General features: G+C 34.8%; 8 protein-coding genes across 8 annotated transcripts; 6 read left to right on the top strand and 2 right to left on the bottom strand.

Moving 5' to 3' along the window:
• Positions 1 to 528: 528 nt before the first annotated feature.
• On the top strand, positions 529 to 5,132 carry LOC137405796 (arylsulfatase B-like). Its single transcript, XM_068092204.1, has 13 exons — positions 529 to 710; positions 847 to 958; positions 1,155 to 1,206; positions 1,345 to 1,448; positions 1,578 to 1,678; positions 1,811 to 1,881; positions 2,254 to 2,358; positions 2,517 to 2,595; positions 2,754 to 2,851; positions 2,967 to 3,216; positions 3,397 to 3,556; positions 3,913 to 4,088; positions 4,355 to 5,132. The coding sequence occupies exons 1-13, from the start codon at positions 548 to 550 to the stop codon at positions 4,588 to 4,590; spliced, it is 1,707 nt and encodes a 568-aa protein (XP_067948305.1). The 5' UTR covers positions 529 to 547; the 3' UTR covers positions 4,591 to 5,132.
• Positions 5,133 to 11,052: 5,920 nt separating this feature from the next.
• LOC137405822 (arylsulfatase B-like) lies at positions 11,053 to 15,403 on the top strand. The gene is made up of 13 exons (XM_068092237.1): positions 11,053 to 11,220; positions 11,356 to 11,467; positions 11,664 to 11,715; positions 11,853 to 11,956; positions 12,086 to 12,186; positions 12,318 to 12,388; positions 12,631 to 12,735; positions 12,894 to 12,972; positions 13,161 to 13,258; positions 13,379 to 13,628; positions 13,809 to 13,968; positions 14,323 to 14,498; positions 14,739 to 15,403. Exons 1-13 carry the CDS (start codon positions 11,058 to 11,060, stop codon positions 14,972 to 14,974), a joined length of 1,707 nt encoding a protein of 568 aa, XP_067948338.1. The 5' UTR covers positions 11,053 to 11,057; the 3' UTR covers positions 14,975 to 15,403.
• A 4,418-nt stretch (positions 15,404 to 19,821) lies between these two features.
• LOC137405833 (arylsulfatase B-like) lies at positions 19,822 to 24,199 on the top strand. Its single transcript, XM_068092250.1, has 13 exons — positions 19,822 to 19,989; positions 20,125 to 20,236; positions 20,433 to 20,484; positions 20,622 to 20,725; positions 20,855 to 20,955; positions 21,086 to 21,156; positions 21,399 to 21,503; positions 21,662 to 21,740; positions 21,929 to 22,026; positions 22,147 to 22,396; positions 22,579 to 22,738; positions 23,134 to 23,309; positions 23,550 to 24,199. The coding sequence occupies exons 1-13, from the start codon at positions 19,827 to 19,829 to the stop codon at positions 23,783 to 23,785; spliced, it is 1,707 nt and encodes a 568-aa protein (XP_067948351.1). The 5' UTR covers positions 19,822 to 19,826; the 3' UTR covers positions 23,786 to 24,199.
• Positions 24,200 to 27,047: 2,848 nt separating this feature from the next.
• Positions 27,048 to 37,411, top strand: LOC137405850 (arylsulfatase B-like). Its single transcript, XM_068092276.1, has 13 exons — positions 27,048 to 27,215; positions 27,321 to 27,432; positions 27,602 to 27,653; positions 27,746 to 27,849; positions 27,961 to 28,061; positions 29,221 to 29,291; positions 30,304 to 30,408; positions 30,569 to 30,647; positions 31,231 to 31,328; positions 32,664 to 32,913; positions 34,733 to 34,892; positions 36,013 to 36,188; positions 36,688 to 37,411. The coding sequence occupies exons 1-13, from the start codon at positions 27,053 to 27,055 to the stop codon at positions 36,993 to 36,995; spliced, it is 1,779 nt and encodes a 592-aa protein (XP_067948377.1). The 5' UTR covers positions 27,048 to 27,052; the 3' UTR covers positions 36,996 to 37,411.
• A 40,031-nt stretch (positions 37,412 to 77,442) lies between these two features.
• Positions 77,443 to 159,487, bottom strand: LOC137406683 (uncharacterized). The gene is made up of 37 exons (XM_068093296.1): positions 159,266 to 159,487; positions 146,601 to 146,729; positions 144,481 to 144,637; positions 143,124 to 143,225; positions 140,463 to 140,620; positions 139,810 to 139,939; positions 139,454 to 139,519; positions 137,426 to 137,513; positions 134,067 to 134,205; positions 133,846 to 133,967; positions 129,973 to 130,155; positions 129,583 to 129,788; positions 127,740 to 127,880; positions 126,732 to 126,878; positions 126,293 to 126,518; positions 125,140 to 125,266; positions 124,099 to 124,303; positions 120,490 to 120,667; positions 119,615 to 119,818; positions 116,017 to 116,220; positions 113,655 to 113,857; positions 110,531 to 110,657; positions 108,690 to 108,853; positions 107,384 to 107,512; positions 105,020 to 105,145; positions 103,480 to 103,611; positions 99,730 to 99,859; positions 97,204 to 97,390; positions 95,242 to 95,434; positions 92,891 to 93,031; positions 91,673 to 91,810; positions 90,454 to 90,654; positions 87,092 to 87,174; positions 85,121 to 85,255; positions 83,724 to 83,923; positions 83,104 to 83,364; positions 77,443 to 77,821 (listed from the first exon to the last, which is right to left on the bottom strand). Exons 1-37 carry the CDS (start codon positions 159,485 to 159,487, stop codon positions 77,572 to 77,574), a joined length of 5,934 nt encoding a protein of 1,977 aa, XP_067949397.1. The 3' UTR covers positions 77,443 to 77,571.
• Positions 159,488 to 174,483: 14,996 nt separating this feature from the next.
• Positions 174,484 to 174,957, bottom strand: LOC137406684 (rhoptry surface protein CERLI2-like). Its single transcript, XM_068093297.1, has one exon. The coding sequence runs from the start codon at positions 174,955 to 174,957 to the stop codon at positions 174,484 to 174,486; it is 474 nt and encodes a 157-aa protein (XP_067949398.1).
• A 1,066-nt stretch (positions 174,958 to 176,023) lies between these two features.
• Positions 176,024 to 179,982, top strand: LOC137407306 (fibulin-1-like). Its single transcript, XM_068093918.1, has 5 exons — positions 176,024 to 176,155; positions 177,613 to 177,801; positions 178,521 to 178,613; positions 178,850 to 179,011; positions 179,738 to 179,982. The coding sequence occupies exons 2-5, from the start codon at positions 177,696 to 177,698 to the stop codon at positions 179,884 to 179,886; spliced, it is 510 nt and encodes a 169-aa protein (XP_067950019.1). The 5' UTR covers positions 176,024 to 176,155; positions 177,613 to 177,695; the 3' UTR covers positions 179,887 to 179,982.
• An 18,624-nt stretch (positions 179,983 to 198,606) lies between these two features.
• Positions 198,607 to 223,007, top strand: LOC137406685 (uncharacterized). Its single transcript, XM_068093299.1, has 17 exons — positions 198,607 to 198,649; positions 198,913 to 199,020; positions 201,460 to 201,592; positions 202,278 to 202,411; positions 203,228 to 203,367; positions 206,893 to 207,015; positions 208,390 to 208,474; positions 208,933 to 209,103; positions 210,824 to 211,620; positions 212,727 to 212,965; positions 214,668 to 214,796; positions 215,040 to 215,180; positions 216,051 to 216,150; positions 217,083 to 218,015; positions 218,944 to 219,085; positions 221,495 to 221,696; positions 222,683 to 223,007. The coding sequence occupies exons 1-17, from the start codon at positions 198,607 to 198,609 to the stop codon at positions 223,005 to 223,007; spliced, it is 3,945 nt and encodes a 1,314-aa protein (XP_067949400.1).
• The last annotated feature ends 65,351 nt before the right edge of the window (positions 223,008 to 288,358 follow it).

Genomic DNA, 288,358 nt, shown 5'->3' on the forward strand with positions numbered 1-288,358 from the left:
GCTCATAATCGCACTTCCCTTGATTCTGATAGTTTTAACCTCGATCAATGTTTAGAAACTTTAACATAGAAACATCCTAACAATCAGACTACCCTCAAACATCAACAATAATTGCAAATGGTAAGAAAACATTGAGACTTTGGTCAACACACCCAACATTCCGTCAATTAAATAAATAAACACGGTCATAAGAAATTGGAAACTACAAGTCCTATACTATTGAATGGAGATTTCGAATTATGATTACTAAATGTAAAGGACAGAGAACATTGAATAGTCTGTTAGGAATAACTTAGCCTTCAATTACCATAAACAAGCACAAAAATAGCTGAACAACCGTAAATCACTGCAGTCAACGCGTCACTTCATAGGAAACACATCATAGCAAGAAAACAGATGATTGGGCGCATCTTACGTCACACACCATACGCTTTACAGGTACTCAGGACTACCAGTCTGAAAAGCACTCAAGTGAATCACAACAGATAAATATCATATATAAGGAGTAGAGTCTGAGTTATCATTCAGTTAGCTCTGAATATTCAAGATGAGAACTTTAGCAGCATTGGTAGTTTTAGCATTAGCCTTAGGAATTGAGTCTCGACAGACGGGCACATGCAAGCACGCCCGTTTAGATTCACCACGAGATTACTACAGAGACCGGTCACGACGACAGCCTAATATTATATACATCATGGCTGATGATCTAGGTAAGGTTCAACTCAGAAATGTAATATTGAGAATATTACGTTCTCTGATTTGTTATTTGTCAGAAACTGAATAAAGCAACTCATTTTAACTAACTTCGTGTTTTGAAATGGTTACATAAATGGTTAAACATTGTAGGCTGGAATGATGTTGGATTCCATAATCCTAAAGTGATAACACCTCACATAGATGCACTGAGAGCCAAAGGAATTGAACTCACCCAATCATATATGCAGCCTGTATGCAGCGCGTAAGTTTTCCTATACTTTCTTTCCTAATTTATCATCTTTTTTGTTAAAACACAAAAGTTTTTTTAGTTTGCTAGTACACCATTTTTTTAACCTTTTAATCTAGTAAGCTAGTTGCATAAGCAGTACTACCATTTAGTGTTTAAAAATATCTTGTTATTAGTTACATGAGCTTTAACCACTTTCCTTTGATTGCAGGTCAAGGTCATCATTTATGACAGGGAGGTACCCCTCTAATAATGGACTTCAGGTGAACATGAAATACTATTTTTTTAATAATATTCGTTAAACCAAAAGATTCCCTTTATCAAAAAGGCTCACCCTCATGTTTTGTTTATTTCACTCGGTTTAGAAAAGTAAAATATAAAACGGCTTTGATTTTTTACAGCTTCTGGTGATACTAGAAGAAAGTCAGTCGTGTCTTCCAGTTGAACACAAGACCATATTCCAGTATATGAAAGATGAAGGTTATGTTACCAGACAAGTTGGAAAGTGAGTAGAGTAAAAACTACAATTATAAATTATTGTAATGCCGTTTTACATCATCTTTCTGTTTGATTTGGTAAAATAATCAGTTGCATTAAGAAGTCATGTATTTATTTTATTTCTTATTTATTTCAGATGGCACTTGGGTTACTGTGATGAAAGCTGTCTACCAAAAGCTCGTGGAGTCGATGAGTTCCGAGGGATCAATACCGGAGCAGCTGACTATTTCAACTGGAGTGAGTTTGTAATAACTTTTTGAAATTTTTAACGAACTGTAAATTTTTAATTATTTTTTCTATGTCGTTCAACGCAATATTGTTTTAATAATTAGAATTACGCGTAATAAATAAAAAACTATTTCATTTTAGCTGAGAAAGGTGTCATGCAGAAACAGGTGAATGGTGAACCAAGTATAGATGGCATCGGCACTCATTTGACTGTAAGTACCTGTTAATATCCAAGTTGAGGACAACTAAACATGTTCACCGCATCTTTATGGTTACTATGGAATTACAATTGATCTTAGTATCAAGGTGTTACATACATTTATCACTTCTGACCTTCAGTAACAGACTAATTACATGTTACAACGTTTTATTCTGGTATAAATGGCACAAATATATTTAACCGCTAAATTATAGGATTTGTCACAATCTAATAATCATATTAGTAACCATAAAGGCAACTTAAGTGACTCTTTCTAATCCATATATATATATATATATATATATATATATATATATATATATATATATATATATATATATATATATATATATATATATATATATACATATATACATATATATAGGTCAAAGACACTAGTGATGTCAGAGAGCTCATACTTGACCATAAAAGAAGTAGAGAGCCAATGTTTATGTGGATCACTACAACAGCACCACATGACCCTCTACAGGTGAGTTTATTATCTACAAATAGTTGGCTGGCAACTTGCACACATCTCATATAATTTTAATACTGTATTTAAACCTGTGGTAGAGAGTTTCCTTTAATATTATATTACTGGATTTGTATAAATTTAAAAGTAAAGTTTTGTAAAACGTTATATTTTAGAATACAGAAGATATGTTCCAAGTACACAGTTTCTTAGATGCAGCTGATCACGAGGAAAATAGACGAAGGACATATTTAGGTATGTTCAGTCCATCAACTACAGTACAACAAACATGACAAAGATGGCTATTACTGTTTACACTGTGCACATTCAGCTGCCAATATTTTAGTAAATGTAAAATGTTTATTGAGGGCGTAAGAAAGACTTTCTCTTAGTTTAATATTTTATTTTTTTAGGATTGGTCTCAGCATTAGACAGTTTGGTTGGAGGAACAATGGCAGCTTTAGAAGAGGCTGATATGGCTGACAACACAATCATTGTGTTTTCTTCTGACGTAAGTACCTGCTATGTTTGCAAAAATATTAAGTGTTATGAAAAAATCACAGCTATTGGTTTCTGAGGGCTAAAAGCAAAAAGCTAAAGTTTAACTGTTTTTTGAATAATTTCAGAATGGGGGTGCCACTCGCTCCGCTGCCTTTGGTGGTCAAGACTACTATGCAAACAATTACCCTCTCCGCAATGGGAAAGCAACATTCATGGAAGGAGGCGTACGTGTACCAACCGTATACTATGACCCTAGGCTACATCCTAATTCACAAGGAACTGAGAGAGACTTTTTGATGCATGTCACTGATTGGCTACCAACTTTTGTTCAACTTGCCAAAAAAGGGCGGAAATCAACCAATTTTAAACTTGATGGTAAGTATGTTTAGTTAAATTTGCATAGTTTTTCTTTTTTTGCTTACTGAATTCTACAAAAACTTACTTTTTGTTCTTTAAATTATGTTTGAAGCAGTTAACTGTATTAGAATTTGCTTAATATTTATTCTTTGTCTTTTCAACTATTTATTTTATTTATCCATAACTTTTGATTTTCAGGAATAGATGGAAAATCCCAAGTTGCTAATCTAGGATCAACATACTTCTGTTCAGAGGAGAGAAAATACAAGATAAGAGAAGACATGCTGGTAGCTCTTACAGATGCTACTAACATGTTTATGAGCCCATCAACTTGTGCCACTGAAGATGCTGCATACAGGTTTGTAAATATTACACTCCTAATTTAAGTGCTAATCTATACCTGCAACTATAAATAAGTTTCACCTGAATCACTGAATGTAAAACCTTTGATCAGCATTAGTTTCCTACACGTATATGAGATCTTATCTTGGTGATGTGACTTTACTAAGTACATTGAAGGAGATGATGAAGTACCTTACAAGAGCTTTAGATATGGTGTGCTGATGCACAAACTCGAGAGAAAGATCATACTAATATTGAGCATGGCAACAACAAAACGTTTTTCTAGTTTTTTAAGCTTCTCACCTCACTTCCGAAATGTATTTTGCCAACTTAGTGTTTTACTGAATGTTCATAATAATCCTGTTCATACAGATGGAGAGATTATAAACTACTTTATGGAGACCAATATTACATTGTGGACCCTACAACTGTCCCAACAGAGTGGAAAAAGCCAGAAGAGTCTCCAGAACTTGCAGAAATCAGAGGAGACGATTGTCACAGAGAGGTTGACGGGCAGATAGTCATCAGATGTCTTTTCAATGTAATCGGTAAGAGCCACTTTTATGGTATAAATACTCATTACAGAAAGTAGATTTAAACAGATCTTTAGTACAACCAACTGATAAGTGATTTATAAATATTGAATGATCTATCTGAAGGTGAAGTTGTTATATAAATTAAAGCTTACAATTTCATTTCAGGTTTTGATTACACATTTTCAATATTACCAGATTCAGATTACCATTTTCAGATTACCACTTCAATATAAACTCAAGACTCGAATCATGTAATAAACATATTACTATTTTTTCAGATGATCCAAGTGAAACAACTAACTTATATGATGATGAACCTGAGTTGGTAGCACAACTCCTTGAGAGAATAGAAGAAGCAAAAATGGATGCAGTGAAACCAGTTTATAGGGCTTCCCTTGGAATCAGTGATGCTACTACCATGACATTTGTGGACCACTTAGTTCCACGCCACAATTACTGTACTCCGTCTGTACACTTTCCTCTTGAACCAACTGATTCAGTATGTTATATGTAAACTTAGCAGATTTTAGCAACCCTTGAACAGACAACTAGAAGCTCTTCAGAGCCTTTATGCAGTCTTCTCAGTATATATTTATTCAAACCTGATAGTCTAAGTCTATTGATATACACTCAAACTCCAATCAGGTTTTACTACTCGGTATTTATTAAACATTTTAAAGTCAGTTTTATTATAAAATTATTGTCCAGAGATATATTTTTGACTGAGACCAATTAAGTTGCATACTCAACTTTTTCAAGATATATTGTTTTAATATTTTCTGTCCAACATTTTGCAAGCATTGATTACACTTGCATTTTTTTGCTATCTTATTTTTTGTTAGCCTTAGCTACAAAGCTTTTATTTACACAATTTTTAGCTAGCGATTTTGTATTTGTACGTTTAAATGACTTTAAATTACAAATAAAAATAATACAATTTTTCTATGGTCTGTTTTGCATACTGTTATGAGTTTATAACAAATAGTTTTTGTATACATATATTATCTTTTCTTGCTGGTGAGATTCAGGAGTAAACATTACAATTTCAGTCAGTTAGTTACTGTTATATCTAATATCATCTATGCACAGATAGACATAAAGGAAATAACAAGTTACGTCTCTGTGGCAACTTCCATAACAGATTCTCATGGAAATAGCATCTACAAATTCCGGAGATGAGATGATCACCATTACAAGCCAACTTCCAGATTCAATCTGCCCATTGTACTATTAAGACATTGAAAACATGGCATAAGGAAATCTCAGATAATCACCGAAAGATTGTAGTTATAGCCTAGATTATAACAACTTGTGTCGTGCATTATGAAGATCCGCATCCGGTATCATTCTGCACTAGACCTCGGATTATGATTGGAGATCACACATGTTGAAATCTCCGCTGGCAGAAAACAACAATAATTAGTCAGAATCTCCCAAAACTACAAGATTCACAATCAAATAACTGAAACATAGTTTTACTTCTGGACACTAAGGCTAAGTCTGATTCAAAATAAAAGGTCAAATATTCACTCATATTCTTCACTCTGTCAATTCAACTTCATCATGGCGGACAGGCGTGTCAGCAGAGCAAGCCGAATATTCGATCACTGAGAGAACAAGAGTCTCTCAATTCCATATTTTAAGTCTCAGGCACTAACTTTTCTATTTTTGTTATTTAGTCTAAAGGTATAACTATTATATCTGTTTCTTGTTTTTAAAATAAATGTAGGGTTATGGAAAAACCCCTTGACATTCTTTACCTTAGCAATTTCATTTCCTCTGACTCTGTAGTTTTGAATTGCAGCATTTGGGAAGGTAATTGTAAGATCTTAATTACATTAATCAACCAGATAATTTGATTAAAACAGTCAATAAACAAGATCAGACCTTATCTAGAAGCTAATAGCAATAACTACGTAAAGCAGCCCATCTGCGTTCAACAAAGAACTGAGCCATTCCCAATACGTTGTAGAGTAATTGGTAGGATAAGCCCACTCTATCGATCACCAATACAACAATACAATCAATTGATAATATTGACAGCTACTACAGCAGCAGCAAAGTCTTCAAGATAAAACAACTTGTTAGAATTCTACAGCTACTGTCTGTAGTACCTGAACCTGTGACCTGTTAGTCACGAGTAAAAGTTTTTTCTTTAATCTATTATGCTCCTTTTGTAATTTAATACAAAAAGCTATAAATAAGTAGGCTATACATATTCACACAATTATCGCCAGGTATATGTTATGGTATATGTGAGCTTTAGTAAAAACTTGGTGAGTTCTTCATCATTTTTAGTTAGATTCTTAGTAGCAAATGATGAACTTGTAGTAATATCAGACCTCATACTGTTGCTATGAACTTATGATTAATTTCAAAAACTCTTTCAAAAATATGTTTATATATAACAGTTCATAATATATATGCTTATTTAATCAATTTTTGAATGTTTATCCTAAGAAAGTATTTTAGTTAGCTCTGTGAGACCTCAACCTTCCGCCTGATAATAGGTAGTCAAACACTCTAAATTGTTGATAACTTTTAGTACAGCACTGAGCTAGTACTCAAGTTTATTCACAATTAAAATCAAACAGGTTGAGCTAATTCTTGACTGTTATAAAGCATTTATACCGCTGTGGCAGCAGATTGACGGCCCAGAGTCGAGAGCAAGGGGACCATGGAAAGGACTACAGGGGTTCCTTCCTTTCAGCACAATCAACATCGCTGAAAAAATCAATTCAAGCATCAGCTCGGCCTAAAGTATGGCCTTTGGTAGGGCTGCCGGGTCAGTAACCAAGTTGGCTCCTGTGAGCGAGGGGCGGAGCTTATCGCTGCAAAAGCTTACCTATATAAGGAGCATCGATGATTCAGGAAAGCAGAGCAACTGGCAGTATTGCATTACAGAGATCATTGCATGTTGCATGCTTGTTGACTGTATATTCATATATGTAGATTATGAAATATATATTTGCTATTTTACTCAAATGGTTTGGTTCCTGTGGAGCAGTAAAGAACAAAGCGGTTTCTTTTACAGCCAATAATTAAATTGTACTCAAAAAACATTTTGTCCTTTTTGAGTTATTAGACGTATCTATTCAAATCACAAAGTCTTTGGGGTAAGAATCAAATTTAATTCTAAGCAAAATATGTTGATGGCAGCATTCAGGTGTTTTAATTTGATGGGAAACTCACATCACCAAAGCTTTTTAAGTTTTTTTGTAAATAAAAGCTGAGGTGTGAACATTTTTATAAAAAGTACAACTGAATCACAAATCACTTTTATCACTCTATTCCCTATAAACGTAATAAGTAGGCCACAAACATTGGAAGCATTCGGAAGACTATAAATCATTGCGGTCAAAGCTTCAGTTTCACAACACTTTCACTCATGACGTATTTATAATTATTGTTGTTAATTATGCTTTAGCCTTAAATATTTCAGTGTGGTCAACACACTCAACATTCTGTCCATAAAATAAATAAACACGGTCATAAGAAATTGGAAACTACAAGTCCTATACTATTGAATGGAGATTTTGAATTACGATTAGTAAATCGGGAGGACAGAAAACATTGAATACTCTGTTAGGAATAAATTAGCCTTCAATTACCATAAACAAGCACCAAAATAGCTGCACAACTGTAAATCATTGCATTCAATGCGTCAGTTTATAGGAAACTCAACATAGCAAGAAAATAAAAGAAAAAAGTAACAATCTACACCAAGCCTTGAATCATGGTTAAAGATTATGCTTGTTGAAATCCCCGCTGACGGAAAACAACAAAAAGTTGGAAACTTCCAAAACTACAAGTTTAACAATGAAAGACCTGAAACATATAGTTTCACTCCTTGACACTAAGGCTAATATTGAATTAATATAAAATAATCATCTGTTTTTTGTTCTTAGAATAAACATAGGGTTATTGGAAATCCTCTTGAACTTCTTCACCATTGAAAATGCACGTTACAGTTAGACATAGAAGCAAGGTCAATTACCGAGAGAATAAGAGGGTGACTATATTTTAAGTCTAGACATTTAATTTTCTATCTTTATAATTTGGTTCATAGGTATAACTATTAAATCTGTTTCTTGTTTTTAAATTAAATGTAAGGTTATGGGAAAACCTTTTCAACTTCTTCACCAGTGAAAAATCACTTTACAGTTAGATATAGAAAAAAATTGCAAATTCCAAATTGCTACATTGTAAATTGTTCTAAACCTCTCAGGTTGCTAGTCAAGTTGATTAAAACTTAACCCTTTTTTGATGCTTGTTCATTAGCAGCCATTTAACAAAAGTCTTGTCCAGTTTTCCTCCACTTCCAATCTCATTTGGCGGAGTTTTAGAATCCTAGTCTAGACGGTCTTAGATTTCTCTTTGATGGAGCTGAGAAGGCTAAAAGCCTTCATGCCCCAAAATAGACATGTGTATCAAAAAATCTATGCATGGTGCACAGTTATTATTTGCTGTTGAAAGGAGTTATCAAATTTCTTACAAGTAGCCCTTACGCATAGATTCTATGCAGTAGAGGCTACTTGTAGGATCTATTCTGTTTGGTACAAGATATTCACTTGAATTCCAATTACAGCTTGAGGAAAACTACTATTGTCCTTGCCTTGATTGGAGAAAACAGTTGTACATGATTATTAAGTTAAGTACGGCCTATTGACAGTATATAAATGCATATGTGGTGGGGCGTCAAGTACGGCCCACTGAAAGTAGATAAATGCTACATGGTGGGGCATCAGCAAAAACCACAGCCTGAAATCTTTATTACTTTATCATGTTTTAGGTTCTGACAACCGAACACTTAACTTGACACTAACTCAGCCAGTATAATTGTGTTAAAAAATTTTCATCAGCTTCATTCTCGAGTTTCTATTAAAGCTAAAAGATAACTCTAGTTTATGGATACCTGTAAGACTGAATGAGTGCTTATAGTGTACTTCCTTCAATTGTAGATATGCAAAACCATGAACCAAAAATGCATTTGATAATAAAATATGCTTTTCATGTTGCTGCTTGAAAAAAACTAAATACTTTTGTTTACATTTTAATCTTTAAAAGACCTTTTTCTTAAAACCTAAACATGATCATCGAAGACTAAAAAATATAGCTTTTTAAATTGATACAGAATAAAATTAAGGAGCTGAACGAGTGTATGAGGTTTCATTCATTTCATCATCAGCTGCTTCGTAAAGTTTGCTTGTGATTAGCTCTTATTCCCCTCTAATGACATCATACCTATCCAATGTTATCTTCAAATAAATTGTCGCTAACGTGTGAGTATTGCAGGGATCCATATTATGAATATTTGAGGTGAATATTTCATGCATTGAATCTCACTACAACTCTTTCTTAATCTGCCTACCATGCTGCGATGGAGAGTAGATCAGCCACACTTGGATTAGGAAGGAAATAAGGAAGGCTTAAGATATGCTCAGTTTTACACTGGAACAGCCAGAACAACAATAAAATATAATTATAGGTGACCAATTAGGTTTCTCCATGTGTTTACTTCTATAAATAACAAACGAGCTGCAGTCGGTATGCGATAACATGACTTTCTTTCTTGGTCACGTAAAATGTGATTCATAACCAAGAAGAAATTATTATTATTATTATTACTATTATTACAGTTAAATAAAATGTTTAAATCGCTTAAAAATAAACTCATACACTATTTTAGTTGATTTTATCAAAAAGTATCGGTATTAATATCTCTATTATTTGCTACTGTTTTTGATGTTTGAGGTGATCTGACTGCCAGGATGTTTCAAGATTAAGATACACAAAACTTGATCGAGATTAAACTGCTCAGAATAAAAGTACATGTTATTCTGAGCAGTTTAAGTGTTGTTATTATAGCGGTAGTTGATATCGGCTATTGCATTCAAGTTACAGTCTCTGTTCTGTCGGTCTCTTTGCGATTATAGACGTCATAATCGTGCATTAATCGCTCATAATCGCACTTCACTTGAATCTGAAAGTTGTAACCTCGATCAAGTTTTAGTAATTTTAATCTTGAACTATCCTAACAATCATACTATTGTCAAACATTAAAAACAATTGCAAATGATAAGAAAACTTCGATACTTTCGGATAAAGTTCTGTGTAAGCTCATCTGTAAAAATAAGTTTATAGTGAACTTTGATAATACTACTATAGTTTTATTGGAAAATAATTTTTTAAAGAACAAAAGACTGCTTAAACTATTTGTTCTAGATAGCAAATGGAAATGTCATAAACGTCTAGCATATGAATCAGAATGCTTCTTACGATGAACATTTTTAAAACGAAGAATTTTTTCTGGCTCTATATAAGAGTTTAGTCGAACAAAAAATATTTACCAAAATACTTGCTTTCAATTATAGGCTTAGAACTAAATGCATTTTAAGCTTTTGGAGTGTCTCCCAAACTGAATCGAAGTGAGGGCTCTCAGCCATTGGTTAATATACCAAATTAAAACATTGCTTTTGGCTTGAAATTATGTAGAAAACTTATAGAAACTTCATCAAAACTTTCACTCATGTTTATAATCGTTGTCCTTAATTATGCCTTAGGCTTAAATATTTCAATGTGGTCAACACACCCTATATTCTTTAAGAATTTTCTTTTATTCAAAGAAGATGGAAACTACGAGTCCTATACTATTGAATGGAGATTTTGAAATATGATTAGTAAATGTGGAGGACAGACAACATTGAATAGTCTGTTAGGAATAATTTAGCCTTCAATTACCATAAACAAGCACAAAAATAGCTGAACAACCGTAAATCACTGCCGTCAACGCGTCAGTTCATAGGAAACCCATCATAGCAAGAAAACAGATGATTGGGCGCATCCTGCGTCACACACTATACACTCAACCGGTACTCAGGACTACCAGTTTGAAAAGCACTCAAGTGAATCACAACAGATAAATATCATATATAAGGAGTAGAGTCTGAGTTATCATTCAGTTAGCTCTGAATATTCAAAATGAGAACTTTAGCAGCATTGGTAGTTCTAGCATTAGCCTTAAGAATTGAGTCTCGACGGACGGGCACATGCAAGCACGCCCGTTTAGATTCACCCCGAGATTACTACAGAGACCGGTCACGACGACAGCCTAATATTATATACATCATGGCTGATGATCTAGGTAAGGTTCAACTCGGAACTGTAACATTGAGAATATTACTTTATGTGATTTTTGTTTATCAGAAGCTAGATAAAGCAGCTCATTTTAACTAGCTCCATGTTTTGAAATGGTTACATAAATGGTTAAACGTTGTAGGCTGGAATGACGTTGGATTCCATAATCATAAAGTGATAACACCTCACATAGATGCACTGAGAGCCAAAGGAATTGAACTTACACAGTCCTATATGCAGCCAGTATGCAGCGCGTAAGTTTTCCTATACTTCTTTTCCTAACTTATTAGTTTTCTTATGAAAAGACAAAAGCGTTTTTTGTCTGCTAGTACACCATTTCTTCAATCTTTTAATCTAGTAAGATAATAGCATAAGCAGTGCTACCATTTACTGTTTAAAAATATTATATTGTTAGTTACAGGAGTTTTAACAGATTTTTTTTAAATACAGGTCAAGGTCATCATTTATGACAGGAAGGTACCCCTCTAATAATGGACTTCAGGTAAATATGAAATACTATTATTTTATTAATATTCTTTAAACTAAAAGATTCCCTTTATCAAAAAGGCTCACCGTCATGTTTTGTTTATTTCACTCGGTTTAGAAAAGTAAAATATAAAACTTTTTGATTTTTTGCAGCTTCTTGTGATACTAGAAGAAAGTCAGTCGTGTCTTCCAGTTGAACACAAGACCATATTCCAGTATATGAAAGATGAAGGTTATGTTACCAGACAAGTTGGAAAGTGAGTAGAGTAAAAACTGTAATTATAAATTATTATAATGCTGTTTTACATCATTTTTCTGTTTGACTTGGTAAAATAATCAGTTGCATTAAGAAGTCATGTATTTATTTTATTTCTTATTTATTTTAGATGGCACTTGGGTTACTGTGATGAAAGCTGTTTACCGAAAGCTCGTGGAGTAGATGAGTTCAGAGGGATCAATACCGGAGCAGCTGATTATTTCAACTGGAGTGAGTTTGTAATTACTTTTTGTAATTTCTAAAAACTGTAGATTTTTAATCATTCAGCTTATGTCAATCAACGCAATATTGTTTTAATAATTACAGTTTCATGTAATAAATAAAAAACTATTTCATTTTAGCTGAGAAAGGTGTCATGCAAAAACAGGTGAATGGTGAACCAAGTATAGATGGCATCGGCACTCATTTGACTGTAAGTACATGTTAATATCCAAGTTGAGGACAACTAAACATGTTCACTGCATCTTAATGGTTACTATGGGATTACAATTGACCTTAGTATAAAGGTGTTACATACATTTATCATTTCTGACCTTTTATTAACACACTGATATACTAAACCGCTAAATTATAGGATTTGTCACCACCTAATAATTATATTAATAACCATAGAGGCAACTTAATTGACTCTGTGTAATCTTTATATACATGTAGGTCAAAGACACTAGTGATGTCAGAGAGCTCATACTTGACCATAAAAGAAGTAGAGAGCCAATGTTCATGTGGATCACTACAACAGCACCACATGACCCTCTACAGGTGAGTTTATTATCTACAAATAGTCGGCTGGCAACTTGCCCACATCTTATACGATTTTCTTAGTGTATCTTAACCTATGGTAGAAGGTTTCCTTTAATATTTTATTATTGGATTTGTATAAATTTAAAATCAAAGTTTTGTATAACAATATATTTTAGAATACAGAAGATATGTTCCAAGTACACAGTTTCCTAGATGCAGCAGACCACGAGGAAAACAGACGAAGGACATATTTAGGTATGTTAAGTACATCTACTCTACTTTCATTATAACTAAGATCTGAGTAAATAATAAACATGACGAAGATAACTATGGCTGTTTACAGTGTGTACATGCAGCTGCCAATTTCATAATAATGTAAATTATTTATTGAAGTACATGTAGTACAAAATACTTTCTCTCAGTTCAATACTTTGTTCTTTTAGGATTGGTGTCAGCATTAGACAGTCTAGTTGGAGGAACAATGGCAGCGTTAAAAGAGGCTGATATGGCTGACAACACAATCATTGTGTTCTCTTCTGATGTAAGTACATGCTATGTTTGCAAAAATATCAAGTGTTGTGAGAAAATTACATTTTCTGGTATTTTTGTGACTAAAAAGCAAGATTTCCCTAAAGTTTATAAGTTTTCTTAATAATTTCAGAATGGGGGTGCCACTCGTTCCGCTGCCTTTGGTGGTCAAGACTACTATGCAAACAATTACCCTCTGCGCAATGGAAAAGCAACATTCATGGAAGGAGGTGTACGTGTACCAACCGTATACTATGACCCTAGGCTACATCCTAATTCACAAGGAACTGAGAGAGACTTTTTGATGCATGTCACTGATTGGCTACCGACCTTTGTTCAACTTGCCAAAAAAGGGCGAAAATCACCAAATTTTAAGCTTGATGGTAAGTCTGTTTAGCTAAAGTTGTGTAGTTTTTTGGTTGCTTGTTGAATTCCTAACAAACACGTTTTTGTTGTTTTAACTTATGTTTGAAGCTGTTAACTGTATTAGAATCTGCTTAATATTTATTCTTCATATTTCCAACTATTTATGTCACTTATCATTGCTTTTGTTTTATTTTCAGGAGTAGACGGTAAATCCCAAGTTGCTAATCTTGGATCAACATACTTCTGTTCAGAGGAGAGAAAGTACAAGATAAGAGAAGACATGCTGGTAGCTCTTACAGATGCTACTAACATGTTTATGAACCCATCAACTTGTGCCACTGAGGATGCTGCGTACAGGTTTGTTAATATTACACTCCTAATTTAAGCGCTAATCTAAACCTGCAACTATAAATAAGTTTCACCTGAATCACTGAATGTGAAGCCTTTGATTAGCATTAGTTTCCTACACGTATATGAGATCTTATCTTGGTGATGTGACTTTACTAAGTACAATGAAGGAGATGATGAAGTACCTTGCAAGAGTTTTAGATATGGTGTGCTGATGCACAAACTCGAGAGAAAGATCATACTAATATTGAACAAAGAAACAACAAGCTCTTTTGTAATTTTTTAGGCTTTTCACCTCACTTCCTAAATGTATTTTGCCAATTTAGTGTTTGACTGAATTTCATAATAATCCTGTTCATACAGATGGAGAGATTATAAACTACTTTATGGAGACCAATATTACATTGTGGACCCTACAACTGTACCAACTGAGTGGAAAAAGCCAGAAGAGTCTCCAGAACTTGCAGAAATCACCGGAGACGATTGTCACAGAGAGGTTGACGGGCAGATAGTCATCAGATGTCTTTTCAATGTAGTAGGTAAGAGCAACTATTATGGTACAAATACTCATTACAGAAAGTAGATTTAAACAGATCTTTAGTACAACCAACTGATAAGTGATTTATAAATATTGAATGTTCTATCTAAAGGTGAAGTTGCTATATAAATTAAAATTTACAATTTCATCTCAGGTTTTGATTACACATTTTGCCTAATGTGCCACTTCAACATAATTTTAAGATTCAAATCATGTAATAAACATCTTACTAATTTTTCAGATGATCCGAGTGAAACAACCAACCTATATGACGATGAACCTGAGTTGGTAGCACAACTTCTCGAAAGAATAGAAGAAGCAAAAATGGATGCGGTGAAACCAGTTTATAGGGCTTCCCTTGGAATCAGTGATGCTACTACCATGACATTTGTGGACCACTTAGTTCCCCGACACAATTACTGTACTCCGTCTGTACACTTTCCTCTTGAGCCAACTGATTCAGTTTGTTATATGTAAACTTAACAAACCTTAGCAACACTTAAACAGACAACTAGAATCTCTTTAGACCCTTTATGCAATCTACTCAGTATATATTTATTTACACCTGATAGTTTGAGTCTATTGATGCACTCTCACACTCCAATCAAGTTTTACTACTCAATATTTATTAAACATTTTAGAATCAGCTTTATTTTGAAATTATTGTTCAGAGATATATTTTCTTGACTAAGACCAGTTTGTTGCATACTCAACTTTTTCAAGATATATTGTTTTAATATTTTCTGTCCAACATTTTACAAGCAGTGATTACACTTGCATTTGATGCTATCTTATTTTTGTTAGCAATGCTATAAAGCTTTTATTTACACAATTTTTAGCTAGCGATTTTGTATTTGTACGTGTAAACGACTTTAAATTACAAATAAAAAAATTATAATTTTTCCATGATTTGTTTTGCATACTGTTATGAGTTTATAACAGATTGTGTTGGCATATAGGCCTATTATTTTTTCTTGCTGGTGTGATTCAAGAGAAAACATCATATATTCAGTGAGTTAATACTGTTATATCTGATATCAGCCATGCACAGAGAGACATTAAGAGAATAAAAAGTTACGACACTATTGCAACTTCCATAACAGATTCTCATGGAAATAGCCTCGATAAATTCCGGAGATGAGATGATCACCATTACAAGCCAATTTCCAGTTTCAATCTACCCATTGTACTAGTAAGACATTGAAAACATAAGGAAATCTCAGATGATCACCAAAGGATTGTAGGTATAGCCCAGACTATACCAGCATGTGTCAATATCAAGATCAGCATCTGGTAACAATCTACACCAGACCTTGAATCATAGTTAGAGATTACGCATGTTGAAATCTCCGCTGACGGAAAACAGCAAGAAGTAGTCAGAAACCTCCAAAAGTACAAGATTCATAATCAAAGACCTGAAACATATAGTTTCACTTCTGGACACTAAGGTTAATGTTGAACTAATATAAAAGGACGAACAATCACTCACAATCTTCTCTCTTTCAATACAGCTTCGTCATGGCAGAAAGACCTGTCAGCAGAGCAATTCGAAAAGTCAATTACCAAAAGAACAAGAGGGTGATTATGTTTTTGGTCTCAGACATTTACTTTTCTATATTTATAATTTGGTTCAAAGGTATAACTATTATATATGTTTCTTGTTTTGAAATTAAACATAGAGTTATGGGAAATAATCTAAAACTTTTTTATCATTGAAAAAGCACATAGCAAGGAGAAATAGAAAAAAACAATGTGCAGGGAATCCCATAAGCACAGTAGCATAGTTAGACATGGCACTGGGCCTTGATTTGCAGTTTGTTAATGAAGTTAGTGAATCAAGGTGCTGCTGGAGACTCGAATTCAAATAATGTAATTTGCTTATTTGTCAGAGGTTAGTTTACACAAAGTGTCATACTGTCAACACCTAAAACATGACCTGCTTATGACCCGATGCAGAGGAGAGAGGTAGGAGGGAGCTTCATTCTCGAGTTTTCCGACTAAGACTAAAAGATAACTCTAGTTTATGAATACATGTAAGAATGAATGAGTGCTCATTGTGTACCTCCTTCAATTGTAGATATGGTTTCGATATCTTGTCACAAGTATTCTACTCAGGTAGCTATTGCAAAAGTGCCCTTTGTTTAGACTTGTTGTGTTACATCTTTAGCAGATTGTTAAGATAGAGGCAGTTGAATGAATTTCCACTCAAGTTTCAATGTTTTGAGCTGTATTACGCACTTATTCGTAGGAGGCGGACTTGAGTCACCAGCAAAGCATTCTTGTTACTGAAGTAAACAAACCCTTTTTAAAGATGTGTTTGTCATTCTAAATAGATCAAAACAGGAGCTAATCATCTCTGGAGCATGTATGGCAAGTTATTACTCAATGCATATCCTTAGCATTCAGTTGAGAAATGAACAAATCTCTGAAGTGTTTTGCATATATACTACTTCATAAGCAGCATGATAAAAATCATCAAAAGCTAAAAACAACCTCTTTTGAGATACAAAATTTGAAGATATTCATTGTAAGCGGTACCACCTCTATCTCAACAAGTGGCTTGTTTCTCACAGCTATAGAAACTATAGAGGTAAACAGAGTTTGTTATGAGCACTTGAGACCCTTCTATGACCAGCACCCTGACTTGTTGGAATATGGTTACACTGTGAGCTGCTCTACTCTAAAAAGCTAACTTTGCTTATCTGTTGGACCAACTTTGAAATAGCCAGGAAATCTATTGTGGTATTAGCTAACTGTTCTATAACATGGAAGAGCAGATGAATCGAACGAAACTTTCATCAAACATGCCAGCATTTTCTTCTATGCGAGTGAGCAGAAGTTTTGGTAGGAATAAATATAAAAACTCTGATTGAAAATTGACGTTTTAGAAAGTGCTTGCTGCTGACAGCTTCCTGTCAAACTGGAATTGAACCACAAAACATATCACTGACATTTTGCTATAATTAAAGGAACTGGCTTCCTTGAGCCTTTTGCAGTGAGATATTCAAACTGAGTTTTTCAAAAGAATATACATCACTTAGTTCAGTTATAATCTGATTTTATCAATCAAATTTTTATACTAACCATGAACAGTAGTTTCACTTCTGGATATGACTACCATATATCAAAGATTAATGTTAAGGGCAAAGGTAATTGTAAGACCATGAAGAAAAAATGTATTTGATAATAAAATCTGCTTTTAATATTGCTGCTTGAAAAACTTACTATTTTTGCTTACACTTTAATTGTTAAATGTCTTTTTTCTAAAACCTAAACATGATCGTCAAAGACCAAAAATGTATAGCTTCTTAAATCGATGCGGAATAAAACTAATGCGTTGAACGAGCGTGTGAGGTTTCATTCATTTGATCCTCCACTGCTTCGTTAATTTTGCTTGTGATCAGCTCCTATTCATCTCTAGTGACATCATACCTACCCAATGTTATCTTCAAATAAATTGTCGCTAACGTATGAGTATTGCAGTGATCTGTATAATGAATATTTGAGGTGATTACGTCATGCGTTGAATCACACTTTAACTCTCTCTCTCTTAATCTGCCTACTATGTTGTCATAGAGAGTAGATCAGCCACACTTGGATTAAAAAGGAAATGACGAAAGCTTAAGATACCTTCAGCCTTACACTGAAGAGTCCAGGCCATCAATAAAATATAATTAGGCGACCAGTTTCTCCCTGCGTTTGTTGCTATAAATGATAAATGGGCTGCATTCAGTATCCGATCACATGACTTTCTTGTTCACCAAAATTGTAATTCACAACCAAGAAGAAATTATTATTATTATTATTATTATTATTATTATTATTACTATTATTATTAATAATAGTAGTAATTAATTACTTCTGTCTATTACTACTTACTATACTTACTACTTTCTGTCTATTATTACTTACTTCCGCCACCTTCTGTCTATTTGCTGTAATTCAAATTATAATTATTATTATTACTATTATTATTATAATTATGTTTAAAGCGCTTAACGATTAACTTATACAAAATTTTAGTAGATTTTATCAGAAAGTATTTTTATATCAGATATTTTTAATATCGGTATTTCTCTATCATTTGCGATTGTTTTTGATGTTTGAGATGATCTGACTGCCGGGATGTTTCAAGATTAAAATTGACAAAACTTGATCCGGATTAGAATGCTCAGTAGAAAATACATGATAAATGATGTCATTAGTTGTTATTATAGCAGTAGTTGATATCGGCTATTGCATTCAAGTTACAGTCTCTGTTCTGTCGGTCTCTTTGCGATTATAGACGTCATAACCGTGCATTAATCGCTCATAATCGCACTTCACTTGAATCTGAAAGTTTTAACCTCGATCAAGTTTTAGTAATCTTAATCTTGAACTATCCTAACAATCAGACTATTGTCAAACATTAAAAACAATTGCAAATGATAAGAAAACTTCGATACTTTCGGATAAAGTTCTGTGTAAGCTCATCTGTAAAAATAATTTTTATAGTAAACTTTGATAATACTAATAGTTTTATTGGAAAATAATTTTTTAAAGAACAAAAGACTGCTTAAACTATTTGTTCTAGATAGCAAATGGAAATGTGATAAACGTCTAGCATATGAATCAGAATGCTTCTTACGATGAACATTTTTAAAACGAAGAATTTTTTCTGGCTCTATATAAGAGTTTAGTCGAACAAAAAATATTTACCAAAATACTTGCTTTCAATTATAGGCTTAGAACTAAATGCAATTTAAGCTTTTGGAGTGTCTCCTAAACTGAATCGAAGTGAGGGCTCTCAGGCATTGGTTAATATACCAAATTAAAACATTGCGCATGGCTTGAAATTATGTAGAAAACTTATAGAAACTTCATCAAAACTTTCACTCATGTTTATAATCATTTTCCTTAATTATGCCTTAGGCTTAAATATTTCAATGTGGTCAACACACCCTATATTCTTTAAGAATTTTCTTTTATTCAAAGAAATTGGAAACTACGAGTCCTATACTATTGAATGGAGATTTTGAAATATGATTAGTAAATGTGGAGGACAGAGAACATTGAATAGTCTGTTAGGAATAATTTAGCCTTCAATTACCGTAAACAAGCACAAAAATAGCTGCACAGTCGTAAATCATTGCAGTCAACGCGTCACTTCATAGGAAACTCATCATAGCAAGAAAACAGATGATTGGGCGCATCCTACGTCACACACCATACGCTCAACCGGTACTCAGGACTACCAGTCTGAAAAGCACTCAAGTGAATCACAACAGATAAATATCATATATAAGGAGTAGAGTCTGAGTTATCATTCAGTTAGCTCTGAATATTCAAGATGAGAACTTTAGCAGCATTGGTAGTTTTAGCATTAGCCTTAGGAATTGAGTCTCGACGGACGGGCACATGCAAGCACGCCCGTTTAGATTCACCACGAGATTACTACAGAGACCGGTCAAGACGACAGCCTAATATTATATACATTATGGCTGATGATTTAGGTAAGGTTCAACTCGGAAATGTAACATTAAGAATATTACTTTATGTGATTTTTGTTTATCAGAAGCTAGATAAAGCAGCTCATTTCAACTAACTCTATGTTTTGAAATGGTTACATAAATGGTTAAACGTTGTAGGCTGGAATGACGTTGGATTCCATAATCATAAAGTGATAACACCTCACATAGATGCACTGAGAGCCAAAGGAATTGAACTTACACAGTCCTATATGCAGCCAGTATGCAGCGCGTAGGTTTTCCTGTACTTCTTTTCCTAACTTATTAGCTTTTTTATGAAAAGACAAAAGCGTTTTTTGTCTGCTAGTACACCATTTCTTCAATCTTTTAATCTAGTAAGATAATAGCATAAGCAGTGCAACCATTTACTGTTTAAAAATACTATATTGTTAGTTACAGGAGTTTTAACAGATTTCTTTTAAATACAGGTCAAGGTCATCATTTATGACAGGGAGGTACCCCTCTAATAATGGACTTCAGGTGAATATGAAATACTATTATTTTATTAATATTCTTTAAACTAAAAAATTCCCTTTATCAAAAAGGCTCACCGTCATGTTTTGTTTATTTCACTCGGTTTAGAAAAGTAAAATATAAAACTTTTTGATTTTTTACAGCTTCTTGTGATACTAGAAGAAAGTCAGTCGTGTCTTCCAGTTGAACACAAGACCATATTCCAGTATATGAAAGATGAAGGTTATGTTACCAGACAAGTTGGAAAGTGAGTAGAGTAAAAACTGTAATTATAAATTATTATAATGCTGTTTTACATCATCTTTCTGTTTGACTTGGTAAAATAATCAGTTGCATTAAGAAGTCATGTATTTATTTTATTTCTTATTTATTTTAGATGGCACTTGGGTTACTGTGATGAAAGCTGTTTACCGAAAGCTCGTGGAGTAGATGAGTTCAGAGGGATCAATACCGGAGCAGCTGATTATTTCAACTGGAGTGAGTTTGTAATTACTTTTTGTAATTTCTAAAAACTGTAAATTTTTAATCATTCAGCTTATGTCAATCAACGCAATATTGTTTTAATAATTACAGTTTCATGTAATAAATAAAAACTATTTCATTTTAGCTGAGAAAGGTGTCATGCAAAAACAGGTGAATGGTGAACCAAGTATAGATGGCATCGGCACTCATTTGACTGTAAGTACATGTTAATATCCAAGTTGAGGACAACTAAACATGTTCACTGCATCTTTATGGTTACTATGGGATTACAATTGACCTTAGTATAAAGGTGTTACATACATTTATCATTTCTGACCTTTTATTAACACACTGATATACTAAGCCGCTAAATTATAGGATTTGTCACCACCTAATAATTATATTAATAACCATAGAGGCAACTTAATTGACTCTGTGTAATCTTTATATACATGTAGGTCAAAGACACTAGTGATGTCAGAGAGCTCATACTTGACCATAAAAGAAGTAGAGAGCCAATGTTCATGTGGATCACTACAACAGCACCACATGACCCTCTACAGGTGAGTTTATTATCTACAAATAGTCGGCTGGCAACTTGCCCACATCTTATACGATTTTCTTAGTGTATCTTAACCTATGGTAGAAGGTTTCCTTTAATATTTTATTATTGGATTTGTATAAATTTAAAATCAAAGTTTTGTATAACAATATATTTTAGAATACAGAAGATATGTTCCAAGTACACAGTTTCCTAGATGCAGCGGACCACGAGGAAAACAGACGAAGGACATATTTAGGTATGTTAAGTACATCTACCCTACTTTCATTATAACTAAGATCTGAGTAAATAATAAACATGACGAAGATAACTATGGCTGTTTACAGTGTGTACATGCAGCTGTCAATTTCATAATAATGTAAATTATTTATTGAAGTACATGTAGTACGAAATACTTTCTCTCAGTTCAATACTTTGTTCTTTTAGGATTGGTGTCAGCATTAGACAGTCTAGTTGGAGGAACAATGGCAGCGTTAAAAGAGGCTGATATGGCTGACAACACAATCATTGTGTTCTCTTCTGATGTAAGTACATGCTATGTTTGCAAAAATATCAAGTGTTGTGAGAAAATTACATTTTCTGGTATTTTTGTGACTAAAAAGCAAGATTTCCCTAAAGTTTATAAGTTTTCTTAATAATTTCAGAATGGGGGTGCCACTCGTTCCGCTGCCTTTGGTGGTCAAGACTACTATGCCAACAATTACCCTCTGCGCAATGGAAAAGCAACATTCATGGAAGGAGGTGTACGTGTACCAACCGTATACTATGACCCTAGGCTACATCCTAATTCACAAGGAACTGAGAGAGACTTTTTGATGCATGTAACTGATTGGCTACCGACCTTTGTTCAACTTGCCAAAAAAGGGCGAAAATCACCCAATTTTAAGCTTGATGGTAAGTCTGTTTAGCTAAAGTCGTGTAGTTTTTTGGTTGCTTGTTGAATTCCTAATAAACATGTCTTTTTGTTGTTTTAAGTTATGTTTGAAGCTGTTAACTGTATTAGAATCTGCTTAATATTTATTCTTCATACTTCCAATTATTTTTGTCACTTATCATTGCTTTTGTTTTGTTTTTAGGAATAGATGGTAAATCCCAAGTTGCTAATCTCGGATCAACATACTTTTGTTCAGAGGAGAGAAAGTACAAGATAAGAGAAGATATGCTGGTAGCTCTTACAGATGCTACTAACATGTTTATGAACCCATCAACTTGTGCCACTGAGGATGCTGCATACAGGTTTGTAAATATTACACTCCTAACTTAAGTACTAATCTTTACCGGCAACTATAAATAAGTTCAAACTTATTCACTGATTGTAAAACCTTTTATAAGAATTTGTGTCCTACGTGTATATGAGATCTTGTCTTGGTGATGTGATTTCACCAAGTACAATGAAAGAAACGATGAAGAACATTGCATGAGTTTTAGATATGGTGTGCTGACGATATGGTGTGCTGATCTTGCTCTCGAGTTTGTGCGTCAGCACAAACTCGAGAGCAAGATCATACTAATATCGAGCATGGCAACAACAAAACGTTTTTCTAGTTTTTTAAGCTTTTCATCTCACTTCCTTAATGTATTTTGTCAATTCAGTGTTTGACTGAATGTTCATAATAATTTTGTTTTTACAGATGGAGAGACTATAAACTACTTTATGGAGATCAGTATTACATTGTGGACCCTACAACTGTACCAACTGAGTGGAAAAAGCCAGAAGAGTCTCCAGAACTTGCAGAAATCACCGGACACGATTGTCACAGAGAGGTTGACGGGCAGATAGTCATCAGATGTCTTTTCAATGTAGTAGGTAAGAGCCACTATTACGGTATAAATATTCATAACAGAAAGTAGATTTAAACAGATCTTTAGTACAGCCAACTAATAAGTGATTTATAAATATTGAATGTTCTATCTAAAGGTGAAGTTGCTATATAAATTAAGATTTACAATTTCATCTCAGGTTTTGATTACACATTTTGCCTAATTTGCCACTTCAACATAATTTTAAGATTCAAATCATGTAATAAACATCTTACTAATTTTTCAGATGATCCAAGTGAAACAACTAACTTATATGATGATGAACCTGAGTTGGTAGCACAACTTCTCGAAAGAATAGAAGAAGCAAAAATGGATGCAGTGAAACCAGTTTATAGGGCTTCCCTTGGAATCAGTGATGCTACTACCATGACATTTGTGGACCACTTAGTTCCACGACACAATTACTGTACTCCGTCTGTACACTTTCCTCTTGAGCCAACTGATTCAGTCTGTTATATGTAAACTTAACAAACCTTAGCAACACTTAAACAGACAGCTAGAATCTCTTCAGAGTCTTTAAGCAATCTACTTAGTATATATTTATTTACACCTGATAGTTTTAGTCTATTGATGCACTCTCACACTCCAATCAAGTTTTACTACTCAATATTTATTAAACATTTTAGAATCAGCTTTATTTTGAAATTATTGTTTATAGATATATTTTCTTGACTCAAACCAATCAAGTTGCATGCTCAACTTTTTTAAAATATATTGTTTTAATATTTTCTGTCCACCATTTTGATTATACTTGCATTTTCCTGTTATCTGCTTTTTGTTAGCCATGTTATATAACTTTCTTTACACAATTTTTAGCTAGCATTTTTGTATTTGTACGTGTAAACCGCTTTCAAATTAAAAATAAAAATAGTTTAATCTTTTCATGATTTGTTGTGTATGCTGCTATGAGTTTATAGTTTTAGCATAAACATTTTCAAGAGTAAACATTGTACATTTAATGAGTTAATATTGTTATATTAAATATCAGCTATGCACAGATAGACACAAAGGGAATAACAAGTCATGTCACTATTGCAACTTCCATAACAGGAGATCTATAATAGATCTATAGATGCTATCTCCATCTCATGGAGATAGCATCTACAAATCCCGGAGATGAGAATTAGCCCTCAATAGCCTCTTGAATCAAATTCATTTGGAGAACTTTTTTGTTAAATAGAAAAGCTATGTTTAATTTTTACGATCAAAATGTGCATGGTGGTCAGCCTCAGTGAGCAGCCACTTACAAATTGTTGTCAAGCAGCCAGAGTTGTCTTCCTTTTGCACATCACTGTAGCATAACTCCTGAACTCTGAATGTCACCTGCACTCTCAGCAGGTAATAAATATTGAGCACTTAACCCACTACACAAAACAGAATAGTAAGGGTTAAACCTGCTTTATAAAATATTGGCATTTCTAAACATTTTATAGAAAGTATGCTAAGTTAAGTTTGTTTATCTTGTGAAAATATCAGCTGTTAGACTTACATGTTTCCTTTAAAATATGATGCGAGATATAGTTGGATATCTGCAAATTTTAAAACGATTTAATAGCGGTGTGTGCTGATATAAATTATGAAGTTGGTGAGGCTACTTAAACAAAAGGATTAGTACTGCTGTGTTGCCAGAGGCTATGTAAATATAATGGTATAGCTTGCTTAAGCTTGGCCTAGAATGAAGAACTAAAAAATTGTGTTAGGAGTTGTCTGCTCTAAGAGTAGCAAACCCAAAACTAATTTATCGTTGATCAGTTGAAAATCTTTGTGAAAATCTTGTCTTAGTGAAAATCCTTTCTATTTTATCAATATCTGAATTACTTTTTTGCTTGAGTCTGTTAGCTTTTCAAAGAAGGACCTTTTTTGATTTCAGCAACTTTCAAGAAGTGAACAAGAACGAGATTTTCTGCCACTCATCAAATGAATGTCATTACATTGTACAAACAGTTAAAAATGATTTTTTGGTAAAATAAGTGTTCATCTTTAAATGATTGATTTATTTTGACTAGTAAATTATTCTGCCCAATTGATTGGCATAAACGTTATAAATTTATGATAGCCAATACTCTGAGCCTTGAAAACATACACCGCAAAAACATATTACCCATTTTCTCACAGAATAGTATATTCTAGAGTAGACACTTTATTGTGCAAGTTTACAGGGATTAGAAATAGCCTAAGGAACCTAAAAAAATAATTAACAAGAAACACTGCACAAGCTGCTAGCATTATATATTTATTACAAGGTAGTTTGGGAAATGCTGAGAAGAATTCCTAAAATTTGAATCCAGTTTTGAGAAAATTAGTTTCCATAGATTTAAAAAATAAAAGTTTTTTAAGTAAAATATGTTACTTCCTACGTTTCTACACCACTTCTTTATTTTTCTACAGTCTTCAAGCTGAACGAGCTCATGCTACCTCAGAGGCTGCATGAATTTAGCTAACGTAATTAGTTTTTACCTGCTTTGAAACATTAATTAGCTTTCAAATTTGGTTCATAAAGGCTTGAACAACATTTTGTGTGCATGAGTGTAAAAATGGTCAAAGCTTGAAAGTTTGAAGTACATTAAAAGTGATCAAAATGAAGGATCCAAAATTAAAGTTTAAATTTCTGGTCATAGTCTGTTTGAATGCTAAAACTGTGAACTATTTCCTTATAGTTTTTAAGAAAATAATAATAACCCTCATACAGCTCCGTTTTTGAAACAAATAAATAAAATGATATTTCGTGTATTTTATATATTTTGTTCCTTGATAAAACCCATTCAATAAAATGAATTAAATGTTGAGTAAATTGTTTAAATCTGTTATGCTTATGTATTGTTAGTAAATATTTTAAGGTTTCTTAAAATTAAATAACTATTTATGAATTTAATTGTCAGACTTTCCAACAAAAATTAAGGTTTGAAAAACTTTGACTAAAGTAGTAGCAATTTTTTTTATATTTATCATTAAAATGTACTCATCTTGCGACAGCCTGTATATAGATGTCTTTGCAAGTTTGACTTGCTTTCAAGTTTGTAAGGCTAAATCCAACAGTTTAGTTATCTCAAATAAAATCACCAATTTCTATATAGCTTCTTGTTGCTTTATACAAAAAGTATAGTAGTGTGAGTCTGAGTAGTCTGAGTAGTCTGGGCTCTTGTAGTCTGAGAATAGCATTGTTTGTGATATGATAATTAAAATGTATATTTGTAAACTGATATTTATAACAAACCCTAAAAAAGTACAGTTAAAGTAGTCTAGACCAAAATATAAAGCATAAAAAATGATATAAGAATGAAGGGTAGCTATCGGGTCACTTCTGATTCCTTTAGATAGTACTTTGTTAGGCTTGTCAGTTCATTTTAGGTTTAATTGGATTAAACCAATTTTAGGTTTAATTGGTTAAGTAAAAATGGTTTCTGTTTTTTTGCTTGTTCTGAGAATGTACAGCTACTACCCTATTGAGTAGCAATGATAATTTATATATGCTTCATTGAGTTCTTTATTTGAATATGTAATATCTAGGGTGGTTCTCTTATCCTGTCACCATCATATATTGCCTAACGTTGTCTTACTTTGCGCTTCCTCCAACACGGTGGTTGTCATTGGATAGACATGCTCTGACATATTTTAATCATTCACTCGACTTCCTAACCTGTGAGATGGTGAGAACTTCTTTCAACCAGAAAATGGAGTATATAAGAGAAAAAACTTGCGGAAGGAGTTCAGTTCATCTCACGGTACAACATGAGAGCTTTGACAGCTTTGGTTGTGCTGGTGTTAGCTGCAGGGACAGAGTCCTGGAAGCATAAGTTGTGCAAGCATGCGTACTTGAACTCACCCCGAGACTTCTACCGGGACAGGTCACATAGACAGCCTAATATCATTTACATTATGGCTGATGATCTAGGTATGTACGCAAAATTCTTTACATAGCTCATCGGTAAAAGTTGTCATAAGCATACAGTTTGTTTCGTGCTTAAAAATATGCAACCTTTTTTCTCTGCTACTACAGGATGGAATGATGTTGGATTCCATAATCCTAAAGTCAAAACACCTTACATAGATGAGCTAAGGTCGAAGGGTATTGAACTTACCCAAGCCTATCAACAGACTGTGTGTAGCGCGTGAGTTTTTATAACACTTTATTATAAATTTAAAACTAAAACATTTAAATTGGCATCAATAATGTTTGACACAGAATCAATTATACATTTTCTGTTTTAAAAGCTGAATTTAAATTTTAAAATTTTTTATTTTGTATAGCGACCCTGTTAATATATATTTGTATTGCAGGTCAAGGTCAGCATTTCTAACTGGCAAGTATCCATCTAATAACGCACTCCAGGTAAGAAGTGAATAAACACTCGTTTCCAATTATGTATAACTTCTTAAAAATATATTCGCTCAAAGAATTGAAAAATGTTTTATGAATTTTAGCTTCTCGTCCTAATCCAAGAAAGTCAATCATGCCTTCCAGTTGAACATAAAACTCTGTTTGAATATATGAAGGAATTGGGGTACTCAACAGCGCAAATTGGAAAGTAAGTATGTCACACTGTTTTGCCATTCTAGGGGTTGCTCATAATAGTATACGATATATCTGTACTAAGTCATTTATGATTCTAAAGTGAAATCTTTAAGTTTTATTTCAGGTGGCACTTGGGTTACTGTCATGAAAGCTGCCTGCCAACTTCCCGTGGTGTAGATGAATTCAGGGGAATCAATACAGGAGCTGTTGGCTACTTCAATTGGAGTAAGTGGTAAATAACTACCAATGGTGACCATTTTTAAGCAACCTTTTTAGCTTGTTATTTCAAATTCACAAAAAGTAAAGATTCTGTTTTACTTTGCAATTAGTAAAAATTTTAATACTATATAAAAATCAGACAGATTGTAAATTGAAGGCTATCGAGTATTTTAAGATTTGATTGAAAGAATAATATTCAGTGACCTGTGATTTTATCATGACCAGCAAGGTTGGTGATGATTTATCAAACTTCTTAAATAGATTATTGACTTTCTTCCCTAAATTCCAAGAGTCTCTACATTTTCACATCAAAATTTTATAAGTCATTTGAGTGTGACCATTTTATACAGGGAAATTTTCAAAGCTGTTATAAATTAACCATATTTTAGATCTCTTCATAGCCAACCCTAAAATATGGTTAGACTTCAAGCTTTAATTGAATTATATAAAGTATTTCAGAGATATATAATTACTAGTGCTCTATTTTATAGCACTTATCAACAACTTGTTAAGCGCTTGTCACAATATTGTTGTGCACTTGTCATCAACTGGATTAAACCAATCTTCTCTGTCGTTTATCTGGCTTCAAACTTTTGAAAACTTTGTCTACTCATCTAACCTTCTGAGTTTCAATTTATCATTATTATTTGCAAATCTTCCATATAATTCTAGGGAAAATCCTGTAATTTATAAAACTAAAAAGTATTTCAGCATTACAAAACCTCTTAAGATTAACTGACACAAAAATTTTAGTAGATTTTATCAAAAACTATTTGCAACTTGAAAGTAGTAACCAATGTCAATAACGAGAGAGACAGGCAGCTGCACATCTAGTGACCTCATTTTAGCACACATCATTTTTTCGAGCGTTTTACTCATCATTAAATTTTCACGATTTTAATCTTTAAAAATTCTGGCTGTCAGATCACCTCAAACATTAAAAGCACCCGCAAATGATAAAGAACTGTCAATATTTTATCAAAAAATCTGCTAAAGGTTGATGTTAGTTCATGTAAAGACTTCACAAAGTGACATTTGAGTTTTAGTTCTTTGAGTGAGTTTTATTTGTTGTGAGGTAGAAGTAAGCTTAGAGAGTTGTCCACTTTTGTTTTATAAAACAGTTTCATTTTTAATGACAACCTACTTTCATATTTTTATGATTTAGCTGAAGCGGATGTTATGCAAAAACAGATAAACGGTGAACCAAGCATAAATGGAATTGGAACCCATCTGACGGTGAGTTATACTTTTATTGTGTCAGCCAACTTTGTATACAGAATATAGGCATATTAGCAAAATACAATAATATATTACATTTATATTTGCTTGTGGTCTTTATATAGAATATACTTAACTACATAAGACTCGACTATAATAAATGTATCAAATTATGTTGAGCTATGACAATATTATAGTTTATATATTATTATAAACTATATATTATATTTCAAAATATTATTTTGAAATTGTTGATATTGTGTAAAACACAATACCAAGTATTATGATAGTTAACATAGCATTGTGTTATAACATGTAGTACTTAATTGCATTTTTTTGTGGTATTTTGCATTACATCATATTATAAGCGTGGTTTAATTTATATTTTATTGTGCTATATTGTATTTTAAATTATACTAGCTGTTATCATTTTGTTACATTGTATCATGGTATACTAGATTATAAGTTCTTTTTATGCAAAACAAATTTACCATTCAGAAGTCTGCAAAATTACTGAGAGGATTTTTTACTTTTAACGACAAACCACAATAATGGCTTCAAGTACAAATTTTACTTATATTTTTATAATACTGTAGAGCTCACACGTTTGGTATTGTTTTATACTTGTATTAGCTTAGATAATACACTAGAGTTCATCTTTATAGTATATTACACAATGTTATATTGTGCTGTATAAAATTTTAATAAATTACAATGTATTTTAATATATTATTTTGTGTTACTTTTTATTTATTACATTATATAATATTGTACCGTATTGTATTATTTTACTTTAGATTATGTCATATTTTGTTATGTTTTATTATACTACATTAACGCATTATATTTTTATATCGTATTATTATACTTTGTCTTTGTTTTATATGTTGTTAAGATGAAGCTCTTGCAATAAATCTCATATGAGTCTCTCGTTCGGAAGAGCTTTAAGGATGTTTTTCATATCTGGACATCTTGCTCTAAAACTGTACGTTTTTTACAATACTTGCACAATATTGTAATATACTTGTAGCTTAAAGATACGAGTCACATTAGGGATGTGATCCGTAACCATAACGATAATGATAATCCATTGTTCATGTGGTTGACACCAACAGCTCCTCATGACCCCTTAGAGGTAAGAGAACTCAACCCCACTGGGCTACTAATCACCTGCGGAATCACATCTCGTTCTTCTCCTTAGTGTTGTTCATTTTGGTTAAAAAGAATGAAAGAAATATGACTAGCTATTACCAAAATTTCTTTCTGAAGCTAATGAATGGTATTCTATGTTTTAGGTGACAGAAGAAATGTTTCAAGTACATGACTTTTTGGATCCTGAAGAGTGTGAAACAAATCTTCGTCGTAAATATTTAGGTTAGTGGGTAATCAATATTCACTATCATTTTACAGAGCACTAAGATAATAGTCGTTGAACTTTGATACAAGTGTTTGTATATCTCATAGCAATATAGCTAACATGGTCATATAGCCAAAATAGTCATATAGCCCACATCTTGACGTAACTAACATGTCCATATAGCTAGCATAGCCATATAGCATAATCATACAATTGACATATTCACTTATCCAACTTAGCTATATAGCGTTCACAGCTATATGGCTAACATAGCCATATAGCTGACATAGTCATATAGCTCCCATCATGGCATTGTTAGCAATTCATGTAGGTAACACAGTCATATAGCTAGCATAATCATGCAACTGACACATTCACATAGCCAACATAGCTATATAGCCACCACGGTTATATGACTAGCATTTACTATAGCTATTACAGTAAGATAGCTGTATATAGCTGTATATAGCTGTATATAGCTGTATATAGCTGTATATAGCTGTATAGCCAACCCTAGCAGATGAGCCTGAGTTGTAAACTACTAAATACACTTCACTGCTTCTCTGTACCAATCACTAGCATCAGGTCTCGAATTTTTAGGTTTGGTGTCAGCTCTGGATGACTTGGTAGGTGAGACCATGGCAGCATTGAAAGAAGCTGGTATGGATGACAACACTATCATTGTGTTTTCTTCTGATGTAAGTACTTTCTTAAACAGACCTGTGCAAAGTCGTAAGCAAAGCTATGTTCAACTAAAGCCAACACATGAAATATTCTGCGGTTTGAAAACTGTATGTGTCTTTGTCTTAGCCATATGTATTAATCCTGCCTAAACCATAACTGTCACGGACAACTTTTATCGTATTTACTAGGTAAATCAGACACGCTGATTCCGATTTTGCACTCAAAATAAAGATTAAACCACTAACTTTCAAAGAAATGAAGGCTTTTTTACAGCGTTTTAATATCGGTCTTAAAAACAACACGATCGGCATAACAAGCTCTGCCCATAAATACGTGACGTAACCTAGCTTTTTAGGAACAAAAGTTATGTAGGGACGTTTAGACCGATTTAGAATAATAGAGATGAGTGTTTTAAAATCCATTAATATCTAGATTCAGCCTTAAAAATAATATCAGTCTTTTCTGAAAATTAGATAAGCTATTTAGCATTGCATATTTAAAAAAGCGCGATAACAACGCTAGCTTGTGGTAAAACCGCGCTTTTTTAGCTGATTTTTTTTGGCGTTCAGCCCATTTAAACGCCATGTAACAAGCTACGAGCAATTTTAAATAGTTTATATACCATTCATAAAAAAACTGAAATTATTTTACAGGCTGGATTTAAATAATAATGGGTTTTAAGACACCCATCTCTATTATTCTAAATCAGACTAAACATTCCTAACTTCCGTTCCTGAAAAAGCTAGGTTTCATCACATATTTATGGGCGGAGCTTGTAATGCCGATTGTGTTGTTTTCGAAACGGACATTGAAATGCTTTAAAAAGCCTAAATGACTTTGAAGGTCAGTGGACTAATCTTTATTTTGAGTACAAAATCGGAATCAGCGTGTCTGATTTACATATCAAATACGATAAAAGTTGTTCATGACAGTTATGGTTTAAGTCTAAATGTCCCTTAAATTCAAAAGCCCTACATTCACAAGGTGTGATCAAAGTCGGTTCTTAAAAACAACGTAAAAGTTTAGAGCAAAAAAATATATTGTATGTCATTTTGACTCCAAGTTGTTGCAAATTGTTTTACAACATGGCAGGAAACCTGTGGTATTGAAAAACGGTGAAGAATTCTTTAGAATGATTAATTTTTTATCGGCAAAGATGAAATAGAATGTTCATGTTTTATCTACTGTGATGAACTAATTATAGCATAAATATTACTTACAGGTAAATATTTAAAATCAACATTTTTATTTAACATATTACATGTAGCTACAATTGGATGCCGAAATTATAACGTTCTTGGTGATCTGTCAATGAAATACTAAGAACTGTGATGTTTATACATCTGTAGAATGGAGGAGCCAATCAAGCAGCACAAATTCCTGGAAAAGATTACTATGCTAACAACTACCCTTTGAGAAATGGAAAAGCAGCCTTTACGGAAGGAGGAGTGCTGACTCCCACAGTTTATTATGACCCTAGGCTACATCCTAGCACCAGGGGAACAACACGAGACTTTTTGATGCATGTCAGTGATTGGTTACCTACTTTTGTTCAACTAGCAAAGCCTGGACGGAAATCATCCAGATTTAAAATACATGGTAAGCTATTGCTCGACACCCTGATTAACCAAGACAGTGTTAATCAGGATCAATATTAGCTCTTGCTGAAGACTGCCTGCGTGAGCAAACCCTCAGAGATCAAGCATGATGTCTGCTTAGCTTTCTACAAGCAGATGATGCGCATGCTTTTGAGAGCATTGTTGCACAAACATCGGCGCAAACATGGCTGAGTTTAGTGGCAAAAGGTCCTCAACGACAGAAGAGGTGTCCCATTGCAGAGCGCAGTTTAAGGTTGAATGCCATTCTTGCCATCACCAGTGACCTTTTTTATATGGATATAAAAAATGTCACCAGTTTATATTAATACAGACCACTAGGTCATGGCCTGAAGCAACTGTGCCGCAGGGCATATTTGTTTAGTACTACTGAATGCCTGGCATTGCCCGGGTAACAAAAAAGTCTTTGGTCAAAAAAATTATTTTCATTTAACATATAAAACATTTACCATTCTAACTTTTAAACTTCATATCATGAGAAAAGTGCTTTTTCTCCAGCTCAGAAGCGTTAAAAAAAAACAGCTGTAAAGGTTTTCAAACATTTTCAAACTGTAACTTTTAAATTTTATATCATGAAAGAAGTGTTTTGTTGAAATAAATTAGGAGAAAAAATTAAATTGTAAAGTTATTTAAATGTAAATGTGAAACCATTAGCAAGTAATGGCCAAATATAGTCTGTTTTGCTACGATTACAATGAAAAATTATTCAGTACACAATGATATGATTTTAATCCATTTCAGTGTTTGCATCATAAGGTGAAATATTGTATAGAGTGGTATTGGAACCCATATTAATTATCTAATGCAAACACCTCCTGGTAAAAATAATCAAAATCCTCTTCATGAAAAGTAGTTACAAAGCATTATGTTAATCTTGGTAATTATACTTACCTACAACAAATTTAGCATATTTATTGGTAATGATCTACGAGAAAATGTAACATTACAATGTACTATGGAGTATGTACTATGGAGAGTTTTTACCTTCGAGACAGACTTGTAACATAAACGCTGAAACTAACTTAAATGAATTTAGTTTACTAAACACATACTTGAAGGAGGTTTTAGTATGTATTTTACTGAACATCAAGTTCTTGACTTAAGGTTTATGAGTTATCTGTTTGCGAAGTCATTTTTACCAACATGAATAACGCTGAACTGAGATATCGAGCAACATATATCTTTCTGGCATTGTGGAAAGTATTTCAGTAAATAACATATTGACATTTTTGTTATTTCGTCGTAATCGGTATAACAATTGCCAAATTCGAGTTTCAAGAGAAATTTTTGTTAATATCGTATAGCGGAAAAAAATTCGCCTTAACAAAAAGCATAGTTTTTCATAGAGTTATTACGTCATTTAGCGTGGGCAATCGGGCGAAAGGTATACAGTCAATGGTAGCAGCAATAGACTTGTGAGAATTTCATAGTCTAGTGGTTACACGTAAATGTTGGTATAGAAACTTGCGGTTGCAATATTCGTGAGTTCAAATCGAGCAAGAAAAGAGCTTTCCATTTCAAAATTTTAATAACTATAGCTGAGCACACAAAAGTGCAGAATCACGACAAATCAAGTTTTGAGATTTATATATATTTAGATTTAGTACAATGATTGCTTGCTTGAAAGCCAATCAATAAAAATTATCGTTCATGTAGGTCATTTGATTGCATCAGTAGCATCGCTCTAGATGTGAAATATTCCAAAGAGCGACTTCCTGTGGCGTTCTGTATTTTATACAACACAACTTTGCCCAAGGTTACCTTTCAAATATATCCAGTAATAATTTGCATCTTTTTGTTAGGAATTGATGGCATATCTCAAGTTGCTAATCTCGGTTCAAGATACCACTGCTCCAAGGAAAGAAAATACAATCTGAGAGAGGATATGCTTGTAGCTCTTACCGATGTAACGGATAACTTTGACGAACCTTCAATGTGTGCGACAGAGGACGCTGCATATAGGTGAGTAATGAGAGAGATGCTTCAAGCCTAGTGCCAACTGCAAATTTTGGTACATCAGTTACAAGCTATAATGGTTAGATAAAAGATTTCACAAAATGGAACAGTTTTCATCATAGTGTTAATGGACACCCTGCGCAGAGACTTTTAAAACTGCTCATGTTGAGCATGGTGTTTTCTTTAACATTATGAAATTGAATTCCCCAATTATTAGGCAATTATGTTCTTGTAGTTTTATCTTTTAACTTGTAAAATTCTATAGGATATTTGGTACTTTTGCTACTTTGTGTGATAAATGTACCTGTTTTATGTTATATATAGTATATATATGTATGTATACTTACATGTATAAAGATATAAATATTTATATATATTTATACATATTTATACATATATATACATATATATATATATATATTTATATATATATATTTATATATATATATATATATTTATATACTTCTATATAAGCTTCTTCAAGTAATATGTTTGCAAATATATCATGATACTTTCGCCATTTTGTGCGATAAATGTACCTGTTTTATGTTATATATAGTATATACTTGTATATATATTTACATGTATAAAGATATGCATATTTATATATATTTATATATATACTTATATATAAGCTTCTTCAAATAATATGTTTGCAAATGTATCATGATCCTTCCTCTTATGCCTACACAAAAGATATAGCTGCTAAAACGTCTGCAGTCTGATGTTTTCAATGTTGCATAGCAGGATATAATTATTTGCAAACGTATATTTGTACTTAACTGTTCTATAAAATTATCTGTACTGAATGTGTTAAACAGATGTGCCAACTAAGCTTTTTTGTATTTGAGTGCATTATTTTACATAAGCCTACAACTTGTGCTCTAACAGTCTCCGATTAGAGTCATGCAATTTAAGTAGGATTCAATTAGTATAGGCTATCTCTAAGTATTTTAATATTATATTTTTATTTAAATTTATATCTGAAGGCAGTTGAATTGTACACTAATGTCTTTCTATGCCACTTTACTTATGTGCACCGTATCAAGTCGCTAGAGCTCTTGTACCCGATTCAAATATCTGCAAATCTGTCTCTTTACGGAACTTCTTATATCTGCTACATCAGATGGAGGGACTACAAGCTCATCTATGGTGATCAGTACTACATTATTCATCCAAAGTGTGTTTCAACTGAATGGCCTAAACCAGAAGAATCTCCAGAGTTAGATGACATTACCGGCGACGACTGCCATAGAGAAGTTGATGGAAAACAAGTCGTCAGATGTCTTTTCAATATTGCAGGTAACAGTAACATTTAAGCTTAATGTTATGTTAACATCAAAATGTTAACATATTAACACTTGAAAATATTCAATATTTTTGAAATTTGTGTCAAACCAAAAAGACTGCTGTTTAAATTTGATAAAAGTTAATGTTAAAAAATATAACGAAAAATGTTATGACAAAGGGAAACCATAATTTACTTGATGAAATAGTCATTGTGTCATTCAGTCAGGAACAGGTTCTTTTTCAAATTTTGTCATCAAACCCTTACTAAATGACATCACAATGTTTATTAGATCTCAGGTTATATAACTGCAATTAAAATTAGGTTTTTAAAGTTAAATAACCAAACTTATTAAATTTTTTATAAGGTATTTATATCTAATAAAGTATTGTTACTCTAACCAATTATTATATCCACCTAATGGGTTTTTGTATTCATTGTTTAAAATGCTTAATAAATATATTTTTGTGCTTGGCCTAGTGTCTGGCTTTCAAAAATCTTGGTTATTCTTAGAGGATCCTAGTGAAACAAGGAACTTATATGATGAGATGCCAGAAATGGTTGAAAAGCTTGTGGCAAAGATACAACAAGCCAAGAGGGAGTCAGTAAAGCCTGTATATCGTACGACACTCGGTCCCATTGTTGGCTACACGGTTCGATACTTTGAAGATGAGTACCTGGTGCCAAAGCACGATTATTGCACACCTTCTGAACACTTCCCTCTTGTGCCAAACGAACCAGAATGCTATGAGGAAAGTCATCACTCTGCTGTAAACATTAACGAACCTTCTTGTCCGGAAATTCCCAAATGCCAGTTGTAAAATTATCTTTTTATTTGCTGCAGAAGAAAACAAAGAAAAATTGAAACTTTTTGTTTTGTTATTACCGTTAGGTTATGTTATAAATATTGGTTTATATGAAGAAATGTATTTGTAAATAATTTAAATAAATGATTATTATCAAGCTAACAAACAACAAGCAAAGTTTGAGCATATTATGTTTGTATAATTAAGTTACACGTACAATAATAACCTGTTATTTAATGTTACTCAGGGGCTTCATAAAGCAATTCACAACGTAATAAGCCATTTCAGTTAAAAGTGTTTGAGACGAGCTATGTGAACATTATTTGTTCATTTATTCTATTTGGCTTTATAAACTCACAGCTTTTAGCTATAATCTTTATTCAGTTGGTAGGTCAAGTTTCATCAGATTTATTTAAGCTTTGTCTGGCTACATCACAGCTGTAGTCCATGATAGTAGACTGGTAGACTACATGATAGTAAATGGTGATAGTCTCTAGCTGTTATCAAGTGGTTTTGCATAAAATATAACCTGCCTTCGCAATGATCCTATATGCTTAAATCTTCATCATTAAATGTTTGGTTTTATGTATTAATAGAAAATATGATGCTTGTTTAATTATTAGCAGAAATATTTGCATTAAAAAAAACTCAAAAGTAACTATGATTGAAGCATTCACTTGCAAAAAAGTGTTACTAAAGAGACATTATTTGGTTCTTCCTATAGCCAAAAGCTTATGGTTGAATCCCAGAAGCTCTGGAGCTTCAAGGAATGTTATAAAATACACACGGTGTAGTTTTATAAATTTTTTTGGTTATTTGGTCCAATAATAATGCTTACTTATGCTTGGCAAATAAAATAAAATAATTTTTATAATAATTAAAGCTAACAACGTGGTAACCTTTTTAAACAGTTTGTAACAAAATGCTGGTGAACCAAACTTAGTCATAAACTAAGCGGAGAATGTTTTATGCCATAACTAAACTTGGTTTAGTTATAGCATAGTGGGTAGTAACATTTCATACAAAGTAGGAATTGTCATGGCAGTGCTCTACATTTTTATATTATGCACTAGTATCCTGGTGTGTACTAGTACAGTACACATCAGGGTACTAGTATGTACTGTACGAGTACCCTTGTGTGTACTAGCACAGTACACACAAGGGTACTAGTATGTACTGTACTAGTGTACCGTGAGAGATCATCAAGTGTTCTGATAAAGCACGGAGAATAAGCATGCGCACAACAATTCCGACATCATGCAAGGTGGAGTAATCGTGCAGCTGGTAGCATGCTGGCAACAAAGGTAAATTTTGTGGGTTAAAATCCCACACATAGCGATCCTTTTTCTCCATTCTAGCTGTGGCGGATGGAAAAATGGATACAGCTATCATTGTAAAAATTCTTGCATTGGCTGCCCAAACTTCTCTAGTTTTCCTTCAAAAAACAAGTGTGTTGGTGATCTCTGGTTGAGCCAGCATCAGCAGTTCTTTGAAATCAATTATGTTTTATGCTGATTACATCCTTCATGTCTATCTACATCTATATACTCGCTTATGCTATATTGTTTTTCAAACATAATTATTAATGCTCGCTGCAATTATAACTGCAAGTACCCTGACAGTTTAGTGTGCCATGAAAGATCATCAGGTGTAATAACTACACGTGCAATTATTCCCGCAAATGTATAGAGAGTGGCTGATTACTACATTCTTAGGGTTGATCTACAAAGCTGAAAGCTGCAGGTTTGAATCCTACATGATGCAATTTTTTTCCCAAACTCCTACCATGGCATCGAACAGACCGATACTATTCTTACTATAGTAAAGATTTTGCAAATTTGTAGACAGAAATTGTTTGCACTTGAGTAGCGAGCAAGCTAAAAGATTTGCTTACAGAGAAAGATGTATTCCTCCCGCACTGAAGTCTAATTATGATAGCATCAACACTAGCTCAAACTTGATGTGTTCTATATAAGCCCTTATTTTTAGATCACATCCTATTGGCTAACATTTTTCTCAACGAGTGCGTTTGTTGTATGCTCTACATTGTTTGAAACACTGACCATACTATCAAGAGATGTTTAGTTAAAAAGAGTAGGTTAAAAATTATTTTGGTCATTCTGCGTCAAGGTATAGCTCCTGTGAACATTCAAGGTTTTTTTATATAAAGCGTTGCTACAAACGCATACAATACATATTGATCACTGTAACTATATCTGACATGCAGAGCTAGATATCATCAATATAACCTAAACAGTACCTTCCATAGCCTTGCCATTATCTTAACTTCCTACAATCCGTAGCAATATTTCCATGATTTAATGACTGCTTATTGTGTTATCACTTTTCATACCTGCTAGTGTCCTGTCATTTGTTAGATTGTTACCTCATATTGACTGATCAACAGCACTTTTGTCACATTTGACACATACTTGTGGCTAAGTATATATATCAGCAGTATTATCCTAATTGTTACTACATTTATTGTTGGTGAAATACTTGGTTTTTTACGATCGCATACTGTTAACATAGTTGTGCTAACTTTGTAAACCAAGTACAGAAGTTTAGTGCATTTATTTGATTTTCTCAAAGAAGTTGCTATGTTGGTGTAAAGGCTTTTTATTGGCAAGTGTTGGGTTATGCCATCTATTTCATAACCTTACATACAGAAAACAATTCAAACTCTTTTGGTTTGTTAATACCGTTAAGTTGTGTTATAAATATTGGTTTATATGTAGAAATGTAAATAAAAAATGTCACCGTAAATAATTTAAGAGCTGATATTGATACTGTCTGCAGGATAATCAACCGACCGAGTATAAAGCAACCAGAAATCACTTGGAAGTTTCTGACCAATTTAAAAGATAGATAGACAGGCAGACAGTCGGACAGACAGACAAATAGATAGATAAATAGATAGATAGATAGACCGACAAATAGATAGAAAGATAGATAGATAGATAGACAAATAGATAGATAGATAGACAGACAAATAGATAGATAAATAGATAGATAGATAGACCGACAAATAGATAGAAAGATAGATAGATAGACAAATAGATAGATAGATAGACAGACAAATAGATAGATAAATAGATAGATAGATAGATAGATAGACCGACAAATAGATAGAAAGATAGATAAATAGATAGATAGATAGATAGATAGATAGATAGATAGATAGATAGATAGACAAATAGATAGATAGATAGACAAATAGATAGATAGATAGATGGATGGATAGATAAACAGACAGATAGATAGATGGTTAGATAGATAGATATATAAATAGCTAAATAGATAGATAGATAGATAGATAGATAGATAGATAGATAGATAGATAGACAGACAGACAGATAGATAGATAGATAAATAGATAAATAGATAGATAGATAGATAGATAGATAGATAGATAGATAAATAGACAGACAGATAGATATATAGATAGATAGATATGTAGATAGGTAGTTAGGTAGATATATAGATGTAGATTGATGAATAGGTAGATATGACTTTATTATCACTGGCCCATGCCATTCAAAGGAATTTAAACCATGAGATAAAAATTAAAATTGAAATAGAGAAAAGCAAAACAAAGTTATGAATATTGGAAGAAGAAGTTAATGCTGTTTTTTGCATAACTCTGTTCCATAATGCAGGTTGGCACGGTTTAGTACTGCAGGTGGTAATTACTATGTTTACAGAGCAGTTGATTGGCACCTACCATCAATCAACCTCCGCTATTGTGCTGTAAGCATTTCCTTGTTTATAATACTATATATACATGTTTATATATAGTACTGTCTGGTTGATGGCGTAGAGGTGCGACTCAATTAACAGCCTCTTCAGATTTATTATTTTCCATAAACATTGAGAAAGGTGGTTGACTCTTGTGGTTGCAGGAAATGTATTATTTCCTAAATGAAAACTACCAGTTTGCTTCCTGGAGACATTTTGGCCTCCCCACTAATCTGACAGAGGTTTGAGCAGAACAAAAAACAATTATGCATACCCCAATCTGCGCCATTATGTCTTCCAAATAATGCGAAGGCTCTGGAACATCAGCTACACAGTTCACAGACATTTAAGGGTGTATCAAGCATTAGATTGTCAGAAATAGATAACGGCGGTCAGGGCAGCATAAGGTTTGGATAATTCTCTCAAGGCCAATGCTACTGCAGACTCTTTGTTTATCATTTAGCAATGAATGATTTCTGATTAGTGTCATACAATAGGCAAGGTGTGGCATAAGTATAACTTTTGGCGTACATAAATTTGAATAGATCATCCGCCCAACTCATTATTCAGACATTTCCTTTAACCAGACTGCAAATAGCTAATCTAGCTTGGAAATCTCTTGCAGAAAAGTAATTTTAGGAAAAGGTCATGGCATGTCGATTTGTTTCATCTTAAAAACAATGTACAGTGCGTATGTTCAAAAAGTAGAAATTTCTCATGAATTTAATTTTAATATTTAAAAATATTCTCAAGTTTTTAAGGGATAATGTTGTAATCACCTTTTAATGTATGTTCAGCTCACACTGCAGTCAACAATTTAATAAGTAAGCACACATGTGGTGATATAGGTGTGGTTTCTATGGGTCAAGAATTTATGTAACCGGTACTAGCATAGTGCACTGTACTATTACAACTAAAACAGTGTTTCAAGACAGTTGATTAGTAAAGCTTGTGAGATATCTATTTATGGCACAAGAACCTTAGGTGCACCATGGGCGGTCTCTTGACTGTTAGTTTTTGTTCTATAGCAAGATATAATTCCTAAAGATTCACTAACTTATATAGGCTGAGTTATTGTATAAAATAGTATCAGCATGCCGTTTTACGAGACGTGCCAAGAAGAAAATTTGATTGATTTGAGGCTATGATGAAAAAGAAATCTGAAGCGAACATGGAGTAAGTCATCATCTAGCTCTACATAAAATAAGAAAAGCGAAATGGATTCTGACTTGGGTTAATGATGGTGTAATAATCCTATTGGGACTTTACAAGTTAATGTTGTTGTTATTACATAACTGATGATGGCAGAGGTTGTTCGCTTTAATACAACCAAGATGAGTTCAATAAACTACAATTTATAGTTTTAAGCTAAATAATTTAGACAGTTTGGAATAATTTATTTTTGTGTCTTAAAATGTGCATTCTTGTGCCTTTTAGGTTGTTAGGAGTTTGCAACACTTAACATGGATTATACGTGTTTACATGGAAATATCAAGATGGGTGGTAAAACCATACAGCTGATGATAAAAATTCATATTACTGCCCAGACAAGCAATGTTATTCTAGCTGCTTGTATAATTGAGTAGTCTAAATTTAAACTCTGTGGCAACTGGAAGTACATGCCTATTTTTGGTATTTCAAAACCCTTTGAAGAAAAAGGCTCATTATGAACCTTCTATTGGTTCAAAAATTCTGTTGGCACAGATGTTTTTCTTTTAATTTGTTATTAATTTATTCAAATATTTCAAACAACCTTTTGTAGAAATTCATAGCTATTATAGCTTATCGGCTATTTAAACAAATGTTCCTGCTATGATTCTTGGACTAACAAAAGTTTTTCTCTTTGGTTTAGCAACCAACTCTATGGTGACGTTTGTAACTCTATGGCAACGTTGGTAACTTTATGGTGACGTTGGTAATTTTATGGTGACACTGACAACTTTATGGCGACATTGCCTTTTTAAAAACACAGTTGAACATCACTCTTCTTTCCTACATGACTCTATATACGGCAGCAGCTAACTTTCAGCAAAGAATATTCTGAGCTGTTTGTCCTACAAAATAGTTTTCAAACGTTAAAAAACCTTCGGTAAATTTTGGAACAAGATGTGCATATTTTTATTGAGGAATTGGGGCTTCACGTTAAAACATTAAAAGTTGACTTGCAACAAAAGTTACATTACAGTTATTTGGTATCAAAAGATTTTGTGTTGTAGGTGCAAAGTATGTGGAAATGTGATTACAAGCTCTGAAAAGTTATAAAACGAGCAGTTAATCACAGCCTTCACGGAAACGCCATAGGACGTTTTCGTGATGGCTGTTTTCGTGGTATTCGTCCTTACGCGTCTATTTCATGATTATGAAATAGACACATAAGGACAATAGACATGGTTTCATTGAATGTGTAAAGTATATTTGTGCAAATATTCTGACAAATGAAGTTGCATGAAAGTGTAAACAGAAGCACATCATATTCAACTACGAACCATTTGAGCTGTTTTGGAAAGGAAACCTAATCTACGGCGTTTTCGTGATGGCGGTGATTAATTGTTGGTTTTTGAGCTCTTAAGAGCTTGTAATCACATTTCCACATATTTTGCACCTACAACACAGCAGAATAAGACTTGGTGAACCTTTAACCAAGTAACTGTAATGTGAATTTTGTTGCAAGTCAACCTTTAATGTAATGTGCCAGAGAGCTTGCCATCTTATGTTTGTAAAAGATGGTCCAGGCTAAGTTTTGGAATTTTCTCATACCTGTGTTTCTGCTTTCAGCTAAGCGTCTTCTATGCTATGGTAGCCACAGTAAAATAGTTGACTGTTAGTTTTATCGAGTGGCTATTTTAATGTCAGATGCGCCTCCCTCTACCACCAGAGGCATTTCCTAGAATGATACCCTAACCTTTTTGTTTACAAATCACATGCCCGAGGCTACTAGTTCATTGCAGCTCTTCTGATGTTTATTATATGAAACTGGTAATATTTACTGTAATTATTATTAGTCATGTTGGTTCTTTTGTCCAAAGCCATACCAAAAGGTTAGGAAAAATAATTCTTGCAATGGGATTTGAACTCACGACTTTCAGGTTGCTTGACCAATGCTCTACCTCCTGCAGGAATCAAACCTACTGACACAATTGTAAATTATTGTGTGGTTAGTTATTTAATGTAGTTATTACATCTGGTGATCTTTTCCGGGCACAGGGCTGCCAGAGTACTAGTTTTTATAAATAGAAAATGATTACCGCCGTGTCATTTTGAATGTGATTTGTCTAATAAACCATGAGTTACCTATTTGAGAGAAACTGATTAGCGATTTAATAACACGACTCTTTTGTGTTTCTCTTTGTTATTAGTATTATAATATAGTTGGTTATTCTACCGGAGAAACAACTCTCCGCTATGCCTCTGAGTGGATGTTTTGAGGTAGTGCCAAGCAATAAGGCTTCCTTATTTAAAATAACATGCTTCACCTCTTAAAAATATGCATTGTTAAAACAGTTACAGCTTTCCAAAGAAGTAGGTGTAACCTATAAAAATCCATCTTTCAAAAGTATGTCAAAGCGAGAGAAATCTGTGCATATCAATCCGTTATTGATTGTCAATAACCAGCCAGTGTTGGCCATAAAAATAGAAGCGGTGTATAAGGAATTTTAAATTTATAGACGAGACCAAATCTGTCACTTTCCTTATTTTAACAATTTGTAAGATTGATAATTTTAGAATATATTTTCTAAAGAAAAGTAGACATTGCAAACCGCATAAAAAAGAGGATGGCCACAGGTATTTAACAACCTGTTTGACTGCATAGAATCTTTGTCATTCAGATGAGGTGACACAGCTAATTGCCTGGGCATAAGCCTTAATGATTAGTTGGTGCAAGTGCTGTGTTACTAGCGCACTTTGGTAATACGTATAAGGAATCATAGTTATAATTCTGGGTCTGACTGCAGATGTAAACAAACATCAGCAATTCTGGTTGAGTAACACTGAGAATTACACTGTTTATGCTTTCATTATTGGTGTGTCCTTGTTGTAAAGGATGCTTTAGCCTTTCTTACAATTGTTGCGCAAAACAGGATATTGTCACGAATTCCCGGGATTCATCTATTCCACTGCGACACTAAAAATAACAGTTATGTTAATAGACACAAGTTCCAGGATCAATGCAGCTTAGCCTTTGCTTCAGTAAAACTATTTTTGTTATTGCTGGAATATTTTATTCACAAAACTGCAAACAATAAAAAACTGTTATAATAATGGAATGTTGTTAAACCTCTATTTGAACACCACCTCTATTTGAACATCACCTCTTTTTGATTGCCACTATAAGAGAAGAGTTAAAAAATAGAACGCCACCCTTTAGTTGAATGCCACTGCTATTTGACCGCCACTTTGACATTCTTTGATTTTTACGAACCCATATTAGCAAGTGATCACTAGAGAAGTGTCCACAAAATGGGGTTTTTAATGACTTGGTTACATCATTAATAAATAATTTTTTGATAGTTTCTGCTTACATCAAAGTCCATTTTTTAGCTCCAAAGCTTTATGGGTTTTTAACTTCTAAATAATACCATAAAAATAATTATTAACATTATCAGGAGACCACTAATAGTTTTTTCTTGTTTAACGCGATCTTGATATGTCAACATTTGTAAAAAATGGTTTACAATTACAATGGAATTTGTACTACTATTTCAGACTATAAACCTGGTGATTAACAGGCATGCAGCTAAAAGTTTATCATTATTTTTGCAAAAGTCTTCTAAATAGCAACGCACAAAATTTTTGCTCTGTTAAAGGACAGTTTGAGGGTGAGTACCAGCTAGTTCAGCAGTGTGGAAAATATTGGAGGTTAGCAGACAATATGGAAGGTGGGCTACTGTAAAGTCAGAATAAGATGAAATGGTTCTAAATAAAAGCAAATATCAGAGTGCAGCTGGCCATGGAAACGATGCAAACATGTTTGTTTCAAAAATGTTAACTTTTGCTTCGGTATGTTTTATAAATATGGTTTATTTGTGTCACTTGTTTTTGAACGTATATTCGTAGTATTTGATAGATTATTATCTTTTATTAATAACTTATAAATTTGAAGATTTATACTATATTGTTTGATAGCATCATGGCAGTTATTTTAACTCGGCTTACAATACATCGAAGCTCATAACTCCTCCTCTCTTGCACACGAAAAGCTAGTTTTGGCTGCAAACTGTAGCAAATATGAGTGCAATGAGTGCAATGAATTTCATGCACTTGGACTTTGTGCAACTATGGACTTTTATGCAACATTGTTAAATATACAGTAGTTAAAAAATAAAGATATGTTTTCCAACTTATATTCAAATAAAAAACCATGAGATCATTGTAGGTTAATTACAAGCTATAAATATCAACTGGTAGAGATATTTCTCAACTTCTCAATGCCTATTTATTTATAGGTCTACGATAAGTTAAAGGTAAGTTATAGTAGATTTATTGCATCCAAAAGGGTTTTAAACAACATTTGCCTCTTCCATAAAAATGATAAATTTAGCTCCGCAAAATTCTGACGAGCTATTTAAAAAATACAACATCAGCCTCTATTTGAGCGCCATCTATAATAAAATGCGACTATAGAAAAAGGGTTGCAAAAAATAGCGCTATGGTTTTCAAATAGAGATTTTGCGGTAGATTTATTCATGCTAAAACTTGTTCATATTACCATTTATCAAAAACTATTTTTGTTTTGTCTACGAGATAAAATAAAACACAACAAACAAACCATCTAACGGTTCTGGCAAGTTATTTACAGTTATACTTTTTTCATAGCTAAAGCAAAAATACATATTTAATGCAAAGCTGCACTCCAGTTCTTTTACCAGATGTTGGTTATCATGTTTGAGAAAAGACTTAATGTTTAGAATATAATTCTATCTAGCTGACCTTTGATATTATCCGATAATATGTTGAACTTGTGTTTAAAGAACTAGGAAGGCATCGATGCTTTGGTTTTATTTGTGATTCATTGTTAATACTTGTATTTATGGAAACCCAATGTTGGCCAGATGTCTAACATTTCTGTCCTTTTTCAGCATTTAATAAGAATTTGGAAGACTGTTAGGCCTCTGCAGCATTCCGCAACTATTTTACATCAATGCAGCAACATTTCTAAGCTGAATTATGGCAGCAATTGAAATTTATGTTACGGCAGCACTTTAAAATGTTTCAGAAATCATCAAAGTTTATAGCTGATAGACTATAACTATATTTAATAACATGATATTAAAAGTAAAAAAATGCTAACACAAACTGTGAACAGCTTTAATTTATTATTATTATTAAATAAGCTCTTGAAAAATAACACATTGACAGTAACTTAAATATTAATCAGTATTTCTCAAATGTATAATTAGGAAATAATCGAGGACAACTTTAAATTTAATTAAATATTAAATTAGTGAATGAATAATTCTGCTTGGGATGTTTAGGGTGTTGCTAGCTCTAACAGTGATTTTAATCAAGTGTCAATTAATTCGCTTTGACAACTGCAAAAAATATCAATGTTGTGCAATAAAATAAAGTGAAAAATCGTTGGTTTTCACCACAAATACAAAGTTGAACGAAATTATGACATTAGATGTTTAATAATACTTGATGCATGCAAAAATATCTGCTAGCAAATATTGTTGAAATGTTTCATTATTAACAGAAACAGTGTGAGGGTAATGTGACATAATTTATAGTTTTGAAAGCAAAGAAAAATCTTTTTCAATACTTCATTCTTACTCAGCTCACATTCAGAAAAAATATTATATAAGCATTTCATGTCTAGGCAACTATAGGAAGATTTTTAGATAATCTTTCTATCCACTATTAAATTTATTATCGACTATAACCTACATAACACGATTTAGCACCACATACAGTGCCATACAAAGTATTTATTCTAGTTCAAACAAAACAAGTTATGAAAATGCTTACAGTTACAATCCTACTAATAAAGTTATTTTTTTTTTTAATTTATAGTAATAAATACTTTTAAACATTTTATTTATAGTTAAACTTAGCTAAATTTATAATGAAAATGTCTTCCTATAAGTTGACCCTTTGATCTTCGAAAGAATGGAAACAGAGATGACAACTCCTAAACGCTGTTGTTCAATACTATCTAGCATAACTGTTTTAATTAGCAGAAATTTTGAGATATAATCAACTATGTCCTTAATAACGCGTGTATGTGAGAGTAACATATCATCTAGAAATATAATAACCAAGTTACCATTCAACAAGTCAGTATGATGGTTCTTATGACATTTCAAGTCAATTGATTTGCGTGCTTCAGCTTTGTCATCCAAAACCATTCATTCGATAACAAAATCATTGTATTGTTTATTGGCCACTCAGCTTACACTATAAGAAGATATGTTTCGCAATGGCTTTTTGCACCACAAAGATAAACTGGTTTGGTAACTACTCAAATATTATGATAAAGTTTTGTAAAATGTCTTTGTATAAGCAAATTATCCTTCACACTTTATAGAAGTGCAAACTTAATTAAGCTATATACAAAAATAAAAAAAATGATTAATGGGGCCTTTTCATGAAACAAATAGTCATAACTAAATCGGAGCTTCTGAAAACCGAAACAAAACAAATATTTATTAGCAGTTGTGTACACATAAAGCGGACAACTCCATTTATGTTGTCAAACTCGCAATAATACTGCTGCTTTTAGATCGGTTTACATGTAGCTGAAACTTTATTTGATGCTCTATTAGTCCTTATAATTAATCATTTCAGATACTTATATCACACTGTATATTTTTACAATATTTGAGCTATAAATTTCAGAAGAACCGAGTTTATAAAGAACTCGAACACAGGCAAGTTGTGACAAAAAAAGAAGGCACTTTACCCATAGAGGCATGTTTACGGTATTTTTTTAGCAAAAGATATTTTAGTTGCTGCCCTTATCATTGAAAAATTTATGTTTAGCAACAGGAAAGCTATCAGAAAAAATCAGAAAATCAAAAAAAAAACCAGGAAATAACTCTGACATAAAATACCCTGCAAGATTTTGCTACTTTCAAGCACTAGGTAATTAATACTTGGGATAGTGTTAATGTTTTGTCATTGCCTTAATGTACGTTGTGAATGAGATATATTACAATAAATTAAGAACTAATAATTAACAGAATTAACTATTAATAAACCACACACATGAACTTTTGGTATGCAGTATCTCGCCTGTTTGTGCCATTTCTATAGCAAGCTTTGAAACCTAACAATCCACTAACTTTTGTTGGCTTCAGTTTTTCACCATGATGTTTTACCAAATGCGCCAAGAAAAAAACCCGATTTCAGGCCATGATTTGCATACAGCACTATTCATTTTCCATCTTGACTAGAGATTTATTGTAAAAAATCATAGTCATATTAGTCTTACATCGATTTCAAAGCTGGGTATTTTTTATGCCAATTCAATATAACTTACACATAGCGTTGACCAGACTACAGAGCGGTGTAGACAGGCACACTAATTTTTGTACTTCTTTGTTTGTCTTGCATATAGATAAAGTCCAAAAGTACTGCTAACAGGTACATGTTCTGTCCATAAAAAATCATTAAAAAGGTCACTGCCAGCAGCTTGAGATAGTGAAAGTGAAACATACCTGGTCGGTAGAGGGACCTAAACCATAAAATTAATGTAAGGAGTTGTCTGCTTTCTCACTGTGATTATAATAGTTAAGGAGGTAACTCTTTTTTTAGCTTGCATCTTCTTGGAAGAGCTCAAAACTTGCATAACGCTTCAGGTGGTGATAAGAAAAATCTAATGCTATTTCATAAGCAAGCTCTATAATTAGAAGCACTGCTGGACAAAAGAGTTTCAGTGAAAGTATTTAATTGTCCACTGAGGTGATGAGGTTAATACAGCTTTCTAAAATATATCTTACTCTGAATGTACAAATTGAGCCTATAATATATGATAGAGATGACAATGCCTACTTACCCCATACTGTAGAGTCTACCCTTGGCTAATGGTGTTCTTTAATTGTTGAAGACTTCTGTAGCTACAGCAGAACATGCTAGCAGCAACAAGTGTGATCAGTGCTGCAACCACTATTAAATAATATATTCATATTCTTTAAAGTACATATGTTTTTCTCAGTTTCATTCATTTAAATTATTTTAGCGATACCTTATTTCAAAGATCACAAGAGCTTCTAAAGAAGTAACAAATCTTTTACGCCTTACTAATGGAAGTTAATGTGATTTGGCTGATAGTCTCCTTGTATCTGACACTATTCAGAATATTTCCATTCTTTATAGTTGTGTGTTTTAATAGCCTAAAAATACACACATAATGGGGTAAGTTTAGAAGATTTTATGATAAGTTATGGATTTAACTCTGTAGTTTTGTTTTATTGACATAAATAATAGGTTTTGCCAAAAAATTATAGGGTAACAAAATTTCATGCGTATTTAGCTAAAATGTTTTTGTTTAAAAATCTTTCTTTTGCTTTTTGTAAACTTGCGACATGAATTTGGTCCTTTTGCAACCAGCAAAGGTAACACTAAAATCAACAATGTCACAATTAATTTAGGATATAAATTTATGTTGTAACGGGCAGCAAATATACAGATTTATTAACCTTTGCTCTAAGTTAGCAGTTAACCATTTAGGTATTATGCAGCTGCTGTATGTATTTACTTAATTATGAATTCATGGTTATGTAATAACTTTTTATGTAAAGATGAACATGTTGTTTGTGATTTCAAACAATTAATACTGATATTCATATTATATAATTACATTCTATTTAGTGGCAACAGATTAAAATGTGACAGCCCACCTAGTCTGGAAGACTCTGGCAGCGAGTTTAACTTTCTCTTTGGTACTGTTGTCATACGTAGATATATTTTGGTTGGTGGTAAAAACTGCTCGTTTTCTTAAAAGATTTGAAGAGGCATTAAGATTAAATTCAGAGTTTTGTAGAACAGTATTTATTTCACAAGAATCTCCTCCATATCCTGGTGGACAGACACATAGCCAGGACCGACGAGGTTCAGCTTCCTTAAATAAAAGAATTTAGATTTAAAACATTTTAAGAGTATATTTTTAATAGAGGCAGCATAAAAATCAAAAACTTTGCAAACAAACCTACGCCATCATTTGCTTAAGATATAATTTTCTGATGTATTTTTAAGTAATCATGTAAAATGTTTCAAACATGGACGGTATAGAATAAAGTTACAATAATATAAGTGCAATAATGGTAAGTTGATTTCCATATCGAAATTTAATAGTATATGAACAGAATGAAGCCAATGAAGTGACTTTAAACAAATAACAATGTTGCCCAAAACTCATCCTCAAAACTCAACTTGACAAATATCAAAATTTAGCTGTGATGGATTTATGGCCAAACCAAAAAACTAAAAAACAACAAGTGTAAAATGAGTTGTTAGTAAAAAAACAGCTTGTGTCTCTTATATGTTTTAAGGTAATATCTATCTCCTTTGATTTGTAGAACATTTCCAACCAACTAAGACGTATTCAGAAATTTGTGACCTTAACTATATAACTAACTGAAAGTCCTAGCAGGACTGCCACAATGCTTCTAGCTGCACAAAAGTACACACTCCTAAAGAGGCAGAGGAAGGTTTATATTTTAAAAAGAAAAGACTTTCCAAAATGTCTTTACTGTCCGCAGTAAACAGTCACTCCGCTATGCAACACAACATAATTATGTTTTTAGATTATGTTAGGTGTTGTGAAACTAGCATGGTCTTCATTAGATGGCAGCCCTGTTTTAACAGTCCAGATAACTATATTTATCAAACCAGCCAGATATTGCAGTGAGAGACAAAGAAAAGGAAAAGCTATAGTAGATGTAGTCATACCCGCTCACTAAAAGTAAAAGCTGAAGAAATGTCTGTCATGCAAAAAATAAAGTAAAACCATTCAAGCAACTAGAAGCAGTAGTCACCTCAGCAGCTATAGCCAAATAGAATAAAATTTACCATTAAACATGAGAATATGTCAACCACCGTTTTGTTGAGTGAAGTAGCAGAAGTTTAGATTTTGTATAGAACTGTTGTATATTTTATGGTTTAGTGTTTAAAGGTTTGTAAAGCAATAAAAGAGAATTAACCTATTTTATTTGTAATAGAGTTAAGCATAGCTCAAGTATTCTGATTGCGCTTTATTTTTTAAAATCAACTTTAATCTAATCTAAAAAATAGAACACAAAAAAACAAACCATCTAATGGTTTTGGCAAGTCATTTACAGTTTTAAATAGTTGAACAACCTTTTTTCAACTAAAACAAAATAAATCTTTAATGCTTAGCTGCACTCCAGTCTTTTTATCAGTTGTTGGTTATTATCTTTTAGGAAAGATTCTATGTTTATAATATATGTTTTGAGGTAATTGGCTACTTTACAGTATCTAGGTTAATACAAAAACAATTTTGTCGCACTAATTTTTTAGTTTAGTAACTATGAATGAGTAACAGATGAAGATAAAATCTTTGGTATAATTTTACTTTTGAGTTTCGTTATTAAAATTGGTCTGAACACTAGCAAGTTTTACTTGACTGGAAGAGATCGTTTTCCTATTTTAAAGTTTAAATATTAAATTGAAATCAGTTAAAGCTTTTTAACTAACTTGCAGCAAGCAAATATTCTGTTTAATATTTAGAAGGTTTCAGTTAGTTTTAATACTTTGGAGTTTACAATTGCTCTGTTCTTTATTACCTTTTCTTGAAAAACACACGTTCCTCCATTTTTGCAAGATTTTTTTGTAGGCCCATAATTCATCAAAGTGCAAACATATTCTTCACAAAACCATTTAGTTTTTGCTTCTATAATTGCAGAATCGATTGAGCATATGTAGGGTATGTATGTGTACCAGGTTTCGTGTCCATCCCAATAGTATGTGTCATTTTCTGAAGCAAAAAAACAAAGTTACAAAAAAGTTAAGAATGAAACAGCAGTTGTTTTACAAGTTCATAAACAGATTTATCTTCTTTAGAGAAGATAAATCTTGTCGTGTCGCTCACAAGACAAGTATCTTTATTCGCTACATGATGCACACAAACAAGACATCAACAAGAATATTAATATATCGTTATACTATTTATGACATCACGGTTAGCTACTATAAACTTTGGTTTTGTTACAAATGCTTTCAGTTTCGGCATTTTCTTTTTAACCATGTTTTAAATTGTTTCTTCCACCTATAGGTAGATATAAATATATGAAAGTAGATTTTTTTGCAGTAATTAATAACTGCACTATAGGCTATCTAAAACATTCTAGCTTGGGTTTAAATGTTTATTAGATACAAAGCAGTTTAAACAAAACGACTTTCAGGTTTTGTCTGACATAAAAGTTGGCTCGAGCTGAAAGCTTTTAGAAATCTAGGCTAATATAACTCTGTATACAGCTTTTGTTACATGGAGCCAGTTTTATAAAAAAAACTTTTTTAAAACTAATCTCTACATCTTATAATAATATAATTCAGAGTTTTAAAATGTGCTGTATTCAGTTAAAACTAAAAAGCTAGGTCAATGTAATAAATTAATTAATTGTAGGGGTATAAATGAATTTAATTCAGTAAATAAATTTTAAAAATATACACTTGCTCTTTATGTCTGTACTAGTGAGACAAGCCCTTGACAATAATGTATAATTCATAATGTATAATATAATGTATAATTGTATAATTCATATACTTCATTAGTAAAGCCTGCAAAGAACCTATAAATACGTTGACAATTATAGCTTAAAAGGCGGCATATCCATGGGCATGCTTTATAAATCTTTACTATAGTAAGAACAGAGTTTGTCCATTCGTTTGTCCAAAGCCATGGTGAAGGCATGAGAAAAAACATTGCTCACCGAGGGAATCGAACTCAGGACATCAGATTCAAAAGCAAGTGCATCACCACTACATCACTCAGCCACTTTACCCCTTTGAGGAATAATTATGCATGTACTGGTTACTCATAATGATTTCAAACGGTGCTGGCAAGCTTGCTACTACTGTATCAAAGACCTGACCACTGACCTCAAGGACATGCCTGTCTACCTGATCATACTTGTCAACGTTTATGCACCAGCTATTAAGTTTATCTCTGAGCTTGTTTCTGAAGAATTCCTAGTAATATGTAATACTTTATCACTGTATTCTTTTGCAGCTGCTAATGGTTAGTCCCTAAAAACTTGAAAGATAGGTTCAGCCGAGTAGCCTCAAAATAATAATTTTGAGGCTATTTAGCTGAATTAATTAATCTACTCTATATCGAGAGCAGCCATTACCAAACTGTTAAAGATGACTGACATGCAAACCACAGGTTAGAGTTCAACTCCCAGAAAAGGCCACCCATGGTGACAGGGATGACATCCATGGCTTTCTGCAACTAGGCATATCTCCAGTCATCGAGGTTTCCTTGCCACTGGACTCAGATATATCTAGCTGTGGTGAAAGGGCACCGAGACCAGGGCTGGCTGACTAGCCGATTACAGGCCTGACAACATGACCGAGTCGAGCCTCAGCTCAGTAAGGGGCATGGTCGCCGTGGTGAACTCGGCGAGCAGAGTAATAGCAGCCGAGACCGACTGAGGGCTGAAAGAGAACTAAGGTACCGATGGGACGAATCCAGAAGAAGACGCGATTTGCATAAGAAGAGGCCAGAAGAGACGAAAGATCAGAGATCACTGGCAATTTTTACATGTTGTTTTGTTGTCTACACACTGAATTACATGTATTCATGTAAATTTTTCACATTTATATTTGTCTTATTGTTTTGCACCTGGTGGCTTTGATTCTTGCGGAGGGGACAAGCAGTTTCCTTTACACAGCCAAGATTACAAAGCATTGTCTGTGTAACACTGGCTCTCAAAAACACTCACATCCTCTGCTTGCAGTTAGCCCATTGGACATCATATTTGACCTTTAAGAGATGCTCACACTGTATGTTTCAATAAATTAAAAATTATTTAATAATAGTAAACAACAGAACAGATCTCTTTCTCTATGAGCAGTTACATCATCAATGTTAAAAGTTTACTGGCTGATATTATGTAATTTGGAATAAAGAAGGGGGATCAATTAAAATAGTTGCCATCAATCAACTGATAAATTTAATACAATGTACATAACCCTGCATCTAGACAATCAAGAGATACAATGTACATAACACTGCATCTAGACAATCAAGAGATACAATGTACATAACACTGCATCTAGACAATCAAGAGATACAATGTACATAACACTGCATCTAGACAATCAAGAGATACAATGTACATAACACTGCATCTAGACACTCAATCAAGAGATACAATGTACATAACACTGCATCTAGACAATCAACAGATACAATGTACATAACACTGCATCTAGACAATCAAGGGATACAATGTACATAACACTGCATCTAGACAATCAAGAGATACAATGTACATAACACTGCATCTAGACAATCAAGAGATACAATGTACATAACACTGCATCTAGACAATCAAGGGATACAATGTACATAACACTGCATCTAGACAATCAAGAGATACAATGTACATAACACTGCATCTAGACAATCAAGAGATACAATGTACATAACACTGCATCTAGACAATCAAGAGATACAATGTACATAACACTGCATCTAGACACTCAAGAGATACAATGTACATAACACTGCATCTAGACAATCAAGAGATACAATGTACATAACACTGCATCTAGACAATCAAGAGATACAATGTACATAACACTGCATCTAGACAATCAAGAGATACAATGTACATAACACTGCATCTAGACACTCAAGAGATACAATGTACATAACACTGCATCTAGACAATCAAGAGATACAATGTACATAACACTGCATCTAGACAATCAAGAGATACAATGTACATAACACTGCATCTAGACAATCAAGAGATACAATGTACATAACACTGCATCTAGACACTCAAGAGATACAATGTACATAACACTGCATCTAGACAATCAAGAGATACAATGTACATAACACTGCATCTAGACAATCAAGAGATACAATGTACATAACACTGCATCTAGACACTCAAGGGATACAATGTACATAACACTGCATCTAGACAATCAAGAAATACAATGTACATAACACTGCATCTAGACACTCAATCAAGAGATGACTGCTTAGTAAAAGTATAACAAAGCATGTATTTTTAGTCAAATTTGATCAGCACAAACTAATTTGTTTGTCATTTTAGCTTTAACTGTCATGATTTATAATAGATAATTTTGTACAGTTATGTCATATATAGACAGTAATAGCAACCATACAAGTTGAAATTCGTAAGTTGGCTTTACCAATCCTAAAAAATATTAAACAATTGATTACCACATTGAAGATACTTTATCTGTCCCTCTAAATGCTCATTATGGTAAAGAGACCGGTTTAAGGCTTGGAAATTGCTATAGCACTGGCTGGAGGACTGAGCAGACCAGACATCTCGCACCACACCAACTGTCTTTGACATCAAAGTACTGTTAAGATTTGTAGCGTTACACTGCACGCAAGGTCTTCGAGTTTGACCTGTCAGTAGAGGATTTCACTTTGTTATCTTTTACTCGTGTTCATATTTGCCGCAAGAAGTAAAACTTAGACACTTACTTTTGCCAAGATAAAAGGTGTAAAACAGCAGTAGATATTTTAAATGCAAGCATTAATTTTTGAACTAGCAACTTCTTAAAAATTAGTAGAAACATAATGATTTAGCACGCTAAAGAGAATTTTACTAAGCTGCGTATAGTGATGCTCATTACAGAGAGTACAAGAGAAGTTGACAACTGAATTGTTTTTATTACTATTTGTTTTCAGAATTATTTTAGTGGTACAAATCTTTTTCTTATCAATAGATTTGTAAAATAATCAACCTCTGTTTCAATATGTTTATAAAAAAAATTCCAATATAAGTTTTGATTTACGCTAAATTAAATAAGTATTTATAACTGTTATTAACTGACCAGATCCTTTTTTCTATCAGAAGTTACACAATTGATAATTCATGTTACTAGCCGGTCGTCTGCTACCCGATTGTATTTTTAAGCATAGAACAAAATTAAACTAAATCGATTTTATAAATAAAATTCTCTTTGGCCAACAGCTCTCAGCGTAGGTTAAAGGTCAACTGACCAACATTATATAAAAGGACTATTAACTTCGGGCTTTTAATCAAAATTTTTAAAGTATAATGCAACCATCTAAAGCAACCTTGTTTATAATATAAACAAGGTGGATTATAATTGCAATTGTAGATAGTAATTGATTAGATAAACAAATTGGATATATTATATCCAACAATGTGCTACAAATTCAGGACAATTTGAAGTTATGAAAGTTTTTTTTATTATATTCAATATTATCTATTATTGTTTTTAATTACTATATTTTTATACAACACTTGTGTAAAAGAAGAAAGCAAAGCTAAAAATAGTTTGGAATGTACTCAAGGTGGAATGAATAAGTTTTATGTTTGCCACTTTATTTGTCCTTCAATGACAATGTAACTTTAAAAAATCTTTCAAAATGTTGTCATGCAGGTAATACAATAAATATTAAATACAATTTATTAACTTTTACCGTTCAAGCTTATGGGTGCTAAACTCCAATCACAAACAAACATTCTATAAAGACACCGCAAACAAGAAGCTGCAAAAATACCTAAAGTTATAGGAAAAATAACAATGTATAAATTATCATTTATTTATAAAATCATAAATTCACTAATGATTATAATGAAATTCTTAACAGAAACTACTAGCTACTTCAGTTGTAGTTTGCTTCAGTGCTCTAAAATCTTAAACACATCATGGAATACCACTACATCCAACGCGATGTGCATACAACAGGCAAACAGTTCACCTGCAATACTCACTGACAACTTTCCCCGCTTATTCTTTTAAATCCAATATGAATGATAATAATAATCATACGCCGCCATGTGTTAGTATGTCTGCATAGTACAAGTAAATTATTTTTATTGACATAGCGTAACAGATATGATTGTTGGTAGCTGCGATAAACAAACCTGAGTTGGCTAGCTCAGCCATGAACAAGGCTTGCTCAGTAAGTATGTAGGCAAAGTTACCCTTAGCCCCAATTCCTAGACTCCTGATATTTGGAGCTAACTTGCTAGAGAGTTTTGTTGGTTTGGTTACAGTTTTTCCTGACAAATCATAGGCTAGAATAACATCGGGTTGGCCAGTCAGCTTGTTTGCAACATAGAGAGTCCTGTCAAAATTTAGTTGCCACATCAATATGCTCCTAGTTGTAAAGCAAAAACATGTTTTGAAGTTTTTTTGATTTCGTGCCTTTATATCTTCGAATAGTTTTAACAACATTCAGCCAAAGATTTGAGCTCAAACATACCAAGAGTTCTGATGGCCAGTTGCGACTTTGATCTAATTGTTGTTTTAGAGTCTCAGTCTAACATTACTGCCAATTTGAACCACATTCATTTTTATTCACCTCTCCGCACCACTCTTACTTTATACTATTGTATTTATAATAGCAATTCCAAAATATGTTCTTTATATATCTGCATTACTTATTTCATGTATAATCTTTAAAATTAACTAACTGATGGAAGTTGTACTTTTGCATAGTTAAATTTTTATTTTTTGTAAAAATATTATTCAAGGTGCATTCTAGGTAATGTGGAAACAGCATTAAAACTACATAGCATTTGTATTTGGTCTTAACATTCATCAGGGCAAAAATCTTTTCCATGAGGTTGATAATTTAGTGACGATATTGAAATACACTTGCACTGGGGTTTGTGGAAGTTTATATAAATATTTATACAAAATTTATTTATTTATATTTATGTTTACTTATTTATACTATCTCAAAATACTCTTGCACTGGGGTTTGTGGAAGTTTATATAAATATTTATATAAAATTTATTTATTTATATTTATGTTTACTTATTTATACTATCTCAAAATACTCTTGCACTGGGGTTTGTGGAAGTTTATATAAACATTTATATAAAATCTATTTATATATTTATTTATACTATCTCAAAATACACTTGGATTTGGGTTTGTGGAAGTTTATATAAATATTTATATAAAATTTATTTATATATTTATATTCATATTTATTTATACTATCTCAAAATACACTTGGACTTGGGTTTGTGAAAGTTTATATAAATATTTATATAAAATTTATTTATATATTTATTTATATTCATATTTATTTATACTATCTCAAAATACACTTGGACTTGGGTTTGTGGAAGTTTATATAAATATTTATATAAAATTTATTTATATATTTATTTATATTTATATTTATTTATACTATCTCAAAATACACTTGGATTTGGGTTTGTGGAAGTCTGTATAAATATTTATATAAAATTTATTTACATATTTATTTATGTTCTTATTTATTTATACTATCTCAAAATACACTTGGACTTGGGTTTGTGGAAGTCTGTATAAATATTTATATAAAATTTATTTACATATTTATTTATATTTATTTATACTATCTCAAAATACGCTTGGATTTGGGTTTGTGGAAGTTTATATAAATATTTATATAAAATTTATTTATATATTTATTTATATTCATATTTATTTATACTATCTCAAAATACACTTAGACTTGGGTTTGTGGAAGTTTATATAAATATTTATATAAAATTTATTCACACATTTATTTATATTCATATTTATTTATACTATCTCAAAATACGCTTGGATTTGGGTTTGTGGAAGTCTATATAAATATTTATATAAAATTTATTTATATATTTATTTATATTCATATTTATTTATACTATCTCAAAATACACTTGAACTTGGGTTTGTGGAAGTTTATATAAATATTTATATAAAATTTATTTATATATTTATTTATATTCATATTTATTCATACTATCTCAAAATACATTTGGACTTGGGTTTGTGGAAGTCTGTATAAATATTTGTATAAAATTTATTCACACATTTATTTATATTCATATTTATTTATACTATCTCAAAATACACTTGAACTTGGGTTTGTGGAAGTCTATATAAATATTTATATAAAATTTATTCACACATTTATTTATATTCATATTTATTTATACTATCTCAAAATACACTTGAACTTGGGTTTGTGGAAGTCTATATAAATACTTATATAAAATTTATTTATATATTTATTTATATTCATATTTATTTATACTATCTCAAAATACACTTGGACTTGGGTTTGTGGAAGTCTGTATAAATATTTATATAAAATTTATTTATATATTTATTTATATTCATATTTATTTTTACTATCTCAAAATACACTTTGACTTGGGTTTGTGGAAGTCTATATAAATATTTATATAAAATTTATTCACACATTTATTTATATTCATATTTATTTATACTACCTCAAAATACACTTGAACTTGGGTTTGTGGAAGTCTATATAAATATTTATATAAAATTTATTTATATATTTATTTATATTCATATTTATTTATACTATCTCAAAATACACTTGGACTTGGGTTTGTGGAAGTTTATATAAATATTTATATAAAATTTATTTATATATTTATTTATATTCATATTTATTTATACTATCTCAAAATACGCTTGGATTTGGGTTTGTGGAAGTCTATATAAATATTTATATAAAATTTATTTATATATTTATTTATATTCATATTTATTTATACTATCTCAAAATACACTTGAACTTGGGTTTGTGGAAGTCTATATAAATATTTATATAAAATTTATTCACACATTTATTTATATTCATATTTATTTATACTATCTCAAAATACACTTGGACTTGGGTTTGTGGAAGTCTATATAAATATTTATATAAAATTTATTCACACATTTATTTATATTCATATTTATTCATACTATCTCAAAATACATTTGGACTTGGGTTTGTGGAAGTTTATATAAATATTTGTATAAAATTTATTCACACATTTATTTATATTCATATTTATTTATACTATCTCAAAATACACTTGAACTTGGGTTTGTAGAAGTCTATATAAATATTTATATAAAATTTATTCACACATTTATTTATATTCATATTTATTTATACTATCTCAAAATACACTTGAACTTGGGTTTGTGGAAGTCTATATAAATACTTATATAAAATTTATTTATATATTTATTTATATTCATATTTATTTATACTATCTCAAAATACACTTGGACTTGGGTTTGTGGAAGTCTATATAAATATTTATATAAAATTTATTTATATATTTATTTATATTCATATTTATTTTTACTATCTCAAAATACACTTTGACTTGGGTTTGCGGAAGTCTATATAAATATTTATATAAAATTTATTTATATATTTATTTATATTCATATTTATTTATACTATCTCAAAATACACTTGGATTTGGGTTTGTGGAAGTTTATATAGATATTTATATAAAATTTATTTATATATTTATTTATATTCATATTTATTTATACTATCTCAAAATACACTTGGACTTGGGTTTGTGGAAGTTTATATAAATATTTATATAAAATTTATTTATATATTTATTTATATTCATATTTATTTATACTATCTCAAAATACGCTTGGATTTGGGTTTGTGGAAGTCTATATAAATATTTATATAAAATTTATTTATATATTTATTTATATTCATATTTATTTATACTATCTCAAAATACACTTGAACTTGGGTTTGTGGAAGTCTATATAAATATTTATATAAAATTTATTCACACATTTATTTATATTCATATTTATTTATACTATCTCAAAATACACTTGAACTTGGGTTTGTGGAAGTCTATATAAATATTTATATAAAATTTATTTATATATTTATTTATATTCATATTTATTTATACTATCTCAAAATACACTTGGACTTGGGTTTGTGGAAGTTTATATAAATATTTATATAAAATTTATTCACACATTTATTTATATTCATATTTATTTATACTATCTCAAAATACACTTGAACTTGGGTTTGTGGAAGTCTATATAAATATTTATATAAAATTTATTCACACATTTATTTATATTCATATTTATTTATACTATCTCAAAATACACTTGAACTTGGGTTTGTGGAAGTCTATATAAATACTTATATAAAATTTATTTATATATTTATTTATATTCATATTTATTTATACTATCTCAAAATACACTTGGACTTGGGTTTGTGGAAGTCTATATAAATATTTATATAAAATTTATTTATATATTTATTTATATTCATATTTATTTTTACTATCTCAAAATACACTTTGACTTGGGTTTGTGGAAGTCTATATAAATATTTATATAAAATTTATTTATATATTTATTTATATTCATATTTATTTATACTATCTCAAAATACACTTGGATTTGGGTTTGTGGAAGTTTATATAGATATTTATATAAAATTTATTTATATATTTATTTATATTCATATTTATTTATACTATCTCAAAATACACTTGGACTTGGGTTTGTGGAAGTTTATATAAATATTTATACATTACTATCTCAAAAAGGGAAACACTTCAAGTAGTAACTAACAGCTCAAAAATAAAAATAAGGCTAAGTATTTATAGCAGTGGTGTGAGAGCTTCATCGTATGGGAGTAAAATAAAACAATACCTTGGAGTTGTCCATCATATAATAAAGTAACTCCAACCACAGTTTTCACCAAAAACTTTTTTGTATCTAGGTTGTATTTTTAAATGTAACTTGCTTCCAAAGATAAATCATTTTTTTTCCTTTATGGAAAAATATTCACATGGTGAATAAAAGTTTTCAATCGATATCTAATTTTGCTTCAGAATGGAACTGAAAGTATGGTGATGCTTTTCAAAGTCAATGACCTTTCTATTTGAGAATGAGAATTGATAACAAAATTTTAGTGTGGATTAAATCTTTAGTCTATATATATATAAATCTCAGTGGCTGCCTGTATTCTGTCTGCCTGTTTGCATTTCCAGCAATAGCAATAAAGTTGTAGGAATGAAAAATCTGCTGTGTGCTAGATTTGAACGTGGAACCTCTACTTCTGAATACAAGCATTTATCTATTATACTGGGCTGTCCAACTGGTTATGCTATGGAATAAATTTGACATAAACTTATTACACATGTCAATATTTTAAGGCTTCGCACTTAAAACTGCAGCAAGCGTTATTTGTGAAGCCCTATCAACAGAAAAATATATGCTCGTATGTGAAAAAAAATTTTTAAACTCCTATGGCCAAAAAGGCTGTTGCAATCAGTATAGAGCTGTAGTAGGCACCGCAGCTAGTACAGTATAAATTACGCAGGAAGTAACAGACTACACAAAAATAAACCAACACCTTCCTTTAAAAGTCAGAATGGTAATTGTTGTAGATGTTGATTAAAAGTAAACTTGTTGTGCAAAAAACTTCTTTTGTTACCCATGTAATGCTTGTCATTCAGCTATTCTACAAATAAACTGCACATTTATCAAATCAGATCTACTAGAAAATTTATTTTTTCACCTGGCATCTGGTGAAGTTTCCAGACTTGAACACTTGGTGACATATTTTGATACTATCAGGCTGTTCAGGCTGCTTGATAAAAGTTTGGTCCAAACTGGTGTTATCTTAAGTTCTTCACTGTCATGGAGCTAGACACAAGAACAGTAGTAACGCTACCTGGTAATGTTACTACACAGTGTTGGTATCATCAGCCTAATACTTTGATACCTTGTTCTTCTTTGTTATTACTTTTTTCACAGCAACTTAGACGTAATTGTTAAAACAATAGAATTTTTTTATAATAATAATTGGTCATATTGCAAAGAATTTTAGTTATAGTATTGCAGGTTTATAGCTTTATATATAAATAGGTTACTACAAATGAGGACAAGTGAACAGTGCACCTAGACTGGCTAAATAGTATTATATTTGATAAATAACATGCCTAAAAAGGCTACAATATTGTTTTTTGGAGTTGTCACTTCATCTTGAAATGAAAAAGGTCAAATTCTAAGTACACAATTGTATATTTATGTGTGCAATTACTAATTTTTTAATTAGATAACCAAGGTATTTAGATAATTATTTCAATAATTAAGTTAATTATTAATAGTTAATAATTAAGTTCAATAGAAATTTAATATTCTGTATATCACTATTTGCAATTTAAAAATTAGGATTTATTTGTAAGAGTATTAAAGCATCCCGCATCATGCGTAATAAGAATTTAATATCTTACATAAAATAATATTAGAGAAACACATTAAAAGAAGAGTTAAACATAACCTGAGATACTTGAAGGTTTAGATAAGATTTTATGCCACCAAACAAAGTTTCCAATTTTCATATCAATTTCTTGTCTTTTGCAAATATTTTTATATAGTTAATAGTGTTTGCACTAACTGGGTCTTATAGAGCCATTGCAACAGCAAGCTGCCGCATGGTACTTACTAGGGCAAACTCTGCATCCACAAGTGAAGAATCCAATGTCCACACCTCATCGTCTACACAAACATGGAGTCTCCAATCTCGTAACAAAATTTCTTCGATGAGGATGTTGCGCTTTATTGGAAGTTTTGGCAACTTTTGACTTCTGCAGAAGCAAAAAATGGTACAAAATTTAGAGAGATGAAAATAGAATTAGAGATAGATTTTACTTTAGAGGTTTGCCCTGAAAGAGATAAAAATCTATAAACCTTTGCATATTTCACTCTATTTCTGTTACTTTTTCTTCAATGCCAGTGTTCCATTTTGTTCTATTGTAATTTTGCAACGTCAGTTATCCGATCATCAGTTTTTCTCCAATATGGGCATTTGGTTTGTCTGCTCTATCATTCAAAGTTCTTCTTTGCTTACCGGTCTCACTAAAAAGCCTCTATCATACTTCCGCAGACATAGATGGTGATCTTCATAACTGATGTTCTGAGAATACAGTTATAATATGTGCTATTTCAGTTTTTAGATGTCAATGACATTTAGTTTGAATTATACTTGAAAAGTTAGCAAAAAGGGCAAATACAAACTTATTTTAAAGATGAAATTATACAAAATTGTAGCAGATTTTATCATAATACATCAAAACTTTTTAATCATCTGTGATTTTTTTTTATATTTTAGGTGATCTGACGGACAGGATGTTTCAAAAACAAAATTTTTCAAACTTGATTGCAGTTAAAATGTTCAGAATAAAATTGCATAGACAATGATGTCACTAGTTGCTATAGTTGATATTGGTTAGTGTGTTCAATAGAGCGTTACGCGTCTCTATCTGTCACTCTATTTACAATTATTATAGACGTCATATTTGCAGTTTCGCTTTATCCGATTGTTCTAACAAGGATCAATTTTTTCGATTATAATCTTTAGCCATCAAATCCCCTCAAACATCAAAAACTATCTCAAATAAAAAACAACTGATACCCGCTGGTAAAATCTGCTAAAGTTTTGTGCAGATTCATCTTTAACAGCTGACTAAAGAAACTTTGCAAAAAAAGTTTTTATATTTTTCAGCATTTTACAATTTAGTCAATTCAAATAGGTATTGTCCTCACCTCTGAGTAGATAGATTTATTTGCAACACTTCTGAATTTGCAGTGTCTAAGTTAGTGACCACAAACAATGAATAACCATAAATTTCCAAGTCCGTCGGATTAATAAGCTCAATGATAAATGCTGCTGAGCTGTCTACAAACACAAACACGATTGGTGTCTGTTTGGTTGGAGATAAAAAGATTATCTTATCCAGAGGCTTGAGAATAAGGAAAAATATTTTAAAGGTGCATTTAACCAGCATTTTACTTATTGAATCTACAAAAGTTAGAGCAGACAAATAGTGTTTATACTAGTGCTGAGCACGGGTAAGAAAACTCGTTGAACTCATGGGCTTATCTTCTCTCGAGTTTAGGGTAATAGAGATTTTGACCATTTCTATTTTGCGGTTTCGGGTTTTGACTTGCGTGTTTAAGTTTTAGTACACGAATTCGCTGAGCTGAGTAAAATACTCGGTCTATTGTGCAATGCGCTACAAGCCCTGTTTAACAACCAGCCTATTAATGCTGCGGTCACGAATAGAGGTCAATAGAAAATAGTAAAAATTAATAAATAAGTTGAATAGAATAATAACTGCATTTTAATTTTAATATATGTCTGATGTTTAGACATCTTAGACATAAAACCTATATAAACAAACCCGATACCCAAAAAACCCGTTGGTCAAGAAGTACTCGTGCCAAGCACTACCAGCTACCCGATATTCGAAAAACTCGAACGGAAGGGACGGAGTCTAAACTCGTTGGCCAGGAAGCACTCGTGCCCAGCACTAGTTTATACCCTGTATTTTATAGCTAATGGCAATTTACAAAAACGTCTCTACTTTTATATCAATAAAGCTTTAATTGAAGTAACTTTTTTTAATTTTCTGAAGATTTTATTAAGTGGTTGATTATTAAATTCTGCGTAGATTAAGTTAAAGTTATTCTCCTATTGTTCTGTAAATTGTATTTTGCTAGCGTTCTGTGCCCAATATATTGTACTGTAGGTAAAGACTTTTAATAAGGAAAGTGTGTTTTGTTTTCCTTCTGGCACATTACGATGTAAGCTGCTTGGAATAAACTCGAGTTTGAAAGTTGAAATAACATACAATGATTTGCATATGTAATACCAACACACTAAACAGTTAACTTAAAGTAGATTACAACAGTTGCCACATGTCTGATGATTTTAATTATTGAGTGTTGTTTGTAAATATTAATCAAGTTTGTGGTTGTAAAATGGGACCCTATATGAAAAGGTAGTAGACAATTTCCCACTTAATTAGCTGTTGACATTTAACTCTGTTTTGGGGTAAATATGACTTAACTCATCTAGCAAAATATGTTCAATTTTTGCCAATAAGTATTCAAAACTTTTTTAATTTTAGATAAAAAACAAGAGAGATAAATTGTTAAAATCTTTTAGTTTCTTTTTAAAGATGAATTCACACACAAAAGTTAATAGATTTTATTAAAAGTTATTGGTAGTTCTCTATCATTTGCAATTGTTTTTGATGTTTGAGATGTACGTGACTGCCAGAATGTTATAAGATTAAAATCGACAAAAGTTGATCGTGATCAAAACGCAGAGAAGAAACAATGTATGCCTAAAAGACATCACTAGTTGCTTGTCTGTCTGCTGCTCTCGTTATTGATATCGGCTATTGCGTTGATGTTGCAGCATTACGTGTGTCATCTTGTCGATTTCTTTGCAACTATAGACGTCATAACTGCGCTCTAACCTGAAGTTGAGCATTTTAGTCTTAGAACATACTGCCTGTCAAACACCTCAAACATTAAAAACAATCGCAAAGGATAAAATAGTGCCCACAATTTCTGATAGTCTACTAAAAATTTGTGTATATTGATCTTTAATCCTTAGAGCTGTTGTAGAAAAAAATCTATAATAAATACTTTATCTGAAAGCTGGAATATTGTGAACCAACAGCATTTTAAAAGTTTGTAGTAGCTTAATTATTTATAACATTATTTATTTATTTACTACTTATAACATTTCCACCAGGTTTATTGTAAAGTATTATGTATGTTTGAAGCTGACACCAAAAAAAGTGGAATAATGAATCGTGGTTTACTTGGCCGGTGAGATGCTGTTGCAAAATCAAAGACATCACCATACTCCGTCATAAATAGTCGAATGGCAGCATTCCTGTAGTCACTGATGTACAGATGAGAGCCATCTTGTGTTACAGCTAACCCTGTTATGAGTGAAAACTTAGAATTGCGACCCTTGTTTAGCCAGCCTGGTTCCGCATCACCTGCAAATGTATCAAGATTTTTATGAACTCGAAGAACTGGAAGAATATATAACAAATGAGACTGTGTAATAAAAGTGAAAAAAATTATGGTTCAAGGATTAACTTACCAAAAATTTTAATGGATTTTATCAGAAAGTATCCATATTTTTTATCATTTGCGTTTGTTTGTGATGCTTATGGTAGACTGACTGCCAGGATGTTTTAAGATTGAAATTGACAAAACTTCATGACGATTAAAACAGTATGTGCAAAAATACGTGCAAAATGACATCACTAGTTGTTATGGTTGCACTAGCTGATATCAGCTATTGCTTCAAGTTGCAGCCCAGTGCACCTCCATTGTGTCGGTTTTTTGCAACTATAGACATCGTGATCGCACTTCTCTTAAATCTAAGCGTTTTAACCCGATCAAGTTTTATTGATTTTAACCTTAAAACATCCTGGCAACCATATCATCGCAAACATCAAAAATTGTTGAAAATGATAAAAAATAACAATGCTTTCTGATAAAACTTACAAAAATTTTATTTAAGTTAATTTTTTAAGGATCTAGTGAACAAGAGCTGCAAGAAGTGGGCTATGCACATACAACTCCATTCCATGATCCATCTAAAAAAAATTTGCAAGAGTACATATTTCTTCAAACCAATTTCTTTGCTATATTCTAATAGCAAAGAAATTCTAACTAAAAAAGCAAAGAAGATTTCTTATAGCAAAGAAGATTCTATATTGCTATGCTTGCTATATTCTTATAGCAAGCATTCTTATATACCCTCATAATTATATACTAACTAGAAATTCCACTGTCATACAGCCCATGACCAAAATGATATTCCACTGTCATACAGCCCACGACCAAAGTGAAATTTCACTGTCATACAGCCCACGACCAAAGTGATATTCCACTGTCATACAGCCCACGACCAAAGTGATATTCCACTGTCATACAGCCCATGACCAAAGTGATATTCCACTGTCATACAGCCCACAGCCAAAGTGATATTGGAAAAAAGAGAGGGTACTGATGGTTGAGAAATGCAATATTAGCAGTCAAATAGGATAACTGCAATGGTAGCTGTAATGTACTGGGTGTGGGTGTTATTATATACTATAAATAGCAATAATGAAAGAAAAGGATTATATGTTTATATCTCTCCCTTTGCAATAGGAGAAATGCAATATTGGCCAATATTAGAAGTAAAATGCACTGATATTATTAGAATAACCAATATTGTTTATATAGTAATAATATAAAACCAAAGCACAATTTTTTTTACATTTCAAAACGGCATAGCTAACAATATCACGAAGTTGTGATACTTCTATAGATTTTTAAAAAATCTGTACTACGTAGTCATTGTTCTGTAGTCATCCAAACTTATAATTAATTATTGTAATAATCTCATAAGAAACGTTAAAAAAATATCATCGTCATTTGCTTTACTGACACTGCGTTGGACATCAGTTAGAATGCGAAAGTATTCAAATATGTCGGCAAATGAAATTTAAAATGAAAAAATTGAAATCGGCAAGAATGAAACGATTTCTGTACTCCTATGTTAATTGCCGAAACCTTCAGCAATTCGACAATGCTATAGACTGGTGAAAAGTGCACGTTTTTTTTTCGTGAAATGCGCATGACTTTATCGTTCTATTCTCTGTTGCCCGGCGTTTCAATTTCTGGTTTTAACTTTTATTAATCCAAGCTTTTCAAGCGTTTTGTGGCGACTTTTGTCCAAAAAAGTCTGTCTCTTTGTATAGAATCCGATCAGATGGGTTAGTTTTAAGAATTTGCGGTAACCTTTCAAAGGCTTGGTAACATATTTAAATAGGTTTATATGCGTTTTGTATCATTATTATACTTAAACGACTTTACTGAAAAATAGTTAAATTTGTTGATAGGATTTCGTTGCAAGGGTTTGGTGACGGCCGTTAACGGATAATTTTTCGGGAGTTGTGTGCACATGTGCATTTATTATAATTCTCCCAATCAATCGTTTCACTCTTGTTTGGTCGTGGGAATATTTCTGTATTCATATGGTTAAACAATATATCGGTATTTAATAATATGTTAGAATCCTTTTTACTTACAAAACAGAACTTAATGGAACATATACTTCTGCTTGAACATATAGTTATATCAAGTTTTTTTGCATCTGAGAATAAATTCTTATGTGCCCAAAATGAAAAAGACAACAAAATTTTCTGCAGTAAGTTTATGTCTCAAAACACATGATAAAATAATGATGAATAATAAATCATAATAATAACTAAACACATTGCCTTAATAAGTAGGAACTAAGCTTTCATTTATTTTGTTTAACTTAATCAACATAGTAACCATATCTTCATTTTGCTTAACGTTGTATTTCTACTAGTTGATGGAATAAAATACACGCACACACGCACACACACACACACGCACACACATGTTACAAATGATATAAAATATTGGCAATTCATGTGATTAATAGAGTGATATAAATCTATTTTAAACATTTTATGACCATTTATTTATAAAATAAACTATTTTTGTCATATTTACCGATTATGTGCTCAATTGTTGGCTCTTCTGTATCTTCAATGAAAAATATTTCAGTGCCATTGGCTAGATAGACTCCTTTCCTCACTCCATGCGTTGGTCCTTTGTATAAAAATGATGAGCTGTGGAATTTTTCACCTTGGCTACTTATTCTTGTTAAAGGTCTGAGAAGTTGAAGGTTTTCTGCAAAAATGTTAGCATTATTTTAAATAAATTTTTTTCTAATTTTTTGCATCTTATTTGATTTCAATTTTCAATTACTTTATTTTAAATACTGAGTAATGCATTTTTTATTTTTCACTTGTAATGCAACAGTGGTAAATCAATTATGAAAAGTAAGGGTGTTTTCTGGGATAATAATCATTGTATAATGATTAAACAATCATTGTACCAGATTGTATCATTGTACAATAGAGGGTAAACAAGATCTTGTCTGGGATCCTGTTTTGGATAAGATCTATTGCTAGCTTTATTAAGTCTGGTATTTTAAAAGCCTTTATTGTTTATCTGTACTTTTTTATAAAACCTTAATTTTATTTCACTAGCAATACATGTTAAACTTAGTGCTGAATTTTATCTCTTCCCATTTCAATACTCTAAATATAAATGCAGATTATAATTTGGAAGGTTTATTTTTATATGTTAGAGAAATAAAGATTTATATTGACTTTTTTTAGACTAAATTATTTGATTTAGTGCTTTTATTGTTCAAAATACTTCATTATTTGAGAAAAAATATCAAAAAATAAAATGCAAATAATGTATATAGTTAAAATGCAATTGTTGATAATAGAAGTCTAAATGTTTATATCAAAATGATAACCAATTATTGATTCAGATTACAGTGTAATATTTTATGACAGTTTTTTATAAAGAAAAAAACTTTGTATAAAATTATATAATCACATCTTAAAAGCGCTGAACTAACTGAAAGCAGTGATAAAATAACAGAAACTCAAGAAATATTAATTTTATTAATTAAAGCTAAAAAAGTGATACCAATTAGGGATCAAGTGATATTTTGAAAATTAAACTTGTTTGCTTTCTGATTTTTAAAATTAATATTTTAGTTGTTAAAATAGCATGGCTGTAATGTACAACATTTGTGGCAAGTGTTGAGTACATGTTTCTGAAAATTACAAAAATATTTTAGTTAAATTTAATAATTTATATAAATAGTTTTTCTAAAATTTATGTTTATCAGGAATCAAGCAACAAAATATTACAGTAGAACTTTGTTTTTTTTGTTGGCAGCAATAAGAAAAATTAGCATTTTTATAAAAGATTCTGTTGTTATACACTGAAAAACCATTACATCTATGTGGTACTTGCTCTTTGAGGTGAGTCCAACTTTATTATTTTCATGATGGCAGAGATGAAAATTCACAAAAGGGTTTTAAAAAGAGGATTCAAGGAGAGCAGCAGAAATAATTTATTTAGATGGAACCATAAAGAAATAATAATTAGTATTGAGAGTAGATTAAAAAATTTAAATGTTTGTAAATAAGTGAGACAACAAAGAAGAAACATGATTTTTTTAAAAAGTACAAAAAAGGAGCTTGGTATTAACGTTAAAACAAAGCAATGAGAAACAAAACTTCACATTAATAAAAATAATAATAATAATAATCATATGAATAAAAATATCTTTTTTTAGCTGCTCTTCTTTCATTGTAATTTTTCAAAATTGCAGAAGTCACTAGTTAGTAGTTGTGACATTTAAATTTAAGAAATTTTTTTAATTAAATAACTATATTTAGGTTAACAAAAATATTAATTTTAAATACATTTTTGTAAATGTATCTAAAATACCGCCATAAAAATATGAAAACATGAACCTTTGTGCTAGGAACTTTTTAATTATCAGTTTTTGCACTATTCTACTACTTGTGCTGCTTAGTTTGTTGAAGGATCTAATGGATAATTCTGTAAAAAGCCAGCTTTCAGAGATTAAATCTAACATTAAAAAAAGAATTGTATTAAACCAATGTTCGCTACAATGTCTCACTATCACTACCATTACAAAGCTTTAATGAAGAACATGTGACCTTAACATAAATATGAGCACAACACATAGTGGTGACAAGTTCATGACAATATCTGATTTTGAGTGATGATGTAAAGTTTTTCAAGACCTTGTTACTTGCTACAATATTATATCCAAGTATGATCTCTGATCTTTTTAACTTACCCAATTCAAGGTCATAGCTACGAGTAGAAAAAGGTGCAAATGTAAATCCATTAGAATCTGTTGCCGACATGTTTTGTAGAGATGTTTTCATACTTTTAGTAGCTCGTTGCTTGTTTTCCAAACTCTCTGTTATTAACAGACCGACTCCCGCCGCACCTACTAATGCTATACTCAGCAGAGATAAAACAATTCCAACAATTTTGTATGTTCGCATTTTTCGTCTTCGAGTTTTCCTTTTGATTGGAGCTTTCCTAGTTCTTGCAGAGCTAATTTTGTTCATTTTAGAGATACTTTTGTAAAACTGTCGTGTGGTGAACTTGCCAACTATTGCTCTTTTTGCTCAATCTTATTAGCAGTCTTTGGCAGCACCTTATTATCAGTGTTGACTGGTTTTGCAGTATCTATTCACTTCAAATGCTGTCTTAGAGTCTTCGAATGATGCGAAGTGAGTGCAAGCTAGAAATATCTCATCAGCTCTTTCAACAAACTGCTCAAAATTCTTTGCATATTTACAATAAGTACTTCTAGATTGCGTGGGCTACTCTTTTCAGCTTGTTTTTGGCTGCTGGCTTTGGCTTCTCATTGGTCTAAAATTTATCTTCTTTGTGGATTTTAGTACTATTCATGGATATTATTGTTGTACATTTGTAGTTAGACAGTTTTTTAACAGTTATCTTATCCTGTGTCAGACATCTTATGTCAATATGGATTTACCAGTTTTATGCAAGCTTGGCATGATATGCTTCGTGTGCAGTGCGCAATATTTCGAATTTTCACCTAGTTGAATTCTTATTGGTGAATTATCCAAATCAATAGTTTTAATGGCTTTATATGATTCGGTGAGTACATTTTAGCAGTTTTTCCTTTAAGCATGAGTGAAAAAAAATCTGTTTTATTGATATTATGCACTGATTTGTTATCAGTAGGCTGACAGCTTGAGCCCTACAAAAATAATTGATGGTGTATCAATGATTGTCTAATCAACATCACAATTTATTTATAAATAAATCGTTTTTTTATTTGAAAATAAATTTATAAATAAAATTCATAAATCTATAATTAATCTATTTACAAATAATTGGTAAATAAATATAAATAGATAAATAATGCAATCTCTATTTGTCTGCAGTGTCTTGCATCATCATCTCTCGTATCATCATGCATCTGCATCAACACGCCGGTCGCTTCTCCTATGCTTCCCGATATAAGTAATGCCTCCTAGCAATTTGCTGTATCATCTCTCGGCTCTTTTGAAAGCTGAGTATTTTCATGTTTCAAGAGTTGTGTTCCAGTTCAGAATCTGAAGTAACAAATTTCTAAAAATCATCTTATTTTTAAAAGCACCCGATTTTCGATGTGTTTACAAATTGATAATATTCTTTTATTAGTGCAGTTCAATTAAAAGTAAAAATCATCAAAATTTGCTGAGTCTAGGTAGAATAGCTTCATGTTAAAAACTGAAACTGGTGGGAAATATTTTTTAGTTTTATTTTGCTAAAAGGAATTAGTTAGCAAAACGCTACCAAATGACCAATGTTTTCCCATAAACCATGTTTTTCCATAAATAAAAGGAACATATTTTTTGAGTACAACAGGAGTTATTACAACTTATTCTTTATGTTTATTACAAATAGAAAAGACCATTTTCAAAATCATTAAAAATAATTTGTTGTTAATAATTTGGCATCACACTATAATAGATGTATGTAATAAAGGCCCCATCAAAACTCTGCCAAGATTTATGTCGATCTATTAGTAGCGTTAGACCGAAATTTTGCTTCCATTTTTAACCATTTATAAATATCGCTATCTACTTCCTTTGTTATAATAAGAATTTGCCTGGAAAGATATCGTCAAAAAGTTGATATGACTTGTTTGTTGCTTTGTCATGGAGGATTGTGATGCAAATGAAGAATTATATGATTCCAACTGTAATTTTGCAGATTATTTTGAGTCATACAATGATGATGAACGTTTGCTCAATGAATATGAGCAAATACTGCAAAAATACTGCAAGAATATTAATAAATTCATAAATTTTTTTTGTTTCAGCCAGAAAAACTGTGAAACACTTTTTTATTTGGTGACTTTTTCTGTGTGTTGCTTGAATTACGTACCAGTGTTTTACCAATTATTATTGAATTATGAGCATATTTAGATATATTTAATAAAAAGTTTTAAACTTTCTACCGTTAGACAATTAGTGACACACATTGCCATGAATGGCCAGCGTTCAAAGGGTTAAACCCCGGTTAAACCCTTTAGGCTAATTTTCAATAAATCTCAACACATGTAGGAGGTTGGGAAGTTAGTTTGAAACAAATTTCTCATAAACTTCTAAAATTGTTACAAACCAAAATAGGTACTTTATAATTAAGCAAATAGAAAACTTGTGAAAGTGCTAAAAAAAATTGTTAGCTAAAATGCCCGTAGACCTTAAAATTGTCAGACTTCAGACAGGACCAAGTAGTCAAGTTGATAAATTCCAAAGATCAGATTTTTCGTGTAAAGAACTGACATAGGGAGTGAAAGACGAGAACTATTTTGAAAACATGGTTAAAGTATTTTACATTGGACGTCTAGATACTCCAATAATTGTATAGATAAAGCTTGGCTGAGGTTGAAATAAAGGAATAGACTTTATGCCTTTCAATTTATGTAGTTATTAGCTCTTTCTACAAAGTGGGCACAACTCCGAGTTTTCCTTTTATCGCAAATTTTGAAGCGTATTGTGTTGCTTAGCTAGTTCCACTCGTTATAAAAAGCATTAAAGTTTATTCCTACCTTGGCAAACAAATACACACCTTTTTCAAGGAGCATGCACTCAGGCTATCAGGCTAGCCACAATATTAACTCATCTGCCATACTGTATGAGAAAACTAGATTTTGACGTCCTTGGCTGAAGCTTGTAAACACCACCTGCAAGGTTTAGCAATCAGTTTATCAAGGTCAGCTGCTAATCAGTAAAATAAAAACTAAACTGGCTATTTGAAAGATGTATAGACAGTATAGTAAAGCCTTTCATAATGTCTCAATGTCAATTACATGAAGTGAAGATTCAGTCTGCCCTCGCTGATTGTGTATTCACATAATATGTGAAATATGTGAAATATATTATATTTCCATAACAAGTTTAAATTATACCAAAACAATTGCTATATGACAAACGCTCAGCTATCAAACCTGCCACTAGTAAATATTGATAAATATGTTACTTAGTGGGTTCGCTAAAGCTTTACAACTTAGTTTCTGAATAACTCATGTGCCGCTATTATAGCAGGCCATTAAATTCTCAACATATATACTTGTAAATAGAATATTCAAGACAAACTTCATGTGTCAAACTTCTTTGCAATGATAAAGAGGTTTATGATTTCAATAAAGAAAACTCTTCTTTGTTTGTAATTTCTCATAGAGTTATCTAAGCAGTTTGAATAGTTACAACCATGCATTATCAACATAGACTAGAATCAGGCACGTTGAAATAGAACAGAAGTAATGTCACACCTATGAGTGACCAGAATTTAGACAGAAAACTTCATTTAGCAAAGCAAAGCACAAAAATCTTTAAAGGTTGACTTGCAACAAAATTCACATTACAGTTATTTGGTATCAAAAGATTCACCATGTCTTACTCTGTTGTGTTGTAGGTGCCAAATACGTGGAAATGTGATTACAAGCTCTTAAAAGCTCAAAAACGAAAAGCCGCCATAAATTGGAATCTGTTTATTTATCTGACGTAGTCATTACTGTTTGGTTATCGTCTTGTCACGTGATGTTCTCACGTGTATTGAAAGGCCAATAAAAAGCTCACTATAAAACATATCGTAGCACTAGTTTATGAAAAACACTTCGGATTTTACCAAAGTCCCCGTATTAAATATAGATGCTCGCTACTTTACAGTTTTGTTTCGGCATTATTCAATCGTCAAGTCGTAATCTGATCACGTGACCCAATACTTCGAAAATAATTTCTGCAGCACTTTTCGATTATCGCAAGTGACTAACAGGCTCGTCATGATTTTCAGACAATGATATGTACTCCTTCGAAGTAAGGTAAAAAAGTTTAACGATTTTTTACGGTAAGTTATAAGATATCAGCGCTAAAAGTGACAGCATTACAATGACGATAAAACATACGCATAATAACAATAGACATGGTTTTGTTGAATGCGTGAAGTATATTTGTGAAAATATTTCGACGAATGAGGCTGCATGAAAGTGTAAACAGAAACCATCCTGTAACAGCTAGGTCCCATTTGAGCCGTTTTGGAAAGCGAATCCAAACTACGGCGGTCTCGTCTGGCTGCGATTAACTGTTCGTTTTTTAGCTTTTAAGAGCTTTTAATCACATTCCCATATATTTTGCACCTACAACACAACAGAGTAAGACATGGTGAATCTTATGATACCAAATAACTGTAATGTGAATTTTATTGCAAGTCAACCTTCAAGTTTCGGGAAAAGTAGAAAATGATATTTTTATTGTTCAGCCATACAGATTTCCTAAGATTTTTGAGTCAGTCAGTCACCAAAATAATGCCTACTTTTTTAAGGAATGAGCGTGTATTTGTACAACTATACTGTTTACTCAGGCTCATAGATGTAACGTACAACAAAATTACCGTATATACATATGTATAAACTTTGTTGAGTTGATAATATCATATCCAGGATGTTTTTTTATAATGGGCCAGAAAACTCAAATTGAACAAAACAAACCAGAAAGGATAAAAGCAGGGTTGGTGTATTATTGTCCTTCAATAGAATTTTTAAAACAAAACCCAAACACCTTCCTTTTGAAACATGGCTTTTATTAGATACAAAGCAAGTCATAAAAGAAGCTAACACCTCAAAAGCAAGGATCTTGTGGTGCTTGCTCAACTTTAATTGATCTCTTGTCTCCGGCGCCTTTAAAAACAGCGAAGTTTTACAGTTCCTCAGACCAGCCAGCTAACAGCTGAATAACAGCTTGCAGTAATGATCTGTGTTGTGAGTTTATCATAGATTATGGTTGGTGTTACAGTCGTTGGCAGGTGGTTGGCAGTATAAAATTGTATTAACAAATACAAAGTTACCACAAAGTCAAAAGTGGCATTACCTAAACTAGCAAAGTACTGACACGCGATAATTAATATATAATATATTAATTATATATAATATGTTGTCTATAAAAAGTATCATGTCAAGAATGTTAAATCAATAAAATTGTGCATACATTTCTTTAATTTATTCAATATATTTCATTAAGGCATGTATTTTACATATTTATTTAAAAACATTTGTTTTTGTCGAAGATTCTATGATTGAGATGCTGCATGCCCTCCATTTGAAAGGACTTCTTCTGCCACTGGACAATCACTCTCTTGAGACTTGAGAAATTGGCGGTCTTCAAAGTCCAGACTGTCTTCTTGTGACAATTCCTCTATGGTGCTTCTGTTAAACTTCATGTGAGACGGCAGATCATCCTCTTCTTCAGCCTCTTTAACCTCATCAGCTTTGGAAGGCGCATTGGTAATTGCAATTCTCACTCCGGGCACGTAGGCCAACCTGCAACATGACGGACAGTAGGTTGGTTTGCATATCTTCACGTGTCCCGACTTTATTACGGAGTCATTCAATACTACAAACAATTATCTATATATATATATATAAATCTCAAAGTCCGTCGTTCAGTCTGTCCAGCTATAGCTATTAAAATCTAGGAATAAAAGATCCACTTCAAGCTGGATTCGATCTCAAAACCTCCCGTTGACCAAGCCATAACCTAACCAATTAGACTGCGTGAGATGCAATGAATTCATTAGGCGATATGAATCGTTATCCCAACTAAAATATGCATAGCACTCTGCATTATGCAACGGCACTAAAGCTTGCTCTCACGGCTCTTATTAGTAAGGTTAAAATACATTGGTTAGCAAACAGTCCGATTTTGAAAAGTCTCTCAATCACGTTCATCAAGAAAATGAGGGCATTCAACTCAAGCAGAGAGATTTATCCAAATCCATAGTAGAAATAGAATCTAAAATCGGTAAACTGGAAGGCTTAGAGTCTCGAATTGAAGCAGCAGAGTATGCTGAAAGAGCAAAATGTGTCGAGTTAAATGGGATTCCAAATGATAAATCGGAAAATCTGAACCTTGCTTATCAGAAATTGCTAAGTTCCTTAAAATCTGATAAATTACCTACCACCATCGACAAGATATACCGCATTAGACAAAGCAAGCGCATCATCATAAAGTTCACCCAAACCAATCAGCGCAATGAGTTCTTCCAGCAATATCGAAAAAACATTCAATCCCTCTCAGCACTTGGTTTCAAAGAAACAGGAAGGATCTATATCAATGAAGTATTGAGTCGTGCTCAAAGCACACTTTTCTGGAAAACCCGGCAATTTAAAGTGGATTACAACTATAAATATGTGTGGACATCTAATCAAAGAATATATCTGCTTAAAACTCCTGACTCGGATGCCATCCCTATAAACTCTGAAGACGATTTAGAAACGCTAAAACTTCTTTAAATACTCCAGTGAACTTTTACTACTGAGCTTCCTGGCAAAATGGCAGATTCTGAATTGGATTTAGATCTAGATTGTCATGGATACTGTATTAATGATTTTTTGTTCAGCCAGAGTTTCTTCGCTGACAAACTTTCAATACTTAACGTGAACTGCCAGAGCCTTAGAAATAAATTTTTTCTTTTTGAACAATTTCTGGCATGTTGTAATGTTCCTTTTGATGTTATTTGTGTAACAGAAACATGGTTGAATGATGACGAGACAAAATTTTTTGAAATTTCAAATTACACTTTTTCAGGTGCGCAACGTGCTACACGCGGAGGTGGAGCTGGGATCTATGTGCGAGATGGCATTGGTGTGGAGGTGTTGCCGGCTGTGGACATTGCTGGGTCTGACACTCATTCTGTTGGACTGCATTTTGGTGTTTATGCTTCACCTATTATTCTAACTGTGATTTATCGGCAGCCCAGCGCAGGTGTTGCTGAATTTCTTGATGATCTTGAACGCCACATTTCTTCTTCTCACGCTAGTAATCACATCATTGCTGGTGATATCAACATTGATTATTTAGACAATTCAAGTGATGACTATGCCAACTTGTTAGCAACTTACTGTTTTTATAACACTATAACTATTGCAACCCACCATTTTAAGCCCTCAAACAAATGGACGTGCTTGGATCACATTTTGACAAACTTTGTTAGTCCGACAGTGACATCTGGAACTATAAGCGCAGACTTTAGTGACCACTTGCCCACATTTTCATTTTTTCACAAATTTAAAAATAATCAACCCATCTCCCGAAAAACTACTAATTCATATCCTGTAATTGATTATAAAAGTCTAAGAATCATGCTTGAAAACACTAATTGGGACAAAATCTTTTCAAATGATGTCGATTACTTCTATAACGCTTTTTTTGACAAATTATCTGATTGTTCCCAGAAATGTAAATACCAAAAATCAGTAAACACTATATCTAATCAAACTTTCTTAAAGCCATGGATGACTGAAAACCTTTTGTTGAGCGTTAAAAAGAAATATCGTCTTCATAGAAAACTTCAATCTAACCCACTTAATTTAAAATTGAAGTGCCAATATAACAAACTTAGAAACGATGTTAGCAGGAATTTGAGGGACTCCAAATATAATTATTTTTCGCAAGCTTTCAATAGCTGCACCAGCTCAAAGCAGATTTGGCAGCTTGTAAACTATGAGCTTCTAGGAAAACAAAAGACAAATAGCCATAAACAGCCTTCTAAACTGATTTGTTACCTTAATCCTGATGAACTAGCCATAACGGATGTTGAAAAAGCTAATGAGCTCAATTCCTTTTTTAGTAATATTGGTAAAAGACTGGCCTTGAAATTTGTAAACTTAGTACCTCAACCCCCTATCCAAAATCAAGCATTGTGGCTTGAAAATAATGCTGGTGAAGCTTTTGAATTCCAATACATCGATATAACTGGTTTATTAAAAATTGTAGATACAATAAATTCAAACAAAGCCTCTGGCCTAGATCAAATTACTGCTAAATTTATGAAATCGGTTTCACAGAGTATTGCTTACCCTTTATGTAAGATTTTTAACAAATCACTAGAGACTGGGAAGGTACCTGATGCACTTAAAAAAGCTAAAATATTACCTTTGCACAAAGGGGGTTCTTTAAATGAATGCGGTAATTTTCGTCCAATTTCAATTCTACCAGTCTTTAGTAAAATATTGGAAAAACTTGTTAATCAACAAATTGTTGATTATTTAGAAAATAAATCACTTTTATATAAATACCAATTTGGATTCAGAAGAGCTAGAGGCACATCTGATGCCATCTCAACTTTTACTAACCAAATTCTAGAATCGTTTGACCGAAGTGAATGTGTTATAGGAATTTTTATAGATTTCAGGAAGGCCTTTGATACGATCGATCACGCAATATTATTTAAAAAACTAGAGCAATTTAATTTTAGTGAGTTAACCATCAGATGGATACAAAGCTATTTAACCCACCGAACCCAAACAACAAAAATTAATGATACTTTTTCTAACTCTGACAATTTGACTTGTGGCGTACCTCAGGGCTCGGTGCTAGGCCCGACTTTATTCTTAATTTACATAAATGATCTTTGTGATTGTTTAACTCATCTAACTCCTATATTGTATGCTGATGATACCAATTTGTTTATGAGTTCAAAGAACCTAAACGACGATTTACCTAAAGTCCAATCTGATCTTGAAAAACTAGCTGATTGGTGTCAAACAAACAAATTAACCATTAACTTTGACAAAACCTGTTTTACTGTTTTTAAAAATTACCAGAGCAAAATTAAATTTGATCAGCCTATTCTTTTTAATAACATTTTTATTAAAGCAATTGATGAAGTCAAATTTCTTGGAGTGTCAATTGATAAAAATTTGAACTGGTCTTCCCACGCTCGTAAGCTTTTATTAGATTTACGGCCTATATCAGGCATCTTTTACCGCATAAGTGCTTTCATTCCAAAAAAATTGCTGATTATGCTTTATTACACACTTATTCACTCCAAATTATGCTATTCAATAGAAACTTATGGCAATGCATCCAAAATTCATCTTAGCAAAATAATACAGTTTCAAAAGAAAATTGTCAGAATCATTAACCGTAAGCCATTTGGATTTCCAACAAACGATTTATTTAAAACCTCTGATATTTTAACTATTGATAAATTGCATAAATATAAGTTGCTTATTCAAGCCCATAAATTATTTTACTCAAAATGTGATCCAGCACTACCATTTTATAATACTCGTCATCAATTACTTTCTCTTCCCGTACCTAATCATCTAACTTTAGCCGGTCAACGATCCTCAAACTTTGCAACACCTGCGCTGTGGAATCGACTACCTAATTCAATAAGATCAATAAAATGTCTCGGTAAATATAAGGTGGAACTGAGGCACCATCTCCAGTCTGGAGAGTGAGTGTTACGGTCTGGTTTTTGTGCTGCTGACTCGGGCTCGCGTACCACTGGCTTTGCCATTTCGCAATGGGCCCCATCTTCATTTCTTACTTATTGTTATTTTTTCACGCATTGGTTAATTATATTTTGTCTCGAGTATTAATTCAATTGTGTAATCTTTAAAGGTGAAATAAAACACACACACACACACACACACACACACATCAGAAATATCTTTTGAGATATCATAGACTTGGATACAAAATTTAAACACTTTAGTAGACTTAGATACAAAACAAATCTTTCATACTAAAAACACACTAAAAGGTTAAAGTTCTAAAAGATTAGTAGTGGTCGCTAATCAAAGGTACAAGGGTGATTAGGTAACAAGCAGCTGGCTAATCTTTTAGCAAAGGAACATCAGTGGTTATCGGCTGGATAGTTACAAGAGGGTCTAAACTCTAAACCATCTGCTGCAATCCATTTTTTCTCTTGTTTATTCAATGACTAGATGAATTTCCAACACTGCACAAGCAATAAAATAGTTACCCAACGACTTTGAGTAACTTAAGCTAGTAACTTAAGCCAACCTAATTCTTTACTATAATAAGCGTTGTAAAGTTAGTTTAATCGTTGCGATCCACCATGACATACGCTTCAGCTATGCTAGTAGTTTATGCGCTGCATAAGTATATCCACAATTATTAACCAGCATCATGGCCAATTAGACAAGTAGTGTAGTGGGTAGTACGCCTGTCTAAAGAACTGGACGTTCAGAGTTCAATTCTAGTGCTAAGTGGATTATTCGTTCCTAAAACTTTATCACTATAACTAAACATCCAGACGACAAACAACAAACACTGAAATATGTATATATAGTTTGCTGGCTATTAACTACTAGTCGACGATTACTAAGGTCGATGAGTACTGTAAAGGTCACTTTTACTAGCTCCATATGAAAAACTCAGAGCGTTGGAGTTTATATACACTTTTTGCTTAACTTATGTATTTGCAATCAAGCACCTGCAACATGACATAAACTGGCACAAATAGACGCAAGGTCTTCTTATAGGCAGCTAGCTAGGGGTCAACTTGTCCTGGCTTGGTTCATCCTGGTGCTTGTTAGTCTCCGTTACAGCACTATAGTTGCCGATTACGATAATTGATGATGATTACCACAATAAACAATTACTAGTTAACGATTACTAGTTGATAATTACTATAGTCAATGATTACTAATTGATCACTAAATTTTACATTTGCTATTGTCACAAAACACTTCAGGTAAACACTGAGTCATGCAGTAAGGAAAATATACTAATTATCTATAGCAACCCTTTGATGATGAGCTTACAACTGGTAGCATTTGCCTCTTACCTTGTCAAGAAATTCCAGAGCACTGCAGATAACATCTTCACAAGTAGAACATAACTGGTAAAGGTCAACAGTAGGCTCGAAGTACTTTCCAAGATGCAGATGAAAGAAGTGATATACGGTTGGATAAGTTCTTGAACTTTCATATCAGTGAGAGTGCGGGGCAGATCAGAAGGCCCCATCATTGTTAGAGGTTGAAGACTGCAGTTCATGTCTTTAATATTTAATGGTTCAATTAGTTGAGAATAGTTGAACTCCCCACACCTACAATGTATGAATGTATTATTATTATGAGGTTTAGAAGTACACATCTTTGTTAGTCAGCTATTAGAAGTTTTACTTCACCCTAATGTTGGCGTCATGTTGGCTTTCCTATTTTCCACATAGCAATAGGGTTTATGGTTACCGTAATCTAATGACATACCAAGTATGGTGTCATGTATTTGTGTTGTTGAAAGGTCCTAACATGTGGCTATGTGACTTTACCTTTCACTTTGTCATCCTCTCCGTTTATTTCTTAAATGTTTTTTTATATTTTACACTTGGTCTAGCATTGAAATTTGACCTCTAATTTTAGTATTTTTATAAACATTTAACTTATGTCGACAGTAAACAAACCTTACCAAGAATTAGGGCTGTTTCCACACTCTATCTGCCATCTGTCGAATGAGAGGTTGTTGTATATGTGATTGAGGGTTTCAACTCTTTCGATGTAGTGGTTTAATGTAGTTTCAGTTCCTGGAATATCTACCGTGTTTATTCTTTCAATATTCATCTGGATGTTATCTAAGGCTATGTGTGATGTCAGATTCCAAGGCCCCACCTGCAAAGCATACAGCAATAATGCTATCGTAAACATAGTGAAACTTATTTATTGGGAGTTATTAGCTCTTACACTATTGTTAAACAAATTTTATGAAATGCTATTTTGAGTAGTACACAACCTGTTACAAACCTTTTTCAACATAAAATGGAGATTATGATAGTACAATTCTATCAAAAATCTTTAAAAATGTAATATGTGAAATTTTCCTGCTCCATAAATCATATATTAACTCTGAAGCTTAAACACTGTCAGCCCAAACCAAGTTTTTCCAGGTTTTAATAGATGTATTCATTAAGCTATCTTTAAAAGCAAATGGGCATGAACATGTATATGCTTGTGGTACCATAAGTATAACTCAGAAAATATATATTTCGAGTATTAATTATTGATGGAAATGCTTTTCATAGAAAATCTGTTTTCATATTTGTGATTTATGAGTTTCAGCGTTCAAAGCAGAAGAATTTTGTTGAACACTATTGCACTTTCTTCTCATTTTTCAGAAGTCTTGCCTATTTATCAAGATGGAACGTCTGCATGCTTTTAGATACCTGCACAAGTGCTTAACTATGCCACAGATTATCTGCACACTACGGTATCTATATTATCCGCGCTCTATCTAGATTATCGGAATGATATACAGCCCCCATGTGTGGGGGCTGTATATCATTGGAGTAACTGATTGCATTAACTCACTTGCTTAACACTATTTATTCAGTGCCTTTGCAAGGCATGTAGGTATTGAATTGCTTTAAATAATAAGCATATATTAGAGTAATAAACTATAATCATCATTTCTTTAATATGAGCAATAATTACTATCTTAACAGGTGGAAATTCATGATCATTCTCATGGCTGATGTTATCGTTCTGTCGATCACTACGATTGACTAGCACAAAAAAGGGGCGTGGCTTAAAAGCTCCATGTTAGCACCGGAAACGCTAGTGTTGTTGAAGGCACAGTTATCACTTTAAGGGAGAGATAACTCTATGGATACTACCACTTTCTCCTAAAGGGTTTTTTGTTTTCAGGAAATACTGAATTTTGTTAGAATTTAGTCGTATCAAAAGTAAAAAATGGTTGACAATCCGGAATGTTTAAAATTATTCACATTTTCGTCGTCAACTGCAATATAAAAGCCTACCAAACTTGGATTCATTGACCGACTTTTATCTCTCTCCCTCTCTTTCACTCACCAGAGAGCTCATCAAACCGGCGTTTGTCAGTGTTTCCATTGAGACAAAGTGTAATCCAACTGAGAGGCAAGTGAATGTGGTACCTAGGAGGACTCCCAGAGCAACCAACAGCGGAACACACTGTGTCTCTAGCATCTGTAGAACATGTAGAATACAACTAACCGCAGACTCAAACGCAGTAGGCATCAAAACAGCGTCATCCCCGATAGACAAGTGGAAAAAAAGCGCTTGATCTTTTACAATGATCCCACTGATTAACACATTTATGTAGTTGGTACAATCTACAACATTGGTACAACATTTATGTAACAATACAATCTTTGTTTTTTCTTAATAGATTGAAGAAGTACACAGGAGCTTTGTTCTTAGAGGTGAACTACCTTCTTTTTATGCTACGTCTACACTTTTCCTCATTCCTTCTGCATCTACATGAATTTTCTTTTAATTTAGTTGTTGATAATTTATTTTTAACAGTTTTATACCCTAGGACACTTATATTTCGCTAGTATTTAGTTTCGTGAGTAGCACACAGAATAAAATTTCGCTGCAACTTAATTTCGCGGCTCTGATGAGTGCGAAAATATAGTGATGTGAAAATAAATGCAGTGGAAAAAACAGATTACATTCCTCAGGTCCAGTTTGCTAATAAGAAAAAAATTCAATTTGGGACTAGTTCGTATTTTTAAACCACAGGTTGAAATGTGTGGGTGAGATCGGCAATTCAATTTGATCACTTGCTGCCATCTGTTTTTTAGACTATCAATGACGTCTAGGTTCCTCCCGCTGTGACTTTCACACTCGAATCCCAAGAAAAAGAAAATAGATAGGTAGCAACCAACTTCACAACCAAAACTGTATAACCCTTACGCTGCCATAAACGCATTTATGCGTTTTCTAGGGGCCACTGCCATAAACGCATTTTTGGACTTTCTCAGCAATTGTCTGGTAACCTGATTTTATTATTTGTTGACCACATAACCCAGTCTTTAAGTGTTTTATGAAATTGACTGTGTTGTCCGAAGATTTCTCTATAAAATCAGCCTAAAACAACGAAGCAATTTTAAACTTTTGTTTGAGAATTGCTAATCTAAAAACGAACATTTTTCTGCGAGTTCATTAACTACCCCGCGCGAGTCATAAAACAGGTAATTAGTTGTTGATGACATAATAGCCAATTTAGATTTTCGTGATTATACAGATAATTAAAGTAAAACTTGAAAAAATACTGTATACATATCATGAAGCAATATCGGCAATTTCGGTAAAATGGCTGGCACTAGGCCGGTAGCTAATTTGTACATGGTTGGCAGTGGAAGAGATAATGTGGTTAGACCTGATGAGGGTTGATATTGTTTTTGGTTGGTAATAAAATTCATCACTACAATAATTATTCTGCAATTTTATGACTTCACCTACCAGACTTTCATCCTCATCAGTTACAAATTCGGTGACTAAACTGATATAATCTTAATTTGCTTTGCCATGCTGCTCAGTCGGTGTATTAGCTATAATGAGGTTACCAGAAATTTCCCATTGATTCCAACCACAGACGAAAATTGCCTGCATTTCTAATATGACGATTTTATTGTGGATATCAATGAACAAAGCTATTTAACTTCGCGTTTTCGCTCGTTCGTTATGATAGTTTAGTTTCGCTCATTAAATTTTCGCGAGAGGATGACACCGCGAAAACGCGAAAGTTAGATGCCGCGAATACATAAGTGTCCTAGGGTATGACTATTATTGACATCCAATTGAATTAACTATAATGAGCTAAAAGTTTGGATAGTTACTTGATGCAAGTGTTGTAAGTAAAAAATTGTTTTTTCTGATTTCTGTTTCTTGAACCTAAAATTTTGCATTTAATTCTCTCAAATAAACTTGATTTTATCATAAAAAAATGCTAACAAGATATCTTAGCTAACACAACTATTAATGTAGCAATATTGTATTTGATTGTGTTTTCCTTACCAGTTTATAAAGTTTGTATCGGACTCTCTGTGGTCTCTTTGTAAGTTTATTGCTGATGTACTTTTCACTGGAACATCCATCCTCTAGTGAACATTAACAATTGTCATTTTTCAAAATAAACAGGTAATCGAAACTGAAACTCATCCTTAGAGACACCTAAAGAAGGAGGTAAATTGTAAAGATAATACTAAATCTGAATAAAGAATTATTACAGATGTTTCAGCCAATAGCCGTTTGACTTTTCACAAATGCTGAAACCTGAGCATTGTAAAGATTTTTAGAGTTATCTTCCCGTGTACATGAAATCCTACACTTTACACGATAATGACACTTACTAGAGTACATTTCATGATGTATGCTGCAGTATTCTTACTGTTATTATTATTATCTGCTGCTAGAACTGTAATCCACCATAACATCCTTGTCTGTGTATTGTATTTCATGTATACATAGCTCACACACTCTTTTTATGACTCTTTGTGTATGTCTGAGACAGACAGTGATTTCAGCACGAGTAAATGAATAAGCTGCATGATTTCAACACAAGTTGTACCACAGACGGACCTTCTCATGACTGATTGTATTATTGATTAAAATAAATACTATCAGAGATCTGACAGGGAGACTGGTTGTGGTCTTTTACAGATGCCTTCAAGGTCTGTCTCTCTGGTAAAAATTGCATGAATTCACCAATTCACCATGAGCATGAGTATTTATGCATAAGCATACTATTATATACAATATACACACTTATATAAGTATGCTTACATATATTATAAGTATGGTAAGTAATGGCGTGCTTCTGCTATGTTGTGACAATGACAGAAGAGTGCCATTGTCATAACATGACATACTTGTAATCGAAATTGTACCGTAAGTCCTCATGCTCAAACCACGTGGCTTGTCGTTAAGCGCGGCTTCTGGTTCAAGGTCATAGACCGCGGCTAAAGGGTTAAAACTTACGTGGGACTCAGGGCGGCTTCTTGATAAATGCGGTCTCTGCTCAACTCTCTCGCTATAACCATAGAACCGCATTCATGATACACTTTTATGTACAGGGTTTTGGCGACCTATTCGTTTATTTTCAAGGTCATGTTTATGGAATACTTTAGACTAAAGAAGAATTTATTTGCTCTAAGTCAAAATGAATTCTGACACACGAGTGAGAGACAAGTGGTTGTGAGCGTGGTAATGCCTGCTGGCATCGAAGCAGAAACTATGGACCAAACTGAGTGCAAAACTCACCACATCAAACAAATTGCAGCAAGCCACAGGCGTTCAATTATTTCACATCGTTAGCAGCAGCAAGACTGACCTCATTAACTTGATACAACCATGACCACTAGGGCTAAACCTTCATGAAAAACCTACAGTGTAGCCTATAAGCCCTCTAACAGCGCAATAAAAACCTAGCTGAGACATGGCAAGTAAGTTTTTAATGCAAGGGTTCAGGAATTTTAATTCGAACTTGGAACTGAAAGAAAATTCTTTTTACATGTACTGATGTAGCCTGTTTTCTTATTCAAGAGGACAGAGTATAGCGAAACCTGTCTCAACACTCTTGCTCCCAAAGGGGTCAAGGATGACAAAACCTCAGTCGTTAGCCGCGGTCTGTGGCTATATGCGGCTTGTTAGTAAAGGCGCTAAATACCACAGGCGGCTTGTTGGAGGATTATTTTTTCCTTTGTGAATCATCTGTTTGCGAGCACAAGCCGCGCGGCTTGAGCATGAGGACTTACGGTATACTTGTATACAATATAAGTATACCTACATATAATATAAGAATACATACAATATAAAGATAGCTATATACCCAATCGGTTACTTATATCAATGATATACAGCCCCCAAGGATAGCCGACGGCTCTCATATGGGCGGGGTTTAATGATGGAGCTCTATTGGGATGAACCCGAACACGGCACCCGAACAAACAAAATGCTTAATAAAGCCCCCTGTAAATTTACAAATATTATGAACTATAGTGGTTATTTTACTTATCTGGTGAATTCACTTTGTTGGCAAATAAATATAGTATCCCAATATTGTCACCATTATGATCAGTCAGTTGCCATTCGCAAGCATTCGTGATATTAATAGTCGCTATCGTAAAATAGCTCAAATTCAGTTTTGTATTTAGATTTTGAGTATGAAAACTACACTGCACAGCTTTGCCTGCTGTCCCATCTTATTGGCCAGGTAAAACAATGTGAAAACGATGAAAGACTTTGTCATTTTATATTACGGGTGGCAAAATATTAATCAAAAACTAGGAAAAAAGCCGTTGTTCGGGTAAATTATATTCAACTTTAAGCATATACTACAACCTTTACAAATTTTAAAATTACTAAAAGTACGTAATTTGAAATGTCTTATTTTGTATGGATGTATTATTTTGGTTAGGTATCACCCCTATATTGTAGAAATTCAAGGTTTGCTATTGTGAACCGTGGGTCTACTGACTGAATGAGCTAATGAAACGATAACAGCGAGTCGTGTTTTTCAAAACCTAACAAGGCAATGCGATCGCCCCGCGAGAGTTGTGTTAGCTCAGAAACCCAGGCTAGCATAATCCTAACAGAGCTCCATCATTAAACCCCGCCCATATAACAGCCGTCGGCTATCCTTGGGGGGCTGTATATCATTGCTTATATATTGTGCAGTACAAGTTTCAACAAAACATAATTTTAAACCAAAATGAATTTACACACTCATGTTGCTAGTCGAACTTAATCTAAAGTTTGATTATTACATTGAAAGACTGCAACTTTCTATGTAAATAGGTTGCTCTTTATTTATCTACTGTCTTTAAAAACTAACTTAATCAAAATTCTAGAAGGTTTTATCGGAAAATATAAATATTTTTCTATCATTCGCAATTTTTTTTTATGTTAGAGGTGATCTGACTGCCGGAATGTTTCAGGATTAAAATCAACAAAACTTGATCGTTCTTAAACTGCTCAGAGGAAGCATACACGTTGAAATGACTTTAGTAAGTTCACAGTTGCCTTTTTTCTCTTATTATTGATATCAGCTATTGCTTTCAAGTTGCAGCATTACAGGTCTCTATTCTGTTAGTCTCTTTGGCGAAGTGCAACTATAGATGTCATAATCGCCCTTTCACAGTTTTGTCAATTTTAATCATAAAACACTCTGGCAGGCAGATCACCTTAAACATCAAAGGCAATTGCAAATGATAGAAATATACTGATAATTTCTAATAAAATCTATTAAAATTTTGTGTAAGTCCATCTTTAATTTATCAAAACATTTTTTATTTCAATGAGTTCGTCAAGTACGATAAGCTATAGATAAAATGCTGGTTAGTTTTTTACCAAAAGCAAACAATTATTCGCCAACTTACGATATTTTTCTTCATAGGTCTTGCAAATCTGATAGCCATCGAGAATCTGCTGACCCGTATCAAGTGTTTCAGCGACTCGTGAAGTCAGCAACAGGAAGTCAAGTATGATAAGAACGGATAGCACAGTGAGCATTGACATTTTAGAAGAGATGTTGATACCATAGAGCCGGTGAACAGCATCCGCTCTGGACACCTGTGGTGCTACAATAGCAATTCTTGAGCAATATAAATAGCAACGATGTAGCATGTGCAAATAGCAACCATGTGGTAGTTTTATTTCCAGCTTTTGACCCGCGTAAGATGCAAAGTTGTGGACAACATTAACTACTGAAACCTTTAAGCGGTGATAAGTAAGAAATTAACATTAATACAATGGGACTCTTAGGGATTAGGCTCCCTTACGGTCTGGAGTGAGTCTGAAGGAGAGAGCTGCCGACAGGGTTAGGGCGATGGCAGAAATGGCAAGTAAATTAATAACTAATTGGTAATTTAAAAAAGCGTTAGTAATTAAATTGATTAATTTTGGGTTTGTGAACTTGCATCAATAATTGTATTAACAAATTAGTTTGTGTTTAATTTCAATCAAGTAATAAATCATTAAATTAGTTTGGAAGTTATTTACATTACCAATTAAATTAAAAAATTAATTTTGGTACAATTAAAAGTAAGCATTTAATTAATAAATTAGTTTAACAAATCGATGCATTGGTAAATAAATTAAGTTTTGCATAAACCTGAATTATGCATAAAACCATCAAATTAATTTGCAAAATAATTTCATTAATAGTTGAAGTTACAAATTAATTCATATTCAAATTAAATTATGCATTAAATCAACAAATTAATTTGTAAAATCATTGCAGTAGTAATGAAATTTATGAATTAAATAGCAATTAAATTAGACTAAGCATTTTAACATCTAAATAAGCATAACATCAAAATTACTTTGCCCAATCAGTGTACTAATAATTGAATTGGTGAATTTATTTTTTTCAAAATCTGTACTCATCAAATGTTGAGAGAAGCATTTGAACGAACTGCATTAATTTTTAAATTAAACTGGTTACAGCAAAAAACTACGTTAATTATTAAACTTTGAATTAAAATAGCTAAGAACTTTGCATTCAAATGTTAATTAATAATTTAATGAGTAATTTATTGTAATTATCCATGCACATTATCAATTGACCACAATACTCAGAGCAAATTATTTTGGTACCTTTAACTTCTGGGTAGAGGTCATGTGTCGGCATAAAAACAGCATCTAAATCAACAGGGGTAAAGTCTGGTGATGCCGGCGCAGGTGGTAAAGTCAGGCTATCTATTCCAGAGGCAGGTAAAGGATCCATTCGGAAGTCTGTAACCAAAAGGCGAAGCACAAAGATTTAACCTTATTAACAATAACAAAGATTATTAATAGTAATGCAATTAATAATGTTAATAAGCTATTGGCAAAGGGTATACTACATACACTGCCTTGTTAATTACACATCACTGTACACTCTAACATCGTCTTATCATCACCTTAACATGTAAATTGTTTAAAATGCAACTTGAAAGTTGTACAGATATTTGGTCATCGCTAGAAGTAACTTTAATTAGGAAAAATTTACATATAATTTTATGTGTAACTTTTTCCTTATTAAGCAATAAGGAAAAATATTATTTCTCTTTTATAAGAAAAAACAAAACAATAGCAAAACTTGATATTTAAAAAGCACAAAGTACAAATATAATAAAAAATCAGTTTAGACTTGACCTAGTATAAATTAGACTAAGTTCCACATCGTCTCTGTCTCACCTCCCCTCTCCCTTACCTTATGCATTGGAAAACATACACTTCTGCTTTCTGGTCTCAAGAGTAATATACCAATAAACATTTATTATTGGTTGTTACTACTTTTAGTTTGGATTATATATAATTTACTTTTTAAATTAATGTTTTATATAGTAACATAAAATTTATTGGTGTTAAGGCTTAATTAATTAAAAGATTAATGGCTGCTTGTATAACAAAAGAAAATAAAATCAATGCTTATAATTATATTTGCTCAGAATTGCAATTTATTTTTAGGCTTCTTAATAGAAAAATCTAGACATGGATTAATTTTGTAGCCTGAGGTACACCTGTGTGAGCATTCTCTAGAAGATGAAGTATTGTGTTGATTAGCAACCTACTGCAAGCAGAGGCTGAGAGAGTTGTTTTAAGAGCGTTAATGTACAAACATTGGCTCTGTGATATTGGCTGAACATTGCTAAGTTCACTGACAAGGAGACCTCGGTAATTGTACAACTGGAGAGACTGAAGCACTTATCATCAACTCAACAAGTAAGACATCAATGTATATCTACCATGATCAGTAAAACTCTCATCAGACGTGTGCCAGCACTGTACACAGTTCCACTACAGTTCAACTAGGCATATTATAGAGCTTACTGCTGTGGAGTCTGTCCAACTCAGTGCCAATTCCCAGCCACTTCTGGAACCCATTATCATCATCTCCTCTTGATATCTGTTTACTAATAACGCTGCCTCTGATCTTCCTTGCAGCAGCAAGCCAATCAGTCTTTTGAAAATCTATAATAATACAAATTGCATCATTAAGCTGAGGCCAACGACATTGCCTGAAGTTAGCTTTAAATATTTAATATAAAAATAATATGAAAGTAAAATATTTCTATTACTAATTCTCACTTTGCGCGTATGTGCATATGTGCCTATCCGCATACATGCTATGCCGTTCTACATCTTTTGACTGATTATATTCAAACTTCACACCTGACTAGGTAAGGGGTGAAGTACCTCTGTGCTTTTTACCAGGTTGATAAAGCTGTTTGGTTCCAAAACTCTATCTGATTCCTGAAAGCCAGCTTCCAAAACAGTCATATGATTATAAACTGAAGAATGTGCTTTCACTTGCGTTGAATTGTAAAAGCATTATATTATTGTGAATGAATTTAATTGAGCACGTTGAATTATGAATGATGATAATTGTCATTGAACGTGTCCAATGACATCATTGAACACGTTCATTGGATTGTCGTAGTGAAAGTGGCAACTTGAGTTGACAATTTATGAGCATGTTGCGATCTGATTAGTAACTATCTGCAGACTATCTTAGTGCAAATGGAAGAAATAATGGCTAATGCCTGGTTTATTAATAGAATGGTGTATATATAAAAATACGTGCTATAAATTAAACCTTATAGACTGTTACGATATCATTTTATGATTTGGTTCTCTAACTTAAATTCTGAAGAATAAATGTTAATCTCTACTGCGTGAGCTCATAGAAGTTGATGTAGCGACCTTCATAATCAGTAATTTTTTTATGGTATGTAATTTGGCAGCATTTAATGTTTTAATTTTTGTAGCGTGTTTCAGCTTAATTTATCACTTAAAATTAATTTAAGACATGCATTGAAATATTTCCCTAAATCACCATAAACATAGTTTATGTTTGACTGAAGGCCATAGCTGCCTATCCAAAACTGCTGGTGTCAGCTGCTTCCTCGGGAGAGGCAGCTGACATAACAAAAGTATTATCATTTAAAATCAAATGACTGTTTTATACCAAATTTGGTTTATCCAAGCACGAGCACATGTCACATTCGATTAAAAATCATGTCTTCAGCAAATGCAGTATCTGTTTTATCTACTCATGAACAATTTGATTAGAATTCTTAATTAAAACATAAAAGAAACAAATAGAATATATGGAATGTTCATTTTCTGATCTTGCTCCTGATCCCTGTGGTTAGTTTACATATCTTGTTGCTTCTATTAAAAGTTGCACACCCTGGATGCTCAGAATTAGATGTCTGAGGTCAATAGGTCACTGTTGAAGCCCATAAGAGAAAATCAGAGGTGTTGAATTGCATTCATGTATATCAGCAATAGTAAATTATAGGGTTTGAGCTGACCAGGTAACAGAAAAAGATTTAAAAATCCATTACTCTTATCTTACCGAGTTCATATTTAAAATAATAGTTTGAGCGAGTAACTTAAAAATAGCAATTTATAGCATAAAGCTTTTTATATTTTTTCCATTTGATATATAGCAAGTTTATAACCATCCTAAATTTATTTTCTTGGACGATGTCTTTGAGCCTGTAATAAAACATTAAAATACCCGAAAAAACAGAAAGTATTTCTAAAAAATTGATAGCAAAAAATATTGAAAATAAATTTTGGACTTTTATTTGTTTTAATTTTTTGTTGTTGCGACAATAAAGCCTCAAACTTATCCCATAGCCCAACGAGTCTGCTGGTTTAACGGTGATATTGACTATAGTAAAAGCCGTGTCCATCCATTTGTTCATCCATCCAAAGGCACGCTGAGAGCGTTAAAAAAAATCTTTTATTGCGCAGAAATCAAACTCAAGTATTCAAGTTTTGTGTGCTACCAACTGTGCTACAGGACCATCGTGCAGCATCAAGGAAACTGTGCTACAGGACCATCGTGCAGCATCATGGAGTAATTGTGCACATACTTATTACACATGGCAATCTCTCACGGCACGCAGGACCAGTCTTTACTATAATATGATCCGTGCTCATCCGTCCAAAGCCATGACTCAGTTGGAAAAAAGATTGCACTGTGTAGGATTTGAACTCTAAACACTAAGCTTGGTAGACAGACAAGAACTTTTGCGCTAGTTGACTGTCCAATCGCATTTCCGAATAATTGTCCTTATAGTTATTAGTTTACAGCTGACCATCTCTCACAGCGTATTGCTACTGGTTGTTTATAATACATAATTGGCTGAATATTGCTAATGACAAACCTTCCTGCGTTTTGATGATCTCCACAACAAACTTGCTAGACGTTATGTCAGCATATTTATTATAGTTATCTCTCAGACTTTCCAGTTTCCTCTTAAGTTCTCTGCCACGGGCTTCTATTGTAGTCATCAGCTCATTCCTATTGGGTAAACCTGATAGATTGTCCGCCAGATCTTTGCTCAGCTCTTGTATCCTCTAAAGAGAAACTAGTTATGTTAACACTTTAAATCCTAGTCCTGTATATAGAACCAGAACCCTAATCTTAGACTGTATTAACAACTTTTCATTGACTGCGAGAACACTTTGAATAGCACAATAATTTTTGACCAGAACACTCTTTTGAAGCTCCAAGCTTGTACAACTCCAAAAATAATTGAGTAGAGTCAAGAGATTTTTTAATACTTTGTGAAAGAAGTGATGTTAACTGATTCAACCTAATGATTGCAGTACACTGAGTCTATTAGAGTGAGTATATTTGTTATGAATAGAAAAACAAACAGTTTCAGTGTAAAACTGTTGATGCTAAAAAGAGGCTTTTGAGCGTTGTTTAATTTTAATCCTCAGTTAATAAAAATTTAAGTCAGCGAATAATTAGAAACTAATTTTTATCCGGCAGTCATTTTTGTTTCTCAGTGAGTTAGAAGTGCTCTCGTTATTTTGGCAATATCTCAAAATCAATCACTCAATATATTTGAAACTTAGCAATTATACTACAAATATATGATACAAAAAGTGACCAAAGTTTTGTAACCTTACGTAAACTGAAAGTGTAGAAAAACAAAGTGAAACTACGCAAGTGAGTTTACTAGGGAATAGGTGATCAGGTGAACACAACTCCCCAAATTATCTCCAGGCCTGATTCAAAGTGCTAAGTTGCAGCGAGGACTAACGTCTTTGTAACACTGATTGCTATTGGCTAACATTGCCTAAGATGTTTAATTAAAGGGTGACAATAAAAGTTACTTAACGGTAAGTTTAAAAAAATTATGCGAAGTCATTGTATGATAGTTATATGCAAAGTGCTGCAGAATATTCAGTAATTACGGTGCGTAGTAACTTTATAGCAAATGTAATTTGATGCAAATAGTGTAAGGAGTGGCATCAAGCAGAGAAGTTTCATTACTAATACACCAAGACTCTTCTGATGTACTGGCATATAGTTATTTTTAATTTGCATATAGCAAGTTTGAAATAATATTATGCTCAATTTTAATCAAATATTTTCACATTCAAGTTAGAACGACTTCGGCATAAAAATGACAACTAAAATAACTTTTACAAGAAATGGTATGACAACTCCATTATATATACATTATCAGCAAGTAACTCCTACTATTTCAACATAATGTTACAACAGTTATTAAATATTCATGCTTACTACTGGTTCAGTTCTAAAGGAGAATTACAACTCATGTGAATTAATATGCACTCTGAAAAGCTTAGCTTGAGTTTGCTGAGAGAATAAATCTATAAAGTGTGTGACTTCTAAAAAATTCTTTAGCCATGATAAATTGTGTTAGTTTCATGGATGTGATGGTAAGACAACTCTTATAGGCCAGTTCAAAATCATCCTCAATAAATTTACACAAATGGGTTTGGTCTTGCACCAGTATTCTAGGAAATAACGCACACAGAATGAATTGTGAACAACTACCAAAAAGCTGTTGTATTCATAGTTCAGTAATGGCCAGAGGAACCGTGATTTACCGGGACCTCAATTCGAAAAAGCATAAAATAGAGCCGAGAAAATTAGATACAGATAAATGGCAGGATTTAGCTGAGAGCGGAGCTGTACGGAAGTCAGCAGTAAAGTCAAAACCATAAGACACGAGGTCAACAGAGAAACGTGACAACATCGACTTACAAATACAATCACATTGTCTGTTATTCACAGATACATTTATGCGTATGAGAATGTGGGAGATGACAAGAGACTATTCCAGTCAGCGCTGACAAATACCAACCTGTTGGGAATGGTTCTGCAGAGCTTCTACGTTTTGGAAGCAATTAGCTCTCATCATTTTAAATTCCTCTTGTTGATGAGTCACCGTTTGTGTAGAGAAATCCACTAGGGTTCGAAGGTCATATTGTTGCTGGGAGATGACTGTGTCTACCACAGTCATGTAGTTTTGCACAATCACCAGGTCTCTTCTAAAAAGGCATTTGTGAGTGATCATTTTAAATAGAAAATAACTATTATATTGAGTGGCTACTAAGTACCATGATTGGTTACTCCAACTAACCAATGTTTGCATGACCAACTAGATGATAAACCAATGTTTGCATGACCAACTAGATGATAAACCAATGTTTGCATGACCAACTAGATGATAAACCAATGTTTGCATGACCAACTAGATGATAAACCAATGTTTGCATGACCAACTAGATGATAAACCAATGTTTGCATGACCAACTAGATGATAAACCAATGTTTGCATGACCAACTAGATGATAAACCAATGTTTGCATGACCAACTAGATGATAAACCAATGTTTGCATGACCAACTAGATGATAAACCAATGTTTGCATGACCAACTAGATGATAAACCAATGTTTGCATGACCAACTAGATGATAAACCAATGTTTGCATGACCAACTAGATGATAAACCAATGTTTGCATGACCAACTAGATGATAAACCAATGTTTGCATGACCAACTAGATGATAAACCAATGTTTGCATGACCAACTAGATGATAAACCAATGTTTGCATGACCAACTAGATGATAAACCAATGTTAGCATGACCAACTAGATGATAAACCAATGTTTGCATGACCAAATAGATGATAAACCAATGTTTGCATGACCAACTAGATGATAAACCAATGTTAGCATGACCAACTAGATGATAAACCAATGTTTGCATGACCAACTAGATGATAAACCAATGTTTGCATGACCAACTAGATGATAAACCAATGTTTGCATGACCAACTAGATGATAAACCAATGTTTGCATGACCAACTAGATGATAAACCAATGTTTGCATGACCAACTAGATGATAAACCAATGTTTGCATGACCAACTAGATGATAAACCAATGTTTGCATGACCAACTAGATGATAAACCAATGTTTGCATGACCAACTAGATGATAAACCAATGTTTGCATGACCAACTAGATGATAAACCAATGTTTGCATGACCAACTAGATGATAAACCAATGTTTGCATGACCAACTAGATGATAAACCAATGTTTGCATGACCAACTAGATGATAAACCAATGTTTGCATGACCAACTAGATGATAAACCAATGTTTGCATGACCAACTAGATGATAAACCAATGTTAGCATGACCAACTAGATGATAAACCAATGTTAGCATGACCAACTAGATGATAAACCAATGTTAGCATGACCAACTAGATGATAAACCAATGTTTGCATGACCAACTAGATGATAAACCAATGTTAGCATGACCAACTAGATGATAAACCAATGTTTGCATGACCAACTAGATGATAAACCAATGTTTGCATGACCAACTAGATGATAAACCAATGTTTGCATGACCAACTAGATGATAAACCAATGTTTGCATGACCAACTAGATGATAAACCAATGTTTGCATGACCAACTAGATGATAAACCAATGTTAGCATGACCAACTAGATGATAAACCAATGTTAGCATGACCAACTAGATGATAAACCAATGTTAGCATGACCAACTAGATGATAAACCAATGTTTGCATGACCAACTAGATGATAAACCAATGTTTGCATGACCAACTAGATGATAAAGAGGAACTTATACAAAGTTTATGTAGATTTCATCAGAAAATATCACTAATTTTCTATCATTTGTAACTGTTTTTGATGTTTGAGGTAATAAAGTTGCTACGATATTTTAAGATTAAAATTGATGAAGCCATATTAAACGCTAAAAAAACATGCGGAATGATGTCATTAGCAGTTACATGTATAGTTGTGATAGTTGATCTCGGCTATTGCGTTCAATTTCTAGCGTTACGCTCTACAATAAATTTTCTCTATTCTGTCAGTTTCTTTGCGACTATAGATGTCATATTCGCACTTTGACTTGAATCCGAGTGTTTTAATCGCGATGAAGTTTTGTTGATTTTAATTTTGAAACATCCTGGCAATCAGATCATCTCAAACATTAAAAACAATCGCAAGTGATAGAAAAATACTGATATTTTCTGATAAACTCTACTAAGATTTTACGCAAGTTCATCTGTAGATAAGAACGAACTACTGTATTGAGTGACTACTAACTATCATGATTGATTACTGCAACTAACCACCGTTTACTCGACCAACTAGATGTTAAGGTATGAGAATGAAAAACTAACTACAATACCCTGGTTGTAACTATGGTAGCTTGATTATCAGTTATAACATTCTATGAGCGAATGAGAAAATAAACTCTTGGATAAAAAGGAAAACGTCTTGGGCATTTATATTGAATGCAACTATATGTCACTTTGGAACAATGAAAAGACAACTCACGCGTTCAATGCATACCAGATGAAAGCAAATATGCTCAGACTGGTAGCAAAAATGTAGACGACTCTAAAGAGTGTGTAAAACAGGAAGAGAAAGGCTCTGCATCGAGGTGTAGAAACAACTGGTCCATAGTCTGCAATGACAAAAATAACCTTTTTGTAAAATATTCAACTGAATATTCAATTCAGTGTATTTAATAGCATTATCAAATACAGGAGTTTTTTGCGTATCAAAGCCCAAGATGGAACAAGATTCTTTCATTGTTTTCTTTGAAAACTCAAGCATTGCAGTGGAACATCTATCTACAAAAAAGCCAGCATGCAAAATTTTTAAGCTACGACACGTTTTCTGATAGAAATTTGGCGTCAACTTACTAAAGAGGTTTCTACATACAAAATGCCTTTGGTATTTTAGTCCATTTCTTTGTTTTGTATTTTGGCCCGCTTGCTTCCAGCGAGTACAGTGATGTACAGAGTGTCTCATTCAGTTTCATTTGTGAGTATTTTGCTTCGTTTGTTGTGCAATTTGGAGTTATTACATGTCACATACAGAGTAGGACAACTTCAGTTTCTAGCAATTCTAATCTTGTGTTTTAGTATGAGGACAGACAGTTTTTCAGTTCGGGTTGCTGTAAATAAATCTATCTACTTACACTCTTAAAAAGTTTATTGAGAAAAATAAACCAAGACAAACAAAACAACACCCAACTTTCCTGACCACTGTTCCCCTACTCCCTCTAGATCAGGGGCGAGCAACGTGTGGCCCGCGGCCGCATGTGGCCCTTTGCCATTTATTGTGCGGCCCTTCCACCCCTCCCAGTAATTTTGCATATATAGATGCATTTGAATGAGTACAATGCACTAAATATAAAAAATGCTATATAGTGGTGAGATTTTGTTGAAAGCATAGTGTAGTGTCCCTGACATCAACTAGAATCTTCAGTTGGCTTTAAACTTTAGCAGAGTAATCATAGATAGTGTTATATAACGTACATTCATGTACTTACTGAAAAGACGCCATCTATTTATCATTCAATCCGTGGTCTGTGATATTTCTATACATGTATTTAGATCACAGTTACAGGTTTGTCTTACACATAGCATACACTGCAATAATGTAGTTGTTTAAAATAGCCATTCCCTTTTAATGATTGGTTGTTTGTTCTTGCCCGTTATTGGTCAATTTACTTTAACAGTTACCTAACTGTTGATTAATAATTAAGTGCTGTCTAGTCATCATGGCTACTAAAAGAAAAAGAACTGTGGCTGAAGAAAACAGGAAATTCAATACTGAATGGCAGGATAAATACTTGTTTACATCAGTACATAACAAAACTGTATGTTTAATCTGCCAGAATTCAGTAGCTCAAACCAAGGAATACAACATTAGAAGACATTTTGAAACAAATCATGGTGAAAAGTATGGCAGATACAACACAGAGAAGAAAAGACAACTTGCAGAAAAGTTGACAAAAAGCCTGAAAGCGCAGCAGCAAGTGTTAACTCAATCACGTGAGGTTGACATTGCCAATACTATAGTTAGCGTTGAGATTGCAAAGATTCTCATCGAACACCAAAAGCCATTTTCTGATGGTGAAATAGTAAAAGAGCGCTTTCTGAAACTTGCTGGAGTTAAGTGCTCACAAATGCTAAAAAGTGTTTCAGATGTACAGTATCTCTTTCACGCCGCACAATAGTCAGACGAGTAGAAGATATGGGCTCAGACATAGCATATCAATTAAAGGTGAAACTGGGTGATATTGAATGCTATGATGAGCTGGGTGATATTGAATGCTATACTTGCATTTGATGAGAGTACAATAATCAGGGACACAGCACAGCTGACTGTATTTATTTGAGCTGTAGATAAGGATTTCAATGTAACTGAGGAACTTCTCGACTTAAACCCGTTGAAAGGTAGCACAAGAGGTGTAGATATATTTGAAGTTGTTCAAGCGTCACTACAGAAAACGGGAATTGAGGACTTCAGCAAATGTGTGTCACTGTGTACAGACGGTGCACCATTCATGATAGGGTGTCACAATGGTCTTATAGCCAAAGTACGTGAGCTCCAGCCAGACGTTATTGCAGTTCATTGCATGATACACCAGGAGAACCTGAGCGCAAAAATTATCAATATGGATCATGTCAACTCAGTAGTAGTAAAAACAATTAACTACATATGCTCATGAGGACTAAACCACAGAGAGTTTCAGGAGTTCTTGAGGCACCTGGACAGCCAGTCTGAGAATGTTGTTTATTTTACAGAGGTTCGCTGGCTTAGCAGAGCATCAACATTGCAACGTTTCTGGCTATTACTAGATGAGGCCATTTTATTTCTGAAGTTGAAACGAAAGGAGGCTCAAGAACTGTGTGATCTTCTCTGGCGAATGGACTTCACGTTCTTAAATGATATCTCTCAAAAATTATATCAACTCAACGTGAGGCTTCAAGGACAAGACAAGTTGGTACATGACTTGTTTAAGCAACTCCAAACATTTGAAAGAGATCTTCAGTTCTATGAGCAAAGTCTGCGTGAAGAAAAAGTTGATCACTTTCCCACCCTTAAATTTGTCTTTAATGGCAAAAATGAGATCCTGGATAGCTATGCGCAGAGAGTGGCAGTACTTCGAGAGGAGATTTCCTCTCGTTTTACAGAGTTCGGAAGTCTCAGAAGTGAGATGACCATCTTCTCATTGCCTTGGACTTGTGAGATAAGCTCAGCAGCTATCCAGCTCCAGCTTGAACTGAAAGCGCTGCAGGAGGATGAAATTCTCATCCAAAATTTCAAAGAGATGCACCTAGTTGACTTTTATAAGTCCTTACCAACTGCAGATTACTGTTATTTAAAACAGTTTGCCAGAAGATTTGTCTGCATGTTTGGAAGTACATATACCTGTGAGCAACTGTTTTCCAAACTGAAGCACATCAAAAGCAAACTGAGAAGCAATCTGACTGACAGTCATCTGCTGCATAGTTTGCGTCTGTGCACATCAAGAATAGAACCTAACATTAACGAATTGGCTAAAAATACCCAACACCAAGCTTCTCACTAACTATGAATATTATAAAAATATTATATTTCGTATCTCCTTACTTTATCTACTGTCTACTGTCATTTATAAATCCAATACATACGCGTTTATTCTTGTATTGTATTCAAGTTGTATATTATGTGCTACTTTTTGAAATTTTAATAAAGACAGAAAATACCAAATCAGGGTTGTATGATGCGGCCCTCGACAATAGTTACATTTTGCAAAATGGCTCTTTTCTTGAAAAGGTTGCCCACCCCTGCTCTAGATGGTATAGATGGTCAACACTAAAGGTAAACAAACATACATACAGTTTTTAGTTGTAATTCGGTATTTCTCTGTTCTTTCGTCGTTCTATTTGTAATTTTTCTGTACTTTTTTAATTTATTATCTAGTAATATAATTCTGACATGTGTTTTTTACATGTATCTTTAACTCAAAAAAATACTATATCTGAGTTTTGTAGAGATTTGGAATAGATTAGAGCACTTATATGAAAAAATGGGTTTCTACTTTCAGAATTTTCTCCTCTCGAAATAGCTTCTAGAACAAAGTAATTTTGTAAGTAGAGGTTCCACTCTATGTTCACTATACCTAGAGTATTTTTGTCACAAATTATCGCATTGAGATGACAAATCTCACTTTACTATACTCTTCAAAACAACGTAAACACAGTTATGGTGTTGATGACAACTTGATCACAAGAAAAGCTAGTTTACCTTTTGGGATGACAACGCTGACCACCCATGCTATAGACAGGAGTATTACTGTAACACCCATTAGAAGAAGGAAAGGGCCCATGATCAATAAGACTGTACGAGAAGTTGTCTTCTTTGTCTCTTCTTCTTTGGCTACAATTAGCAATTCATTGTTTAGCAAACTAAAACACTAGTCATATAAATTAGTCTTAAATGCATAAATAGACTTCTAAAATCGGATCTGAAGGAAGATGATGCCACTCTGAGTTTCATGCAGACAAGTTGTACATAAGACAGCAGGCACACAAAGTGTGTTAAACAGGTAGCAGAAGTTGAAAAAGTAGCATGCATGTCTAGAAATACTTGCTAGATGTTACTCCATTTAGTGAGTGTCGTCTGCCCGCTACAGTTAAATGATGAGATTAGCTTTAGTGTATAACAGCTGTACGAGATGATATGTTTGTAAAAAAAATTATATTTCTCATATCTTTTCAGTATTCAAAAAGTAAAGTTTTGCAAATCTTCTTCTTTGGGCTACAAACACATTTGTATATATTTTTCAAGGTATATATTTGAATGGTAGGGTCAAGAAGCATCACCAACTATACATCTGATCTGCAATAAAATTTTCTGCCTAGAACCGCTTTAAAAATCTACATGGTATGCTGCTGATGCATCTTCTATAATAAAAGTTTTTAGAAAATTTTCATACATTTCTATAAAATTTATGACTATTCAAATTGAGTGAAAAAGTTTTCTAATGACTAATATTGACAGTGATTATATATCTGCCTTCAGTAAACTTCATTGCAAAAAAACATCTAGAATGGCATAATTTTAATAAAATTTAAAATTCTTTTGGCTTTTTATTACAGGAATGCAATTTTTTGGAATTACAATTACATCGCATGAGCAATCCCTGAAATATGCATGCTAGTATGTCAGCTTAGCAGAGACTGCCATGTTTTTAAGAGCCTTGTTGTACAAACAATGACTCTGTGACATTGGCTAGAGTTATGTGAGTTCAGTGGCAAGGAAACCTTCGTGACTGGAAACATGCTCATTTGCAAAAAAAAACAAATTAAAAGTTGGATATAATTCCTGACACCACCAATGGCCTTTTTGAGAATTGAGCCCCCACCTGCTGTTCACAGGCCAGGGAACTAGACCACTAGGCCATGGCTGCACCAAACATAAACTTGTTGCATACACACTTGCGACTGCTATGATGAGATGATTGGTTAGAGTTTGGAAATTGAGTTGTGGTGTCCTTGAAGAAGGCCAATCATGAGGAAAGCTCCAAAGAATAATTCTAATGCTCTGAGCTACACTGCATTACCAAAAAGAAAATTTGTCAAAGCAAAACAATATTATCTTTTGGCAAATCATAGTTTCTCATTAAAGTAAATAATTTTACTACTTTGGCCAATTTTATTTTTATAAATTGATTAAACCATCTCAAGGGGCACCAAAGTCACTTCCTTTGAAATAATTATTATTACAAAAATACCAGTTACGAACAGGCTCGTACAAAACAATGCGAGTGGGTTGATTAACATACATGCTGAAGAAGTCTTTTTCACTTTTGGACTGTTGGGTTCACTTTCAGCATGAAGAATGTGCCGACGATTTCCTTTGTCTATCACCTCTACCCTAAATATCCGTTTGTCTATCTTTGTTACATCAGCTAAAACACGAAGGGATTTATTTCACGCATCTGAACTTTCAACTTGGCAGCGAATCTATGTAGAAGAACAACAAGTTTAGGCTTCAGAAATACATGCAGATTGGCATACAGGGGAAGTGTCCTGTCTTCTTTGTTCAGTAGTTGAACACCAAAGTATCAAAAACCACATCAACTTGGTTTGAGAATGAAGTACTAACAGCACACCACTTACATTATATACAGTTTTAGTTGCCACAGAATTCATCATACACTTTCCATAGATTAGTATAAATAGAGATGAACCTTTCATTGTGTCGATATATGTGACAATTGTTATCAGCTGACCTGTTTTTCCTACAGGATTACTACCTACACTTGTGAATAAGCAGCATTAAAAGGGTTTATTCTTGTATTTGCTGCATCATTTATAATTATACAGTATTTATTTATTGTGTTATAGTATTTACAAGTTATAGTATTTGATAACCCAGATATAAATAGTCGATAAAATTCAATAAAACTATTTTTGATTTATATATGAGGAGCAAGGCTGATAAATTCACTAAATAGCTTTTGTAGACTTTGTTTACTTTTATTTATTTGGATTATAAAATCAAACAAACTAATATCTTATTTAATACATACAAACCAATAAGTGCAACAAACTAATATCTTATTTAATACATGCAAACCAATAAGTGCAACAAACTAATATCTTATTTAATACATACAAACCAATAAGTGCAACAAACTAATATCTTATTTAATACATACAAACCAATAAGTGCAACAAACTAATATCTTATTTAATACATACAAACCAATAAGTGCATCAAATTTATACTTTTGTACTAAAACAAACTCGCAACCCAGCGACATAAAATACATGCTGTAATATCTGCAACGGATTTGTTTGCATGAGCTGTGAGAATTGGTGGATAATATAACTATCTGTATTGGCCTGTATAGCTTGAGTTAAAGACTCTCTCACTATAAATAAGCTTGTTCAGATGCTCATATCAAGTCAAGGTCATGTCTTTTGCTTTAAATATGTAAAAAAACATCAAAATTTTTAATGTATTCATGCTGTTTGTCTTTAGGATCAATGTTTAAAAAAAGTGTCAGAGACCGCTATATTGCTCAGAACTTTACAAGCAATATTACCTATTTCCATTACACTTGGATACTTATAAATGGTTTTCTTCAAAGGATTTTACGAATAGAAAAATAGATAAAAAAAGGTATTTTATTATATTTCACACTAATGGAGGCCATGTCAGCGCTTGACTAAAGTTGCTGCCAGCTTTTCCAATAATATCTGGAGCCTAATTAAGTCACATTTATTTACCTTCTCACAGTTCCACTACCTGCTGCGCTCCACTTTATTGGCTATATAGAAACTATATGTTAGCACTTACTGAAACTGTGTAAATGTTTAGCAAACATTAAGAGCTAATCTGAACTCAGAGTGTATCATGCTCCACTGTATTCGAGACTCTATAGTTTATATGAGGTTATTATTATAACATGGCTGTTTGAAAAAAGATTTAAAAAGAAAACTTTGGTCATCGACCCATTTCCAAGAACCTAATATTAACTTATTAATATTAAAGGTTAGGAACACACAAATTTGCAGTCTGAGAATATTTAAGTTAGTGATTAATATATCTACGTTGAGCGGTAAAACACTACAGGATGTAACAAGAGAGAAGATGAGGGCTTGTTACATAACAATATGCACCAAATATTGGAGAGGACATCAGATGGAAGACACTTAAAAGATGAGAGCTAGATTTCACTAATAAAAAGAGAATAAATACTTCTTAAATGCTTTAAAATATAATACATATTACAAATTAGCCTAAGGTATAAATGCCAAGCTGAATTCAGAAGTGGCGATATTAAAATGAATTCAAACATTTTTGGAGTTCATCAAGTTTACTGGCATCTTACAAACAGATGAAGTAAATTTTACCTAAAAATAATTAATTCATTGTGTCACTTGTATATAAACATGCAATGAAGGTTGAACTAGTCAAATTGTTTAATCTCAATATTAGGTCAACAGGTCAGCAGGTCAACAAGTCAGTAGTTGTTATTATGGTTCACATCTTGAGGTTTAAAATTTACCTACACTTATGTTATAACTAACAGTTTTCTAAAGCTAACCAAAGCTCCACTCACAATAAAACACAACAAGTAAATACAAGTCTGGTCAGAAGTAACTGTCTGGTAAGAAAGTTTGAAAGTAATAAAAACCTCCAGGAATGATGAGGGTGATAGAGAAGACTTGCTGACACATGCTTCCATCACTCTTATGAACTGCCACTTCGTAGTCAGCTAGTGGGTTCTGTTTAGTCAACTCCCAGACTTTGACAAGAAAGTATCCTATAAGCAGAAATAAAGGTTGCTTACAGATGTATGTACTAAAGTGTTGGCAGTAGTGGCGCTCAGAGGAAAGACAACTTCAATTAGAAAATTATCGTCCTAACATTTAACATCATAACCTTTAATTAAATAAGAAATTAGGATTTGTGTTGTCCTAAAATTTACGATTTAGTCTGAAAACACACCAGTGAAAGTCAAGTCTGCATAGTTAAATTAATTATTAACGCTGAAAAATGTTTTAATAAAACGTTTTATCAGCTTTTGCTATATTAAACTAACACAGTATATATAATATACCATTAGCATAATATAGCAAAAACCCATAAAACGTGATGATCTGTTGTGCATTACACCTTCTCAGATGAACAAAACCAAATCGCACAGTTACTAGTCTCATGTAAATATAAATGTCATCAAAAAATGGATATAAAATAATGCATTCCACATGGCTGGGTATTGTTTCTGCTACTGAATGGATATCTCAATATTCAATTAAATATCTGTGCATTTCTAGTACTTAATTAGTAGGAAATAGTATAATGCTATATTTACATTAATGTTTGAGCAATTTTAGTCAGTCAAAAATACTAACTTTATCTAACGCAGCGACTAAACACCAATTATAAATGGTAAAATAAAAAAAGATCAGACGGGAAACATCAGGCTGGATGACCTGATAAAATCAAACAGCTGAACTGATGCCAGTCATTAAAAGGTCATTATTATGGCATCGTATTTAGTTGGCTGTGTCTAGCATAAATTCTGCAATGTCTTTTATGGTTATACACAAGTATTCAAAGATTTCTGTTAAATCGCTTTAGAAAATAAAGTTTACAATAAATTCAATCATTTTGATATAAACTTGCATGTACATAAATTTTTAGTAAGTGCCTCATGCAGCTGTATATCAGTTACATAAATGTACATTTGTTGTAATAAATTACTTCAAGTTATATTTGAAATAAAAATAAAACCGCTTTTTTTCACATCAACTGGCGTTCAGCAACCAATGAGTATAGAATTTTATAAGCTACCGTATGCTTCAAGTTCACTTCTCAAGTGAAAACCGATTGACAATAGATTTTAAAAACTTACTAGGACACCTGCCAATCTTTCCATCAATAATTAGAACTCACCAGGACAACTGCCGATGTTGCTATCGATAATTAGAACTCACCAGGACACCTGCCAATCTTGCCATCAATGATCAGTCTCCATCCACCAATGAATCTCCCTACTCTTGCCTTTAATGAAGAGGCTTCCACTGTTGTTGGCGGGTAGATCTTTTGTATAATTGACACATCCATTGGAATGCTGAACGCCACAGATGGCTGATGACTTCTGTAATAGTTTATCCATCCTTTACATGCCACTCACTTTAATACATAGATATATTCAATATAATATATGCCCATTCAGTTATTACTCTGTGTTTACGTCTATTGCATTTACATGTACTAGTGTACTCTAAGGCATTTTGTGTTTAGCCTGTGATTCACCAGTTTGGAATATGGCTTATGATTGGAAGTATATAATATGGTCTGTAATATCAAATCTATGTAAAGTCGTTGCTATCTTATTTATAAAACAGCCTTCACCTCTGGTGAAGGTCAGCTTTGGCTGATATTTTGCTTGACTGTATGATGAGACAAGCACTAGACAATTCTATTAAAGATACCTCAAAAATGGTTTACCAAAGAATAAGGAAGCAATTTGCGATGTCTAGTCCCACCTGTAAGCAAATCTATGCTAACCAAGTTATCAATTCATTTTTAGGTGCATGGTGACAGGTGTATGGTGACAGGCGCATGGTGACAGGTGCATGGTGACAGGTGCATGGTGACAGATGTATGATGACAGGCCTATGGTGACAGGCGTATGGTGACAGGCGCATGGTGACAGGTGCATGGTGACAGGTGCATGGTGACAGGTGCATGGTGACAGGTGCATGGTGACAGGTGCATGGTGACAGGTGCATGGTGACAGGTGCATGGTGACAGGTAAATGGTGACAGGTGCATGGTGACAGGTGCATGGTGACAGGTGCATGGTGACACGCGCATGGTGACAGGCGCATGGTGACAGGCGTATGGTGACAGATGCATGGTGACAGGTGCATGGTGACAGGCGCATGGTGACAGGCGCATGGTGACAGGCGTATGGTGACAGGTGCATGGTGATATGTGCATGGTGATAGGTGCATGGTGACAGGCGTGTGGTGACAGGCGTATGGTGACAGGCGCTTGGTGACAGGTGCATGGTGACAGGCGTATGGTGGCAAATCTACAATAAAATTGAAGGTTTAAGTTTTCTACAAGATTAAATAATTCTTCTCTTTGGAAAGCCTTCACAATGGTTTACATACATGTATATCGTTCATTTTGCCAGAAAACCTTTATAACGACTTGCCTTAGTAACATTACAAAAACATTGATCACAAATCACAAAGTTAACAGATCTGTTCAAAATTTACCACAAAATGAACCAATTAGTTTTTTTCTCATGAAGAAATCACAACATAATATCACAATTTCCAAATCTATAAGTTTTTGGTATAGGGTAGATAAAAACGAAAATTGTAAACAGTGATTTGAGCGTATTTTTACTAGAAAAATTCTACAAAAAATAAGCCTAAAATATCTCTGATGATTATAGTTTTAAATTAGAAAATGTATGTCTGCGCCTTGGTCAAACAGAGAAAAGCGTTTTTCTTTTGCAGCCGGTTTCACAAAACTAAAAACGGTATTACATATGGCTTTTGTTAATCAAATACATTAATTCTTGCACAGTGCAGAATTTTCTACTGATTCCAAAAAGCTTCAAGTTAAAGCTCTATGACAGAAGCTCTATCTTTTACAGGAAATAGACTGAGCCTACATTATCAAAAGTTTTTCAGCATAGAATAATTCCGTCCAAACGAGCAAAAGATTTTGTAGTGAAGGGGTTAAGAAAGAACTCTTAGGTGAAAACCTGAAAAGCGAGCTTCAGAATTATTAATAATTAATTACTTTCAACTAACCTATTCCAAAGGTTGTAGATATAATTCTCTTGAATAGAAGCTTTGATGCCTTCAAAACTCTCCATGATTGGTCCACCATCATAACGTATGAAACCCTCTATCAATGTCTCACTGCAGTTGTGCATCTCTGTATGAAATGGTGAAAAACTGTTAGAATGAGGCTAAGCGGTGCAAAGGTCCAGAACCACTAATGTGGAGCACAGGCTAGATTATTAATTGCAAGTGAAATATAGCTAAGCAAAGTCTATTGTTATACTATACATAACATTATACTGTTAGTAGTCAGCAATTTATCAGTAAGTCACGGTACAAACACAGCTACTATGCTGGTTGCTGGCTTTATAACTCATTCAAAAATGTATTAAAGGTTTTATTTGAGCGATAATAACCAACTTTCATCAGTTAAATGAACCACGTTTAGACTTGAGCTGACAGGAAGCTGGCTGTCACTTCAGACTACTCAATGTAGATACTACTAAATCATGATATTGATATAGCATCGTTCTTTTAAGTCAAATTATGTTAGCTATAGTACATTGTAGTACTTACATTTAGAGATGTAAGTGGGAAACTTACAGCAAATGGCTGTCTTACAATGTGGTACATTATGTCAATTAAAGCCAGCTGAAGACGTCCGCAATTTTTACAAAAAAATATTACTGTTTAGAAACAGTTGAAGATTTACTGTAAAACAATCGCCAATCCTTCATTGGCAATCAAAAAACATCGTGAGAAATGGTCTGTGTGTCTAAGTAAAAACTGGAACAGTTGTGTGCTGTTTTTCACTGCAACAACATTTAAAGCGCGTTATTATAGAACATGTCATGACAAGCAAAATAATAAAGGATTGCATGCTAACCACTACTTTATAGAAATATAACGACGTGCGATAAATTATGTACAAGCAGCACGATGAAAATAGCTTTGGTTAAGCCCATTCTCTGTGAAAATGTCATTCAGCTCGAGAAAGTCACGCCAGGCAGCGCTAACTATCACTAGCCAATCATGAAAAAATGAGCAAACATCGGTAAGGTCTACTAGGAGCAACGAAAGTTATGACAGAGAGATAAGCCAGTGTGCTACACTTAAAGTAAAAGTTAGCATGGGAGTCTAGAATTCACGAGAGAAGTCACTAATCTAGAATTCACTAATCTAGCGGGGCAATGAACAAAGGCTTTTATATCTTACCCGCTAAACTCTTGTTAGCCACGCATTCGCCTAGATCAACCACAAATCATAAACACCATAGTACGACATTTAAAGCTTTGGAAGCGCAAGGCAACATTCATCACTAACAGTTAGTTGAAAGATGGACCACGGGTTGACAAGAAGAAGTAGAGCGGGATAAATCATCCTCTTAAGAATGTTTACGAGATGAGAGACATGTGGGATCAGCATCCAATTGAAACTTAATCACATTTTGATTGGATGGAGTTTGTTTAAAAGAAGAGAGACATCTGGAATCATTGCCCAACTGAAACTTAATCATATTTTGATTGGATGGAGTTTGTTTATAAGAAAATGGACATGTGGGATCAGTGTCCAATTGAGATTTAGTGACATTTTGATTGGATGGAGTTTGTTGACAAAAAATAGACATCTGGGATCAGCATCCAATCGAACTTAATCCTATTTTGATTGGAAGAAGTTTGTTCACAGCAAAATAGACGTGTGAGATCAGCAGCCAATTAAGACTTAATCACATTTGATTGGATGGAGTTTGTTTAAAACTTGCATCATATTCAGATCAAGGCAAGATTAATAAATGCACCATGACGACCATTACAATTCTATTTCACACCATCTTATTACTAGGACTGCGTTAAATTGTCTCACTTTGATACATTCGATGAAAAGCTAAAGATATGGTTGAAAGGATTGAATTTATTGTTGTTTTGGCATTGCTTTCCATTTTTCTTTCACTCTTTAGGATTTTGGCTTCAAACTTAGTTAGGTAATGATTTAATTTAATCATTTTAAACAAGTTCCATCTAATCAAACCTCACAAAGTTATGTGCAAAAAATTTATTGCGTTGTTATAATATAATAATCAGCTTTGGAATACTTGCATTCAGCTAAAACTAGATTTTTTCAAGTATTCAATGACTAAATGTCACAATCTATCTTTCACATTCTTTTTCTCAGTAGATGGACCCAGATGGGAAATAGAAGATGTTATGAGATGAGCTTATAAACTTTCTTAAATCAAATACAATTGTTATTGCAATAGAGTGCTGATATAAAAGCCATTGCAGTGAAAATCTTCAGATATCATTCATAAAATGGTTAGCTTTCCATTTGTAGCACAGGTTTCCATGTTTGGTGTATTTTGCCTTCCGACTTTACAAAATATAAACATTATTTTGTAGTTTATCTCATTTGAAATACAAGTTATCGCTTTTATAACAAATATATATAAATATATATAAATATATATAAATGTATATATAACTATAAATATACAAAAGCGATTCAATGAATACAGTGAATTTATTTATAGAGAGAATTCTATTATAAGTAGAAGCCTAATTTTATGTCAAAGCGTCTATTTATAATAGACAATTTTTCTTATAGGTTGTGAGGTCATGTGACCCTTTCTTGAGGTTTTCCATAATTGCTGACTAAACCACATGCTCCAAAATTGCCGACTAAACCACATGCTCCAGAATTGAACAGAGATCAGTTATCAAATTTTTGGTAGTTGAATATAAACCCAGTGAGATTTACAGGAGAATGGTCAATAATTATGCACAAAATGTCTACAAATATGCAGGACTGTTTGGAGAAGGCAGGGCAAGTATTGATGATGAGGATATCTTTGCAGCTTTTGCAAACTGAAATGGTGCTAGAGAAATCTTTTAATTATTCTGGTGCAGGTTTCCTGACATCACGACTAGGGCTTGTCTCCCACACCACTCTATGCTCCACTGATGAGCAAAATTGAAGACAAAACAGCTTTCTTCATTTGAGTATATGTAAAATACATAAAGCTAGTACAGACTTTACCATAACTACCACTGTTCAGAAGGACCATCAAAGGAATGTGACGTACATGCTTTCAACAGAGTACTAAATAAAGCAGAAAAACAAGAAGGCAGAGCAAGTAATCATCGTATATACTTACTCCACCATTTTGTGCTGAACCCAAAAGGCTCAATTGGTGCAATGTCCAATCTAGCCACATCTACCTTGCTAACAACTTCTCCTTCTACTCTGTATCGTCCAGCTGTGAAATTGGGAGAGAAGTTTTCCATGTCAAGCAAACCATGGATAAGATCAGGAATTGAGTTTAACCCGGTGGTGTAGTCTATTGTCAGAAGTCCATCACTGTAACACATGTGCAATGTGTTGAAAGTTGTCTTTGTGAGATTAACTTACCCTGAATTTTAGTAGATTTTACCAGAAAGTATCAGTATTTTTCTATCATTGGCGATTGTTTTTCATGTTTGAAGTGATCTGACTGCCAGGATCTTTCAAGATAACAGCCAACAAAACTTAAAACATTCAGAAGAAAAATATGTGTAAATTGCGGCACCAGTTGTGATCTTTGCTATAGTTGATATCAGCTATGCGCTCATGTCGCAGCGTTACGCATCGCTATTCTGTCGGCCCTTTTGCTGAAGTGCAATTATAGATGTCACAAATACACTTTCATTTGAATCTATGCGTTTTAACCACGATCAAGTTTTTTAAATGTAAATCTTGAAACATCCTGGCAGTCAGACACCTCAAACATCAAAAGCCATCTCATATGATAGAAAAATACCTGATACTTTCTGACGAAATCAACTAAAGTTTCATGTAAGTTCATGTAAGTCCAGTTAGTAGGTTAAGGTAAGTCCAGCTAAGGTTAGTAAGTGTTACTAGCCAGTTTATTCTAGTGCAAATTAATCTAATAAAATGTTTCCCTGTTCAGATGGTTGCTTGATGTTCCATATACATATATGGAGGTTACATATATGTCCAACCAGGTTGTAAGACAAACTCTGAGCATAGGAAGCCATAATTCCATTTAAAAGAAACAATCAGAACGCAACCGACCGAGCAAACGATGCTAATATTCTTGTTTCAAAAATATTAATTTGATTATAATATATTAAAATATTAATATTAATTTGACATAAACTATACTTTAAAGTATTAAAGTTTAGTTTATGTCACTTCTTCTTCAATATATGTTCGTAGAATTTAATAGATTATTCATATATAAAAATCTCAAAGTTTTGGTTTGTCCAGCTATAGCTATTACAATTTAGGAATAGAATATCTGTTTCATGATACATTTGATCTCCGAACATCCCATTTGCCAGACAAATATTTTACCAAATAAACTACGCAAAATCAATGGATTCGTTGGGCAATATGAGTGATTATCTAGGTTAAAATAAGCATAGCATTACATCATGGCACAATGTCACTAAAGCTTGATCTCACGGCTTTACTAATAAGCTTAAATTACTAGCTTGCTAATAATTAAACTAATAACTAAATTATTAGTTTAAAATAATCATTGGCATTGTGCCAGGCTAATGACAAGCAACTGTATGGCCTGTCACTTTTTATAAGCTGATTCTTAAAACCCATGCAACAGTGGGCATTCCCCTAGTTATTATAACATTTATAAATTTGAAGATTTGTAGCATATTATAAGTATGTATTCTGGTAATTACTTGTACTAAGAAGCATTGGAATATATAAAGTTAGAAAAATGGCTAAAACAAGTGCCTAATTTTGATAGAAAGGACTAATGATTAAAAACTGATGACTAATGACTGATTACTAATGACTGTTGACTAATGACTGTTGACTAATAACTGATGAATAATGACTGTTGACTAATGACTGTTGGCTAATAACTGATGACTAATGACTGATGACTAATGACTGTTGACTAATAACTAATGATAGTAGACAAATAACTGATGACTGTTGACTAATGACTGATGCTTAGGTATGGTATTCTGAGGCATAGATTAGATTGCTAATCCTTCAAGTATATATAAAGGTATAACTGGATGTTCATCGATATCCATACTGAACAGGAAGCTTCAAACACTGCCCAGTACATAAGATACTAGTCACTAAAGCACTCCTCGCTGGGATTCATTCACTTTCGAAAAGTTTGCTCTTATTCGTAATCGAATCTGAGGTTTATTAAATAATTTAATAACTGTTTATTTTGCTTGAAATTTATTATTAGAATCCACTTCCAGATCCGAAGCAGCAAGTATAAACTTTAGCTAAAGAGCTAAAGCCTGACATGATCCACCATCTTAAATGACATCTGGAAGATGTTTAATTACATTTGTGTATTTTATTGCTTCATATAGTGGGTTTGTGCTTCTCCAATTTTATCCTTTGTTCAAAAACTTAGAAAGCTAATGCCAGGTTAGTAGAGAGTCACTCACTCTTATGAATAAGAGTAAAGAGGTTGTACAGTTTTGAGGTGTCTAACGGGTAAATATAATTACAACATCAACGGTTACCTATGGGAGCTCTCAACAACTGTGTATTCATTCTGTGGTATGTTAATAGAGAAGTCCTTCAGGATGGTCTCACCATACATGACTGTATAGTCTACTTGCATCAGCTGCACCATCTCATCTAGTACAACATTACAGTAATATTCTAGTCGACGCTGGGGAAACTTTGCTGATAAGATGAATTCAGCAACATTACCATTCCAGCACCTAAAACATGCACAACGATCATGAGATCTGATCACCCATATACAAAGCATGATAAGCAGACACTAACTAAAATCTCTGTGTGTCATTCTACAGCTGACTTTAGGATGGCACATGATTGGTTAATAACACAAGTAACCAGGGAGTGGAGAGAAGGCAAGAACGTGTAAATGTTTTTATAATTTCCCAGATCGTCTTTATTTCTGTAATACGTTAATGATTTCTAAAATCCTAATGAGAGCTCACTGAAGTTCAATGGGACAATGTAACAGCTTTGGGTTGAGAATCACGTACTAGCCACATCATGTTCTCAGTAAATGATGAAGCTTTCTGTTACAAACAAGGCCATTATTTTTTAGTAATTTTTTCCAGTTACACATAATTACTCCTTTTTTATCATTCGGTTTTTTTTCTCATGTACCTTGACCAGTACATCAATTACGTTATCCACTACTTAGCAGGCTACGTGGAAGCTCTTACCTAGTCTTGATGCTGAATATAGGATCAACTTCATAGAAAGAAGCTCACTATTTATGTAAGCTGCTTGATATGATTAAATATAAAAACAGCTTAGTTTAGTTAGGAGTATAAAGTTCTTATCTTCAGTTTGTTCTGTACACACCTTTCATAAGTCGAGTTTCTTACAGACACAAAGTGTACAAGTAGACAGCTGAACTATGTCTTTATTGTTATTACACCTACCAAGTTTATACACGTACAAAGACATAACATAGCCATGTTATTAAACCAGCTAATTTGTCATGTTTTGCTGTTTTAGCATATTAGGTAGTCAGATATTTTCTTGAAAACTTAGAAAAACTGAGCAGGAACAAAGAACAACTTTTTAAAGTATGTTTTTATTTCGCTTAATGAATTAAAACATACATAATAAAATGTATGGAGCACTACAGCGATATTGAAATAAATCAATAATTTTATGCAATACTATAGATATTTCAGAAAAAGTCTTGCAGTTTACTAAAGATTAGCTTTTCGTATTTCAAGCCTGATGATAGCGTGCTGTACTAACAGGTCTCATACCTGTTTGATAAGCATCCAGTATGTATGTCAGCTCTCAGCCAACGTCTATTAGGTCTATGAAACTACTGACACTTACAATATATCCTTATGACAACTACATATATTTTCTTACTAAAACATAACATGTTTTGCTTCAAACACAAACTATAACTACAGGGTATTTACATGTAGGTATTTCATACTAATAGCCAGCAACACACCACCTTTAAGAATACCCTGCATATTTATCATTGGTTTGAAGCGGTATAAAAACAGATTGCTGGCTTTATTAATATTCTGTATCTGTTGTCATCCCAGCTATTTATTTGTCCCAGCTTTTAACAATTATATTTTTCAAGTAATATTTTATGAAAATATTTATTTTACCAACAGTTTTAAATTTGGGCATAATTTTAGTTCTACAATCAAGTCTACTACTAAAGCTTTCCTAAAGTGTAAAGTATAAAGTAGCAAATAAACTACTCATTTTTTATTCATAAAACTTTAGGTTGACACCAATATCTACCAATAAACAGCTATATATATCATAGAAGAGAGTTGACACCAAAATCTACCAGTAAACAGCTATATATATCATAGAAGAGAGTTGAGACCAATATCTACCAGTAAACAGCTATATATATCATAGAAGAAAGTTGACACCAATATCTACCAGTAAACAGCTATATATATCATAGAAGAGAGTTGAGACCAATATCTACCAGTAAACAGCTATATATATCATAGAAGAAAGTTGACACCAATATCTACCAGTAAACAGCTATATATATCATAGAAGAAAGTTGACACCAATATCTACCAGTAAACAGCTACATATATCATAGAAGAGAGTTGACACCAATATCTACCAGTAAACAGATACATATATCATAGAAGAGAGTTGACACCAATATCTACCAGTAAACAGCTTAATATATCATAGAAGAGAGTTGAGACCAATATCTACCAGTAAACAGCTATATATATCATAGAAGAGAGTTGACACCGATATCTACCAATAAACAGCTATATATATATCATAGAAGAGAGTTGACACCAATATCTACCAGTAAACAGCTATATATACATGTATCATAGAAGAGAGTTGAGACCAATATCTACCAGCAAACAGCTATATATACATGTATCATAGAAGAGAGTTTACACCAATATCTACCAGTAAACAGCTATATATATCATAGAAGAGAGTTGACACCAATATCTACCAGTAAACAGCTATATATATCATAGAAGGGAGTTGACACCAATATCTACCAGTAAACAGCTATATATATCATAGAAGGGAGTTGACACCAATATCTACCAGTAAACAGCTATATATATATATATATATATATATATATATATATATATATATATATATATATATATATCATAGATATAATATATCTATGATATATATATATCATAGATATAATATATCTATTATATATATCATAGATATAATATATCTATTATATATATTATATCTATATATATCTATTATATATATTATATCTATATATAATATATTTCTTTGCTGGCTATATTGTAGAAATATATATATATATATATATTTCTACAATATAACCAGCAAAGAAAAAGAAAAGGTAGAGAAATATCTCCCTCTTGGAGAAGAAATTGAAAAATGCTGGAATGTGAGAACAACTGTAATCCCAGTAGTCATTGGGGCACTGGGCGCAATAACACCGGCGCATAAAATGTGGCTTGCCCAATTACCAACAGCAATCAACTCAGGTGAGTTGCAGAAAAGTGCGCTATTGGTAACAGCTAAGATCTTGAGGCGAGTGCTCAAACTCCCAGGTCTCTGGTGGGAGACCAGAGTTAGAGCAGAATTTACCACCCATACGGGGTATCCGGGGTGAGGAAACAATTTTTTTTTATCATAGAAGAGATTTGACACCAATATCTATCAATAAACAGCTATATATATCATAGAAGAGAGTTGACACCAATATCTATCAATAAACAGCTATATATATCATAGAAGAGAGGTGACACCAATATCTACCAGTAAACAGCTATATATATCATAGAAGAGAGTTGACACCAATATCTACCAGTAAACAGTTACATATATCATAGAAGAGAGTTGACACCAATATCTACCAGTAAACAGCTATACATATCATAGAAGAGAGTTGACACCAATATCTACCAGTAAACAGCTATATATATCATAGAAGAGAGTTGACACCAATATCTACCAATAAACAGCTATATATATATATCATAGAAGAGAGTTGAGACCAATATCTACCAGTAAACAGCTATATATATATATCATAGAAGAGAGTTTACACCGATATCTACCAATAAACAGCTACATATATCATAGAAGAGAGTTGACACTAACGTGACTGGCTGGCATTGCTGAACAGCCTTGCACCGATCTTGGCAGGTCCTTGTGAGGCAGCAGCTTTGACAATACATGAGCCTAGGTGACCAGCTGTTAGGGTTGTCTTCTGACGTTATGCTGCAGTTGCCACCACGCTCGTTGATGATGTTGTTCGCGCAAGTCATTGAACAAGAGTCACATGAGCTTTTGAAAGCCTCACACCTGCAGTTGATCTCAGTTTAGTGACATTTTATGACTGCCAGTAAAATGGTTAAGGGTTAACATGAGGTAGAATGGTTTAAAGCGATTTAGTTACAACTAAAATAGCTGATATAAAGATCTACATCGCAGAAGTAAGCCAAACATTGAGATAAAACACTCTTTTCCTGCAAATGAAAGTTAAAAGCATTTTTAAAAATTTTGGCTAGCTAAATATTTTGGACTAACATCATGAGTGTCATATTAACTATGCTATTTTGTTTTCACAAAAGAACAACAATTGGGAAGCTCAAAAAGTCGCAATGGAGAAGTCTTGAATGCCTCATCAACTGTGGTGCATTGACAAAGTGTAACGGTTATGGAGGTACAAAGGGTCAGCGAAGGGTCAGCATAGCGACTGCAATAAGTTTAATGAAACTAAACCATAAGGTGAAAATAGTAACCAACTAAAACCGTTACATGCAAAGTGGTAGCCATAAAACGAATTATTAAAAAATACGATATAGTTTTAGATATGTCTCGTATAATCATCCGCAGCACATGAACTAAAAAACTGCATACTATTAAACTAAAATAAAATCTAATTTAAACATAGAAAACCAGTGCATTTTAGAATAAAAAACTTTAAAAGTAACTTATGGCGCAATTAGAGTACAATAAACCAAAAAACTTACTCCTCAGTTGGCTGAACTGCAATGGAACCTGATTGGCTAATAAAGCTGTTAAGGTCAAACATGTCTGTCATGGCGTTTGGCTCCGAGCACACCATGCTGATGTTGAAGGGATGAAGGGGGGCAACTTTACCAAATGTTTTGTAAGTTGTACACAGCTGTCTTGGGTCAGGCTGACATTCTTAAACAGAAATAGATGTTCTTGACCCTCTTATCACTTGATTATGTATTGACTTATTTCTGATGCTATCTTGCTAATTCTATCCATTATATACCATGAATAAAATTAATCAATATTATTAATACTAGAACTTCCTCTGTCATTACAGCCCACGACCAAGGTGATAATGGAAAAAAGAAATGGCAGTGCTGGTTGTTGAAAAAGTAATTGTCAGCAGGAATTGGCAGAGTATAGTGTAAATGAAAGTTGTTCGAGATGACATAAATGAATTTGAGGGAGCACAACTTCAAAAAGGTGCAAATAAAAATTTCAACAAATATAGATAAGTTAGATAAGTTCAGCATTCTGTTAAATGTCGCTCAATCTAGTCTCCTCTCTTTTACGTTGTAGGATTTTGTCATTAATAGCTAATCGAGTGATGCGCTCCTTAGCGAAGTTAGTAACAAGTAAGTCATTAATGTTTCGAACTCGAGAGAGAGCAACAAATGACATTCCAGCGGTCATTTTGTGGTGTCCTATATCAAATTTATATGAAATGCAAAATTAGAAGTAAAATGGCAAGTTACTGTGTACTATACACAGTTTGAAAGTTAGTTGTGTTGAATGTAGAATGGTTTTGATAGCGATCTTTAACAGAAAGCAAGTGCGAGCGTTTACGCGTCTGAAAGTTTTCAGCAAACTGGAGCAAAATGAAAAATGTTTTCCTCGTCATAATGGGGCATGGTAGTTCGGCCCTAGCTTGTACATAAGTTGTAAAGAATTCCGGCTAACGTTTTGAATAATTTAATGAAACCTTCGGTAATTGAACAAAAAACATAGGCTAATAAACTGCGTACCACAATTTCGTACCTGTAAATCGGTCTACGCCTCAAACAGTCTACGTTTAGTACAGAAATTTTCACATAAATTCGATTACAAGTAAACAATGCCATAGACTGGTGAAATGAACATGTTTTTCTCATGAAATGCGCACTGCTAAATAGTTCTACTATCTGTCGCACGGCTTTATTGGCGTATTGTAGGCCGGTCTTAACTATTTTTAAACCAAGCTTTTCAAGCGTTTTGTGGCATTCTTTGGCTGAATTAATCTGTCTATTTATGTATAATCCGATCAGATGGGTTAGTTTTAAGATATTGCGGTAACCTTTCAAAGACTTGGTAATATGTTTAAATAGGTTTATATGTGTTTTGTATCGTTATTATACTTTAACGACTCTACAAAAAATGGTTAAATTTTTTGATGATATTTCGATACAAGGGTTTGCGGTGTTGTTGATGAATAATTTTCGTAAGTTGTGTGCACATGCTCTTATCATAAAAACTCTCAAACTTCGCTCCGCTCGCTTGGTCGTGGAATTATACTTATTCTTATTACTAACCCAGTTAATCTTTTTCCCATTTACTAAGGATACTTTAATTTGTGTACAAATTTTAGGTTTTATTATAAATCTTAACTCTGAAGTATAATAATAATTCTCTATTGCTTGAGGTACTGCTATCTCATAACTTGTATTAACTACTTGCAGGCAGTAATCCATCAAGTTGCTTGTCAACAAGTTAAGGCTTATAATTTCTGAAGCTGTAAATACCATCTCCTGCAATATCATAACTCCCACGATATCATAACTCCCACGATATTATAACTCCCAGTAAGTCATAACTCTCACGATATTATAACTCCCACAATATCATAACTCTCACGATATCATAACTCCCACAATATTATAACTCCCAGTAAGTCATAACTCTCACGATATTATAACTCCCACAATATCATAACTCTCACGATATCATAACTCCCACAATATCATAACTCTCACGAGATCATAACTCCCACAATATCTTAACTCCAACGATATCATCACTCCCACGATATCATAACTCCCACGACATCATAACTCCCACGGCGTCATAACTCCTACGATATAACTCCCACGATATTATAATTCCCACGATATCATAACTCCCACGATATCATAACTCCCACGATATTATAACTCCCAGTATGTCATAACTCTCACGATATTATAACTCCCACAATATCATAACTCCCACGATATCATAACTCCCACAATATCATAACTCTCACGACATCATAACTCCCACAATATTATAACTCCCACGATATCATAACTCCCCCAATATCATAACGCCAACAATATCATAACTCCCACAATATCATAACTTCCACGATATCATAACTCCCACGATATTATAACTCTCACGATATTATAACTCCCACGATATCCTAATTTCCACCATGTCATAACTTCCACGATATCATCTCTTACGACATTATAACTCCCACAATATCAAAACTCTACGATATTATAACTCCCACGATATCATAACTCCCGTGATATCATAACTCCCACAATATCATAACGTCTAAGATATCATATATCCTACAATATTATAACTTCCACGATATCATCCCACCAACGATATCATAACTCCCACGATATCATAACTCCCACGATATCATAACGGGCACAATATTATAGCTCCCCCGATGTCATAACTCTCACGATACCATAACTCCCACGATATCATAATTCCCACGATATCATAACTCCCACGATATCATAACTCTTACGACATGAAAACTCACACAATGTTACAATTCCCACGATGTCATAACTTCCAAGATATCATAACTCCCACGATATTATAACTCCTACAATATTAGAACTCCCATATTATCATAACTCCCACGATACCATAACTCCCACAATATCATAACTCTCACGATATCATAACTCCCACAATATTATAACTCCCACGATATTATAACTCCTACAATATTAGAACTCCCATATTATCATAACTCCCACGATACCATAACTCCCACAATGACATAACTCCCACAATATCATAACTCCCACGATATTGATACATAATATTATTGAATAATTACTATCATTAAGGTTGTACTAATATCATGATCATGGCCACTGAAAACATCTTTCACAGCTTTTGGGTAGCAATGTCAATGTTATTATCCTTATCACTATTGCTGGCGATATTGTTATTATTATTATTATTGCTAGCAGTATCACTGTTATTATCGCTAGTGACAATAAAATAATAAGCATAATTGAATTGTAGATCAAGACTCCTTAACAAATTTCAATTTGTTCGGTCTTGGGTCAGCAGTGGCTTTGTTCAATTGAACCACTCTAAATGGACATGAGTTCATTTTTATTTTATTTAAATTACTATTTCTCATACTATGATAACTTCGCTGATGCCATAAAGTATACAATTTCTATATTATCAAGTTAGAAATCCCTTTATTGTTAAGTTAAACTATTTCCTTATCAAAAGTCAATTATTGATACTAGTAAAATTGATTGGAATATAAACATATTGCATCAACCTTTCATTATAAATGACTAATAACCAAGACTTTCTTTGCACGGCTTACTTACCAGGACAGTTGGCTTGTTTTGCTGCCGTGACATTCTCATGCAGGACAGGAAGCAGCTCGTAGTTCAGCGGCATGGGGTACCGGCAATAGCCAATCAGAATGCTAGTCTGCCCACCGTATTTAGTAAACTCTTCATTGTCATTGCTGTCTGAATGGGCATCTGATGACTTCAGCGTTGGATAGAGATTGATTTCCTTGACTGAAACCTGCAGTATTTAAAATATGTTTTCATAATATTCCTTTAACCTATCAGAAAAGTTTTCAATAACAAATCTGTTTGACAGCATCGACAAAGATTTAATCAATATGGAAGAAACTATATTGTATAACTAGAGACTACAGAGGAGAGCTCGAGCAATGCATTCAGAGACTATACAGATAAAAGGTGAAAAAACGCAGCCAGCGAGTGAATGAAAATGTTAAGAAAAGGCAAATGACACTTCAACCAAAAGGGAGCTAAGACAATCTTGTTAACAAAAATGGATAATTAGATTAAAGCAACAGCTTCAGTCGGATCATAGCTTAAAAGGTCAATTAGGTCAAAAGGTCAACTGTTTCTAGGTCATATACAAGCTTTAGGTAATCTCAAATTAGCTATACCTTTTCATATGCTCAACTTAGCTTAGGCGTTTTATTAAAAACTATACGATTTATGAAAACTACATGGGTATCCAGAGCTAATTACACACTAAACAATAACACAACGCCATGTAATAAAATACATAGGGCTTTAGTGTGAATTAAAGTATTACCATAATTAGCAATACATTTCTTCTAAAACAATAGTATTAAAATCAAATAAATTTGATAAAATATATAATGTATTTAAGTTTAAGATAATGTATCAGCTACGAGTTTTCAATTCACATTTGTTTAATTTTAGCCAAGCTTTGCTGTATATTGGTAGTAAAGCTCTTAGTATTATGTCCTTTTAATGTCACAAAAATGAGGGTTCAAAGCTCAGGTTTCTTTAAGCAAATGATACTCATTTCACCATCGTTTAAATTATCACTGTGGGTGGCAAAGTCAGCTCATACACTACCTTAATACTGATCCCGCTGCCTCTGAGCAAGGTTGTTGTGAACTGTTGACCTTTCTGAGGAGTGCCCATCAACCATGGAGTCGATCTTGCCATGCGTCTGTTAGATATCGACTCTAGTATCAGATTCCTGAAGAAGAGTTGATTGGCTGACTTTGTTTGATTATATTTACTAAGGCTTGTCGTTGTCAAGCGCTGTTTCATGTTGTTAAAATTTGTCTCTAGGTGCAAAACATGTAACCTACTAAAAGCCGTGTTATATCAGGTATGCATATCACGTGAATGTTTGTGTTTTAGATTTCCATTACATGTGACACTCAAAACAAGCAGTATTTTTAAAGATGAGTGCATTTTTTAGCAGTTGTTAGTAAATTAGCTTTATTAGTTCTCATTAAGTCACGCTTTGTTTTCAAATATACTACTTTTTAGATTGGAGTTTTTAAATATACCAGGCTAAATAATAAATTTGAAAAGTACTGTCCTAAAAGTAGTCTACACTTATTCATCTCTGTATTTTACAAAATGGTACATTTAGCATTGCGAATAATATCAATAGTGTTTACAGCTGATGAGCATAAAACATTCTCTATTCTGTACTTTTGAATTTAGTTTGCTACATACTATTAATAAATAAATCATTTAGACCTTATTCATAAAAATCTATGCCGACAACAAAGTAATATACATGGACAGAAAAGGAAACTCTTGTTTAAAGTTTAAGTACTGCTCATGAATAGAAAAAGTGAAAAAGAATTTTACAAGTTTTCAAACTACATATATTATTTTATTAGCAATAATTTCATTTCAAACAGATTTTGTTTAAACAGTCGCATGCAAAATCATGAAACAAAAATGGCAACAGTTAGTTAATCAAATCAATAACATGGTTTGAAATGCAAAGTTTACAATACCTTTCTTTGTCTGGAGAGCAGATATTAGATAAAACACAGTTAAAGTACCGAGAGATAATATTTATTGTTAAAGTAGCTGGTGATAATATGTTTAAAATAATTATTAGCAGTTGAATGCAAATTAAAATATTAAATAAATTATTTCTAAAATTGTCGCAATGGCATGTTAGTCATTTAAAAACTTAAATTGTCTGAAAGCACTTGATGGTTGGCTATATTTGGCAACAATCTACAATGAAACTCACCCTGATCCTTTCGCTGCCAACACCTGAGTGATATTGCTGCATCTTCTGTTTGTATAATCAGTACATGGCTTGTACTCAAATTCCTCCTCCGTACACCGCCGGGCACAATCACTACACTCAGTGTCAGCGAAGCGAGTACATTCACCCGTTATGTATTTTCCTTCCACGCAGCCTTTGCTGCATGGCAAGCAGACACGATTAGGACAGCCACTTTGCTCATATGTACCTGAACAATTAATAACAATTGTTTATTAGAGACGCCATTGACATGTTTGCTAAGAGTAAATAATGGCAGCATCAACTAAAAATTAAAGCCTCCAACAAATTTACAAAATCAAATCCAAGCACAGGAACCAAATTAATGATCTTCAAATGTCTTTTTTTGTTTACAAAAAGAACTTGGTAACAAAGCAAACTTCTTAGTTTTTGGAAGGTCTACCTTCAGGGCATTTGGTTTCAGAGCAGAGAACACAACTCCCAGATGCATCTCTCCAGTGGCCTGGGGCGCAAGTACAGGTATAGCCACCAATGGTGTTGGAGCAGGTCTCAGTGGATGTACATGGCATGTACAAACAATCTCTCACGTCTGTAGAAAAATACTCCATTTGTGTTCCACAGATTATTTCATTTGCAAACATATTATTTAGGGAACATAATAGCATTATTGATTTGAAAACCATAGGCAGTGGTTTGATTTGTAAAAAGGCCACTGTTGGTAACAGGACAACCACGAAACCACTCTCTGCCAAATCAATAATGGAGACTTGTCGGCGGGGACTACAACAAATAAAAATCAGCAAAAAGGTGTAACATAAAATATATATGCATATTATTTATTATGCCCACTTTAAATATTATTAACTGTCAGGAGTTGCTATCTCTCGTTATAAAACAACAGTTTGTTGAACTAACACAAAAGATTTGTTGATAGACAAATCTCATTGAGTCTTTTAAAACACCTTTTACAGTTGATGCTATCAGACTACTATGATTACATATTACTTCAAGTATGACTGAAAATGCTTTCCTAAGTCTATACATACAAATCCTACTGTACACCAACAATAAGAAAAGTGATTAATTGGTCTGGTTAATAAACTAGAAGAAGATAACTCCACTAGGTCTCTGAAGACTCTTCAGTAGAAGTAAGAATAAAAAAACTCCTGTGATAGACAGTAATAACAAGTTTGTTTATATGACAGTTTATGTTTAAATTCGTAATATGGATTTATGAATTAAATTCATACTGTTAATGAGATTTCCATGATTTCAAATGATTGCCATTTATGCCTATGAATCCACTAATGGTTGTGTTCAGCAGTTGATACATAGACATAGACAGCAGTAGTTTGAAATCATTGACAACACTAATAGTCTGTTGGCAACAGTAGAAAACCACTATGGAGTTCTTGCTTTCCTAAAAGATTTAAGGCTATGAAATTGTTACCTGTACACCTCGACTTCTCATATAGCACATAGCCTCGGGCACAAGCACAAAGTCCAGTTTTACGGTTGCAACCTTGTTCACAGTTTTTAAAATCATCACATAGATTTTCACTGATGTCCGTGATAATAGGGTCTGTAATCTCTGAAATCAATGGATTGAAAACAATACTTTATCAATTATTCTATTAGTGTTAGTATTCGCAGACCCCCCCCCCCCCCCCCCCCGAGTATTTTTACAATATTAAAAGATAAAAGGGTGTAATATAGCAAACTACTATAGCACTACTATAGCAAATGTAGCAGTGATTTGGAAAAACAAAAACAAAAAATTATTAAAAGCCACATCAATACTATTGCTGATACAGAAGCTGGCAAATAAGTTTTAAGTTTTAAATCATTTCTTTCAAAATTCCAAAATTCACAAATAGTCATATTCATACATTTTGCAAAGATTAGTAAAAACAATCGTACAGGTCAGTATTTTTTTTCAGAAATTGAACTATTAAGAGTTCTCTGCAGTATGTAACAATAAGATGGCCCCCTCCCAACATAAAACAAAAGCTACTACATTGCTTAGCTGTAAAGTTTTGTTTTTCTATTCCGTTTATTCTAAACAACTCGGTTGTTTCTCATCACAACAATATTAGAGCACTAAATCTATAAGCATACCTAACATGTTATTTATGTACAGAGATTTATAGACGAACAGAAACAAAATGGAAGCATTTGTAATAGTTGATATTATTACAAACGGAAGAAGGACAGTCAGTTTTAGTGAGACGCCGTTTTGGTTGTGCTATCGATGCTGACTCTCTCATCTGTTTGATTTTTTTATTTTTCTGAACTTTATTATGGTTTCAAAATACAAGGCAGATTCTTATGAGGTAATGCATCAAAGAAGAAAAAGACCACCATATAGGTGAAACTATATCTGCAATCTAGACAAATATTGTTATATTGCCAATAACTGAAACAACTCTCATTCTGATTTCAATATTTCTGACATCTGACAGTGAAATATGTTTCTCTACAGATTCTGTAGGAAGTCAATTTATTCGTAAAATATCTAGAATATAACTGAAACACTATATCCTTGTATTACTTTTTATTTAATATGGTTACCGAAAATGTGTGAAACCTCAATCGAATTGAACAAATACGTGTACTTTGTGAATCGTCCTGGAAAATTTCTAACTACTCATAATTACCAGTAATTATATCGCTTTAAGTTGTTTGTCTTACTAAAGAGTTTTACTATGTTTTACTAAGGAATTTTTGAATTAAAAACTACTATTCAGCAAATTATTTATTAAAATTTGTTAAATAAGCACATAGAAATATTTTACTAGAATCAGAAGTGAAAAGATAAACAAAAAAAGCGTTTGAATAACAAAATCTGTAAATCTGGATATGTGAAAATGTTCAGAGTGCAGCTCTAGAACTCTGTCAAAAAAAAGTGCCTGGTAACAAAATTCGTGCTGTCTGCATACCTGGATTTACTCGGACGTTACTCTCTACCACTACATCTGCAGAACATAAAAGCTTTCAGTAATGTGAATATAATTTATGCAACACGTCCAAGATTTGTATTGCATAAAATATCTCTTTTCAATACACTGCCATATTAGTTAGGTCAAAATATGTTTTAATAGCTTTTTAATTAAAAGATTGTCTCAATGATATATTTCTGTGTAATTTGCTTTTTACCCAATGACTAGTCTAAAAATTTAATGTTGTCACAATTAAAATAGCTCCTCCGTTCAGAATAAAAATATGTTTTGCCTACATTGACAAACAATAAATATATTTTACGACAGTTAATATTGTAAACAAAAATATCTTACCAAATAGGTACGCTTTGGTGTTCTTTGGCTTTCTTGAAATGTCAAAATCTATCCTATTTGATTCATTGATGAAAATATTGATCTCTTTGAAGAAGTTGTCTGGTATATATACAACAATTTTAACCTCAGTAAGGTTAGAGACGATGCCAAAGACTCCAGTTACGAGGCCCAGCAGAGTCAAGGATAGCATAGCTGTAGTTGACACCCTAAATAGAGAAACTTAAACAAAGTGGATCTCATAATATCTACAGAGCAAACGTACACAGAGTGGCTCCCAGAATCTCTACAAAACTATAAAAAAATGTGCAGCTGTCATTAATATAATTATATGGAATTTTTACAGCCAAATTATACGCTATCACATAACTGTGTAGACGATAGAAATATTACTTGCTAGGTCCAGGCTTAGAACCAATTGCACCTCCACTGTGTCTCTTCGGCTTTGGAGCTACTGTAGGGGGAGCAACTCCTGAAACTGCACCCCGCCCATTTAGAGCCGCTCCAGTTTCATAGCCATCGTCATGTGGTGACTCAATCATATCTTCTAGCGCTTCTCGCGATGGGTTGTTGTCACTATAAAGGAAAAATCATAGATAAAACTAGGTTTATATTAAGAATAGATCAAATCATAGATAAAACTAGGTTTATATTAAGAATAGATCAAATCATAGATAAAACTAGGTTTATATTAAGAATAGATCAAATCATAGATCAAACTAGGTTTATATTAAGAATAGTTATCGGCAATTCAACAGTCTTAACTCCTTATGGATGTGATAAAAAAGGTTAATTGGAAAGTTAGCAAGTTGAAAGATTTACAAATATGAGTAGCTTGCTTATTGTTTATTCACCGAATATTCTAGGAAAATATAAGCATAAGATAAAAAGTTAATAAGCAGCTCTAGTTTTTCATCTTCCACTATCAGTCTTTCTATTAGAGAAATGTAACGTATATATTTTCAAAACAAGATAGAAACTTGCAGTTTATGTAATATTAGGTTTAGCCCCGCAGTACTCAGTCTGTGAAAATTATGTAGGATATTCAATGTTTCACTTTAATTTGTACATATATTTTTTAATATAAAATAAAAATTATATTTTTTATTATCACATTAGTTTGTACTATACCATTATTACACTACTTATCATGATGTTTTCAGCTTGATATTTCTGATATGTTTAACAAGTAACTTCAAATTTGAATGGAACTAAGTCAAATTGTCCCCAGGTCACATGGCTCGCTGTAGACCAATCAAATTTGATATTATTGCGTAGCTAAGCGATTACTCTTTTTTGCCCAAATAAGTTTTCTATTTATGTATGTAGTTATGATTGTTGTTAAAAATACTGTGGCAGACGCCGGGCCACGAATTTATTTCTGACATTACATCCTTATATATCCGCGGACATAATCACTCTTATATATTCTGCATGTTGTGTCTATCTTTATTATATGTTTATATCGCTAATACTTTCTACTGTTTATAGTTTGGCAATAACTGAGCCAATGTGTTAAAGCTCCTATTAATCATCTATCTTATACGGTTTCCTACCCGGTTCCATTATACGGTACAGGGAAAAAATATGTAAAGGGAGAGCTATCGCTAAGAGGGCAGAGTAGTCGGAGCTCCGCGACTAATCGTAATTCCTAGAATAAAACAACCGAAACCATTTGTACTTGCATTTTATGCAACAAATTTTTGCAATCTAGATCTAGCCTGAGTAAAGGCCAACAGAATTCTTTACATTGCGTCACATTGAGTTCTGTGAGGCTAGATCAAGTTAACATAACCCATAGTTGCTACACTCATTTGATAAGGAAGCTACATGGTTTATATGATACCACCACCTGAAATTTTAAATAAATGACCACACAGTGTTATAAGCAGGGTGCATTGCAGAGATAGTGGTCGCTATATAACGATCATTTCTGAGAGAGAGAGAGAGAGAGAGAGAGAGAGAGGAGCAAAGATAGGAGAGGTTCAGCATAAAGCTCTGTGACATTGGGACATCATCACAAGAACCAATATCATCTACCAAGTGCTTAAGATATGGTATGAAGTCTACACAGATAGGAGTTGACATCATCATTGCACTGGAGAGTGAGTTTAAACCTGCAGAATGCTACATGAACAGCCCATGAAACAGGCAGTTATGTTAGAATAAATTTTGTTGGTTTACTTATTAAAGGAACCAACTGAAGCATTAACAGTAAAAGATTTGTTAACTTAATAAATTTTTGTCAGTTTTAATTTTTTAAATCAAGTTTATGAACATTTGATTGTTGCAAATGTTAAGCTACTCAACATAACTAGCACGGTTATTACCTGCTGAAAAAATATGGAGAATGTTACAAATTCATCAAATGATATCTCAATCTTTAACTATCCTTACATAGCCAATTCTACAAAATCAAAATCTCTCCACCAGTCAGATGCATATCTGATAAGCTCTAAACATCAACATTTTTTAACAATATTATTATTAATTATATTATTATTAGCGTTTGAAGAGATAAATCAAAGATCTAACCTAACAGCAACATCCCGATCCTGACGGTCAACTAGCAACAAATAATAGTCGAGTTGAAAATTGAATTTCTAAAAAATTAATTAAAATTTTGCACAGTTATTAAATCATATTAAATTTTTGCACCATATCAAAGGATAGATAAATATGCGTGAGATAGCAGTAAGAATAAAAACCAAGCTTTCTCATAGCAAGGGATAGAAAGTGCTTGTGAATGTGAATCAAGCAAAAGTCAGATGTGATGATGGCAGGAAGCGGCGCACACGGTGTTTCCTGTAAAAGCCGTGAGTGGGGATGTCGAATATTCTAAAAGCCTAAAAAACTATAGCGGAGTGCTGAGTGAGACTTGCCCTGCAACTAAGTGGTAGAATCCTTTAGCATCTCTGAAATGAAATCAGACAGACTTAAGTTTCAGCTAGAGACTAATTTACTATGCTAACTTTGGATGACAGACTGTTTTCTATTGATTTAAGTTTCATTTCTGTTTAACAGACGCATTCTTTCATTTAACTTGTTTGAAACATCCTGAAGTTTACAAAACATAAAATTAATGGTTGAAATGCCGGAAAGATGAATTTGAGTTGGTTATGTTAGATGTTATTTACAACATGATATTATTGCATGACAAATATCTTCATAATTATTAGCACAAAAAATACACTATTATAATTATTGACAGAATTACCAGTTTTATTAGCAAACCTAAAAATATTAATAATTTAAGTTCAAACCATTTGCACAATTTCATGTAGGCCTACATCTAAGTATAGTATTTTTAGAAAGCTACTAAAATAAAAGAACGCATTTTTGTCAAAATATTTTTTTTATAAAAAGGGTGACAGTTCATACCTACCACACCATCTGGTAGACAAAATAACTACTTTGCAAACACCTAATCATAGACACAAATATGAAAAATTTAGATTTTAAAAATGGCTCAAAGTTTATCAAATATTTTATTCATATATTTATTTATACGTGCTCACATTAGCACTCGTAATCAATTTAATATTTAATTTGACCATCTCTTTACCTCCGACTACTTAAATGAAAACGCCGCGTACACTTTCTTTAGGGTGAACCAACATATGTAAAAATGTATGGAAATATAAAAAAAATAAATGTATGTTTTTAAAATTTTGTTTTTTGTTGTTGTAAATTTAACACCTATAAAAAGATAGCAAAAATTTGACTCTTATTGTCATAGCAAATCGTTACAGATATTTTGACACACACTTCTAATAAAAAACTTTTCAAAAAATAACAAGGAATTATGTGTGAAAACTAATAAAATATAGTATATAATATATATATAATAGTGCTGTGAAGTAAAACTTTTACCTTTTCAGTACACTTTCCGAAAACAAAAAGAAAACTGGTCATATGCATGCAGATAAGCATCCTTGCATAAATTTGGAGTTGTCCGCTTTTCAAAAAATTTCAAGACCTTGTTTATTAGATTGCATGCTTTACTGTATATCTGCATGCGTGTACAATTTGTATGCATATCTAGATTTAAGTGAAACTATTTGAATTGTTGCTTCAACTTGACAAAGCAAACATATGACAATGCTATACTTTACATTATAAAATATGTTCTCTTTCTAACCACAAAGTTCCACTGAGAAAAACGTTGTCTTTCCTATAGAGTTTTTCCTACTGTTCATCAGTATTCTTGTGCAAACAAATTGCTATTATCTGTACACAAACTCCTTTAGTTGTGCAGAGGTTTACCTGTTAACTGAGTCCATAGCATTGTGTATGGCTTCTCTCACATCTTCCAGGTTTACCTCCCCTTTTTCCGAATCATCCGAGAAATGCAACGGTTCTGTTAGAGGTGGAGGCCAAGCGTGCTCCTGTAAAGATCATGACATCATGCCATGCTGTTTAATTATTTATCGCAATAACAGCCAGGTCTTTGAAATGTTAGCTCATACAAATAGTGTTACCTGAGCCTTTTCCTCATCTGTGCTCGGTTGCCACACGCTGACGTCAGCAGACGGTGGTGGCAGCAATCCTTCTTGAGTCCCATACTCATCCCATTCCAACTCTTCCGCACTGTTATTGTCAGCTCCTGCCGCCAAGCTATGATTCCTAAAAAGCATATTTTTGTAGAGTTTTAAAAAGCCAAGCTTGTTTGTTTGTCAAACATTTGTCCGTGAACATCACAAGTCTCTACTCATTCCCTTATTGATCTATTGATCTATATGATTGAATCAAATGCAATGATGACCTTTCCAAATATTTTATTTGCTGGCTCTGCCTATGCTAAATATTTATTTCACGGCAATCACAGGTTTCAATATCTTTCCGGGTTCGTGTCCTCGCTTTTTACATGAAAGTTACAGACTTTCAACTCATTTCAGCTTTCAAGATATGAACAAGTTGCATACAACCTCAAACAATTACTTTGAACATAATTATCATCATTAGCTTCGTTAACAATGTTCTATCTAATATCTGTTTTCTTACAACAACAAAATTTTAAACACAATATGTCATGCTATTTATTTGATTTATTAACTGTGACCCCTTTTCACGATTATTGTATGGCATAATTTGAAGAATGTTTCTGTATGAAATGAAATTATAGCTAATGAAATACCGATATTAAGCAAGTAGCTTGTAGGAACTGCAGGAAGCAAGTGTTTATTGGTGCTGGTTCTTTATGAAAAAAGACTTGTTAAAGGTTGACTTGCGACAAAATTCACATTACAGTTATTTGGTATCAAAAGATTCATCATGTCTTACTCTGTTGTGTTGTAGGTGCAAAATATGTGGAAATGTGATTACAAGCTCTTAAAAGCTCCAAAATGAACAATTAATCGCAGCCATCATGAAAATGCCATAGTTTGGAACCCCTTTCCAAAACGGCTCAAATGGGACGCAGCTGAACACGATGGCTTCTGTTTACACTTTCATGCAACCTCAGTTGTCGAAATATTTTCACAAATATACCTCATACATTCAATAAAACCATGCCTATTGTCATTACGAGTATATTTCACCATCATCGTAATACTGTCACTTTGAGCACTGATATCTCAAAACCTACCGTAAAAATTTGTTTAATTTTTTAACCCTAGCTCGAAGGAGTGCATATCATTCTCTGATAAACATGACGAGCCTGCTGGTCACCTGTGGTAGTTGAAAAATGCTGCAGAAGTTTTTCGGGTTGTTTGGCAGAAAGTATGGGTCACATGATCAGATTACGACTAGATGATTAGACCAGGCTGAAACAAAACTGTAAAGTAGCGAGCATTTATATTTTATACGGGTTTTTCGGTAGAACCCAGGGTTTGTCATAAACTAGTGCTACGAGACGTTTTATATCGAGCCTTTTATTGACCTTTCATCTCACGTAATAACATCACGTGTCAAAACAATAACCACGATGTTTGAGAACGTCAACGAACTAAAGACATTCCAAACTACGGCGTTTTCGTTTATGGCTGAGTAAACACAGTAGAGTAAAACATGGGGAACCTTTTGATACCATATAGCTGTAATGTGAATTATGTTGCAAGTAAACCTTTAAGCATGTTATTTGTGTGTATTTGAATTGATCTTTTTTGAATTGATTTTATTTGCATTCATCTTATTTAAATTGATTTTATTTGAATCGATATTAACTTTATTTCACCAGCAAATCAAATCACCAAAAGCGCCATTACATTTCACCAAAAGCAAATCAGGTTGTGTGAAAAAAAGAAGAGAACAATAACATGAAAATTCAATAGTTTTTAAGAGAAATTCTTATAATATGAGGGTGTTCAAGATATAGAATGGGCAATATATTTATGTTTTATGTGTTTAGTGGTTTTAGTTTGTTTGGTTTAGATGGGAAGTGGGTGGTTGAGTGCAGATTATAGAGTGCTTTAGACAGCAGAGATTCTGAAATAATAAAAGTTCTACTGCTACTGTTTTAGCTTTGTAACCAAACATAAATAGATAAAATTCACATTCCATTGCTATACTAAAACTAACAAAAAACCTTAGATATCTTAAACGTTATAATGCAGTCAATGCTGACAGTAGATGGTGCAATTGGTAAACTGCATGTAGCTGTAAAACTTGGATTATGTTAATGTTAATCTACCCCTAAATAATCCAATCGTTCAATTTCTACTATTATTTTTGGGGGAGAGGCAGACTGTAATTTTTTTGTCAGAGGTGAGTCAGGTGACTAACATTAGAAACTGTTTAATAGATTGGCACTATTTAGAGCTGGCACTAGACCGGAAACCTAAAAGCTAGCTTTGAAACCAAGCAATGAATTATGAACAGTAAGCTATAGCGAATCATTAACTTGATAAAAACATATTTTATAAACTGTAATTTATTTAGTGTTTAGGCACCAGCCAGAGTCAATCAATCACCAAAATAAAATGATGTCATCAAGGCAAATAAAGATGATGTCATCAGATAAGGCAACTCCAACAGCAAATTAATTTCATTTTTTCAAAGACTAGTACACACTGTATTGCGGTGTATCAGCAGTAATCTCACAGAACATCAGTGATCCTCTGTAGTAACACTGTTCACGCTATCACAAACCCATCTGTGGTTACACCAGTCAATAATCTGTGGCATAGTAAAGGAAAAGAAAATATAGGTCAAACAATCCGCGACAGTCAATCACCATCGCCAGGGTGGTACACATAGTACAGACTGCTGTGGATGTTCGGCCATATATCGAAAGTTTGTCAGTAGAAACGTCTCCGGACATGTTGATTTTATTTCCAGCTTTGATGATGCCATCGTTAACGCGTTAATCGAGAGGACAACCCCGACATACTTCGATACGGTTTGTACCAGGTTTTAGCGTCCAATGGCAATTGCCCATTTGGCAATTATGCATTTTGGAAATCTATTGTCTAAACAGTTTTGTTAAAAGTTTCCTCATCTGAAACCGCTATTTAAGCATACAAGTAACATTCTTCATATTGTCACCAGAAATTCGGTAAGCTAGATATCATCAAGGTCTAAATATGTGATCATGAGCTAGGGCTGAGACAGTGCTAGGGTTAAGACAGTGCTAGGGTTAAGACAGATCTAGGGCTAAAACATAGCTAATGCTAAAACAGAGTTAGGCTTAAGACAGAGCTAAGGCTAAAACAGAGATATGGCTGGAACAGAGCTAGGGCTAAGACAGAGCTAGGGCTAAAACAGAGCTAGGGCTAAAACAGAGCTAGGGCTAAGACAGAGCTGGGGCTAAGACAGAGCTAGGGCTAAAACAGAGCTAGGGCTAAGACAGAGATGGGGCTAAGACAGAACTAGGGCTAACACAAAGCTAGGGCTAAATCTGACTCACCTGTAAGGTCTGTACTCATTGCTGCTGGAGAGTCCTGCATCATATGGTACGAAGTCTCTGTTCATCAAATGCGCCCGTCGCGCTGTTGCTGTAAGTAGAAAATAGAAAGCCAGTGTGACTTTCATCTAAAATCTAATTTTATCACAACAGCATGGTAGAGCGCAGTGGAAGCCCTGTAACCAGTTACCGGTTAGCGAAGGCCATAGGCATAAGAAAGGCGAATTTCATGTTGTAGTGAGCACGCTTGATACATTCACAAGCAGCCAATCTATGCTTGAAGTGATATGTATAGACAGTTGTACGATTACCAAGTTATCAATCAGCGATAGTCTAGCGGTGTGCCAGTGCGAACCGCTACACTGGGCCGACTAGCGGATGATGATTCGATAAATGTAGAATGATGATTATTCGACGCCTTATGCCAAAGCATGTTTGAATATTACGCGACAGAAAAGCAAGGCCTATGTGCACGCACAAATTCAACGTCGTTGATCGCCAAGGCAGTTTCTATGGCAAAATGATGGTGTCTTGCTTGGGTGTTTCACTTCTAAACAGCGACACAGAATAAGAACAGAATGAGAGGGGCACAGCTGTTTCCATGATGGCATTGCAGCGCCACATGGGGGTGTGTTGCTATGCTACCGCTGTATGGAAACTTACTAAATGAAAGACTGGTTGTCTTCAGTACACTTTTCACCTATTATTTATCATCATCTATCACCTCTTGTCATTAGTGCTAACACTTAACAAGGCGGAACTACGGTGTAGCCGTTAGCATTTTAGCACTTTGACTGACAGTTGAACCATGAAAAACTAGTTATTTTTAGTACATCATCCTCTTATTATCTATTAGTGCCATCGTACAACAAGAAGGAGCCGTGGTGGAGTGGTGAGCATACTGGTCTGCTAGTTAGCAGGCCAGAAGTTTGAGACCTGCTACGGACTATTCTTTTTATGCTTCAATAAGCAATCCGAATCAAAATCATGCAATGTCTGCCAAGTTGTTTTAGACTTTATGCTTCTAGCATTTGGAACAGAGCTAGATATTCATGCCTTTGGGTCAGATTTTATAATCTCTGAAGTAGCGTCAAGTTTTAAATGGCAAGCCTAAAGTTTATTTGCAGATGAAAATTTGATCAGAGTTTACTGCTTGCTGCAGCTGATTAAAAATTACATTATGAGCAAGATGGTTTATAAAATTCATAATTAGGTTTTAATAAATTTATAGAATACAAAAAAATATTCTACAAAAACCCGTCAGAAAATATATTTCTTTTCTATTGGAAGGTCTTATGAACAGGAAACTAAGAGTTTGTTAAATGAACAATTTTTAGTTTCGGTAAAAGTTATGGTACAACATTTAGCAATCTAAAAGTGTCACAATCTTACAATTCAAGGTTTGTAAGCCGCTTTGTCTTGAAGTTATCTACCCAGCTTACAAGAGGAGACAACGCTTAATCAAGTTAACGTGGCTGTAGTTGAATAAACTTGTTTTATGACAACTAGTAACCAGGCTATCCAGTGTGCTGTGAGAGATTGTCAGGTGTGAAAATAAAGCAAAGAGAATAAGTATAAACACAATAACTCTAAAACATAAAAAACGCAGGTGGTAGTGCGCCAGGCAATGAAGCCCGTTGTCCCAGGTTCGAATCCCATACGATGCAACCATTTTTTCAACATCCAGCATTGGCTATGGACAGACGGACAGACACGGCTTCTATAATGCTAAAGGTTGCAATGAGTTAGTAGGAGTGTCATGCAATGATTGGTCATGATAACCTTAGAAATGATAAGCAAGGTTACGCAGCTGTTGCTCTGAATATAAGGACAACATAGAATATTAAAGGTGCATTTGAAAATTAAAAAATAATTAATTTGCGTTACTTAAAGAATAATAAAGTAGATGGTGGCAGATTTCAAACTGCATTATTCACACACATATAATAAATTGAAATACATCCGTAAAATATATTGTGGAAAAGAGGGTGAAAGATTCTATAGCGACGAGTGGGACTAATATGATTGTACCTGCAGATGGTACGACCTCGCAATGCGAAAGGTCACTCTCAGAACATTCTGGAATGGTTTCCTGAGCTGGAGAGGAAGTAAGTCAAGGTTAGTAAGCAACAAGCAAAAGGGAAACTCGTGGTTAGTAGTGTTATTGTGTACACATAATCAGGATTTGTTTTCTCATGTTTCAGTGGAAGTTAAAAGCACTGTTGGAGCAAATCAAAAATACATATAATACTACTAGTTTTATTAACCTCATCTTTGCAAAGTTGTAAAAATGTAATATTAGTTCTTGAGGTTAATATTACAATCGCAGTCTTCAACTAATTTAAATCTGGCTTTTCTCTTTTAAAGAATATTAATAAAATACAAACCAGTTCCTTTTCTCCAAGACGCTTTACGTTTTGTCCAGTTGTCATCAATGCTAGAAAGGTCATCGCTAGATGAGATATCGGTTGACCTTTTTGCAATCCGGTACCGTGGTCTTCTGTGACTCAGAGGTTGCTGAAACATCAGATTTGTAGTTTTATACATGAATATAATATCAGGAACACGCTGGTTTGGGTATCCATACATGTTCAGCTGCGCATGAGAATAATAGTTTAGGCAATTTAGAATAGCATTACACCGAGTGATTAATAGCTCCTTGTAATTTTCTAGTCCTGTTAACATGTTGAATTTAAACATGTTAACATGTTAGCAAATTTATAACTTTGTTAACATGTCACATTGAAGTGTGTTAACACTTTAAAAATTGTTACCACTATCAGCAAACTTAATCTTCATCATGTACTTCACACGCAGTTTTAAAAGCATTATCACACAGACCTCTAATTATCACAAAGACCTCTCATTAAATTGTGTCTGAAAAATAAATAATTATGCATTTGTACAGGATATATGTTTTGTTGTATTTTTATTTATTTTATCAATCAAACAATCTCGAAAGATCATTGAAAAACTATGAAACAAAAACAAACTCAAGTTTTTCATGCGGATAAATCAGCAGCCAGCGGCTAGTACCCACCCTGCCAGTATTGTTATCACTGCTAGAGTCGACCCTCATCGATCCTAGATGCAAAGATCTGTTGATGTCGCCATTTCCAATAAGTGATTGTTTGGACCTGATTCCCTCATTTGCTGTTGTGAAGTTTTGGCCTGACAGCTCTTTCATTTCCATTTCATCTACATAAGAATTATAAAACTTGTCAGGAATTTAGGAAAAGGCATTTAAGTGAGAAAACAAAAAGAAGAGTGCATTTAGTTAGAATAGTTAGTGACAGAGATAGGCGTTGCAATACGTTTGAAATTCACTACAAAACTAATTTTAAAACAAGGATTTTTAACGAGTCAGATAGAGCGATCTATGAAGTATCAATACTAGCTTTGAATAAACAAAGTGTGTTAACAAACAATATGTTATATTTAGGCTCTGTTATTTCGTCCCCCTGTGTCAACGCCTCATCAAAATTACCATTTCTGCATAATCATTTACCGGTATGTACCAAGTTATTGTATGTTGCTAATAAACAGAACACACCCGTGCACACACAGATAGTAGAGAAAAAACTGCAAAATAGCAAAGAAATAGCTGGACAGAATGAGAGAACGAGGAGGAAGCAGATGAATTAGGGCCTATTTGTGAATATCTGATGTATTATTGAGTATGAATAACCAAATAAAACACATGAAAGACATTTGTTGTAGAGAAGCGTTGATGACATTTAGAGTCTAAAGGTTAGAAAGACCTAATAGCCAAAATGAAAGTTGTAATGGTAGTGACAAGATGATGGCAGCAAGGTGAGAGAATCATGATGGCAGCGGGGTGAGAGAGTCATGATGGCAGCAGGGTGAGAGGGTCATGATGGCAGCAGGGTGAGTGAGTCATGATGGCAGTAGGGTGAGAGAGCCATGATGGCAGCAGGGTGAGAAAGCAATGATGGCGGTAGGGTAAGAGAGCCATGATGGCATCAGGGTGAAAGAGCCATGATGGCATCAGGGTGAGAGAGTCATGATGGCAGCAGGGTGAGAAAGCCATGATGGCAGCAGGGTGAAAGAGCCATGATGGCAGCAGGGTGAGAAAGCAATGATGGCGGTAGGGTAAGAGAGCCATGATGGCATCAGGGTGAAAGAGCCATGATGGCATCAGGGTGAAAGAGCCATGATGGCATCAGGGTGAGAGAGTCATGATGGCAGCAGGGTGAAAGAGCCATGATGGCATCAGGGTGAGAGAGTCATGATGGCAGCAGGGTGAGAGAGTCATGATGGCAGCAGGGTGAGAGAGTCATGATGGCATCAGGGTGAGAGAGTCATGATGGCAGCAGGGTGAGAGAGTCATGATGGCAGCAGGGTGAGAGAGTCATGATGGCAGCAGGGTGAGAGAGCCATGATGGCAGCAGGGTGAGAGAGTCATGATGGCAGCAGGGTAAGAGAGTCATGATGGCAGCAGGGTGAGAGAGCCATGATGGCAGCAGGGTGAGAGAGCAATGCTGGCATCAGGGTGAGAGAACCATGATGGCAGCAGGGTGAGAGAGCAATGATAGCGGCAGGGTGAGAGAGCCATGATCACAGCAGGGTGAGAAAGCCGTGATGGCAGCAGGGTGAGAGAGACATGATGGCAGAAGGGTAAGAGAGCCATGATGGCAGAAGGGTAAGAGAGCCATGATGGCAGCAGGGTGAGAGAGCCATGATGGCAGCAGGGTGAGAGAGCCACGATGACAGCTATCATGACAACCAAACAGAATTTACTGTAAATATGAAGCTCTACATCAGCCAAGAAGCAACAAAATAAACACAGAGGCAGCGGCAGCAGTGCAGGTGATAGGCATAGTTAAATACAGATGAAATGTTTAAAAAAAGGTGTATTTGAGGGTGTTTACATTAAAAAGAACCAGATTTTGCAATGACTTTTTATGTATGGAGTAATGTCTTATGGAGTTATGAGGTTTTTGTCTTCTAACTAAAGGCATCATCGATTGTCAGAAGAAATCGGAGGTTTTGCGTATTGCAAGAAGTCGCTGTTGCAAAGCAGCAGCCAGCCAAGTTTTTGTTCATAGTAGAAAATTTTTTAGCCAGGTGTGAGCAAAAGGTTTACTTGGTTCATTACAGATAAAGGGTTTACTTGGTTCATTACATAAACACTTCTGATAAAGGGTTTACTTGGTTCATTACAGAAACACTTCTGATAAAGGGTTTACTTGGTTCATTACAGAAACACTTCTGATAAAGGGTTTACTTGGTTCATTGCAGAAACACTTCTGATAAAGGTGATAGGAAAATATTTGAGAGAGAGAAACAATGTTCGATGCATTCCTGGAACAGAAAAATAAAAATATAAATATAGATCAATCTGCTAATCGAGTGGTCTCTCGGCATGTTTCCATGTTTTCATTATGTATGCTGATCAATGACTATTTTGCTTGTTTGTTTTTTCTAAAATAACCCTTAGCTTGAAAATTTTCATTGATGAATACCTGTTAAGGAAGATTGATGTTTTATTTTATGCAATTACAAAATGATACGGTTTTTTTAACAGAGTATACCAGATTTTATAGTTTGTTGCTGAATATCACTAGAAAAACAATTATATATTTAATACCTGTCGCTATTAGATTAAATAAGAAAGAGTGCCAACTAAACACAGGCCCCGTGTTATAGATATACAGATAGTGATAATCAGTCAACCCACCTTCCGTGAACCTCATATCCTGCCAGCTCTTGATAAGTGAGTTAGTGTCAATTTCAGCATAGCTGAGAGTACCAAACGTGTCTAGGGACGGTGTGCTCAAGGCTACGAGTGGGCAAGCAAAGAAAACACAACGTTAAGTAGTAGTAGACCTAGTAGGAGAGTCATAGCGACGTCCCTAAGGGTTCAAATAGCAACTCTGGAAAAACCAGGCTATAAACTTAATAAAAATTGTGTTGAGGTACATGTTAGCGATATAGTTTATTCAATAAATATTTAAACTATATTTATTTTTGAGTAGATTTTAAAATCAAATTCAATAATTATAACAAACTTTACCTGACAGAGCAGCTATATGAACCCTTGGTGAGTTATTATTCATGCAACCATTAAAGCAAACAGAATAACATGTTATAGCAAGCAAACAACACTGTAACCATCTAAGATAGCTAGCGACTAGATAGCTAGAGACTCCATGCACTACGCTCTCTATTCTTCTCTTTAAGCAAAGAAAATTAATATAAACACAATTCAAATTGAATGCGGATGATCTATTAAGATATATTTAGTGTTTTTGATTTATTTGTGAGCAGTTTTGTTAACACTTACAAAGCTTTTAATCTGACGAATATTTGCTATATCGCTTTTCCTATGATACCGCATCAATAAAATAACAAAGAAAAGAGTAAGTATACATGTAAGTATAATTTATCTTAAATCTATTTACTCGTAAAATCAAGTTTACACTGAGCAGCAATTATTTTATAAAATTGCCATAGATGACTTCCTAACATAATAAAATTAGGTTTTACGCATTCGAAAGTGACTAAAAATGATACATCCTTTTTTGAAAAATTTAAACAAAAGCAGTATTTAGATATCGTCTAGTGTGAAGAGGTTACACTGCTGCACAGAGTTAGTTCACACGATACACCCTTACAGAAAAGTGTTACTCGTTATAGATAGATGGTGCATGTATATATTTTTAGCTGTCATAATTTAATTTTATTTAAACACCTTTAACAAACAGTGGCAGACAATTAATTGACAAGCATTGATTTTTAAATGAGTAAAACATAATATTATTCAGACAATTAGGTTATTTAAAAGCTGATGTGGCCTGTTTAGCAGCTGGTTCTAGTTGTAGAAGTTGGGAGTTTACATAATGCACGCCTTGAGAACCAGACAAAAGACTACTAAATTGTCAATAGCTGAAGCCTTAACTTGGAATCCACTTTCATAATTCATATCGAAAGTCAGATTAGGGCTGAGTATGATTGAATTTAGTAGTTATACATAAATAATTATTCTAGGTAAGAAACTGTGTTGCAATCAACTACAAGCCAGAGCATGTCGATACCTTTAGACACTTGGTTGGAAGAATCTTCAAATTTAACCATCCAGAAACACAGGTATGCACTGGCGACCAATAGCACCACTGCTAAGCAAGCACCAGATATTATTCCAAGAGTAACGAGAGAGGACAACCCTCCATGTGTCTCTGGAGCCTCATTTTTCTAAAACCCCATAAACAAGAGATTCATCACAGTAGAATTTGTTACTCCGATGGCTGATCAACTCTAGCCTCCACCATTTAGTGGTACAAGTGAGAGTATAATTTAATAAACAGAGTATGTTATAAGAAACATTTTGTCATAGCTGGGATTTCTTGCAAAAAATATTACTAATTACAGTGAAAGAGAGCTTTATCATTAAAAAGCTTAAAGGAAGCGTTAAACACAGGTTTACAAAATAAATCTAATGTTAATATTTGCAAAACTCGTATATTAAAAAGTGTGTTCTGAATTATAAACAATATAAAACATAAATATATATACATGTATATATATAATATATAAATTAAACCATATATTAAAAATGTGTACTCTGAATCTAAGGGTGCTTTGAATTTTATGATAAAACTAGACAGGAGACAAGATTCCAACTGCTCGTCTCTTACAGTACAGAAAGACATGCATGCAGTACAGTAGCATATGAGTTCATGTGTGGAAATGCATCTTTAACAATCAATGCCCAAGATCTTTACAAACATTTTAATGATTTTAGGCTACGAAGACCGAACAGACACCTTATAACAAATGCATGCGGTTTAAGCTTAAATGTTTACTTGAATTTGCTAGTGGGTCAACGCTAGAATAATTACCATATCAGTCACATGTTGCTGAAAACAGTGTGTAGAGGATAACTCCCAATTTAAGGAGATGAAAGGTGAAAATATTGCTTGCCATGTACGCCGTCCCCCTATAAACTCCCTTTGGCAGTTTGTCTTTCAAAAAACCTTCTGGTGTACAAGTGGGAATCCAAAAGTACATTTATTGAAAGTATGCATATAATTGTATATGTATGCAGATATGCAGAAAATCATCAAATTAATTAAGGAAAAGGTAAAAAATCTTATAACTATTTGAAAAGTGGGCAACTCCAAATTTATGCAATGACACCTATCTGCAAGTGTATGACCAGTTTTCTTTTTGTTTTCAAAAAATATACTACAAAAGTAAAAGTTTTACTTTATGCTTTGAAGCACAATTAGATTTTATTAGTTTTCACGTGTAGATTCCAGTAATTTCTTGAAGTTTTGTATTAGAAGTATGCGTCAGAGTATCTAATGGTTTGCTATGACAGCAAAAATAATTTATTTTCATAACAATATGATAAAAACAGTTTTTTTACTATGTTTTCATAAGTGAAAAAATATATTTCAAGTGTGTAATTCAAAAAGGATAAAATAAAATTTAAAAACGTACATTTGTTGTCTTTTATATTTTAGAAGCATAAATTTGTTAGTTATGTTGATTCTGCCTTAACAATCAATTTGTCACGCTTTTCCATTAGCTAATGTCCAACTGGGGCTTTATAAATCAAAAAGCTATATAACCTATAACTAAAAATAGGGATTTTAGATAGAAAATGGAAAAAACATTGATGAGCAAGATCAGTTAATGTAGTTGCTAAGGCTACCACTAAACATTGATGCGCAGGATCGGTCTATGTAGTTGCTAAGGCTACCACTAAACATTGATGAGCAAGATCAGTTAATGTAGTTGCTAAGGCTACCACTAAACATTGATGCGCAAGATCAGTTAATGTAGTTGCTAAGGCTACTACTAAACATTGATGCGCAGGATCAGTCTATGTAGTTGCTAAGGCTACCACTAAACATTGATGCCCAAGATCGGTCTATGTAGTTGCTAAGGCTACCACTAAACATTGATGCGCAGGATCAGTCTATGTAGTTGCTAAGGCTACCACTAAACATTGATGTGCAAGATCAGTCTATGTAGTTGCTAAGGCTACCACTAAACATTGATGCGCAGGATCAGTCTATGTAGTTGCTAAGGCTACCACTAAAGCTGGCATCGCAAAATATTAATCTTCTGCTATGTATGAAGAACAGCGATAATCATCTAAAAACAGTAATTTTTAACTGTTTTTAGAAATATGCAAATAGCTCCTTACCAGCTGTAACAGAATAGTATCTTTGGCGGCAGCATACTGTACATTGACACTGCTGAGTTCAAAGGTGCTTCTGCCAGATATATTCACTGATATACCAAAATGAGCACTTTCTATCACCTGAACACTTCCCTGTAAGTAAGCAGAATCACATAAGGGGTGCAGGTGGCAGCGTCAGCAGCATTCAATAATTCAACTGGAGAGATCTTTGAATTTATTTTGGCAATAGTCTTTGAAAAGGACTAAAAACTTGTAACTCAAGCGAAAGCGGTATTTTGACAACAACCTCACCAACAATAATGAAGTGCAAGAATAAACGTAAGTTATCTTAAATCTATTTACTCATAAAATAAAGTTTATACTGGGCAGCAATTATTTTATAAAATTAATGACTTCCTAACATAATGCAATTAGATTTTACAAATTTTAAAGTTACTAAAATGCTGCATCCTTTTTTCGAAGATTTAAAAAAGCAGTATTTAGATACCGTCTAGTGCGAAGAGGTTACTCTGCTGCACAGGGTTAGTTCACACGATACACACTTACAGAAAAGTGTTACTCGTTATAAATAGATGGTGCATGTATATACTTTTAGCTGTCTTCTTTAAATTTTATTTAAAAATGTCTCATTATTGAGTAATTTTTAAATAAAATCACAATAACAGAAACGATAACTTCTCATTATTGTCTACTCGGCAGTTTTCTGCATGGTTCATATTGTTCGCAGTAAACTGAAGTTTTTTTTTGGAAATGAAATTGGTAGAATATTTCATATTCATAACAACAGGGCTCTTCAAATTTGCTACCCAAGTTTTAAACAGTCAGTATAAACTTCAATTGCCATTAGATATGATTAACTAGATTTTTAAAAGCAGAGTTGTCTGCACCATGTAAATGCAGAAAATGAGGTCACTTCATGATTCCACTAACTGGCAGTCATGTTGAAGTTATGGGAGATATAAAAATGTGGTGTAGTTGTTTGCTGCTCATTTTGGATGATAGTGGAACATTGCAATAAAGTCCTTTTTTACAACATTTCCTCAGATGATAAACTGTACATTTTTCACGTTGGAAGAAAACCTGGAATGATGAGAGCCAGAAAATGGTTATAGCTGGTGCAGCGAGTGTAACTAGTAAAAGAGAAGACTCGGAACATGCGTGTAAACAACGTTAAATAATTAATGGTCGATGGTTCCATTAAAGGAGAATAGATCTAGCTACATGTTAAACAATTCTGTTAATATATATATCAAGACAAGTTCTATTCAATTCATTAGAGGCCTTTGATTTCCCTCTAAATCAATAAGCACAGGCTTTTCCACTTTTCCTTCAACACGCGTGTAAAATATTTAATTACAAGTGAAAGAAAATGAGATTAGGGAAGACAATTGAGGCTGGAAATTAACTTTTGTAATGACATACTAGACTGTTTGTTAAGAGGCAACATTCCGTGTCATATTATCTAATCATCAATAGTGACACATGGAATCTCAGATGCCGTGGCGCTACAAAGAGATACTAAATAATCGTCCAATCAGCCTCAAGAGTGAAAGAAACTACTAGAGAAGTCTATCCATTTCTCTGCGATGACACACTTATGATCTTAAACGCAAGAATTCAGAAGCAAAAATCAATGTTTTTAAAATGCAATTAACACGCAGCAAACTGCTTGTTAGAATTGTTCATAGCCTGAGATTTTGAGCTGACCTCCCAGATGCTCATCGTCTGAGACTCTAAATTTTTTCGCTAAAATGTTCATAGCCAGAAAATCGATAGCTTTTTTACAATTTTCATAACCATTATTCTATTTCACATAATAAGCCTATGCCTTTACACATCTAAAATAGCTCGTTATAGATCTGAAAGGCAGTTTTGCCTATTGAAATACCAAAGGCAATTTCACACATATTCATTGAATCTAGGTCTTATTCTTATTACAAATATTATATATTTCTTATCCCACCACAGAGCTCACGCCTGAGTTTCCATGTCGTCAATGAAAGTTGTTGAAATATTTACTTGTAACCTCTAGAAACAGGCCGATTTTGAATATTTCATCTAGTTTCAAAGGAAAGATGTGGTTCGGAGTTACCTTCCTATTAATAAACAGCTTGATAGAAACTGACATGGTGAGGCTAGGTCAAACATGCCCACTACTTAAAAGATCAATTGACTCTGTTGAGTTCAAAATCGTGAAAAATAAAGATGAACTGAAAACTGCAAAATAGTTGTAAAGAGGTAATGACAGACAGTTTTCTAAGACGCTACCCCCATTAGTGAAAGCGCCGGTTACAATGAGCTGAAAATGTAATTTCAAATGCAGTAAGAAACCAGCAAAGTTCAAACAAACAAATAAATAAACAACTTTATTATTGCAAACAATAAACAAAGTTTATTTTTTGCAATAAACTCCAAAGTTACATTTTTGTATGTAAGTTGCTTTATGTATAGCTAATGGAAGCATCTTTTTAAATTTTCCATAAAAATATGTCAAGGTTTTTGTTGCCAAGATAAGTTATATAGCAAGTCTTAAGTAAATAATATATGATGTAAATCATGTAACATAATATATTTGATAATGCTGTCCAATATAATATAGCTATAAAATAATAAAATATGCTATATGATATAATATGGTATAATATGTGATAAAATATGGTACAGTAATATGTACTATAATAAAATACAAGATAATACAGTATAATGTAAAAAAATGATATACTATAATATATTCTTGATTATATAATACTATAAAGTATAATATAATAAAAACTACGTTTTTAAAATTTAGTTAAAATATTGATTTAGGGGCAAATAAAATGGTAAGCAATCTCTTGACACTTATTAAAGAAATATTAATAACTGCTGCCATAATGGTTCAGTTGGAAAGTCAGCATTTCACCAGGATTTATATCATCGTTATAACTTATGCTAGTGTTGATAGAAAATTACTAAAAACTAACCAAATACCTAAAAATCAATTTTGCATCAGCCTTTGAGAGCTAAGCAAGCAACAAAGAGCTGATATAAGAGTATTTGTTCTTGCGTTCTATCTAGATGAGTATGTCTGAAGGAGCAGTCACAGCGTATTCTTTCTCATCAGCGACAAGTGCTGAGACTAGCGAGTGTAAGTCGAGAAGCTGAGACGGGCCTGAAGAGGGTGTGAAGTAACGTGTTGTTGGTATAAGACTCATTTCTAACGAATACAAGTGCTTGTTTCAAGTGGCACAGCCCTAATACTAGCGAACACGATTCATCAACTTAGCGCTTCACAGCGACCAGTAACTTTCACTGCGTTTTCATTCTCTGAATGGGTTCGGAGTTGCTTCCACTCAAAATCTTAGTCAATTCAAATAAAGTCAACTTTGTAAGTTTCGCTTTGAGGGATACATCACACAAATCTTAGAAAGTCATGTAGTACAACTTTGAATCTTTGAAATAGTAGGATGCGAGTTCGTCAACAGTGAGCAACGACATATTCGCATCTGATATTTAGTAATTTACTAAATACTTCAATGGGTTACAGAGTATCAAATAATTGGAGGTATAGAACTACATGCAACTAAAAGTGTTGTATGTACCATCAAAATAGCATGCTAGCTTCCTTGGTTACTAGTTTAAACCATAACTGTCACGAACAACTTTTATCGTATTTACTAGGTAAATCAGACACGCTGACTCCAATTTTGTAATCAAAATAAAGATTAGTCCACTAACTTTCAGAGTAATGAAGGCTTTTTTACAGCGTTTTAATATCGGTCTTGAAAACAACACGATCGGCATAACAAGCTACGCCCATAAATATGTGACGTAACCTAGCTTTTTAGGAACAGAAGTTACGTAGGGATGTTTAGACCGATTTAGAATAATAGATATGGGTGTTTTAAAATCCATTAATATCTAAATTCAGCATTAAAAATAATATCAGTCTTTTCTGAAAGGTAGATGAGCTATTTAACATTGCATATTTAAAAAAGCGCGATAACAACGCTAGCTTGTGATAAAACCGCGCTTTTTGAGCTCATTTTCCTCGGCGTCCAGCCCATTTAAACATCATGTAACAAGCTACAAGCAATTTTAAATAGTTTATATACCTTTCATAAAAATCTGAAATTATTTTACAGGCTGGATTTAGATAATAATGGGTTTTAAGACACCCATCTCTATTATTCTAAATCGGACTAAACATTCCTAACTTCCGTTCCTGAAAAAGCTAGGTTTCGTCACATATTTATGGGCGGAGCTTGTAATGCCGCTTGTGTTGTTTTCGAAACGGATATTGAAACGCTTTAAAAAAGCCTAAATGACTTTGAAGGTTAGTGGACTAATCTTTATTTTGAGTACAAAATCGGAATTAGCGTGTCTTATTTACCTAGGAACAACGATAAAAGTTGTTCGTGACAGTTATGGTTTAATCAGATAGTCTTTTTCTTACTAAAACAAACTTCCCACTTTGTGGGCAAATGGCTAGTGGTAATGTACCAAAAGCAGCGAAACTTCACTCTGTCATAACCTCTGATTGTCGGCAAAAAAGATATCGTAAGGTAATTGTGTTTATCCTCTTTCTAATTACTTTATTTCAATTATTTATTTCAAACAAAAAATTTATTTTATTATTATGTAATGCAAGAATAATAAAAAGGAGAACAGTTAGCCAATCAAATCAAATAAATAATTTGAGATATACATGTACAGTTTAAAATGGATTGTTCTGTTGAGAGAACATATATTAGATGTAGTATTGTTAAAGGACTTTCAAATTGTTAAATTGTCAGAGTTGTTAATTTCAAAATAATTGTTAGACAACAATAATAAAACGGGAAAAAAGGCAACAGTTATCTGCTAAAATCTCTGCTAAGAGAACGGATATTAGGTGAAAGACTGTTAAAGCAGCTGGCAGTGACATTTTCAAAATAATTATTAGAGGTTATATGCAATTCGTTCATTTCACAGAAGCTAAAATGAGTTGGAACTTGTAATTATTATTCAAAACCTGTAGTTTGCCATAATTTGTAATTCTTCAAAAAGATTAAAAAATTTCAACACAAATACATCTATATTAATAATAATAATTTTTTTCTCATCTTCTTAATCAACTCCTTAAGGTGGCTGTTAACCATGATTATATCAAAATTTGATAAGAACATACAGCTGTTGACAACTCCCAATTATGCTAGTAGCCGAGTTGCCCACAACCGGTCTGCCAACTACAGCATCTATAGGAAATCATGATTAATACAGGAAGGATCAGCATCGCTCATCGAAAATGGTTGACATTTCTGAATGGATATTAGCACCTGCCTGCCTTGTCATTAATAGTTCACTATAACTCCTAAATGTCTGGCTGAGTTGCCTCTTTAGCAAGCCACGGGGATGCTAGTTGGGTAATTCTATAGATAGTAGATAAAACTATTAGCCTAACATCTCAATGTATATTATTAGAAATATTGGCTATAACAACATTTTTTACTTTGAGAGATCCTGATGAATAAGTTATATCTACATATCTTCATAAGCTATTTTTAGAATTGTAGGCAAATCGATTAAATGCTTGCACCAACTTATAGACTTACTAAGCAAGAAAGAAAGATTAAAACTGTAAAATGCAATTGAATTGTGAACTTTTCAGATTTTAGAGATCTTTTTAAGACCAAAATTGAAATTCTTGGCATAAAATGGATTTTGAGTTAATTATGTGAAGTTGACAAAACATTTTCTTAAAAAATATTTTCTTATTAAAGGTTTCAAGATGTTTCATGGTGTGTGTCCTCGTTTTTCACATAAAGTTAGATGTTTTCAACCCATTTCAACTTACGTGATATGAAAAAACTGCATACAACCGCTACCAATTTTTGAAAATGTCATCGCCAGCTGCTTTAACAATCTTCTACCTAATATCCATCCCTTATCAGAGAAAAGCATTTTAAACGCTATTAGTCAAACTATTCATTCGATTTTAGCAGATAACTGTTGCCCTTTTTTTCTTTTTTGCGTTTTATTATTGTTGTATGGCATAATTTGAAAAACATTTCTATTTAAAAAAAATAAAAGTATCGCCAATGAAGTATTATAAATATAAAACGACTGATTGGACAAGTCTACTACTTGCAAAGTTATGTAACAGATGAAAAAGCATCTGTGGTGACCATTCAGTCAATAGCTAGTTTTGTAGTTCAATTTAATTTCACTTCAAATATACATTTTTTAAGATTCTACCAACCAACCAGGTTTAACCATCATTGTTCATAAAGACCTTATAGCTGAAGAATTAAAAAAATATGTTATTTTTGCATAAATCCAAAAAATATTGACAATAAATTATTTTGTTCTAACTTGGGACTTTAAAGACAGATTTATCATTAATTTTTTTCAAAGACTTTTAAACTTTGTTCAAGTTTTCTGTTCTGTAGAGTTCCACACACTGAGAGATTGAAGTTCTACCAGTAAATCAGTAGTGTCTAGCAATCTATCACTCTTGTCTTTTATTTACTTGACAACGAAAAGCTTGCAATTTCACTTAATTACTAGTCTAAATTGAGCTGCGTCAGTAATTAGCATGGCCTACACTTATATACCGTATGTAACAGCGTAGGTCATTGGTATTGACAAGCCTTCTTCACATCACTCTCAGCCTTCCGTCACACAAAGCATACCGCTGGCCGGCTGCGCCTCTCAAATCACGCTAAAGCAACACATTCTAATGTTATAAGCTTTCAATGCCATAACGCTACAGTGAATAAAGACCAGCTATTCACACCAGTATAAATAACTTGCCATATAAATATGTTTATTACAAAAACAACCCTTTTCTATCCGGCGATATTACTTTTTTAGCTTAACAAAAGTGAATGCTAATGAGATATCTAAGCACACCTGATACAACCTAATCAACGGCTACAGGTATGATAAACTTGGTAAATGGATACAGTGATTAGCTCACTCAGGCATGCCAACTGTTATTGTAGCAACATACCTAATCGATGATCAGAAACATAGATTGAGTTTTGTAGAGCAAATGGCAGCAGTTCAGACCTCTCACTGCCTAAGTTAGTCAATGGATCTTTTTACCAAACTCAAAGTCCTTAAAAAGTTGTTTTACTAGCTATAACTGGAATGTTTACCAACATTATACATTCGTTATTGTTTTGGTAAACATTCTAAATATAATAACTCATACACATTCCTAAATATATGCAGTTATGTGTAGCTATAATGTATGCTATAGCTAGCTATGTTGATAGTAATCCTTACTAGTATGAAGCTCACCTTTCAAGGCTTCAGTACTTAGCAGGGTAAAACGTATTCATAGGAAAGTAAAAAATTATAAAAATTGAAAAAATGCATAAAATACATGAATCTCTCTCATAGTTTGACCCAGTGAAATCCCTCCCCGAGCATCCTTGCGATACTGTCAACGCAGATTGCTGTTTTTCTGTCACGTTTCATGAAGTGTTAAAGTGCAGTGATTCTGACACCCTTCAACATGCCTCTTAAACATCCTCAACTCTCAAAATTATAAAATAAACTTAAGAAAAAGAGGAAAATGCTTACGATTAATGAAAAAGTGACTTTGAAATTAGGTTCTAGTTTATGGTTTGGGTGCCGGTCTGGAACAACCATGGAAAACTAAGGATTACTGTACTGTTAGACAGACGAATGAGTCGTGTTTCCTTTACTCATAGACTCTATCCAAGATAACTAGGCAGACGGTAACAAGCTTACTATATTATATAACCTTTTTACAGGATATCTTTCAACCTGTATAAGCATTGCTGCTAGCTGATTTAGACAGTAGCCATTTTAGATGAGATTATGATGGTGTACCGATTTACTGATGCTGGCAGGTTATGGATATGACCTTGGAATGATAGTGATAGTTCAGCTATGATTTATTAGATGATAGAAAAATTGACATCGTGAAGAGGAAGGTGAGGAGATGGGGGTGGGTTTTAAAGAACTGCGAAGGATAACAGGAAATAGAGCAGGCTGTAGCCCAAATGTTAAAGCAAAATGGAAACAGTCATTGTCATCCCGACAGACTGCTATGATTTCAGGTTAAGCTAACCATCAGGCAAGTTTATTTGATTAACAGCCTAGGAGAAGGTGCGTAGAAGGAAAGATGGTACTTTTGAACTCTGGAATGTGCAATTTACGTACAGTACGCCATTCGAATTTAAACTGTATAACCCTCACAATTTTAAGTGAGATGATAGTTTTGGCCGCAAAACATCAAAAGCTGGCAGATGACAACCAACTCAGTCTCTAATCACAGTTGAAAAGCTGTAGACTGAGATCTTTGCTAATACGTAGTTTAATTTTTGCAGGCTAATATAACCGAACACTTGCCTTATAATAAATGCATTCTGTGTTTGCTCAAAATGTCTTATTAAAAACATTTGCGGGTCTTCGAAGGAGTGATTACCATGTAGGTGACATAGCTCTGAAAGCGGTATGTAAAAGATAACCACGTGTTCATGAAAATGTTCAAAACTAGAGGAATGATTATCATGTACCTAATCTAACAGGTTTTTTTTGGTATTTTGATGTGAGCACCTCTCTTAAATACATCTAGAAAATTTGAAAGCACCCGCGCATAGCTCAAATCAATTGCCTATGTTATAGGCTGTTTTCAATTAGACAAGCCAATGCTTTTTAACAATTGCATTTAATGTTTGTGATGACCTTATGACCTCTAGTCTGTAGCACTTGGGGTAATTTCAGGTTATTAAGCACTGCCAAAAGCGTCGGGATATAATAGAATTTTTTAAATAAACCCTAGTAGCGGCAGAGGGTGAAATTAACTTGGCTTGTTTTAATGCCTGACAGCTTCATGAACAGTTATATAATATATAACTGTTCAGGAAGCTGTCAGGCATTAAGCCCAAAGTTTTTCCAAACAATATTATTGTTTGGAAAAACTGGGCTCATTAAACTAATTTTCTACCAACGCAATCTGTCAATTTACAGATAAACTAGCTTTTACATTGGCTATGACTGTCATTATCACTAACCACACTATAAACTACATTTGGGCAGCACAGGCTAGTGTGAGCAGTAAATACATTTTGTAACTGACAGCAATAACAGTACCAGTACTTGCTGTCAAATGCCGCTGTATGCGTGTGTGTGCATGTGCTCTAAAAAACCAATTATGGGAAAAATTGGTAAATTCTCATTCAAACTAAGCATTACTTTTTCCAAGTTAGAAGAGTTTTTTAGCTATAATTTTGTATGAAATAATTTTAAAAGTTTATTTATATCTCTACTAAATATCAAAATATTTTGAATAGCTAAATTTATATAGATTATTCAAAAGTAACACTTTGTAAGCAAAGAATTCAGAAATATATTTAGCGATGACACTTGATGTCTCATTGGATAGAACCTCAGCTAGCAATTGGCCAGGATCCTATTTAAATTATTGATTGAGATAGAACAAGATAAAATTTAAAACTTCGGTAAATTTTCAATTTTATACTTTCAAGCTTTTTAATTTCAAGACTTTTTAATTTGAAGTTTTTTCAATTTCAAGTTTATTTTAATTGTAAGAATTTTTAATACTAAGTTTTTCAATTTAAAATTTTTTCAATATACAGTTTTTTTAATTTGAAATGTTTTTAACTTCAAGTTTTTAATAATGTTATGTTAAGGTTTGTTCTGTTTGATTTTTGACACTTAATAATATAGGCCTTGTTCAGTCAGCCCACTGATGTCTAGTTCTAATTATTGATGAATGGAGAAGAAGCAGCTGTGGTGGTTATGTCAAGGTCATGTCAAACTCATTAACATGGCTGGCAGAGTTTCGATCTTTTCGCCTTAAACCTTTTTATGCTGTGTTTTGTCGTTTATACCAAAAATTGTTACCTCTAATGATTGGCTGTTTATTTTTACTTTTTGATGGTACTTCACTTTTTGGCAAAATTTGTTTCGGGCCAACTTGTTTCCATGAGCAATGTTTAGTGAAATTGTTTTTAGAATTGAATTTGAAATTTTAAAATGGCTCAATACTTGTAACAGACTTGTTCTACCAACCTTTCCTTGTCAACTAGTGTTAATTTATTTGATGATTTAATATAAATAATTTATTTTATTTTTATTTTCTAACGATGATATTTTTCTTATCATCAATCGAGCCTTTTTTAATCAAGTTGACAGTTGAGAACATGCAAGAAGGTATGATAGCGGCAAAGTCCACACATTCTATAAAAATGTTCAGTGGGCAGACAACTTCATTTAAATATAGATTAATTTCTTCATCAATTGTTAAGCGTTTGATAAGTGCAACCCAAGCCAATGACCAATCCGATGCCTTGTCATTTTAATTAAGTAGCGATGATGAAGTAGCGATGATCTACTCAACTAAACAACTTAATGCTCTCGGTGAATCATCATCACCGGTTCTGAAAAAAAACCTTTTTCAGAACCAGTGATGATTTTACAATTTTACATTTTTTAAAATGGCCTGTTTGTCTTAAAAACAATTATTACAATGGCTATAGTTATGGGAGAGCTATCATTCTTTGCAGGCCCGTATTCCCTGGGGCGGCTGGCCGGCTGAGTCGCCCCAACTTTTTGGGAATTTTTCACGGCTAAGTCAAACTCGGATAACTCACCCTCGGATAAAATGTAACATTTCATCTCAAACACAAGGTTAACTCGAACGGATTTGGTTTGTCAGTTCCAACGAAATGATAAATTGCTTCAGATAACTCGACCTCATTTATTCGAAAAGTTATTTGCCCAACGGCCATGGACACGGTTTTTATCGCTGTAGAATATCACTTCATTCCAAGCCATAGAGACAAACATCAACTTTTAGTAGTTTTTAGGCGTCATTATTATCATCATCAGCGGCAAAATATTCTTGTTAACGACTTTTATAAAGGTTTGCAAAAGATCAAGTTTTACCAAACACCCGCTTGGCCATGTCCCATCGAAAGTATAAAAACCTCCGAATGAACTTAAAATAAAATCCGCAAAATTGATCTTTGTTAAAACGCTCAAAAGAAAAAGCTGTCTTTTTTCTGAGCGTTTTAATTGCGGTCAAGTTTTGCCTATTTTAATTTTGAAACGTCTCGTCAGTCACATCACCTAAAACAAAACTAATCTCAAAAAATAGAAAATTGTTGATACTTTCCGATAAAAGTTTTTAAAACTTCACATGAGAGGCCCGGCTGAGGCCCTACATGAGAGAAACCTGTTGGGGGCTCACACCGTCCCCCTCCACACCCCTAGGTGTTCATAACTAGTCGCCTAACATTAGCCGCCCCAACTTGCAACCGGTGAATACAGGCCTGATCCTTTGGATACGCACTACTAAAGAACTCAATGAGTGGCTATCTGTCAATATGAGCAGTATTATATCATTATTATGACATTCGAAAAACTGCAAAGTAATACATTCAACCTTTGTTGGGGTTTATAAAACATTTAAATATTATAAAAATACACAAAAAACTGTTCACCTTTAAATGCTTTAAAATATGAAAACAGTCTGCGTTTTGCAAAGTAAACATTTTGTTCGTATGCGCGATACCTTGAAGCTTTAGTAAGATGCATGATAGGCTTGCTGCAAGCAGAGGCTCTGCGTGCGTTGCAGAAGAGTTGCTGTTGTAGAAAAAAAATGGCTCAGTGATCATCGCTTGACATGTATGAGTCCACTGGCAAAGAAACATGACGACTGGACGACTGCAGACATGACCAGAAGCAAAGAGTAATTTAAGGTTGGATGATATTCCCGTTACTGTCAGTAACCTTTTTTTGGAATTGACCCCAAACCTGTTGTTTGCAGTTCAGGCATTCTAGATCACTGGGCGATTAAAATGCATGGCTGTCAGCATTTGAAAATCTCAAAAGACCAAAAGTGCTAACCTACTCTGGTTTTTGATTAAATCTACGCGTAAGTTACTACGGTGTATTATAGTAGTTAAAATACTCGTGCCACATCTCCTTGCGTCTCGAGGCATCACTTATTACAGTTGATTACTTGCGGGTATTAAGTGAGAACTATTGAATGGTGATTAGCGCTTTGCAGTTTGATTTCTACTGACTATTAATGCTTGCATAATGTTATTGAATTAGAGAAAACAAAAGAATACAAAAGAAATTGGTTTGCTTTATGGCAGTATAGCCTAATGACTGATCATGATTAGTATATTGATCATTTCGGTGGAGAGAATTGTTTGCGTAGTGTAACGGCTCTGCAGACCAATACTAGTAGCAAAACTAGATGAATGCGGTGTATAACACGCTATTTCTGCCCTTTTGACACCGGCAGCAAGGAGCGATTTAGGAAACATTAAGCGATGCAATGAACTAGACATATGGCGAACAGTCAATGGTCTGCTCATAGTCGACATCTACTGATTCGAAGGAACAATTTATAGTTGATTCAGAAGCTTCTCTCGCTATGCATATGTATTGGTAACTATTAAAACACAAAAATGTAGCAACCAGTGTACTTTTCTTTAAAATTTTTGAGTTCAATATGTTCATTTCGTAAAGCGATAGATTAATTTATTAAAAAAGGAAAATGCTAGCTAGTCGATCAAAAAACCTAAAGGATATCTCACCCTCCTTTCTACGAAAAAACCCCATTATTCATTTTCTTATACCTTGAAATGAACTTATATTAAAACAAGGAACATTCGCTAGAACGAAGAACTTACGCTAAATAGTGACCTAATCTCAAGAAATTTTGGCTTCGTTTCTCCGAGATCAGAAGGAAAGAAATCATAGAACAACGCCTTGGTAGCTGACTCTTCCTGTTGGCTAGCTCTCGCTGACATGACATAGGGGATATAATCACCAAAAGATAGCTTGTTCTTTTCTTTCGCTGCCAATGATCCAACACAAAGCAGTACGAGGAGCTGCACTGACACCCTCATCATCTCTGCTAAATCATATCATCCTGCAAAGCATGAATTTTAGGTAAACTGCTAGACAAAAACCGTGTTAGAGGAATGAAAAGACTATCCTACCTACTGCTAATGAACAGTGGAATTAATAACGATTTTATGATTTGCTGCCAACTTTGGCTCAAGCTTGTAGTTAGAGCAAGCGTAGAAGCTTCAATTTTATTTTATTTTGAAATAAACCTTTTCTTTTCAAGCATGATCGCAGAGATGTAGGCCTATATGCCTACTCGAGATTACCAATAAACAACTTTGAAGACTAAACATGCAATCATAAATAAAGCTGAATGTAAAATTGAATTGGGTATAATGTAAATTGTAGTTTCAAGTCCCTAAATAGAGATAGCAGCTCCTTAGATTTTAGCTTCAGAAAGCAGCCATTTATATGTGGAAATTATATATCAAATTAATTACAGCAATACAAAATGAAGCTGCATGTGCATTGACTTTATTAGCAAGCAGATTCGAGTCAGACACTGGTCAAGCGGTCTACCTACCATCAAGTGTTTAGTTAACTGCCTTGAGCTTACCTGGTACTAGTTGACCTGGGAGCATGTAAGCGGCTCTACTTCATGCTTTGCTTCTGAGCATGATCAGTTCTATATGCCAACTACGTTAGGTCAAAGCGAAACTGCTCAGTAATTGGCTATTCCGAAAGCTTGAGAAAATGTACAACGCTTGACCAAACAGGAGGTTTTGGAACATTTTGTACAAATAATTTATTATTGGTACAAAAAAACGTAATGAGTAATATAGTTTAAAAAACAAATTATTACTTCTAACAGTTTATTTGGCGTAAACAAAAACTTTTAAAAATAATTGGGAGGAAAATCGATCAATGTAACAGCCAATTGGCATTGAGCAGCTAAAGAGAGAGCGGGCAGCCTGTCTAGGAGTCCATAGGCGCGGCATAGAGCAAGATAAAGCCAGAGGAGTCAGCTAGAAACTAGTAAAAATGAACAAGAACAAGAAGTTCGTTTGTAATTGATCATCAGCAAAGATGAATCTATCACGATACTGGCTAACATCGAGGATAACAATCTGTCTACTGGCTGGGCTTCTTCCCTCTAGCCTTGGTGCAAAAGACTCGACAGCTTTGGCGACCACTAGATATGGTGATGCAGCTCAAGATCCTGACTATTGGATAAAGAATGCACATTCCACGAGCTGTGAGCACAAGAAAATGCGAACATTCGTCGTCAGCTGGAGAAAAGGAGAAGTTTCATCGTTTGTTATACGGCAGAATGTTAGGGTAAGCGCTAATCAGTGATAGGTTTTCAAGGGCTTGTTGAGCCAGGTTTGTTGGGCAAGGCTTTCAAGATGCTTATTGTTGAAGCACTGCCGATGAACAGATCGTTCTGAAAGCCTAACGGTTGTGTAACACTGTATACGAATAATCGCTTTTAGCCTTTTTAAGAAAAGGTTATCTAAAAATTGGCGTGCAACTTTGTTTAAGGCTATAGGAGTACATTATATCAGGTGATGTCTATTTATTACCTAATTCACCAATTTACTAAACCCAGGTGTAGCTATCGGCAATCTCATACTCCTAGATCTTTTCTATCCTTGACTTTTCTAATGAGGTGTTGAACGCAGCTGTTGGACTTATCTTTAGAGCTGTCAACCGATTGGAACTGGTGAGTCATCATGACTAATAGGTAGAGGGGTGCTGAGGAATTCTCGGCTACCAGAATTCTCCTGTAGGTTAAAGGTCAATCTAGCTTAACATGTTAGTTAGTCCTTTAAAATTTGGTCAGCTGTCTAGATACTAGCTTGGAACGAAAATGAGTAAATCTCAATGCTTGTTTTCTATATTTTACCTACGCGCTGACCTCTGCAGACTAATGATTTTGATGACCAGCTTTTAAGATTGAAAATGTTCAATTGTTTTTGGTATTTGTAGCTTCATGAAGTCTAAGTTATTAACTTTGTAAATATAAACTTTTTTCTAAATTTTTAAATCATCAAATTATTGTGTATAAACTTCCATATTAATTGCAAAAGTGCTTCTTTAAGGCTCCAGTGATTCGTTCTTGTCTTGTTGTATAAATGGTTGGCTGCTTATGAAATACAATTGTTTGCTGATAAGTTCAGCAGTTGCTGCCAAGGACTGCACAGCGCTTGATTAAGGCAGATGTATTACACGACTATGGCATTACTTCTTATCTGGTTTCAAGACCCCCACAATTCTAATTAAAGTTTACAAAAGCCATTTTTTCAGTTCGAAGTATTTTCCTAATCGATCTAAACATTGATGGAAGTTTTTCAGGCAATAGACTTTGGGTTCAGACGTATCGCTACCTCGACCAATTCGGTTTAAATGTAGACTACCAACTTGCACTAACAAATATAATCTCTACAATAGTAAGAGTCGTGTCTGTCTGTCCGTCCAAAGCCGCGCTAAGAGTTTTTAGGAAAAGAGATTGCGCCTCACTAGAATCAAACCCAGATATTCGGCTTCTCAGCCAAGCGCGCTACCATCCGAGACACTCGACCATCTTTGTACAGGAATATTTATACACATAGTTATTACACGGAACGATTTCTCATGGCACACAAGACTGTCAGTGTACTGGTTTCTGTCGAATAATGAAAAAGGTATAGCCTTGTTTAACCATATTTGGCTCTTTTAATGTGACTAGCTGTGGGCATGTTTTCTGCTATAGGGACGTTAGAACATTTATATAAACTTATTGTTATAGATAAATATTATGCAACAACATAATGAGAAAAACATGTTCTTGAGAGAATCATAAAAGCTGATGAAATCATCTTCATCGACATTTAAAATAAACATTTGATGTAGGGTAAATGTGAGTGGTTTTCTTCGGTGAACAAATTTTGTTTCTAACAGTATGGAATGTAATATTCTTGTTTATCCATGTATGCTAACAAAAGAGTCTAGTTGTAGCATGATATCTTCCTGTCCAATCAATAATAATTGTACACATTGTAATAGTCGACATGAGTTATTGACAGCTATCGGATCGGCTGCCCGCCTAGCCTTGCATGGATACTATTATTCACCTTAGCGCCTGCTAAATTAGCTGCTCGCGTCTCTTGGTATAATTATATGCTAGAGTTTGTATGTTAGCCACATTTGTTGTGCATATCTCAGAATGCTGAGATACGTCTGCATGACCTTCAAACGCAAGGTCGATATAATTCGCATGTTTTTGACTTTTGGCTGATATTTGGCAATTCAAAGCGAAAGCCATAGCTGTTAGGTGTCTTTTTGAAAAAAAACATTAAATGTATAGCTTTTTATTTGAAAAAGGAAGCTAACTTCAGGTCGTCATGAAAGTTATACTATTATATTATTATAATAGTATAACTTTTATTAGACTGCTTACTATACGATTATATATTATTATAGGTCATCTTTCATGTTGATTTTCGTAATATAACTTGAAAGCATTTGAGACATCTTCAAATATCTGTACGATAACAACTAGACACCTTTACAAGTGTTTGTAGAGTGTTGGATTATGAAAAATGAGCTTTACACAGCAAACGATATGAATCCACATTGTTTCACATAATCAGAGTGCCATTATTCCGTTTTCTACACACGCTTTAAGTGTAGCCTAGAGGGTTTCTTTCCCGGCCCACTTCAAAGAGCTATTAATCCTTGAACAAACACTCACAAACAAATATAATCCCTGGTAATATGACATCGAATGCTATAATGTGCCGTAATACCAACAGCAAACATCACTTCAAACCTCTTACACTAACACTCTGTCTGCCAGGTAAATGAATCTCCCCTGCCAATCACAAAATATCCCTTTAGCCCATGATTTTTGCGTGCCATGAGTTTAGACAGCGGCAAGGGGGTTAATATGTAGATCACTGTTTGTTTAATGGAAAACAAAAAGACATTCGGCCATCGTATCTGGCTACAATACCTCTCTCGAATCAGTGAGCCAATCGAAGTTTAGAATTCTATATCAAGACAGGAGAGCAAGTTTGGAACTTGATATTTAGATGCAGTAGTCTAGGTGAATTCCATTCCACTCTTGTCTCACAGAATAGGCTTCAAACACAAGTAAACTTCGGTTCTGACAGGGGGAGATTTTTTACGCTCCTAGTTACAGTAAGCTTTTTGATCGTTGCTTTTACGTTACAGCGAAGAATGAAATTGAAATAAATGCCTTCGGATGACGAAGACCGTCTGTCTTCCAAGTCGGGTTATTAGGCGCGACATCGAGCAGCTGACCTATATTGATTCATGGTTTCTCTTTCATTGTGGAGAAGTGATTAAACATTTTCTAAGAGTCTTGGGAAGCTAATAGCTATTCATCTAGGTAATGTAGTGGAGGTCCTTAGCGGTTCTGTGAAAGCCTTGAATAGCACTCTTTGTTACTCATTATATTTTCTCTCTAAATAGTCGGTTTTTATAGCTGAGAAGTTTAATAACACCTTTACTCAAGATCGACTGCGAGGCATGTTGGAATTGCTACGAGTTACAATGAGTGAGCCGCTCTAACTGTTTATGTAAATATCGTATGTCGAATTCCTTAGATCTGTCTGAAATGCGGTGCTTTTCTATCGACAAAGAAAGCATGCTTCAAGTATTCATTATTTGTCTGCTGAGGTTAAAATAAATAAAGGTTTTTTTCGTCAAAGCTCTCCATATGTTAAGCCTACGTGTTATACAATTTGTATAACCTCAACCGTAAACTGCTGTTCTCATTTCTTTTGGCACTTAGGAGTTGTACTCTCTTTACAAATGGCTTGTAGAATGTAGAAAGGTTGTTGTTAACGAACAAAAATGCATTTAAAAAGCTTAACTTAATTGTAGTTATCAAACTTTTAGCTCCCTGAGACGCTTGGGCCAGTCACGTAGAGCACACGACTCGTACATACCTGCAAATTTTTTATTCACATTACGGTAGACACATTTATATCGCATACCTCCTATAATGTAAATTCCACATAACGTAAAGAATTTAAGTAAAGTTTTTGCTTTGTGGTGCATAAAATAATTCCATATAACGTAAAGCGTGATGTCGGCGAAAGTTCTCATATTCGATTTGAAGAGCGCTCATCTTGTTATTTTTATTGTGCATAGGCTACTTGTACCTAGCAGTCTAGCTCGCCGTGTGAAATCGTCAGGGTGTTGATAGAGCACATGTATATAGTAAGTAGCAAAGTGATTATTCTGTGTAGGATTTACATACAATGTAGAGAAATGTAGAGTCTCGGCCTATTGATTTATATGTCACGAGTTGAACTATCCTCGAAAGCTATCTTTTATCATAACTTTGGGCCTTTTAGACGAATAGATGGACCAATAGATAGACAACGCTATTATCATAGTAAAGTTATATTTTTGTTTTAGAAATATAAAGCATTTTTGTTGTTTTCTTTTTATAAGATAGACCTTGCTGTCTAGAATAGAAGAAAAAACTCGAGGTAAATTGGCGTTGAAAATATGTGTTTTCCATAAATCATAACCATGAACTGAGTGAAGGTAATAAGAAAAAAGGAGAAAAGTTGTTGGTACAAACCAATAATACAACAGTTACTGTACGTACACTCATTAGATTAAAAGTTAGTCTTGTTTTTTTTCTTTTTTGAAAGGCAAAGAGCTGAGTTTGTGAAAATCTTGGAGCAGATTAGACAATTTACATATATTTTATTGCTTGTATAAGGTAAATCCCTATAACATAAACGTTCCCGGAACGGATTGTTTACGTTGTAGGAGCCTCTACTGTATCAGCAATAACAACCTAATTAGAACGATTTTTCACATGAGTTGGTTCCACAAATCTTTTCTGTTATGAATTATTTGCAGTCAAACCTTGAAATATGATCAGCCAACTAACTTAACCATTCCGACTTTGAAACCTTCCAGTATTTGTTTCATATGTTAAAACAGTCATATGAATGAGCAAATACTTATAGCCTATATGAATCTGTCGCAGTTTGTTTTATTCCATTCCCTTATTAAAAATGATGCGTATATCAAGTAATTACATAAATAGCATTACACGAAACTGTAAAATACCAAATATGCAATCCATGATGGTATGTAAAAACTATAGAGCAATTTTACAAAGGAGCAATTTTTATTATTATTTGACCTTGGGACGTGCAAGTAGAAGTGTAATCTCGACATTAAGTGCATTCAGTAGAAAGTAAATTATAAAACTATGGAGTGTAACTTGTTTAAACCTTTACTAAATGTAGTGTAATTCAAATTTTTTTTAATTTTTGGTTAATTTTCTACCAGCCTTTATGCTCTCATCAATGTAATGTTTAGTGTTAGTTGTGTTTAAAAAATTTTGGACACTACGTTATATGTAGGAAATCATTTTGTATGCCAAAACAATTATTTGCCTAACTTGTGCGTCCGATCTTAAAATATTGGTTTGCAAGTTCTGGTTCAACTGTATCTATAATTGATTAATGGCCTTCAGTGCTTTCTGGTTTACAGGGCACTATAGTCATCGATGAGGAACCAGCAAAAACTGGTTCCAGTCATGATGTTCACTTTGCACTCAACTGGACCACATCCAACGAAGATCTTTTGATGGCAGTAGAAGACAACTTTGCTCTGACCGAAGATAGCGAAAAACATAATGAGGTTCTTGTTCGTGTGGTAAGCAACTTTGTGACAGCGTTAATTTTGCATATTTATTAAAATTATATATATTATGTAATATATATTATATATAATAATATTATTTTGAAGTTTATTAAAAACTACAGGTTAAAATCATTACTATCAGTAGGAATGATTTTAACCTGTAGTTTTTAATAAACTTCATAACCAGCTCTAATTGACTCGATTATTGAGCACTTTACAGTGTAAACTACATATACTAATAATATTATTATATATAGTATATATTTTTATTAAAAAAATTATTATATTATTATACAATATCGTATTATTATATATGATAATGTAGTACTTCAATATAAATTAGGTATATAATATATACATTCATATATATATATTTGGATGTATTATGAATTATAGTTATTAACCCTTTGGCAGGCAAGTTTTTTGGGCTATTTGAGACAACTGGGCAGATTAATTTTTCACAAATTGATTTAAAAAAAGTCATTGATACACTTTTATTTAGGATATTGTATACGCGTATTATGTTTTTATTATACAGGTAAATACAAATAAACATTTATTATAAGTCAAATTCTTATATAAGTGTTTTTCTAGCTATAGTACTTTTGGAAGCGTTTGCCCTTGCAGAGGCCTACACCACAATCTTGACATCATGTGCTTATTATTGTTCCTCTATAGCTTTGCCTATAGCCTTTGGAGGACGCCATGACAGTAAAAGAAAGTTGTTGCACTTTGAGAAAATATTCAGAAAGCATTAACAGAAGCATAAACAAGCTACAAACAAAATTCTCCATTTTATTCAAATATGTTTTTATTTCTGATTTTTTATTCGTTTAGTATTGCAAAAATGATCTTTTTTTCTCAAAACGGCTAATTTTTTTGTTGCTAATAGAGACCAATATATTGTAGTTTACTATTAGTAAAAATATTAAATAAAAAAGGCAATAAGCTTACCAGAAATCAATTTATAAAAAACGTTCGCTTGCGACACAATAGTCGCTCTGCCCATTGACGCCAGTGTCGCGAAACGACAATAATGTCGCTATGCCTGCAAAAGGGTTGATTAATAATTATAATATATATTATGAATGCATCACTTGTATATCAGTTGAAACAAGGCGAAGAAATGATTTTAAGACATTGTAAGACATCAATAGTATGCAGTCAGAAGTCAACAGTTCTTTTTCACCGATTTTATGGTAGCTTCTTTCATACAGTATGTTTAGCCAAAGCATGTAGAAAATGTTAGCTGCTTTTTTCACGCTCAGTAAATGTTGTTGGATTAGAGTTTACGAGTTTAGAAGACAACTCCCAGACCTGTTATTTAAAATCAAGCATAAGCAATTTTAGCCGCAATTTAATTTGTTTTCAATAGTTTATTTTAAGAATTAAATGTTATGCTATACTGTGTAATAATACAATCCATAAACTTTAAATGTAAACATAATTTTGTTCTTTGTTTCTATGAATTGTGTAAACGAAACTTTTTAAAAATTTGGTGGCTTTTTTGTTTATGAAGATATGTATGATAAGGTGTATGTATATACTTAAGAAGGTGTGTATAGGTATAAGCTTTGGGACTAAAAGGGCTAATCTAGTTCAATTTAATTATAGTTTAATATTTAGTATGGCTAGTGGCCTAGATTAAAACCATTGTCCTGTTTACACGAAGGGATGAAAGCGAGACAGTAGCAAAGTACTAAAGCGGATAGACAAGATAACTTTTTCATTAATGATCTATGTCATTGTAGCAAAACTGCAGTGTTTGTCCAGGACTCTTCGATGATTGCTGAACATGACTAAATATCTAAGGAATAGGTTAACGCGAGTGCATAAGCTCGTATTTGAAGAGTTTGTTACTGTACTCTTCCTTTTATTTAACATAATTTGAGCCACAATCAATACTTGGACAAGCGACTTACTCAATGTGAAGCATTTTGTTTAATTAACAGTAATTATATTATAGACAAGGATGGTAGTAGCTAGCACTTTAATCAGGCCTCTATTGATCTACATCTTGTCACTACCAAATGAATGTCAAGGTTGTTACTGGTAGTTTTGAAATGATAATCGGTTGTTTTCTTTGCGTGATGTTTCTTTTTGACTACAGAGAAGATCGTTTTCATCGACTATTTTAAATTATCAGTAACATACGTTTGAAGTTGTCTAAATGCATGAGACTCCATACTTGTTTCGTAAAAATAGAATATTATTTTACTTATCTGATTTTAGTATTCTTTCGAAATAGATTGATGGACATAATCATAATTTTAACTAACTCAGATTTAAAATGAGCTTTTCTTAAACTGTTTTGACTGAATCATCTTTTTACATTTTTGTATCAAAATTTACTCACCCGCTAACTCAGCGCACTTCCTAGAATAGGTGCTTTTTAACCAAGATAAATCCTTGTATCAACTCTTACAAGCTCATTATCATTTATACATCATTTTTTAAATGTACTCAATCAGCATTTAAAAATATTTTTAAAAAATCAAATATTCTCATCACTGTTAGTTGCCATTGTAGCAGAAAGGAGATAACTTCTAAATACAATGTGATGACTTTGAATTTTTTAGTTGGCAAAAGAGCTATGAATAAGTTACACAAGAAAATGTATTAAATGAACAGCTATTTTATGTAAATTATTTGGTCACCCAGTCAAATTGAAATGAAGGTAAACATACAAACTTGCCATGCTTTTAAATACAATAATTTACTCTTTAAGAATTCATAGGTGTATCCTTGCACTGTATATCATCACACCTGCTGTTTTTGCACTGTATCTCCCTGCACCTTGACAGTTGCCTTCAATATTTCACCTTTTATACTTAAAGCTATGTTCTTGAAATATTCTTGTCTTTTCCATAATGCTCCACAGATGGTAAGATAATATTTCACTTGGTTCAGCATGCTCATTTGTTGTCTGATAATCTATATCGTTCCACTTGCCGCTACTAACATGTTATCTCGGACACAATCATGCCACGCTCACTTCGTTAATTGTATTTTATTTGCTAAAGAATGGTCAAATACTAACAATTCTGCTCATGCCTTGCGCTAGCTTTTTGACTTGTATGGTCACTAACCGCTAGGAGAGAAATGTGCTTAGGCTATATATTTTCAAACGATCTTGCTATTAAACAAAGCTTGAATATAATAAATAAAAGTTTTCTACTCTCCTTCCTTGTAGTCGTTTGAATGTAGAGTTGTCTTTCAGTATGTCGGAGATGTACGGTCGAAGACTCCACTTTCTCCGATTGTCGTCGGTGGAACAGTTACTGGTTTTCTCCTGCTCATGGCTGTGGTGATTGTCGTTCTATATTTAACGAGGAGGCAGGAAGAGAATGTAGAGGTCAACGTAGATGCGACCCCGAGTGTTTCTACTGGAGGTAAGGGACTCAATATGGCTCAATAAATATCTCATGACTCACCCTATACTCTCTCAGAAGTTTTTCACAGCTTGAATTGTCAGTTGTATACTTTCTGGTCATAGTTTCCTTTTAAACTGGTCAAATGAGAAATCAAAAAATGACTGGGAAAGGTCAGAAACCGCAAGCCTAAATGGTATTGGAAAGGAATTTAGAAATCAATAGATTTAGGAATACAGAAAATAATAATAGTTAATTATATGCAAATTTACTATTTACTAAAAACAATACAAAATTGTGTCATGCCTGCTGATTTACCTGTCAGGTAAATTACCTCTTTCTGTATATTACGATGTCGGCCAATTACTTTTTATAAGCAAATTATCAAGCGGCAACATCATCGTCAAGTTATTATATTTTTAGGATTCCTTGCTGATCGAATCGTTACAAAAGTGTGTGGAAGGGCCTAATTTGTTGTTTTAGCTTTCAGACCTGTTTATATAAGTGTTCATGCTCGCACTCGCTACAAGGTTTCAAAATTGAAATCGACAAAGCGCTAACGCAGTTGAACGCCTAGAAGAAAAATTTGTGCCGATATGACATCACTAGTTGCTCGGCTGCCTGTCTCTCTTGTTATTCATATCAGCTATTGTGTTCAAGTTGCAGCGTTACGTGTCTCTATTCCGTCGATCTCTTTGCAACTATAGACGTCATAATCGCACTTTTGCTTGAATCTGAGCGTTTTAACCACAATCAATTTTTGTCAATTTTAATTTTGATACATCCTGGCTCACAGATCACCTCAAACATCAAAAACCATCGCAAATGATAGAAAAATACCTATGCTTTCTGATAATATCTACCAAAATTGTGTGTTTGTCCATCTTTAAACCAATTTATAGTAAACACATACTTCAAAAGAAGCTGGGTTGTCTCATTCAGCATATTGCTTTAGCCAGCTTCATATCAGTTAATCGTCTACCTAAGTCTATGCACATGGTAGACGCAGTTTTTCGTAAGGTTTTGAGCCTGATCCAGCTTTCCATCACCGTCTCGATAATTCTCCGCTTGCACCAATAACTCTCACTTTGACTATTCTGTCTATGTTGGTGATCAAGGACCTCTTGTGTCAAAGTATCGCATAACTTTTCTTGAGTTTATCTGGCATTTCTCTCTTTGATTGGAACTTGTTGGCCCAAATTCCTTCGCCGCCTCTGAAACAACTGTTTGGAAGATTTGTAGCAGTGCTACAAATCACAAATTCTTTGCTAACTTGATTGACATTCTCTACTACAATATATGTATTATAGTTACACCGCTTTGGTTACACCGCTTATTTTTAAAGTGAAAAATAGCAAACTGTAGACAGGCCTGAAAACAGATTGCTGCCAACCTATTGTTAGGCCACATCAACAGAAGTTTGGAGAGTAAAGAAGACAGCTTGTGTCTGAAAATAGCCTTATTCAGCCAAACTAATACCAAACCAATGTTTGCAGCGGCATCCTCAGAATAAAAGTATATATTGTAAAATCCCATATAGTATCAGTTATTGCTTAGTAAATACATCAGTTTCCTGTAGTCTCAACATCAGGGCAGTCAACACTTGGGCAGCGTATGACATGCTCAGAACTGACCCGGGCATAGGTTATATGCTTCAGAATTAGCATCCTCCCAGAGCACTGAATATTAATAATGATAAGAATTATTTTTATTACACTAATAATAATACACTCATGCAGTCAGGAATATAAAAGTAACGTATAAATTCAGTGCAATTAAACAGATATTAAAATATCTAGCTAAATTTGGTACTATTCAGAAATATTTGAAAATCCATTAAAAAACTATCTTACTTACTTTCATAGAAGGGATTTTTTTTATGCAAAATAGGAAAATATTACAACTCCTGGAAGATCAGCTCAATTTTCTGTCAGCGACTGTTTTGACATACATTGTGACTATTTTATACTCTAGTTCTCGGAAGACACAGTCGGTTGTCAGTATTCACAGGCACTCCTAGTGATGACATTGAGCTGCAGTTACTTACTGGTAGGAAATGCATGGCATCCCTGGCTGACAATTACTAGCAGCCGATTTATCGCTAATCGAATGCTCCAGTGTATAAATTTTCTTTTTAGATGTTGGAGTGATTACTCTATTGTTTACCCAATCATAAACTAGAGTTAGCAAGACTCATTACTAGTTGTGATTGGACAGCAAGACAATGATTTATTGCTAGTTGTGATTGGACAGCAAGGCTTTGTGATTTATTACTAGTTATGATTGGACAAGAAGACCCTGTAATACATTACTAGTTGTGATTGGACAGCAAGACTCTGTGGTTCTTTAGCAGTTGTGATTGGACCGTAAGACCATGTGATTCCTTACTAGTTGTGATTGGACAGCAAGACTCTGTCATTTATTAATAGCTGTGATTGGACAGCAAGACGCTGTGATTCATTGCTAGTTTTGATTGGACACCAAGACTGTGATTCATTACTAGTTGTGATAGGACAGCAAGATCCTGTGATTCCTTACTAGTTGTGATTAGAAGGGGCTAATAAAAGAAAAGATAAATCCTCTTGTTTGTGATTTTGACACCCGACCAAAGATATTAGCTGTTGGTCCATTGGAGTCTTTGTGAATGGTAAAACGCAGACTCTAGGTAGCTATTAATAAACTCGATAGATATCTGATCTACCCTGTAAAGACTTTGGTATCTATGGCATCATTGTAAATGTAAACTTAATTTCCAGTATAAGTTTATGTAATTTTTTGCCTGGAATGCCACAACTACTAAAGGCATGGCATGCGCCAAAGATTTTTTTAGATTTGCTTCGTCATTTATAGCACGAATCATGCCAAACCTATTTTATTATGTTTTGGTTTTTTGCTAAATTTAAGTTGTTTGTTATAATTTCCTATTAGTCGATGAAATATGCGTAAAGCATAGAACTTTAAAGACATGCGTAAAAATTGTTGGTATAAAACTATTGCCACACTTTTAGGGGAAGACGAAGATGAGGACACGGACTACTATCACCCATCTTTTTACACAGTAAGTTGGCCTAAGGCTTTATTGCCATTCTGGCAAAGCCTCAGTTCACTAGTATTCATATTTCTAACTGCTGATTAACGTTTAGCCCTACAGCTGAATTAATTTTATTATTTGACCGCTCAGGGAGGGTCTCGAGCCCCCGAAGAAGCATCACTTAACCTTAGCGCTATGAGAGAGCTTGATAGTGATGGGGGTCTGGATGCGCCTACAAGCAGATCTGAAGCAGCCCATGAGGTTTGTGCAATAAAATAGCATCTGTTAGCAAGTCATCAATGTGAACTAGTAAATATTTGTAATGCACTTAAATATTACTGGAACTTTGTTGTACTCTTGCCATAGTAAAGAGTCATTTCATTTGATATTTTCTACCAAAATCTTTGCAATTCTTGCTTTATTACTCTGTAAACAATTACGAAAGTCTCAATTCAGTAAAGTTTGTAACGAGTGAAATCTAACGTAATTGTAACCGGTGACAGTTTGTATGAGCAATGAATAAATATCGTAAATGTAGGAATTTATATTTTGACTAAACAATCAGCTAACACTTCTACAACTCTTCTGTAAGAATTGTGAAATATGTCGCCTATTATTGCAAGCGTAGCTTCAAGCAAGGGCTAGGCCAGGGGACGCAACTTCTAGAATGCCTCGCCTAGTTTTTACTATGAAAATAAAAAGCATTGGTGGGCCAAGGAAAGCTAATTCAAATTTCAGTTTGTTATCCTTGTCTATAAAAATGAAAACGCCGTCCTGCTTCTTTTAAATATTATAGCATATCTTGGCATGCATCCCATTGTTAGTCTCACAAGGCTATTGGATTCTCAGCTGAGTGATCAGAAGGTATCCAATTCTTACCTTAAACTGGTGTATGAATATTCTTCTCACTTTTAGGGTAAAAATCAAGGAAGCGCTACTCTGGGATCTAAAAAAATAAAGAAAGTCCACAATTTGGATATGGATGGAGTGGCGCTTCCACCAGCCCCTCCTCCTCCGCCGGAGTTTGAACGATCTATGGCTGATTCTAAAGAATCATGTAAGACTGTAGGCTAGTATTCTTGTTGCCTTGTCGGTAGTCTTTCGGGCTATCTTTGGATGAGCTCAAAACTCAGTTAATCCGCAACAGGAAACACGATGTAGTACTGTAGTCGGGTCTGATTCGGATTATCACTTTGTGTGTCCATGTAGACCAGAATGGAGAATGAGTCTAAATTTAGCTGAGAAATAAAATAAGTTTTCTTTAAAGCAATTTTGCATCTTCTAAGTATTATAGTATATGTAGTAAAACTTCATCAAATAATTTGATGATAATCAGACTAATTTGTAAATTGAAACATGACCAATTTTTTGAATCAGTGCAGCTTTATATGGAGAAAAGAGAGTAACCTTGAATCAGTGTAGCTTTATATGAAGAAAAGAGAGTAACCTTGAATCAGTGTAGCTTTATATGGAGAAAAGAGAGTAACCTTGAATCAGTGTAGCTTTATATGGAGAAAAGAGAGTAACCTTGAATCAGTGTAGCTTTATATGGAGAAAAGAGAGTAACCTTGAATCAGTGTAGCTTTATATGGAGAAAAGAGAGTAACCTTGAATAAAAAATAAATGAGTAAAATAAAAAATAAACGAGCATTGTTCATATAAGTTTAAACTATATATAATATAAGATAAAATAAGTTATGCCATGTATTTATATTCCTTAACCAATCACCCAACTTGTTATTAGCCTTATCATCCAACTTTTCTTCCAGTCACGCGTCTCTAAATGCCTGTTCTTTTAGTCACATGTCTCTAAATACCTGTTCTTCCAGTCACGTGTCTCTAAATGCCTGTTCTTCCAGTCACACGTCTCTAAATACATGTTCTTCCAGTCACATGTCTCTAAATGCCTGTTCTTCCAGTCACGCGTCTCTAAATGCCTGTTCTTCCAGTCACACGTCTCTAAATGCCTGTTCTTCTAGTCACATGTCTCTAAATACATGTTCTTCCAGTCACATGTCTCTAAATACCTGTTCTTCCAGTCACGCGTCTCTAAATGCCTGTTCTTCCAGTCACGTGTCTCTAAATGCCTGTTCTTCCAGTCACACGTCTCTAAATACATGTTCTTCCAGTCACATGTCTCTAAATACATGTTCTTCCAGTCACATGTCTCTAAATACCTGTTCTTCCAGTCACGCGTCTCTAAATGCCTGTTCTTCCAGTCACGCGTCTCTAAATGCCTGTTCTTCCAGTCACACGTCTCTAAATGCCTGTTCTTCCAGTCACACGTCTCTAAATGCCTGTTCTTCCAGGGACACGTCTTTAAATGCCTGTTCTTCCAGTCACGCGTCTCTAAATGCCTGTTCTTCCAGTCACGCGTCTCTAAATGCCTGTTCTTCCAATCACGTGTCTCTAAATGCCTGTTCTTCCAGTCACACGTCTCTAAATACATGTTCTTCCAGTCACATGTCTCTAAATACCTGTTCTTCCAGTCACGCGTCTCTAAATGCCTGTTCTTCCAGTCACGCGTCTCTAAATGCCTGTTCTTCCAGTCACAGGTCTCTAAATGCCTGTTCTTCCAGTCACATGTCTCTAAATACCTGTTCTTCTAGTCACGCGTCTCTAAATGCCTGTTCTTCCAGTCACGCGTCTCTAAATGCCTGTTCTTCCAGTCACGCGTCTCTAAATGCCTGTTCTTCCAGTCACACGTCTCTAAATGCCTGTTCTTCCAGTCACACGTCTCTAAATGCCTGTTCTTCCAGGGACACGTCTTTAAATGCCTGTTCTTCCAGTCACGCGTCTCTAAATGCCTGTTCTTCCAGTCACGCGTCTCTAAATGCCTGTTCTTCCAATCACGTGTCTCTAAATGCCTGTTCTTCCAGTCACACGTCTCTAAATACATGTTCTTCCAGTCACATGTCTCTAAATACCTGTTCTTCCAGTCACACGTCTCTAAATGCCTGTTCTTCCAGTCACGCGTCTCTAAATGCCTGTTCTTCCAGTCACACGTCTCTAAATGCCTGTTCTTCCAGTCACACGTCTCTAAATGCCTGTTCTTCCAGTCACACGTTTTTAAGGTGGTGGAACAATAACTCTCTTTTGGCTAATCATTGTCATCCTAGTCTAAAGTTTACAATCTATAATTAAGGTATATGATAGGCATATAATCTATAATTGATTAAAATCTATAGTTAAGGTTTTTACGTTTACACGTAGGTTCCTGCCTAATCTTATGTAATGCATTTGTTTCAATGTTATCCGTAATTACTTCAAGTATTGTTTGTAGTTACAGAACTAATAAAAAATATGATAAATTTTTTGAGAAAAAAGCCCTGCTTGTGATGGTTTTGAGATAGTCAACTATTTAAGACTCTTATTATAATTATGCCGAAGTACTGTGTTTTGTCTATACCGTCAAAAAACCTATTATCATGTGTAGTTTTATATCTATGTTTTTTGGGGACTCGCTACAGTCGAGACACCAGGATATGAGGCAATTGCGGTGAATCGACCAAGAGAAGCATCAGGCAGCCTCGGTGGTGATTCAAGCGCTCCTTCAGATCTGGCCACTCCTCTGAGTCCGATCTACTCTGTACCCAACAAACATAGAAATAAGAAAAACGAAGATCTGCCTTCATCCGAAACCGAGAGTAAGAAATTGTTTTAACATTTGCAGATCACAATGCGCTATCGTATTTTAAATTGTAAACTACCTAATCAAACAGCGGAGAGAAATGTCAAGTTTATCAGTCAAGCCGAGTATCCATGTTGTTTCCTACATTTCATTTGCTCAAAGCTCTTAATGCTGTTCTTTTTACGAACTCGAATATATGATAACAAAAGTATGGAAAGGAACAGTTTTGCTTATCATACGAGGCATTGATTGTTTGATATTCCAGTTTAGGACAGTAGCTAGTTGTATAACATCATGCAATTCTTCAACTTTCGGCCTCTCCTTTTGGAGCAATTTCTATGTATCAATTGGCAATTATTAGATCTGCTTTAAGCATATCTTTAAAGTTCTGTGCTTTACGCATATTTCATCTACAAATAGCAAATCATAACAAACAGATCAGATTGAGTAAAAATGAATCAAACCATAATAAAATAGGTTTGGCATGATTTGCGCTATAGATGACTAAGCAAATTTGCAGAAAACCTTTGGCGCATGCCTTTAGTAATTTTGGTGCGACAGCTAAAATGTTACATAAACTATAACAGAAATTAGGTTTATATTTACAATGATGCCATGGATACCACAACCTTTACTGGGAAGATCAGAAATCTATCGAGTCTATTAATAGCCTCCGAGAATCTGTGTTTCACTATTCACAAAGACTCCAATGAACCAACTGCTAATATCTTTGGTCGGGTGTCAAAATCACAAACAAGAGGATTTATCTATTCTGTAAGCAGATCCTAAATCTGTTTGAGATGTGTTATTTTTGTTCTTCAGTTGACATAGGTAATATAATTGGATATTTTCTGCACAACATGAACCTGTCGATTTTTAGTGCTGATACTCCTATAAGAACGCATTGTATTTTGTTTAAGTTGTTCCAAAGCCAACAAAACATTAATAAATTTTCAAGAAATCACATATCGCATTATGTCAAATATGTTATACCAAGCTATATAAAAAATTTATATAAAAACCTAATTAAAAAATAGAATTTCAATTGATAACTGATGAAAATAAAGTTTTGTGACTGCTTAGCCTTAGAGACACAACAACAGAGATGTAGGCTTGATAATATCGTGAATAATTCAAATCTGTGATTCAACTTACTGTAACTTACAATTTTAATTTAATTAACCTAATTTATGTGTTTATTGTTATTTTTACATGTATTTTTATTTTGAACTATTTTTGGCTTTTAATTAAAAAATGTTAATAGTTATAAAAGTTTGCATTCATGTTGGAAATTATTTCCTGTTGAGAAAAACAGTAGCTTTTCGTATCGTATGTTTAAAAGTTTTATATGTGGAGATAATCATAAGTTAGGATTTGAATTTCATTACTGTTTTTAAAATTTAAAAACTACAGCTGCAACAATTATAATTTTCGGTTAGTTTTCTAATGAGATGCTCTGTTTATATTCTGTAGGTGAGCAGTCTGGTCGCAGTTCTAGCAATGGCAGAGGTGGAGGAGGGGGCTCTATCAGCTCCTCGCTGTTAGCCAGGACCGTTATGATTGTTGGCATACTATCCATAGCCACACAAGTAGCCTACAGCTTCTGCCTGGACGATATTAGCGTTAATGTGTTCATCTTCGTACCTAAAGGGGCTGAGATAGGTATGGAGCAATTCCAAAGTATTTCATTTAGTACTATTTGCTGTTTGTAAGAATACCAAAGTGAGAGGAATGATTTCTAGCACAACATGGATAGGTGCTGTATTTACTTTCTAAAAATTAGAGTAATTTAGTTTCACTGAAGAGTTTCACAGCCTAGTTTTATCACTAGCACTAAATTAAACAGTTCTAGATTACTAAGCAAAATCCAAAAAAGTTTAATGCTGGTTGTCTAAGACAATGATTTTTAACCGGTGTCCCACTGCATGCTAGCGCGTCACGAGAGATCGTCAGAAGTGCCTTAAAAATGGCCAATAATTGACCTGTTTTGGAACTTGAGCTAAGCTATTGTTGGCTGATAATAACTATTTGCACGATTATTTTAATGTTGAGGAAGGTGGATGATTGGTGCAGCTGGTTAAAGCATCAGTCTATTGAGCTGAATGTGATGAATGTGAGCCCTATTTAAAGCACTTATTTCTTTGATTGACACAATTATTTTGAGACATCGGAAGGCGGCCAAAAGCTCTTTGTTTTCTTACTATTCCGGCAAGAACATCTATGTTGTGTTTGTCAAAACAGGCCCAGGTTTCACAGTAACCGCTTTTCGTGGTTTGCCCACCGGGTTTTGTAAAGGTGAGGCATGTGCCGGAATTCCTAAGTATTGAAAATCACTGGTCTAAGGAAGTAACGCTAACTACGCGCATGTCTGTTTTTCACAGATAAACTCCACCTATATTCAAATATACATGAGCCCGCAGTCTTCGAGCAGACGCCATGGTATCTCAAAAACAAGGACAAGATTATGACCTTTGGTGAGTTGCCATAAAAAGCTAGGAGACACTCTATATTTACTTTAGTTTGTCATGTAATTCCAACATATTAATAGCGAAAAATTGCATAGATAGATTTTAGAATTTTTCAATTTTGGACAAGCAGCTTGTTTAGAAGCTTTACATCCATAACCAGCTCAATTTAATGAGAAATACTCTGTTTTGTTGCTTTTTAAAATGTCTCATTTTTTTATAATTGTTATATTTTTTCATTTTAGACATCGAGGATGCGAGTGCTGAACCGGAGGCGAAGCTGTGCTCTCCTAAACATATCTGTCCGACGGCTTCAAATAAGACATTCCTAGGTTGTGACCTCCAAACAGAGAAGTGTGTCTGTAAGAGAGGTTGGCAGTTCGACAACAGGAAGCAAGTCTGTGTTGGTGAGTTCACTTGACATGGTAAATTGACCAGTTATGCTGGCTGAGCTGCTAGTTGGGAGTGTTAGTAGTTTGGAGTTACTCTCTTTTGTTTTCTTCTAAAACATTTGTTGACATTCATGTCTGATTCAGTTGCTATCTGGTCCTTTTAATGTTCATGTCTGATTCAGTTGCTTCCTGGTCCTTATAAACTTCATGTCTGATTCAGTTGCTATCTGGTCCTTATAAAGTTCATGTCTGATTCAGTTGCTATCTGGTCCTTATAAACTTCATGTCTGATTCAGTTGCTACCTGGTCCTTATAAAGTTCATGTCTGATTCAGTTGCTATCTGGTCCTTATAAAGTTCATGTCTGATTCAGTTGCTATCTGGTCCTTTTAAACTTCATGTCTGATTCAGTTGCTATCTGGTCCTTATAAACTTCATGTCTGATTCGGTTGCTATCTGGTCCTTATAAAGTTTATGACTGATTCAGTCGCTATCTGGTTCTTATAAAGTTCATGTCTGATTCAGTTGCTATCTGGTCCTTTTGAAGTTCATGTCTGATTCAGTTGCTATCTGGTCCTTACACACACCGTGGGATCTAATATAGATTTGTCAGAAAGAGTGGAAGACAAATTTTTAAGTGGAAATTAATTTATTTTATAATATTTACTTATACCATGATCAGACCTTTATATGCAGCCTTTGCTTCTGTTATTTCCTATAATCGATTACTTTTAAACTCCAGATGTTGACGAGTGTGAACTGGGAAGATGTCCACCTAGTATGTCCTGTACTAACATACAGGGTTCCTTTGCCTGCTCTTGCTTAGATGGAACCTTCTGGAATGGAGACAGTTGTCAACGTAAGGCTAATTATATGGTATCGGTGTTTTAATCAGTGAGAATATTTCGAAAGTTTGTTTTTAAGGGTTGATTTTGGCAATATTTGTTTTGTTAATGTAGCTGACCACTTTGATTTATCGAATAAGGTGAAGGCTGGTTTACACTATATCAGCTATGCCGCATGTCGGCATAGTCCACTCGCCAATTATTTGTCGATTATGTTTACCATAAACCAATGGCATCGTCGGGGCGTCACAGATATGAAGAGAAAGATTTCAGCTGTTAAATTTCCTGATAGTTCGCTGATATTATGATGATCGGCCATCTTGGATTGCTTGATCTGAGCTGCGAGACCGGTATTTCATTGTTTCCGTGACTGCATTTTACTATAAGAACGCTATGCCACCGTGAATTGGCTGATTTAAACTAGGATGGGCTTATTGCAGTGTAAACACTGTTATCACAGACAGTCACTGATGTATTGTGGGATTACCACCGACATACATTGATATGGTGTATACCAGCCTTAAATATGTGGTCAAATGTTGCAGTAATGGTTTGTAGCACTGTATTTTATATATAACCTTGGTTACATTTTTCTGCTTAATTATGCATATGTTTTTAATGTTCTAAATGACATCTTCGTTTGCCTATTTTAGTTTGTCTGTTGTGAAAGCTTTGATATATTTTATTGTTCATCAATAGATTAACTTCCCTCTCAAGTATACATCCATCCTGTTTGCTTTATTTAACCCATAATTAATATTCTAAATGTAAAATGTTCCTGGAATCCGTCTAACTTGTTAACCGAGCTTTCCTTTAAATTTTAACTTCTAATAATATTCTTTCACATTATAAAAATTTGTCGAGGTTTATTGAGATTAATGAATGTGCGACCAAAACATGCTCTCTGATTTGATAAAAATTAATTCCATCAATCAAAATGTATTCTTTTTGGTAACTTTCCTTCAACTAGTAGTTGTTTGTATTTGAAAAATAGTCTTGTTATTAAATCTGGTTTTGGTCACCAACAAATTTGTACATAATCATCTAATAACTAAAATTCTAATCTGGCCTACTGAATTAATCCGATCACTGATTTGCATGATTTTAGCAAGAAAATTAGTAGACGCACTAACAAAACTACTCGTAAAAGTTGCGATGGTGCGTATAGAAAAGTGTTCTTATTATCGTAGATATTTAAAATACGTTATTGAGAACTTGCTGTTGAGGTTCACAAAGGTATACTTGGCCCTAGATAACTTACTCCCTCTCCTGATGTTTTTATGTTGTACCTCTGTGTTGTCCTTGTTTCCAGCCTGTACAGTAGAATGTCCACAAGGAGAATTTCAGGCAATTTCATGCAACAGCGCTACAGACACAACTTGCCTTCGTAGGTTACCAAATATTCTTCCGCTTAATTTTCATTGTATTTTTAGCTTTATGTTATTTATTATTTATAATTATACAATATATTGCAGTGCCTATTCATTAGCTGTTAGGTTTTGCTAGCTAAGTAGGTAGTTAGTTACTCTTTGCACTTTGACAAAATACATTTGTTAAAAGTTTTTGTTTTGAAATTCAGAAAATTTAGAAATTTCGCATTTGGAACCCTCAGTGCCCAGCCTTGCTTTAAAACTTCAGTCCATCACGTGAAGAATATTTCAGCTTTTATTGTTCTAATCAACATTTTCTTACGTTGCTAACCATATGTATCGTATTATTCTTTTTATAGATGAATGACGTGTGTTATTATGCAAAAGAACATAGATCAATAGCCAACCAAGTTTTCCTAGGGACTCCAAATAGCACTGGCCTAGTGTGAAGGGTTTTAAGCTTCAATAAAAAATTTACTTGATTTTGATTTAGGCTCTTCAGTGTACCGCGTTGTGTCAAGGTGATTTTTTACAAAGCTTGGCCCATATAATACTTCTGTATTATAAAATTTTAGGTTTTCAATGATATGCAGATATGCTAATTTATTTAAAGAATAATATCTTTAAGCGCTTTTGAAAAATGCCCCCAGGGTCGCCAGTACAATAAAGCAGCCGTTCCTGTAATTTCTGATGTACGGAAAACCTGGAGATAGCAAAAGTAGCGTTACATTAAAGACTCTGTTTCTTGACACCTCTCTAATCATGCAATAACAAACAACTTTTGGAGTTGTCAGATCATGAACCAGCTGTGATAATCAGTTTATTGCTACTGTTGTTGTAATTAGTTTCATTTCTAGTACTGTAGTAGTAATCATTAGTAGTCTGTTATCATTATGATAGTAAATTAATATTTAATATTATATGTAGTTTATGTATCAATTCATTATTTATCTATGATATGTATCAATTTATTATTATAATTATAACCAAGTGCCAAACATAGTACCTGTTTTAGAGAGAGCTGTTAATGGCACTCGATAATTAACTCTTGTATGTCCTTTGCTGTGCTTTCCCATTGCTCCAAGAATTTTACTTGCTCAAAGCTCTCATCCTTATTCCACATAAATTCTCATCGCTAACTGTCTGGTCAACTAGACTCGCGTGCAAACCGCTTGCTCGAGTGTCGAAGAGAGACTGTCTATTGGATGGCAGCTGCAGCTTCACTTTCGTCAGTGCACCATCGGAAACACTCAGTTTTATTAAATCTGTTTGAGACAGAACAAACTTTATTTATCGAGTCAGCCTCATCACTCTGACCGCCTATCAAATATCAAAATAGGTTGTTGGCTGATTTCTATTTAACTAACTTCTGTTTTATTTGTATTATATCACAATTTTAATAAATTACGCAATTTCATTGTTAGTCAATTTATAATACAACAGTTTGTATTCATTATTATTACTGCTGTTAAAATCTGCTTGGCACAGTTTCTCATATAAAATTAGAAGGAGAGCTTCACGATATGGCGATTTGTTTAGTGGCGATTTTTAAGGTAGACGATTTGAACATTGTCACCATTCAAATAGATATCACCAATTGTATAAGCGATATATTCGTGTAATGGTAACGTATCTCACACTAACAATTGTCAGAGTGAGCGATAATGGAACTAAAACCCACGGGCTGTCTAATCTTATAATAAACACATTCCGTGGCCTTCCACTCACATCGGCGTTCATGAAATAAATGGTTCTAGTTATCACGAACACAAAACAGTTTGTTTGTAAGGTAAAATATACAAAAATATTAACAAATAGCTACATTTTTTTACATAATTCAAATAATAATGATAATATCGCAAGTCGTTTATTTGCATTAATAAATTGTATCATCTGATGATTTTTGGAAATCGTGAGGCTCTAATTAGAAATCACTGCGTAGCGCTTTAGAGTTACTGCTCTTGTGGTAATAATACTATCAAACCGCCACTATGTATTTCCATTGAAGTAACCTATATATATTTTAGCCTGCGATAAGTGCTCGGAGGGTACTTTCACCTACAAGCCATGTTCAGGCACAGAAAACACTCTATGTGTAGGTAAGTGGCACAGGCTTTCCAAGATCCGTAGTCAGCGCACAATTTCAGATCACTTGTTCTTTTCTCTATCTTCTTCGCTGTCGTATCTTTGCTGCTTCTGAACTTTTAGTTTCATTTCTGCAAATAATATGTTAAAGTTTATGAGAGTAAAGGTTCCAGAGTTGTAGAAACTCGGATTATGAAGATTTAGACTTGATCCCATGATTTATATAGATTAGACATTTCTTGTTGTTAAATTGCCTTTTTCATATCTACGTTGTGTTATTGCATGCTATTAAATTCACTTTTTTATGTCTATGTTATACTAGTTATTAGTATCCCCTATAAACATTTTTGTTTATATTATACTATGGTATTCCCTGTAAACTTTTTTTCTATGTCTGTTGTGCTATGTTATCCCCTTTAAACGTCTGTTCTATGTCTGTTGTGCTATGGTATTCCCTGTAAACTCTTTTTTTATGTCTGTTGTGCTATGGTATTCCCTGTAAATGTCTGTTCTATGTCTGTTGTGCTATGGTATTTCCTGTAAACTCCTTTCCCAAACTGTTGTCTTCCCTTTTATCTGTAATATCCTTGTAATAACCTTGACTGTGTAGTCTTGTGCTTCCTATAATTTCCTTTCTGTTTCAACACATTTTTATAGATGTTGAACAGCCATACATGCAGTATCCAAACGCTGCCAGAATAGAATGTAAGTAGATGAGACCTCAAGGTCATCTGTCAATTTCTAGAGAGATCCGTCAGCTGTGTTGGTAGAATAACTCCGCATGTTATTAGACTGTTTTGTGATTGCTTATTAAATGTGCTTACACTGCCATTGCTAGATTTTCAAATGTTTTGGTAAAAGTTGGTTTTGTCACATAAAACTAACTTTTTAACATTTCATTTTATGTATATTTGCTTTGCATCACTCGCGGTTCTCGAAACTCATATTATCATATTAATTAATAGAATACTAGATAATAGCTACTAATGAAAAAGCTATCAGTGTTCCTATCATTGTTTGATTATTTAACTCAACTTCTATGATGTTTTTGTGTCAGTTTGCGTCCTGACAATAAATTTTTATGTTAAAATTTATGATTTTTTCATTTTCCATTTAGTAAAAGCTTACTAAAAAGGTGTTAGACCTATTTTATATGTCTACAATGTAGTGCTGCACGATAAAGCAATATAATTTGATGTGACGATATATTTCAGTGGATGATTTTATATTGGGTCAGTTTTCAAATCGATATGAATGTCGAAGCCGGTATTTTATCGAAATATTGGCTTACTTTATTTTGCAAAACGAGTTGTCCATCTCCCTTATTATAAAGAGGGGACAACTTCTGTTTTTCAACCGTTATTAACCAATATTAACCAATATCCTCTCATATCATTCATGTTAAAGATGTAGTTGCGTCAAAATTTAAGTTGATCTTAAAAGAAAGCATTTTTTTTTCTCTATCAGTTGATATGTTGTTTGTTGTGTTACGCGATCGCATTGCCAAGATATTTGAAGATTAAAACCGAAAAAATCTGATCGCCGTAAAAACGCTCAGGCCACAAAAACGTGCCCAGCCTCGCCAAAAATGATGTCACGCGTTTGGCAACCTGTCTCTATCCCTCGTATTCACATCGGCTATTTGCGATAAAAGTCTAGTCTTACGCGGCTCTATTGGCATATATCTTATTTTGTATTTGCTCATGTTAGCTAGAATAAAATTTTAAATCCTGCTACAGATGCATTATTATGAATGTTTCAAAGGCCTCAAATAACGAAAATTGAAAATTTGTTCTACTCACTTTCTCCAAATGTTGTTTAAACATTTGGGTACCGACTACCAATTCTACCGGTCTACGGTAATTCTGTCAAGTCACTTTATGTAGGACGCGGTCTTTGTATCAGCAGTTTTGCAGCTACCCTATACAGCCTCCCATAAGCCCCGCCCACATTATGTCGCCTATTACATATTGCCTACGTACTAGTTTCTTGCTAGTAGCAATGATATACATTGCTGTATATCATTGCTAGTAGTATTCTTACCGAATACTAAATTAATGAAATAAGCAAGCCACCTCTTTGAAAAGAATATAGACAGGGATAGAATTTTAAGGATGAGAAGTCTGCTGCAAACTGGATTTGAACTCACATTCTTCAGTTCTGCGGACACCCATATACCATATCCGATTCACTACAATATTCTGCAAATCATGTTTTGCATTATCTTTAACAATATTATTTTATTATATAATTTTTACAAGCAAAAATATTTTCATCTCGGCATAAAGCTTTTATTAAAGATATTCATCAAGTCGTGGCCACTCACATAGTATTAGCTGATACAATAAGACAAATTCATCTACTGCAACAAACTCAACAAAACATCATCCAGCACGCATTCAATTCTCGCTTTCTCCTTTATGGCAGTTTCCACACTGACAAAGCTTCTTCGGCTGGTGGGACGACATAAACATTCTGTAATCAGTAAAACAAGTAAATGTAAACAAAGTAGATGCAATAAATATGTCATTCATAGATATGTCATTCTAAAGCGTATCTATTGACAGCTTCCAAATTGGGAGTTGAATAGATTGCGAGTGTAATTTTAAAAACGAATAAACATTTAATAAAGGCGCAAGTACGCCAAGCCAACGATTCGAAGCTTTGGTTCTGGAAATTAAAGATTTGCAATGATCAATCGATTTTACCCACTTCCTACGAGTGAAAATAATTTGTAATCATGACTCTAATTTACCAAAGAAAATTCGAAAAAAATATTATAGCTAGGTAAAACGGCAGATAAGCTATGAAACGATGATTGGAGATAGCAAAGAATTATCATTTTATTAATTAGTACATGTATTTATGACTATAAAAAATATTACATTTACTAAAGTATAGAAGACTCTAAGTTAATTTACCTCCATTCTGTCTTCTTCTGCAGCAAAACGCTGCTGACGCCTGTCAGCTTTGGCCATAGGCTGTCTACTCTAATATTTTACTTAAAGTTGCTCAGAAAACTCTGAGTAGCGGTCGCTCGAACTTGAAGCCATTTTAAAACTATGTATAACTTAGTAATTGTTGAAACGCGTTGAATCAGAAACAACGATGAGAATCTTCGAGACCACAGACAACGCGTTTTACGAGTGATAACCTTTATTACGGCCTATATAAAAATTTCGCACGCATGATTGGCTAACGAATCGACCTCATTTTTATCGCTCGTGGTTTCGTTTCAGATAACAAGCTTGTTACGTCACGAAATTGGCACCCGCTGGAACGTGAGCTTTTTAACAGAGGGCCTCATTCAAACGCATATATCTCTGGACAGGGTTGGTCTACAAAGACAAAAATGGCATCAAATTGTAGCTGATGTTTTAGCCTTTTATGGGTCCTAATTTCATTTTTGACGCAACTACATCTTTAAAGTCTAACACTATATTGAAAGAAGACAACTCCAATGTTCCATATTCGATATACATGTATTTAAAGACCAAATAATCAAATGTACAAGCAAAGATATCGTGCAGCACTACTGCAATGATTACTTTAGGTATTTTAGCAAATTCGTATTTTTTTTTTAAATAATTTGCTTAAAGACAGTACCTGACATGTAAATAAAAGTCATGAACCTCACTGCAAATAATATAAATTAATATAATTAAATATTAAAAGTCTCAATAAATGTAAACAAACATTTTAACAGTTTGATGTTTGCATAGTTGGCATTGTTTGACTAGCCAATGAGTAAGAGACAACACCAAAATGCAGCCAATCATAAAGTTACAGCAATAGAACGACAAATGCAAGTTTCTATTTGCTATATAAATTATATATAAATTCACAAATAACTCGTTACCTTATATTCTAAAATATCAAAGTGTTGTTGATATAAGATTGGATATCAGCCAAATTTATAGATTATTACTTGTTTTAGCCAATAAGGTTGCTATTGTTCCTTCATCTAACACCTTCATAGAGGAGCTACATGAAGGGGGTGACAATTCTTACCCTCTCCTCGTGTCTGACAACAAGCAAGTCATGAACTTTCAGTGGAACAGAGATTCCGGCATTCGGATATACATCAGAACGAGTAGTAGGTTTCTTGGACTTCTAACCTTTTTTTATTGGCTTGCTCGATTATATTTATCCATATGCATAATTTGGGGTGCTTTTAGGCTTGCTATATAAATCCTAGGGGAGTTTGGGTGACCAAATATTAAACAATATATATTATTGAATTGGTATAGCTCTATGCGTACCCATAAAGTTGGAGTTGTCTTCTATATGCCACTTTCGCAACATAGATTGCTCTGTCAATGACCATTGAATGAATCAAATAAAACATTTTCAGCACACACCAAATGCGTCTGTTAGGAGGCGTGTGTTCAATTACTATAGCCTAAAACATTCAATTTTTATAATGATCTCAGACTATGACTTTTAATGATACATTGCCATGCATGCCCTTATCCATTGTCAACAAACCGTACCCAGTGTGATTATTCCATACCCCAATCAAAGCAAAGACTATCGTATTTCTACTAAAATTTTCAGGGTACACAATTGGATTACGAACACCTCTCGTGTACCCTTGATACACAGGGAGTTCAAAAGCATCCTCTATGATGGGACTAAAAATTTAACAGCTGAAAGATTTTTTATAATTTCACAAGCGCTTATGATGTTTTTATAGATTTTAACATCATCCCGGAATTCAAAGAAGTCTGGCATGAAGATGACAATGATAACAGCTTCGTAAAGGCAGTTTTGTCGAGACAAGCGACTGCTCTTAATAGAATTCAGTATAACTACTGCAGGTAAATTGTGAACAGCATATCGCATGTATTGTATATACATGTATGTACCGGTAAACATAGTATTACTTGCCTCCAGATGCTAAGTTTTTTGTTTATTCAAAACTGCATGAATATGCATGTGAAATCTTCTCCCTCTGAGACCAATCCTCATTGGTCAATCTATTTGTGTAATATAATTGTATGCAATACAACCATATATAGAGTAAAATTGATAGAAGTAGGCTATTTTTATATTTCTATAGCGTTTAAAAATAGTAGTTTCTAAGTGTTCTTTTTTTCAGGTGTTAAACATTTTTAGCAAAAAAACAAAAAAATTAAAGTCTTGTTAAACTTTGCAGATTGTGAACTCTATAGATTTACTTGTGAGATATACTACTATCTCACTAGTGAACAAATGTTGCTACAATTACAAGACAGTAACACACATGTGCACGCATATTTGCAAGCGCACACACTATGCTTTTAAATTCCGTAGCAGTACATACATGTATATGAATATTTAAGAACAATAAATATGCACCCAATTAGTTGTATTGGTAATGAAATATCAAATATTAGACATCTCAAATATAATCCTGCAAAATTCTCGAAGCAAATGAAATGATGTTGTAATCACTCATTCTGAATAATACTTATTTTTCAGTCAGCTGAGTAGGTATATAGTCATATAGTCGTCTATATGACTATCAATGATGCAATCAAGTTATGCGTTTGTCGTTTACCTGTGTTACAGCTCGTGTGCAAGCTTGCTGAACAGCTATAAAGTATTTCATGAGGAAACTACTGTTTAAAGTAAAGTTGTCTGTCCTTTACCTATTTTGTAAACTGATTATCTGTAAGAAGAATGATTATCAATTGCTTCGCAAGAAAATTGCTCCTCAGTAAAGTTAGATGTTAACCTTTTTAATAGTTTTTGCAGAAGGTGTAGTTTTCTGATTTCACACTTTTTTAAAATTTCTATTTAGGGATTAATTCACTTTAAGAGCCTATGTCACCTTTGTGCACACATCCGTAGGTAACTACGCTTTATAGGTTTTAATGTGTGCACACATCCGTAGGTAACTACGCTTTATAGGTTTTAATGTGTGCACACATCCGTAGGTAACTACGCTTTATAGGTTTTAATGTGTGCACACATCCGTAGGTAACTACGCTTTATAGGTTTTAATGTGTGCACACATCCGTAGGTAACTACGCTTTATAGGTTTTAATGTGTGCACACATCCGTAGGTAACTACACTTTATAGGTTTTAATGTGTGCACACATCCGTAGGTAACTACGCTTCAAGTTTAAACCTTTTTAATAATATCCTAATTATCTTGAACTGTTCATAATCAGGATGAGACTTGATCAAAAAGAATTTAAATTTCTTTTCTTGTAAGCAGTTGTTATGACACCTGACTGTCCTTGACTAAAACTACGGTCAGTGTTGCTCTAAGCTGTTTCATGAATGATCCTGTTAGGCGTGTCCAACAAAATTGAATTATATTTAATATATGCAATTGGTTGAGAATTTATAAAATGTAAGCAGTCAGTATTTAGCAATGCATGTTTAAAAGTTTGAGAATAATATTTTATGAAAAAGCGATCTGCAGCCACTCCACTGATTTACTATGAGCTTTGTCAACTTCAGGGAGAATCTACAGTAAAACTATTTCCTTCTTGGTACAGGCTGACCTGAAACATCCTCATCAGCAAATACTTGTGTTTATTTGTACCTCATGCCCTTTTTGTCATGTTTTTTTATTACCTTTTCGTATAGCAACAAATAAATATTTATCTATTGTTCGTTATTATGTTTGATTAGAACATTAGTTCAAATTAATCATTTGATTTGCAATAATTGATGCATGCATGGAATATGCTATCAGTTTTTATGAGAAGTGAATATGTGGATGCTACTCTGTGTGTAGGAGTCCAATACCTGACTACTACATTTTAACTATGAACAAGTTCAAAGAGAGGACAACCGTGGTGAGAGAAATCGTCTGTAACATTACAATTGGAAATTGTCCGCCCAGATTTCTTGATGGGCAAGTTTACCGCTTCAGAACTTACAACACGCAATGCCCAAAAACAGTAAGTACAAATTGGCTAACAATAATATTTAGCTTGAAAATTGGGCATCTTGTCTTGCTCATCCCTGTATTCCTTGTCACAATATTCCATGGAATCACACTCTGAGTGCTTCTAGGAGTTGTGTACTCATTGTCTAGTGTGCAGAGCTTTCCCTGTTATATGACATTGAACGTTTCAAGATATTCATATCATTAAAACATTCACTGTTTAATGGTTTCTGGTAGCCTCACAATGTAGGCAGGATTTATATTAAATTCTTGCGCAGAATTGTGAAGAGGCTACGGAGCTAGTTTTCAACTAAGAAATTGATAACAATTATATAATATTGATAACAATTATATAATGCTCATCATCTTTGTTTTTGGCATGAACTTGAATTTCACTTTTGCTCCAGTCTGCCTTTCAGTATTTTATATAGTTATGGAAAGTTGCCAACAAATAAACGGCTTTACTTTCGTTAAACAATGAATTGTAGCTAATTTTTAAACTCATTGGCTAACAGAGGCTTTTACACATTGTAACCTGTGAAGCTCACCGGAATTGTTACACAGCAGCGTTGTCAACATCAAAGGCTATTAGCTCTAGAGGTTCACATCACTGCTAGCTGTTCGTAGAAAAGCGTGCTTTCGAGTTCTCTACACATACCTTACAGAGGTATTATGGCAAACCTCTGCAAGTATCCAACGTGGAAACAGGAAAATAATAAATATTTGTTTAGTCCTCGTCGTATGTTCATAAACTGGGAGTTGTCCTCTATATTTCACTTTCTGCATTTTCATTCTTTTTATGACCAGTGAACAGGTCCAATCAAAATATTTTAGGCATTAAACCAAACAGAATTATTGGAAGGTAATCAGTTAATTATCTCAGCTTACAATCACTTGAATATTTATAAAGATCTCAGGCTACAGCTTTTTATGATACGTCACTGGTATGAGCTTATCTTCTGTTAACTCGACCTTGTTATTATCTCCCCCTGTATATCCGAATCAAAGCAACTACTACTGTAATTCTTCTAAAATCCTGAAGAGTATACGATTGGAATTTGAACAACCCATGCGAATGCAAGTCGCATACCCAATGATAAATCTTTTTTTTCGTGAAAGGCACCACCGATCTTACAAAAAAAAACAGCATAATGTGCGACTCTCTTTCTCCGAAATCTATTTGTCAACTGTTAATCTTGAAGAAAGCAACATCTCAGTAAGTTAATCTAAAATCTGGCACTTGTTAACTCTTTCACTTCTGCAACCGATGTATCGGCTTGCGGTAGAAAGTAAGATAACTCTATGGTTATGTACATGTATATCTACTTCAAGTATTACCTCTTTCACTACTGCAAGCTGATGTATCAACTCGGGTTACTTTCTCTTTGTGGCCAGAAGCCGGTACATCTGCTTTTAGACAGTGCGTTAGTTCATCTATGATTACTCAGCTTTTACTTCAGATAGACCAATAAGATTTGGTCTCCATGAAAACAAGCTTGTTGCTAACGATATAGACTGATCAGCAGGCCTCTCACTAGCGGCTCACTGATTATCAAACAGAAAGTTCACCACGGAAAAAGCACGGACAAAAAAGAATACCGCGGTCGCTTAAGCAGTAGAATCTTCTAACATTCTTAGCTATTGGGACTCCGGTAACTCTCTATCAAAAGATTCTGACTCTTTTAGTTCATGTATTTCATGTGAAAAATTATAACAGTGACCGAATATTAAGGCGGCAGTCAAAATACGACTATGGAAATCGCTGGCAAAATATTGTTGGTAAAGTTTGTAAAAAATTTTTACCGTTTTTAAATGAAGTTAATTTGAGATTTTTTAAATTTCTTAATAAAGCATTTTCTTTTCAACGACCTGTTTTTTAAATTGAGTGGATATATTGAATTTATTCATTCTTTTTCAAGTTATCACAAAATTAGTGACATGATGTCAACATTTGTGTAAATAGAAAAAATAAGTTCGGACCGAGCTAGAAATAAATTCAGTAGCAAAAGAGTTAAGCGATCAAACCCCAAAATTTTAGTTAGAGTTTTTAAGGTCTGTTTTTCTCATAGACTCCATTTTGTTTCATCGTAAAATTCTCATGAGTGTTTAGGAGCTATGCCCAAATATAACACTCACGTGTTTGCTGCACTCTGCCCGTAACCAACACTTTACCCATTTCCTTCCGCATTTTAAAAAGAATGTTGAAATCTTATTATTGACACGCATATCAAGAGATCTCTCATGTAGAGCATCAGCCTATTTACGGCCCTCTTTTTCACTTGCCACCCTACATCCAAGCACCTGTACTGGCTTGTCAATTATCACTTGCCACCCTACATCCAAGCACCTGTACCGGCTTGTCAATTATTAACCCAATGCTGAAAGGCTAGCCAGTTCATAGGTTATTGTTTCTATCTGTTTTAGTCACCAGAATATGATTCTGTAAGATTCTATAAACTTTCTATGACCTCCTTTCATTGTCCTGTGGACATGCTGCCTGTTTGCATAACGTTGAAATAACCCGAGTGTGTTTGCCTATATTAAGGGTTGTGCACTCTGCATTGTGTGCGTGTGTGTGTGCTTTATCTAATACTAGCTGTACTGGTAAAGCTACAAACCAATAGAAATGTTGTTTAAATTTGTTTCAAAGTTAAAATACATAATATGCGATTTCTGTCCCAAGTGTTTGTTTTCTCATGCAACTCTATTGCATGAGTTTGCAGTGTAATTTCCCTTAGATGAAAATGTTTGAAGTAGCTTTAAGTCTCTCTTGTATGTTCACTTCAGCACTCTATCATATCGCTAACAGAATATCGCTGTCGTGTTCGTTTGTGACAAGCTTCTTTCTTCTACCTAGCTCAGAACAACTAAACTCTGTGTGTTTTGAATGTGCTAGGTTACATCTATTATTTACTGCTGAAAGGTTACATTTATAGTTTAGAATTAAAGGCTGTCCTCTCAGGAAACTGTTTAGCATATGCCTGTGATGACATCATCATATGCCTGTGATGACATCATCATTTGCCTGTGATGACATCATCATGTGCCTGTGATGACATTATCATGCGCCTGTGATGACATCATCATGCGCCTGTGATGACATCATCATGCGCCTGTGATGACATCATCGTGTGTCTGTGATGACATCATCGTGTGCCTGCGATGACCTCATCGTGTGCCTGTGTTGACATCATCATTTGCCTGCGATGACATCATCGTGTGCCTGTGATGACATCATCGTGTGCCTGCGATGACCTCATCGTGTGCCTGTGTTGACATCATCATTTGCCTGCGATGACATCATCGCCTGTGATGACATCATCGTGTGCCTGTGATGACCTCATCGTGTGCCTGTGATGACCTCATCGTGTGCCTGTGATGACCTCATCGTGTGCCTGTGTTGACATCATCATTTGCCTGCAATGACATCATCGCCTGTGATGACATCATTGTGTGCCTGTGATGACAGCAGCGCAAGCTTGTGATGACAGCAGCACTCAATTGAACATGATGGTTTTTGTTCAAACTGCCTTTGCATTACTTTCATCGCATTAGCAGATGTTGTTAATAGCAACAGTACCTTTTGTTTTATTTAATTTAGTAAAAGTGCCAAGTCCACTTTTGTAAGTGACGATTTCATGATTAACTAAACTTCAGATAAATCGTTGTAAACTGCCATAAAGACATAATATCGTTGGCCAATAGAGAGCCAGCACAATTATTGTTGGTAGATAGTCCTTTTGTATAAAACAACGTCACAGAAACACATGTACACCTGCTTTTTGTACTTAGCTGTTAATTTTTGCAGGATGCCCTGACAAACTATCAGTGTTCTTAGCATTGATCTCTTTAGGCACCACTTCAGTAATGAATCAATGAAAAGGGTTATTCTAGAGATACTGCATGCGCTTTTCAGGCATTTTATTATGAAGTAAAGCTTTCTTGTCTGCTTCCGTCAATAATATATTGTATGCAACCGAAGTAATGGATAATTTGTAGAACAGACAGGTGAAAGAGCTGTCAGTTGAACACAACAGCATCCTGTGCAATGAAAGGACACAGCTACTGTCGGAAGTTTTTAACGAGACTCTAAGTAGAGACCAGCCAATCAAGTTCCCATCACTGCCGTGTCGTCAGGCAAACCAGAAGTGTACGGATTGCCTTACTAAGAATCAGTGTACTGGTGAGCTTGCTTAATGCTTCTATTCTGAGGATAGAAACAATATTCTAGTTTACCATAATGTACAATTATTTTGCTACAAGTCCAATTTTGCCTCATCGGATTAAAAAAGTTTCGCTACAGCATTGAAGACTTTAAGCTATCGTATAAACCATAAAATACTTTACTATGTACAATATTAAAGTATTTCGAACAAATTTTGACAAGCAAGATTTTGACAGTGTTGAGCTTTTTGCAGGGAACATTAACTAGCCTGCTCATTTCAGAGGTTTGGTAATGTTAATGTTAATAGTTTAGTTGCCTGTTGGATGCTTTTGCCTTTATAAATGATGCATATGTATAAAATATACCTGGTATTTAATTGCATAAAAATAAAAATTTATAGATGTATACATAAATAAATGTATAAAAATATGTATTTGTTTAAATATATACATAATTGCCAGGTGTTTACTTCACGGGTGAATTTTCGATATAAATTGCGTCTCTTCACATAATGTGCCAAACAATAATTTCTCAATATTAAATAGATTTCTAGAATTCTTAAATAATAAAATATGATGACGTTATGTTTATAAAAATCCAGCCCGATTTTGCAAGTTTGCATTTCATAAGATTGCTTTTTCAGTGTATGAGTTCTGTTCCTGTAAACTGGGAGTTATTAGCTCGTGGCGATAAGTCTATATAAAAAACTAGATCGCTTTTTCCAACTGATGAGCTCTATTATTACGCATCAGCTAAAGTCAATGTTAGAATGATAAATCAAAACTTGTTATATGAATTTTTCTAAGATGACTGGAGCCCTTTTAGGGAAGAAAATGAAATAAGCGACGAGTTACCAGGTAACAAATGCTTCGTGCTGTTCTCTGATTCGTTAATGTTGTGATATTTTCAAACATAGATTTTGTTGTGATCTGATTGAGTGAACTTCTGTCTTTTCCTGTGCATGATCTGCTGCACTCCTGTTTCAAACATAATCGTTGCTTTACATATCCTTTGCACATCTCTGTAGACATATGTGTCTGTCATAATCAAGTGCATAGGTGACAGTATCTTTAACCTAAGCGATGTTAAGCGATGTACCATGAGCTAGTAGTAGTTGAATAGGGTACATGTACATGTAGCAGCTTCCTGGAAGAGTTGTCTCTAGCTACTTTCATCATGTAAATATAGTTGAATCTCTGTGTACAACCACAACATCCTAATCTCCAATATTCTATAGAAAATTTGGCTTTGAAAATCTGAGCCAATATTTGACTCAATACGAGAAGTAATTTTAGTTTCAATCGTTAATTTGAATTTTCAATTTTTTGAATTTGTATCATAAGTAAAAGTTTTGAGGCTGTGGAAAGCTAAATAAAAAAGTTATAAAAGTACTAAAAAGTATGTCAGCTGACTTACTTTAAACTTTACCTACTCAATGGTAGAGTAAGTAACGTTAGAGTAAGTAAGTAGAGTAAATTACTTCACATATCTCTGGTGTCAGCACATCTCAAAGGTAAAAGAAATTACATTAAAAGTTTCTTTAGTAATTATTGCTTTATTAGTTTGGTTATTACATATATAATTTTTACGTTTAGGTTTTAATGGGTTTTTATAATACAATTGCCTTAAAGGTTGACTTGTAACAAAATTCACATTACAGTTATTTGGTAACAAAAGATTCATCATGTCTTACTCTGTTGTGTTGTAAGTGCCAAATATGTAGAAATGTGATTACAAGCTCTTAAAAGCTCAAAAACGAAACGCCGCCGTAGATTGGAACCTCTTTATTTCGATGACGTAACCACGAAATTTGGTTATTGTCTTGTCACGTATGTTTTCACGTGAATTAAAAGGCCAATAAAAAGCTCAATATAAAACTTATCGTAGTACTAGTTTATGACAAACACTTCGGGTTTTATCGAAAACCCCGTATTAAATATAGATGCTCGCTACTTTACAGTTTTGTTTCAGTTTGGTCTAATCGGCAAGTCGTAATCTCATCATGTGACCCAATACTTCGCAAATAATTTCTACAGCACTTTTCAATAATCACAAGTGACCAACAGGCTCGTCATGATTATCAGACAATGATATGTATTCCTTCAAGCTAAGGCTAAAAAATTAAACAAATTTTTCGGTAAGTTATAGGATATCACAGCTAAAAGTGACAGCATTACAATGACGATAAAATAGACGCGTAAGAACAATAGACATGGTTTTATTGAATGCGTGAAGTATATTTGTGAAAATATTTCAACGAATGAGATTGCATGAAAGTGTAAACAGAAACCATCCTGTAACAACTACGTCCCATTTGAGCCGTTTTGGAAAGCGAATCCAAACTACGGCGGTCTTGTGTGGCTGCGATTTTCTGTTCGTTTTTGAGCTTTTAAGAGCTTTTAATCACCTTTCCACATATTTTGCACCTACAACACAACAGAGTAAGACATGGTGAATCTTTTCATATCAAATAACGGTAATGTGAATTTTGTTGCAAGTCAACCTTTTAAGTTCACATGTAATTGCCAATGATAATTGTGATGGATTTATCCCGTTTCTTTGGTTGTGGAACAAATTAAATGAATACAAGATTAAATTGTTGTCTAAAACACAGCAGTACAAATGTTTATCATTTAACCGTAGTGGGAGGGAGGGAGTCGCTTGGTGAACTTTTGTTAGAGTTCAGTTTGCTGAGCAAGTTTGACTTGTTTCGAGTTTTTCATCATTTTATTGAGTATGAAAGTTTGAGCTGGTTGAAGTATGTTATTAACACCATTAATAGACATTGTTCCTTCGCACAAGGTGTAATGTGTTCAACCCCCCACTTTTTTGTACGTTCATTACAAAGTGGCTTGATCTCGCTGTAGCAACTTTTATGTCAAATGTTGACATAAAAGTAAATGTTGACATGTTGACATCAAATGTTGAGCAATAAGCTTGACTATCATGTATTGCATGGGAGCTGAAGACTGCAGCAGGTGGTTGTAACTGCCATGGTCATGCTAGTAGGTTTTATCTTGAATTATAAGTTCTTATCTATTTAAGTGATGCTGCAGTTTGTCCTCTTCCTTAGCTTGATTTTTCAGGCCCGTTCATTTGGTGGACTGCATTATGGTTTCTGATTGTAAACATCAACTGACGAAGTAGCTCGGCTGAACTCTATTATTTGACACTTGCTTGTAATTATTTGACAAAAGCAGCGAACCATTTGTTTTTGCTAAACTTAGGAGAACGTACCTTAAGAGGTCTGACAGAAGCAAAGCATAAACTATTTGCAAAAGTCATTAAAAATGAAATTCTCAACAATGGAATAGATTCTATCAGAAGGTATCGGTAGTTTTCTAGTACTTGTGATTGTTTTTGATGTTGGAGGTAATCTGACTGCCAGGATGTTTTAAGATAAAATGGGCGAAACAGGATTGCAGTTAAAATGCTGAGAAAAAATACTTGCGAAATGACGTCCCTAGTTGCTACAGTTGATATCGGCTATAGCGTTCAAGTTGCAGCGTTACGTTCTACTATAATTTTTGCTATAGTCATAATCGTACTTTCGCTTGGACTGGGCATTTTAACCATGATCAAGTTTTCTTAATAATTATTATTCTTAAAACATCCTAGCCATCAGATCACCTCAAACATAAAAAAATCAATTGCAAATGATAGAAAAAACCTGATGCTTTCTGACAAAATCTACTAAAATTTTGTGCAAGTTCATCTTTAAAGGACAGAAAACTTTATTCTAATCAGGAATTGTTTTCTCATGAAATAAATTTCACTGGCTGAGTATTTTTGTTTACAAGTAGTAATATAGGTCAATTACTAGCCACCAGGTTAACTATAAAGACTTCGCTGCGCTAGTAATTGTCGTTAGAAGTTTTCCTAAAGCCTTAGTCTACAAATATAATTGAATAGAATGTTAGTATGCTCAACTTTTTAGGCAACCATAGTTGAGGAATTTAAGTCTAGAGTGTGTTGACTTCTATCGATAAGAGCAATGTTATATCACTATTAGAATATTAGAAAGTCAGAAAAATATAATATTATTTTAACAGACAAACATTATGGTTTAAAATGTCTCATTCTTAGCTACCCTGCAAATATAAAAATAACCCATTTCATAATGATTTTGTTTTGCATGTGTTTCGTTTTATGATTCTTGTATGCCATAATGTAGAAAGGATTTCTGTTTGAAATCAAATTATTTCCAATAAATTAAATATATGTTATAAATATATTATATATAGATGTATACTTTTGCAATGGTGGCAGCAAAGATCTCTCGTCAGCAGAATGGAATTAAGGGTTGACCAAGGGAGACAAATCAAAATTGGCTTAGTCATCCAGCAAAAAATGACAATTATAGCTGTATACTTTGTAATATGTGTGTGTCACGCCTCCTCCTAATCCGTCGGCATCTCTTTGGGACATTGACTATTAATCACTGACGTATGTTTTCTTACCATATCACGATCACAACTCTCAGCGTCTAATGGAGAAATGATTCTCAACATAGAATTCTGTGATCAGCTCAATACGAATACTTTCACTTTATTTTCGTGTTTCAGAAACTAGAGTGAATGAATCCTGTTGTGCTGTTTCCTGTCATGCCCAGAGCGTATGCAAGGAAGCTGTCAGTGAAGAATGCTCTGTATCTCCAGTAGAATGTGCAACAGGTAAGTGTCGTCAATCTATGTGAGCCAAGGTTAACTTGCCTCGCATATGAGATAACAAAAATGTAATGTTTGTTCGCGGTTTCTTAGAGTTTGGTGGAAGATCCTCTTGAATTAAATTCTTTGGGAAACTGGATGACATAGAGTAAACTCATAAATGTATACTTTTTTAACACAATATATATATATTGTGTTAAACAAAGTTTAACAACAAACCCTAACAAACAGCGAATGTTATTTTAACATTGTTATCTTAATGAATGAGTCATCCTTAATCTCGGATAGCTTATCTCTGATTAACCACATGAACTCCAAAGAGAGTGATTAATTTGGTATCTGCTATACAGACTAGTACTACAGATTAGTAGTACTAGTACTAGTAGTACTACTAGTACTACAGACTGGTAGTACTACTAGCACTACTAGTAAAATTACACCCTATTAGTACTATAGGGTGTAATTACACCCTATAGTTCTAGTATTACTACTAGCGCTGCAGACTACTAGTACTACAGACTAGTAGTAATACTAGTACTAGCAGTAATACTAGTAGTCTGTAGTACTAGTAGTAATACTAGTACTAGTTGTACTAGTATTACTAGTAGTAATACTAATACTAATAGTACTAGTAGGCCTACTACTAGTACTACTCTGCTATACAGACTAGTGCACTACCCTACTTACAAATTGTAGTGTTACGAATAATGGTAAATACGAACAGTGTTGTGCATATGTCAAAAATGTTCGTACAGAGATGCCGTAAGTTAGATTGCGCACATTTTTCCGAGTAGTGCGGCATTCCGCTGCCTTAAGCCTCTATTTCGTGGTGTCTATTCTCTGTATAAGCAACTCTTGTTTTACATTCTTCTGGTTTTTCATTCAATGTTTGTTTAACTTTGTTATACATGTTTCTAGGAGGTAAGATTTGATAACATCACCATGTGGCTGCCTATTTTTTTCTGCCAACTTTTAGAAATGTTGCAAAATCTTATCGATTCACATTTGTTTTCCTTGTGGCGTCACAACTTATTGCACCCCATTCGCTTAGTAAAACCACTTCCTATAAATAATAGTAGTCAAATTTGAAATATTTTATCCCAAATAACATAAACAAGAATTAAACGTGCTAATCTTATAATTCTTAAGTTCACTCGTAGTTTTGGTAGAGTTTGTAGTATCAACATGTCAACTTTAATGCCAATTTGTGAATGTAATGTCTTCTTTTGATTAAGCCTCAAATTACAACCGCTTCCAAATCTGAACTTTTTGATATTCCATGTGAAATTTCAATAAAACATCACAGCTTACAAAATAATTTGTAACTACTAAATCAGAATAGCTTAAAAATATGTGTAATTGGAAGTAATGAGACTATTAAAATTTGAAAATAATGCATGTAAATATGTATTAAAAAGTGTATAGAAATATCTAAACTTGATAAATTAGATTAACTTGAATTTATTTTGACCTCGTGTAAATTACAGCAGACATTTCTGAAACTTCACCCACTGAGCCCACGCACTGCCAAGCCTACAAATATTTTCATGCATCTCTACAAACAGTAACAAAAACTCTTTTCTACATATTACTATATTGATTTATTGTTGAATTCCACTTTTTGCGTAGCATTACATAGGGCAGCTGTTTTAATACTATATGTAGTACTTGTGTGTATCTATCATTGGAGTATCTATCCTTGTTTTTCTAAGCTTTGGAGTTAATGGAACGGAAAGACATGTGTGCACATGAGAGTATGTGCTATAACATATGGTAGATTTGAATGTGGAAATTGAAGTTCGTATGTCAAGGTCAGAATAAAGTTATATTTCACTGGCATTCATCATATGTAGGCAATTGAGATTTCTGTCATTGGACCACATAGCCTTGCAACAGAAAGACTGATGGCATCATTAAAGGCTTCAATGTGTCCTTGAAAATCTATTTAAAATTTCGATAAAATTAAAATACAGAGGATTAGTAAGTTTCCTTCTGCCATTTTTTCATCCTTTTTTTCTTAGCCCCAGGTTCCTGCCTGTAGTAGCTGACTACAGGCAGGAACTGACTACACCACCTGTTCTGTGGTGAAGCCTGGTTCTCATATCGGCTGCGAGACCCCGGCGGTAATCTTGCACAGCAAAACACTTGCGACGCTAGGTTCGTTGGCTCCTGTTCACATAAAGCTGCATCGCTAATAATTGCATATAAATGTTTGATTGCCTTGCCGTTGCGAAAATGCTGACCTTCACCTGTACAGCACATTTCTCAAAGGTTTTTTGCAAAAATTGAACAGCGCTGAGCTCTTGTGTTGACCGCCGGCAACTGACCGCTGATAGCCCTGCAGTGCGGTCGCCACTGCCTTGCGTATATGAGAACCAGGCTTCAGTCGTGTCGCTTTGCTATCAGTTGAATGAAGTTAGTCTCATGAAGCCTTTGTCGTCACAGGTGATACGGTGCAGTTCATTATTCAGCCCCAATTCAACGATCTCAACAAGCAGTTTCTGTGCCACATTCGAAGGCAGCAACCCGACTCCATATTTAGACTGAGTTACTATATAGCCATTCCAACTCCAGATGGGTGGGTAAATTTGCAGTTTCAATAATTATTTTTTATGGTTTATGAGTTTGCTATTAATTGGTTTAAAACTTTGAACACATTATGTCGAACACTTGAGTTTAAATCCTTTAGCAGATTCGTACTTGTGGTTACAGTTTTAGACATCGCTGTTTGTGAAATAAATGGTTGGAATAACCATTAAGCCTGTTAATATATTTGAGAATATTCCTCATGATTTAGATTGTTCTATTGTCAACAGTGTGGTAGACTGGCCTTCTCACGGAAGTCGACACTCGAAAAGCCTTAGGTACCTAATCTGTTACACACACCCTTTGTAGCTTTGCATGTGTCTGTATGTAAGCCTTCAGCCCTAAAGTGGCTATAGCTAGGCCTTAGTACCTAAAGTGGCTATAGCTAAGCCTTAGTTCAAAAGGTCATGTAAGGTCACGTAAGGTCACTTATCTTGCGTTTCAGAAGCCTAAAGTTTATTCACCCACAGCGTACCTTGCATGCTTGTCATTCCCACGTATTTTATGTATTGTATGCATATCTTTGTTTTAAGGGAATTTATTCACTACTGCTGCTTGCTGTCATTTCATCTAAACAGATTTTTTCATTTTCAAAATTTTACAGAAACCTTACATTGTATTGTAACTTTCACTTTTCGGTAGGTAACTCAAGCACATTAAATATTTTTGTCACATAGCTGGAACTCATCGAAGAGGGAGGTTGACCTCCCTTCTACAGGTGAATCGCAGGCCACTCAGATCTCAGACTACATAAGAATCAAGTACAATAACTACCTTCAGACAGTGCCTGATGGGGAAATGCTTCTAAGAGGTGAGTAGCATCTGTAACGTCAGTGTTAGCATTACTATAACAATGATGATTACATCAGTAATGAGAACAACAGTAATAATGAAAAACATACCGGGTGTATAGCCATAGTTCATGTGAATTGTTATGTAGTTGTTATCTCTTGAATTTAACATTAAGAAATTCTGATAGAGGTTCAATCAAAATCAGTAGATATGCAGGTTTTTCATAGATAGAAGTTTCAAAATTCTTCAATAGAGCTACTAGCTGTAATTCTACTAGCATTATTAATAATATGTCACAAAGTACTAAGATTTTTCAGGAAAAATTAGATAGTGTCGGTTTACTTATGTGGTATATCATGTGCTGGTTGGTTACCAGAGTTATAGAAAAATAAAAATGAAAAGGCAGAAATAGCAGTTGTTGAGTGAGTGGAATAGACTAGTTTTAAAAGTTGCTGATCTTTTAATATTGCAGAGAAGTTGGGATAGTGAATTGAAGGTTGTAGTATCAGAAAGTTTATAAACTGGAATATTTGGTGGTGGTATGTTACACCACCACCAAATATGTGTAGTATGTTGGTTTCATGGAATAGAAATCGATATTTGTCACGTATGGAAAGATAAATTCAAATACTCTGGGTATAGTTTTTGCACGATTTTGAAACATAAGCTCGCGTTTAATTTTGTCTGTCAGATAAAGGGTCAAAGAAAAAACATGGCTAACTCAAGTTATCAGCTTGAGGAAGCGTTATATGTCACTCTTTGTCAGCAGCATGTATATAGTGTCATTTCGCAAAGTTTGTTTATGCCCAGACGCGCTGCTCATTTTCTACTGCAGGTGACTTGATCACATCTACGAGAGAGTATGGGTTCACTTTGCTCGATTTTAAGCCAACTTCCGAGTTCAATAGAACAAAGGTAAAGGCCAAGCGATACGCAACTGAGCCTCTCAAGGAGACCACAAATGCAGAAATTCAGGTAAAATCTTCAGCATTTCATCTCTTGTGTTCCCTCACTGGACAACACAGTTTTATCTATTATTGTTAGACGGAACTCTAAAGTCAGTGCCTGTAGATCTGACACATAGATGGCGCTTAGCTGCTGAGGACGAATCTACCATAAGTAGTATTTGTAGAATGAAAGTAAATATAGCAGTGGGTGTCTTTGCTTTTCATATTAAAAAGTAGTTTTGCCTACATAAACATTTCACAGTTTGGTTATAACTATTGTTAAACCCTGGGCTGATATTCATCAATAGAGTTTATCAAAGGCACGGTTAAGAACACAGGCTAAAGTCCAACATCTAAAAATAGCTACATTTTACTATGTTTCTGATTCTGTTGTTGCGTGACTGCTAGTCATTTAAGAATGACTGCCCTATACTAGGTTTTTTTTTTCAATTCATGCTCATGCAAAACCTGTGAGCTAATGTGTATCTTGTATTTCCCTGGTAGCAACTAGTCGTACTGTTGACTAATGGCTTGATTTGATTTCTAGTTAGAAATGATAAAACCTTCTAAGCTACTTGTTCCGCTCATAACATCTGTCAACTTTAGACGTGTTTCTAGTTTGGGCCTTTTCTTTATACTCAAGAGTTTTTACAGCTAAACTATCTGGCAGCATCATATCCTCAATTGCATTTGTTTATTATAGATTATAGATTTGAGTCTACTTCTGTTTGTGCATTACCAAGTTTCAAAGTTTTGTTTAGTAATCAATTAGCTAGATGCATGAGTTTGAAGGTCGCTTGGATAATTTAGTTTGTTTTAATGGTGCACGCCTGTTTTAACTGCCTGTTTTAACTGCCTGTTTTAACTGCCTGTTTTAACTGCCTGTTTTAACTGCCTGTTTTAACTGCCTGTTTTAACTAGCAACTTTAAATTTTCATACAACTTTTGAGCATTTTATTTTAATGTTTCACATTTTGCTTTCTATATTTTTAGTATGATTTAAAGATCATTAAAAATTTAACCTGAAGACCACCAGCTATCATAAAACAACATAAATAAAAAGTTGTGTTAGCAGATTTATAACTATTACTGTTACCTTCATGGCAGTTAAAAATAGATTTTTCAACTATGGATTAAAAAAATTTCTTGAAATTTAATCTGTATTCTGTGAAAGAATATGCCGAAGAAGTAAATCAAAGTTTGCTGAGTAATAACTCATAATTACATAAATAATGTTTGTCTTGTTCTATGCCACTTCAATAATATATTTTAATAGAAACAATTTAATTAAAATTTCGTTCTTTTCCTCAGAATTTGATGTTTCTAAAACAGAGAAAATACAGTGTTTTACATTTTCATCGCTTTAAATCACATGAAACTGTTTATGCCTTGCTAAATCCCATTCAATGGTCATTTAATAAGTTATATACTTGCTCTTTCAATTCTGTCATTGCATATACATGTAGATGTACATGTAGATTACAATAGAAACCATCGGTGGCGTGTTAAGCTTTGTACAATAACATTGTTGATTATATGAAAAAGCAAATATTTTTGGCGCAAATCCACGTCAACAAAATGGTAAAATAACATTGTTTATTTGAATTATGTTTTATTTGTGTTTATACTAAGTATTATTAAAATTATTTTGTCGGATAACCTAATTTCTAAAGTTTTATTCAAACAAAGATTATCTCTTTGCATGAGTTCACCTGAAGGATGTTATTTGATGGCAACTAATGGCCGCTCTCTTTATAAATACATCTAATTTATTACAGCTCTATAGTAGTACTTGTGGTGTACCGTTGTGAGACAGAATGAGGTTGCTTAATATATTATTACAAAAGCAGCCAAAAAGACTGTATCCTAGAGATATGAGATTCTGATAGCAAATCATGTTTAGCTTTTGGAAAGCTTTTTTCAAAAAAGCTCAGTCAAGTTCAAACTAAACAGCAGCATTGCATAATCAGTACCAAACTTTTGTTGTCAAATTGTCAATCAAATCAAGTCAAGTTCAAATTGCTCTCAAGTCTTAACATTCTTGTTATGTCACTCACTCTAGACAACTATGGTGAGCGTCTGTCTAGACATGGTGAACATTTAATTACAGTGCCGGTATACTAACGTAACATATGTGTGCTGGTCTCTTACCAGGACTATAGTATGCCTGACGAGTTAGCGGGTGTTGATTTTCAGGTTTGACTTCCTTTCTTCCGTAGATATTTTCTTTGCCTTAGTTTAAATTGGTGGTAAACTCCCAGCTTTTACCTCGTGGTTTTCCGTTCTATCATGGCAAATTGTTTTGCGGAAATACTTTGCTAAATGCATTTACTTTGTTTCAAAAAACACTGAGTGGGAAGAGACTAACTGCAGATTTCTTCAACAAGGATTCCGATTCTCTCTTTAAGTGAAATGAAAATAGTATTCCTCTGAGGTTTGAACACTGGTTCGGTACTCAATGAACCTGCCAGTCGTGAAAGCTGGGTTTACCATTCTGTATATTATAGTTTGCTTAGCAAGTTGATTTGCATGGTTTTATTTTTCACTGATTTGGTTCAGGAGGTGCACAACTTCTAATCAATTTATTATAGATGTTGATCAGCATTATTATTTGTAACCAGACTTTCTACTAATATTTGTTTATTAATAATAGTTTTATTAATATAATTAATTAAATATAATTATATTAATACAACTATATCTATTATTAATATTTATTAATTAATATTTGTCGTATTAAACAGCATTACTCACCTTGAGTAATGTTGTGTAATAAGAAAGCAAAGGGCTGCTAGTTAGTAATAGTTCATGCTTGATTTTGATTTTTCCAACCCATTCAAAACACAACAGCAATATATTGTATAGTTTTTAACCATTTGTCAATTTACTTATCATGCCCAGTCTCAGGTTCGCATGGTGTATTCACTATTTCAACTAGGAATATTACATACACTGTCTAGTACTAAAGGTGCCTGTGGGTTCCCTATGCATACTCCAGAAATAACAAAATGGCTGACCAAATATCTATTCATATATTGAGGCCGCAATAAACATTGTCTTAGTCCTCCACGTTTTCATAAGCTTGGAGTTATCTTTCACCGGCTGCTTTCTGCAATATGTGACAAATATGATGATTCCAACGAATCCAATAAAATATTTTTAGAATACACCGACCCCGTTTATTATAAGGTAAATGTTTACAGTATAGGGACTCGAAAGCACCTTGAGTTACCGTTTCTGTAAAAATGCTATTAAAATTTAAGCTATTAAGTAAAAACTTAAGCTATTAAATTTTTTCTGCAATCTGTGATAAACCCCCTTCTAGAAAATATTTCAAATTATTTTCACTAGTGCAACAAAGTTTTATAAACCTAACCCTATTTCTGAACTTTAGATGAGTCATCTGCAACTGTTATCTGTTACAGAATGAATCATCTGCAACTGTTATCTGTTACAGAATGAGTCATCTGCAGCTGTTATCTGTAACAGATTGAGTCATATGCAACTGTTATCTGTTACAGAATGAGTCATCTGCTATTGTTATCTATTACAGAATGAGCGACCATTCGATATAAGCACCATCAACTTTAATTCTAAACATGGTTGCTATGCCGACACAAGCAAGATTCACGGAAAGCAGCTCATGTATGATAGCGACTCCGGTCAGAAAGTGCAGGTAACTGTGAACATTTGAGCGTTCATTCATTTGCCTACCTTAAAACAAATTAGTTGCTTCTCTCAAGTTATGCCTTTTTGCTAAAGTCGTCAGTAAGGTTTGGTTTGAAATGCTGCAAAGAGAACTGTCGAGAAAGTACAGCACTCACATGCAGTCCTAAATGTTAAAGTTCTACGTTAATTGTAAATAGAGCATCAATAACTATTCAGTAGGGCAAAACATGTTGTATAATTAACTTAGAACAAGTGTAAAGCCTGGAGACATATCTGCAAAACACCTCAGCCAGAGAGAGTTTTCATTCTCCGATTTTTGACAGTACTTATGTCAACCGATTATTATTATTATACAATCAGTCATGGGAAGGCTGACTGCAAGGTGAAAGAACTGTCTGACTTGGGCACACAGAAATACATGTAACTAGGCAGTGTGTGAACCATATAGACATATGATATGATATACAGACGGATGAAAGGATACGATTTTAGTTTAGAGAACATTCAATAATAAAATAGCATAACAAATGAAATACACTCTAATTATTGCTATTATCATGTATTGTGTAGCAATCTATGTACATAGGAAGATAAGTCAAAAGATCCGTACACTAGATAAATGTTGTAACTGATGTTCTGCATTCTGATTGGGGTATTTGTCTCCACACACCTACACATACTTGTACTATTGTTCCGAAGTGCAAAGTTGTGATTAACGTATGTGAATAAATATATTCCCTTTATCGAATAATCCAAATTTCTCCTTCTGCTGGACAAGCAGTTGATTGTGGTTAATTATTTGTGATCATTTCTGTGAGAGTATCCTCGTCCCTCCCCCCCCCCTCTCCCCCTCCTCTCTCCCCCTCCTCTCTCCCCCTCCTCTCTCCCCCTTCTCTCTTCTTCCTCTCTCCCTCCTCTCCCCCTCTTCTCCCCCTTCCCTCTCCCCCTTCTCTCTTCCTCCTCTCCCTCCTCTCTTTCTCTTCTCCCTCTCTTCCTCGTCTCTTTCCCTCTCCCCCTCTCCCCTTTTTCCCTTTCCCCTCTCTCCCCTTTTTTCTTCTCCCCCTCTTTCCATCTCCTCCCTCTTCCCCTCTCCATCCTCTTTTCCTCTCCCCCTCTCCATCCTCTTTTCCTCTCCCCCTCTCCATCCTCTTTTCCTCTCCCCCTCTCCATCCTCTTTTCCTCTCCCCCTCTTTTCCTCTCCCTCTTTCCCTCTTCTCTCCCTCTCCCCTTCTCTCCCTGTCTCCTTTCTGTATAATACTTTCAATTACCAGGTTTCCTCGGATATTAAAGGCTATTATAGATTCGATATGTCTGAACTCATTGAATGACACTGAATATATGTATTTACAGATCTGATAGTGAAAGTATTGATATATTTTAGGCTCCTTCAGTGAGGACAAGACAAGGTTTCACATATAATATCAGGTCTTTAGACTCGACTCCAACAATAGACTTCTTTCTTCCTGGTTAGTTTTATTGATTGTCCATGCTAGTACGGCTCTGATTGCATTTGCTGTTAATGGGCCATGCATTAAAAAAGTATTATTGAATGGAAGTACGCATTAAGCTGTCATGCGTAGCCATGAATTTGAAGTCATCTTCTAGATTTAGAGTTATCTTCTTTTATTGACAAGCAGGTACCACCATGATTAATCTAGGCTTGAGAAAATGATCTTGAGATGAAGCCAATTAAAGCATTTCCCGATCTTTCCTTTATTTGATCATAGTCTGCAGACATTATCTTCTGTAAACACATTCTACCAGTTTGAATCATGTATCAAAATCTGTGAATGGACTTCATTGACTCAACATTAATGTTAACAAAATGATGTTTATCTATTAGTTAGGTTATTTAACAGTGAAAGATAGCAGTATTTCCTCTTAATATCTGTAGTGTAGCCTCATTTCTAAACATTCGTTGTAGGTAATCAGTCGGTGCTTTACTACTACTTCCCCAACTCGACTCTCAACTACAAGACAGTATCTATTCAGCTTCTCAATAAACAAGAGCAGTTTTATATCTATACTATAGACATCTCTGGCAGTATGTTTGCATGCAACAGCTACCTTGGTATCGACATTTATGACAAGACAAGTAGGTGCTTTTCATCTATGCTGTTATTTATAGGCTGGATGGATTTGAGTCAATAGTTTGAAATCCATTGAAAGGGTAAAGGTCTGTCTTCCCGTACAGATGAAATGCATTGCCAAAACGTAGTGTAGATTTTTTCTGTGGTTAAAGGCACCATTGCCCCATCTATTTTGCATGTTGACAAATGATATACCAATGATGTTTGGTATTACTCGTTTGAAGGCCATGACAACCTTTTTGGTTTTCATAGTACATACCTGAAGTATTGTCAGAATATTTGTATTGTACCACATATAATCAACAATATATTATAACACTAGCGTTTGCTATAGCATTAGCTTTGTTATAGCATTAGTGGTTGTTATAGCACTAGCGCTTTTTATAGCATTAGTGGTTTTGCAGCTGTTTGCATTTCTATATGCTGCTGAAAGAAAACGCCGGTACACTAACGATATACTCAAAGATCATAACATAAACTGTAGCAAAATAGATTTTTAAAGCATTTAATTGTAAAAGCAATTATTTAAAATGTGTCATAAACCTTTTCAATCTATTCTCGTAACTTTTATATATTTTTTACAAGAGAAAAAATTTTGTCCATATATAAATAGTTATTGTTTGTTATAGCTTATAAATAGCCATGTGTTCATCATCTTTCAAGCTCATCTTAGGTGCAACTAGCATGTGTTGAAAATGAATAAAATGGAATTGAGATAGTAATAATCAGCTATTTCAGCCAATCACACTTGCGATGGTTTCATCTCTACCGGCATAAACCAACATGTTCGTTTTGAAACGACAAGTCATTTCAAGACAGTAGCTACGCAAACGACACATTTCACTAGAGTATGTAACCAGGCCTCAAGTCAATCAATAGTTTACTAAAGATTCAGTTTTTGTGAAAATGTAGGCAAAATTCAATCAAAGTTTTTTGTTTGGTAAATGAAAAATATTAGTTTGTTCCTTTTTAGCATTTTTTATACTCAAGGGTTTTTGGTTGTTTTCATCTCCTTGTCATTTCACATTAAACGCACTATTGCAGGGTACTGCCTAAATAAAAAAATTTAATTTGTCAAGTTGCAGATCAATACAGTTAGCATAAGTTTCTCTGACTGTTTCTTTGTTGGAATTAAATTTATATTTATAAAAACAGATAATAACAAAACTATAATTTGGAGAAATTTGATCCGTAACATAAAGAGAGGACAATTACAAGTCCATGACAAATTTTAATTCTGCAAAGGTTTATTAATAGCTCGTAGCAGCATACCAATAAATATTATTTCTTTTGCGAATTGAAATTAAAAATTCTTTCAGAATAGACCGTATGTAGAGTTGGTAAACCACCAGGTTTCCTATAGTAGTGGACTGGTGCTACATGACCATGATATCAGTTTGGCAAAAACTTTTTTCAAGCTCTCAATTCGCAGTAGGGTACCTTTTTAGTTGTTAAGTAACTTATGTCATCAAGCTCAAAAAAATCCTGGTCAAGGTCACAGAACTATGCATGGTCATAGTCAAAAATTAGCATATTTTTGGTTTACAAAAAACTGTGGGCGAAATCATATTTAACAAAATATAATAACATTGATCATAGAGAGATATCAGTGGTTCTATTACAGTCTACTACCATAAATCTCTTTGACATGTTGTTGATTTTTAATAAAGTTTATGCGGTTGACTGTGGTTTCTCTTCATGTTATCTTTACTGTTTATTTTGCAGCTGAGTCAACCGTAGTCGTATACGATGCTCTTGTATTTTGCACCTCCGCAAGTCTCGGTCTCCCTACATTCAACTTTCAAATCAAACTTCCTGACAAAGGCTCAAAGGATAAGCTACTAAGAGTGACACTGCGGGACTCGCATACGAGCGTCTCATACTTTGTCACCACATACTCATACAAGTCCTCGCTAATGCAAAACAATACGATTCAACTGTCAACCAGCGAACCAAAAACTTTGTCGCAACCAGCCGCTTTCTTCGCCATGTTGTTATGTTTGGGTGCTATAGGTTTCGCTTTTGGACTCACCTATGTGCTTATATCTTATAGAGTTATTATCATCGCGAGGTTTCGCTCATCAAAGGATCGCTGTGCCTACGCTAAATCTAGACAGCGCCTACTTGTCACCGCGTATTGCGTTGTTAAGCTCGTCTATTCAGTTTTGTTTTCTCTGACGATGCTAATGCTTTTGTTGAAAATCGTATGCAAGGAAGACCTGGATAAGGTCAAAGAGTTGCCCGAGTACCACGTCGAGGTGAAACATTTGGTTGAGCGAAACATTCAGGCTATCACGGAGTTTAAGCAGAACGAGATGAAGAGGCAACACGAAATGCAATCTGAGCGACTAGACGCTTGTAGTGGCTACGCAACAATAAAAATTAATGAACTCCAGAAAACCATTAAAATATATTCTAGCAAGCTAAAAAGAGAGAAAAACGGGATAAACAACAAGAAATTCCAGCTGCTTATGTCGGAGATAGTAGCTTACTTGGAGACTACTAGGAATCATGTAGATCAGGTATTATTGTTGCTTTATAATATACGCCTTTCAACTTTGTCTTATATATACTTATACATAAATCTCAAAGTATATGTGTATGTCCTTCGGTATGTCCGGCTATAGCTATTAAAATCTTGAATTAACTTTGTCTTGAATACATTATAACTTTTCAAACTGGTTATTTTACTTCAATATCAACACAAATATTCTGTCATCTTGCAACATCTATAGAGATATGATTGCCATAATATCTTTCTGAATTTCAACTAAAGGTTAGCTCTTTGCATGTCATCTTATAGTATTGCTAGATTAATTTTTTTAATATAAGCCAAAGATGTAATTTACTGTACTTCCTGGCTGCTTCCTGTTTGATGTATTTAGATTTGATTAATTTGGTACAGCAGCATTGGTTGCTCTTTGGCATCATCTTTTCTGATGCTCGCCTATTAAATAAAGCGTTTTTTTTTATAATTTTAAACAGTTTTATTTCCAACTATTAAAAATTCATTTGTATATTCCCAGAGAAAAAAAATATTTGTAATAAGTGAAATAAAATTTGTGAATCATCACATAACACTGAGTATCAATACATAGCTATGCGATGAAGGATGCTTGTTTCCTCTCTGTTGCCAGGCTTGGTATCTTCACCTAGGGAATAGTTTTATATAAAAAAGTATTTGTATATTTTTTCTCATTGATGCATGTCCCACTTTCTTTTTCGATTTTCTACTAATCATTCATCTAATAGAACTTATATTTTCAAAGCTTTAGATTTCGGTCTGAATGTTTGAAAATTTAACTTCACCGATGCAAAGATGAGATGTTAAAAGCTTATTAATTATAAATTACCAATGTACTGAAATTAATTATCTGAAACATTTCCAAATATATAATAGCTAGAAAATAGAAAAAATTTCAAGTTTTTTATAATGAAAAAGTTGTAAAATAAATGTTGTTTTTTTAATTATTAAAAACAATATTTTGGTTTATTAGTTATTTTTACACATTAGCAGGCCTACACTGCTCTGGGTTTTTTATCCTTGTTGAGTATTGCCAATGTTCCGTTTAAATCAACCGTTTAGCGGAACACGTACGATGAAATGCTTTTTTATTTTACCAAACAGCACAAGAAAGAAGTAGACAGTCACATCACTGACATCCTCACTGACTACAATGCTCTTCTGGAAGAAATGATAACAAATGATTGGGTGCAGTTACCCTTCCTCAATTACAAGTCCCTCAAAAACAGAACAGTGGCTGAGAGCGAGGGCTCACTTCTTGATCCTGAGGCTGTTGACTTCCTTGCCTATATTGGAGTTGATCGGCCAGCCTCAGCCCTCCATCAGATCAACATTCTTAACGAGTAAGTGGGGAAACCTCAAACTATTTTCTGATTGTTCTTCCAATAACTTTACTGTGAGTTTTATTGACTAGTCTCTTATGCAAAAAATGATATTTAGATTACATGTATGAGTTGTGAAGGTTCGGAATGAGTGAAGCAGTTCAAGCAAAAATTTTGTAGGTCACATCGTAGTTAAGTAGGTCAAACAAGTATTATACAGATCACATATTAGTTAAGTAGGTCTGAAAACAGTTTTATAGGTCACGCTCAGATTACGCAGATTGAGTACGAGTTCGTTAAGATAGGCAAATAAAAGTTATGTAAGTCAAGTAAGAAGTATGTAGGAAACTGTAGGTTTTATAGGCCAAATGTGAGCTACGTAGGTCAAACATGTTAAATCAGTGTGAAGTATAAATTGAATTGGTACATTATGAAAAATTTAGGAATAGTTTAGTTTGGAGGTCAAGTATGCTAAGTTGGTCAAATGTGGCTATTAAAACTATTATATGTGGTTTTGTGATTTTTAAAACTCCTGCATATGTGGTACAAATATGAGCTATTTATGAGCAGGTGTTAAGCTATTCTATAAGAAGAGCAGTGTCCATCCGTTGCCACACCTAGACTGTAAAGAATAAAATTACCTGACACAGGAATTAAACTCGCGTACTCCAATCTTAAGTCTGGCGCTTCAACCAATACACCACCCTGTCTTGTCTGTACTTGAGCGGAAGGAAACAGTTATTTTCATATTTTAAGCCAATAAGAATATGTTAACAACCCATCCTGATCATTGTTTCGCTTTGCAAAATTTCCTTATTTATTACAATTTATTGTTAGCAAAGACCAGTGCTAGATGCATTACAGCTATGAACTTTTACTAATTTTAGATCTATGCACTCTGGGGGATTGTTATTGGACAATAGTAATGTACCACTAAAAGTTGTTATATTTTATCAGTAATAATAATGCCCTAAACTGTAATAATATTAATAAATTGTCTGACTCGGACAAGCCCATGGTTTTTTTGAAAATTCTGATTTTTCTCATTCTGCAACGCATTTCTGGTATTTTTATTTTTTTCTGGTATCAGCTAATGTAAAGTATCACGATTAATAAGTTGGTATAAAAATGTTTTTTATAGACCATGTGGTTCAAAAGTTATCACGACTTATACGCGTTGCTTACAAATATTAGGTTTCATCGAAATAGAAAAGAGCGGTAGAAAAAAAATTGCTTCACACGGGTATCAAACTCAGGGCATCCTATTAAAACGCTAGCATGTTGCCATTCCACCACTCGGGAGCCCTAATTATCAATTGGATAATTTTACTGAGACTGATTACTCATGATGGTCTCTCACAGTGCACAGGACTGGCACGTGTACTAGTATTAGTAGTTCTACTGAGGCTATGTAGGTCGAGTAGGTTAACAGTATGGGTCAAGGTCAACTTAAAAGCTGTGTTCAGTCAGAAAAATGGTAAGGTTGCTTGAGTAGGAGTTGTTTCTCCCCAAGTTTGTTTATTTTGTATTTATAACATGTTTTCCAAAAATGCCAACCTTTCACTGAAACATCACTCTAAACTCATTGAAGAACCGATTGTCTTATCATCAGTTTCTAACTCGACTCTCTGTCCAATGATCTCCGATGATCAATCGTTTGCTAACTCAAGGAACAGAGAAGCATTTTATTGCAATTCGGAGAAAGCCTCGTTTCTATTTGTAGGCAGCTGCAGCTCATGTATGACAGCATGGTGTTTAACATCGATTTTAATTTTGGTCTGGGAATCCTTCGAGGACTCGATACCAGTTCTGTGTCCATGCTTTCTCTAAAGCAGTTTGCAACAGATTCAAGGTGAGCACATCCTGATGTAAATACTTTTACATGGTATGCCAGGATCTCAGTTGTAAGTATACAAAAGAGATGGTATATACATGTACATCCTTTGCTTATCACTGCAGCACAATTTTATAAGCAAAGGTATTCATCATTTAAGCTTGGAACACATAGGTCATCAACCCAAGCCAAGTCCATAAACTTGGGCTCTGGAAAGTTATTAGCAGTTGTTATGGTTGTGTATTTGTTATTGGATTGCAGAGTCAATGAACCAGCCTTTTCCATCGAATCAGGAGACAAGCTTGAAACGACAGGATGGCTTCTGTTTTGGGTCATCATCGTGGGCAGCGACATCCTTCTTTTTATTTATCGTATCTGCTGTCTCACGAATACCGTCTATAGGTGAGTATCTGCTGTCTCACGAATACTGTCTATAGGTGAGTATCTGCTGTCTCACGAATACTGTCTATAGGTGAGTATTTGCTCCGAGTCGTGGTCTGCAGATCAATGTCAACTCTAGCCATGATACCTAATTTACCAATTGAAGTTCAATGAGTATATTTTTAATCTATAATAGTTTACAATGTTTGGATGTAACTTTCCAGTTCCTTTTTTTAAGTGACATTGATATGTTCTGAAGGAAGATCAGTGAATGGCTTATTCTTCTCAAAGAAGTTTGCAAAACAAGTAAACTAAGCAAACCAAACATCAATATTAAGTAACGAAGGAAATGCCTAGATGCGTCATTTGCAGGCTGCTAAACCCAGCAAGTTTCAAGAATAGTGTAAAGGAAATTGTCGGCCTTCACTTGGCACGATCTAGACTATTTCATGAAGAAATAAATTGCGTGTGGTTTCATTCAATTTCTTATTAGAGAAGGAAAGTCCACTAGCCGAGGAGTGTACAGCCATTTGCTCTGCTCAACTAAGTGAGCGCGCTCCTTTATAGATAATATCACCCGTTCCGGCAAACGGTAAGAATACTGGCTAACAAGGTGAATAAACAAGATCGCTAGTGCGTTGGTATGACAACAATTTAAGTGACGATAAGTGATAGCATAACGAGTAAAACAACAATATAATAAAAAGGACAACACATACAATAAAATAGGAAATGTAACGTATGGCCCAGCGTCCACCACAATAGCTAGTCTAAAGAGATGACAACTCAATGTAAAGCTTTTTTATTCGTTTAAATAAACTGTGTATCAACTCACTAGGTGTTGCAAGCTCCTTAATTAGAATGGGTTGACCGCTTTTTTGTTTCCTACAGACTGAAGCATGGGTATGCAGAGGAAGTGGAGGACAACTCCTCAACCAAGTCCTTGAAGAAAGAAAAGCTCGAAGTAGAGATGACCATCATAAAAAGACAGGTAGAAGTCAATTTCTTTAAAATTCAAGTTAGTGACCTTGACCAAAGAGTTTTTATATGTGTGATCTTTCTAAGTGATCTCTCTATTAGTAATAGTACATCTATTTGGTCTGAACTCGAATTATCTGTACTAAATTTAATTTCTTTTGAAGCAGTGCAAAGCTAATCTTAAAAATTAAAAAATCCTTACGGTATTTTTATTAGCGACGAATGGGCAGCAATCGATAGGTTATTTGAGTGATTAGCTGTTACTGATTTTTTATCACCCGCATAGATAACATCACTTAAGTAATTGAAATGCCATTTGTGGAATTATTTCCCAGCATCATTTCAGACAATTTTAGACGCAATTGTTGTCTCCGTGATTGCCTAAAATAATTATGCTCATTGTTGTTCTGAATTTATCTTGCGTTTACAGTCTCTCCATGACTAACTGCTGATCTTACCCACATATTGTTTTCTTTTCTCTGATTTATGAAACTCCTTTCAAGATTGTCTTGTAGCTGAGTTTACTAAACCATTGTTTGAAGCAATTTAGTAAATAGTTGGGAATAAAAAAGTTAAAAAAATTTTTTATTGAAAAATTAACTAAAAATACATAACAACTAGCGATCTAACGTTCCACTTGCAGCGCCCCGCAGTACACCAATTGTAAATGAAGATACATTGTAGGTGATTACAAATATATGAACTAGTGAGTTAGACACTTGTACATGCGTTTCAGTGTTCTTGTCTAAATTAAGAAGACTTCTCTCCAGAACATTGCTGGGGAAAATTCAAGCAGAAGCTTTACCTGCATCCAAGCCATTTGTTGCTTTACTTTGTATCAAAAGGTTTCCACCTCAAATTTACTCTTCTGTTTGAAATAGGTTGGACTTAAACAGGTTTCTGAAAAGATACGTGCTGATTAATGTGTATCGCTGTGTTTATTAGATTGATGTTGATGGAGAGATGAGCAGAAGTTTACTAGAAGATGAGGAAAAACCAGATGAGAACCTCAACTATGAAAAACAAGAAAGTCGTGGTCAAGAATCAAGCAGAGCGCCATCTCTCGCTGCCGAATCCGTTCACACCGATATTGGCACCAGAACTCGCAGACCCACGCGTCAGCATAGTCGAGCTTATTCAGAGGCTGAGTCCATAACCCACTCAGACATGGAAAGGTCAAGGCCGCGGGGCAGCGAAGTTGGCTCTGTAGGTAGACTCTCGCGAAAACAGAGGAGCAGAATTCAGTCTGAAGCGGAGGTTTCCACGCACTACTCCGACCTTGAGCAGCCTCAAGCAAAAGGCAGTGAAAAAGAATCTATAGGTGGACCTGGCAGCGCATTCTCAGAAAGTACGACAGCAAGGGGCAAACGTCTATACAGATCGAGTAAAAACACATCTCGGGCAAACAGTACCACAGGGTCCACACAAAAGCTTAAAAGCATGAGAACTAGAACATCGGTTGGATATGACGAAAGTGAACAAACACTAACCCAGACGGGCTCCAACAGATCAGCTACAAGCGAGGAGACAACGTCATCAACCAATAGCCTCCACCCAGGAGGATGCGCTGCCACACGGTTAGCCAGAATATTGCTTAGCAAATACACAGTACCGGCAATACTTTGGCTCGCTTGCCAAATACTAGCAACAATTTTAATATCACTTTTATCGGAAATAGTAACCTATAGAAGCCTCGTGCAAGCAACAAATATTGACTCTATGATATCGCATGTTGGCATGTACACATCCGTCGTCAATTCATACCTGACGACCCACGCTCAATTGGTCAGCAGGACTGCGCAGGAGACATTGGTCAATGAGTTCAATCTTCATCTTCATCATATAGCCAAGGTCAAGGCCATACTTGAGAATGACTTGGTGAGGATATCATTCTTATGTCAAATAGATGAATCAAGAATTGATGTGGTGGTGAAAGATTGGCCTTTCAATTCACGTGATGTTCTCACGTGAATTGAAAGGCCAATAAAAAGCTCAATATAAATTATCTAAGCACTAGTTTATGACAAACACTTTGGGTTTTACTGAAGACCCGTATCAAATATAGATGCTCGTTACTTTACAGTTTCGGCAAGTCGTAATCTGATCATGTTACTCAATACTTCGCAAATAATTTCTGCAGCACTTGTCGATTATCACAAATGACCAACAGGCTCATCTTGATTATCAGACAATGATATTTACTCCTTCAAGCTAAGGCTAAAAAGTTACACGAATTTTTATGGCAAATTATAAGATATCACTGCTAAAAGTGACAGCATTACAATGACGATAAAATAGACGTGTAAGAACAATAGACATGGTTTTATTGAATGCGTAAAGTTTATTTGTGAAAATATTTTGACGAATAAGGTTGCATGAAAGTGCAAACAGAAACCCATCTCACACAGCTACGTCACATTTGAGCCGTTTTGGAACGAGAATCCGAACTATGGCGGTCTCGTGTGGCTGCGATTAACTGTTCATTTTTGAGCTTTTAAGAGCTTGTAATCACATTTCCACATATTTTGCACCTACAACACAACAGAGTATGACACGGTGAATCTTTTCATATCAAATAACTGTAATGTGAATTTTGTTGCAAGTCAACCTTTAAGGTTATTGTCTAACTATGCATTAACACTGCAACATTTCAGTGGCAGCAACTTAACACTGTATTGAAGTTATAGATTGTTACTAAAACAGCGTTCTACACCGAGTTCAGCGCTTATATTATTGCTGTCATAGGCTCTTTCTTGTTTTTATTATCCTGCGCTGCTTTCATTCGTGAGTCTTTTGGTTCTTTCAGAACTGGTCAGTGTTGGACTACCACAACAGACAGTGTGTGCTCGATGGTAAACTCGTACAACATTGTCCATATGATGCTCTTGACTTAGATGTCAATGTGATGCCATGTCAATCATTCCCGATAGAGGCCGTCCAGTACACCGGTAAGATCTGCCTGGGGAGAGAGTGTGTGATACAGTGTAATTATTGTCTGATGTCATTTATAGGCATTAGAAATTAGTTAGACAGCTCCCCACTGTTTGTCAGTGTTTCTCGACTACCAAACAATTATTGTGTTGGAGGTTGCAGCTTAATCATTCAGGTACGGCTGAAGGTTCAACTGACAGTTGATCTCGTAAAAAATTATTTGACATCGACATGTGTATAACTCAAATATGATCTAATCAAAGTTGAAAAAGTAGAAGTTTTCTAAATATATAGAAGTAGGCTGGCATGATGCCAGCAAATATTAATACATCTGTTATAATATATATACTGAAAATATTGCTTATAGAAAAAATTTAGCCTAAAAATATCAATCAGATAGTCACCACAAAATATCCATAGCACCGTGCAACATTTGAAAATTTAGGAAAGCGCAGTTTCCCATTGTTTTCAAAATAAAATGAAAGAGTGAAACTCTCACAGTTCTAATGTGGCCAATTTTTAGTATAATAAACATCGTGTCCCTCCGTCTATAGCCACAGGTGGATGTTGGGAAAAAGATGGCATCACTCGATATTCAAATTCAGCCATCTGGCTAAGCAGCTAGGTCCACTGCAATCCGCACGAATCAACTACCTTTCTACGTTGCGGAATAATTGCGCATTTAGTTATTACACCTGGTGGTCGCTCGGAGTCTACCAGACTGCCAAAGTACTAGTGTAAACTGCATGTAAATTTAAAAAATCATGAAAGTGGTTATCCGTAGACTAAGCTTTAGAAGTAAAAGTTGTCTCCTTTGGTTGTAATTATTGTTTGAAATTCTGTCACAACCATTTTAAATTATCTCATTTCGCAGCGAAGCTGATATACGAATAAATAGATAAAGTAGATCATGCTATGTGATGGCTGGAAAGTGAAAAGGAAAACCTGTAGCTGTATTTTAGCTTTAGAGTCAAAGCAATGATTGACTAAGTTCTTAGTCTCTCGCTGTGTTTTTGCCGACATATATTATCCAGATAATAGAGGCCTATAGAAATGTCTCCTTTCATTCAGTCTTTATTCAAATATGCATTATCTAGATAACCTAGCCGACGTAAATACATTATTTGCCTGCAAGCATAGTCACCGTAGTGCCAAAACTGCTAAAGGCAAAACTATAATATAGCTTTGCTTTTAGGGGTTTTGATGCCATCATAACTAAAATTGCCTGAAAATAATGTATTTACTTAAATAATGTAAATACATTATGTAAAGTGGTAGCAATTCAATTGTTATATTACAATGATAGAATTACTAACTCTTAGCATATATTTAAAAACTCATGCTCACGATTACACACATACAGGCATACATGTACATATTATGTACATACATACATGTACATATTATGTATATACATACCGACATACATGTACATATTATGAACATACATACAGGCATACATGTACATATTATGTTCATACTTAAATACATACATGTACATATTATGTGCCTACTTACATACAAGCATACATGTGCATATTATGTACATACTCACATACATACATGTACATATTATGTACATACATACAGGCATACATGTACATATTATGTACAGACATACAGGCATACATGTCCATATTATGTTCGTACTTACATACATACAGGCATACATGTACATATTATGTACATATATACAGGCATACGTTTACATAGTATGTACTTACTTACATATAGACATACATGTACATATTATGTACTTACTTACATACAAAATCTTATTTGTGATGATATATGAATAATTGACCCTGCTATAAAATGTGAGCTATTAGAAATAGAGATTCAGGTATTATCTGGATAATGTTGTCCAGATAATAGTGACTCTTAGAAACACTTAGCCTCAGCTGTTAAGCTCCGTTCAGGGGCTTCAGTAATCTGCTCGTGAGAACAACTATAGCTGAACATTTAAAGCAGATCTTAGCTAAAAAGTAATAGTTTTAAATTTAGAGTAAATATTTTAAAATAGTTTTTCAAAATACAATAATTTTTACAAACTATTTTTGCAAGGTGCCATTCTTGTGCAAATTGTATAACTGAACAACTGATCAGTGCTGAAGATTGGGGTGGTCTTCAGTGTTGATCAATTCAAACTATGAATTTAATTTTTATCAAGTTAGATTTTGGCATAAATTATATACTTTGCGTGTGAAGGGCTCCTTGCAAAAAATAGTTTTCAAAATATTTTTATTTTTTCCTTATTTTACTGTAAAGTTAACCCATCTTCTCCAGAAACTTGGACATTACTCATGATAATTATTAGATGTCGGTTTCAGTGGCTTAGATAATACTACTCAGGCATTTATGTATTAGTAATATTGAGTGATATGATTGGTTGGACATAAGCACTAACAGTCATTTTTATTTTGTAGATAGAGATGGTTTGAATGCAAACCTTGTTTCAAGCAGGATGCTTGAATTCACAAATGCTCTCCTATCTCTGATAACCATGAGTATATGCATGATCACCTTCTATATCAACGCCATAGCTATTGTTCACATTCTCTCCCTCCTTATTAACAAGATACTTCAACAAAGAGGCTTCATACACATGATCACTGTCAGCTGTAGCAGGTGGGTATGTCAGGTGTAGCAGGTGGGTATGCCAGATGTAGCAGGTGGGTATGTCAGATGTAGCAGGTGAGTATGTCAGATGTAGCAGGTGGGTATGTCAGATGTAGCAGGTGGGGATGTCAGGTGTAGCAGGTTAGTATTTCAGGTGTAGCAGGTGGGTATGTCAGGTGTGACAATAAGGTATGTCAGGTGTAGCAGTTGGGTTTGTCAAATGCGACAATAGGGTATGTCTGATGTAGCAGATGGGTATGTCAGATGTAGCGGGTTGGTGTGTCAGATGAAGCAGGTTGGTGTGTCAAGGCTAGCCAGTAGGTATGTTAATCGAATCATAGAAGGCCAAGGTAGTTGTTGAGCTACCTGCTCATAGCAAGGTCGTTAAATGATTTCATGCTGTCGTGAATGAACTTCAGCGTTGGTACGATATGTTGCTATCTTACATACACATATAGCAAGATAGTAATATATCTTGTAAGATATATACCTACTGTTATCTGGCTATATTTATTACGTTGTCAAAACAGTTTTCGAGCTTTGCTCTTGGTTGTCGCTACCAAAGATGAAAGGCTAAGGTATTTATAACATCCGCCCATCCTAGGTAGTGGGCCACATAGGTGCATTAAGTTTAGCCATTGATGCATAGCCTAAACGTCATCGGATGGCTTGCTGCATTGCTCAAAATTTTCAGCTGCCTACCCATGCCAGTGGCAGGTTAAGTAAGTTGCGGCCTTTATTGATGTTTCAGCAAAACATTGTTTGCTTGTTATCATCGTTGTTTCATTTATCATTGTCTAAAGAACTGAGTACTTGCCGACAGCGTTTGTCAAACCACGGACTATAATGTACTTCAGCCTCCGTAACTTTTGATACATGTTACTTTGATTACGTTACGTTATTTGGTGCAACACAAATATTTATGCTATGCGCATGTTTAGAAATATTGGTGATATAATATATTCGTTGTATAGGCCTATGGTACTTCTTTGCAGAGGGCCAGTTTCAGTGTTGGAACCAGTACAGAAACCAAAAAGAGAATTTGCTTCAACACCAACTCTCCTAGACTCCGAGCCTAACACCAGCCACCACACCGCTGACTATGGGAGATCATTGCTCCAAGAATCTGAACCTCCCGGCTCCAACAATTTTCAAGGCGAGGAAGAAGACCCACTATTAAAAACGATTAAAGCTCAGCATAGCCTCAGTAGACTCACTGACGATATGTCCGATGCCTCTGCATTGCGATCTCCAAAAATAGTTAGAGCGGGCAGAGCTTCCACATCATTCAACCAATCAGCTAGTGAAGCTGAATTCTAAATTATATTTTGAAACAATTTTTTATGAAAAAAGTATTTGTGAATAGAATGCCAATGTAGAATATTTGGTTATAGAATATTTATTATTACGCTGTGATAAATTTTTAGTTTGTAAATACAAGACATGTGAAATGCTTGATACTGCAATGTTATTTTTTTCAAAAACCACATGAAATGAGGCGATGAATTACAGGAATAGTGTATGTGTAGATATGGAATATATTGTGGTCTATTACTTTCAAGGGTAAGGGATTTATTTTAGAGAATCTTGGGTTTTCTGGAAAAATCAAAGGGCTTTTATACCTCCTCTTCTTCATTCTGGTCAGCATTTGGGTCCACCACAACTCCTCGGGGGTTGTTTGGATCTTGTCTCAGAACTGTGCCGTGTGGAAACCAACCATCATTTATAAAACTCTGTTGGTCACCATTATTTTCATTAAGTTCTGGGTTATCAATAACTACCTTACCTCTTGACCCATCATCACCTTCGACTTTTATCACTGTGCCATCCGGGAAGTCACCAGAGTTTAGTGCACTTCCATTTTGTGCGGCTGTTGTTGAAGATGTTGACCAAGTTGTCGACTCGAACTCTCCACTAACTGTAGATCCAGTTGTAGGAAAGCTTGTACTCTCTGTATAAGTCGAGCTCAGAGTTGTGGTTGAGCCGCTGAAAGAGCCAGAAGCAGTCGGATATGTTGAACTTGAAGTGGAACTTGGTGTAGTTGAACTTGAAGTAGAACTTGGTGTAGTCGAACATACAGTTGAACCTGAAGCCGAACTGGTTGAGGTCGAACTTGTCGATAACGTTGAACTGGTTGAGGTCGAACTTGAAGATGTTGAACTGGTCGAAGTGCCAGTGATGAATCCTTCAGTAGTACTTGATGAGCTACTAGTAGATAAGCTGAAACTGGTCTCTTTCGCTAACTTTGGGATGTCAGAAGTAGTGGACGACCAGGTGTATGTTGGCCTGTGATCCTCACATGATGTCACCTCCCTGACATTGTTGCACATGGCACAGAACCTGTTGAAGTAGACTTGCATTGTGATGTTATCTTGTACGACAGACATCACCGACATCTTACATTGTCGGTACAGCCCTGCAAATACAAAGAAAAATATAATCATTGACGTATATGTAGCTCTAAGCAAGAGTTTCTGTGCAGCGCAGTTGGTGTGATTCAAATCATTGCTGAATCTATTCGAAGCAAAATCTAAAATACAAAGGTCTGATGAGTGACCAAAAATGAATTAGTTCTCATGGCAAAACGCTGTAAACCCAGAACCGTTAAACGACAACCATCTATGTTATAAGTTACAGTTACTAGTACCTTCTTAGTCCAATATGCTATGAGAGATCGTCATGATTGCCAACAAAGCAGAGAAAAGAAGTATATACACAAAATTTCAAGGGTGAATGATTGGTGTAATAGTGCATCAATCTACTAAGATGATGGTTGCCACATCATATCCCATGGAATGCAACATTTTCCCCAATATCCAATTATGACTTCGAATAGAGGGACATGGACAGTTATGAGGACATTCTTTCAATATGTTGGTATCACAGACACTAGTTTTGGTGCCTTATTATATTGGAGATTGCAAGGTTATAACTACAAAATGTTTTCATGTAGTTAGGGTGTTGATATTTGTCACCTTCATCACTGTCCTGAGGACATTCTTTCACTATGTTGGTATCACAGACACTAGTTCTGTTGTCTTGCATGAACAAGTATGGATTCTCTTGATAGAAACCAGAAGAGAGGTAGTAGCTGCCATAGAGAGCGCCACCTTGTGGTGGAATCTGGAGAAGCTTGCAGTTTGCTCTAAAATGTAGTGAAAGAGGCTATTGTTAGAGTAACAGTTGTGGTGTATAAAGTCTACTTGTACATTTAGTAAAATAAATAAAACTGAGTGTAAGTACAGGTGTAATTTAATGCCCTTGCTTATAAAATAAATCAGAAAGTACTGATAAAAATGATACCTAAAAATAAAATATCTGAAAATACCTTAAAAAATAGCCAACTTTATGACCCAGAGGATATAGCACACTCGACATTATTCTCCAATTCAGTTATGACATTATACAGGTTGATCTAGTGTAATGGCTTATACATGGATAAAACATGAGCATTTATAAAATAAAGAGATCTACTATTATCCAATACATCTAATATAAAGTCCCTCACTGATGCACATCCAGGGTAATATGAAACCATTGACTACTTCAATTCAAAATAGTAAAACAATATATACATATATTCTGAGATATTAGTACTCATCATGGCAAAATAACACAGCATGTCCGAAACCATACTGAGAGCGTTTGAAATAAAAGGTTGCCTCGCACAGGAATCAGGATTTTAGATTCAAAGGCAAGCTCGTTACCACTACACAACTTGTTGCTCTATGGTCATGATATAATTATACTGATTACTCATGACAATCTCTCACAATGCATGCGACTGGAATCGTACTAGTAACTATAATAAGCGTACTAGGAAGTATTACACGCAAATGCAGTATAACCCGATATATCGTAAACCAACATTATGGAATGCAACTTTGGTTTGTGTAATATACCACAGAAAGATTAAAAAACAGTAATACCAAACTATATATGTATTTTTAATACACTTCTATTATCAAATACAGTATAATGCTGTACAATAAACTATAATATTGCTCAATATGGAATATAATATATTATAACTTGATATACAATAACACAATATAGCATGGTACAATATATATAGAGTATATATATATATATATATATATATATATATATATATATATATATATATTGTACCACTGTATATATAGTATATAGTAGATATAATATACTTGGAGACAAAACAATATTGTGTAATAAGATATGGTATACTAAAATAACAGACTATATTAAAATGTAGTATAATAAAATAATATAATGAGATATAGTTAAATATAACATACATGTAATATGATATGGTACTATATAAAGTATGCTGTAGTCCAACATATGTTATTATATTCTTTACTTATTACTATTATTATTATAATCTGTATTATGTATGTTTTGTAAATATTTTACCATAGCAAAGTTATAAAATATTACAATCCAGCATGATTGATAATAATTTAACATGAGATGGTATCATATAATTTGATAAAAAATTATATGAAATAATGCGTTGTAATATAAAAAGGTAAAGCAACAATACAAGTGTGTGTGGGTGTGTTAAGGTAAAATATAACTCAAGGTCATTTTCACTCATACTTTTGTGTAGATTTGCAGAAAGGATTGCCACGTAGAGTCCATTCAACTATATCTGTCTCAACCTCTAGTGAGCACAGAGCGCAGTACTTATTCTTGTAGGTAAGCTCAGATCTGGCAGAAGTTACATATGGCAGCACACCTTCTCTGACAAGCACTGGGTATGTTTTGACCCTGGGTATCAAGCGGTTTGATGCTACAAATAAACAAGAGAACAAAAGTTCTTTAAGTCACCTAATTAAATACATGTATTATTATAGTGCTTCATATTTATCCTTACAAGTAAAACTGGAACTAGTGTGTCTTTTTTAATAACGATCTCACTATTAGAGTTGTCTACACACTGTGTAAAGCAAAGCTTCTCAATTAGGGCTGCCCTGATCAGGAAGCTCGTAGCCCTAACAAGGGCACAATTCAATTTTGAAGACAATGAAAGTGTATTTGTCTCCGCAAAAAATCTGAGCAAAAATGTTTTTTCCATAACTAATCACAACCTATCAGCAAGTCTTTTATGTGCTGCTCTGTGTAAACATTAGGCTCTTCTTAGAATGACCTTCCAATAACATATTGTTTTTATAGATTCTAAATCTCTGTTTTTTATTATGTTGTGAGCCTTTTCTTTTATTGAGAACAAGGTGGTACAACGTTGCTCTCATCAGTTGGGAGGAGTATGGCGATGAGAATGAATAAGGAAGCGCTGGTATGTAGGCAGCAGGCATGGTATTCTCGCTCCATTGGCTAGTCATGGCACATTTGCTGCTAGGCGTAACGCAGCGCGCATCATTAGCGGAGAATCGATGGATTGTCAGCACAACCACTGTCTTCTTAAACTAATTTCAGGCAAAACATTTCTAAGCTGAAAAGGCTATATTGTGGAGTGTCTGTCATTAATGTCACAGTTTCTCAAGTTGGTGTCGGGTAAAAACAAAATAGCTGTTAAATTTTTAAATCAGAATTATTTTTATCTAAATGTTTTTGAAAATGTTTGCTATAAAAGTCAGCTTTGTCAAAATTCAACTTACACAACGTTTTAGTAGGTTTTATCAGAAAGTATCTGTATTTGTCTATCATTTGTGATTGTTTTTGATATTTAAGGTGTTCTAACTGCCAGGATGTTTTAAGACTAAAATCAATAAAACTTCATCGCAGTTGCAATTCTCAGATCAATTGAAAGTGTAATTATGACGTCTACAGTTTCAAAGATATTGACAGAATTGAGACGCGTAACTCATCAACTTGAACGCAGTATCCGATATGAACTATATTAACGATAGCGACTAGTGACGTCATTTCACTTTTCTGAGCGTTTTAACCACGATCAAGTATTGTCGATTTTAATTTTGCAACATGCTGACAGTCAAATCACCTCAGGCATCAAAAACAATCGCAAGGGACGAAAGATACTTTCTGGTAAAATCGGCTAAAATTTTGTTTAAGCTCTTTTAATGAAATAATGAAACTCAAATAAAATTGTAACTCTTACTGTTCTCAGTGGATGCATTGATGTTCCAGCTCCATTGTTTATCAATAAGTATATTATATATCATTTATTATATACTCAAGTAGTTATCATCTAGTTAATTAATTACATCGATGCAATTGAAGTACGTATGTAGAGCAACAAACAGGAGGCAAGCGCTGTTGAGAACACAGCAACAAACACTCAACTAGTTTATATACACAGTGCACTGAAAGTTTATAAACTAAAAAGACACAAACAAAAGACTAAGTAACTTACACTACCCACAATGAACGCTGTTTACAGATATTCATCAACTTACCAGCATAATCGATGTTTATGTTGTTTTTACCACCTTTTTGTGACCTAACGCATTCTTTTTAGCGTAAATATAACCAGCCCTTTGAACACCAATAGAGGGGCTGGTTTAACACGAAAGAAACCTTGATTCAGACTCAGACTCAGACTCAGACTTAGACTCAGGCTCAGACTCAGACTTAGACTCAGACTCAGACTTGATTCTAGTTTTGCTATAAATTTACTCTCTAGAATATATCATGAGTACTTTATAAGAGTTTTTAGCTAATTTGTCGTAATGTTCAAAAAATTAAAACTAAGTGCCTTATCAGTTTTCAGATGCAACTAAGTTTTTTTTGTAAGTTTGTTGTTAAATTACCATTGTTGCAGTATTTTGAAAGAATTTTATTAAAACTACCTTCACACAACTTTTGTAAAGTGGAGTTGGCGGTGGCTTCAGGGCATTTGTCAATTATCCTTGCTCCTGTTCCTCCGGGACCAAGCTCAAGACAGCGAGACGAACTGTCAGAGTTCACCTAAGAAAGAACAAGATCCGAGGCTAGTAGATGTTTCATAATAAGAAGACTATATGACTAGGGAGCGCGCCTAGGAACACGTCTCAAGTTTTTACTAAAAATGTTACCTGCTGAACAACAGAATGATGTTGCATATTTACTATTTTAGGGATATAATTGAGCTCATCTGCATTTAATTATAATAGATAGTTTTTTTAATTATATTACATTATCATGTCATTTTATTTAACTTCACTCAGAAATTATAAAAACCAAATCGGAGCAGAAAAACAAACAAGTAAAATCACATTTGGACACACTTATCATTCATAAATGGTAGCAAGGTTCGCGACCTATGACCTATGACCAGTAGTCATAGTTGTCATTTACTTGTCGTTATGGTGGTAGACTTTTTTCGCACAGTTCTACTGTGGAGGAGATGGCATTTGTTATCTTTAACCTTTAACTAATACTCTATGAAAAGATCTTCAATAAAATTATTTGTCACAGTAGAGATGTACACTTAAATCTGTGCTGATAAGATATATCATCAAAACTATTAATATTTGCCAAAAGCTTCAACGCATATCTCTGAAATATCTCCAAATGCGTTACAAAGAGATCGCAACGAGATCATGGTGTATCATTTTGGCACATCGTAGGATATTAGAGATCTAATCTTTATTTTATAGAGATCTATAATATTCTATAAGTTTAGTAGTAATCAATTCCACATCGGCATAGTTTGAACAGATCAATAAATAGTCCGGTAGCAGTGCCAGATTTCCCTAAAACACAATCCTGGAATGATGGCTATCATTCCATACCAAGCCAAGTCAGATTGCTTACAAAACAACATAATATATTACATGATATTATGACATATTATATCATGCCTAGCCAAATTTTAGCACATTATAGTAAACTAATATTTTGGTAGTCTGGTGCGCTGTGAGAGATCATCATATATAATAAATATGTGCACAATTATTCTTAGATGTAGAAAGGTTGTTGAGTGACACAGATGATAGTGGGCTTGACTGGAAAGCCAAACATCCAGGCTTCACTCTTGTGAGGTGCAATCCTTTTTTTTAGCGCTCTTAACATAGACAGACAGACAAACACGGCTCTTATTATAGTAAAGACTGTACTATGTTGTATTACACTGCATTATTCTGTACTAAATTTTATTATATAACATATTAGGATGTTTCATTATATATAAAACTATATATATAATAAATATATTATATTATAATATATTATGCTCTAATATTTTATATTTTATTATAATATAATTATAACATTTAATATAATTATAATATGTTATAATTGATAATATATATTATAATATAATATATTTTATATTTAATAATATATCAAATATATAAAATATAATAATATATTATATTTTATTATAATACAATATAGAATTATAAATTATTATCTTACACATTATATTATATATAGTTATTTATAGTTACCTATATGTTTCCTTATTCAACATAGCAATAATAATATTAACATGTCTTACATTGGCATACATCGGAGCACCTGCATCTTCGCAACACGTTCCAAAGAAACTGCAAGTTGAGTGGCAACTGCATCTGCGATTCATGTACAGAGCATCGCTGATTATTTGTCTCCTCCAATACAAGTTATAACCTTCACGTTTGAGGGCGGCGTGCATGCTACCTCTTTTGCAGTAGTTGAGTGCTAGACACAGCGGGCTATCTTCCACATTTTCGTAGTTGTATTCAGCGACAACAGAACTCTGACAAAGAGACGAGTATGCTGTAATTACCTAAACTGTTATACCAATATGGCAGAAACGCTTCATGATTAGTTTTGTTATTTATTTATTATTATAATTATTATAATTAATAATTACATTGAGGAACACCATGAACATTAAGTGGCAGGACAAGGTCTCAAATGCAAAAATTTAAAAACCGCCCGGCCTATCAATGGTTGACATCCTTATTGAAAAGAGTCTAAGATGGTTGGGCCATGTTCACAGAATGAAATAAAACTGGCCTCTATGTGAACTATCACACTCGCAAATATGGGATGGTAAGCAAAATCACGGAAGGCCTAGACTCAGCTATAAATATGTAGCTAATAGGAATTTAAGATGAAGGCAGATCAATATTGCTTGTAAACCAGCTGATTAGAGATTTGCTATCATAATCCAGCACCATAGACAGTCTTAGTCATTTTGGCTGACTGCGAGAGAGAAAATTATTATTGCTACTAGTAGCATGGCAGCCAAGTGCCCTGCAAGATATTGCCAGTTGCTCTGATGAAGCGCAGAATTAACTATGTTCACAATTGTTCTCTAACCCTGGAAGGTGGTCGATTAGTGCAAGACTGTTAACTTGAATGTCGCGAGTTCAAATACCTCACGAAGCAATCTTTTATCCCAACCTTTAACCTTTAACCTTTGCATCCTGTAGAAGGTTGGACTGACACTGAGCATGCTTTAATCTAAATTAATTATTATCAAAATTATCTGCATGAGTCACAGATACATATAGCATAGCGTTTTAAAACCCTGAAAATTATAATGCTAATATTTAACTATTTTATGTAGCATTTTAGGAGAACATAATAATGCATATATTTATAACTTTTCATTTGGATTAGTAGGAAAAACATGAACAACATGATGTTTTTCACTTCATGCCAAAAAGAAATAACTAAATAAATAAATACATTAACTCACGAAAACTGATGTCATTGTATCGATTGGCTATGGGAAAATATAATTGATAAAACAGTATTTTTATATTTTCATGTACAATATTTTAATCTATACAACTATATTAGATCTTACTAACGTTTTTTGTAGACATCTATTTATTGTTGTTCTTAAATCTTTCCACTGTTTTTAACTTGCTCACCTTTTTTTCTCATGGTTGATAGAACACCCATGGCTGGTGCCTCAACAATATTGTATTATCAACAATTATTGTAGCTGTAAGTTCACTCACCAGCAAAATACAACCAGAGAGAGCGATAAACAGCATGGTTGCTTCCTGTTGAAGCCTTCCTGGTGTCACTTGCTGTGGCTGAGCGGTGTATACCTTATACGTGCCTAAATATTATAAATGTGGCAAAAAAAATGGCAGTGAAGAGAGGGCTAGCTCACTTGTGGTTTGGCAGCAAAATGTCAGTGGTGAGGTCGGTAAAGCAAAGTTTCGTAGACAGTATGTAGGGCTGCGCCAATGAAGTAATTTGTTTACACTCACAGCTCTTGGTTTCTGAATCAAATCTCTAAACTAACCTGCAAGCCAAAGTATTATGATACCAAATTTCCAAATTATATAAACGATCTAACCAGATAAATTTTAGATTTCAGGCAAAACTACAGTAACATCATGATCGTGACATCTCTAACGCGGTGATGAAACCAAACCGGAGATAATCTCAGTGCTGTCATATCAGCTCTCCAGAGCAGCACTAATCCATGTGATGTTTAATGGGGCTAAACTAAACACCAAGTCTAATTCTCTTGCCTAATCCTCCCCATAATGCTTGCAGCCTCGGGTGCGCGTTCTTAAACGCAACCATTGATAAGCCTAACAAAGGAAAAACTTCTCTCAGGCAATAGAGCCTGTAAAATTATTAAACATCACAGAGTGTTGTGATTATGGGAATATGTAGACAGTATGGAGGGTGATTCACCATGTATCTGGTTGGTTTCGATTTTAGTCAAGCTGCACCCTAAATATTCTATACGCAGAAGGGTAAATCAAATTACATTGATGAAACATTAACATTACAATAGATAAATTTTTTTAATTTCCAACCAAATTTAATCAATGCAGCTCTCACCAAGTGCTAACTTTATGATTATTATTAATATTATTATTATTATTACTATGCTAACTTCTGAACAGAGCCTAAGGCTAGAATGCCGGGTGTTTGGCTGCAGCACGGACCCCTTACCAAGAGGCTTATTATTATTTCATATTTTTTATTTCGTATTAAAACCTTGTTTATTAGGCAATGAAGATACAGTTTTAGAAATAGATATTAATCTTTATCAGTCCTTATTTTACTATCGAGTATTCAAGTATTGAGAATTGAATATCACACTGAGAACCATATTGGGTTACACAATTGGGTATCACACCTGGTATCACAACTGGGTATTAAAACTTGGTATCACAATTGGGTATCACACCTGGTATCACAACTGGGTATTAAAACTTGGTATCACAATTGGGTATCACACCTGGTATCAAAGTTGGGTGTCGCAATTGGGTATCACAATATAGAGAACTTTTGGCAGATGATGATTTGAAGCTGACATAAATGTACAATTTCAATAATTTCATGAGTGACTAGCACAACTTAGGCAGCGCCCTTAGAACCAACTATCTACAGATACTCTGAATCTAAGAGAGGAGTCAGACAACTCTTGATGATGAACAGTATTTATTAACTTATACATAGTCTTTGGTGATCTTCAAATAGATATTCGTTAAAAGGTTACATAAGATAATAAGAATAATAATAATAATAATGATTCCGTGCAGAAGCTGTATTGGAGAATGAGAAAGTCAAGCTGCTATGGGACTTCAATGTGCAGACAGACAAGGTTATTGAAGCTAGAAGACCAGACCTGATACTAATAAATAAAGAAACCAAACAGTGTCAGGTCATAGACATAGCAATACCTGGAGACACAAGGGTAGTACAGAAAAAAGATGAGAAGATTGCTAAATACAAAGAGCTTGGTTTGAGATAAACAGACTGTGGAAGGTAAAGACCGATGTGATACCAATAGTAATTGGTGCACTCGGAACAATATCAATGAGGCATATAGCATACTTGGCCGAGGAGGGAGTGAACATGTCTTTTGAGACTATACAGAAGACGGCCATCATAGGAACAGCTCACATTTTGAGGAAGGTCCTCTCTTAGTGGGATTGAGAAAGTTGTTGGATCCTTTGACCTTTTGTTAATACCCGGACTCAACACAGACTAAAACCAGTCACCTACCACCACACGGCTATGAAGAAAAACTTTTACAATAATAATAATAATAATAATAATGCAACAGTTGGTGAAAATGAAACTATAAAAACTTTTTTATTTCAAGTGCTTCAAAAATTGTGACATCAATATAAGAGTGCTGTTTTCTATAAAGTTCAATTTTTTAAACTGAAGTTCTTTGAGAAACCCTTCCACAGCTGGAAACAGTATTCTAAAAAAATTCAATTGCTGCGAGTGATACTGAGTTCGCCTTCTTGTTCAAATGTCTTTGACTGTAAAACAAATCAAAAAAAATTTATTATTATTACTGTTCAAATTTTAACCATACATAGGAAAAACCTTAAAAAAGAATTATTTAAAAAAAAGTAATTATGTAAATTGTACTGAAATAATCTGAATACATTTCATCAAAACTAGGCAAAAGTGATAAAACTTGCTTATTTAAAGATTTTAATAACTATGGAAACCTCTCTGTGAAAAATATTTTGATCTTTCCAAATAATGGAAATGTAGTGAATTTCCTTGTAGATAACAAATTCCTTCACGCTCTGTTGCAAAGATCAGATCAAAACAGCGTCTGGCTTGAAATTGATGACAACGGAAGGATTACAAATGATTAAAAATTTTTAAATGAAGTTTTAGTAAACCTTTAATAAAATAATGCTTATAATATAATTGTTTAGACATATCCGCAACTAATAGTGGCTGTCTGGACTGTTTTAGCGTGTTGTTAGAAATTGCATGTCTTAACAGGGCCATGTCTTATATTAACTGACAAGCTATCACTTGATTTTGAGAGTTTTTGGAGTTAATTGATTGCTGGGAATGATATATTCAATTTCATATAACACCAATAGCACATTAATTTAAGGTGTTGTTTTTGAACCATAGTACATCAACGAGTAGTGATATACTAAAAAATGTGGATCGTGTGCTAAAAACTCCCTTATGTGCTGTAAGATGTTTTGGTTTACGTCCTTAAAGCTTTGGTCAAGTTTTACAGGCTGAACGCATAAAAAATAACAGCATGACAACAATACACAAACAGCTTAGTCAAGGAAGTCCATTAATGTTGAATTTTGAATCATTTAATAAGGTCGATGAAATGGGTCAAACTTTACAACAAACATATTTTTCTAATCGATACTGCTGACTTTTCTGAGTCGATCAGCTCAAGCTTTTAGAAATTTATTATAAAGGCAGTCAATAAAAGTAGAGTCTTTGATTATTACTTATTGATTAACTAGTCAAATGGGAATATATAGCATGTAAAAAGTGTCTGAGCAAATTATGTCTCTTTGGTGAAAGTCAGTGCTCAAATATAACTCCTTGGTGTAAGTCAGTGCTCAAATATGACTCCTTGGAGTAAGTCAGTACTCAAATATGTCTTCTTGGGGAAAGTCAGTGCTCAAATATGACTCCTTGGTGTAAGTCAGTGCTCAAATATGACTCCTTGAAGTAAGTCAGTACTCAAATATGACTCCTTAATGTAAGTCAGTACTCAAATATGACTCCTTGGAGTAAGTCGGTGCTAAAATGTTGTGACTCCTTGGTATAAAATACCACTTATAACTTTACTAGTAATAATTTACTAGAACACCAGAACAAAATACAGTTTAGAATATGTTTCACGTATATTTCTCCATGTAATGCATTCATTTCTACAGCAATTTTCTATGTGTATGTTTGGAGTTTGAGTATTGGCAGCCCAGCATAAGGGGTGTATGGTTTTATTAATATTATAACTAACATAAAAATCGGTATTGCTTTTGTATTTTATTAGCAGACGTCTGCCACTAATGTGAAATCCCTACACGCAAAATGTATATGCCCGCCAATTGCGAGTTCACGTGGCAACAGTGGCATCAGAATGATAATCCACTAAAATAATGATTACAGATATTGCAGAATATAGTCAATTGGATAATAATTTTTTTATAAACAACTTTATTATTTTGTTGAATTTTCACTGACGGGTATATTTTTGGAGGGCATCTTCTACGACTGATCTATATTTTGACTTTTAATTTATGGCTAGTATTTCTAAGTCTGAGAATCATTTTCACAGAAGCCGCGATACTTCTATTAAAGTATTACCAGTATTCTATAGAAATCTATTTTTACAGAGTGAGAACTTGGTAGACACAACTACCTCCTCTGCCTCGTATGAACTAAGTTTTATCATTGGTTCATCTCTCTGATTGAAATAGATTTATTTGTGACAATGCCATGGATGAACTATATGATAATTATTGACCAAACAATGATAATAAGTATATCATTGTTCACTTTCTTTGAGCTCTAGATATATGTGCTGCCAGGTTTGTAAAGAGATGTCTATGCTGACCCAGGTGACTCCGAAGCTTGCAAATTGTAGAACATCATTTTAAAATGCATGTGTGAGGCAAATAATCTAATGACCTTGAGATAAGAGAGCACGGTGGCCTGGGAGTCAGCATATGGAGATGCTATCAAGCAGCATGTGCTAAGGTCAGACAACGGATTCTAATGTTGTACACTGAACAGCAATGAAGGTCTTTCAGCTGGTAGTAGCTTTGGCTTGCGCTTCACTGGCTCTTGCTAGCTCTAGCGGACACAAAACGGGTCTGACCGGGTTTTACGCGTCTGAAATTCACCGATTAGACATCTTTTTGGCTTCCAGGTGTCCCGAATACACCGACTCAGGTACGGCTAAACGAGATGAGATTCGTTTGACCCTGGACCAGCAGAGGCAGCACCATATTGCACTGATCAAACAAGTAGATGAATGTGTCAAGTCTAAAACGGCCAGCTCACCAACAGTACAGATGTCTCTCAATCTCTCTGCATGTGATGAGGCGGTGAATGTGACAGATTGGTTCCGAAAGACTTGGCATACTGGTTGGGCTTGTGACTTTGACAGCAATCATTGGTTCCGGATTACGGGTAGAGCAGGTATGCCCTCACATCACTTCTTTTAATCGCTGTTAAGTTGATTTTTGAAAAGATCAATTTTGCAAGAGTAATTAAATCACAAAATTTGCATATCAAAAAACTGATTTTTTTGGTCAACTTTAAAATTTCTTATTTTTTCCTCTATTGACCACTGAAATATTAGTTATAGCAGCCTGGTTAAGGCTGTGCAAGTTTCTAAAAAAACAGAAAAATTTCATTTTTTAATTTTTTATCAAATTTTCGAACACCAGATGTAATGCTCTGCACCACGATGGCTACTTTGTGGTGACCATCTGATCAATAATTTAGCTCAGCTTTCTTCATAGGCAATATTTTCTCAGTCGATCTTAAAAATTGCTTGGCGGCAAGCATCAGTATTTCCTGGCAAGATGCCAGCCCATGGCTCTATATTTGGCAATTTTCTACTTTGTCTACCTTAAGTTATATTTGCATCAGACACAAAGGATTGATGTCAAGGAATTTTTCAAGAGTACGACTGTCATGTACTTGGCTTATGTATTCATCATTTTTATAGATTTTTCATCAGGTCAGGAATGCAGTTCCTGCTATAGTTACCATGTAGCAAAATACGACATATTTTATGAAATACAGTGTTGGAGTTATTCTACTAATGCTAGTGTAGTGCTTGGCACTACGCTCGACTTGTGAAGGGTTCATAGCTGTCATAGGCTTTAACTAATAGTGGAAATACTTCTCAGTAGTAGTCGACAGCCATTCAGCAAATGGAGTGTATTTTCAAGTGCCTATTTCAAGGCACTTGAGTTGCTCCCTGATCTCTAGGGTGGCAGACCTGCACTGGTGATTAGGTAGTCACCATTTTTGACCAACTACAAAGTCCCATTTGTGCTTCATAATGTTAAGTGTTTCTATGGACATTTGTATGATGCAGATTGACTCCGGCGTCTTGTTGACAAAATGTAAGGAATTGTACTCTATAAGTTAATAATCAGCGATGCAGTTGGCGACACGCATGTTAGCGACGCAAACGCGTGAAACTCGAATGCGGAAGAACGACGGAAGTAATGCAAATGTTTAAAATTCAATTGCTGGCATGGTGCTTTAATGTGCATCATTGGCAAGGGCTGGTTCTATTATTCGCAAGTATGATGGATTCGATGATGTTTTGCGAATCGCAAAACTGGCTTAGTTTGCGGATTTATGGTGTTTCCATGATGCAGTTAACTTGCAGATTGGTTCAAATTTGCAAATCATGCAGATCATGGATACATAGTGATTAACTGGTTTCAACTATGTTACGATTGCTGCCTGTTGTTGTTTAAGAAGATTGACTGACAGCTATGCAAAACACTTTGAGGTATCTTTGAAAAAAAAAACCGAAAATGTTAGAGTTGCTTTCTCATTACCTATTGGAGTATGAACCTTTTCATGTTGTCCTCTTCTAAACAGCTCAGATAAAAATTTAAGAATTGGAATGCCTTTTAAGATAAATTTTGAAAAATTATGTAAAAATCGTCACCAAAAGATTTCTTGTGAACTGAGTGAACCCAGTGTCCTAGCCTACCATTGATGAGGCAGCCCGGTGAAAAACCTTTACTTGCTTTGACTTTGTGAGTTAATTCAAATTGGGCAAGTGCTATCAGGTAGTCTAAAAACGATTTTATGGTGTTCAAAGATGTAAAAATGTTAAAAAACTGCCTAGTTTTGAAACTGATTAAGATTGTTTACATTTTTACAATAAAAAAATTTATTTTTGAACCAGATCAGTTTGCTTTTCAAACATCAATACGAAATACTTCAAATATATTTTGTGTTTTGTAACAACAAAGAAATAAAGATACCAGAACCAAAATTGATGAAAAACGTTTTCATGTAAAGAATATCATTATGCTATGGAGATTATTTTTACATACAAAAGTCATCAGTTATAAAATGCCCAAGGCTGCCTATGGTAAATATAGCCAAACTTCTAAACTATGCCTGACGACGAGCATGATTAACCAAATAATTACACGGCTTTTAGAGATTTGTAAAAATAGCTGAAAACAATAAGTACCTTTACAGGAAACACAGTGAGAACCTCGTGCCCCACAGACAACACTTGCGGAACAGGGACGCCATATTGGACAGACCAACCGTTACCTAAAAAAGTTGGAGTGCAAGCAGAGGTGAAGTTTTACGGGGTGCAAGGCAAGTCGTGTAAGAAGTTTGAAAAAACTTTGGATGTTGTAAAATGCTCAGACAGAAAGAATGACCATGTCTATCGATACACGGGAAAAATCTACCCAAGATGCACCAGCGCCCTCTGTACTATTGACTAGTTAAGTGGTAAAATAACACTTCTGTCACATTGAAATCTTCATGGCTCTGTATTTTACAGTCTTGTAGAAAATTGAAGTCATTTTAATGAATAAAATGGCAAAACAATTACAAAACAATTTAGAAAGTTGTTGAGATACTAGCTGTCAATCAAGATTATTGATCTATGCTAAGGCTATGATTTAGCCTATCCAGCATGGTCGCCCATACGGGCATATTTTAATTTCAGATTGTGAGTAAAATGTAATTAACAGAGATCGTTTTCTGTTTGAAAAAACTTATCACACAATCGAATACAAGTAATCAGATTCTTGGCAGAAGACAACTCTGATAATAAAATACATTATAAGAATAAAATATAAAATAAGGTTATACATCGTGTGTCCATCTAGAAACCTATAAAATTTTAGCATTTGTTTTCCAATCATGAGTTTATGTTCAGAGCCATGTTCTAGCAATGCTTCCAAATAGATAATGTGCCTACACTACCTAAAAGGGATGCAAGACATGCGTGTATCTAGTACAAGCTACTGATGCTCTCAACCCCTCAATATATTTCTAAGCTGTGCCACATTGTTGACACTTGTCAATTCTCCATAGCTCAACAACTTACAACCACCTTCCTAAGACATGGCTTCTTTCGATCAGGCCTCTCGTTACTATACCGTGATTTTGCTTGTAATAACTTCTCGTAGGTAATAGGAATATTTTCGTAGGTAAGTGAATTGTAGGTAATTTTTTCAAGAGCCTGCAAGAGTCAGATCTTGTGATCCTATAAAAAGGTGCCTTGGCAGCGAGTGCAGCTATAGATGATAACAGTAAACAGCATTGCTAAGAGCCTGAATATAATGTAAACATAATGGCTGCAATGAACTAAGTATGTACAACCTGGTCAATAAAAGGTGATAAGTCTAAGCTAGAACATCACTAACAACTCAAATTAAAGAAGTTCCCTATTGTTAAATTGACTAGGTTCTAGAGAGTAAGTCGCAGAAAAAACAATGAAGGAAATAAAACTACAAAATGAAAATGAATAATACAATATTTATTTTTTATTCTGGCAATAGTTGGACGGATATATCTAAATAAAAGAAACAACGGAAACAAAAACAATAATAACTAAATAGAACAAAAAGTGAAAACAATGTCTCCAACCAGGCAACGAACATGTCAAACCTGCAACAGGTTCAACATGGTAAAATGAACAAGCTAATTGATAATTTAATCATATCCCAATGCAGAAGAATATACTACTAGAAAAAGAGTGAACTGGAGCTGTCATCTTGTGCTATGCTCATGGTAGTTACTGAAGCTGCATAGGGCATGCTGCTAACTGGAGCCAACTGAAAAACAGTTAGTGTTGGATCCTTCTAGGGGACAGCCCGCTGTTTCTTCATACACTGTAATAGACAGCAGCAATGAGTGATGCTGGTAGAAGATAGAAGAATTTGGCAAGAACTGAGCCAAATAACTACCGTGAGCTGCTGTGACAGGTAGTGGTAGAGCTGTTTTAAAAGGACAAACAGTCTTTTTACAAGAGCTATCTGTCTTACATATAAGTGAAAGATCGCTGTTGTAAGTGACAGATAGCTGTTGTAAGTGACAGATAGCTGCTATAAGTGACAGATAGCTGTTGTAAGTGACAGATAGCTGTTGTAATTGACAGATACCTGTTGTAAGTGACAGTTAGCTGTTGTAAGTGACAGATAGCTGTTGTAAATGACAGATAGCTGTGGTAAGTGACAGATAGCTGTTGTAAGTGACAGATAGCTGTTGTAATTGACAGATAGCTGTTGTAAGGGACAGATAGCTGTTGTAAGTGACAGATAGCTGTTTTAAGTGACAGTTAGCTGTTGTAAGTGACAGATATCTGTTGTAAGTGACATATAGTTGTAAATGACAGATAGCTGTTGTAAGTGACAAGTACCTGTTGTAAGAGACAGATACCTGTGGTAAGCTGTTTTAAATTGACAAACAGATGTGTTAAATATAAACTTACACTAAAACTTGAGTAGATTTTATCAGAAAGTATCAGTATTTTTATTATTTGCGATTGTTTTTAATGTTTGAGGTGATCTGACTGCGAAGATGTTTTAAGATTGAAATCGACAAAACTTGATCGCGATTAAAACACTCAGAGAAAAACCTGGTTTCTATTGTTTAGTGGATACACAAATTGAGCATAACAACATTGTCATTCTGATACGCAGCACCTATACCAGGTTGTATATGAACTTGTGATGTCATATAAAACTGGCATAGGCATCCTCACAAAATCATTATTTTGTGATGTTTGTTCTGGTTATATATGAAGTTACAAGTTCAAGGTCATTATCAAAGATCATGTTCTAGGTATTCCAAACGAGGAAAATATTCTTGCAACATTAACCAGAATAGTTAAGAATCTCCATTAGAATTAACAGACTAATTCAATGAGACACTAGGAAAGCATGTGTACTTTTTGCAGACAATAGAACATGTTAGCCCTAAAGAGGAGACAATCTATTTTGACTTTGGTTGGAGACGTCAGCATAAATACCTACATCTAATGTGTCATAACTGATTGCTAAGACAAATACTACCATTGACGAGCCTATAGAAGAATATGACTAGCAATTTAATACCAAAAATGATGAGAGCAAATAACTCCCGATAAACAGATTACTTGGATGAAAAGATTATGAAAAGAACTTGGTCACCTGTGGAGACACTTAGAAGGGATTTATTTTGTTGGCCAGAGCTACTGATTGACTGCAGCTGATTGGTGAGAACGGGTTAACGGTGGCCCACATAATAGCCTCAGCTCCAGATAGTGCTGATGTAGCATCTTCCAGAATATATACTCGGCCCTGAAAAGAAAGTCTCTTAAAGCATTCTGTAATTCCAATACATAGATGAGTATGCCGAAAACAGGTTTCAGTTCTACATATTATTCTAAAGGCAGTGTGGGTGTACCTAATCCCCACCTAACTTTAAGTACCTTTGAACTCCCTGCACTTACCCAACAAAGGTAAGTGTGACAAAACATTGAAAAATATCTGTTGATATGAGATATGTAATAATTATTTGGTCCCACACTATCCAGAAACTTGGAGTTATCCTTTATATGCCACTTTCAGCAATATTTTAGCATACACTAACAGCATTAGAGAAAAAACAAGAGTTACATGATAATGAACTAATAATTTAACAAAACTGGTCAAATAAATAATCATATAAATTATATATAATTACATACATAAAAATATATAAATTACTAATAAATTATAATAACTCACAAACAATAAACTATTTACAAAGAGCTAGATTCATGGCTTTAAATTACCCATTGACAGGCATCAACCTATTGCATGTCAATAAACCTCACCCGACTATCACATACACTCATGCACCCAATCAAAGTACAAACTACTGTAACTTGACTGCATTGAAAAGGTAACATGATTGGAATACAAATATCTCCTGTGTACCACATCATACAGCAGTATGAACAACTGCAAACATCTAATGGCCCTAAAATAGATTTGTTAGATGGGTCTATAAAATACTGCTTTCTCAATTTCTTATTAATCTATAACTAACATCTAAGCTTTGAAGAATTTAATAAAATTCCCAAAAACCTGACTTAAAATGGGTCAACTTTTAATGAAAACTAGAATTTATGAAATAACAAATGAGCGTGCAACATGAAGCAGTGCAGCCATTTGGTAGTGGGAAACAAAATTTCTGAAGCGATCAGCAACCTCCAATACCAAAAAGTTATATTTTAACCAACCTTGATACTCCGACCAGTTATTAAGGAGATTCTTCTCTTATCTGAATAGCTTGGAAGAGCACATCCAGTTGGATATATCTCTCCAAACAGAGAGTCAGATGTGTTGCTAGCAGTGAGGGAGGCTCTCTGATACAATCTGGACAAGTCATCTCTCTGACTGAAACAAACACAGCAAACCAACCTATATTTTCGTTTTTTCTTCAAATGCATTCTAGCTCAGTAATTCTGTTGTAACGCTATTTGTTACAGCAACCTGATCACATTGTCTGACAGCATAGTTCGATTAGAGAATTAAAAAAATCATATAACAATAAGTATTTATATTTTCAAATTTTTTTGACAAACAAACATTTCAACAATTATACAACAGCTAAAAATTTAGCCAGTAGGCTTATTTCAATTTTTTTCACAAAGACTGAAGCCCCAGCTCATCTCTCAACCGCCCTCAACACCCTCACATTGCCCCAACAACCTGCAAACATTCACTATGTTTCCATGATGCGCAGTGCTTTGATGCAGCCCTCTCCGAAGTCGAGGGGATTGAGGGGATTGTACGTTTACATGCTGCGCAGTGGTTTTCCGCAAATTAGCCAGAGAAAAGAAATTGTATAAATCGAACCAATGGATGGATACATGGAATCGATCATGGATACCGAACGTCAGAAACGGTATTTTTATGCTTTTGTCGTCATTATACTTTTATTTACAATACACATTCACAATGTTTTACAAACCTTAACACAATTTTTACAAATAATATATTTTTAATAAATATTTAAGTAATAAATTATTTAAATGTTACTTTAGGACTTGCCACCTATTTTTCGAAAAGTGTTGGTATCGATAATAAAGTCCAGGAAACTAGTCACTTCATCATCCTTGTAGGAGCAGACCATAATTAAATTTAAATGAAAAAATATCGGAAGAATAGCAAAAACAAGATAAGCAGGATAACTTTTGTACACTAGTTTATGGCGCTCGAAGAATCTGTCTCCACGGCATGAGAGCTATGCGCAGTGACTGCGCAATTGCTGTTTCCTTGCTGCAAACTTGCACTGGTTTCGCACTGATCAGTGCGCAGTGATTTCAGTGCGAAGACACCGATCCAATGATTAGGAGAGAGCGCAACTCCGAAGTATTGCGCATCATGGAAACATAGTGATAAACTAGGTCAAATGTTTTGAAAACCAGCTAACATGGCAATCATTAATAATTAGTCGCCCAATAACATTGACTAATATCGGTTATCATCCAATCATAATTGTGGTGACTAACACACATTGAGACCATTAATCATAATGCTTTGGACACGTCTGCCTACCTTCACTTACTTTCTGTTTCTGTGTTCCCAAGCATCTGCCTCCGCGGTCACATCCTTCGCGGTCAAAGGAAAAGAGGAATTAGCTAGATTAAAATGTTTGATTGTCAGATTCAGCAAGAAACTCACGATGCAATCATAGCCCAGGCGGATAGCTTTCAAGCCTCCTACATAGCAGCTCATCGTGAGCAGGTCAAATAGCTGCCTGTCAATAAGACCTCATCCACTTTATTACAAATATCACTGTGTTTCCATGTTTCAAGGCTTTGTTTTTTTTATCCCTAATCAACACACGGAAACACAAAAGATTGAAGAAGTCATACATTTGAAAAATGATTCTTCTATGGTATTTATCCTTTAAGAACGGATTTTATGAACAAATAGAATCGTTATGATTAAAGATGTCAACTTAATGAGCGATATCAGTACCACATTTTACTATTCTGTTGACAGTGGAATCATTACTTATGAAATTACTTTGTTCTGAATGCCGTTGCATAAGTAAAAAATTTTACAAATCGAAACTCACTTAACCATATCATATAAGTGGCCTAAAGTGTCTCAAACCCTAAAAACTCAGATATAATAGTTGTTTAAATTATAAAGACATGTAATGATTAAACCCTGTAAAAATACATGTTAAAATTATATTACTACATAATAAAGAAAAAGTGCACACAGAAAGAAGAAAAACTAAAGAGATAACAAATAAAATGTATATAAAGCACTCTTGGCATTGTCCGCCTAGACAAGGATAAATTAAACGGGGAGTGGGAAGACGACAGTTAGAGGTGGGTGTTGTATTGTCAACTTGGTTTTGTTCAGAGTGTTTAAGAGCATGAAGAGAGATTTATTTACACCGGCATAAACTGAAAAACTGTACGTCAACATACAGAACGCATCATTAAAATTGCTAAGAACTGAAGTTGTCCTACTCTGTAAGTGAGATATGATAACTCCAAATTATAACGCAGTAGAAGGAGTCAGTAAACAATTGACATCTGAGAAAAAATGTAATATACGAAAATGAACACATGCACGAGCACTAAAATATTAGTGCAAAATATTTACATGAAGTAAATTTAAAAAGAACACACACGAAAGTTATTTCTTTTTTGCTTTTCTGTTCTTTTTGTTTTCCTTTTTAAACAATCAAGCCAACCTGGCCAAACTAGAAAAGGCTTTTTGCTCTTTTGTAAGTAGAAGCAATGTTTTTACAAGAAAATGTTTTGTAAATTGAAAATTTTATATACAGTCTTCCGTAAAAAGAGGTTCCATTGTATATAAATTTGCTACAATAAAAATTAACACCAAATAATCATTTGGTATTTTTCAACAAAATATCTTTACATAACAAATGAACACATATACATGATGATTGATTAATTTACTTAATCAATTGTAGCATTGCGTGTACTCCTAGTTGCTGTGATGTACAAATAAACACAAACACTGAACAAATTTACCAAAATGATTTTAGAGACACGGAAATGGCTTACACAGGATGCTTGATGAGGTCATCAGAAGGAACAGACTGGCAATATTGCAGTATATAGATCACTTCATCAGTCAGAGAGAAGTCTTCTCGCCGAAAAAGGTCTACAATATTCAATAGATAGTAATGGTGAGTGAGAATGGACAGTCCTCCAGAGAAATGAACAAAGTATTTGAAATCAATCTAGAAGTACCCCTTGTTGACTACCAGTGTAGTAGTCATTGGTGTGGCCAGTTAATACCTCTACGGACTCACCAGTTGATAGATGGTTTTAGATGTCATGATGTAAATCATAGACAACCATCTAACTGTGATGGCGTGAACTCCAGAAATTTCTATTGCTTAATGATATGTAAATATTAATGTAACTATCATTACTATTACAACATACCACCATTACTACTTATTAACATAGCATGTAAAATTGACAGATAGTATGGATATATGTTGACAAGTAACACTTTCATTTGTTAACAGATAGCATGGCCATAATCAGCCTCTATACTTGACAAAAATGTGATTGATGTTCTAGCAGACTGATTTTGGTAAAAATTGAATATGCTATATTTGCTATGCAGGAAGTTGGGAAGCCCCGATATTTGTCAATTTTTCTATGGCACTTAATAATATTAAGCCTACTATCCATCCAAATAATGAAGTTTCTTTATGTGTGTTGACGAACAACAAAATAATAACTGTAGCATCTTGCAACCTCTGTGTCAAGGTCAGTAGCAATAACAGATGACTCAATTTTTGACTATATGATGGTTAGTTTTGTCACACTTGGGTCAATATTTCAGGAACAAATTTCCACCATAAGCATTATCTTCCTAACAGCTTCGATCTTTCAGATTGTATCCATATAATTGCATCGACATTTGTTGGCACAGTGTTGATCAACGACTATACTTTTATCAATCTTCCAATTAAATTAATCAACCATTTTTGATCACAATTGTGACATGGACAGCAGGTTAATAACACACAGGTTAAAACTAGATTGAAAATACTGGTCATGTGTCAACTATTAGTGTCAAGGTCATGATGACCAGGCTTGACACTGTGAACAGTTTTACGACTGATTCAGAGGTCAATTGTTTGATCATTCATATGAAACACGAGGAGTTAGTACTGACTAAATCATTCGATCAAAATCACTCATCATTATACTTTTGAATAGAAATGTAAATGGTTTATCACTCAATGAAAACAAATAAAGATACGCCCAGCAGCGAATATAATAGAGTAAAAGCCAGTTTCTTGAACTAGTTGGAGACTTCAACTAAACCAACAGGTTGACTACATAGAGAATGTATTTTGATGTTGGATGCATCAATCAATTCAGTATCCAACACGCAGTGCATGTATTTTACAAGTTGATTCGCTTATTAACTTACCAGTGAGTATTTCAATGCCATTATTCAGTCCTTCAATCAGTATTCTGTTGCATCTACTACTACTATTACTCGTTTTTCTACTCAATTCTGCTGATTAATACCTGAATCAAACCTGGTGCATGGCTAATATCTGATTCAACTTTTTTCGCACTTAATCGTGACTGGCGCCGCTTCGGCATCGAAGAATAGTAAAATAAAAACTAATTTATTTTCAAAGTTGCATTTTTATAAATCGTAAGCAATTTTCCAATCTTTTAGGTTCATTATTCAGACGACTTTGAGGTTAGAGAGTGTTTAAAAGAGATGATAAAGGGTGTCACAAGAATTTCACACTGCCACACTTAACAAAACAGTAAAACTGGGAACCGTGTTGACTGCTGTCACAATTATGCTGATGGAAGAATCGTACTGGAGAGTATGGAGAGAGATTTATGTATTCTAAGTAATTCATTTTCTTTAATTTCTAGTGTTTCAATAAAGATTTTCACTCCATGAAGGGCTAAAGCTACAAAAGCTGAACCAAGAAGTAGCATGTGATTGCTGTATTGCACGCAGCTCTCTATCACTACCATACAGCATTAGTATTACTACTAACTGTATTACTTGTCTGAAAATTAAAAAAAAATTTTAAGTCTTCTTTAATGACTTTTAAATGACAGAGAAACTGTTCATATCTTAAGGCTGATAGACCTTAGCTTGTGTTCTAACACAATATCCCAGCCTCATTACTTTTACTATTCTTTAGCGGCTATGAAAATCTGTTCTTTCAATCAATGCCCCATAAAAACAGGCTTGAAGTTGAGTATTAAAGCTTGTTTTGTGTTTTTAAAAGAAGTGATTGATTATCACCACAAGAATCATGCACGATCTCCAAATGTTAGCTAAACTAAAAATATGAAAATATTTTTTTATCTAATTTTAAATTATTTTTATTTTTTCAAATTTTTACAACATATTCATATATGAAGTACTGCTTTTTCAACAGTAAAAAGTTTTACTTGGCAGCATTTGAACGTAGCATTGAATAAGGTCGCTGTATAATGTGCAGTATAATGCAGTAAAGCTGTCATGCCACAGCCTTTGTAGAGACATGCTTGTGTCTGTCACAATAAACTTTAGGAATGTTGGTAGTTTTGTGGATAATACTGTGGAGGACCGGGACATGCCTGTGTACTATTTACTGCACTCATATATATATCCGCACTATCATTTAACCGAACCTCTCGAACTTCCCTTATTGCATGCTTGAACTGCCTTTTTATTATTATATAACTGTATCACTGAACTGCCCTTGTATTACTGAACTGCCCTTTTTATTATATAACTGTATTACTGAACTGCCTTTTTGTTACATAACCATCATGTTGTATCTGGCATATCCTTTGTGATATAAATAGATCAGTAGGCGGAGTTAAACGATAGGCGCTGGCTATATAAGCCAGCGCGATAGACAGGCAAGGTGTGCTTGATTCCACTCATACTCGTGCATACTTGTATTGAAGATATCGATAATAAACTGCTATATACTCATACGAACTGCCTCTATTTTGACGCCTGCCTGGTTGGCTCACCGATTGTGCAAGCAGACTCAGTACAACCAACAGACGGAACTGCCAGGGTGACTCTAAGAAGGCTAGGAGGCGATCCACGGCCTTGTCTAGACTCGATCGGGTGTGCCATGGCACTAGAGATCCAGTCTTAAGACCAACCATTTGTGGATCCGGACTAGCCTGAGATAGAGATCCAGAGGCAGGCCGGGGGCTTGGGTTTCAGAGCAAGCCTGACTACTAGGTTCTTGTCTTGGACTGACTTGACCGCCACAGGCAGGTCAATCAGGCCTCGGACAAGGTCAGCCAGTAGCCCAGGTTGCGACTCCCTCGTTAGGAAGTAAAGCTGACTCAGCTACCGGAGTCAGATCCTTTACACTGGTGGCAGCAGTGGGATTTGCTTAACCCACAACAGGACGACTAACAGGGACTAAAAAGACGACGCAGGTATGACCAGACGGACTCGCAGCGCGGAAAGACCGGAAGCTCTCCGAACGGAGGGACTAGGAGGTCTAGAGCGACTGACAGGTGTCTTGGAAAGACTGCTCATCAACCAGGGAATGCAGGGACCCCCTGCGCCAAGAGAAACATTCAGAGCCCCAGAATATGACGGGAATAGCGATGTAGAGGCCTTCATCCGGCAGTTCAACGATGTAGCCGTTGCAAATGACTGGGGGCCAGGGTCCGCACTGTTACACATCCGAGAGAGACTGCGAGGGCAGGCTAAGGACTGTGGACACGGACAGACCATACACGGCGTATTTAACAACCTCCGGGCCAGGTTTGGACTGACACCCAAAGAAGCCAGAGCCAAACTGCAGGGCCTAAAAAAGGACCAGCAAGCAACACTACTTGAGCACGCCACCCAAATAGAGAAGCTGACCGATATCGCGTTTGGGGAAATGTCAGATCGCCTGAAAGAGGAGATGGCCGTGGACACGTTCTGTGGTACGCTGGGCAATGTTTATTTGCAGCGACATCTGCTAGCGGTGCCTACTCCTACGTTGGAGGCAGCCGTGAGAGCAGGGAACGAGTACTTACAGGTTCGACCTAGTATAGCGTCTCACCAAGCCCAACCCTTCAGGTCGGACGTCAGGGCAGTCCAGCCAGACGAGACAGGACAGGGCGAGGGAGAACGGGGCCCCGAAGAGCCGATTGTGGTGGCTAGAACTACCCCGAATACCCTCGAGCTGCTGTTGACCTCGGTGACGGACCTAGCCAAAGAAGTGGCCAAGTTAAAATTGTATATCCATCGACCGCAGTCTATTACAGAAAGCGGGACGAAGAAAAAGGAAATGGCGAGATGCTGGGGGTGCAACCAGGAAGGCCACCAGAGGAGAAGTTGTCCGCGGAGGCAGGCAAATCAGAGGACACCCTATAAGCAGGACCAGGGAAACGCCTACGGCCCGCAGCAGTAGGTCTACCTGCTGGCTGCACAAGGGCACCCGGACACGAAAAACACAGACAACGTAACAATACAAGTCGAAGGGAATCTGGGGTTGATCCGGAGGGTTGGCAGCATCCGACTAAAACGGCGGCACCGGTCAAGAGACCCCCGGTAGAAACGATTCCCATCTACAACCCATACCAAAGTCTATGGGAACTGGACGAGGAGGAAGAGGGATGCGAGGCGAGCCCCCGGGACTCACCGCGGGCGGCCAAACAGGCGCAGCGGCAGTACCTCCACCAGATCCAGAGACTGGACGAGAAACGAAGAGTTTATGGACGTACCAGAGAACCCGAGAGGCCAGGGCGGAAGGGAGGTCCCCCTAGGGCCGAGCACCCCGAGCGATCTGGACAGCAAGGGTCGGGACAGAGAGCGGATTCAGGGGTAACTGAAGCTCTCGAGAGACCAACGCTGTACAGATCAGGAAGAAGGGAGCTTGCGACCCAGATGGAACCCCGCCGTAAGCCTAGACAGGTTAGGTCAGAGAGAGATGGCCCCACCGGCGCTGATCCGTTCAGGAGATCCGTATCAACCGGATCGGGATGGAACGAGGACCCAGCAATGGCGGAGCATCTCCAGAGACCGGAGTACCATAGACCCAGAGACGAAAGGGGCTGGAATGAAGCCGAACCCCCGAGACGGGGGCCGACCCAAGGCGGCCATCTCCGAGGGGGGAATCTAGGCCAACCCACGAGTCCGGTGTCGGGTCCGACAGGCCGGTACGGGGAGAGCACAAGGCCAGCTACTCCCGAGGAAAGCCTGGAGGACCAGCTTGAAAAGAGTCCACCACCGGACAGGCCTAGGGGACGTCCGAGGAAGAAAAAATCGGAAGAGATGCTCGATACCGCCGCAACGGGGGAAGGGTGGCCAAGGGTTGGAGCCTTGGAAAAACCCCATAGGTCGAGCTACTTCCTACCGGGGAAGGTAGAGAGGCAAGACCTCCTGTTCCTCATAGACACCGGCTGCAACACTAACCTACTCTCCAAAAAGGTGTTCGACAGAATGCCGGAGCGAGTGAGGGTGCAGTTAGAAGAGAATGACCGGTACGGACTCATGGCAGATGGTAGCAAGCTCCAGTTTTATGGACTGATAAGGCTAACCGGAAGGATCAGGGACGTGGCCATAGAGGAGAACTTCCTCGTAAGCCAGATCAGCGAAGACGCTATTCTGGGTATGCCTTTCCTGATCTCCCACAAGTGTCAGATTGAATTCGACCGACCCGTCATTTCCCTAGGGAATAGGCAACTTACTTGCACCGACAAATACGGGAGGATAATGGTGTCCAACGTTCACGCCTGGAAAAAAGTTACTATCCCTCCCTTGTCGGAGGTAAGAGTGACGGGGAAGATCTCCGCCAGAAATTACGTCCCGATGGGATTGATAGAGGGCTCGGATCCACACATACCCATGGCATGCAGCCTGAGCAGGCCTGGAGAGGGGGGTGATGTCACTATACGATGCCTGAACCCCGGACGTCAACCGATCGAGTTGGGCGCCGGACACGTCATTGGCTCATACACGGCTGTGGAAGAAGAGGACATACAGACGGATCTCTGGTCTGGGCCGGAACACGGGAGCCTCGACGAATCAGGAGTGGGGTGTGCCACTGTAAGGACGGGGGAAGCCGTCCCGGGTCACCTGGTTGAGCTATATCGGCAGGCCCTCCCAGGATGCCGACACGAAGGAGAGAAGCAGAGCCTGGCCCATCTTCTGACCAGATACCAGGACGTGTTCAGCAAGTATGATGGCGACGTAGGAAGGACCGACCGAATCGCCCACAGCATACCCCTGATGGAAGGTGCCAGGCCGATCAGACAACCCCCCCACCGGTTGGGACCCCTCAAGGAGGCAGAAGCGGACAAACAAGTACAGGAACTACTGGAAAAGGGTTTGATCGAGCCTGCCAATGGGGCATGGAGTTCCCCGGTCGTCATGGTGAGGAAGAAGGATGGCGGATGGAGATTTTGTATTGATTATCGACAGCTGAATGCGGTCACCCAACAGGATGCGTACCCCATCCCTAGGATTGATGAAAGCCTGGACGCCCTGGCAGGAAGCCGATTTTTTAGTACGTTGGATCTGACCAGTGGATACTGGCAAGTCCCGCTAGATCCGGACGCTCAAGAGAAATCCGCCTTTGCCACGAGAAGCGGGCTGTGGAAGTGGAAGGTACTGCCCTTCGGATTGACGTCGGCCCCCGCCACCTTCCAAAGACTGATGGAGTCTGTACTCCACGGGCTCCATTGGAAAACCCTCTTGTTATACTTGGACGACATCATCGTAATTGCTCCAGACTTCGAGACCCATTTGGCCCGTTTGGGAGAGGTCTTCCAGAGACTCGCCGCCGCGCAGCTGAAACTGAAGCCCTCTAAATGCGAGCTTCTCCAGAGGAAAGTGAGGTACCTTGGCCATGTGGTGAGCCCGGAAGGAGTGTCCACGGACCCAGAAAAGGTGAAAGCAGTGGCCGAATGGCAAACCCCTCGAAATATAAAAGAACTGCAGGCCTTCCTGGGAACCACAGGGTACTACCGACAGTACCTGCGGGATTACGCCACTATTGCCAAGCCACTCACGATCTTGACTAGCAAAGGGAAGCCGTGGAGGTGGGGAGAAGAAGAGCAGCAGGCATTCGAGACCCTCCGACAAGGCCTGATCTCCGCACCAGTGCTGGCGTACCCCAACCCAAAGAGTCAATACACTCTGGACACCGATGCCAGTAATGTGGGAGTGGGGGCCGTCCTGTCCCAGAACCAGGGGGGCAGGGAGACCGTAGTGGCATACTACAGCAAGACCCTCAGCCCAGCCGAACAAAATTACTGTGTAACGCGCCGAGAGCTCCTGGCAGTAGTAAAAGCCGTCAAGCACTTCCGGCCCTACTTGTATGGTCAACAGTTCGTGCTCCACACGGACCATGCCTCCCTGAGATGGCTGTGTAGGAGGAGGGAGCCGTCGGCTCAAGTAGCTCGGTGGCTGGAGATTCTATCAGAGTTCTCGTACTTACTGGAGCACCGATCAGGGGTCAAGCACGGGAATGCCGACGGCCTGAGTCGACAGGTCTGCCCAAACGACTGTCGACAGTGTATCCGAATAGAGGAGCGAGACGGGGGCCCTAGCAAACAGGCATTGCTGGAAGGAGAGTCCGACGCCGTGGCCGCGATTAAACTACCAGGAGACCGAAATTTTCGACAGCTGGTACAGAGCCAAATGGAAGGGACACAGGCCGTGGCCAGGATGTACTGGGCAGTAAAAAATGATCAAGAGCTACCAGAGGAGGAACTGACTCTAGGGAGTAACGAGCTCCGGGTCCTACACAAGAGACGAGAGGCTCTGAGGTTATCCCCAAACGGCGTCCTGGAGGTCAGACTAACGACGGACGGCTACCCCAGATGGTGTACCCTATGTCCTCAGGCGGACCGGAGCCGGGTAATGTGGGACACGCACAGGCTTGCCCACGCGGGGGTTCACAAGACTGTAAAAAGATTACTACTCAATTGGTATTGGCCGGGACTAAATGCCGAAGTGAGACGACTCATCAAGACATGTGAGATCTGTCAAGTGGCAAAAACCGGCAGGAATCACGCAACTAGGAGCAGACACCGATTGTACGCCGGGCGACCGTGGCAGAAGCTAGCGGTCGACCTGGTGGGACCGATGCCAGTGACTAACCGAGGGAACAAGTGGATCTTAGTGATTAGCGACCATTTCTCTAGATGGCAGGATGCAATAGCGATCCCGGATGCAACTGCCCCGGTGGTAGCCACAACCCTGGACGAAAGGGTGTTCTGTTATTTTGGCCTACCCGAGGAATTACACTCCGACCAAGGGGCTCAATTTGAGTCTAAACTCATGGGAGAATTATGTAGCCTATGGAACGTAGACAAAACACGGACTACACCATACCACCCCCAGGGGAATGGTATTGTAGAACGAAACAATCGGAGCCTGGGAGATTCCTTGAGAGCCTTGCTCCTGCGCCGTGGGCCTACAGAGTGGGACTTGTTGCTGCCACAGATAATGAGGGCTTTCCGGGGCACTCCCCACTCCGCCACGGGAGAAACCGCGAATTACCTGATGATGGGCAGGGAACTGCGATTGCCAGACCAGCTCTCAGAACCCGTTGCAGTCACTGGCCAGGCGGTACAGCCCTACGTACTGGAACTGGCCAGCCGGCTGGAGGAAACGTATGAAATTCTCCGAGACCGCCAAATGAAAATCCGGGTGGAGGACGACGAAGAGCCCCCATCGTTTGGGACCGGTGACTTGGTGCTGCTGGTCAACAAGAGACGTAGACGTGGAGAAAACCCCAAGTTACAGCCCAAATATGTGGGACCCTATACAGTCACTAGGTGCAATCCCAACCATACGTACCAAGTAGAGAGACAAGGACAAATCTCAGTACAGAACGAAGAGAGATTAAAACCATACTACGCGTGTCCAGAGGCCGATGGGCGGGCCCCGGCTACTAAGGAACCCTCCAGGAGGCCAAACATGAGGGGTGCCACTGGACGAAGAGAGAGGAGGCTGGAAGAGTTAGGGGAGATGCTGCCCGCAGTAGAGTACACTGGAAGGGAGCCCCCCCCGCCAACACGGCAAAAGAGGATGGAACCTCCCCCGGATATGGACAGTGACACGTTCAGGAGACGACTTCTGGAGGTCCTGGCCAGAGAAAGAGAGTCTGCCTCGGGCAGTCACGATCCCAACGGAGGGGTTAGGGAGGCAACAGAGCAAACCGGTATAACCAACGCGGAACCAGAGGAACCAAGTCTCGGGCCCTGTTCCGAACCCCCGGTGGAGCCCCCCGGACAAGAGTTGACAGAAGGAGAGACAGACAATACCGCAGTCGATGAGGCCTCCGACTCCGGGGTCACCGAACAAAGGGATCCGCCCCAACCCGAAGTTTCTACACCAGCACCAGCTGAAGAAGAGGTGCGAATAAACGCAGAACCAAGGAGAACAGAAAATGGTATGGGAGAAAGACGAGACGGGAGACCACGGCGAATGGTGGGTCCTCCTATCAGATACGGCGAGACTGTGTGCCACCAAATCGACCCTGAAGAAGAAGGACCGGAAGCCAGAGAAAGACAGGCCGAACTCAGGGAACGGTATCAGTCTACCAAAGCTATGGTGGAACAACTGGAGACCTTGATAGAGAGGGAAGGTCTGAGGACGAACTTAGAACTGATGTCTCAATATACAATTCTAAAAGAGTCGGTTGCCGAACTAGAAGAAATGATGGCCGCAAGCCGCCACGGAGGAGGGCAACCAGATACAATCATACCTGACCGAAATATCCCGGGAAAGGGGACAGAGACGGAGGCAGACGAAGAAAACCAAACAGGAGAAGAACCATCCGGCAATGAAGGCCTTCGACAGCAGACTCCGAACGGCAGAACCATTCAGGAACAAGAGCACGGCAGGACCGGAAAGCGGCCATCTTATGAAACTGAGACAGCCTCCAGTCACTTCAACCGTTGCGCACTAACGAAGAACCAGCTCTCTCCACAAACCTATATCACGAGTATGAGACCAACTCCAGATGAAACTAGCGCCATCGAGGATCCAGAACTGCAGGTATTATTAACAGAATTGGATGAGATCTTGGAGGGAACTGAGATAACGGCAGGGAACCAAGACGTCGATCAGGTAAAACTACCTGGGAATAACATAGCCAAGGAAAATATCGCACCCATTGCCTATAAGGGAGCGAGGCCAGTAGAACCGGCGATAACCACTACCAGGATGGTGCAAATGGTAGGGAACAGGGCGTCCCAGGACAAAGCCAAGCCAAAACAGGCCAGGCAAAATTCTGAGGGCCAGAGTTTCCAAGTCAGGAGCGGAGGTAAACCACTCCAGGGTGGCCCTCCGCTAGAGACTAGCCAGAGGCACCGACTGGATACTCAACCACAACCAGGACCAGTACAAGCCTGCTCGATAAACCTAACAACGATTCCGGTCGATCAGAAAAAAGTGAACGGACCGCCCGAGAGAAGAAAAAGCCGAGAAACCCTCGACGGAGTAGCCGAGGATATCTGGTACTCCCCCACTTCCTACGCAAGGATGGAGGCCGCGGAAGACCGCCAGAAGGGAGAGTGCAGACTCTGTGGCTTCAAAAACAAGGACGGTAGGGTAGTAAGGAGACATATTCGGCAACACTTTTGGCGCTACTGGTGCAAATGTCAGAAAAATTCATCATCATTCTTTAGTATATACAAGCACCAAAAGAAAGCCAAGGATTCCGGACTACACCCTACTATTGTATACCAAGTAGATCAGGAGTGGTACACCGATTTTTGTACATACATGAAATGGACAGAGTGCCCCCCGTTTGGAACCTGCCTTCCCATAAAGGATGGGAACGGGTGGGTACGAGGTAGAAGGATGGGGTAAAAACGACCCAGGACAGAGTCACCAGAAGAAAGGGGGTGTACTGAACAGGAGACCCTCCAGGACAACAGGAGGGACGGACCAGCCGACCTCCGCGTCCATTTAAACCGATGCCGAGCCACCGGAAGAAGAGAGGAGCGGGTCCAAAGGCCTTTTCCTCAAGGGTACGTAATTCCAAGGGTAAAACAGAGGGAAGCAAGACTCATCAATCCGGAAATAAACACACCGCCTAAGGGAGCTGGGACAGAGGTAGCGGGAGAAAGCGAGACTGCCCTGGAGATCCACGTCAATGCGGACGACATCGCTGGGGTATACGCCGAAGCCGATGGCAAGACCAAGGAACCTACCAGCAGCAGGGTAACCAGGGCCATCGAGAACACACGGGCCCGGCGAGAAGAGTACAACCGTAGAGCGGGAAGAGAAGAGGACCAATACCAACGTTATATCCGGATGGCCGAGGAATGCCGGGTAGAAGCTCAGAGGTTGAGAACACAAGCGCGGCGTTTCCACTGAGATCACTTAATTGTCCACCCCTGGCCAAACAATTGGGGGGGGAGAGTGTGGAGGACCGGGACATGCCTGTGTACTATTTACTGCACTCATATATATATCCGCACTATCATTTAACCGAACCTCTCGAACTTCCCTTATTGCATGCTTGAACTGCCTTTTTATTATTATATAACTGTATCACTGAACTGCCCTTGTATTACTGAACTGCCCTTTTTATTATATAACTGTATTACTGAACTGCCTTTTTGTTACATAACCATCATGTTGTATCTGGCATATCCTTTGTGATATAAATAGATCAGTAGGCGGAGTTAAACGATAGGCGCTGGCTATATAAGCCAGCGCGATAGACAGGCAAGGTGTGCTTGATTCCACTCATACTCGTGCATACTTGTATTGAAGATATCGATAATAAACTGCTATATACTCATACGAACTGCCTCTATTTTGACGCCTGCCTGGTTGGCTCACCGATTGTGCAAGCAGACTCAGTACAACCAACAGACGGAACTGCCAGGGTGACTCTAAGAAGGCTAGGAGGCGATCCACGGCCTTGTCTAGACTCGATCGGGTGTGCCATGGCACTAGAGATCCAGTCTTAAGACCAACCATTTGTGGATCCGGACTAGCCTGAGATAGAGATCCAGAGGCAGGCCGGGGGCTTGGGTTTCAGAGCAAGCCTGACTACTAGGTTCTTGTCTTGGACTGACTTGACCGCCACAGGCAGGTCAATCAGGCCTCGGACAAGGTCAGCCAGTAGCCCAGGTTGCGACTCCCTCGTTAGGAAGTAAAGCTGACTCAGCTACCGGAGTCAGATCCTTTACAATACTTACTCGAAGAAGCAACTATTTCCATCCAAGGAAGCTTGGCATGAATTTTAAGTGGTAGAAGGCCAACTACTTGATGAGTTGACCACAGTCTAACGGTGGAGTCTCTGCTGGAGGAGGCAAGAATCCTTATGCATTGATAAGCCTGTAATAATTACATTGAATACTAAGAGTGAAGGCCGTACTCTCAGGAGCACATGCCCAACTCTGGATGCTATGAACAGCAAACAGCAATTGACAGTGAGGCAATCCTTTTCTAGTCTGTGAGAGCTTTGATTCACTAACAGTATGCATATATTGAAAACTTCAAATAGAGTTCAGATTTCGGGTGTCGAAAATGGCCATGTTTGTAAACACTAGAGACTATGGCTAGAGACATGCTAGCAACCTGACAATGCAATAGTCGGCCCACATCTTCTATTGTTCAAAACGAGTCATAATCAATCCCATGCAAGTCCAGATTGTTTAGCTTGACAACAGAATGGCTGCTCAAATAGCAACTCAGGAAATTATTTTCCCCCCTTATCCATTGTAAAGTTCCCCACTCAGCCCCATGTGTCATCACAAGCATAGCACCTGAGCATCAAGCAGAACGAATCAGCAAACATTGCAAGTAGTTGTCATGGCTGTAACCTTATTACCGTAGATGTCTCCACTATGTTCATGAATTCTGGCAAGTTGGATGCCAGTCCTGATGTCCCAGCAAATTATTGTATAATCCCAGCTACCGGAATACAACAAGTAAGCAATCTCTAGACTCCAACACATTCCTCTAACATATGAGGTGTGACTAAGAAGCACCTGCATGCACTTGTCATCTCCATAGCTCCATACTCTTTAGGCGGGGTCACACGAGCGCCGAACCAACTTAGGTTTGGTTCGGAAATTGTTTTACTTTGGTTCGGCTAAGCCACATGTCACACGGCATCTGAAGTCACTTCGCTTCCTAGATACCATACGTATGGAGACAGGACACTGTTTCATTGGTAGTTTTTATGTATTTGAGCTAAATATTTCTATTGTAAACAAAAAACTTTATGGAACAATTATTAATTATAATTACGCAGCAGAGTTATCAGAAGATCGTTCAATCGCTCAAAATAAATCACTCGATACAAAGATTTTGCCAACCCTTCCCATCAACATAATTACCTTTTTTATTAACATATGAATGTTTTTCTATGCTGAGTACATAACAAACAAAAACAGTCTTTATCATAGTACTGTGGTTTTACATAAATAAATCAGTCAACGATACTTCATCAGGATGAGTATGACACATTACTTATATTCTACAAGAAAGAAAATCACAACCATTTTCTTACATTTATGCAAAACTTAAGTGCAACATCGTACATTTATGCAACACAATCACAAATCCGGGTGAGCCTTGTCATAAATTGCTTCATGTTGTTTATGTAACGAAATAAAAGTATCGTCCCATTTCTTTTTTAACTTTGCTCACACGCACGTAAGGAGAAATGTGATGCGTGCTCGCTAGAATTTTAATCAACCAACAAGAGCAAGGGTTCGGCTACAAAATTTCGAGCAAGACCGAAATGGTTCGTTTCAGCCAGAAATGTCTTTGGCCAAACAGTTTACAACTGACAGTGGCGTCGTTTTGCGTCGTTTAGTTTGTTTCGGCTCTCGTGTGACCACCCCTTTAAGCACCTGACAAATAGCAAAAGTGCCCAAAAACTGTGCAATTCTCTACTTGTATCTCAATGTATTCTTGAATCTGTGAATTTATTGTTACAGCTGCAAACAGTCATGTTAGTAGAACAGTAGTACTAACGATTATTTTTAGTCAAACTGCATTTTACACATGTTTTAGGAAAACTGGATCAAACAGCATGACCTATTATTGCTTTAGGATTGATTAATCGGGTGTTCAGGGTTTAGAATTAGCTATCGTTTAAGGACATGGCTCCTCTAAAGCGAGTCATAGTAATAATCATAAGATATGACTGTGAGACATTGTGGCAAACGCTTATACAGAATAGCAGCTCATTTGAGTTTATTCTTCTGGAGTTCATTGTACCCATAAGTATTCAGACACTCTCGAGACAATTCCTCCGACCCAATTGTTATCTTATTGACTTTTTTAACAAGATTTTCATCGAGAGGGTCTTGTTAGTTTTTTTATAGCAACTGACGTAAATAAAATCAATGAAAACAATGTTGTATGTGCGTGTCGATGAAGTGATCAATAGGGTTGCTACACAAAATATTGATTGGAGGCTATAATATAGCAGAGAAAAGAATTCTTCTCAAGAAAATAATGAAGATCTGCGATGAGTGAATTCTACAGCAATGTCAATGGCCACAGGTGCCTTATGATAAAATGAGTAAGGATTAAATTTGTTGGTAATAAGGCCCATTAAATTGCGTGGAGGTGATTTCACCGGTGACTATGCAGGTTACAATCTTTATGGAGTACAGTGAAACCTATAATAACATGTCAGTACTATTGCCATACCAACCTGTTGAGCACAATAACCATGAATGCAATAAAATATGAAAAATTACAGTATGATAGCAAGTAAAAGTACTGAATATCAACCAAAATGTGACAAGAAATAATATAACCTAGTATAATAAATAGTATAGGCAACTGATCTGTAATCTCTAGTAAATAGTCTTATGGTAATTGACAATAATAAATTGACAATTTGACAATTTAAAAATTGACAGTAGTAATTTAAATCTGACTGCTTTTTACAAAAGCTAGTGAAACGTAATGTCTTGAGTTAATCACAACTTTAGCCTATGAATCGACGCCGGCAACTATTATAGGTCAGCACTGATTAGGCCATCTTGACTCGGCATGAGCTCCAGGAACGCTAAAACGCAACCACACTGACTAATATACTTTTCCTACACCAGGTGTAATAAAAAATAGCTTATGAACAGTGCCGGGTCAAGTAGTTGACTTGCAATAAAATTACAGTTATTTGCTATCAGAAGATTCACCATGTCTTACTCTGCTGTGCTGTAGGTGCAAAATATGTGGAGATGTGATTACAAGCTCTTAAAAGCTAAAAAACTAACAATTAATTGCAGCCATCACGAAAATGTCATAGATTGAAATCTCTTACCAAAACGGCTCAAATGAAATGTAGTTTGTTGGACAGGAAGTAATTCAATGGACATTAACTGACTCATAGATGAGGTCAATGTTTACATGAGCCACAAGTCATCAATGTGGTTTCTTGACCTTACTTGAACCCAGGTTAATCTGTTATTGTGAAACTATTGTTTTTACATCTGATGCAAATATATATATATATTCTGGTAGAATTGCAAATAATTCAGTCAGCATACACCTGAGACGATATCTCCAACATAGTTGAACACGATGGCTTCTGTTTACACTTTCATGCAACCTCATTCGTCGAAATATTTTCACAAATATACTTCACGCACTCAATAAAACCATGTCTATTGTCCTTACGCGTCTATTTAATCATCATTATAATGCTGTCACTTTGAGCACTGATATCTCGAAACCTAGCCTAAAAATTACTTTAACTTTTTAACCTTAGCTCGAAGGAGTGCATATCATCTTTTGATAATCACGAAGAGCTTGTTGGTCATCTGTGATAGTCGAAAAATGCTGCAGAAATTGTTCGCACTATTTGGCGGGGAAATATAGGCCACATGATCAGAATATGACTTGATGATTAGACCAAGCTGAAACGAAACTGTAATGTAGCGAGCATCTATATTTGACTAGCTTTGCTACCCGGCGTTGCCCGGGTAATAAAAAAGTCTTTGGACAGAAAACTGTTTTGTATTTAACATATAATAACATTTGCCATTCTAACTTTCAAACTACATATCATGAGAGAAGTGTTTTGTGTAGTTGAAATAAATTAAGAATGAAAATAAAAACAACTGTAAAGGTTTTCAAACTTTGTCAAACGACTGTAACTTTCAAACTTCATATAATGAGGAAATGATTTTGTGCAGGACAAGTTTTTTTCTTTGGAGGCATTAGACAATGCGTAACTTCTGAGAATACATGTATTTAACAGGTTGATAAAAAAAATGACAGAATATGGTAGTATTTTGTAGTTGAAATTTTATTAGAACAATGTCTGCCAAAAAGGGTTGAATGAAAAGTTAATTTTAATAATTAAGATTAGAAACCAACTAAGTCGTAATAACAGTGATAGGAAAATGAATAATGTTTAAACTTGAAACACGATACTCAAGTTATGTTTAAAAATTGCAAGTTGAAATGAAAATGATAATGCAACAAACTTTAAAAACTTATGTTATAAACCTCAAAAGTTATAAGAAGTTTATAAATGTAACAAGAAAATGTAACTCTATATATATATTTCTCAATGTATGTAAATATAAGAGAGCGAGTAATAACCTATACTTGTAATTTTACACGATAAATCTTACAGATAATCTAACTGATAATCTTACAGTAATCTTACAAATGTTTGTTGTAAATGAAATTATTAGCGAATTACTAATTGGTTAGGTCTAGAAGAAAGATGTGAAAGCTAATGCACAAACCGAGCACCGATGGGAACTTTTGTGAAATGCATGTTTAACGATCGCAATATTCGTCTGTTGAGGAAAGGAAATTGTGCTTGTTAATATATTACATTGCTATTAAAATGAACGCTAAATAACAAATTGAAAAACATTCATACAAACAAAGATGTTTCAGTTTGAACTAAAGAAATAACGTAAAAAGATTTTTTAAATGAACAAAATCTTTGATCATATTTAATGATTGTGGAGCAAAAGGTACCAAATCAGAACCCAAACACATAATGTACCTGGAAAAAAAGTCTTCTGAGCTGCTGGAATAAATTAGTAGCGAACTAAATGGAAATGTAAAATAAATAGCAAGTATGTTAACTACGAAATGTCAATTCAAGGTATATATTTTGGTAACGTATATAATCAGTACAAAAATCACCAAATTTTAAGTTCGAAATAAATTATTAGCTCTAACAAAAAAGACGAAGTAGCATCGCGTTGCATAAATGTTGCATTGCTCAAAATATTTCAATATAGTTGTCTGCGAGAGAAGAATTGACTTTGAACCCAGATATAGTAACTGAACCTTACGAAAATTATTTCTTAATCGGGGCATCGTAATGTGTGGCTGCATTGGTAAAATAATCACCGTGCGCTATAGCCAGAATGACAGACACACACACATACTTTAAAATATATATATTTTTTGTGTAGCATGATGTATATATATATATATACAGTATATATATACAGTATATATATATACAGTATATATACAGTATATATATACAGTATATATATATACAGTATATATACAGTATATATATATATATATATATATATATATATATATATATATATGCAGTATATATATACAGTATATATTATATATAATATATATATAATATATACATATAAATAAATAAATATATAAATAAATATATATAATATATATACAGTATATATATACAGTATATATATATACAGTATATATATATATATATATATATATATATATATATATATATATATATACAGTATATATATACAGTATATATATACAGTATATATTATATATAATATATATATAATATATATATATAAATAAATATATAAATAAATATATATAATATATATACAGTATATATATACAGTATATATAAACAGTATATATATACAGTATATATATACAGTATATATACAGTATATATATATATATATATATATATATATATATATATATATATATATATATATATATATAGAAAAGGGCTTTCCAGTAAAGCTGGAGTGTTTGTCATAACCTAGTGCTACGAAATGTTTTATATTGAGCCTTTTATTGGCATGTGTCAAAACAATAACTTTGTCGAGTTGAGTATGTTGTTGAAACAAAGGGATTCCAATCTACGGCGTTTTTGTGATGGCTGTGATTAACTGTTTGAGCTTGTAAGAGCTTGTAATCACATTTCCACATATTTTGCAACTACAACACAGCAGAGTAAGACATGGTGAACCTTTTGATACCAAATAACTGTAATGTGAATTTTGTTGCAAGCCAATCTTCAAGGTTTTCTAATTGGCCTATGTCAGTTGGTTTAATTTTAATTGGTCTTTAAAAGGATTGAATTTTAAAAGGAAACTCTTGCGTCACACAGCATCCTGATGTGTATTTCAATCAATGTAATGACTAGCTGCATGGTTAGTCCGTTGTATTGCAAGTAGCTCATGTAGCTTCATGGGTTAGCTCCACTGCCTCCAGAACTGGTCATACTGAGTCCCAATTCAGTACAATGTGGATTTTTTGTTGCTAGATTTTAATCGCTATATTTGCATAAAAGTACAACTGTAAGATATATTTATACGTTACAGTAAATTTGTAAAATGAAACAAAATGCCTGATTCACTCACAAAATGAATGAAGTTTTCAGCTATTTGGCAAATTGATTAAAAATCAGTCCATCTTTTTGACAGATTGCCCGAAACCCTTATATGAAGTAAAACAAGACATTTATGTCAAGTAAAGCACCAACTATCACATATATGCATTTTAATAATGTTTAATTACTGTTTAGTATTTAAAAATTTTTCCTTACAGTAGAACATATGATGTGTAATACGTGATTAAAGATATGAAAATCATCTACAGTAATACAAATGTTAATATCAAATACCTGAACCAGATGCTCAAATACTTTGATTCAAGCATTGCTTGAAAGAAAGCGTTGAAATAACCAGCGTTTCAACCAAGAGTTGAAATAACTAATGTTAACAAAATTGAAAGGTTGACAGACTGCCAAGAGAAAATGGTTTACGTGTAGATGCAAATTAAAAGGTCTCAATTAGCTGCTACAGAGCACTGCACCACTTCAAAAAGCTAGCGAAGAAATTCATCGGTGTGATTTTACTTAGACCGTAATTTAAGTAAATTAGACTGTAAATTAGATTTCATTGTTCACATTGATGATAAGTAGCATCTACTGTCATACCTTAACCTATGAACTTAATGCATTCCGTGGCCATGCTTGTATGTTAAGTCTCTCGTATCTTAAATCAAATTAGCCTATATAAAATATGTACAAATTAATCCATTGTCACTGTTTGAAAAAAGCATCTAAACAGGAATATTACAAAAGAAAAATGTTTTTTTTTAATTGTTCTAATTCTATTCTCACAACGTAACAATTACCTATCTAGTGGTTATGATCTGCGATAAAATGTAACTTTATTATGTACAGTCCTGTATGTAGTTCCTATTTTCGAGACAGACGGTAGCGGTTAGTGAGAGAGAGACTTCATGGCAACACACTCGGTAAGCTACACGTATGTGACACTACATAACATAAACTTTAAACTTGACCTAAATGAAATTAGCTTACTATCGACACACTTAAAAATAAGATGGTACACTAAACTTTATTCTAACTTGGTTTTCATTTTCAAGTTTTTACTTTTTTTCGGTTTCGCAGTTTTTGGCACGCTTTTCGACTCGCTCTTACTTTTACTCGACCTTTACTTTTAGCTAAACTTGGTACGATTTTTTCAAACTGATCTAATAAAAAAGAGTGAGCGATCCCGTTCTCATAAGCAACCAATCGGCTCATGCTCATATCTTAAAGTTGTCTCATACCTGAAGGCAATGATTTCCTCGGAGTTCTAATTGTACTTAAAGTTTCTCATGTATTAAGACACTGATATGTTGAGGCATGGCACTAATTGCAATGGAAATTTCCAGTTTTTTTTCTTCTGTATTGATTCTCTATTGTTAACTTCCAGAGATGTACTGACCACTTAGCGAATCAGGACACACACTGAAATAGAACCAATCAAAATGCAAGAATGCACATTCATGCTTTCATCAATGTGAGTGAAACGGGCACAGAACACACATTCGTTTGGACGCTGATGTGCAGCATGGCACTGACCGTTGAGCCAAAAAAAAGGGCATAAGGATGTCTCATACTACGAGCGAGACCTTTTTATACGCCGATCGTTCATTGGAAACTGAAAGTGATGAAATAACATCAAACAAGGCATTCAACGAAAAAGACCATTGTCAAACCAGCGTACAAAAATTGGCACAGAAAACAACAGAGAACCAAACACCAAGCAATGACCCACCAAGGTCGAAGGAAAATGAGCCACACAGTTCACCAAACCAAGACAGCAAGAAAATAACCATAACACTAATCGTAGTTCAAAACAATCAGAGGCTGTTACCAGCTACCGGAGAAGCGGCCATCGGAGCAGCAGCCAGAGCAGTAGCCGGAGCAGGATTAGGGGGATTTGAAGCAACAGCAGCTAAAACACCCACAGCAGCAACGGTTAAAGCAGCAGCAGCTAAAACAGCAACAGCAGCAACGGCTAAAACAGCAGCAGCAGCAACGGCTAAAACAGCAGCAACGGCTAAAACAGCAGCAGCAGCAGTAGCTAAAACAGCAGCAGCTAAAACAGCAGCAGCAGCAACGGTTAAAGCAGCAGCAGTGAAAACAGCAGCAGCAACGGCTAAAACAGCAGCAGCTAAAACAGCAGCAACAGCAGCAGCTAAAACAGCAGCAGCTAAAACAGCAACAGCAGCAACGGTTAAAGCAGCGGCAGCAAAAACAGCAGCAGTAGCAATGGCTAAAACAGCAGCAGCAGCGACGGTTACAACAGCAGCAGCTGCAGCAGCTAAAACAGCAACAGCAGCAGCAACGGCTAAAACAGCAACAGCAGCAGCAGCTAAAACAGCAGCAGCAGCAACGGTTAAAGCAGCAGCAGCAAAAACAGCAACAGCAGCAACAGCTAAAACAGCAGCAGCAGCAGCAGCTAAAACAGCAGCAGCAGCAACGGCTAAAACAGCAGCAGCTAAAACAGCAGCAACAGCAGCAGCTAAAACAGCAACAGCAGCAGCAGCTAAAACAGCAGCAGCTAAAACAGCAGCAACAGCAGCAGCTAAAACAGCAGCAGCAGCAACGGCTAAAACAGCAGCAGCAGCAACGGCTAAAACAGCAGCAGCTAAAACAGCAGCAACAGCAGTAGCTAAAACAGCAGCAGCAACGGCTAAAACAGCAGCAGCTAAAACAGCAGCAGCAGCAACGGCTAAAACAGCAGCAGCTAAAACAGCAGCAGCAGCAACGGCTAAAACAGCAGCAGCTAAAACAGCAGCAGCAGCAGTAGCTAAAACAGCAGCAGTAGCAACGGCTAAAACAGCAGCAGCAGCGACGGTTACAACAGCAGCAGCTGCAGCAGCTAAAACAGCAGCAACAGCAGCAACGGCTAAAACAGCAACAGCAGCAGCAGCTAAAACAGCAGCAGCAGCAACGGTTAAAGCAGCAGCAGCAAAAACAGCAACAGCAGCAACAGCTAAAACAGCAGCAGCAGTAGCTAAAACAGCAACAGCAGCAACGGCTAAAACAGCAGCAGCAGCAACGGCTAAAACAGCAGCAGCTAAAACAGCAGCAGCAGCAGTAGCTAAAACAGCAACAGCAGCAACAGCTAAAACAGCAGCAGCAGCAACGGCTAAAACAGCAGCAGCTAAAACAGCAGCAGCAGCAGTAGCTAAAACAGCAGCAGCAGCAACGGCTAAAACAGCAGCAGCAGCAACGGCTAAAACAGCAGCAGCTAAAACAGCAGCAGCAGCAACGGCTAAAACAGCAGCAGCTAAAACAGCAGCAGCAGCAGTAGCTAAAACAGCAACAGCAGCAGTAGCTAAAACAGCAACAGCAGCAACAGCTAAAACAGCAGCAGCAGCAACAGCTAAAACAGCAGCAGCTAAAACAGCAGCAGCAGCAACAGCTAAAACAGCAGCAGCTAAAACAGCAGCAGCAGCAACAGCTAAAACAGCAGCAGCTAAAACAGCAGCAGCAGCAGCAGCTAAAACAGCAGCAGCAGCAACGGCTAAAACAGCAGCAGCTAAAACAGCAGGGACTAAAGCAGTAACACTAACTGTAGCAAAATGTACTGTGAAAACAGTTGTGATTTGCGCAGGGGTGACTGCGGTAGTGGGATTAGGCATTGCCCTTGTATATTGTTGGTGGTGTAGGGGAAAAAAAAAGCAGGCAGCTATCAAAGAAAAACATTGCTAGTCTCTCAGAGTGAACTAATTGAAACTCTTAACACTTGTCTCATACGTTAACCAATGTTACACTTCAACGACTATGGAACTCTGTTATATTACATGCTACTAAACTTACAATATAACTCCTCTGAACTCATGCCTACACACAATCAGGTCAAGACTGGCATAGCCTATGAAACGAATAACGATCGTCTCCCCCTACGGGAATGCAAACCTGCTAGGAATGGATTATGTGACTGACCATCTAATGAGAACCAGACATAATCTATGATGCAGAAGTCATTATTCTACTGTATGCATTATAAATATACTCTACACTTATATTATATGAATAAATAAACAAATGCATGTGCTGAAATGAAAATATGGTCATAATCCTTGTGCAAGGTTGTGCAAAAGCATCATTTATTTGTGTCTTTAGGTTCATCATACAAAAAGGCTGTTTATCAATCTTATCTGTGGCAATAAGATACTCTGATAATTTATAGCCCAGTGTAAACTTACGCCAAGTTGTCCTCTCCTCCAGATAAGATCCTGCTGGTATTTATTTGGTTCAGTGCACAGTGCACACGCATACATCTTGGCCATTCTGCAACCATACAACTACTTAAACATTGTTGTCATATTCTCAGCAGCAGGTATGTCAGCAACTGCACATTTTGGAGTAATGTTTGCAATTTTATGAAGATGCAGTCCTGCAGTCCTGCAGTTTCACATTTCTACAACAAAAATTGTATGTGTAGCTACAAAACCAACGCTAGCAATCCATTTGTCATCAACAGAAGAATTCTGTGGAACTGCTGTGAACTGAGCATATGGTAATGTTTTTTAAAGAATAAAAATTTCTCATGTAAATGTTACTGCTTGGCCACAAAAAAGAAAAATTACAAATGGAGCTGTTATAAGTTAATTAGAAAAAATAATTCCTATTACCAGTATATAGTTGTGGTAGATCTTATTATTTGTGGATTTGTCTGTCTAATTTCATAATTGCATGAAAAGATAACTCCGACTCAAAAATACAGATTAAACACACACAGTTTATTCATTAAACAAGTAATCTTATGAGCATTGTCACAAGATTGGAGGATAATACAAACTGTTTTGTTAAAGCAGACATTTTAACATTATCAAGTTATAATTTGGCTTTAATATCAGGTTTTCCAGCATCCGGTTATTATGAATAACAGCCAATAAAATCCAATAGTCTTTATACGTCAAATACAGTTGCTGTCATCAGTTAGCTCTGCTATTAATAATAGTATTATACAATTTCTTCCACATATTGGTAGCTCATACAAAAAACAGAATTTAATTTTTTAGCAATCTTTGCCAACAATTAAAGTACTAAAGAGAGCGCAACTACATGCAAGCAGAGCAACTTGAGAAAGAGAACATAACTCTTTCAAAATTTAATTCTCCAGCAAATTTTCCAACTATTTATCATTATTGTTAAGATGGATAATTTGAATTTTTTTTAAACCATTGATTATAGCAAAAACTTGATCTTAGATTTTGCTGCTTTGAGATAAGACAATAAAAAGGAGACATATAGGTCAACAATAAGTGCAATAGAGAGATCAATTTAGGCAGACTATAGATAAACCAGTCAGCATATTGAGAATGTATGCTCATGTAACAAGTTAGAGAGGCAGCTACCGTAAAACCTCAATTTAGGCGCATTCTATTAAAGGTAGCGTTCAAATAAAGTTGGCGCTCAAATATCAAATAGAGGTTTTACAGTATTCCCACAGTGTGAGTTTTGCTACATACATGTAATAACAATGTCCAGTAGATAAAGGGTCAACTTGCGTTTATAAAATGCCAAGAATGAGTGAGTTGAAAGAACTGGACGAGCCATTTTCTTAGTAACCGAGTACCTTTCAAATTCCATTGACTTAGTTTAACAGACAGTAAAATACTGCTAGAAAAGGCAGACAGACAACAGTTGACATGATCATCTCAACATGCAACAGTTGACATGATCATCTCAACATACAACAGTTGACATGATCACTTTAACATGCAACAATTTACATGATCAGCTCAACATGCAACAGTTGATGTGTTCATTTCAACATACATCAGTTAACATGATCATCTCAACATACATAAGTCGACATGATCATCTCAATGTATATCAGCTGATGTTATCGTTTTAACATACAACAGTTTCAAGCTATTGCAATGTGCTATATCAGTACATACCGGTATGTATGCAAATAATCTTCAGCTAGATGGGTCTTTGATGTTCAAATAACATTGAATGATAGTTCAGATCTTCCTTTTGCGGTTTTAATGTCACGAATCTTAAAAAAATGAATGCAAGGATCCTAATGGATAAAAAAGAAAGATAGCACTTTCCTTAGAACTAAAGCCAAGAAAAAACATGAGCGAACTCCATTGAATGGATTTTTTGAATCTATGAAACTGTCGAATACTTATAGTGAGGACAAAACGGAAAGCAAAGACAAAAGAGTGCCTCCAGATTTCAGAGTTAAATTGATCATTTAGCGAATACCTACCTTCTTCCCATCCTATTTGATGGTTTCCTGTAAAACCGAGACTCGGAGGGTTTTGAGTTGGTATGGTTTTCTCACACAATAAGAATGATTATAATGGCAGTCGAGTGTGCATAAGAGATCGTCAGAGAAGCACAGAGCATATGTATAAGAAAGGACAAAAGGTGGTTGACTAGTGCAGCTGTTACTGTCAGGTGGCTAGTGAAATGTTAGAAGTTGGAATCTCGTATGAAACAAGCTATGGCTACTTTGTGGTAACGACCTGATCGATATTTTAGTTCAATTTTCTTCCATAAGCAATATTTCCTTAATCGATCTTCGAATTAGTTTGACAACAGGTGTATCAATATCTACTGGCAAGATGCCAGCCTATATTTACATATGAAACAATTTTCTACTTTTTCAACTTTGAATAGATCACATTTGCGCCATACGCAATAGATTGGTGTCAATGAATTTTTCCGAGTTGAGCTGTCGTGTACTTGGCTTATATATGAAGGAAACATTATTAGTTTTTGAGTCTGCTGTCAATATTATATAGTGAAATACAACATGTTTCATGAAATACAGTGTTGGAGTCATCCCACTAATACTGGTGTAGTGCCCGGCACTGCGATAAACTTGTGAAGGGTTCATAGCTGCCGTAGGCTTCAACCAATAGTGGAAGAGCTTCCCTATAGTAGTCGACAACCAGCCATTGAATGGAGTGCATTTATCAAGAGCCCTTTTTATAGCACTTCAGTTGCTCACTGACCTCTTGTGTGGCAGACCTGCACTGGTTCACTTTCTCTCTTTCTGCCTTTCCTCTGACTCAGAGAAAGGTCCAGCACGAGAAACTCTTCACCAATAGAAGGATCAACAAAAAGTGCATTTTTTTTAGTTCTGACGCAGCTCTAAAGTATACAAACAGCTCTAGTAGATCTGGCTGAAATAGTTGACCTGGTTGATAGGGATGCCTTAATCATTGTCATCGCAGTAGCAGGTAATCTATCTACTCTCCAAGTGTCTCAACCATAGAGTGATACCTCTAGTTTTCATCAGAAAACAAGGCTACATATCTTAGAATTGTGTAATAATCAGGATATCTCACATTTTATCATATAAATTTAGAACATGATCATCGTTAGTATATGACTTAATCATTGTTAGTCATATAGCTGTTAAAATCTTGGAATAAAAAGTTCGCTCATGCAGATTGTAATCACAAGGTTACAAACCCTGCATTTAACCACTGAGCTATACAGTCCTTAGCATTCTATAACTTTTATCATATAGGCCTACCGTATATTGTATGCCCACGCATATGTTGCAAAAGTGCATGCCAAATGTGCACTTTTGATTATTAGATTTTGCATTTGTTATTTTTTGAAATTGTTTAAACGCCAAATTTTTGCTATCGGTATATTACCTGTTTTTTTAATTTGTAATTTTTAAATGTACCGTTTCAATTTCAAATGTGCGTTAAACTTTACTTCCAGTTTTTCGTAAGGTTCCATTGCTACATCAGCATAGGCTAATATTTTACACGCGGACAATCGTATTATTTCGATTAGGAATCGTTTCTACATTCTCTCTATTTGGCCAGACAAAGACAGTCTAATATATCATTTTTACATTTGCACCAGTATCGAGAAGTACCGGTATCATCGTATTCAAAGTTTGAATGAAGATAGTTTCTGCTTGGAACAGCAACCTTTTTATACACACACACTTCCATGCACAAATTATTAAATACTAATGAAATAATAATATTATTATTTCAACATATTCGGGATTTTTGTTTGTTTTCTCAGTTCGTATTAATTGTATCATTAGCAAGTCATTTTGTATTGCAATCTTGGCAAAAAAGGGCTTAATTTAGCCATTACTTGCTAATTATTTCACATTTACACTTAAACACTTTGATAGTTGTTTTATTTTGTTTCTTAATTTATTTCACCTGAACAAAACATTTTCTCATGATATGAAGTTTGAAATCTGGAATGGTAAATGTGGTTATACGTTAAATACAAATAAATTTTCTGTGCAAAGACTTTTACTACCCAAGCAATGCCGAGCATTTACCTAGTGTATATATAAATCTATGTTGGTCTGTTCGTCTGTACTTTTGTCTGTCCAGCTATAGCAATAATATGATGCCATTGAGTCAGCAGTGAATCAAAGTTCCTCAATGCCAACCACTTGTACAAACGAATTAAAAATGGATCTTCAATTCAGAAAACCTTTGATTATGGGAAACAAATACGAGTGTAACGAATGTAAATGTGAAACTTCAAATGAGTCGTGTGTAATATATCCAAACTCGTTTAGATGAAAATACTTCTAGAAAATAAGTTTGTTATATAACATAGTGAACAAATTTTTTAATATTTAATAAAGCTGTACACCCTCAATACTTACTTTTGATTGCTCACATAAGTGTCCGATGATTCGCTAACATTTTTGACCAACAAACAATAGTCTGTGTTCCAGAGTTGGTCAATGTTCGCTGTTCTATGATCCAGAACAAGACAAACTGGTTAAACTAGGTTACGATTGCTGCCTTTCGTTGTCAAGAAAGATTAATCAACAGTTTAGCACAAAATTTGAGGTGTCTTTGACAAAAAAAATCCGAGTGTTTTTCTTGATTCGTATGGTATGCAAATTGCATAAAACCTCTAACCATTATTTTGAAATTATTATAGCTGATGAAAAACCTTTTTTGTATAAAACATATAATTAGGCTATGGAGATTACTTTTATGTACAAGTCACCAATAGTAGAATGTTCAAAGCTGCCTATTGTAAACAAAGTCAAATATCTGGAAAATGCCTAGCCATCCAGAAACCTATAAAAATTTAGCATTTGGTTTTCAACCATAGGTTTGTGTTCAGAGCCATGTTCTAGCAAAGCTTCCAAATAGATAATGTGCCTACACTACCTAAAAGGGATGCAAGACATGCGTGCATCTAGTACAAGCTACTGATGCTCTCAACTCCTCAATTTATTTCTATGCTGTGCCACATTGTTGACACTTGTCAATTCTCCATACCCAACAACCTACAACCACCTTCTTATTACATTTCCTCTTCTGACCAGGCCTCTCATTACTATACCATGAATGTGCTTATAATAACTACTCATAACTTATCTGCTGTGGATCGAAGTGATTTGTTACAGGCAATCTAAGCTGATCACTGCCATATTTTTACAATTGAACATTTTTATTTGTTGGCAAAACAATTGGAAAACTTTTATTTGCGCATACATTGTTAATAACTGATTTCAATGGAAAAACACGCTGAGCATAGTACCATTATTACCGCTCGACATTATTTATTGATGAATAATTGAGTAAACGAACTGTATATTACGGAATATTTTCATAGGTAAGTGAATTGTAGGTAATTTTCTCAAGAGCCTGCAAGAGTCAGATCTTGTGATCCTATAAAAAGGTGTCTTGGCAGCGGGTGCATCTATAAAGGATAACAGTAAGCAGCATTTCTGAAAGCCTGAATATAATGTAGACATAATGGCTGCGATGAACCAAGTATGTATAGAATCTGCTCAATAAAAGGTGCTAAGGCTAAGCTAGAAAGTCACCAACAACTCAAATTAAGAAAATCCTCTATTGTGAAATTGACTAGGTTCTAGAGAGTAAATCGCAGAAAAAACAATGAAGGAAACAAAACTACAAAATAAATATGAATAATACAATATAGATTTTTTATTCTGGCAATATTTGGACGGATATATCTAAATAAAAGAAACAACAGAAACAATAATAACAATAATAACTAAATAGAACATAAAGTCAAAACAATGTCTCCAACCATGCAACAATCCTGCAACATGTTCAACATGACAAAATGAACAAGCTAATTGATTATTTAATCATATCTCAAGGCAGAACGATATACTACTAGAAAGAGAGTGAATTGAAGCCGTCATCTTGTGCTATGCTCATAGTAGTTACTGAAGCTGCATAGGGCATGCTGCTAACTGGAGCCAACTGAAAAACTGTTAGTGGTGAATCCTTCTTGCGGACAACCCGCTGTTTCTTCATACACTGTAATAGACCGCAGCAATGAGTGATGATGGTAGACGACAGAAGAATTTGACAAGAACTGAGCCAAATAACTATGGAAAGCTGCTGTAGCAGGTAGTGGTAGAGAGTCGTTTTAAAAGGACAAACAGTCTTTTTACAAGAGCTATCTGTCTTACATATAAGTGACAGATAGCTGTTTTAAGTGACGTATAGCTGTTTTAAGTGACAGATAGCTGTTGTAGTGACAGATACCTGTTGTAAGTGACAGATAGCTGTTGTAAGTGACAGATAGCTGCTGTAAGTGACAGATAGCTGTTGTAATTGACAGATAGCTGTTGTAAGTGACAGATAGCTGTTGTAAGTGACAGATAGCTGTTGTAAGTGACAGTTAGCTGTTGTAAGTGACATATAGCTGTTGCAAGTGCCAGATGGCTGTTGTAGTGACAGATAGCTGTTGTAAGTGACAGATAGCTGTTATAATTGACAGATAGCTGTTGTAAGTGACAGATAGCTGTTGTAAGTGACAGTTAGCTGTTGTAGTTGACAGATAGCTGTTGTAAGTGACAGATAGCTGTTGTAAGTGACAAGTACCTGTGGTAAGTGACAGATAGCTGTTGTAAGTGAGACATAGCCGTGTTAAATGACAAATACTTGTGGTAAGCGGTTTTAAATTGACCAAAGTTGTGTTAAAAATGAACTTACACCAAAATTTAGTAAATTTTATCAGAAAGTATCGGTATTTTTTTATCATTTGTGATTGTTTTTAATGTTTGAGATGATCTGACTGCCAAGATGTTTTAAGATTGAAATCGACTTAATTGAAATTGATTAAGATTGAAATCGAAAACTTGATCGCGATTAAAACACTCAGAGAAAAACCTGGTTTCTATTTTTTAGTGGATACAAAAATTGATCATAACAACATTGTCATTATGATGTGCAGCATCCATACCCGGTTATATATGAACTTGTGACGTCATATAAAACTGGCATAAGCATCCTCACAAAATCATTATTTTGTGATGTTTGTTCTGGTTATATGAAGTTAAAAGTTCAAGGTCATTATCAAAGATCATGTTCTAGGTATTCCAAATGAGGAAAATATTACTGCATCATTAAGCAGAATATTTAAGAATCTCCATTAGAATTAACAGACTCATTCAATGAGACACTAGGAAAGCATGTGTACTCTTTGCAGACAAAAGAACATGTTAGCCCTAAAGACGAGTCAATCTATTTTGACTTTGGTTGGAGACGTCAGCATACATACTCACATCTAATGCGTCATAACTGATAGCTAAGACAAATACTACCATTGACGGGTCTATAGAAGAATATGACTAGCAGTTTAGTACAAAAAATGATCAGAGCAGATAACTCCCGATAAACAGATTACTTGGATGAAAATATTATGAAAAGAACTTGGTCACCTGTGGAAACACTTAGAAGGGATTTATTTTGTTGGCCAGAGCTACTGATTGACCGCAGCTGATTGGTGAGAACGGATTAACGGTGGCCCACATAATGGCTTCAGCTCCAGATAGTGCTGATGTAGAATCTTCCAGAATATATACACGGCCCTGTAAAGAAAGTCTCTCAAAGCATTCTGTAATTGCAATACATGGATGTGCAAGCTGAGAACAGGTTTCAGTTCTACATATCATTCTAAAGGCAGTGTGGGTCTACCTAAGCCCCGCCCAACTTTGAGTACCTTTAAACTCCCTGCACTTACCCAACAAAGGTAAGTGTGACAAAATATTGAAAAATATCTGTTGTTATATGAAGTATGTGATATTTATTTTGTCCCACGCTATTCGGAAACTTGGAGTTATCCTCTATATGTCAATGGTAGCAATATTTTAGCATACACAAAGAACATTAGAGAGAAAGCAAGAGTTACATTATAATGAACTGATAATGTAATTGAACTGATTAATTAAATTATCATATAAATTATATATATAAATAATTCATTAATTACTAATAAAATATTATAGACAACAAAAATTAAACTATTTACAAAGAGCTACTAGATTCATGGCTTTAAATTATCTATTGACAGGCATCAACTTATTGCATGTCAATGAACCTGACCCGACTATCACAAACACTCATGCACCCAATCAAAGTACAAACTACCATAACTTGACTACAATTGAAAAGGTAACATGATTGCAATACAAATATCTCCTGTGTGCCACATTGTACATCAGTATGAACAACTGCAAACATCTATTGGCCCTAAAATAGATTTGTTAGACGAGTCTATGAAATACTGCTTTCTCAATTTCTTATTAATCCATAACTAAGCTTTGAAGAATTTAATAAAATTCACAAAAAGCTGATTTAAAATGGGTCAAATTTTAATGAAAACTAGAATTTATGAAATAAGAAATTAGCGTGCAACATAAAGCAGTGCAGCCATTTGGTAGTGGGAAAAAACTTCTGAAGAGATCTGCAACCTCCAATACCAAAGAGTTATATTTTAACCAACCTTGATACTCCGACCAGTTATGAAGGAGATTCTTCTCTTATCTGAATAGCTTGGAAGAGCGGATCCAGTTGGGTACATCTCTCCAAACAGAGAGTCAGATAAGTTGCTAGCAGTGAGGGAGGCTCTCTGATACAATCTGTACAAGTCATCTCCCTGACTGAAACAAACACAGCAAACTAACCTATATTTTCGTTTTTTCTTCAAATGCATTCTAGCTCAGTAGTTCTGTTGTAACGCTATTTGTTGCAGCAACCTGATTACATTGTCAGACTACATAGTTCGATTAGAGGATTTAAAAAATCATATAACAATAAATATTTATATTTTCAAATTTTTTTGACAAGCAAACATTTCAACAATTATACAACAGCTAAAAATTTAGCCAGTAGGCTAATTTCAATTTTTTTCACAAAGACTGAAGCCCCAGCTCATCTCTCTACCGCCCTCAACCCCCTCGCATTGCCCCAAAAACCCGCAAACATAAACTAGGAGGTCAAATGTTTGGAAAACCAGCTAATATGGCAATGATTAATAATTAGTCGCCCATTAATATTGACTAATAACGGTTATCATCCAATCATAATTATGGTGACTAATACACATTGAGACACTTAGTCATAATGATTTGGACACGTCTGCCAACCTTCACTTACTTTCTGTTTCTGTGTTCCCAAGCATCTGCCTCCGCGGTCACATCCTTCACCGTCAAAGGAAAAGAGGAAGTAGCTAGATTAAGACGTTTGACTGTCAGATTCAGCAAGAAACTCACGATGCAATCATAGCCCAGGTGGATAGCTTGCAAGCCTCCTAGATAGCAGCTCATCGTGAGCAGGTCAAATAGCTGCCTGTCAATAAGACCTCATCCACTCATCCTTTCATGCTTAAAGGGTCTGTTCTTTTTATCACTAATCAACACATGGAAAGACAAAAGATTGAAGAAGCCATACATTTGAAGGATGATTCTTCCATGGTATTTATCCTTCAAGAATGGATTTTATGAACAAATAAAACCGTTATGATTAAAGATGTCAACTTAATGAGTGATATCAGTACCACATTTTACAACTTCTGTTAACAGTGGAATCGTTACTTATGAAATTACTTTGTTCTGAAACTGTTGCATAAGCAGAAAATTTTATAAATCGAAAATCATTATACCATATCATATAAGTGCCCAAAAGTGTTCCAAAACCTAAAAACTCAGATATAATACTTGTTTGAATTATAAAGCCATGTAATGATTAAACCCTGTAAAAAATACTTGTTAGAATTATATTATAACACAATAAATAAAAAGTACACATGGAAAAAAGAAAAACCAGAAAGATCACAAATAAAAAGTATGAACAGTGTAGTGTAATTGTTTACTCTTGGCGTTGCCGTCTGAACAAGGCTAAGTGAAGATTGCAGGAAGTCGGAAGACGACAGTTAGAGGTGGGTGTTGTATTGTCGACTTGATTTTGTTCAGAATGTTTAAGAGCATGAAGAGAGATTTATTTACACCGGCAAACTGAAAAACTGTACGTCAACATACAGAACGCATCACTGAAATGGCTAAAAACTGAAGTTGTCCTACTCTGTAAGTGGTATGTGATAGCTCCAAATTATAACACAGTGAGAGAAGTCTGTAAACAATTGACAACTGCGAAAAAAATGCAATATCTGAAAATGAACACGCGCACACTAAAATATTATTGCGAAATATTTACATGAAGTAAATCCAAGAACAACACACACTAAAATTGAACGCTATTTCTTTTTTTGCTTTTCTGTTCTTTTGGTTTTCCTTTTTAAACAATCAAGCCAACCTGGCCAAACTAGAAAAGGCTTTTTGCTCTTTTGTAAGTTGAACCAATGTTTTTACAAAAAAATGTTTTGTAACTTGAAAATTTGAAAAGACAACAAAATCTTGCTACATAACAAATGAACACATATACATGATGGTTTATTAATTTACTTAATCAACTGTAGCATTGCGTGTACTCCTAGTTGCTGTGATGTACAAATAAACACAAACACTTAACAAATTTAGCAAACGGATTTTAGAGACACGGAAACGACTTACACAGGATGCTTGATGAGGTCATCAGAAGGAACAGACTGGCAATATTGCAGTACAGAGATTACTTCATCAGTCAGAGAGAAGTCTTCTCGCCTCAAAAGGTCTACAATATTCAATAGATAGCAATGGTGGGTGAGAATGTACAGTCCTCCAGTGAAATAAAAGAAGTATTTGAAGTCAATCTAGAAATACACCTTGTTGACCACCAGTGTAGTCATTGATGTGGCTAGTTACTAACTCAACTGACTCACCAGTTGATAGATGGTTCTAGATGTCACGATGTAATTCATAGACAATGTGATGGCTTGAACTCCAGCCATTACTATTGCTTATTGATATAGTAATTATTAATGTAAATATCACTACTATCACAACATATCATCACTACTACTTATTAACATAGCATGTAAAGTTGACAGATACTATGGATATATGTTGACATATAGCATTTTCACTTGTTGACAGATAGCATGGCCATAATCAGCCTCTGTACCTGACCAAAATGTGATTGATCTTCTAGTAGATTGATTTTGGTAAAAAGTAGATATGCTATATTTGCTATACAGGAAGTTGGGGAGCCTCGCTATTTCTCAATTGTTCCATGACACTTAGTAATATCAAGCTTTCTGACCATCCAATTCATGAGGGCTCTTATGTGCATCGATAATCAACAGAATAATAACTGTAGCCCCTTGCAACCTTTGTATCAAGGCCAGTAGCAATAACAGATGACTCAATTGTTGAATATATGATGATTAGTTTTGGCACATTTGGGACAATATTTCGGGAACAACTTTCCACCATAAGCCTTATCTTCCCAAAAGCAACGATCTTTAAAATTGCATCCGTATTATTGTGTCGACATTTGCCGGCACAGTGTTGATCAGCGACTATACTTTCATCGACCTTCCAATTAAATTAATCAACTATTTTTGATCACAATTGTGGCATGGACAGCAGGTTAACAACACACAGGTTAAAACTAGATTGAAAATACTAGTCATGTGAACTACTAGTGTCGAGGCCATGATGACCAGGCTTCACGCTGTGAATGTAAATTGTTTATCACTAAATGAATTGCAAAGAAAACAAATAAAGATACACCCAATAACAAATATAATAGAATAGAAGTCCGTTTCTTGGACTAGTTGGGGATTTCAACTAAACCAACAGGTTGACTACATAGAGAATGTATTTTGATGTTGGATGCAGCAATCAATTCAGTATCCAACACGCAGTGCATGTATTTTACAAGTTGATTAGCTTATTAACTTACCAGTAAGTATTTCAAGGCCATTATTTAGTCCTTCAACCTGATTGGCTGACAAAAACAGCTTTCTAATCTTGGCAACGCGATGAGATGTCTACAAATTTGGGCGTGAAATGTGAATATACAGCAGGAGCTTACATACACTTAGGTTGGTTCACTTGTCGCTATATATCAGCAGTAATTCCACAATACACCTGTGATCCTGTGATAACATTGTTCATACTATCATAAACCCATCTGCATTTACATCAGTCAATAGTTTGTGACATAATGTGTTCATTATACAATGTACTCGCCGAAGCAACTATCATGAAGCACTATCTCCAGCCTATCACCATCACGAAACTAGCAAACATACAGACTGTCATGGATGCACAGCAAAATATCAGGAGAGTTCGACAGCTGCAATGTTTCCTGACATACTCATGTTGGAGTTGCGATCTCATCAGTTTATAATAAAGATAGTCAGTGAATAATTGCTGAGAGGACAACCCCGACATACAGTACAAACAGTACAGTGCGAACCAGCCTTTAGGTAATTAAGGCAAGAGACGAACTCGTCAGCGAATAAGTATAATAAGATGCATGGCCTCAACAATAAATACTACCTCCGTTAAACATATTGTTTCCATTAACTCTAGAACTGTCATGAGACACAATATAATCCCTCCTAGTAGATACATGCCTTGCAAAGTCGCAGATTCTACTCACTGTTAACATAACTGAATTGAAACTAATAGGAAATACTTCAGTAGCGTGTAGCTAAATGCTGGCATCACTCATTCAGCCGTTCCTAAATAAAGAAAAGGATTGTCAGGAGAGACTACCTGTATACGGCTGGGGAGTAGCAGATGATCCCTGACTATCCTCAGCCCGCTGGACTTCTTTACACTGTTCCTAATGTACAGCTTTACCAGGGCTTCTTCTGAACCCTCCACTAAAGAGAGTAACTTTATGGCCAGCTCACTGTAATCATCCCAATATACTTGCACTAATGTCAATGTTAATAGAACAACCCTATGACAATAATCAAGTTGCTGAGAGGGTTCAGCGAGTTGGCAACTATTCGGCAGCTGCAAAATGGTTACTTATATATATAGCTCTTGAGCACAGTGAGATTACAACGCGATTACAATGTGACTATATTATAAATGCAATGTGACTACAGTGTGATTATAATGTGACTACAATGTGATTACAGCATGATTGCAATGTAACTACAATGTGATTACAATGTGATTACTTGGATGACATGCCACCCACTAAACAAGACACTCATAAGAACGGGTGATTACAAAAAGTGATCAAAAATGACTAGTTATGAAAATTCAGATCTAAATACATCTCATCCAGCCCAATTGGCCGATTAATCAAATACCATTTATGTTTTTATGTGTTTACAGTAATTTGTTGTGTTTCACCTAAAATAAATCCATGTTCAAGGGCTGATGATGATGATCGCTTTTTAAAAGAAAAGATAATTTAGAGGCCATTGAAAAAACATAATGATTGCAGTACACTGAGTCTGATAGTGTGTATTTTTATTATGAATAGAAATAATAACAGTTTTAGTGTGAAGCTTTTGGTGAAGAGGAGAAGCTTTCTAGCTTTGCCTATTTTGGGTTCCTTCGTTACCAAGAATTTTGATATGGGTGTCATTTGATACCAATGTCCTGGAGGCAGACATTTTTTATTTCTCATTTGAAGTGCGCTCAGTAGTTTGGCGCTATCTGAAGAACTAATTGGCTAATTGCCTCGAAACTTCAGATTTCGACTACAAACATAGTACGAATAAAGCTACCAAAAAGTTGTAATTCTTTGCGACCAAGAACTGTAAAAGTGTATCAGAATTATCTATGAGTCAAGTATTCTGTTACATCTCACTTGTCGTACTGCTCAATTCTGCTGTATAATACCTGAATCAAACCTTGTGCATGACTAATATCTGATTCCACGTTTTTTGCACTTAATCGGGACTAGTGCCCAATGGAAAGTGGAAAACCATGAAATAAAAAATAATTTGCAAAGTGACTATTTTATAAATCGTAGGCATTTTCCCAATTTTTTAAGTTCATTAGTCAAATGATATTGAAGCTAGAGAGTATTAAAGAGAAATAATAAAAGGTGTCACAAGCAATTTGTACTGCTACGCTTAACAAAGAGCAACAGTGAAACTGCGAAGTATGAGGACTGCTGTAACAATGATGCTGACGGAGGATTCGTACTGGAGAATATGAAAGAGATTTATATATTCTAAGTCATTTAGTTTGTCGTTTATTTTCTTTAATTGTAATGTTTTAATAAAATTGCTTTACCCCATGAAGGGCTAAAGCTGAAAAAGCTGAATCAGGAAGTAGCGGATGATTGCTGTATTGCACATGGCACTCTATCACTACCATACAGTATTAGTATTACTACTAACTGTATAGCATGTCTGACAATTAGGAAAAACTTTAATTCTTCAACAATCTTGTTAAATGACACAGAAACTGTTCTTATCTTGAGAAGGCCATTGTAAGCCGATACACTTTAGCTAGTGTTCCATCACAATATCCTAACCTCATAACTTTTACTATTCTTTTCAGGCTATGAAAATCTAGTTTTTCAATCAATGCCCCACAAAAACAGGCTTTAAGTTGAGTATTCAAGTTTTTTGTGTTTTTTTCCAAAAGTGATTGATTATCGCCGTAAGAATTATGCATTATCTCCAAATTTTAGCCAAACTAAAAGTATGAAAATTTTGATATTTTTGTTTCATTTTAAAATTTTGATTTTCTTCAACTTTTTACAACATTTTCATACATGGAGTACTGCAAGAGTAACAGTAGAAGATTGTACTTGGCAGCATGAATCAAATCATTCTAAAATGTGCAAAAATCATACTGCAGTAAAACTGTCATGCCGCAACCTTCGTAGAGACCTGCTTGTGTCTGTCAGAACAAACTTTAGGAATGCTGGTAGTTTTGTGGATAATATTTACTCGAAGAAGCGACTATTTTCATCCAAAGAAGCTTGGCAAGAATTTGAAGTGGTAGAAGGCCAACTACTTGATGAGTTGACCACAGTCTAACGGTGGAGTCTCTGGTGGAGGAGGCAAGAATGAATGGCTGATCCTTGTGTATTGATAAGCCTGTAATAATTACATTGAATACTAAGAGTAAAGGCCTTACTCTCAAGAGCACATGCTCAACCACTGACCAAGCACTGCAGTTTTATGACGCTTGATGCTATGAACAACAAACAGCATTTGACTGTTAGGCAATCCTTTTCTAGTCTGTGACATATTTGAGGACTAACAGTATGCATATTTTGAAAAGTTATACATATAAGCATATATGTTTCAGATTTCAGATTTTGAAAATGGTTATGCTTGTAAAAACTAGAGACTACGGCTAAAGACATGTTGCAACCCGACATGGCAATATTCCTGCCCACTTCACAATAGTATCAGTATATCAAAAGCTTGAAATATAATGCAAGTGAAGAACAAGGTGTTGAAAATGGCCATGCCTGTAAGCAATAGAGAGTAGGGCTAGAGTCACGTACGCAAGCTGGCAATGCGACCACATCTGATCAGCATCTGATAATGTTAAAAACAAGTCATATTCAATAGCATGCCAGTCAACATCAAATATGTAGACTGCAGCTCTATTCATCCAGCTCTATTCACCGCAGCTCGATCTATGGACAGGCGTTTTTACATAGCTTGACCATTGGTTTCGTAATTGAATCAACTAATCAAATGTGACCAGTGAACTTTTTTCTACAAATTGATACCAATAATGACTCGATAACGTTGACAGTCGACTATACAATGTATATGACTTTTAGGTATGCAATTCACTGGTCACATTTGATTAGTTGATTGGTCAAGCTATGCGAAAACGCCTGTCCATGCAGCTCTGATTGCACTTCATAAATCCATCTATCAGACAAGATTTCAGCACAGATGTCAATGGGGCTATGATGTATTCAATGTTCTGCAAATCATGTTTTGGATTATTTTCAAATATATTGTTTTATTATATAAACTTTACGAGCAAAAAATTTTCACCTCATCATAAAGCTTTTATTAAAAATATTCATCAAGTCGTGGCCACTCACATAGTTTTAGCTGATACAATAAGACAAATTCATCTACTGCAACAAACTCAAACAAAACATGGTTTATGCAGCACACATTCAAGTCTCTCTTTCCCCTTCATGGCAGTTTCCACACAGATAAAGCTGCTTCGGCTGGTGAGACGACATAAACATCCTGTAATCAGTAAAACGAATGCAATAAATATATGTCATTCATAGATATGTCATTCTAAAGCGTATCTACTGAAAGCTTTCAAATTGGGAGTTTGATAGATTGCGAGTGTAATTTTAAAAACGAATAAATGTTTAACAAAAGCATAAATACGCCAAGCCAATGATTCGAAGCACTCTGGAAGTTGAAAATGAGTGTTGATCAATCGATTTTCCTCAGTTTCTACAAGTGAAAAGTTAACATCTAAAGCCAAATCATAAATTTAATTTACTAGTGAAAACTACCAAAGAGAATTTTAAGCCAATATAGCTAGGTGAAACAATAAAAAATTTTAAAACGATGATTGGTGATAGCGAAAAGTTATTATTCTATTAATTAGTAAATGTATTCGTGAGTATATACTAAACGTATTACCCTTAGTATATTCATCAATCTAAGTCGTTGTATTGCTACATGTAGATGCTTTGGATAATAAAGAATCCGTCCAGAACTCACTGTGCATCATTATCTCGCACGCGGCCAGGAAATTACATTATAGCCTCAAACAGGGAAATATAATCTGAATGTAAACACAACAGTATATCTATTAGAGACTCAGAGTAAAAGATATATTCACCTACATTCTCCTATCTTCCTCTGTAGCACTTTAACCACCTGATGCTCAGAAAACTCGGACTCACCTTCGCAGTAACTTTACAGTAATTTCTACAATTCTGTTGTTCGTCAATCAAACGTGTCGGATCGAGTAATTCATTAAAGTACCAATGTTAATTAATTGAGTAAATATCGATGATGTTCATGCAATTTAATAATAGAGTAAAATCCCTAAATTGAGATCACAGACAACGCATCTTATGAGTGATAAACTTTATTACGGCCTATATAAAAATTTTGTGCTAATGATTGGCTAATGAAGCTAACCTATATTTATTGCTCGTTGACTCTTTTCAGATGTATCACTAGTTACGTCGCGAATGAAGCACCAGCTGGAATGTGAGCTTGTTAAGAGATGACTTCATTCAAATGCTTATATCTCAGGACAGGGTTAGTCTACAAAGACACAAATGACACCAAATTGTAGCTGATGCTTTCGCCTTTTATTGGTCTTAATTTAATTAAATCGACCTTTTTGACGCAACCACATCTTTAATTAGCTTGACAACAAAATGGTGGCTCAGCAACTCAGGGAATTATTTTTCCCCCTTATCCATTGTAAAATTCCCCAGTCAGCCCCATGTGTTATCACAAGCATACCACCTAAACATCATATAGAACCACTCAGCAAACATTGCAAGTAGTTGTTATGGCTGTAATCTTATTACCGTAGATGTCTCTACTATGTTCATGAATTCTGGCAAGTTGGGTGCCATTCTTGATGTCTGAGAAAATTATCCTATAATCCCAGCTACCAGAGTACAACAGGTAAGCGATCTCTGGACTCCAACACACTCCTCTAACATTGAAGGTGTGACCACGAAGCACCTGCATGGGCTTGTCATCTCCATAGCTCCATACCCTTAGGCACCTGACAAATAGCATAAGCAGCTCACAAACTATGTAACTCTCTAGTTGCATTTCAATGTATTCTTGAATCTGTGGGTTTATTGGAACATCTGCAAACAGTCTTGTTAGTAGAACAGTAGTACTAACGACTCTTTTTATTGCAAACTGCATTTTACAGAAGTTTTAGGAAGCAGCATGTGCTATTATCGCTTTATGATTGGTTAACTGGGCTGTCAGGGTGTAGAATTAGCTATAGTTTAAGGATAGGGATCTTTCCAGAGCTATGAAGTGTAATAGTAATAATCATAAGGTATGACTGTGAGACATTATGGCAAACGCTTATACAGAATAGCAGCTCATTTGAGTTTATTCTTCTGGAGTTCATTGTACCCTTAAGTATTTAGACACTCTTGAGACAATTCCTCCGACCTAATTGTTATTTTATTGACTTTTTAACGAGATTTTCATTGAGAGGGTCTTGTTAGTTTTTTTATAGCAACTGTTGCTGCACAAAATATTGACCAGAGGCTACAATATAGCGGAGATAAGAATTATTCTCAAGGAAATAATGAAGAGCTGCGATGAGTGAAATCTACTTCAATGTCAATGGCCACAGGTGCCTTATGATAACAGAAGTAATGCTTGAATTATTTGGTAATAGGTCCTATTAATTCGCGTGACTGGCAGAGAGAAAAAGCCTTGAGCCCAATATTTTTTTATAATTATTTTAGGTTAGAGGCTATGATAGGCAAATCCATTCTTTATAACAAACGTGTTTTATGAGATTCGTTCATGGATCAGCAATTACTAGGCCCGATGCATGTCACAAAAACTGACATGTAAAAAGCAATTCCAACTTTATTGATATGAATGCTTAAAAAATTAAATGAATGCCATTCTCACTTTCAATTTTGTAAATGATACTTTTTGGACATAATGTCAGGTATAGGAAATATAAAAGCATCCTTATTCCTTTTGCATAATTTCGTATTCAAGGGATAGATGTTGCTTTATAAACCTACTACTGAATGCCCGGTGTTTCAGGCGTAATAAAAACAGTTTATAAGCAGTGACAGGTAATGTTGATGCCATTAGCTAAATTAATTAATTAGCCGATCACCAGGTTTCAATGACACGCATGAACCGCATCGTGCGAATTTGGAGTTCTACCCAAGTTGTGTTACCATGTGAATTAAGTGTTTCTATGGACATAGGCATGATGGGGATTGACTGCTTGTTGAAAAAAGGTAAGGAATTGACGATATAAGTTAATAGGTAGCGACACAGTTAGCAATGCACATGTTAGCGCAAACACATGAAACTCGTGTTTGCGCTAACATGCGCATCACCAGTCTGTTTGTAAAATGACTAAAAGTTACTTGCCAAATTCACTCACGCATTTTACAAAATCAATGAAATTTTCAACCACATTACAGATTGACTAAAAATGAGTCGATTTATTTGACAGATTGCCTGAAACATATATATAAAGTAAGACAAATTATTTATGTCAAGTAAAGCATCAATTATCACATACATGTATGTGCATTTTTTGTATTGTATAATTAGCAACTATTTTGAAAATAGTTTTTTTTATTAAGTAGAGCGCATGATGTTTAATATGTATCTAATTAAAGATATGAAGGTTATCTACAGTTAAACAGATGTTAATATTAAATACCTGAACGAGAGGTTTGAACTCGTTTGTTCAACTGTTCAAGCAAAACTTGAACGAAAGCGTTCAGTTCAAAGATTTGAAAGCTGGACATAGTAACCGAGACAAGATGACCAAAGCTATGAATGAGTATGTGAACGTCACATGACACTCACTTGAGCTGGATAAATACTTATGCAATGAATTTTAAAAGAATTGCAAATGTGCTACAACGAATGGTGAAGTTGTGAAGCCAATTGTGTCAAATGATTTTGTTCCAGAGATCAGGTGAATCTAACAGATATGCAGTCCGTGGTTAAAAATCATATCGCTGAATTATGGTACGCCAAGAACGCTTAATCAAGTACTGAGTACTGTGACCTTTGGCATCCTTTTGTCTGTGGACAGAGTAGCAAGCAGTGCAAGTAAAACAGGAGTAAAGTTTTAAGGTTGGAGAAAATGTAACAGTCGATGTCATGAGAGTTTGACATGTCCAAGTAAAAACTGAAACTAGCAATGCGTAAGTTATCATAATCCATGACTATATGATTATTATTCTAATGGGCCCTGTTTTGGTAAAAGGTGCTTTCAAATGCATGAAAAATTTAAATTCTTGAGTAGAGCCAAATGTGGCAGCTAAATGCAATCAACAAATAAGCAAGTCGGCAGAGAGTGTGCGCAATACGCTTCCGAAATGATGTTAGCCAGCTCCTTATATATGCTTGCTCCTGCGATAGGCTTCGCCTCCTGCTTATTGCTTCTCGCTATATTTCTTTGCTATGTAACTCTCTATGCCTTGTGTACGAGCCTCGGCTCCAGTATATAAAGCAAAATGCGGTGGGTTTAGCTGAGCATAGCCGAGGTAGTTGGAGCCGACCTTTTAGTCCATGACAGCTAGGTCAGCCCTGGATGTGCCAACTTGATACTATTAGCCTGTTAGAATGCATGCCACTTATTTGTTACTTTTGAACCCGTGCTGGTGCCTGCTTGGCTGCCACTACAAACTCCCCTATTAGGAACATCTTCGTTCCTA

Source organism: Watersipora subatra, chromosome 10 (genome assembly GCF_963576615.1).
Source record: "Watersipora subatra chromosome 10, tzWatSuba1.1, whole genome shotgun sequence".
NCBI lineage: Eukaryota > Metazoa > Bryozoa > Gymnolaemata > Cheilostomatida > Watersiporidae > Watersipora > Watersipora subatra.

Excerpts from the sequence above, each read along its gene's own strand:
- LOC137405796 (XM_068092204.1), top strand. The coding sequence starts at position 548 with ATGAGAACTTTAGCAGCATTGGTAGTTTTAGCATTAGCCTTAGGAATT. Across the intron at positions 1,449-1,577 it reads GTTACCAGACAAGTTGGAAA|ATGGCACTTGGGTTACTGTG; the intron begins GTGAGTAGAGTA and ends TATTTATTTCAG. Across the intron at positions 2,596-2,753 it reads TAGACGAAGGACATATTTAG|GATTGGTCTCAGCATTAGAC; the intron begins GTATGTTCAGTC and ends TTATTTTTTTAG.
- LOC137405822 (XM_068092237.1), top strand. The coding sequence starts at position 11,058 with ATGAGAACTTTAGCAGCATTGGTAGTTCTAGCATTAGCCTTAAGAATT. Across the intron at positions 11,221-11,355 it reads CATCATGGCTGATGATCTAG|GCTGGAATGACGTTGGATTC; the intron begins GTAAGGTTCAAC and ends TAAACGTTGTAG. Across the intron at positions 11,716-11,852 it reads CCTCTAATAATGGACTTCAG|CTTCTTGTGATACTAGAAGA; the intron begins GTAAATATGAAA and ends GATTTTTTGCAG.
- LOC137405833 (XM_068092250.1), top strand. The coding sequence starts at position 19,827 with ATGAGAACTTTAGCAGCATTGGTAGTTTTAGCATTAGCCTTAGGAATT. Across the intron at positions 20,726-20,854 it reads GTTACCAGACAAGTTGGAAA|ATGGCACTTGGGTTACTGTG; the intron begins GTGAGTAGAGTA and ends TATTTATTTTAG. Across the intron at positions 22,739-23,133 it reads ACTGAGGATGCTGCATACAG|ATGGAGAGACTATAAACTAC; the intron begins GTTTGTAAATAT and ends TTGTTTTTACAG.
- LOC137405850 (XM_068092276.1), top strand. The coding sequence starts at position 27,053 with ATGAGAGCTTTGACAGCTTTGGTTGTGCTGGTGTTAGCTGCAGGGACA. Across the intron at positions 28,062-29,220 it reads TGTTGGCTACTTCAATTGGA|CTGAAGCGGATGTTATGCAA; the intron begins GTAAGTGGTAAA and ends TTTATGATTTAG. Across the intron at positions 29,292-30,303 it reads GAATTGGAACCCATCTGACG|CTTAAAGATACGAGTCACAT; the intron begins GTGAGTTATACT and ends ATATACTTGTAG.
- LOC137406683 (XM_068093296.1), bottom strand. The coding sequence starts at position 159,487 with ATGATGAGGGTGTCAGTGCAGCTCCTCGTACTGCTTTGTGTTGGATCA. Across the intron at positions 134,206-137,425 it reads AATGAGTACAGACCTTACAG|GAATCATAGCTTGGCGGCAG; the intron begins GTGAGTCAGATT and ends TATGCTTTTTAG. Across the intron at positions 119,819-120,489 it reads GCAGTTCAGCCAACTGAGGA|GTGTGAGGCTTTCAAAAGCT; the intron begins GTAAGTTTTTTG and ends GATCAACTGCAG.
- LOC137406684 (XM_068093297.1), bottom strand. The coding sequence starts at position 174,957 with ATGTATTTAGAGACGTGTGACTGGAAGAACAGGCATTTAGAGACACGT.
- LOC137407306 (XM_068093918.1), top strand. The coding sequence starts at position 177,696 with ATGATTGTTGGCATACTATCCATAGCCACACAAGTAGCCTACAGCTTC. Across the intron at positions 178,614-178,849 it reads GGACAAGATTATGACCTTTG|ACATCGAGGATGCGAGTGCT; the intron begins GTGAGTTGCCAT and ends TTTTCATTTTAG. Across the intron at positions 179,012-179,737 it reads CAGGAAGCAAGTCTGTGTTG|ATGTTGACGAGTGTGAACTG; the intron begins GTGAGTTCACTT and ends TTTAAACTCCAG.
- LOC137406685 (XM_068093299.1), top strand. The coding sequence starts at position 198,607 with ATGGTGGCAGCAAAGATCTCTCGTCAGCAGAATGGAATTAAGG. Across the intron at positions 198,650-198,912 it reads TCAGCAGAATGGAATTAAGG|AAACTAGAGTGAATGAATCC; the intron begins GTTGACCAAGGG and ends TTCGTGTTTCAG. Across the intron at positions 212,966-214,667 it reads CAGATCAACATTCTTAACGA|GCAGCTGCAGCTCATGTATG; the intron begins GTAAGTGGGGAA and ends TTCTATTTGTAG.